This window comes from Nicotiana tabacum, chromosome 4 (assembly GCF_000715075.1).
Source record: "Nicotiana tabacum cultivar K326 chromosome 4, ASM71507v2, whole genome shotgun sequence".
Lineage (NCBI taxonomy): Eukaryota > Viridiplantae > Streptophyta > Magnoliopsida > Solanales > Solanaceae > Nicotiana > Nicotiana tabacum.
In genome coordinates this window covers 18,567,788-18,856,145 of record NC_134083.1, presented here as the reverse complement: position 1 = coordinate 18,856,145, position 288,358 = coordinate 18,567,788, and the positions used below count along the sequence as shown (strand labels likewise).

The 288,358-nt window shown below is 38.3% G+C and overlaps 10 protein-coding genes and 1 long non-coding RNA gene across 17 annotated transcripts; 7 read left to right on the top strand and 4 right to left on the bottom strand.

Annotated features, from left to right (window-relative positions):
• The first annotated feature begins 24,880 nt into the window (after positions 1 to 24,880).
• LOC107819847 (protein FAR1-RELATED SEQUENCE 6-like) lies at positions 24,881 to 28,360 on the top strand. 2 transcript variants are annotated; one of them, XM_016646000.2, is made up of 2 exons: positions 24,881 to 24,941; positions 26,161 to 28,360. In XM_016646000.2, exon 2 carries the CDS (start codon positions 26,161 to 26,163, stop codon positions 28,246 to 28,248), a length of 2,088 nt encoding a protein of 695 aa, XP_016501486.2. In that variant the 5' UTR covers positions 24,881 to 24,941; the 3' UTR covers positions 28,249 to 28,360. The 2 variants fall into 2 exon arrangements, with proteins under 2 accessions (XP_016501486.2, XP_075107577.1); XM_075251476.1 differs by lacking the exon at positions 24,881 to 24,941 and adding an exon at positions 25,021 to 25,981.
• Positions 28,361 to 33,419: 5,059 nt separating this feature from the next.
• LOC107819846 (uncharacterized) lies at positions 33,420 to 35,355 on the top strand. 2 transcript variants are annotated; one of them, XM_016645997.2, is made up of 3 exons: positions 33,421 to 33,559; positions 33,993 to 34,060; positions 34,152 to 35,355. In XM_016645997.2, the coding sequence occupies exon 3, from the start codon at positions 34,194 to 34,196 to the stop codon at positions 35,175 to 35,177; it is 984 nt and encodes a 327-aa protein (XP_016501483.1). In that variant the 5' UTR covers positions 33,421 to 33,559; positions 33,993 to 34,060; positions 34,152 to 34,193; the 3' UTR covers positions 35,178 to 35,355. The 2 variants fall into 2 exon arrangements, with proteins under 2 accessions (XP_016501485.1, XP_016501483.1); XM_016645999.2 differs by lacking the exon at positions 33,993 to 34,060 and having other exon boundaries at positions 33,420 to 33,559.
• A 34,372-nt stretch (positions 35,356 to 69,727) lies between these two features.
• LOC142180261 (ABC transporter C family member 13-like) lies at positions 69,728 to 118,058 on the top strand. 3 transcript variants are annotated; one of them, XM_075251473.1, is made up of 26 exons: positions 69,729 to 70,026; positions 76,713 to 76,868; positions 76,949 to 77,080; positions 77,646 to 77,744; positions 78,451 to 78,483; positions 78,588 to 78,651; positions 78,936 to 79,193; positions 82,454 to 82,523; positions 83,245 to 83,305; positions 84,017 to 84,104; positions 85,565 to 85,683; positions 87,389 to 87,486; positions 88,035 to 88,101; positions 89,286 to 89,403; positions 89,494 to 89,610; positions 89,694 to 89,774; positions 89,853 to 90,101; positions 90,829 to 90,930; positions 91,002 to 91,069; positions 91,298 to 91,429; positions 91,526 to 91,673; positions 110,045 to 110,086; positions 110,171 to 110,257; positions 117,051 to 117,206; positions 117,287 to 117,418; positions 117,984 to 118,058. In XM_075251473.1, exons 6-26 carry the CDS (start codon positions 78,619 to 78,621, stop codon positions 117,996 to 117,998), a joined length of 2,241 nt encoding a protein of 746 aa, XP_075107574.1. In that variant the 5' UTR covers positions 69,729 to 70,026; positions 76,713 to 76,868; positions 76,949 to 77,080; positions 77,646 to 77,744; positions 78,451 to 78,483; positions 78,588 to 78,618; the 3' UTR covers positions 117,999 to 118,058. The 3 variants fall into 3 exon arrangements, with proteins under 3 accessions (XP_075107575.1, XP_075107574.1, XP_075107573.1); XM_075251474.1 differs by lacking the exon at positions 78,451 to 78,483 and having other exon boundaries at positions 69,728 to 70,026; positions 89,340 to 89,403; XM_075251472.1 differs by lacking the exon at positions 78,451 to 78,483 and having other exon boundaries at positions 69,730 to 70,026.
• On the bottom strand, positions 73,347 to 74,099 carry LOC142179814 (uncharacterized). Its single transcript, XM_075250694.1, has one exon. It carries the CDS (start codon positions 74,097 to 74,099, stop codon positions 73,347 to 73,349), a length of 753 nt encoding a protein of 250 aa, XP_075106795.1.
• Positions 113,692 to 114,342, bottom strand: LOC142179813 (uncharacterized). Its single transcript, XM_075250693.1, has one exon. The coding sequence runs from the start codon at positions 114,340 to 114,342 to the stop codon at positions 113,692 to 113,694; it is 651 nt and encodes a 216-aa protein (XP_075106794.1).
• On the top strand, positions 117,985 to 132,215 carry LOC142180262 (ABC transporter C family member 13-like). Its single transcript, XM_075251475.1, has 17 exons — positions 117,985 to 118,082; positions 118,926 to 118,989; positions 119,274 to 119,531; positions 122,792 to 122,861; positions 123,582 to 123,642; positions 124,354 to 124,441; positions 125,902 to 126,020; positions 127,725 to 127,822; positions 128,371 to 128,437; positions 129,622 to 129,739; positions 129,830 to 129,946; positions 130,030 to 130,110; positions 130,189 to 130,437; positions 131,165 to 131,266; positions 131,338 to 131,405; positions 131,634 to 131,765; positions 131,862 to 132,215. The coding sequence occupies exons 2-17, from the start codon at positions 118,957 to 118,959 to the stop codon at positions 132,130 to 132,132; spliced, it is 1,932 nt and encodes a 643-aa protein (XP_075107576.1). The 5' UTR covers positions 117,985 to 118,082; positions 118,926 to 118,956; the 3' UTR covers positions 132,133 to 132,215.
• A 16,960-nt stretch (positions 132,216 to 149,175) lies between these two features.
• Positions 149,176 to 157,455, top strand: LOC142180263 (uncharacterized). The gene is made up of 3 exons (XR_012708555.1): positions 149,176 to 149,624; positions 150,567 to 150,595; positions 157,391 to 157,455. It is a non-coding gene; the product is annotated as an uncharacterized LOC142180263 (long non-coding RNA).
• An 869-nt stretch (positions 157,456 to 158,324) lies between these two features.
• On the top strand, positions 158,325 to 216,972 carry LOC107796656 (ABC transporter C family member 13). Of its 3 annotated transcripts, none has more exons than XM_075251471.1 (52): positions 158,325 to 158,422; positions 159,266 to 159,329; positions 159,614 to 159,871; positions 163,132 to 163,201; positions 163,923 to 163,983; positions 164,695 to 164,782; positions 166,243 to 166,361; positions 168,067 to 168,164; positions 168,713 to 168,779; positions 169,964 to 170,081; positions 170,172 to 170,288; positions 170,372 to 170,452; positions 170,531 to 170,779; positions 171,507 to 171,608; positions 171,680 to 171,747; positions 171,976 to 172,107; positions 172,204 to 172,351; positions 190,365 to 190,406; positions 190,491 to 190,577; positions 191,493 to 191,648; positions 191,729 to 191,860; positions 192,417 to 192,517; positions 193,348 to 193,411; positions 193,696 to 193,953; positions 199,646 to 199,715; positions 200,439 to 200,499; positions 201,212 to 201,299; positions 202,516 to 202,634; positions 204,358 to 204,455; positions 205,004 to 205,070; positions 206,309 to 206,372; positions 206,463 to 206,579; positions 206,663 to 206,743; positions 206,822 to 207,070; positions 207,798 to 207,899; positions 207,971 to 208,038; positions 208,270 to 208,401; positions 208,498 to 208,645; positions 209,694 to 209,974; positions 210,168 to 210,324; positions 210,838 to 211,013; positions 211,089 to 211,200; positions 211,321 to 211,374; positions 212,126 to 212,248; positions 213,025 to 213,123; positions 213,328 to 213,420; positions 213,513 to 213,623; positions 213,698 to 213,859; positions 214,585 to 214,772; positions 214,930 to 215,119; positions 215,198 to 215,365; positions 216,655 to 216,972. In XM_075251471.1, the coding sequence occupies exons 2-52, from the start codon at positions 159,297 to 159,299 to the stop codon at positions 216,733 to 216,735; spliced, it is 6,108 nt and encodes a 2,035-aa protein (XP_075107572.1). In that variant the 5' UTR covers positions 158,325 to 158,422; positions 159,266 to 159,296; the 3' UTR covers positions 216,736 to 216,972. The 3 variants fall into 3 exon arrangements, 2 of the variants coding, with proteins under 2 accessions (XP_075107572.1, XP_075107571.1); XM_075251470.1 differs by having other exon boundaries at positions 206,255 to 206,372; XR_012708554.1 differs by lacking the exons at positions 213,698 to 213,859; positions 214,585 to 214,772; positions 214,930 to 215,119; positions 215,198 to 215,365; positions 216,655 to 216,972 and having other exon boundaries at positions 206,255 to 206,372; positions 212,137 to 212,248; positions 213,328 to 213,406; positions 213,513 to 213,563.
• Positions 216,973 to 249,411: 32,439 nt separating this feature from the next.
• On the top strand, positions 249,412 to 251,930 carry LOC107796660 (putative receptor-like protein kinase At1g80870). Its single transcript, XM_016619451.2, has one exon. The coding sequence runs from the start codon at positions 249,693 to 249,695 to the stop codon at positions 251,820 to 251,822; it is 2,130 nt and encodes a 709-aa protein (XP_016474937.1). The 5' UTR covers positions 249,412 to 249,692; the 3' UTR covers positions 251,823 to 251,930.
• Positions 251,931 to 267,589: 15,659 nt separating this feature from the next.
• Positions 267,590 to 268,477, bottom strand: LOC107796663 (early nodulin-like protein 17). The gene is made up of 2 exons (XM_016619456.2): positions 268,166 to 268,477; positions 267,590 to 268,078 (listed from the first exon to the last, which is right to left on the bottom strand). Exons 1-2 carry the CDS (start codon positions 268,317 to 268,319, stop codon positions 267,738 to 267,740), a joined length of 495 nt encoding a protein of 164 aa, XP_016474942.1. The 5' UTR covers positions 268,320 to 268,477; the 3' UTR covers positions 267,590 to 267,737.
• Positions 268,478 to 268,628: 151 nt separating this feature from the next.
• On the bottom strand, positions 268,629 to 271,878 carry LOC107796662 (uncharacterized). The gene is made up of 2 exons (XM_016619454.2): positions 271,181 to 271,878; positions 268,629 to 270,611 (listed from the first exon to the last, which is right to left on the bottom strand). Exons 1-2 carry the CDS (start codon positions 271,762 to 271,764, stop codon positions 269,567 to 269,569), a joined length of 1,629 nt encoding a protein of 542 aa, XP_016474940.1. The 5' UTR covers positions 271,765 to 271,878; the 3' UTR covers positions 268,629 to 269,566.
• Between the last annotated feature and the right edge of the window lie 16,480 nt (positions 271,879 to 288,358).

The following is a 288,358-nucleotide window of genomic DNA, read 5'->3' as shown; positions in this document are numbered from 1 at the left end:
TAATGAGATGAATAGGTGTAACAACCCGGCATCCGTTTGGAGTGTTTTGGGACACTTAGTCCCTAAATGAAAGTTTAAGCCTTAGGATTTGGACCATAGTCGGAACTGTATGAAGACGACTTCAGAATGGAGTTTTGTCAGTTTCGTTAACTCCGTTAGGTAATTTTGGGCTTAGGGGCGTATCCGGATTGTGTTTTGGAGGTCCGTATCTTATTTAGGCTTGAAATGGCGAAAGTCGAAATTTTTGGAGATTTGGACTGGTAATGGAAATTTTGATATCGGGGTCAGATTCCGATTCTGGGAGTTGGAGTAGGTCCTTAATGTTGAATATGACTTGTGTGCAAAATTTAGGGTCAATCGGGCGTGGTTTGATAGGCTTCGGCATCGATTGTGGAAATTTGAAGTTTCAAGTTCTTTAAGTTTTAATTGGAGGGTGATTCATGATTTTAGTATTGTTTGATATGGTTTGAGGGCTTGACTAAGTTTGTATGGTGTTTTAGGATTGGTTGGTATGTTTGGTTGAGGTCCTGGGGGCCTCGGGTGAGTTTCGGATGCCCAACAGATCGATTTTTGGACTTAGGAGGTTGCTGAAGCTTTCTGGTCTCTGAGTTCTGGTTTCCTTATACGCGATCGCGTGGGGTGATCCGCGATCGCGTAGGCTTAGCTGGGCAGATGATGGAATATTTCTTTGCGTTTGTGGATAGGGTCATGCGAACGTGTAGTGAAGTGAGGTGGTGCTTCGCGAACGCAGAGCCAAGGTCGCGGTCACGTAGTATTAAGTGGACCAAAGCTGGGCCACGCGCCTTGCTCATCGCGAATGCGTTGGGGTGTTCGCGATCACGTAAGTATGAGAGCTAGAGCATCGCGTTCGCGTAGAGTTAATTTTTGGGACAGCAAAGTTGTTCTTCGTGATCGCGAAGCTATTTCCGCGATCGCGATTAAGGAATCACTAGGCAGTATTAAAGTTTCCAAAAAATGGGGGTTTTGCGATTTTATCAAAAACTTGAGTTGGGAGCTCGGATTTGGACATGATTTTGAGGGATTTTCAGAGGCATCGATTGGATAACGATTCTTAACTCCTTTATGGTTATATTCCACTGATCCATCATTAATTTCCTCTTTAATTTCGGATTTTGGGGTTGAAATTGGAAAAAATATTGGAAGAACTTCTTCAACAAAGATTTCGAGTTTTGGAAGGGGATTTGTGGTCGGATTTGAGTAATTTTTATATGGTTAGACTCGTGAGTGAACGGGTGTTCGTATTTTGTGACTTTTACCCGATTATGAGAAGTGGGCTCGGGTCGATTTTTTTAGGACGGATTTCGGAATTTTTATTAAACTTTTGATTTCATTAATTAGATTAGCCTATTATAGTTGTATTTATGATATGTAATTGTTTTGGCTAGATTTGAGCCATTCGGAGTCGGATATTCGTGGAAAAGGCATTCTTACTGATTGATTGATCTTGGTTCGAGGTAAGTGGCTTGCCTAACCTTGTGTGGGGAAACTCCCCGTAGAATTTGTATTGTTTTTGATACATGAGCGTCGTGTACGTGAGGTGACGAGTACGTACACGGGCAAATTGTGTAAAAACCCAATTTTTCTACTAAGTAATAACCTGATTTCCTTCTTATTTAAGTTCCATCAGCATGTTTAGTATCTGGCTAGACTAGAATAGCATGCCTACTTGCCTTAACTGTTTACTTGAACTACGTGCAGCATGTTTAGTGAATTTACCTGTCTTTTCTTGACTGGTACTTAGGTTGAACTGTAGAATTTCGTGTTGTAACTATTGAATTCTATTGTTTGGCTGCATATTTACTTTGGGACTACGGAACGGTATTCCGGGAGATCCCCTTGTACTGCATATTTACTTTGGGACTACGGAACGGTATTCCAGGAGATCCCCCTGTACTGCATATTTACTTTGGGACTACGGAACGGTATTCCGGGAAATCCCCATGTTCTGCATATTTACTTTGGTACTACGGAACGGTATTCCGGGAGATCCCCATGTTCTGCACATTTAGTTTGGGATTACGAGACGGTATGTCGTTAGATCCTCTGTTGTATTTCTGTGTACTGAGCTGTTACCTTCTATGAATTCTTCTTTGTTAAATTTCAGTCTTTATTTTACTGCGATATTTCATTCTTGCCTTGCTTTATTATTATTTATACCAGTAGGTTCCTGACCTGACCTCGTCACTACTCGACCGAGGTTAGGCTTGGTACTTACTGGGTACCGATTGTGGTGTACTCATGCTACTCTTCTGCACATGTTTTCATGTGCAATTCAAGGTGCTCCTTATCAGTTGCACTATCAGTGAGCCGAGACACCTTTGGAGACTTCAAGGTATATCTTCCGCGTCCGCAGACCTCGGAGTCCCCTTCTACTCTTTCCCATGTCCATTATCTTCTGTATTTTTCTTTTATTAGACTCTGATGTATAGAGACACTAGTTTTTCCTTTTAGAGTTTGTGATTCATGATATTTCGGGTTTTGGGATTTTTTGTGTATTTTTGAATAGTTAGTTATTGTACATGCCAAGCGGCAAGATACCCAGTTATGTTGTTATTGATACAGTTAATTGTTAAATTTATGTTTCATTTCATTATTCTGCAAATGTTAGGCTTACCTAGTCGTAGAGGCTAGGTATTATCACGACGTCATATGGAAGGGAAATTGGGTCGTGACAACTTGGTATCAGTGCTCGAGGTTCATAGGTGTCGTGAGTCACAAGCCGGTTTATTAGAGTCTCGCGGATAGGTACGGAGATGTCTGTACTTATCTTAGGAACAATCATACTTCTTCTGATTCCTTGTCGTGCGAGTTATTGGCATCAAATTCTAAACTTTTGTATTCTATTCTCTCACAGATGGTGAGGACACGTAAAGGAGGATCTAATCACCAGGCACCGGTGCCCCCTACTAGAGCTGCGAGAGGCCAGGGTCGGGGTAGAGGTCGAGGACGTCCACGTGGTGCAGCCAGAGCACCCGCTCGAGCAGCTACAGAGGAGCCCCCAGTAGCTCCAGCTAGAGGGCAGACACCTGAGGTACCTATTTCTGCACCAGCCCTCCAGGAGACTCTAGGCCAGTTTCTGAGCATGTTCAGCACCTTAGCTCAGGCTGGACTGATTCCACTTGCTCCTGCCACATCTCAGGCCGAGGGAGGAGCACAGACTCCCGTCGCCGATACTCCAGAGCAGCGGGTCCAGGTAGACCAGGTTCCAGAGATTATACCAATGTAGCCGGTAGCTCCAGCTCAGCCCGAGGTTAAGGCAACAGCTTCTGAGGTGGAGCAGCTTAGACTTGAGAGGTACAAGAAGTACCACCCACCTACCTTCAGCGGATTGGCTACAGATGATGCCCAGGGTTTTCTGGAGGAGTGTCATCGTATTCTCCGTACTATGGGCGTAGAGGAGACGAGCGGGGTTTCTTTTACTACATTCCAGCTTAGAGGAGCAGCCTATCAGTGGTGGCATGCTTATGAGTTGAGTAGTCCGACTGAGGCAGTTTCACTTACATGGACTCAGTTCTCGGACATGTTTTTGAGAGAATATGTCCCTCAGAGTCTCAGGGACTCATGGCGCACAGAGTTTGAGCAGTTGCGCTAGGGATCTATGATTGTGTCAGAGTATGCAGTTCACTTCAGTGATTTGGCCCGACATGCACAGGCCTTAGTTGCCACAGTTCGAGAGAGGGTTCGACGGTTTATTGAGGGACTCCACCCCAGTATCCGGATTAATATGGCCACGGGGTTGGAGATGGATATTTCTTATCAGTAGGTTGTGAGTATTTCCAGGAGATTGGAGGGCATGCTTTCCCGGGATAGAGAGGAGAGAGAGGCCAATAGGTCACGAGAGACTGGTTCTTATTCTGGTGCTCATGCCCCAGCAGCTTGCCATGTTAGGGGTTATGTGAGCCGCCCCGTTCATTCAGCTCTTCCAGCCGCCAGCGGTGTTCCAGCCCCTTCTAGGCCCGAGGAGCCTTATTATGCACCGCCAGTATCTAGTATGCCTCCTGCACGGGGTGTTCCTAGTGGCCAGTCCAGCAAACCTGGCCCGAGCCAGTCACAGCAGCCACGCCCTCCCAGAGCTTGTTTTGAGTGTGGCGACACCCCCCATATGGTGAGGGATTGCCCTGGGTTTAGGAGGGGTGCACCTCCACAGACTTCTAAGCCATAGCGTGCTCCACCGGGTCCTCAGGCTATGATTATAGCACCAGCTGCCACCCCACCTGCTCAGCCAGCCCGGGGTAGAGGTCGGGGAGGTAGAGGTCATCCTAGAGGGGGAGGCCAAGCTAGATATTATGCCCTTCCTGCTCGTACTGAGGCAGTCACTTCTGATTCTGTCATTACAGGTATTGTCCCGGTCTGTCATAGAGATGTGTCGGTATTATTTGACCCAGGCTCTACATATTCTTATGTGTTCTCTTATTTTGCCCCGTATTTGGGCGTATCTCGGGATTCTTTGAGTTCCCCTGTTTATGTGTCTACTCCTGTGGGAGATTCTCTTGTTGTGGACTATGTGTATCGGTCGTGTTTGATTGCTCTTAGTGGTTATGAGACCAGAGCCGATTTATTATTGCTCAGCATGGTGGACTTTGATATTATTTTGGGCATGGACTGGTTGTCACCCCATTATGCTATTATTGATTGTCAAGCTAAGATTGTGACGTTGGCTATGCCAGGTTTACCGCGATTAGAGTGGAGAGGGACTTTAGAGTATACTCCCAGCAGAGTTATTTCATTTCTTAAAGCTCAACGAATGGTTGAGAAGGGGTGTGATGCGTATCTAGCTTATGTGAGAGATGTCAATATTGATACCCCTATAGTTGAGTCAGTTCCAGTAGTAAGGGACTTTCCATATGTGTTCCCAGCTGATCTTCCGGGCATGCCGCCCAACAGAGATATTGATTTCGGCATTGATTTGTTGTCGGGCACTCAGCACATCTCTATTCCTCCATACCGTAAGGCTCCTCCTGAGTTGAAGGAGTTGAAGGAGCAGTTACATCAGTTACTTTATAAGGACTTCATTCGGCCCAGTGTGTCACCTTGGGGTGCTCCTGTGTTATTTGTGAAGAAGAAGGATGGTTCTATGCGGATGTGTATTGATTACCGCCAGTTTAACAAAGTCATAGTGAAGAACATGTATCCATTGCCTCATATTGATGACTTATTTGATTAGTTACAGGGTGCCAGAGTGTTTTCCAAGATTGACTTATGTTGAGGCTATCATCAGTTGAAGAGTTGGGAGCCAGACATCCCGAAGACTGCTTTCAGGACTCGGTATGGTCACTATGAGTTCCTTGTGATGTCTTTTGGGCTGACCAATGTCCCAGCAGATTTTATGCACTTGATGCACAGTGTGTTCTGGTCTTATCTCGATTTATTTGTCATTGTATTTATTGACGACATTCTGGTATACTCCCGGAGTCAGGAGGATCATGAGCAGCATCTGAGGACTGTGCTTCAGACCTTGAGAGAAAAGAAGTTATATGCAAAATTTTCTAAGTGTGAGTTTTGGCTAGACTCAGTGGCATTCTTGGGCCATGTAGTATCGAGTGAGGAGATCAAGGTGGATCCGAAGAAGGTGGAAGCAGTGCAGAGTTGGCCTAGACCGTCATCGTCTATGGAGATCTGTAGTTTTCTTAGTTTGGCGGGGTATTACCATCGCTTTGTAGAGGGATTCTCATCTATTGCAGCACCTATGACTAGGCTGACCCAGAAGGGTGCTCCGTTCAGGTGGACAGAGGAATGTGAGGAGAGCTTTCAGAAGCTCAAGATAGCTTTGACTACAACCCCAGTATTGGTATTGCCTACAAGTTCGGGGTCTTATAATGTATATTGTGATGCATCGTAGATTGGTCTTGGTGCGGTGTTGATGCAGGATGGTAGGGTGATTGCCTATACATCCAGACAGCTGAAGGTGCATGAAAAGAACTATCATGTCCACAACCTTGAGTTAGCAGCTATTGTTCATGCCTTGAAGATTTGGCGGCATTATTTGTACGGTGTTCCTTATGAGATTTACACCGATCACTGGAGTTTGCAGCATCTGTTCAAGCAGAAGGATCTTAATTTGCGTCAGAATAGGTGGTTGGAGCTGCTTAAGGATTATGATATCACCATTTTATACCACCTTGATGCTTTGAGTCGCCGGGCAGAGAGCTTGGGGAGCTTAGCATATCTACCAGTAATAGAGAGGCCCATGGCATTGGATGTTCAGGCCTTAGCCAGCCAGTTTGTGAATTGGATATTTCTGAGCCGAGTCGAGTATTGGCTTGTGTGGTCTTTCGGTATTCTCTTTATGATTGTATCAGGGAGCGTTCATATGATGACCCCCATCTACTTGTCCTTAAGGACATGATCTAGGACGGTGATGCTAAGAATGTCACTATTGGAGATGATGGTGCATTGAGGATGCAGGGGAGGCTATGTGTGCGCAATGTAGATGGTTTGCGTGAGTTGATTCTTCAGGAGGCTCACAGTTCGCGGCACTCTATTCATCCGGGTGTCGCAAAGATGTATCAGGACTTGAGGTAGCATTACTGGTGGAGGAGAATGAAGAAGGACATAGTGGAGTATGTGGCTTGGTGCCTAAATTGTCAGCAAGTGAAGTATGAACATCAGCGACCAGGTGGGTTGCTTCATAAGTTGGAGATTCCAGAATGGAAATGGGAGCGGATCACTATGGATTTCGGTGTTGGATTCCCACAGACTCAGTGGAAGTTTGATACAGTTTGGGTGATTGTGGATAGGCTGACCAAATCGACTCATTTCATTCCTATGATGACTACCTATTCTTCCGAGCAGCTAGCTCGAATCTACATCCGTGAGATCGTCAGGCTTCATGGCATACCGGTATCTATTATCTCTGACCGGGGTACGCAGTTTACATCATGATTCTGGAGAGCTGTACATTATGTGTTGGGTACTCGAGTTGCGTTGAGCATAACATTTCACCCTCAAACAGACGGGCAGTCCGAGCGCATTATTCAGATATTAGAGGATATGCTTCATACGTGTGTGATAGATTTTGGAGGTGATTGGGACCAATTCTTGCCACTTGCCGAGTTTGCTTACAACAATAGTTATTAGTCCAGCATTTAGATGGCACCGTATGAGGCACTATATGGTAGGCGGTATCGGTCTCCAATGGGATGGTTTGAGCCAGGCGAGGCTAGATTATTGGGTACAGATTTGGTTCAGGATGCCTTGGAGAAGGTTAAGGTGATTCAGGATCGACTACGCACAGCCCAGTCCAGACAGAAGAGCTATGCGGACCGGAAGGTTCGCGATGTTGCATTCATGGTTGGAGAGCGGGTCTTGCTCCGGGTTTCGCCCATGAAGAGCGTTATGAGGTTCGGAAAGAAGGGCAAGCTGAGCCCAAGGTTCATTGGCCCTTTTAAGGTGTTACGGCATGTTGGGGAGGTTGTTTATGAGCTTGCCTTACCTCCCAGCCTAGCAGGGGTTCATCCGGTATTTCATGTTTCGATGCTCCGGAAGTATCACCGCGATCTGTCTCATGTGTTGTATTCCACCACAGTCCAATTGGACAGGGATCTATCTTATGTTGAGGAGCCAGCGGCTATTTTAGATAGGCAAGTCAGAAAGCTAAGGTCAAAGAACATTGCTTCTGTGAAGGTTCAGTAGAGGGGACAGCCGGTCGAGGAGGCGACTTGGGAGACCGAGAAAGATATGTGCAGCCGTTATCCTCATCTTTTCACCACTTCAGGTATGTCTCTATACTCGTTCGAGGACGAACGATTATTTTAATAGGGGGAGGATGTAACGACCTGGCTAGTCATTTTGAGAGTAATAGCCCTGATCCCCTATTTACTGCTTCTCCCATATCTATTTCTGCTATTGTGACTTGTCGGGAGGTTTCGTTTTGGTTTTTGGAGTATTTTGGGACACTTAGTCCCTAAATGGAGGTTTAAGTTTTAGGATTTGGACCGTAGTTGGAACTGTATGAAGACGACTCCAGAATGGAGTTTCGTCAGTTTCGTTAGCTTCGTTAGGTGATTTTGGGCTTAGGGCCGTATCCGGATTGTGTTTTGGAGGTCCGTAGCTTATTTAGGCTTGAAATGGCGAAAGTTGAATTTTTTGGAGATTTGGATCGGTATTGGAAATTTTGATATCGGGATCGGATTTTGATTCTGGAAGTTGGAGTAGGTCTGTAATGTTGAATATGACTTGTGTGCAAAATTTGGGGTCAATTGGACGTGTTTTGATAGGTTTCGGTATCGGTTGTGGAAATTTGAAGTTTCAAGTTCTTTAAGTTTGAATTGGAGGGCGATTCGTTATTTTAGCGTTGTTTGATGTGGTTTGAGGGCTCAACTAAGTTCGTAGTTTTAGGATTGGTTGGGCATCCGAAACTCGCCCGAGGCCCCGGTTTGAGCCGAGCGAGGCTAGATTATTGGGTACAAATTTGGTTCAGGATGCCTTGGAGAAGGTTAAGGTGATTCAGGATCGACTACGCACAGCCCAGTCCAGATAGAAGAGCTATGCGGACCGGAAGGTTTGCGATGTTGCATTCATGGTTGGAGAGCGGGTCTTGCTCCGGGTTTCTGCCATGAAGGGTGTTATGAGGTTCGGAAAGAAGGGCAAGCTGAGCCCAAGGTCCATTGGCCCTTTTGAGGTATTGCGGCATGTTGGGGAGGTTGCTTATGAGCTTGCCTTACCTCCCAGCCTAGTAGGAGTTCATCCTGTATGTCATGTTTCGATGCTCCGGAAGTATCACGGCGATCCGTCTCATGTGTTGGATTTCTGCTCAATTCAATTGGATAAGGATCTATCTTATGTTGAGGAGCCAATGGTTATTTTAGACAGGCAGGTCAGAAAGCTAAGGTCAAAGAACATTACTTTCGTGAAGGTTCAGTGGAGGAGACAGCTGGTCGAGGAGGTGACTTGGGAGATCGAGCAGGATATGCGCATCTGTTATCCTCATCTTTTCACCACTTCAGATATGTCTCTATACTCGTTCGAGGACGAACGATTGTTTTAAGAGGGGGAGGATATAACGATCCGGCCGGTTATTTTGAGAGTAATATCCCTGATCCCCTATTTACTGCTTCTCCCATATCTATTTCTGCTATTGTGACTTGCCGGGAGGTTGCGTTTTGGTTTTTTGAGTGTTTTAGGACACTTAGTCCATAAATGGAGGCTTAAGCCTTAGAATTTGGACCGTAGTCAGAACTGTGTGAAGACGACTTCGGAATGTAGTTACGTCGGTTCTGTTAGCTCCGTTAGGTGATTTTGGGCTTATGGGCGTGTCCGGATTTTGTTTTGGAGGTCCGTAGCTTATTTAGGCTTGAAATGGCGAAAATCAAATTTTTTGAAGATTTGGACCGGTAGTGGAAATTTTGATATCGGGGTCGGATTCCGATTCTGGAAGTTGGAGTAGGTCCGTAATGTTGAATATGACTTGTGTGCAAAATTTGGGGTCAATCGTACGTGGTTTGATAGGCTTCAGCATCGGTTGTGGAATTCAAAGTTTCAAGTTCTTTAAGTTTGAATTGGGGGCGATTCGTGATCTTAACGTTGTTTGATGTGGTTTGAGGGCTCGACTCAGTTCGTATGGTGTTTTAGGATTTATTAGTATGTTTGGTTGAGGTCCCGGGGGCCTCGGGTAAGTTTCGGATGCCCAACGGATCAATTTTTGGACTTAGGAGGTTGCTGAAGTTTTTTGGTGTCTGAGTTCTAGTTTCCTTATACGCGATCGCGTGGGGTGATCCGCGATCGCGTAGGCTTAGCTGGGCAGAGGATGGAATTGTTCTTCGCGTTCGCAGACATGGGCATGCGAACGCGTAGTGATGTGAGGTGGTGCTTTGCTAACGCACAGACAAGGTCGCGATCGCATTCGCGTGGTGTTTAACGCGGTCGCGCGCTTTGTTCATCGCGAACACGTTGGGGTGTTCGTGATCGCTTAAGTATGAGAGCCAGAGCATCGCGTTCGCGTGGTATTTTATGCGCTCGCGTAGAGTTAATTTCTAGTGCAGCAAAGTTGTTCTTCGCGATCGCGAGGCTATTTCCGCGATCGCGATTAAGGAATCACTGGGCAGTATTAAAGTTTCCAAAAAAATGGGGGTTTTGCCACTTAATCAAAAACTTGAGTTGGGAGCTCGGATTTGGACGATATTTTGAGAGATTTTCAGAGGTATCGATTGGGTAATGATTCTTAACTCCTTTATGGTTATATTCCACTTATCCATCATTAATTTTCTCTTTAATTTCGGATTTTGGGGTTGAAATTGGAAAAACAAAATTGGAAGAACTTCTTTAACAAAGATTTCAAGTTTTGGAAGGGGATTTGTGGTCGGATTTGAGTAATTTTTATATGGTTAGACTCGTGAGTAAATGGGTGTTCGTATTTTGTGACTTTTATCCGATTCCGAGACGTGGGCCCGGGTCGACTTTTTAGGATGGATTTCGGAATTTTTATTAAAATCTTGATTTCATTAATTAGATTAGCCTATTATAGTTGTATTTATGATATGTAATTATTTTGGCTAGATTTAGGCCATTCGGAGTCAGATATTCATGGAAAGGGCATTCTTACTGATTGATTGAGTTTGGTTCGAGGTAAGTGGCTTGCCTAACCTTGTGTGGGGGAACTCCCCGTAGAATTTGTATTGTTTTTTTATACATGAGTGTTGTGTACGTGAGGTAACGAGTACGTACACGGGCAAATTATGTAAAAATTCAATTTTTCTTATTTGAGTTCCTTCTTAACTGTTTACTTGAACTACACGCAGCATGTTTAGTGAATTTACCTGTCTTTCCTTGACTGGTACTTAGGTTGAACAGTAGAATTCCGTGCCGTAACTATTGAATTCTATTGTTTGGCTGCATATTTACTTTGGGACTATGGAACGGTATTCCGGGAGATCCCCCTGTACAATATATTTACTTTGGGACTACGGAACGGTATTCCAGGAGATCCCCCTGTACTGTATATTTATTTTAGGACTACGGAACGGTATTCCGGGAGATCCCCCTGTTCTGCATATTTAGTTTGGGACTATGAGACGGTATCTCGGGAGATCCCCTGTTGTATTTCTGTGTACTGAGCTGTTACCATTTATGAATTCTTCCTTGTTAAATTTCAGTTTTTATTTTACTGCGATATTTCATTCTTGCCTTACTTTATTATTATTTATACCAGTAGGATCCTGACCTGACCTTGTCACTACTCGGTCGAAGTTAGGTTTGGCACTTACTGGGTACCGATTGTGGTGTACTCATGCTACTCTTCTGCACATGTTTTCGTGTGCAGATCCAGGTGCTCCTTATCAGCCGCACTATCAGTGAGCTGGGACAGCTTTGGAGATTTCAAGGTATATATGTCGCGTCCGTAGACCTCGTAGTCCCCTTATACTCTTTCCCATGTCCATTATCTTTTGTATTTTTCTTTGTTAGACTCTGATGTATAGAGACACTAGTTTTTCCTTCTGGAGTTTATGATTCACAATGTTTCGGATTTTGGGATTTTCTGTGTATTTTAGAATAGTTAGTTATTGTACATGCCAAGTGGCATGGTACCCAGTTATGTTGTTATTACTACAGTTAGTTGTTAAATTTATGTTTTTATTTTATTATTCTACAAATGTTAGGCTTACCTAGTAGTAGATACTAGGTGTCGTCACGACGTCATACGGAGGGGAATTTGGGTCGTGACAATAGGGGGCTAAAAAGAAAAGAAAAATTAATATGGAAGTGTGGCTGAAAAGTATGCTAAAGAAAAAACCTTGAATAAAAAAAAAGAAACGAAAAATAATAAAAAATCTAGAAGCCTAAGAAGAGGTAGAGGTGTGAGCGGCTGGCTTTGGAGGGCACGAGAAGAGGTAGAGGACGGCCTAAGAAGTATTGGGGAGAGGTGATCAGGCAGGACATGGAGAGGCTTAAGATTTTCGAGGACATAGCTCTTGATAGGAAGTTGTGGAGGTCAAGTATTAGGGTTGTAGGTTAGGAGGTAGTTGAGTCTCCCTTACTTTATACCTTTGTGAGGCTACTCTGGTAGGGTTTTTGTCAATGTCAGCTAGTGGCATTATTGTGTCTTACTATTCCTTTGTTTACCATAGTGCCGGGTCTATGTACTTTGTCTATCGTGTTGCTTTGTATCTACTTTCTCATTTCCATGATGTTATTTTTCTTATGGTTTTTTATTGGTGATACTGATATTGTCTCTTTTCGTCTTCTTGAGCCGAGGGTCTTTCGAAAATAGCCTCTCTACTCTCTCGGGGTAGGGGTAAGGTCTGCGTACACACTACCCTCCTCAAACCCCACTAGTAGGATTTCACTGGGTCGTTGTTGTTGTTGTTGTTGTTGTTGTTGTTGTTATTCTGACGTGGAAATGACGTAAAATACTCCACACTATGATATTAGTATTATATTCTCAAGGTAGCATTAGTTCCACTTTAAATTAGAATGGCGGGCGGGGCGGGGTATAAAGAATCACTCAACAACAATAACAATAACCCAGTATAATCTCACAAGTGGGGTCTGGGGAGGGTAGTGTTTACGCAGACCTTACCCATATCCTGGGATAGAGAGGCTGTTTCCGATAGACCCTCGGCTCCCTCCCTCCAAGAACTCCCCACCTTGCTCTTGGAGTGACTTGAACTCATAACCTCTTAGTCAGAATTGAAGGGTGCTCACCGCTAGAGTAACCTACTTTTGTCTAATAAAGAATCACTCATATAGTTAAAATGTGTAATTGAGTTTTCAGGACAAGTTTAGGGTGCAACTTATGCATTTTTCTTAAAATTAATTCAAATATGCCTGGTTTAGCGTCAACTGATGAAGATTGTCTAACTAAATGTATAACATTTCTGAGCATAATTTCAAATAACAATTCGGTAATCTCCCTTTTTTCTCGTCCTCTTATTCCTAAAAAGTAGGATTTCAAATTTTGCTAAATCAAAACTACAAAACTTAATTAAATTTGCTCCAATAACAAACACATGCAAAAAAAAAAAGTGACAATAGTGACAATTGATGTCTAATATCAATGATGATTTAATTTCTCATTTTGCTGAAGTAGTAAATCAATAATCACAATCAAATTATGATCTAATGCTTTTATTTTGGCTAACTGAAAAGAAACAGCTGTGTATATTTTACTTCTCTGACATCATCAGTTGCGTTATTTTAGGGATTAGCAAAGCACTCAAAGTTTGTCATATTTACGAAATTGTACAAACAATTAAAATAAAAAAAGAACTAATCGATGGGCAAAAAGATACTTAAACATAATGTATATTACACAATATTTAGAAGGATCCAGCACATTCTAAGTAAGGGTTTTAGAATAGCGTTATTTTCTTGAACATAAGATGGTAAATGAAGTAATATAAGTATTTACAGAGGGGTAAAATAGACCTTCAGAAATAGTGGCACAAGGGGTAGGGTTAATATTAAATTGAAATAAGTATGATTTTAGCGTTAAGTTACGAAGACTGTCCAACCATTTCAACTTGATAGCTAATTTAATTCAAGATAAAAAGTGCAAGTTAGTAATTAGCTAGCATAAAGTAATAACTAATCTATAAGTGGACAAACTTGGAAATAACTTTTATCTTGTTTGAAATTTTTTTCTATAAATAGAGGTAAAGGTGACAAACGGGTGGGCCGGGCCGGGCCGGGTCAAGAAAAATAGTGACCAACCGGTCATCAATCCGGGCCGGGTTTCGGGTTTTACAAATTGGGTTTAACGGGTCCGGTCCCATCTGGTCAAAAATTGAACCGGAACGGTTCCGGGCCTAAGGGGCCGGGTCGGGCCGGGTTTATATTTTTTTTTTTGTATTTTGTATAACTAAAGTAAAAATATAAAATAAAAAAAAATAATCTTATAAAAAGAGTGTTTGAATAAAGGATGCAAAGATTTTAAAATTCTTATATTTGAATATTTCATTAAGAATTTAAGATAATAGAATACAATGAAGATGGGAAAAAATTGCACTCATAATTTGCAAGTTCAAACTTGCAAATTAAAGTTTACATTTAACAACAACTAAATTAATGAAAAAAGAGTAAATTCAAAGTTTAATTATTAAATATAAATCTAGAACTTCAAAGGTTTTGCATTGCCTTAGTAAGTTATTCATAATCAATATGACATTCTTGGTCATCTTCTGGATAGTTAAATTCAAAGGCTTTCATAGTTTCATTTCAAAGTTTCATTGCATAATAATACTTCAAATTAATCTAACAAACTAAAACATTAAGCATAATACGTCTAATAATTTTAAAATAATACAAATTGCCTCAAATCAACTTAAAATCTTAAATACGAATTTCTGGAGGACGCTCAAGATAACTCTTCATATGCCTCCTTAAATAGCATGTGCCCTCCCACTTTCGATGAAGATTTAAGACTCGACCACAGTTCTTGCACTTGACTTTGTGAACTTCTTCATTTTCTTCTACCACCTCAAAGTGTTCTCAAACATATGAGCGCACTCTAGAATCACGGGGCATGATTTAACTTGAATTGAGAATTTGAGTTTGAGCAATGAGAGATGAGTGATGAAATGAAGAAGAGGGGAGGTGTATTTATAATTTTTTAAAGGGTTAAATTAGTAATTACTATAAGTGTTATTTTTAAAAATAATTGCCCCAAAAAGGGTTATTCTTGCAAAATATCAGTTGGGCAACGGCCAAATTGGAAGCTGACCGTTACCAACGGTCAAATAAATTTTTTTTAAAAATCAGAAAATCACTGTTGAACCGGGCCGGACCGAGCAGGTTAACCGGTTCAACAGTGATTTTTCTTGACCAGTCCGGTTAACCGGTAAAGAAAATGTAAACGTCCCAACCCCCTAACCCCCCAAACCCAGCCGTACCCAGCCCCCTACCACCGCTCCGGGTTAATACCGGTTTGGGCCGGTCCGGAATCGGATCAACCCGGTGTCACGGCCCAAAATTTCCCACCGACGAGACCGTGATGGCGCCTAACATTTCAATTGCTAGGCAAGCCAACGTTAAAGAATCATTAAACCAATTCCTTATTCTCATTCAGTAATTAACAATAATTAACTAAGATAAAATATAATAAGTGCGGAATATCATAAAACTGTATTAATTACTACCACCCGGATCTGGAGTCACAATTCACGAGCATTCTAGAATTTACTACAAGTAATAGTGTGAAAGAAATACAACTGTCTGAATGAAAAAAACAGTAGAACAGAAAAGATAGACGCGGACTTCAAGATCTGTGAACGCCGACAGATCTACCTTGACGGACAGTGGACCAGTAGCAAAATCTCGATCAACTCGAGCCGGTATCAACTTCTGCACAGAAAATGCAGAGTGCAGTATCAGTACAACCGACTCCATGTACTGGTAAGTGTCGAGCCTAACCTCGGCGAAGTAGTGACGAGGCTAGGACAAGACACTCACATATAACATGAACAGTATAATCATGCTAGTGGAAACAACAGTAAATAAAGAAATAACGCAGAAATAATGGGAAGGAGACATCCAGTGGGGAAATACAATATAAAGAGTGAGGATAATGAAAAGACAGAATTAAACCGAAAATCCTTAAACAAATTGAGCAAATAAAAACAGCAAAAAAAAACTGCACGGCATCACCCTTCGTGCTTTTACTCTCAACCTCACCAAATAAATAAATAGAATAGCACGGCATCACCCTTCGGATAATGAAATTCTCAAGAACACTTTAAAATTTCTATTTTCTCAACTGGACGTCTGAATCACGTTAAATCAACTCCGTTTCTCACTAAATTTCACACACAAGTCTTAAATATCATAATGAACCTGTATCGAGATCCAGAATCAAAATGCAAACCCGTCACTAACAATGCCAAACATCAATCAATTCTTAAAAGTAATTAATTTTCAGACTTTTAATTTTCATCAAAAATTCATAACTCAAGCTAGGGACCTCCGAATTTGATTCTGGGCATACGCCCAGGTCCCATAATTCGATACGGGCCCACCGGGACCGTCAAAATATAGATTCAGGCCCGTTTACCAAAAATGTTGACCGAAGTAAACTAAAATCAACTTTTTAAAGCATAAATTCTTATTTTCATCAATTTTTAACATAAAAGCTTTCCGGAAACCTGTCCGGACTGCGCACGCAAATCGAGGAGGGTAAAAATGAGATTTGTAAGACTTAAGAGCGCAGATTCGAGTGCTAAAACATAAGATGACTATTTGGATTATCACATTCTCCACCTCTAAAACAACTGTTCGTCCTCGAACGGACATAGAAAAATACCTGGGCTGGTGAAAAGGTGGGGATATCTACTTTGCATATCGGACTCGGACTCTCAAGTAGCTGCCTCAATAGGCTGACCTCTCCACTGCACTCAAACTGAAAGGTAACTCTTTGATCTCAACTGGCGAACTTGCCAGGCTAAAATAGCCACCGGCACCTCCTCGTAAGTCAAATCCTTGTTCAACTGGACAGAGCTGAAATCTAACACATGGGATGGATCGCCGTGATTCTTTCGAAGCATGGACACATGGAATACCGGATGAACAGCTGCTAAACTAGGTGGCAACGCAAGCCTGTAAGCCACCTCTCCCACTCTCTCTAGAATCTCAAAAGGTCTGATATACCTAGGGCTCAACTTGCCCTTCTTTCCGAACCTCATTACACCCTTCATGGGTGATACTCGAAGTAACACTCTCTCTCCGACCATGAATGAAGCATCACGAACTCTACGGTCGGTATAACTCTTCTTCCTGGACTGAGCTGTGCAAAGTCGATCCTGAATAATCTTGACCTTATCCAAGGCATCCTGTACTACGTTTGTGCCCAACAACCCAACCTCTCCCAGCTCAAACCACCCAACTGGCCACCGGCACCGCCTACCATATAATGTATCATAGGGAGCCATCTGAATGATAGACATGGGCACACCGTGAAGAAGGACGATCTCCCGAATATAAATCTCTGTTAACCGCTCTGATGAATAGGTAACTGTCACAGGAATGAAGTGCGCTGACTTAGTCAGCCTGTCCACAATGACCCAAACTGCATCGAACTTCCTCTAGGTCCATGGGAGTCCAACAACAAAATCCATAGTGATAAGCTCCCACTTCCACTCAGAAATATCTAACCTCTAAAGTAAACCACCAGGTCTCTGATGCTCATACTTTACCTGTTGGCAATTTAGGCACCGATCTACATATGCAACTATGTCTTTCTTCATCCTCCTCCACTAATAATGTTGCCGCAAGTCGTGATACATCTTGGCGGTGCCCGGATGAATAGAATACCGGGAACTGTGGGACTCCTCAAGGATCAACTCACGAAGTCCATCTACATTAGGCACACAAATATGACCCTGCATCCTCAAAACTCCGTCATCTCCAACAGTAACCTGCTTGGCACCACCATGCCGCACTGTGTCTCTAAGGACAAGTAAATGAGGATCGTCATCCTGCCGATCTCTGATGAGCTCAAACAAAGAAGACCGAGCAACTGTACAAGCTAGAACACGGCTGGGCTCAGAAACATCCAATCTTACGAATTGGTTGGCCAAGGCCTGAACATCCAAGGCAAGCGGTCTCTCACCAACTGGAATATATGCAAGGCTACCCATACTGACTGACTTTCTAGTCAAAGCATCGGCCACCACATTGGCCTTCCCGGGATGATACAATATGGTGATATCATAGTCTTTCAATAGCTCCAACCACCTTCTCTACCTCAAATTGAGTTCCTTCTGCTTGAACAAATACTGCAAGCTCCGATGATCGGTGAATACCTCACATGGCACGCCGTAAAGATAGTGCCTCCAAATCTTCAGCGCATGAACAATGGTTGCCAGCTCTAGATCATAAGCAGGGTAATTCTTCTCGTGAACCTTCAGCTGCCGCGAAGCATATGCAATAACCTTGCCACCCTGCATCAATACCGCACCCAGACCAATACGAGATGCGTTACAATATACTGTATAAGATTCTGAACCTGTGGGTAATACAAATACCGGTGTCGTAGTCAAAGTTGTCTTGAGCTTCTGAAAGCTCGCTTCACACTCGTCTCACCACCTGAACGGGACACCCTTCTGGGTCAATCTGGTTAACGGGGCTGCTATGGATGAAAACCCCTCCACAAATCGATGGTAATATCCCGCCAAACCTAGGAAACTACGGATCTCTATAGCTGATGTGGGTCTAGGCCAGTTCTAAACTGCCTCAATCTTCTTAGGATCCACCTGAATACCCTCTGTTGATACAACGTGACCTAAGAAAGCAACTGAACCCAACCAAAACTCGCATTTTGAGAACTTAGCATATAACTGGCTGTCTTTCAGTTATATCAGACGAACAATCCGAAGGTGCTGCTCATGCTCCTCTCGACTGTAGGAGTAGATCAAGATATCATCAATAAACACAACCACAAAAGAATCCAAGTAGGGTTTGAACACCCAGTTCATCAAATCCATGAATGTTGTTGGTGCATTTGTCAGCCCAAATGACATTACTAGATCTCAAATCAATCTTTGAAAACACCTTGGCACCCTGAAGCTGATCAAATAAATCATCAATCCTCGGCAATGGATACTTGTTCTTGATGGTGACTTTCTTCAACTACCGATAATCTATACACATCCTCATCGATCCATCTTTCTTCTTCACAAACAATACAGGTGCACCCCAGGGCAAGACACTAGGTCTAATGAAGCCCTTATCAAGCAAATCTTGCAACTTCTCCTTCAATTCTTTCAACTCTGGTGGGGCCATGCGATATGGCAGAATGGAAATAGACTGAGTGCCAGGAGCCAAATCAATGCAGAAATCAATATCCCTGTCGGGGGGCATCCCCGTCAGGTCTACAGGAAACACCTCTGGAAACTCACGAACAATCGGCACCGAATCCATTGAAGGAACCTCCGCACTAGAATCGCGGACATAAGCCAAATAAGCTAGACACCCCTTCTCGACCATATGCCGAGCCTTCACATAAGAGATAACTCTGCTGGCAGAATGGCCAAGATTCCCTCTTCACTATAATCGAGGCAACCCCTGTAAGGCTAAGGTCACCGTCTTGGAGTGACAATCTAATATAACATGATAAGGTGACAGGCAATCCATACCCAGTATGACATCAAAATCAACCATGTCGAGAAGTAGAAGATTTACACGAGTCTCAAGACTCCCAATGGTGACCACACATGAACGATAAACACGATCTACAACAATAGCATCTCCCACTAGTGTGGACACATACATAAGAGCACTCAAAGAATCACGGGGTACAACCAAATAGGAAGCAAAATAGGATGACACATATGAGTAAGTAGATCCTGAATCAAATAGAACTGAAGCATCTCTACTGCAAACTGAAACAGTACATGTGATAACAGCGTCAGATGACTCAGCCTCAGGCCTGGCTGGGAAAGCATAACACCGGGGCTGGGCCTCACCACCCTGAACTACATCTCTGGGATGGCCTCTAACTGGCTGGTCTCCACCTCTAACGGCATGACCTCCACCTCTAACAGTTTGGCCTCTACCTTTGGCTGCCTGACCCCTGCCTCTGGCTGGCTGAGCAGGTGGTGCAGCAACTAGTGCCGGAACCATGGCACGAGAACTCTAATGTTGTGAGCTGCCCGTTGCCCGAGGACAAAATCTAGCAATGTGCCTCGGATCACCACAAGTATAACATAACCTCGGCTGCTGTGACTGCTGACTCTGAAACTGACTTTGTCGACCTGAATAACCACCCTGATAACTCTGGAGTGGAGGTACACTAATAGGAGATGGTGGTGCACTGTAGGCTAGCTGGTCAAAATTTGAGGGCCACGACCACCTGAGGCACCATGGGATGCCTGGAGCGCTGAATGAAACGGCCTGGGAGGATGGCCTCTACCAAAAGTACTCCTGCCTCTAGATGAGGCACCGCTGAACTCACCAGAATAACGAGGTCTCTTGTCAGACCCCTGACCTCCCTACGTAAGAACCACTTTGACTCGTCTGGCGACATTACCAGCCGCCTGAAAAGAAATCTCACTCCCAGTCTCCTTAGACATCTGCAATCTGATAGGCTGAGCAAGTGCATCAATAAACCTCCTCACCATCTCTCTCTCTCTCTCGGTGGGAAGCAGAAGAATAGCATGACGAGAAAAATCCACAAAATGGGTCTCATACTGAGTAACAGTCATACTGCCTGCTGGAGACGCTCAAACTGACGGCGACGCTCCTCTCGCAATGTGATAGGCAGAAACTTCTCTTTGAAGAGCTGAGAGAACTGGTCCCAAGTAAGAGTAGGCGACCCAGCTGGTCTGGTCAATAAGTAATCTCTCCACCACTTTTTGGCGGAACCAGTCATCTGAAATGCAGCAAAATCGACCCCATTAGTCTCCACTATACCCATGTTTTGTATAACCTCGTGACAGCTGTCAAGATACTCCTGGGGGGTCCTCTGAAGGAGCACCACTGAAGTGAACAAGAAAGAGCTTGGTAAACCTATCCAATCTCCATAAAGCCTCAGAAGACATAGTTGGCTCATCTCCGACCTGTGCCGCAATAACCGGCTGAACTAATCTGATTGGCTGAGCTGCTGGAGCCTGATACTGGGGAGCTATCTGCTCCGGAGCGGGAGTGGTGGGAGTCTGGGCTCCTCCTCCAGTGTGAGAGACTGCTGGTGCCATGGGAAATGCGCCAGTTTGGGCCACACTCTCCATAAGGCCCACCAAATGGACCAAAGCGTCGTGAAGTACTAGGGTAGCAATGAACCCCTCAGGAACCTGAGCTGGTCCGGCAGGAACAGTCTGGGCTGGAACCTCCTCGTCAAGCTCTATCTGAGGCTCCACTGCTGGGGCTGCTGCTCGGGTTTTAGGTTGAGCCCCGCCCCTGCCTCGGCCTCTGGCACGACCTCGGCCTCGACCTCTGCCCCGCGTAGGAGCTGTCACTGGAGGCTCTGGCTGCTGCTCAGCTGAGGAAGCGGTACGTGTTCTCGCCATCTGCTAGAGAATAAGAGTAGAAGAGTTCAATCAGTATTGAGAAAGCAAAATCGCACGACAGAGAAGAATAGAAGTGAAACTTGTTCCTAAACTTCATAGCCTCTGGAAGGTAAGCACAGACGTCTCCATACCGATCCTCCAGACTCTACTAAGCTTGCTCGTAATTCGCGAGACCTAGGCAACCTAGGGCTCTGATACCAACTGTCACAACCCGAAATTTCCCACCGACGGGACCGTGATGGCGCCTAACATTTCACTTGCTAGGCAAGCCAACGTTAGAGAATCATTAAACCAATTCCTTATTCTCATTCAGTAATTAACAATAATTAACTAAGATGAAATATAATAAGTGCAGAATATCATAAAACTATATTAATTACTACCACCCGGATCTGGAGTCATAATTCACAAGCATTATAGAATTTACTACAAGTAATAGTCTAAAAGAAATACAATTGTCTGAATGAAAGAAACAGTATAACAGAAAAGATAGACGGGGACTTCAAGGTCTGTGAACACCGACAGATCTACCTTGAGTCTCCAGACAACGGACCAATAGCAAAATCTCGGTCAACCCGAGCCGGTATCAAAATCTGTACAGAAAGTGCACAGTACAGTATCAGTACAACCGACCCCATGTACTGGTAAGTGCCGAGCCTAACCTCGGCGAAGTAGTTACGAGGCTAGGACAAGACACCCACATATAACCTGAACAGTATAATCATGCTAGTGGAAACAACAGTAAATAAAGAAATAATGCAGAAATAATGGGAAGGGGACATACAGTGAGGGAATACAATATTAAGAGTGAGAATAATGAAAAGATAGAATTAAACCGAAAATCCTTAAACAAATTGAGCAAATAAAAACAGCAAATGAAAACTGCACGGCATCACCCTTCGTGCTTTTACTCTCAACCTCACCAAATAAATAAATAGAACGGCACGGCATCACCCTTCATGCATTAAACCTCTCATAATATACACGGCATCACCCTTCGTGCTTTACACTCTTCCTCACAATATAAATAATGCATGCACCCTTAGTGCTTTACACTCCTCTTCACAAATCACAGAATCAATAACAATGGATAGATAGGAGTATCACAAAGAAACCAGTATTTTACCCATAATCAATAGTACAATGTAACCTCAACCTTGAATCGATATTCGAAAGTTACCAAATCTTAGTGAAACCAGATATAAATCACCCAACATTTCAAATAACCCGCTAAGCATGGATAGTAGAATTTAAGGCTACAAAATAGACAAGAATAGAATTTCACTCGCATGCTATGACTCGACAACGATGCATAGATGCTCGTCACCTCACCTATACATTGTATTTAACAACCAAACGCGTAGCAAATAAACACATAATACTTATTCCCTCAAGCCAAAGTTAGACACGACACTTACCTCGCTCTGAAGGCCACTTAATTCTCAATCACAACTTTTCCTTTGGAATTCACCTCCAAACCACTCGTATCTATTAAAAAATGACTCAATAATATCAAATATTGTTAAAGAAATCAATTATATTGCATAAATTAAATTTTCCAAATTTTACTCCAAAAAGTCAAAAAAATGACCCCGGACCCGCTTGGTCAAAACCCGAGGTTCGGACCAAAATCCATTTACCCATTCACCCCGGGCCCAAATATATAATTGGTTTTGGAATCCGACCTCAAATTGAGGTCTAAATCCCCAAATTTTCGAAATTCCTAGTGTCTACCCTAACCCCTAATTCTACCATGAAAACTCTAGATTTTAGGTTGATAATTCAAGAAATGTAATGGGTAATTGAAAGAAAATAATTTAGAATCACTTACCAACACTTTGGAGAAGAAAATAACTCTTGAAAATCGCCTCTACCCGTTTGGTTCTTGAAAAATGTTGAACAAATGGCTTAAACCCGTGTTTGATTTTGTTTTATGCATTGGGCGACAGTGTGCAACGCATTCGCGAGGCCACTGTCGCATTCGCGAAGGGTACTGGCTACCAAGCCTTCACGTTGACGAGACCCTGCTCGCGTTCACGGTGGTTACTCTCCCCTGGCCTTCGCGTTCGCGAGACATTGCTCGCGTTCGCGATGAAGGAACGACCAACCCTTCCCTAGGTCCCAAAGTGCTCCGCGTTCGCGATGAGCCAGTCACGTTCGCGAAGGGTAAATCCTCCATCACTTCGCGGTCGCGACCAGGCCTTCGCGTTCGCGAAGAAGAAGTCTCAGCCTCACCAGTTTACTCTTCGCGTTCGCGAGAGGACCTTCGCGAACGCGAAGAATGATATGCCAGACACCAGAATCTGCAGAAAACCAGATTTTTTCCAAGTCCAAAACATCCTGTGGCCTATCCAAAACTCACCCGAGTCCTCGGGGCTCCAAACCAAACATGCACACAAGTCTAAAAACATCATACGGACCTGCTCGCGAGATCAAATCGCCAAAATAACACCTAAAACTCCGAATTTAGCACCAAATCCAATGAAATTCTCAAGAACACTTTAAAATTTTTATTTTCTCAACTGGACGTCCGAATCACGTCAAATCAACTTCGTTTCTCACCAAATTTCACAGACAAGTCTTAAATATCATAATGAACCTGTACCGGGCTTTGGAACCAAAATACGAACCCGGCACTAACAATGCCAAACATCAATCAATTCTTAAAAATAATTATTTTTCAGACTTTTAATTTTTATCAAAAATTCATAACTCAAGGTAGGGACCTCCGAATTCGATTCCGGGCATACGCCCAAGTCCCATAATTCGATACGGACCCATCGGGACCGTCAAAATATGGATCTGGGCCCGTTTACCAAAAATATTGACCGAAGTCAACTAAAATTCTTATTTTCATCAATTTTCAACATAAAAGCTTTTCGGAAACCTGTTCGGACTGCGCACGCAAATCGAGAAGAGTAAAAATGATATTTTTAAGTCTTAAGAGCGCATATTCGAGTGCTAAAACATAAGATGACCTTTTAGGTCATCACACCCAACCCGTTAAACACCCATAAATAGAGGCCACTTCCTTCTACTTTTTCCATCAATCTTGTACTATGCCGCAAGAGGTTTGATTTGGGAAATATTAATGCAGTTAAAGAGGGGTTTCAGTTAGTGGGAGAGTGACATGCAAGAAAGCAGATTCAATTGAATTTTCTTTGTCGAAAAATTATATCAGTATAAATAGAATAAAAATAAATTTTTAACACATGTAAAAATTTGAATTTTCTTAACATGAGAGAAATACAAGTTCAAATCTCATACGTGATAGTTCTGGATTTCTTTTTTTAATTCCCTTGTCAATTCTTGAATCCGCCATTATTTTTTATTTTTTTTTTTTTTGTATGGTGAAACATATAAAGGTTGTATAGTTATAGTGTTCTTATATTTAGGTTGATTCCTGTCAAAGTGTTGTATTTATCTCGTAACCTTTTCACTTCTCCGTTTTGGTTTTACAGAGGCAAAAACTTTGTTGCTTCGTGAAAGCCAATAGAATCGCCCTAACTCAGCGTTGCAATTTGGAATTTATTTCACATGTTTATCCATGTTGCTACTACCTCAGTAAATGTTCAAGTCTAAAATTGAACTTAAATATTTGTTTGAAAACGGTTGATTAAATGTATACTGACTTGTCATTAAACTTAATTAAGGGGGAAAAAAAAAGATTAGTGAACTCAGGGAAGACTCCAAACTCCAGACCATATTTTGGCATGTTGAATTCTAAAATTTGTTCAGAATTGTACAAACTTTTGGAACATGCATTTCCGGCGAACATGCATTTCTTTTGTCTAGATTTGCGGATCAAAAACTTTTGGGCCCATACGAACTAGGCTCTTAGAATCAAAATTCTCCTAAATCCAGTCCAAGCCCAAACATAATCTAACGAGCCTAATTCAATCGTTTTTGGCCCGCAAGTGAAATGCTGCCAGAGTCGTTTCATGATCCGACGGTCAGCTGCGAGGCCACTCCTCCCAATCCTTTCCCTCTGTAAGTTCTCTCTCTCTCTCTCTCTCTCTCTCTCTCTCTCTCTCTCTCTCTCTCTATGTTCTTCCACTTGTCCAGTGTGCTACTGCTACTCTGCTTCCACTGGATAGTGAAAGCATCACTTTTGACTTTTTATTATAGTTCTTCGGACATAAAATTAATTATTCTATGTTATAATAAATTTAATTTGTTTACTTTTTCCGATTATCACAGACGCTGGTTTCAACCTCTAAAAAGTTCAAACCCAAGCATTTAAGATAGTTTTGTTTAAAATACCTCGTATATTCAGATTATGAGCCATTTGTGTTTTAGTTATTAAATTGGGAAGCTTGATAATTAATCTCTCTAAAAGCTAATAATTATTGTGCACCAATTATTCTGGAATTTGGATTTTTACCCTATCAATGAGCCCTTTAAGTTAGTAGATTATTAGAAAATTTGATAGTTAATATTTATAACAATATATAATTATAGAGCTCACTGAAGGTTCTTCTTAGTGTTTATACGTCTTTAAAATGTTGAAGATTCTCCATAGGATCTTTGTAGTGTGTGGAAGAGTTGACCAAGAAGCAGTTGTAGGTCCATACATCTTTATAATGTTGAAGATAAACCATAGGTCCTTTGTAGTATGTGGCCCGAAGCAGTTGTTTCATTGGTTTCCACTGCATGAAGGTTCAAGCTAAAAGAACATGATTGTGAGAGGATGTTGACCTACATTTGGTGGATTTGACAAAAGTAGCACAAACTCAGTCTTTGACAGTTGCTAAATTGATTATTTTCAATATTTCGCGGTTGGAAGCACTGCAATCTGCTCGTTGACTGAGAGTTTAGTTGAGATTTCTTTTGCTGTATAATGTTCTCCAGAGGATGGCCAAGTAGTATCATACGGAAGAACTTATTATGCATTGTTTAATGTGGCTTGGCATTCTGCAGTCACTTTGCTCTTTCTATTGGTTCATCCTATGTTAAGTGATAATGGTTTGCTTTTATTATGTGACAACAACTGAGACGACGCCCTTTGCCATCTTAAATTTAAGCCTAAGGTACAAAATCAAGTCCCATGTAGTGTTACTTGACATAAAGGTTGAGATTGCTTGTGATATAACCAAGTTGTTTATTATTACAAGCAGATAATCTGATTGGCCTTTACGTGATTTTGTTCTGATGAATAGAAGTTTAATTTTCTAATATATTTCATCTATTTGATACATCCCAATTTCAGATGGAAGAAGCTTCTCTTGATAGTGAGCTAGATCTTACTGGGCAAGGCAGTGGGAGATTGCAAGAAATAGAGTCAGATGGGTTAGATGACCAGAACAGTGAGCAAATTGAGTCGGATGAATTATTTTCTCAAAATGGTGGGCAAATAGAGTCAGATGGGTTAGATGATCAAAATGGTTTTACTGATGGGCAGAAGCAATTTATTGCCCCAGCGGTAGGAATGGAGTTTGAGTCTTATGATGATGCTTACAACTATTATAATTGTTATGCCAGGGAGGTTGGTTTTCGTGTTAGAGTAAAAAATTCTTGGTTCAAAAGAAATAGCAGGGAGAAGTATGGTGCAGTACTATGCTGCAGTAGCCAGGGCTTTAAGAGAATTAAAGATGTAAACCGGCTGCGCAAGGAAACTAGAACTGGTTGTCCTGCAATGATGAGGATGAGAATGGTGGACTCCAAAAGATGGAGAGTACTTGAAGTTACTCTTGAACACAATCATTTGTTAGGTGCAAAAGCATACAAGTCTATCAAGAAGACGGGTGCTGGAAACAAGAAAAAGTTGGATTCAAGCTGTGATGCTGAAGTCCGAACAATCAAGTTATATCGGGCACTTGTAATTGATGCAGGTGCGAATAGGAATGCCAATTTTAGTGCAAGGAGGTGCAAAACTTCATCTGATTGTCACGATAAGCTGAATTTAAGAAAAGGAGACACGCAAGCCATGTATAATTATTTCTGTCGAATGCAATTGACAAATCCAAACTTCTTTTACTTGATGGATCTGAATGATGAAGGGCAGTTGAGGAATGTGTTCTGGGTTGACGCCAGGTCAAGGGCGGCATATGCTTACTTTATTGATGTGATCTATTTTGATAATTCATATTTGTCCAACAAATATGAGATTCCTCTTGTGGCATTTGTGGGCACAAATCACCATGATCAATCAGTGTTGCTGGGCTGTGGCCTGCTTGCGGGCGAGTCAAAAGCCTCTTATGTTTGGGTGTTCAAAGCTTGGCTCACCTGCTCACTTGGACGTTTCCCTCAAACAATTATTACAGAAAGATGCAAGATTTTGGAGAGTGCAATCAGTGAGGTGTTTCCGAGGTCTTCTCATCGTGTTGCTTTATCACACATCATGAGGAAAGTTCCAGAAAAGTTGGGAGGGTTGCGTAACTATGATGCTATTAGAAAGGCATTAATTAAAACAATATATGAGGCTCTGAAGCCATTTGATTTCGAAGCATCATGGAGATTTATGATCCAAAGATTTGGAGTTGGTGATCATGAGTGGCTTCTTTCACTCTATGATGACCGAACTAAATGGGCTCCAGTTTATTTGAAAGACACTTTTTTTGCTGGAATGGCCACTGCCAGATCTAATGAGACATTGACTGCTTTTTTCGATAAATATCTGCACAAGCAAACTCCTCTAAAAGAGTTTCTTGACAAATACGAATTAGCTTTGCAGAAAAAGTACAAGGAAGAAGCAGTTGCAGATACAGAGTCGAGAAACTCGAACCCTGAACTCAAAACAAGATGTTCCTTTGAGTTGCAGCTTGCAAAAGTTTACACTAGAGAGATCTTCAAAAGATTTCAGTTAGAGGTGGAGGAGATGTATTCTTGTTTCAGCACAACACAGTTACATGTTGACGGGCAGATGGTAATATTTTTGGTGAAGGAGCGTGTTTTGGGAGAGGGAAATAGGAGAGAGATACGGGATTATGAAGTTCTGTACAACAGAGCAGCAGCCGAAGTTCGTTGTATTTGCAGCTGCTTCAACTTCTATGGATATCTGTGCAGGCACGCGTTGTGTGTACTGAACTTCAATGGTGTGGAAGAGATCCCTTCAAAATACATTTTATCACGATGGAAAAAGGATTACAAGCGATTATGTGCATCAGATCTTGAATCCAGTTATACTGAGTCTACTGAACACGTTCAATGGTTTAGCCAATTGTATAGAAGTGCATTACAAGTTGTGGAGGAAGGGGTGATTTCCCCAGATCTTTATAAAGTAGCTCTAAATGCATTTGAAGAGTCTCTGACCAGAGTTCACCACATTGAAGAAAAACTAAATAAAAAATCTTTGTAATTAACATATCTACTTTCTGTCCTTGTAATGATGTAACCGAGGGGTGTCTGAATATCTTGTGTATAATGATTATAGAACTGGGTTGATATTAATACATATAGTTTTTGCTTCATTTACAATCTCGCCCGTTTTTTTTAATTTACTATTAACAGCCCTGCTTTTCTAAGCTTTCCAGGTGAAAAATGAAAATCTGAGTAACAAAATTCACTCTCTTTGGAACTCAGAAATTGAGAGAACTTTATTATTTTTGTAACTTACTTGAGCAAACGTAAAACGGCATTTATAGCATGATATTTGTTCTTCTATAGGCATCAGCTCATGTATTGTATTTTCTTATCCGACCAGTTCTATGTTCTCCCAGAGTTTGAAAAGAAAAGGAAGTCTTTTTTGTGTTTGTTTAGTTTCCTTTTTGCTGTGTTTAGGCTATTGACCACCTATAGGCTATAATGCACTTTGAAAATGAAAAATACTAATAAAAGCTCCTCAACTATTGTATACGGGTATATTACACATTATATTAGTGCCTCTTATATATATCTATCTATCTATACTAATTTAAAAGTGGAAAGCTCTAAACTAGAAAGTTGAAAGACTAAAATACATATAGTTTTGTATTTAATAACATTAATAATTAAATAAAAAACTACCAAATATTAGAAAAGTTGTCATCCATTACTAAGGGATGCATCTTTCATTAAAAGGTGTGATAGTTATTTTATAAATATTAAATTATTATGCAATTTCAAGAAATTTTTAATTTCAATGTCAAAAAGTTTACAACACTTAGAGAAATTTCGGCACTAGAAAATTCCAGCACTTGGAAAATTCCACCAAAATGAACAAGTTTGGAACAATCATATCTGTTCCAACCACTATATGATGAACCCTTGTTAGTTCAAGCATTACAGAAGGGTTTTGTATAGTTTTTACTGGAGATAGACGAATATAGCATTACACGAGGTTGTTATTGATCTTGCTACATGTCACCAACCAAAATCCAACTAGTCGTGATGACACCTAACCTAACCCGCTAGGTAAGCCAATTAACAATTCAATTCCAATAAAATTAATAAGACAATTAAATGAAAGAAAACATCTGAATCTTATATGTTCCCCCAAGGACTGGTAGTACAAATCATGAGCTTCTAAGATTAGAATTTACAAAGTTGGTATGAAATAAATACATCATCTGTTCGAAATGTACATAAACAGATTGTTATGAATCTAAGGCTACCAAGAGGCAGCTACGACCGGAACGCAGGTACATCTTCAAATCCAGCTCTCGTCGATCACAACAACATCAGCAATCAACATCTGCACGCAAGGTGCAGAAGTGTAGATTGTGTAGTATGAATACAACCGACCTCGTGTACTCAATAAGTAACAAACCTAACCTTAGGTTGAAACTAGTGACGAGTTGGAACAAAGGTCGAGTCCAACACCAATAACCAACAACAGTTCACAACAACGTAAAGCAAGTAATAAAAGAAGTAATTCAGAGATAAAATGCTCAGCTTATTCATAGTTTCCCGAAAAATAATTTCACTTTCCAAGTATATCAGTGAAAACCCAAATCCTTTACCGAAATCGTCGAAAATATGAGTAAGTTTGAAAATAGTAATTTTTCCCAAAAAATATCTTTCAACAATAAATAAGATGTCTCATTTTTCTTTTCAGATAGCAAGTGTAAAATACATCACTATGCCCATACGTCAATATGTGTGAGAAGTCATGAATGACGTGATACCGTACAACATGAGAAAAACTGCATCTCTATGTCTGTATGTCATGTGTGCATGTCAATGCAATGCATCTCACAGATGAACTCATGTACTCACACTCTTAGAGTACTCAATCTCTCTGTCTCACACTTTTCACTCATCATGCTCAATCACTAGACATGCTTAGTCACTCAGTATTGTATATGGTCAATTCAACCTAGGGAAGATCCATACCGCATATATACATAGCAACTGTCAGTCAGTCACTCAGTACTGTATAAGGTCAATCCATCCCGGGGAAGATCCATCCCCAAATATAAATACTTTGGACAAGATCCATGTCCAGGGAAGATCCATCCCTCAATATAAATCAACCGCGCTCACTGGGGTGTGTGTAGACTCCGGAGGGGCTTCTTCGGCCCGAGCGCTATATAAAGTCAATCATGGTATAAATCAATGATACTCGTTGCGGCGTGCAACCCGATCCACATATCTACAGCCATAAGGCTCGTTGCGACATGCAATCTGATACACATATGTACAGCCATAAGGCTCGTTGCGGCGTGCAACCCGATCTACATATATACATATATCACTCATAGCTCAGGCCATCGACCTCACTCATTCATCAATCTCTCCAGTCTCTCGGGCTCACAATGCCATGTAACTAGCCCAAAATGATGATATGATGTGTCAATAAATAGTAACAGAGACTGGGATATGATATGAAATGAATGAACATGACTGAGTATGAAATTACAGTTTAAATAAATAATTCAATATTAATATGACCTTGGTGGGTCCCAACAGAATAAGCATGTAGCCTAGACATGGTTTCTAACATGGATCACACCTCAATAGCTCTAGTACCTAGAGATTTCATGATTACAGATAAATATCAGGTAACTACACAGTAACACAGGAATAACAGAGCCACAGTTCACATAGTGCATGCCCACACGCCCGTCACCTGGTATGTGCGTTACCTCAACACCAAACGCATAACACGTAATCCAGGGTTTTATACCCTCAGTACCAAGTTTAGAAGTGTTACTTACCTCGAATGAGCTAATTCCAATACCGAGCAAGCCAAACGATGCTCCAAAAATACCATCATGCGCGTTCCGACCTCCGAACGGCTCGAAATCCAATCCTTGTTGTGAAATTTGCCTCCAAAATCGTTCTATTCCGAAGTCCATACCTCAATATGTGATAAACATGGCCAACCCTCGAACTTAAAGCATTCTGCCTAGCGTTTTCTGCATTTGTGGATAGTAGGTCGCACCTGCGACCTTCGCTTCTGCGGTGAAAAACTTCAACAGCCTTACTCAGCAACCCCTCGCACTTGCGGTATTAAACTTCGCTTTTGCGAAGACCCTCGTACCTGCGCTTCCACTCGACGTACCTGCGCATCCGCACCTGCGCCAAATTCTCTGGTTCTGCGCATCCGCACCTGCGCCAAATTCTCTGCTTCTGTGACTGCATTGTTGCTTTTGCGACCATCGCACCTGCGCAATTTCAACTGCAGGTGCGCAACACCAGTAACAACACCAGCAACCAAATAAGAATGAGAAATGGTCTGAACCTCGTCTGAAACTCACCCGAGCCACTCGAGACCCGTCCAAATATATCGACAAGTCTCATAACATAACACGGACCTACTCGAGGCCGCAAATCATACCTAACAACATCGAAACGATGAATCGCACCTCAATTCGAACCTGAAGAACTTTGAACTTTTGAACTTCCAAAACTCGTATCGAAATATAGCAAATCAATCAGAAATGAACCCAAAATTTGCATAAGAGTCCCAAATGACATAACAAAGTTATTCCAATTCCCGGAACCACAATCCGGACCTGATATCTACAAAGTCAACTCTCGGTCAAACTTATAAACTTTTCAAACCTTCAAATTTCCAATTAGTGTCAATTAGTGCCGAAACTTTCTAGAAACATCCAAATGCAAATTCGGGCATACGCCCGAGTCTAAAATCACCATCCGGACCTAACGGAACTATCAAAACTCCAATCCGAGGTCAAATACTAAAAAGTCAAGCTTAGTCAACTCTTTCAATTTAAAACTTCCTAATTGAGAATCATTCTTCCAAATCAATTCCGATTAACCTAAAAAAAACTAAAACCGACGATTCACACGAGTCATAATACATCATATGGATCTACTCATGCCCCCAAACTACCGAGCGAAGTGCAAATTCTCAAAACGACCGGTCGGGTCGTTACACTATATGCATTTAAGAAGTAAGACCTCAGGAAATATTCATCTCTTAATTACTATCATCTTAAGTGTTTGTCGATGGACTTAGAAAATATGCCCACGCTAAAGCTCGAAAGAAAATATTAACACTAAGTTTGAATCGAAGAGACTTTTATTTTTCAGTCGAAGAGACTCGCACAAAACAAGATATAACTCGAATCGTCATGAGTTTATTTAAGTAGAAGAAATTGCCAATTATTTTATCTTTTCATAAAGATACTATTAATTTATTTTGTAAGGTAACTATTACTTATTCAATGAAACTTTTAACAAGTAACCTATATTATTATATTGGCGTAAAATAGTATGGTTAAAATTTTTAATCTCCCAATACTATTTAAAATAATATAATAACTACATGTCAATTCATGTTTGTTCTTCATAAAATATACTTAAAAAATATGTGGTCTTATCAGTAAATGTGTGATATTTTCCATCCATGAGTGCAAAATATTATTTTCGACTTGATCATAAGATAATTATATATTTTATATCTATTAAAAATAGATATAACTTTTGTTATTGTTGCTATAACCGGTGAAATTTTAGATTTACCATTCCATGTTGTCATAAATGTGATATTCCTCATATATTAAAATTATTGGTCTATCTCTTAGACCTATGAATGCTTGTGACATATAACCTAGCATTTTCAAGTTTACTAAAAAGTAATCCCATATATTGAAGGGGTGAAATACTAATGCAATCACTGTGAATACAAGTCAATACATTGTTCTACTCTTGTGGAGCCGTTTTTCTACAATATTTATGAGTTTGTTCTTCAAGTTAGCTAAATATGATCAATATTTATTATTTTCAATAATATACTATATATTTTTTAATTAATTTTTTTTACTCAAACATATTTTAAATGATTTCGTCTTCTTGAGCCGAGAGTCTATCAAAAACAGCCTCTCTATTCCCTCGAGATAGGGGTAAGGTCTGCGTATACACTACCCTCCCCAAACCCTACTTGTGAGATTTTAGTGGGTTACTGTTATTGTAAATATATTTTAAAAGATATATACATTATATTAATATGGGGTATACTAGTAACGCGGGTACGGAGAAACTAGTTTCAAACAAAAAGTGTCATATAAAAAACAGAATGGTCATCTTTATACTTAAAAATGTTGAAGGGCTAATTTATCATCTAGTCAAAGTTTAAGGGGGATAAGAACACTTTTACCATTTCTCTTCTGAACAGGGAAAATCAGAAACGGGTCCTCATTTCCCCGCTTCATTTCTCCCGCCATATGTGAAAAGGAAAGAGCTATAAACCCTAACTGGCCTAGCAATTCCTCGACGAACTGGTATGTTTCTGCTCTCTCGGAATGAAACCTAATCGTTGATCGATGTTCCGTCATATTTCATCTATTTTAGTTTTCACTTTTGCTGGTATTTGCAATCGATTACTTGCTAATCGACGTTTCCCCGGACTGATACAGTGGTTTCCTATTTATTTACTTTTGAAATCGATAGTTGAATGGTCAATATAGAACATTAGCATGTATATAGAGTCCCGTATATCTATTTACATCCGTATTTTTATCTAGCTTGCATCTCTGAGGTCGTAATTGAATTCTAGGGCTCCTAGATTATTGATTTTCGCATGCACTGTAGCTTGTGCAGTTTGGTCTGTATCTCTAGTTCTTACTACTGGTCTGGAGTATTTTACACTCGCGTTGCTGGTTAATTTATTTTACTGCACGTATACTGAGTGATATTATGACTGTCTGAGTTCAGTAGGCATAAAAGCTCTATTTGCATATCTATGAACTATTCCTCCAAGACTCAAACTCAAGCTAGTCCAGGTCAGCTAAGAACCTCTCTAGTTGCATATGTCGTTTATTCTGAATCCCCTGATATTTTCATAAATACTGAAGAGATCACTTGGTCTTGCAGTAATCTCGGGGGTACACATTTCCTTGTAGAATATTGAACAAAATGAAGTTCCGGGCATTTCTAACAGACAATGGTGTCAACCTCCTGGATAAGAGGTTCCTTCCAGCTCTTGACAAAATGGGAAAGATCTGCTACCTCTACCTTACGAGAGACCATGTATATTTTCTCCATAACCTCCTCAATGGTGATGGCATCCAATCCATTGCTCAATTCCGCATTGAGGCACTGTTTGATGAGTATCGCATCTCTAGCCAAAATGATGATCGGATATCTTTCACTATTGATCTTTCTCTTCTGCACCGTGCCCTTCGTAGTATCATTAGTATTTACACCGAGTTCAGTGCTAGTCACGGTGGAGATCCCGTCGGAGACAGTGCCCCTAACCGCCTCCAGATCAAGCTGGTAAAGAAGCTCCCTCCTCATTCTCAACAACCTATGCCTTTTCTCACTTTAGAGGCAAAAGGTTACAGGTCTGCTGTTATTCAAGATGTGCCCATCTCTAAGCCCTTGTCAAGGTCTGATGTACTTGAATTACAAGCAGCCCTTGATATGGCTCAAGATTTGCCTCAGACACTTATACGAGTCCCAGATATGCACCAGTTACAGAACTTCGTGGATCGAATGAAAAATGTTGGTGATGTGCTTAATGTTTCTATAAGTAAGTATGGTGATCTCCATCTGCAAGTTTCTACTACCCTGACTACACTTGGTGCTGAGTTCCGGAAGCTGTTAGTTATTGGAGAACAAGCAGAGAGCCCAACAGGTGACCAAAATTTGAGTGCTCAGTCAAGAACAAGAATAGCACTTCAGAGAGGAGATGCAATGATGGTTCAAGTGAGTGTAAAGCATTTCTTCAAGAGTCTTCAGTGTCACTTGGCAAAGCCCGATTGTGCTTTCTATGGTATCGCTCAGCAGGGTGCGTGCCTAACAGTCATATTTCAGTTCTTCATTCCAGGGACACATCAAACAGATAAGGCAATTAGTCTACACTGCCGACTACCTGTCCTTGACCCTGGGTCTAGTTGAAATGTCACTGAATTAAGATTTGTACTTCTTTGTCTTAGAAGTTCTTTGGGATGTTAATCATCCTACATTCCATGTTGGTCAAGTGTGAGTTGTCATAGCTGAACGCATCAGTTATCATAACATGGATTATAGTTTCCTGTCTGTTTAATTAAATGAAGCCTTGATTGTGTGGATTCAACTCTTTGTCCTGCACTGGTGCTTCCTCAAGACACTTCAGATTTATACAACTGCCTGGACTTCACCAGGGAAGAATGGTGTCTTCTTTCTCCCTAATCTTTTGCTAGTCTTGGAAGGTGTAATATGTGTTTTCCTGATACTTGTATGGTGTGTTCTAGATTTCTATTTTGCTTTGGTTTTTATTGGTACTCGTTTGGTGTTTTTTAGATTTCTAGTGTGCCATTAGTTTGCATGCCGCAGCTCCGACAATCAGAAGTAGCACTTAAAAGGCTAGGATGACAGATTAGTGTATGGTTAAGGAAACTAAAAGTAAGCCAGAAGATCTGTATCTTTCCTATTTTCTTCGGACTATAAGAATCTCTTGGTGAAGGTTAACAAACAAATATAATGTTAGCTGAATTACGTCTTTACTCTTATGTAGTTTTTTGTGAAGATTTACTGGGAAAATTTGTTCAGGATGCTTTATCATAAGCTTGTTTCTTTAATCGTAAAATGTACTTATAATGATTACTTTGGGTTTCTCAGAAGTTCGTTCCTTAAAGCATGGGATTGTTTCCGATCGAAGAATGCAAGAGTAGATGCATATTGCCACCAAAGTAATTTGTTCTTAATGTGTTATCATTTAACATGCATTCTTTCTTTTTTTTCATTTGTCATTAATTCTTGGTATTTTTCTGGGACTCTTGCTTCTCGATAAGATATTAAGATGATTTGTTTTCTTCAGTGAGGTTGCATATACAGCTATTTCAATTATTTTGTATCCTATCCTTCAGATCGGTGAATTAAAGTAAAAATTAATTCACATTTTCAACGGAAATTTGATTTTTTGAGTCTTCGGATTTTTAAAAGGTTTTTTTTACCTATATGTATTACATTAGAAACTTATTTACCCTCACTGTTTAGATTTTAACTTAATTATAAGTTGATATACAATTTACCAATTATATACAAAATAGTATTAATGAGTATCCTTTTATATTAGGAATTGAATGAGGAATATCAGTTATTCCCTCTTCGCGCTCTCTCTATGTTCGATCTCTCTCTCTCTCTCTCTCTCTCTCTCTCTCTCTCTCTCTCTCTCTCTCTCTCTCTCTCTCTCTCTCTCTCTCTCTGTCATTTTCAAATCCGAAAATACTCTTCTATAACCATTCTCTTCGATTTTCTGCAACGACCCGGCTGGTCGTTTTGAGTATTTTAGCCCCAATTCCCTATTTATTGCCTCCTTTATGTTGTATTATGGTTATGTGACTTGCCGGGGGTGTTTGGTTTTGTTTCGTGTGAGTTTCAGAGTGAAATGAGACACATAATTCCTAAGTTGGAGCTTTAAGTTGATAGAGTTGACCGTAGTTTGACTTTTGTGTAGATGACTCATGAATGGAGTTTTGACGGTTTCAATAGTTTCGTATTGTGATTTTAGATTTAGGAGCGTGTCCGGATGTTGATTTGGAGGTCCGTAGGTCGTTTCAGCTTGAATTGGCAAAAGTTAGAAAGTTGAAGGTTTGGAAGGTTGGAAAGTTTGAACGGGAGTTGACTTTATTGATATCAGGGCCGAATTCCGATTTCGGAAGTTGAAATGGGTCTGTCATGCCGTTTATGATTTGTGTGCAAAATTTGAAGTCAATCGGAGTTGTTTTGGTATAAATCAACATTAGTTTTGGAATTCGAAAGTTCATAAGTTCATTAGGCTTGAATCGATGCATGATTCGTGGTTTTAGTATTGTTTGATATGATTTGACACTTCGAGCTTGTTCGTATGATGTTTTAGGACTTGTTAGTATGTTTGGTTGAGGTCCCTGGGGCCTCAGGTGTAATTCGGATCATGTTCGGCGTACTTTGGAACCTTGAAGAACTGCTGATTTTTTGTTGTTGGTTTCCTTATACGCGATCGCGAGTGGGTTATCGCGATCCGAAGGGCTGTTGGCGAATGGTGGAACATTGTTCTATGCGATCGTGAGAAGGAGTCTGCGATCGCGGAGCTTTGGCATTTAATGAATCGCGAATGCGTATGTTGGGTCGCGTTCGCGAAGAAGAAATGAGGAGACTGGGGGTCCACACGTTTTGTTCTTCGCGATTGCGTAGCTTGTGGAGTCTGTGAGTCACGTTCGCGTGTGGAGTTCCGCGTTTGCAGAGAGATAATTTGGCCGCCTGTGAATTTGTGCTTCGCGATCGCGAAGAAGAACACCTGGGCAGAATTTATGTTTTCAAAAAGAGGGTTTCATATCATTGTTCATAATTTAGACCTAGAGAGCTCGGTGTGTGGTGATTTTTTGAGAGCTTTTAAAGGAAATCATTGGGGTAAGAAATCGTAACTCGATTTTGGTTATATTACACGAATCTATCGTTGTTTTCATCATTTAATTAGTGTTTTGAGTTGGAAATTTGGGAAAAAATTGTGAAAACTTCCTAGACTAAAATTTGAAGTTTTGAAAGGCGATTTGAGGTAGGATTTGAGTAATTTTTGTATGGTTGGACTCATTATCGAATATGTTAGGATTTTGTAAATTTGATCGAGTTCCGAGACGCAAGCCCAGGTTGACTTTTTGAGTTGACTTTTTATTTCTTTGCAAAGATCGTAACTTTATTGTTCGAAATAGTTTCCTAAAGTTTATATTTATGGTATGAAGTTGTTTTGGCTAGATTCGAGCCGTTCGGAGTTCGATAATCGAGGGAAATGCCTACTAGTGGATTGAGTTATGTGTTTTGAGGTAAGTGTCTTGCCTAACTTTGTGTGGGGGAATTACTCCTTAGGATTGGTGTTGTTTTGTGATAATTGTGATGTGTGGAAGCCGTGTACGCAAGATGACGAGTGTGTGCACGGGCTAAATGTAAAAATTTACCGGGTTTAGCTCTGTAGATTCCTTCATGCTCTACTTGTTAATTGCTCTACATGCTTAGTTGAAGTTCTTGTTCCCTTTATTCCATATTCATTATTTAACCGTTGGATTCTTTACTTGAAGTTGTTATTCTTGGAATATCTTGTTGTTAAAATTGGTATTGAGTTATAAAGGTCGTGATTCACATTGAGGCAAAGTGTTAAGTTGTGAAATACTATTCTCGTTGAGTTATTCACTTCCAGTTGTTGTTGTTGAGACTCTTGTGTACATTGTGGTTGAGTCATGAGCTATTTATTGTGAAAACACCGTTATAGTTGATTTCTTTGGCAATTTGTGATATTGGGCACTTGAGGTGCGATTTGTGATGCATTGTGATATTGATACGCATGCGGTGGTATAAGGTTTTGGGGTTGAAACACATGCGGTGAGATAAGGTGGGCTCAAACGCGGGAAGCAATTTCGGGAAAAATAATTTTTCAAAACTAAATACAAGGCTCCCCGGTGATATAAGGAAAGATTGTAAATTATTTGTGATTTGAGACTACGAGGCGGTACCTCGGTAGTGACTCTTGTTGATACTTCTCTATTACTTCACTTGTGTTTGGTTGTTTCGTTTCCGTGGTGCATTATTTGTCTTAGTTCAGTGTAGTTATTCTTGATATATTTTCTTACTTGTTTCATTTCCATTGTTATTATTATTACACTGTTAATTACTCGTTCTCTTTCTTATTTATTCCAGGAGGGCCTTGACTTGACCTCGTCACTATTCTACCGAGGTTAGGCTTGACACTTACTGTGTACCGTTGTGGTGTACTCATGCTATATTTCTGCACATCTTTTTATGCATATCCAGGTACCTCCTACCAGTCCAGGCACCAGTTAGGTGAGCTCAGTTCGGAGACTTCAAGATATATCTGCCGGCGTCCGCAGGCCTCGGAGTCCCCTTTTATCTAGACTATTTTATTTTCTTATCCTTTTATAGACACTGATGTATAGGGATGTTCAATACCATCTTATAGAGCTTGTGACTTGTATTCGCCGGATTTTGGGAAGTTGTATATACTGAGTTACGGAGTTCCTTTATATTAGTTGTTGAGTTATTGAGACTTTAATCATTATTTCAGTTATTTCTGCATGAATGTTAGGCTTATCTAGTCTTAGAGATTAGGTTCTATCATGACATCCCGCGTAGGAAAATTGGGGTCGTGACATTCCTTCTATATGCCACCATTGAGCAATGAATCTCAGCATAAAATAGTGCAACTTTTCGGAGATTAAACTAATATTGGAGTTATTTTCTTATTTGTCCTCTTTGAAATCTCGAGTTTGTATTAAGGAAGCATCCATGTATTTTTTTGGTTTCAAAATAGATGAAGCATTCAGATTGACAGTAAAGTACTAAAAGTAAATTTTACATTGCTAGTCATTGAAAAGTTTCGAAACTTTAAATTTGAATATGAGTTTATAAAAATATTATTTGTTTAGATTGGGTGGTGAACGATTGAAAATATTCTTTGAAGTTTATATCTCAATTTTGAGGGTGTTTGGTGAAGATTAGAGTTGATTTTTGCTGAATTTCAGATTGAAACTCGAAGTCGAAGAAGAAGACATGACATACAATATGCATACAAAATTGTATTAAAATTTTATTAAAGTTGTACTATAATTGTATTTAAGTTGTACTCTGTTGTGATTATATATTTTTTATATTTGAATGTTGTATGAAAGTTGAAAAATAGTTGTATAATGTTTGAATCAAATTAAATTTATATTTAAGTTATAAATATAATCTTTTTACATAAAGTTGATGATATGTATCAAAGTTGAATTTAGAGAGGAAGAAGAACACACCACATACAAAATGTATACAAATCAGATACAAAATACATACAAAAGACATATTGTATAAAATTTGTATGAAAATTATATTTAAGTTATATGATATTGTAGATGTATTTAACTGGATAAAAATAATGTATGAAAGTTGTAAATAAATTATAAATAAGTGTATACTATATAATTAGTTGTATAAAATTTATTTTTAGTTATATATATATATATATATATATATATATATATATATATATATATATATATATATATATATATATATATATATATATATATATATATATATATATATATATATATATATATATATATATATATATATATATATATATATATATATATATATTCGATGATATGGCACCTTCCATTGGCCAGCATTACTATTTATTCTTTTTGTTGTTTTTTTGGCATTTCCCTCAAAAATTTTCATTTTCTAAAATGTTCTACTAAGAAAAACTGAACAGACACTTCTTTTTCGTTAACAAAAAACGATCACCTCTTTAATTGACTTAACTAGCCTCTCACTCTTCCTCTTCTTAATTCTTCCCACCTTCCGTTTTCCATAACCCATTTGCTAGATTTTTTCCCCTTCTTTAAAATTGCCAAGAAATGAGTATGCAAGAAGCAAAGAGCATATTTAGAAAATGTAGAGGAATTGGATAGTGGTCAAGATTCCTGTCACGACTCAAACTCACCTATAGATCGTGATGACGCCCAACATGCCAGCTAGATAAGTCAACTAATGATTTAAATATATATTCATTCCTTTAAAAAAAAAATCGAGTAATCAAACTCTTCGAAATTTTAAAAAAATTAATAAAGATATGAGAAAATAAGATAATTTTAAACCCAATTAAATAATTAAATCCACAAATTTTACTAGTGTGTGCCAAGGCCCGGTATCACAAGTGTATAAGCATCTAGTAGATTATACAAAATTCTAAATACTATCTGAAATAAAATAGACAGAATACAAATACAAGAAAAGGCACTAGTTGCTGCAGAACGGCTCAGAAAAGCAGCTCACCACTAAGCCTCTGGATAACGTGGGTGCGCGCCGATAGGTCCTCCGATAGTGCCTGTCTCAGGTCCTGCACAAAAAGTACAGCAAGCGTAGCATGAGTACGTAAACAACGTGTACCCAGTAAATATCAAGCCTAATCTCGAAGAAGTAGTGACGAGAGGTCAACTTTGACACTCATTACAGGTTAATATTATTACAATAGAATATATTGAATTAAACATGATTTTAGATGAACAACAATAATTTTCTTAACAAGCAGAAATAATTAATTCCTTATATTTCAATAATTTCTAATTTATCAATTAACTTCACAAGCAGCAATTAAAATATCAAGGTATCGTGTAATTATTATTATTAGGCATGATTTCTGCCGAGGTCGTATGACCCGATCCAGAGTGTCGTGTACATTGTCGAGGGACGTGCAGCGCGATCCATGGATGCGTCTATACTGCCGAGGCGTTCGGCCCGCTCCACAAGAAAGGAAGACATTTTCTTATGAACCTCCGGAATGAAAAGTTATTATAATATTAACACGTAGGATGTTCAATCTCTATTAACAATTTAATAATTTACACAAAATTTGAATATATGAAGTTTCAATCGTTTACTATTTCCTCAAACAATTTGCAATATAATTCAAGTAATTTAATTAATTAAAAGGAGCAATTATCACAAGTAATTCATGATTTGAGTCCTAAACTACCCGGACATTAACATAATTAGTAGCTACGTACGGACTCTCATCACCTCGTGCGTACGTAGCCATCCACAATTAGCAGCAATTATTAATATGAATCACCTATGAGGTAAATTTCCTCTTATAAGGTTAGGCAAGAGACTTACCTTGTCTCAAAGCCCACTTTTCGATCATAATGTCGCGTAAAATCTCAATTCGGTGCCGAAAAATCTGAAACTATCCAAAAGTTATAAAAATAATAATTAATACATGCTCAATAATTCAAAATTAGACTATTAAATAAATTACCTTATACAAAAATGGTAAATTCCTAAAATTCACCCCGGCCCCCCGTGCCCAGATTCTGAAAATTTTTGGAGGAAAACGTTACTCATAATCTCAAGAACTCAAATATATAATTTTCATCCAATTCCATAACCATTTTCGTGGTTAAAATCTCATTCTTATACAAATTAAGGTTTTTCCTCTAACCCTTGATTTTCACAAATTTACAGGTTATAATCTACCCATAATCTATGTATTTAACTCAAGATGTGTAGGATTAACTGTCACGACCTAATTCCAATTTAGGCCGTGATGGCGCCCAACACCATTGTCAGGCAAGCCGACACTTAATCAAAATTGTGGTTTCCCGTTTAAATAAATTTACTAAGTGGATACATTTCCTTATTTGTTGAAAAAATTTAGAAATTTGCAAATGGGGCATAATTAAACGGGAATAACAAGTATAAATCAAAATCAAGTAAACAAATCCAAAATCATAAGTCTACTAGAGTATGTGCCAAGACCCGGTGTCACAAGTATGTGGGCAATCTAGTAGAATATATAAAATAGTACTAGCCTAGTGTCTCAAAGGAAATAGACAGAAAAATAGAGCATAAGAGAGACCCCAGCTACTGCAGGACGGCTCGGAAGGCAGCTCACCGTGAAGTCTCGAGATGGGGATCAAAACTGCGCACCAGACTGGTAACCAGATGCACCTGCCCTCAGATCCTGTACAATTAAGTACATAAGTGTAGCGTGAGTACATAAAACAACATGTACCCAGTAAGTATCCCGCCTAACCTCGAAGAAGTAGTGACGAGGGGTCGACTTCGACGCTTACTAGGGTCAATAACATGATAATATGAGATTCTAATTAAGCATGGTATACAACAATAAGACTTAGAACAAGAATTTAACTGGTCAAGAAATCACCATATTTAAGAACTTAATCACTTGCTTCCTTTAAAATATATGATCACACAAACAAGGAATCCATATTAATTATGAAAGAAACTTTCAGTTCTACTGTCATACACCATACCACCGAGGACGTTCGGCCCGATCCAACATAAATATAAATTGTACACTACCGAGGGTCGAACGACACGAACCATAGATGCAACTATTTTTCCGCTTGCGAATCATACATGCGACGCGGTCAAACATAAATTTAAGGAATTTTCCCGCTCACGAATCATACATGCGACGCGGTTACACAAAGATCTCATAAATTATTATAGTACTCTCCCATTCTTTTCAAAATACGACATTCAAATGAAAACTTTTAAGATCCCATTATTTTTTCCCAATTCCAATTCCTTTTGAAACATTTAATAAGCACACTCCATTCCGCCCTTCTCAAGGAAAACAATATACATAAAGCAATAACAATATCAACAAGGCATGGTGTAAGCCTAAGACTACCCGGACATAACAGGAATAGTAGCTACGTATGGACTCTCGTCACTTCGTGCGTACGTGGCCCCCCACAAACAACAACACATATTAATTTAGTTCACCTATGGGGTAATTTCCCTCTTACAAGGTTAGAAAGGAGACTTACCTCGTCTCAAAGCCTACTTTCCAATTCAAGAACACGCTCAAACCTCCAAATTTGACGCCAAACGACTCGAAGCTAGTCAAACATTACATAAACTAATCAATCTATGCTCAAAAGTTCATAATTTCACCATTTAAGTGATTTCCTAACCTAAATTGCAAGATTCCTAAAATTCACCCCCGGGCCCACATGCTCGGATTCCGAATTTTTTTAAAAAAGGTTGTTACCCATGACCCAAGGAACATAAATATATGATTATCACTAAGTTTCATGGTCAACGTCGTGGTAAAAATTTCACTCTTGTCAAATCCTAGGGTTTTCATCTAACCCATAATTTCTACTAATTTTCATGTGGAAATCTACTCAAAATCTATGTATTGAACTCACGATAGGTAGAAATTACTTACCTCCAAAAGTTAGGTGGAAATCCCTCCTAAGAAGTGCCAATAATCGCCCAAAGAGTGAGAGAAAATAAGTGAAAATGGCTTAAGTCCCGTATTAAGTGAACCTCACTGCCCCAACGATTTTTGCACCTGCGGTGCATAGGCCGCACCTGCAGATCCGCTTCTGCGGACCGGGTGTCCGCTTCTGCAGAGTTGGCTGGGCCGGCTGGGGCCGCATCTGTGGACGGGCTCCCGCTTCTGCATAGAAGGAGCCGCATCTGCAGAATTGGCTGGGCCGCATCTGCGGACGCTGGTCTCACACCTGCGAGCTCGCACGTGCGGCTGGCCAACCGCAGGTGCGGTTATGACAGAACTGGGAGCTTGAGCTGTTGCTTCAGCTCCCGAAATGGTCTGAGCTTCGTCCGATCGACACTCAGGGCCCCCCAAGCCCCGCCCGAACATACCAATAAGTTTGGAATCACAAAACAGACTCGCTCGAACTCACGGAACGCCCGAAACAACATTAAAGCTAAGAATCACACCCTAAAACCAATTGAATCAAACTTAAGAACTTCAAGTTCTTCAATTTACTTCCAATGCGCCAAAACGTACTTATACTACTCGGAATGACACCAAATTTTGCGTGCAAGTCTTAAATGACCCTACGGAACTATTACCAGTCTTGAAATTCCGTTTGGACCTCGATATCATCAAAACCAGCTCCAAACCAAATTTTAAAGAACCTCTAAAACCTTCTAGAACCAACTTTCACTATTAGGCGCCAAAACGCTCCCGTGTCATCTAAAACCCAATCCGAACATACGCCCAAGTCCGAAATCATCATACGAACCTATTGGAATCGTCAAATCCCGATTCCGAGGTCGTTTACTCAAAATGTTAACCGAAGTCAAATTTGGCCTTTCAAGCCAACCTTAAGGAACCAAGTGTTCCGATTTCAACCCAAACTCTTCCAAATCCCGAACCAACCATCCCCGCAAGTCATAAATCAGTAAAAGCATGTACATGAAGTTTTATTTAGGGGATCGAGGTTCTATAAAGCAAAATGACTGGTCGGGTCGTTATATTTTCCATCTCTTAAACAAACGTTCGTCCTCGAACGGGTTTAGATTCATACCTGAAGTGCTGAATAAGTGTGGATATCTGCTCCGCATATCCTCCTCGGACTCCCAGGTCACCTCCTCGACTAGTTGGCCCCTCCACTGAACCTTTACCGCTAAAATCCTCTTGGATCTCAACTGGCGATCCTGTCTAGAAACAATGGCAATTTGCTCCTCCTCATAACCCATGCTCTCATCTTGCTGAATAGTGCTGAAGTCTAACACATGTGACATGTCGGCATGATACCTCCGGAGCATAGACACATGAAAAATCGGATGAACCCCTGATAGGCTGGGAGGTAAAGCAAGCTTATAAGCAACCTCCCCAACTCGCCTCAACACCTCAAATGGGCCTATAAAACTTGGGCTCAACTTGCCCTTCTTTCCAAATCTCATAATACCCTTCATCGGCGAGACCTTCAAGAGAACCTTCTCACCGACCATAAATGATACATCGCGCGCCTTTTGATCAGCGTAACTTTTCTGTTTGAACTGTGCTGTGCGAAGTCGCTCCTGAATCAACTTTACCTTTTTCAAGGCATCCTTTACCAAATCATTACCATATAACTTAGCCTCGCCGGACTCAAACCACCCGATGGGAGAATGACATCACCGACCATATAAAGCCTCAAATGGAGCCATCTCGATGCTGGACTGGTAACTGTTGTTGTAAGCAAACTCGGCCAAAGGCAAGAACTGATCACACTGTCCCCCAAAGTCATCACGCATGCTCTTACCATGTCCTCCAATATCTGAACTGTCCGCTCTGACTACCCGTCGGTCTGAGGATGAAACGCAGTGCTAAGCTCTACACGGGTACCCAACTCACTCCGTACGGCTCTCCAGAAATGCGAAGTGAACTGAGGGCCTCTATCTGATATGATGGAAACAGGCACACTGTGTAACCGGACTATCTCCCGAATATAAATCCGGGCCAACCTCTCCGAAGTATAAGTAGTGGCAACTGGAATGAAGTGTGCCGACTTGGTCAACCTGTCCACAATGACCCAAACTGCATCGGACTTCCACAAAGTCTGCGGTAAGCCAACTACGAAGTTCATAGTGACGCGCTCCCACTTTCACTCGGGTATAGTCATCTGCTGGAGTAGGCCTCCTGGCCTCTAATGCTCATACTTAACCTGCTGGCAATTTAGGCATCTAGCTACATACTCAATTATGTCTTTCTTCATTCACCGCCACCAATAGTGTTGTCTCAGGTCACGATACATCTTCGTAGCACCTGGATGAATAGAATACTGAGAGCTGTATGCCTCCCCTAGAATCCTCTCTCTCAAGCCATCGACATTAGGAACACATAGACGACCCTGGAGTCGTAGAACACCATCATCGCCAATAGAAACCTCCTTGGTACTACCCTGTAGTACCGTATCTCTAAGAACTGTCAAATGTGGGTCATCAAACTGCTGAGCCTTGATCTGCCTCAGTAGTGAAGACTGGGCAACAACACATGCAAGAACCCGACTGGGCTCTAAAATATCCAACCTCATAAGTCTATTAGCCAAGTATTGAATGTCCAAAGCTAGTGGCCTCTCCTCCGCTGAAATAAATGCCAAGCTACCCATACTTTCTGCCTTCCTGCTTAAGGTATCCGTGACCATATTTGCCGTGCCCGGATGATAAAGAATGGTGATGACATAATCCTTCAGTAACTCGAGCCATCTACGCTGCCTCAAATTGAGATCCATTTGCTTGAACAAATGTTGTAAGCTGCGATGATCAGTATAAACCTCACATAACACCCCATACAAATAATGCCTCCATATCTTAAGAGCATGAACAATCGTGACTAACTCCAAGTCGTGCACAGAGTAATTCTTCTCATGCATATTCAGCTGACGTGAAGCATATGCAATAACCTGTCCCTCCTGCATCAATACACAAACCAAGACAATGCGTGAATCATCGCAATATACCGTATACATCCCAGAGCCGAAAGGCAACACTAGAACCGGTGCTGTAGTCAAAGCTGTCTTGAGCTTTTGGAAGTTCGCCTCACAATCATCGGACCAACGAAACGGAGTACCCTTTTGGGTCAATCTAGTCAGGGGTGCTGCAATAGATGAGAAATCCTGCACAAACCGGCGATAATAACCTGCCAACCCCAGGAAACTCCTGATCTTAGTCGCCGAAGTGGGACGAGGCCAACTCTGAACTGCATCAATCTTCTTGGGATCCACCTTAATACTCTCTCCTAATACAACATGCCCCAAGAATGCCATAGACTCTAGCCAAAACTCACACTTGGAGAACTTAGCATATATCTCATGTTCCCGCAATGTCTGAAGCACCACTCTCAAATGCTGCTCGTGCTCCTCCAGGCTACGTGAGTAAATCAAGATGTCATCAATGAAGACAATAACGAAGGAATCAATATAAGGCCTAAACACTATGTTCATCAAATCCATGAACACTGCTGGGGCATTAGTCAAGCCGAAGGACATCACTAGAAACTCATAATGACCATATCTGGTACGGAAGGCAGTCTTCGGAACATCTGAGTCCCGAATCTTCAACTGATGGTACCCTGACCTCAAGTCGATTTTAGAAAACATCCTAGCTCCCTGCAACTGGTCAAACAAATCATCGATACGCGACAACGAGTACTTGTTCTTGATGGTAACCTTTTTCAACTGGCGATAATCAATACGCATCCGCATAGTCCCATCTTTCTTCTTCACAAATAACACTAGTGCACCCCAAGGTGATACACTTGGCCTCACAAACCCCTTTGCTAACAACTCCTCAAGCTGCTTCTTCAACTCTTTCGGAGCCATACGGTACGGTGGGATAGATATAGGCTGGGTGCCTGGAGCCAAATCAATACGGAAATCAATATCATGATCTGGCGACATTCCTGGAAGGTTAGAAGTAAACATATCAGCGAACTCCCGGACTACTGGCACTGAATTAATAATCAAAAACTCTACGGTAGTATCCCGAACATAGGCTAAATAAGCCAAACAACCCTTCTCGACCATATGTCGAGCCTTATGGAAAGAGATAACCCGACTAGATGTACAGACAGACGAATCCTTTCACTCCAACTTGGGCAACTCCGGTATCACTAAAGTAACAGTCCTGGCATGGCAATCAAGAATGGCGTGATATGGAGATAACTAGTCCATGCCCAGGATGACCTTAAAGTCGGTCATATCAAGTAACAAAAGGTCCGCTCTAGTCTCGTAACCACAGAATGTGACCACACAGGACCGATAGATCCGATCCACAACCACAGAATCGCCCACATGGGTGGACACATAAACATGAGTCCCCAAGGACTCATGAGGAATATTTCGGAAATGAGAAAACAGCGATGACACATATGAATAGGTAGATCCTAGATCAAATATTACTGAAGCATCTCTACCGCAGACAGAAATAATACTTGTGATCACTGCATCTAAGGCCACTGCTTCTGGTCTGGCCGAAAAATCATAGAATCTAGTTGGGATGCCACCTGACTGGCCCCCACCTGCATGACCTCCACCTCTAGGATGGCCTCTACCCACCTGCCCTCCGCCTCTAGGCGGCCGGACGGCTAGTGCGGCTGTTGGAGCTGAAATCATGGGTTGCTGACCCTGCTATACTACCTTGCCCCGAAACCTGGGGCAATATCTCTTTATGTGACCTGGATCTCCACACTCGTAACAACCTCTCGGTACCATGGACTGCTACCCTAAAGTCTGACTCTGATGGCCTAAATACCCACTAAAAGGACCCTGAATGGCTGGGGGTGGTATGAACTCTCTGGCATGGCGCTGAAATAAGCACTGGAAGAACCCCAATGAACTGGCGGGAGATAAGAACTCTCTGGCATAACACAAAAATAGGGTCGCGCCGGAGCACCCCGAGGAGGTGGTGATGCTGAATATGTGGGCCTACTGGGCTGACCTCTGCCCCTAGCCGGAGCACCTCTAAACTCTCCAGAGAAACGGGCCCTCTTGTCCTGCTGCATCTGCTCTCTACCCCTCTGGCGGTAGCCCTCAATCCTCCGAGCAATCTCCACTACTAGTTGATAGCCAATACCCATCTCAACCTCCCGGGGCATACTAGCCCGAATATTGGGGTGCAATCCCGCAACAAATCTCCGCACTCTCTCTGCGTCAATAGGAAATATCATAAGTGCATGGCGAGATAACTCAGAGAACCTCACCTCATAATCAGTCACTGACATCTGACCCTGCTCGAGCTACTCGAACTGACCTCAAAACTCTTCCCTCTGAGAGGGTGGAATATACCTATCCAAGAAAAGCTATGTAAACTGGTCCCAAGTCATGGGAGGATAACCCGCCGTTCTGCCAAGAAGATGAGACTGCCACCATCTACGAGCCCTGCCCTCCAGCTGGAAAGTAGTAAAATCCACCCCATGGGACTCCAATATCCTCATGTTGTGCAGTTTGTCTCTGCACATGTCAATAAAGTCCTGAGGATCCTCGTGCCGCTCCCCCCCAAATACCGGAGGGTGAAGCCTAGTCCATCTGTCCAAAAGCTTCTGCGGCTCGCCGACCGCAGCTGATCTAAGATCAGCCGTAGCTGCTGCTACTGGCTGGGCTCTGGCCATGGGTAGTGTACCCGGGGTCTGATATACTGCAACTGCGTGCGTCACCTCCTCCTACCTGATATGTGGTTGGGTCCGCTGGAAACAAACCAGCCTGAGTCATAGTGTCCATGAACCGTATCATACGACCAATGACCTCCTGAAAGCCCGGTGCTGTCATGAAATCTACCGTGGCTGGCCCTGCGACAGGCATCTCGCCCTACTCCTCAATAATGGGATCCTCCACTGGATCCGCTGGTGGTGCTACTGGGGCAGCTGTGGGATGCCCTCGTCCCCTACCTCGGGTCGGTGCCCTCCTCCGGCCTCTGCCTCGGCCCCTAGCAACAGGGGGAGCAGCTCCTCCCGGGTCTGGAACGTTCGTCGTACGCATCCTCACCATTTGTGAGAGAATAGAAGGAATAAACTTAGTATACCATCAATTGCACGATAGGAGATGAATAAAGAATAGTTTCCTAACACCCTATAGCCTCTCAAAGATAAGTACGGACGTCTCCGCACCGATCCGCAAGACTCTACTAGGCCTGCCCATAACTTGTGAGACCTACGTGAACCTAGTGCTTTGATACCATGTTGTCACGACCCAATTCCAATTTAGGCCGTGATGGAGCCCAACACCATTGTCAGGCAAGCCGACACTAATCAAACTAGTGGTTTCTCATTTTAATAAATTTATTAAGTGGATACATTTCCTTATTTGTTGAAAAGATTTAGAAATTCGCAATTGGGACATAATTAAACGGGAATAACAAGTACTAATCAAAATCAAGTAAACAAATCCAAAATCATAAGTCTACTAGAGTACGTGCCAAGACCTGGTGTCACAAGTATGTGGGCAATCTAGTAGAATATACAAAAATATCTATCCTACTGCTTGAAAGGAAATAGACAGAAACAAAATAAAAGAGGGACTCCCAGATGTTGTAGGACGGCTCAGAAGGCATCTCATCGTGAAGTCTCGAGATGGGGATCAAAACTGCGCACCAGACTGGTAACCAGATGCACCTGCCTCAGATCCTGTACAATTAAGTACAGAAGTGTAGCGTGAGTACATAAAACAATATGTACCCAGTAAGTATCCCGCCTAACCTCGAAGAAGTAGTGACGAGGGGTCGCCTTCGACACTTACTAGGGTCAATAACATAATAATATGAGATTCTAATTAAGCATGGTATACAATAATAAGACTTAGAACAAGAATTTAACTGGTCAAGAAATCACCATATTTAAGAACTTAATCACTTGCTTCCTTTAAAATATATGATCACACAAACAAGGAATCCATATTAATTATGAAATAAACTTTCATTTCTACTGTCACACACCATACCACCGAGGACGTTCAGGCCGATCCAACATAAATATAAATTGTGCACTGTCGAGGGTCGAACGACGCGAACCATAGATGCATCTATTTCCCCTCTCGTGAATCATACATGCGACGCGGTCAAACATAAATTTAAAGAATTTCTCCGCTCGCGAATGAGTGAAAATGGCCCAAAGAATGAGAGAAAATGGCTTAAGTCTCGTATTAATTGAACCTCACCGCCCCAGCGATTTTAGCACATGCGGTGCATAGGCTGCACCTGTGGATACGCTTCTCCGGACCAGGTGTCCGCTTCTGCGGAGTTGGTCGGGGCCGCATCTGCGAACGGGCTCCTGCTTCTGCGTAGAAGGAGCCACATCTGCGGACGCTGGTCTCGTACTTGCGAGCTCGCACCTGTAGCTGGCCAACCGCAGGTGCGGTTATGATAGAACTGGGGAACTTCAGCTGTTGCTTCAGCTCCCGAAATGATCCGAGCCTCATCCGATCGACACTCGGGGCCCCCCGAGCCCCTCCTGAACATACCAACAAGTTTGGAATCACAGAACAGACTCGGTCAAACTCACAGAATGCCAGAAATAACATTAAAACTAAGAATCACACCCTAAAACCAATTGAATCAAACTTAAGAACTTCAAGTTCTTCAATTTACTTCCAATGCGCCGAAACATACTTATACTACTCGGAATGACACCAAAATTTGCGTGCAAGTCTTAAATGACACTACGAAACTATTCCCGATCTTGGAATTCTATTTGGACCTCGATATCACTAAAACCCGCTCCAAACCAAATTTTAAAGAACCTCTAAAACCTTCCAGAACCAACTTTCTTTATTAGGTGCCAAAACGCTCCCGACTCATCCAAAACTCAATCCGAACATACGCCCAAGTCTGAAATCACCATACGAACCTATTGGAACCGTCAAATCCCGATTCCGAGGTCGTTTACTCAAAATATTGACCGAAGTAAAACTTGGCCTTTCAAGCCAACCTTAAGGAACCAAGTGTTCCGATTTCAACCCAAACCCTTCCAAATCCCGAACCAACCATCCTCACAAGTCATAAATCAGTAAAAGCATGTACGTGAAGTCTTATTTAGGGGAACGGGGTTCTAGAAAGTAAATCGACCGGTCCGGTCATTACATTAACTTACCTTCAAGTTGATAGTTGAAATCCCCTTTCAAAAGCTCCAAAATCGCCCAAAAATGGAGGAAATACGGGCTAAAATGACTGAGCCTCGTCCCCTTTTAAGGTTCTGCTCAGACAGTATTTCCGCATCTGCGGTGCCTGGGCCGCATTTGCGGACCACGGTCCGCTTCTGCGGAAGAACCCAAGGATGGCCAGGCTCGCTTCTGCAGACGAAGACCCGCTTCTGCGGTCCTGCTTCTGCGCCAAGTCTATCGCTCCTGCGGCTCAAGCCGCTTCTGCGACTCATCTCTCGCACCTGCGGCTGGCCAAGCGCAGGTGCGATTCTGACAGAAGCTGGGAGCTTCAGCTTTGGCTCCCAATTTCCAACTTGGTCTGAGCCTCGTCCAATTAACCCCGGTGACCCCGCCCGAACATACCAACAAGTTTAAAATCATAAAACGGACTTGATCGAACCCTCGGAACGTGTAAAACAACATCAAAACTAAGAATCATACCTCAAACCAAATTGATTCAACTTAGAATTTTCAAAATTTTCAAACTTACTAGGAACGCGCCGAAACATACTTAAACTACTCGGAATGACACCAAATTTTGCGTGCAAGTATTAAATTACCATACGGAGCAAGTCTCAGGATCGAAATTCCAAACGGACCTCAATTACTCCAAAACCTACTCCAAACCAAATTTAAAGAACATTTAAACCTTCAAATAGTTGATTTTTCCTATTAAGCGCCGAAACGCTCCCGAGTTGTCCAAAACCCGATTCGAACATACGCCCAAGTCCAAAATTATCATACGAACCTATTGGAACCGTCAAATCCCAATTTCGGGGTCGTTTTCTCAAAATGTTGACCGAAGTCAAACTTAGCATTTTAAGGCCAACTTAAGGAACCAAGTGTTCCGATTTCAACCCGAACACTTCCAAATTTTGAACCAACCGTCCCCGCAAGTCATAAATTAGTAAAAGCACATACATGGAGTTTTATTTAGGGGAACAAGGTTCTAAAAGTCAAAATGACCGATTGGGTCATTTCATTCTCCACCTCTTAAATAAACATTCGTCCTCGAACGAATTTAGAATTTTACCTGGAGTGCTGAATAAGTGTGGATATCTGCTCCGCATGTCCTCCTCGGCCTCCCAAGTCGCTTCCTCAACTGGTTGGCCCCTCCACTGGACTTTTACTGCAGTAATCTTCTTGGACCTTAACTGGCGAACCTATTTATAAACAATGGCAACTGGCTCCTCTTCATAACCCAAACTCTTATCTAGCTAAACCGTGCTAAAGTCTAATACATGGGATAGGTTGGCATGATACTTTCGGAGCATAGAAACATGGAAAACCGGATGAACTCCTAATAGACTAGGAGGCAAGGCAAGCTCATAAGCAACCTCCCCAACTCGCCTCAACACCTCAGATGGTCCTATAAACCTTGGGCTCAACTTGCCCTTCTTCCCAAATCTCATGATTCCCTTCATTGGCAAAACCTTCAAGAGGTTGGCATGATACTTCCGAAGACGCTCCTGAATCAACTTTACCTTTTCCGAGGCATCCTTCACCACATCAGTACCATATAACTTAGCCTCACCGGGCTCAAACCATCCGATGGGCGAACGACATTGCCGACCATATAAAGCCTCAAATGGAGCCATCTCGATGCTGGATTGGTAACTGTTGTTATAAGCAAACTCAGCTAAAGGCAAGATACGATCCCACTGAACTCCAAAGTCGATCATACATGCCCCGAGCATATCCTCCAAAATCTGAATTGTTCGCTCTGACTGTCCGTCGGTCTGCGGATGAAAGGTTGTGCTGAGTTCTACGCGGGTCCCCAATTCACTCTGTACTGATCTCCAAAAATGTGAAGTAAACTGAGGGTCTCTATCTGATATGATGGAAATTGGCACACCGTGCAACCGAACTATCTCCTAAATATAAATCTGGGCCAACCTCTCCGAAGTATACGTAGTAACAACTGGAATAAAGTGTGCCGACTTGGTCAACCTGTCGACAATGACCCAAACTGCATCAAACTTCCGCAAGGTCCGCGGCAACCCAACTACAAAGTCCATAGTAATGCGTTCCCATTTTCACTCCGGTATAGTCATCTGCTGAATTAGGCCACCTGGCCTCTGGTGCTCATATATAACTTGCTGGCAATTTAGACACCTAGCTACACACTCAACTATGTCCTTTTTCATCCTCCACCACCAATAATGCTGCCTCAAGTCACGATACATCTTCATAGCACCTGGATGAATAGAATATCGAGAACGGTGTGCCTCCTCTAGAATCCTTTTCCTCAGTCCATCCACATTAGAAACACATAAACGATCCTGGAGTCGCAGAATACCATTCGCGCCACTAGTAACTTCCTTGGCACTACCCCGTAGTACCGTTTCTCGAAGAACCATTAAGTGTGGATCATCAAACTAGCGAGCCTTGATCTGCTCAAATAGTGAAGGCTGGGCCACAAAACATGCAAGAACTCGGCTGGGCTCCGAAATATCCAGCCTCACAAGTCTGTTAGCCAGGGATTGAATATCCAAAGCTAATGGTCTCTCCTCTCCTGAAATGAAAGCCAGACTACCCATACTCTCCGCCTTTCTACTTGTCACGACCCAAAATCGCACCACAGGCGTCATGATGGCACTTAGTCTCTAAGACTAAGTAAGCCAATTTTCATTACTTTTCGAAATCATTTTTTCTAACATATATAATTTAATAAAAATGTCGAAACTAACAGCGAAAATAATTACAAACAACCTCCCAAGACTAGTAGTACTGAGTCACGGACTCTAACTGAATACATGGAATGATCTCAAGGATCGAATGCTCAATACTGTTTGATTAATAATTAACAGTACAATAAAATAAAAAGACTTCAAGGGACTGCGGTGACCAAGCAGCTCTATCTTGAATCCTTGCAATCACACTTTAACTATGTCAGAGTCCAATAGCTCTAATATCCGGCTCTGTATAAAAATGTGCAGAAGTGTAGTATGAGTACACCACGGTCGGTACCCAGTAAGTATCAAGACTAACCTCAATGGAGTAGAGACAAGGTACAACCAAGACACTAACCAGTCTAATTACCTGTGCAATATAGCATATAAAATATAGAAAACAAACAATAATAAGGGCAATACAATTCATCTAGTGATATGCCCGGCATGGCAACAAGAACACTATTAATATTACTCAACAAATAATAAATATAAGTACACCCAATTAAAATAAGTTCTTAAAATAATTATCTTTCACATATAATTCTTCCAAATAACTCTCTTTTAAAATATAATTCCCTCAAATAAATATCCTTCAAATATAATTCCTTCAATAAATCATTTTCAAATATAATTTCCTCCATAAATATCTTTCACATACAATTCCTTCAAATACTACTTTTTGAATAAAAATCCTTCTAAATAAATATTTTGAATATAATTCTTTCAATTAAAAGTCATCATGTGACACCTCATTTCATAATCATAAAAATACGGGTCTCAGCCCTTTTCATATTTTTCGCTGCACCTCGTGCCCATTTTTCATATCATATATGCACGGACAATTCACGTGCCAATAATAAAACCATCATATTTTCCACGGCACTTTGTGCCCACATTTCATAACTCAACTGCACGGACAATTCACGTGCCAATATCATTATTATTTACTCACGGCACCTCGTGCTCACATTTCTTTTCATAATTCGCCTAGCAATAGACACGGGCTCCCAATTTCAACATAAATCAAATTATTATCAATTTACCAACAACACGATAAATTGCACAAGGTATAAAAATAAATACAAGGAAAGTCACAACATCACATAAAATCACCAATGCAACCACTCCACATCATCACATATCATCCCTGACAATAGCCACCCTTATCTCTCCTATAGCCACCCTTATCACTCTTATAATAGCCTCCATTATCCCTCTGCCCTGACAATATCAATAGCCACCCTTATCGCTCCTATTGCCACCCTTATCTCTCCTATAACCACCCTTATCGTTCCGCTCAGACAATACTCCAACACACATAACAATAGTGAAATGCCACCCTTATGTCCTCAGAATAATAACTCAAATAACATAATAATTTATACGGAATATCATCATGGCAACATACAAAATCAATTCATATCACGATTTGCCCAATGGCCGCAACCAATTTCAAAGATATAACAAAATCAATTAATTTCACAACAATTAGCCCAAGGCTCCACACAAGGTGTATAAAATCTCAAAATCAATCAATATAGATAGAAAATAATCAGCATAGGGCAACGCCTTCATTAATCCAAATTTAGATAATTATATTAACACTTCTTCTTAAGCTTACTTAATTAATTATTTGCAGATGAAAAATCCATAATGAAATTAATTTCCAAGAAATATCAAATCATCAAACACACGGAATTCACATAAAATCCAAGTAACAATAATACCAAATTATTATATAAAATACAAACTTGAGAAATAAGGAATGGGGCGTGATAATTCAAGGATTTACTAATACCAACAATTATCCAATTTAATACATAAAATCCCTAAAACTTTAAACCAATAAAATTTTTACATATAAGTCCGAGTACGTACTCGTCACCTCGCGTACACGGCTTTTCATATTTCACAAATGGCACATAAAACTTGATGCCTAAGGGGTAATTCCTCCACTCGAGTTTAGGCAAGACACTTACCTTTTTGAAGTTATGCTAATTTTCCAAAATAACCTTCTTGCTTGAATTGACCTACGGACAACTCAAATCTATCCAAATTAATTGTACAACTTCATTAAAATTCATCGAAAATAATTCCGGATAATAATACGTCGACTTAAAATTTTATTCCAAAAAAGTCAACTAAAGTCAATGCGGGACTCGCCTCTCGGAACCCAACATAAATTTTATGAAATCTGGACACCCATTCTGATACGAGCTCAACCATACCAATTTTATCAAATTCCAATAACAAATCGACCTCCAAATCTTAAATTGAACCAAGAGGGTTTTCACAATTTTTCCAACTTAATTCACCGATTAGATGTTAAAAACAATCATGGATTCGGGTAATTTAATAAATATTGAGTTAAGAACACTTACCCCATTATTTTCCTTGAAAAACTCCCGAAAATCGTCTCTTCCCGAGCTCCACTTTGGCAAAAATGAAAAATGGGACGAAGTCCCATTTTCAGAACTTAATGTTTCTGCCCAGGCATCAAAGCATCGCGAACGCGGAAGACTGATCGCGTTTGCGAAGAAGAAAACTGAAGGCTGCAATTATAATATCAAGGTATCGTGTAATTATTATTATTAGGCACGATTTCTGCCGAGGTCATACGACCCGATCAAGAATGTCGTGTACACTGCCGAGGGACATGCGGCCGATCCATAGATGCATCTATACTGCCGAGGCGTTCGGCCCACTCCACAAGAAAGGAAGACATTTTCTTATGAATCTTCGGAATGAAAAGTTATTATAATATTAACACGTAGGATGTTCAATCTCTATTAACAATTCAATAATTTACACAAAATTCGAGTATATGAAGTTTCGATCGTTTACTATTTCCTCAAATAATTTGAATATAATTCAAGTAATTTAATTAAATAAAAGGAGCAACTATCACAAGTAAATCATGATTTGAGTCTTAAACTACCCAGACATTAATATAATTAGTAGCTACGCTCGGACTCTCGTCACCTCGTGCGTACGTAGCCCCCCACAATTAGCAGCAATTATTAATATGAATCACCTATGGGGTAAATTCTCTCTTACAAGATTAAGCAACAGACTTACCTTGTCTCAAAGCCCATTTCCCGATCACAATGTCGCGTAAAATCTCAATTCGGTGCCGAAAAATCCAAAACTATACAAAAGTTATAAAAAAATAATTAATACAAGCTCAATAATTCAAAATTAGACTATTAAATAAATTACCCTATCCAAAAATGGTAAATTTTTAAAATTCATCCCGGACCCACATGCCCGAATTCTAAAAAATTTTGGAGGAAAACGTTATCCATAATCTCAAGAACTCAAATATACAATTTTCATCCAATTCCATAACCATTTTCGTGTTTAAAATCTCATTTTTATACAAATCTAGATTTTTCCTCTAACCCTTGATTTTCACAAATTTACAGGTTATAATCTACCCATAATCTATGTATTTAACTCAAGGTGTATAGGATTAACTTACCTTCAAGTTGCTAGTTGTAATCCCCTCCCAAAAGCTCCAAAATCGCCCAAAAATGGAGAAAATACGGGCTAAAAATGACTAAGCCTCGTCCCTTTTTAAGGTTCTGCCCAGACAGTATTTCCGCATCTGCGATGCCTGGGCCGAATTTGCAGCGTCGTTTCTGCGAACCACGGTTCGCTTCTGCGGAAGTGTCACGACCCAAAATCTCATCAGTCATGATGGCGCCTATGTCAATACTAGGCAAGTCCACAATCTTAATAAACTGTCATATCTTTTAAATTTGAAAACAAATTAATTAAATTCAGCGGAAGAATTCTCACAATACAGATAAAAATTACTCCCCAAAATCCGGTGTCACTGAGTACATGAGCATCTAATATGAATACAAAGTCTGACTTATAAAATCATTGTCTGAAAATATAGAACAATACAATAATTAAACAGGAAAGGAATAAATTTTGCGGACGTCAAGCAGCTACCTTGATAGTCCCCAACAGAATTATTTTCGAAATCTAGCTGCCGCCGTATTCAGGAGCACCTAGATCTGCACACGAGCTGCAGAGTGTAGTATGAGTATAACTAACTCAATAAGTAACAAGACTAACCTCTGGGCTGAAAGTAGTGACGAGCTCCGCAGGTACAGTCCAGTATAAATAATGGTACAAAAATGTAGGCATGCTTTTAAGTTTAACAGTTAAACTCAGTACAAGTAAAATAGATCAATACTGCATGATATGAGGAATATGACATCTCAGTAGAAAGACCTCATGAAAATACTGGTCACAAATTATCCGGTCACTCGGTACTGTTTATGGCCAATCTAGCCCAGGGGTGTTCCAACCCGTATATAAATACACATCACTCAGTACCGTATAAGGCCAATCCAGCCCTGGGGTAATTTATCCCCAAATGTAAATGATACGGACAAGATCCATGTCCAGGTAAATTCATTAAAATATAAATAAATAAGGCAAGTCCATGCCCTGGGAAATCCATCCCGAATATATATAATCATCTACGCTCACTGGGGGTGTGTACAGACTCCAGAGGGGCTCCTTCAACCCAAGCGTGATATAAAGCCTTTATGGCCTACTGCAGCCGGCCAGTCCCGATCCGTGTAATAATAAAGCCTATAAGGCCTGCTGCAGGCGGGCAGCCCCGATCCATATAATAATAATAATAATAATAATAATAATAATAATAATAATAATAATAATAATAATAATAATAATAATAATAATAATAATAATAATAATAATAATAATAATAATAATAATAATAATAATAATAATAATAATAATAATAATAATAATAATAATAATAATAATAATAATAATAATAATAATAATAATAATAATAATAATAATAATAATAATAATAATAATAATAATAATAATAATAATAATAATGTATAAAGCCATTATGGCATGCTGCAGGCGGGCAACCCCGATCCATTTAATGATAACATACATAAAGCCAATATGGCCTGCTGCGGCGAGCAATCCCATAAATATCCTCACAATGGACGAATATGACTGAGTGTGAAATGTATATATTTTTTTGAAACAATTGAATCAACAGCAACATGACCCCATGGGTCCCAAAAATATTGGCACGTAGCCTAAACATGATCTTTAATAAAAGCCTCACTCAATTTCTTTAACACGTGGGAAATGTTCAGATAATAACATGATTCTTTAATTTTTACAACTTCACAGGATTTATTAAAGTCACAAGTTCTATGGTGCACGTCCACACGCTCGTCAACTACCGTGTGCGTCACCTCCAAACAGTTTGTATAACACCAATTCGAGGATTCATACCCTCAGAACCAAGTTTAGAAGTGTTACTTACCTCAAACTGTGTAATTTTTCACTCTGATATGCCTTTGCCTCGTGAATTGGTTTCCAAACGCCTAGAATCTAGCCACAATTAATTCGATTCAGTCAATAAAATTTATTGGAATTAATCCCATAAGAAAATACTAATTTTCCAACAAAATTCAAAATTTATCTCAAAAATCGCATGTGGCACCCACGTCTCGGAACCCGACAAAAGTTATAAAATCCGAAAGCCCATTCAACCACAAGTCTAACCATACCAATTTTACCAAAATCCGACCTCCAAACCCTCAAATTTTATTTTCAAATCCCTAGGTTCAAATCCCCGATTTATACCTCAAAAACACGTAATCTAGTCGAATTATTCGATGATAAGTCAATATTATGGAGTAGAAATGAACGCAAGTGACTTACCTCAAGTTTCCCTTGAATTCTCTCTGAAAATCGCCCCAAAATCCGTGCTTGAAGGTCCAAAAAATGGAAAAACTCGGAACCCCTTCGAAATGTATACTGTCCGGGGGTTTCGCACCTGCGACTTACTTAGCCGCTTTTGCTGTCTCGCAAGTGCGAGAATTCAACCGCTTCTGCGATTTCGCCAAGCCTCCACTGGAGTCGCTTTTGCGAGCTAGGAGCCGCTTCTGCAGGCTCGCATTTGTGAGTCTCGCTCCGCTTTTGCGGAAATCTTGCTTCTACAATGGCTGGTGCGCATATGCGGCTCCGCACCTACGATCAAACCTCCGCAGGTGCGAAAATATCTGAAGCAAAAATTCCAGCAGTGGTTTTAAGTCCGAATTTTATCCGTTAACCATCCGAAACTCACCCGAGGCTCCGGAGACCTCAATCAAACATATCAACAAGTCCTAAAACATCATACGAACTTAGTCGAACCCTCAAATAACCTCAAACAATGCTAAAACCACGAATCATACCCCAATTCAAGCCTAATGAACTTAAAAATTTCAAGTTTCCACAAACGACACCGGAACCTATCAAATCAAGTTCGATTAACCTCAAATTTTGCACACAAGTCATAAATGACATAACAAACCTATTAAAGTTTTCAGAATCAAATTTCGACCCCGATATCAAAAAGTCACCCCTGGTCAAACTTCCCAAAAATTTGACTTTTGTCATTTCTAGCCTAATTTCACTACGAACCTCCAAATAATTTTTCCGACACGCTCCTAAGTCCAAAATCACCATAAGGCCTGCTGCAGGTGGGCAGCCCCGATCCATATAATAATAATAATAATAATAATAATAATAATAATGTATAAAGCCATTATGGCGTGCTGCAGGCGGGCAGCCCCGATCCATTTAATGATAACATACATAAAGTCAATATGGCCTGTTGCGGCGAGCAATCCCATAAATATCCTCACAATGGACGAATATGACTGAGTGTGAAATGTATATATTTTTTTGAAACAATTGAATCAACAGCAACATGACCCCATGGGTCCCAAAAATATTGGCACGTAGCCTAAACATGATCTTTAATAAAAGCCTCACTCAATTTCTTTAACACGTGGGAAATGTTCAGATAATAACATGATTCTTTAGTTTTTACAACTTCACAGGATTTATTCAAGTCACAAGTTCTATGGTGCACGTCCACATGCTCGTCAACTATCGTGTGCGTCACCTCCAAACAATTTGTATAACACCAATTCGAGGATGCATACCCTCAGAACCAAGTTTAGAAGTGTTACTTACCTCAAACCATGTAATTTTTCACTCTGATATGCCTTTGCCTCGTGAATTGGTTTCCAAACGCCTAGAATCTAGCCACAATTAATTCGATTCAGTCAATAAAATTTATTGGAATTAATCCCATAAGAAAATACTAATTTTCCAACAAAATCTGAAATTTAGCTCAAATATCGCCCGTGGGGACCACGTCTCGGAACCCGACAAAAGTTACAAAATCCGAAAGCCCATTCAACCACAAGTCTAACCATACCAATTTTACCAAAATTCGACCTCCAAACCCTCAAATCTTATTTTCAAATCCCTAGGTTCAAATCCCCGATTTATACCTCAAAAACACGTAATCTAGTCGGATTATTCGATGATAATTCAATATTATGGAGTAGAAATGATCGCAAGTGACTTACCTCAAGTTTCCCTTGAATTCTCTCTGAAAATCGCCCCAAATTCTGTGCTTGAAGGTCCAAATGGCAAAACTCGGAACCCCTTCAAAATGTATACTGTCCAGGGGTTCCGCACCTGCGACTCACCTAGCCGCTTCTGCGGTCTCGTAGGTGCGAGAATTCAACCGCTTCTGCGGTTTTGCCAAGCCTCCACTGGAGTCGCTTCTGCGGGCTCGCATTTGCAAGCCTCGCTCCGCTTCTGCGGAAAGCTTGCTTCTACAATGACTGGTGTGCACATGCGGCTTCGCACCTATGATCAAACCTCTGCAGGTGCGAAAATACCTAAAACAAAAATTCCAGCAGTGGTTTTAAGTCTGAATTTTATCCGTTAACCATCCGAAATTCACCCGAGGCCCCCGGGACCTCAACCAAACATACTAACAAGTCCTAAAATATAATACGAACTTAGTCGAACCCTCAAATCACCTCAAACAACGTTAAAACCATGAATCATACCCCAATTCAAGCCTAATAAACTTTGAAATTTCAAGTTTCCACAAACGACGCCAGAACCTATCAAATCAAGTCTGATTAACCTCAAATTTTGCACATAAGTCATAAATGACATAACGTACCTCACATTCAGAATTTCTTTTCAAGACCCGAACCTCACATCTACACACTGTATGAGTTTGAACAAGCAGTATCAAGCCATAACCATAAACCCAGATATAGTCACATAACATACTACACAACTCACAAGCTCGCAGCATCATTCCCGATCACAGTAACTGCACCAAACTAACCCAGTACTAGTATTAAACCCCATATCAAGACAAACTTCGTTCAAAAACCTTCGTACACTGTTGATATTTAAAGAAGCATGTGGAATCTCATAACCAATTATTAGATCAGCAAGTCATGGAGCTCTCTCGCCCCAATCCGAACCATAATCACTTTCTAAGTCGACTTTCAATATTATCCTCCCAATATACCGTAATCAAACCTGATAGTACCCATTCTTGGTCGAATGACCTTATAGTATTAAACAAAACTATCACATTGACATGCCACACCAATACAACTCAATCCACAACTGCGCAACCTTGTACCCAAAATGGAAGATGTATCAAAGTAGAGAACCGTATTGTAAGTTCAACAAGTACCACAACAACTATAACGCTATAAGCTCATAATATATAGTAGAACTAAGACACACAAATTTAATAACAGTAACCAGCTCTTCTAGAGCTCACATTAACATCACTCGCACGGACAACTCACGTGTTATAGTATCAATATTTGGACCCGCACGGATAACTCACGTGCCAATAATATAAATATCTGGACCCGCACGGACAACTCACGTGCCAATAATACCAGTATATGGATCCGCACGGACAACTCGCATTCCAATAACTTAATCCGACTGGCATGGTCACAGGCCTTTAATCCTACAGTCTTTAGCTATATGTCCTAATTTTTCACAGTTATAACAAGTACATTCTGTTAGTTTCTTTTTTGGTCTAAATGGTCTTTTAGTCTGGTAATTTTTTACATAATATCTTTTTCTTGGTTTTTTATTTTTATATTTTGATCTATATTTATTATATTTCTTTGTTTTCTATTTTTTATCATATTTATCTGTACATCCAAATACGGACAAGATCCATGTCCAGGTAAATTCATTACAATATAAATAAGTAAGGCAAGTTCATGCCCTAGGAAATCCATCCCGAATATATATAATCATCTACACTCACTGGGGATGTATACAGACTCCAGAGGGGCTCCTTCAGCCTAAGCGTGATATAAAGCCTTTATGGCCTACTGCAGGCGGGCAGTCCCGATCCGTGTAATAATAAAGCCTATAAGGCCTGCTGCAGGCGGGCAACCCCGATCCATAAAATAGTAAAGCCTATAAGGCCTGCTGCAGGCGGGCATCCCCGATCCATATAATAATAATAATAATGTATAAAGCCATTATGGCATGCTGCAGGCGGGCAACCCCGATCCATTTAATGATAACATACATAAAGCCAATATGGCCTGCTACGGCGAGCAATCCCATAAATATCCTCACAATGGACGAATATGACTGAGTGTGAAATGTATATTTTTTTTTGAAACAATTGAATCAACAGCAACACGATCCCATGGGTCCCAAAAATATTGGCACGTAGCCTAAACATGATCTTTAATAAAAGCCTCACTCAATTTCTTTAACACGTGGGAAATGTTCAGATAATAACATGATTCTTTAATTTTTACAACTTCACAGGATTTATTCAAGTTACAAGTTCTATGGTGCACGTCCACACGCTCGTCAATTATCGTGTGCGTCACCTCCAAACAGTTTGTATAACACCAATTCGGGGATTCATACCCTCAGAACCAAGTTTAGAAGTGTTACTTACCTCAAACCATGTAATTCTTTACTTCGCTATGCATTTGCCTCATGAATTGGTCTCCAAACGCCTCGAATCTAGCCATAATTAATTCGATTTAGTCAATAAAATTTATTGAAATTAATCCCATAAGAAAATACTAATTTTCCAACAAAATCCAAAATTTATCTCAAAAATCGCCCGTGGCACCCACGTCTCGGAACCCGACAAAAGTTACAAAATCCGAAAGCCCATTCAACCACGAGTCTAACCATACCAATTTTACCAAAATCCGACCTCCAAACCCTCAAATCTTATTTTCAAATCCCTAGGTTCAAATCCCCGATTTACACCTCAAAAATACGTAATCTAGTCGGATTATTCGATGATAAGTCAATATTATGGAGTAGAAATGATCGCAAGTGACTTACCTCAAGTTTCCCTTGAATTCTCTCTGAAAATCACCCCAAATTCCGTGCTTGAAGGTCCAAAAAATGGCAAAACTCGAAACCCCTTCGAAATGTATACTGTCCGGGGGTTCCGCACTTGCGACTCCCTTAGCCGCTTCTGCGGTCTCGCAAGTGCGAGAATTCAACCGCTTCTGCGGTTTCGCCAAGCCTCCACTGGAGTTGCTTTTGCGAGCTAGGAGCCGCTTCTGCAGGCTCGCATTTGCGAGGCTCGCTCCGATTTTGCGGAAAAGCTTGCTTCTACAATGGCTGGTGCGCATATGCGGCTTCGCACCTATGATCAAACCTCCGCAGGTGCGAAAATACCTGAAGCAAAAATTCCAGCAGTGGTTTTAAGTCCGAATTTTATCCGTTAACCATCCGAAACTCACCCGAGGTCCCCGGGACCTCAATCAAACATACCAACAAGTCCTAAAACATCATACGAACTTAGTCGAACTCTCAAATCACCTCAAACAATGCTAAAACCACGAATCATACCCCAATTCAAGCCTAATGAACTTTGAAATTTTAAGTTTCCACAAACGACACCAGAACCTATCAAATCAAGTTCGATTAACCTCAAATTTTGCACACAAGTCATAAATAACATAACAGACCTATTAAAGTTTTCAGAATCGGATTTCGACCCCGATATCAAAAAGTCACCTCCTGGTCAAACTTCCCAAAAATTCGACTTTTGTCATTTCAAGTCTAATTCCACTATGAACCTCCAAATAATTTTTCGGACACGCTCCTAAGTCCAAAATCACCATACGGAGCTATTGGAATCATCAAAACTCCATTTTGGGTTAGTTTACGCATAAGTCGACATCCGGTCATAATTTTAACTTAAGCTTTAAACCTTGAAACTAAGTGTTTCAATTCATTCCAAAACCTCATCGGACCCGAACCAATTAACTCGGTAAGTCATAAAACAACTGTAAAGCATAAATTGAACAGCAAATGGGGAAACAGGGTTGTAATACTCAAAACGATCGGCCGAGTCGTTACAGGAAAAACCCAAGGCTGACCAGGCTTGCTTCTGCGGACAAAGACCCACTTCTGCACCAAGTCTGTCGCTCATGCGGCTCATCTCTCACACCTGTGGCTGGCCCAACGCAGGTGCGATTCTGACAGCAGTTGGGAGCTTCAGCTTTGGCTCCCAATTTCCAACTTGGTCCGAGCCTCGTCCGATTAACCCCCGAGGCCCCCGGAGCCCCACCCGAACATACCAACAAGTTTGAAATCATAAAACGGACTTGCTCGAGCCCTCGGAACGTGTAAAACAACATCAAAATTAAGAATCATACCTCAAACCAAATTGATTCAACTTAAAATTTTCAAAATTTTCAAACTTACTCCGAACGCGCCGAAACATACTTAAACTACTCGAAATGACACCAAATTTTGCGTGCAAGTATTAAATCACCATATGGAGCTAGTCTCAGGATCGGAATTCCAAACGGACCTCAATTAATCCAAAACTTACTCCAAACCAAATTTAAAGAACATTTAAACCTTCAAATAGTTGATTTTTCCTATTAAGTGCTGAAACGCTCCCAAGTTGTCGAAAACTCGATTCGAACATACGCCCAAGTCCAAAATCATCATACGAACCTATTGGAACCGTCAAATCCCGATTCCGGGGTCATTTTCTCAAAATGTTGACCGAAGTCAAACTTAGCATTTTAAGGCCAACTTAAGGAATCAAGTATTCCGATTTCAACCCGAACACTTTCAAATTCTGAACCAACCGTCCCCGCAAGTCATAAATTAGTAAAAGCACATACATGGAGTTTTATTTAGAGGAACGAGGTTCTAAAAGTCAAAATGACCGGTTGGGTCATTGTATTCTCCACCTCTTAAACAAACATTTGTTCTCGAACGGGTTTAGAATTTTACCTGGAGTGCTGAATAAGTGTGGATATCTGCTCCGCATGTCCTCCAAGGTCTCCCAAGTCGCTTCCTCGACTGGTTGGCCCATCCACTGTACTTTTACTGCAGTAATCTTCTTGGACCTCAACTGGCGAACCTGTTTATCAACAATGGCAACTGGCTCCTCTTCATAACCCAAACTCTTATCTAGCTGAGCCGTGCTGAAGTCTAATACATGAGATAGGACGGCATGATACTTCTGAATAGTATTGTATTTTCTGTTTAAGGAACATCATTGGATATCCTATATAAGTATTAGATATGTTTCATTAAAGTCTTTCTACTTGATTTTACATTGAGTCTAAAACTTCTCATGTTCAAGAAATATATGCTTCACAGAGCTGATCTTTGTTGACATGTCTTTAACCTTTTCACATAAGTTATGGATTAAATGAGAACCATATTTCTTTTGTGGAATTTAAATGAAATTACTTTTTATTTTTTTTTTAATTTCTTCAAAATCTAAAGAACTTGATATTTTTGCGTGGGGAAGCTTTCTATTAATTGATATTTTCCATTTTAGTATATTTGCATGCATGTACATAAATATTTTGTTGATTCCATCTCACCTAAATTTATAACAAGATCACTTTATAAGTTAACTTTTTTATGACAGCTGACGAGTGTCTAGCGTATATAAAATTCTAGCTCGTACTTTATCAAATAATAGTATAGAAAGATGTCGAACCCACAGAGATTGGTTTATCTATTCTACAGGCGTTTCTTGTTTTAATTACTATTTGAGAAAATCATAAAGAGTTTAGTTGTGAATTAACTAACTAAAAATGCACGAATAGAGCAATAGAAAATATTTTATTTTTCACAAATATAATAAAAAGGTGTTGGGATCCTGACTTCACTTAATATTTCTATTATATAGTAGAATTATTATTCTTCTCTATTTCTCAAAAATGTATAAATGCTTCTCACGATTACAAATATATATTATTACTAAAGTTGAATAATTAATTACACTCCTCTCGGTTATACAAATTAATCTTCAAAATAGTAATATCAAAGAACAAGAAATATATGATTGAACTAAAACATGCTCTTGTTAGTAAGTCCCTTTCGGTTACCCTACTTGTTATAACTGATTATTACACTATTCGCCTCTCTCGATTACAAATAAGTATAAAATTAGTTATAACATAAAAGAGATAGATGTTACTGAATAAATATTAACATTTATCAATACTACAATTAACTATATTATTTCTTCCGCCTCTCTCGATTACAGAATTAATAAACAATTAATATATAGTACAAGATAGATAGATGTTAATAAATCAAATAACGTCTAACTGTAAAAGCAGGTAAAAGTTAAATAAATTTTTTTAACTCAAGCATGTGAATTTGAGGAATAATATCTACTATTATATAGACATATTAAGATCTGTCTTTCTCCCAACACAAGAAAAGTTACTCCATACTGGAATTAGTACTAACAATGAAAATATTCTTGTCCACTAAATAAGAAAATAGAAAGAAATATTCAAGAAAAAGAATTCTCCCTATTTAATTAAAAGCAAGAACTAGAGTAATTTCCTACACTGGAATTTAATTAGAAACAACAACTAAACCACTATTATGATTTAAAAGAAAAGATAACTCGATACTAGTGAAAGAAATAAAGCAGAGAAGCTTTAAGAATTTGGATTCAGACTTCTAGCTCTATGCTTTCTCTCCACTCCGATACCCTCTTCTGATCGGGCAACATCTTCTTCTTCTTCTTATATAAGAAAATTTCATGATGACTTCTCGATTTGGTGCTAGATTTTCATGGCAAATCTAGATTTTGCATTTGCAGAGATGAGAATTCGACTTCTCGATTTGGTTCTAGATTTTCATGGCAAATCTAGATTTTGAATTTGCAGAGATGAGAATTATGTCATTCTAAATTTAGATTTCGTCGATTTCATCATGGCAAATCGAGACTTGGTGCATTATCACTGTAATAATGAATCATAGCTCAATCTTACACTTCTTTGTTGTATTTTTCTTGAATATTTATTTTTCTTTTTTCATGCTGCGCACAACAATTCTTCTATAATTATTCCTGCAAAATAAAGTTAAGAATATGAAGGAAACATGATAATGAGAGAAATTATGTAGGTAACATCTAGTAAAATGCACTTATCAATTGCGCGAAGCGCGAGCAAATTAACTAGTTCTTATTTCAAATGAAGCATCACTTAAAGTATCCTCTATGGGTTTTCAAGCAAACATGAAGTGCTTTATATTTCATTAACGTTGTTTTGAACTGATACATGTGAAATACTCATATCTAAGAATATGATCTTAAAAAAAAACAGAATATAGAGGTACAAAAAAGTGTAGAGAGGCGGCAGATTAAGATACGTTCCATATTAAATTAAAAGTCTTAAAAAACACTTTTAATACTTGTATCTAAGAGTAACCCAACTATTTTGGCACTCAATTAAGGGATCAGAGAATAAGGAAAGAGGAGAGTAGAGAAAAGAGGAAAATTGTGTAACTAAAACTTTAGTCATTTCAATTGTAAGAAGCAATAGTCGAGTGGGGAAGATGTGGCTTTTCAGACTTTTTTAGAACTTTTTCCGTTATAGTAGTAATAATAATTAGTAAAGTAAAGTCTATTGGATTTAAAGCCTCTTCAGCTTTAAAGCCCATACCCATAAAGCTTTAAAAAAAAAGCAGCAGCCAGTTAAAAGGAAAATGAGGCGGAAAAAAAGTAGTAAAAGTAGAAAGAGAAGAAAGCACACATGCAGACGCAGGGGCATGTGGAAAGCAACGAGCAAAGTTGCAAATGAATGGGGCAAAATGATCCATAAACCCGACCCGCATAACATAATACCCAGTAAAGTTCGCCAACTCCCTTGTGTATATGTTGCCATCCATGCACTACTCCATTTGCTTTCCAATTCCTCTCCTCAATTTGAAAGCAAAGGTTTCTATATGGAGTTGATGAAGCGCGTCTGCTCTGACTCTCCATATGTATGTTTCCTTTTTTCTTTTTCCTCGTCCATAACACAAGTTTCTTCTGATTTCACTATAATTTACTTTTTTGATCATTTCTCCTTGCCAAGCATCTTTCTTTCTTCTATCTTTTATTTATAGTCCAGTTTATGCATTAGAAAACTGCTCTTTTCTTGAAATTTTATGACAGATTTTGTTTTCAAGAACTCAAGATTCTAAGTAGAGTAGATAGATATTCACCCACTTTGCTTCCAACTCGTGAGATACCTCCTCGATTATTTTGGACTCTGTTTACTATAGCCTTAAAGACAGAGACAGGGGCATGCTTGACTCTATAGGAAGTATAAAACTTTTGAAAGAATGTGGCTTGGCAATTGTAGTTCTCAACAAGTTTCTAATGGAGGAAATCACATAGGATTTTGGCACATAAGAAGGATATATAGAGATGAAAACATGGCTCCGGAAGTGTTCATGTCTTTTATTTTTTTTGATAAGGTAAATTGTATTAATCAAAAGGGAGAAAAAAACTCCCGCATACAAGAAGTATACAAAAAGTAGAGAATTTACATCAGAACATGATTCCCTACAAATGACGCCCAATCTTCTACACAAGTAGGGGCTACATGTGTGCACCAAAAAGCGATCAGAGATAAAAGACTATTCTTAAGATGTGAAAACGAAGACTCAATCCCCTCAAAAACTCTCTTATTTCTCTCTCCCCAGACTAACCACATGAGAGCTAACGGGGCGAACTTCCACGCCTTTTGCTTGCTTCTTCTACGGAAACCGGCCCAGCTATATAGCATTTCCTTTACAGTGTTTGGCATCACCCATTGAACACCAAAGAGATTCAGGATTGCCCTCCATAGACCCCAGGATACAGGGCAATGCAGCATAAGATGATCAACTTCTTCCCCTGAGCTTTTACACATGTAGCACCAACTAACATGTGTAATTCCTCTCTTTCGCAGATTTTCAGATGTCAAGATCACTCCCTTCGCTGCTAGCCACGCGAAGAAACACACTTTCGTGGGCGCCTTAGGAATCCAGATAGATGAGTATGGGAAAGTAGCCTCCTGTCTCACCAACATACTCTGGTAGAAGGACTTTACGGTGAACAAGCCATCATCACGCAACCCCCATCTCCAAGAGTCATAAGATGGATGGGGCATATCTTGCCCGTATAGCAGTGCCAATAAAATTTGGAGCTCCGTAATCTCCCAATCTTGCATGTTCCTTCTAAAAGAGAGGTCCCATACTATCTCCCCTTCATGCTCCTTGCGTATTTGTTGGACCATCAATTCCTTCTCGTTTGAAGCTCTGTAGACGTGTGGGAAAGAGACCCTCAGAGTAGCCTCTCCACACCACTTGTGATTCCAAAAGCTGATTCTCCTTCCATCTCCCACCTTGTAAGTGATGCTGCCATAGAAAGCTTCCCAGTTCTTCATGATGTTCCTCCACATGCCACACCCGAACGGTGTTGTGATTGCCTTGGTCCTCCAACCCCCTCCCGTGGAATTATACTTTTCTGCTATGACCTCCCTCCATAGAGCATGCTCTTCTACCCCGAATCTCCACAGCCACTTCCCCAGCAAAGCTCTGTTGAATACCCTGAGATCTTTTACTCCAAGTCCACCCCACTTCTTTGGGGAAGTGACTATCTGCCAATTCACTAGATGAAACTTTCTAGTTCCATCTGCCGCATACCAGAGAAAATTCCTTTGAAGTCGCTCCAGTTTTTCTGTGATGCTCACAGGTGCTTGCAACAGGGATAAGTAATAGGTAGGGATACTTGACAAAGAGCTTTTAATAAGCACTTCCTTACCGCCTTTTGACAAATACCGTTTCTGCCAGCCTGCTAATCGTTTTTCAACCCTTTCAATGACTGGATTCCAAACAGTAGTATCCTTTTTCAAAGCACCCAACGGTAGACCCAGGTAAGTAGTGGGGAGATAGCCCATCTTGCATCCGAGAACATGCGACAAAGCATCAATGTTAGCAACCTCACCCACCGGGAAAATCTCACACTTGCCGAGGTTGATTTTGAGTCCTGATATTATCTGAAACCACTGCAGTACCTGCTTCAGGCAGGTCAACTGATCCATATCGGCATCACAGAAAACTAGGGTGTCATCCGCAAAAAGCAAATGAGAGACCCTTCGGGCACTGAGCACCCCGATCGGAGCTGAGAAACCTCTCAAGAAGCCTCCACTCGCCGCACGATCCATCATTTTACTCAGAGCATCCATCACTAAAATGAATAGCATGGGGGATAGGGGGTCACCTTGCTTGAGCCCCCTGGAGCTGCCAAAGAAACCACACGGGCTACCATTAACCAGGACAGAGAATCTGACTGTTGAAATGCAAAACTTGATCCATCCCCTCCATCTTTCCCCAAACCCCATCCGTTTCATAATGAAGTCCAGGAACTCCCAATTGACATGATCGAAAGCCTTCTCAAGGTCCAACTTGCACAGTAATCCGGATTCTCTATTTTTCCTTCTGGAGTCTACAAGTTCATTTGCCACAAGAGCAGCATCCAGGATCTGCCTACCTTCCACAAACGCATTCTGGGAGGACGAAACGAACACGTCAAGAACCTTCTTTAGTCTGTTGGAAAGCACTTTAGAAATAATCTTGTAAATGCTCCCCACTAGACTGATAGGCCTATAGTCTCTAATACAAGATGCGCTTTCTTTCTTAGGCACAATGGTAATAAAAGAAGCATTGATGCTTCTCTCGAAAGCACCATTCACGTGGAAGTATTCGATGGTTTCCATCAACTCCCCCTTAACAGTGTCCCAACAGAGCTGGAAGAAAGCCAAGGAGAAACCATCAGGCCCAGGGGCCTTATCACCAGCACAACTCGATACAGCATCGTGCACCTCCTCCTCCTCGAAAGCTCTTTCTAGCCACTCATTGTCTCCCTCCCCTATGTGGTTGAACTCTATTCCCCCCAAAGTAGGCCTCCAGCTAATTTTCTCTTCGTATAAGTTCTCATAAAACCCCACTATCGCCCCTTTTACCTCTTCCTCTCCCTCGATCCTTACCCCATCTACAACTAAGGACTCTATGAAGTTTCTCCTTCGATTTGCAATCGCAACCCTGTGGAAAAATTTAGTATTCGAATCCCCCTCCTTTAACCAGAGCGCCCTTGATTTTTGTCGCCAACTAGTCTCCTGAGCTATTGCTAGCTCGACTATTTCACTTTTAACCTCCCCCAATCTCACTTTCTCAGTTTCATCTAGCTTCCTCGCCCCTTCCCCTCTCTCTAATTCCCCCAATTCATGCATAAGCTCCCTCATTTTGACCTCCACCCTCCCGAAGACCTCCTTGTTCTACCTAATAATATCTCCCTTGAGCAATTTGAGTTTCTTCGACAGACGGAATGAGGGTGACCCTGATACCCCGTAGTTGGTCCACCATTCTTTCACTTTGTCACAAAATCCTGGCACTTTCAACCACATGTTCTCGAACCGGAAGGGAGCACGGACCCCCCTCCCTCTGCATCCATCTAGCAAGATAGGCAAGTGATCCGAAGTCAGCCTAGGTAAAGGGATCTGCAACACATTCGGCACCAGCTCATCCCAAGAGGACGATATCAGAAATCTATCGAGTCTGGACCTTGAGTTTGAATCCTCCGCCCTGGCCCAAGTAAACCTTTCCCCTGACAGAGGAAGATCAATGAGAAAGTGATCATTGATGAAGTCAGAAAACTCCTCCATGGCCCTCGAAATCACATTGCACCCTAATCTCTCCTCCGGGAATCTAATTGTGTTAAAGTCTCCACCTATAACCCATGGAATGTCCCATTCCCCCATAATATTAGCAAGTTCCTCCCAGAAAGACACTTTGGACCCTTCCCCTACCGGCTCATACACTCCCCCAAATCCCCACTCCATTCCACTCACTCTATCTTTGACGAGAGCTGCCAAAGAGAAAGCTCCCTTCCTAATCTCCTTTACCTCCAAAATTCTATCATCCCACATAAGTAGAATACCCCCGGCACTTCCCGCTGCAGGGACCCAGTCATATTTCACCCAACTACCTCCCCAGAGACTTCTCACGATCGCATCCGACAAAACTTCCATTTTGGTCTCCTAAAAACAAACTAGGTTAGCACCCCACTCCCTAACTCCCACTTTGATGATGGCCCTTTTGTTCGGGTCATTCATCCCCCTGACATTCCATGAAAGGATCTTAACTTCCATAAGCAACAATAGCCCCCATTTCCCCACCCCCCTAGACGAGGTCCCTTTCTCCGTGTCACCCACTCGACCCCTTCTCTGATACACCACTACATCACCTGTTTTATTTTGATTAACACATTTACCCAACTCCCTCCTCGCGCCTTTGTAACAGGGTTGTTGCTCAATCTCCCTCAACAGTTCCAGCACCCTATCTTCCTTCCCTTCAAAAGAAACACCTAAGAACTTCCCAAAGTTTAATAGTTTATCCTCCATCCATAAGGACATGTCCACTTCTCCGATCCGTGACGAAAATGTACATGCGTCTTCTGTAATTACCTTTTCCTTACCCCTACCGGAGGAATGCAAGACCATAGCATTGCTAGTAGTAGGAACTCTGGGTGCCGGGTGGATCACGTCGTTTCGTTGAGAGGCACCAACCTCGGGAAATAATGCCTCTCTTGGAGGAGATTGTATTGTAGCCTCAGCACATCTAAGCACAGTGGGAGATGAAGGGGCGATGGAGCTGGGTCCATCACAGGCGGGGGGCCGTGGAATAACACCGCCAGCTTTTGCCGGTGCTGCCCCTGGAACAATGGCTGAAGAGGAGCACAAGCCCCTAGTGTTTGGTACAGCACTGTTTGAGGCATCATTGGCAGAAGGAGGAGGAGTGACTGCTCCCATATGATTAGGAGCCTTATCGGACGCCGCTTGATATAATTTGGGCCTCTTTGGATCGATTCTAATAGAATTGGGAAAGGTTGCTGGGCCCATGTGTAGAGGCCCAGACATATGCTCGCTGAAATCTTGCCCGACCCTATGATAGTTAAAAGAGGACCGACTCATTCTACCTTTCCAGCCCGCATCACTAACCCATTCACGTTTTGTCCTCCTGTTAGGATTTTGTCTTCTTCTCCCAAGTTCAAACCTCCCGTCACTTCTCGATCTACCGTCTGATTCCAGCTTAGTCCACTGGTCCGGTGAGCCCTCCCCTCCTCTCAGAAACTGGTTTCCCCTTCCCTCCCTTCTATTTGACCTTTCCTTTTCTTCCGCCAAAATCGCAGGCATAAAGACAGGGCGAAATTCAGGGCTCAACCAAACCCTGTAGCTCAAGTAGCCATCTTCCACAACAGTGAAGACAGGGATTCGGCCCCCTTTCCTCACCACAATCCTTACTCGCTAGAGATCGTGCAAGCTGCAAGTGACATCAATGAAACCCCCACAGATTTCCCCAACCTTCTTGAATAGGTCAAGACACCAGAGATGCACCGGGAGACCCACCATGTTGACCACCAATGTTTCGGCAGGGAAACGAGGGTCGAGACACCCATCGTGCTCCACCCATCTGTCTAACTTTAAGAAATTCCCATCAAACCACCTGTTTCCTCTTACGAGAATTTCTGAAGCTTGAGACTCGGTGACAAATCGAAAGAGATATTGCGTGTCACCCAGTTTCGATATTTTCAGCCCGTCCTTTACGTTCCATGCCTCTGCTGCCCAGTTCCTAACAGCTTCTGGGGAACCAACCCATTTGGAGAAAGAGCCAATCAAACAAGAGTCCAAGAAACCTTTACGCCTGAAAGTGTGCTCCTCGGACAGCGAGAAGTGTGGCTCCTGCCCTACGTCAAGCTTTCGCTGGCATCTTCCCCCAAGTTCGAGGGCTGGCCAAGATGCAGCTTTGCTAAAAGACATGCTTTCTAATTTTCTAGATTCTAGGGAGAAGTAGGAGCTTCTCTCTGTAGAGTCCGTCATAGCTAAACCAAGAGCCTCGCAAGGTGACTGACTGAAGAAGGGAAAGTGAGAGGGAGTGAAATCTGGCCGGAAAAAGACACCTCTGTCGCCGGAAAATAGCAAAAGTGGTCGGAAGTTGGAGGTTGATGGATGGGTGAGGTCGGAATAGCCTCTCGAAGAGGCTGTCCGAAGGAAAAAAGTTGGGATCTTGCCTGAAAAGGCGTCACGCGCCGGCGCGTGGGCTAGGGGTCGTCGGAGGTCTGCCGCGCGTGACGGCGCGTGGGGTGTCAGATCCCGGCGATTCTTTCTGGGGTAGAGTCGCGGCAGGGTTGGCTCTCGGATGGTGGTGGTGGAATCCTAGGATTCATGGTTCATGGTGGTGGTGAAGGGGTGGGTTAGTATGTCTGTGTGCTACAGTGCTTCCTTTCAGGGGAAAATTTCATATATCTATTAGTATGTTATTTATCTTCTGTGATTTTAAGACTGAGGGTTTCGTGCTACCTTTTTGTTTTAGACAATTGTACTTTGGATGCTCTTTCTTGGTGTTTGTGGAGTTTGATATACTTAAAGAAGACAAAATAGCATGTCCTTATTTATTATGATTACTCTTTTCTGTCGTAGATATGAAATGCCTTGTTTCATGTTTCTCATTCCTCTACCTAACTAACTTCTCTTTCTGACTCGTAATCATGCAAATTATTTCCATGGAGGCTTCACTTACATAGTTGGATTAATGTTTTCCTTCATGAGGTGCTTCATGGACTAATAGTTACAGGAATTAAATAGGTACCCCGACTAGTAAAGGTTTCCTTGCATCTTCTACCTGCATTGGGTGCAAGCATGGGACTCTTTGACATGATTGTGATAATCAAGAAAATGCTTGACAGTTTTCCTGAACCATATCATGAATGGCTCTTCAGATTCTCACAATTCTCAGTTTGGGTGAGCTTTGCACTTCTGTACCAAATTATGTATTTGTTAGCAGCGGCTTCCATTTTTAATCAGGCATTATACCTTTACAGGCCACTATTCTGCTGGTCCTTAAGTGTGGGCACTGCTATGTCATTTGCTGCAACCCTATCATATGCGTTTGGTGGATGTTGAAATTTCTTCTTTTGGTACCCCATTTACAAAGGGATTTTTCTTCACTTCAGGTATGCCTTTTAATTTACTGGAATTTAAGATGGTGAATATGTTGGATCTATGAAATTTACTTTCTCCGAGGAATACTTGTTTCTGTTGTTAAATGCATCTCAATTCATTTTTAAAATTGCTCCTACAAGTAAACAATCTGGATCTTGTTGCACCTCAGAATTAGGTGATATTCTTTTATTCTTGAGGAATGCATTGAGATACTGTTTATTACTATATTTCAGTTCATGTATTTGTTGAGATACTGTTGTTGTTGTTGTATTTGTGGGCATCTGCTCAAAATGTTGACTCTAATGCCAAAGCAGATTATTAGATTCTCTGCAGTAAAGGTGAAACGAAAAGTGGAAAGTGTTAGCTTTTGAAGCTTTTTGGTTTTCATGGATATACACCCTAAGGTCTATGAACCATCATCTTATGTGAGAGAAAGTATCTGTTGAGTAGGCTTTATTGCTCTTGAACAATTGTTCATGATCAACTCTTGATGCTTGTTCCGATGCACACATTTATCACCTAGATTCTGCTGACCACCGAATATTGAAAGAGTCTACTATAATTTTGCCGTTTCAGGTTCTACTGTCTTAAAGAAAGCTGCAGTGCTTTATTAGATGTGATTTTTGCAGTTTTGATTAATATTATCAGAACCACAGCACGGCCTCAGAGTAGAAGGTAACTTCCTCTTTTTGTTTTTGGCATTATGTAATTGTATTGATACAAAGATCCAGCTGTCTTGAGTCCTCCTAGTGCAGTTGAGTTAATCGCATTGAACATCTATAGAAAGATTAGAGGTTACTTGACAGATGAAAAGTCAAACAAAAAAGAATATCATCCCGGTAGGGATAGGGCTGTTTATTTTGGAATGGCTTCCTGTTATTTATAATGCATAATGGAATCATAAAACACAGTATTTATCCTCTATCACCTTGCTTAAGTTCATTTTGTTTGTGTCAAGATTCTGGTTATTCAACCAGCAATTAATATGTTAAACATTAGAATGTTGATAGTCATATAATCACTTGAATGACTGTTGCTTTGGCTCTCTGAACTTTCTAAATTTTAATATATTAAAAGGGCAGCCCGGTGCACTAAGCTCCCGCTATGCGCGGGGTCCAGGGAAGGGCCAGACCACAAGGGTCTATTGTACGCAACCTTACCCTGCAATCCTGCAAGAGGCTGTTTTCACGGCTCGAACCCGTGACCTCCCGGTCCATGAGATCATGGACCAGTTAATATATACACAATAAATATCCTGCAATAACGTTTTTCCTTTCTATTTACCTACGTTGTGTTGGATTTTCCATGCAGATGCATAGAAGTTTTTGCCTTTTTATCTACCAGGATTCATAATTATATCTAGTTATTTTTTATTATATAGGCTCCATGTGACAATATGAGCTGGCAATAATTTGTAAGAGTTTGAAACTTCAATTATGTTGATTGAACACTGATTGCATAACTAAAAGTTCATCTATAATTTATTAATCGCATGATGATTAATTGCAAAATAAACAGTTCCACGGAGGAATTGCTTCTGCCAAGTAAAATGGACACTGGTCAAGGTAGCTCCGGAGGAGTGGTATGTATATCTTCTCCATTCATCATATGAGATATTTCATGTTATTTATTGAATTCCATCATGGGATTGTTGTAACGTGAAAACAACTGAGACCTGTTTCACCACTTTGGTGATGTCAGAAAGCACTAGTTCTTCTTATAACTACAGTACTTTCTTTATGTGCTGAACCTGTCTACTTTTTTACTTTGCATGCAAACTTTGGTTGCCTATAACATTTTTACTTTCTGTTCTTGTTTCCCTTGTTTATCCTAATCTTGGGACAATGGGTTTCATTGGGATATTAGTCGAAGGGAATTATATGCAACTGCTGGGATCTGATAGGATTCAAATCTATCAAACCTGTAATGGAATGCGGAGTCAAAAGGCAGCTTGACTTTGAAGATTTGCTTGAGCTACCCATTGATATGGATCCTTCATCCTGCCACACTTTGCTGTTAAATTGCTGGAAAGCTCAAGAAAGAAATGAATATTCCCGTCCTTCATTAATCAAAGCAATTTGTCATGCATATGGATGGCCATATTTCCGTCTTGGTCTTCTGAAGGTAATATGTTTTGTGACTGCTTTACGTTAGTCTTGGAAAAATAGAGAAGAACCAATGTGTCCATGTCAGCAAGCTGATGCTTCTTTGATAATCACAGTGATGAGAGTTGTGACTATAATATTGGATGCATATACATTGATTTGATGTTGCAATATCTCAACTTAATGCTTCCTGTGTCTGTTTCTGTTCTCTGTTATCAACTTTCTTAGTTTTCTCTTTCTTTTTCCTTTTTAGTTATGACCAGATAAATCCCAAATTATGCATTTATTACACCAGAAACTTGATTTATAGAGAGATATAGTAGAGACTATTATTCTTAATTATGTTTTCTGCAGGGGTAGACGGTAGTGAAAATTTCAGCTATATTACTCTTTGACCACATTTCGTGCTAAGCACGATGGCCAAGAATTTTAAAAGGTGCAATGATTTTGTATAATGCAAGCTGGTAACTGTCGAAAGTTCTGTCTGATTTTAGGTGACTAACTTTTCATATTGCATACTGTGAGAAGGCACGGGAGAAAATATGTTATTGATATTAGATGAACAATACAATCCAAGAGGTCCTTATTTATAGCTATACTATACAAGGACATACTACTCCTCTACCAATGTGGGACAATACTACACTATATACATGTTGTAAACTAACACTCCCCCTCATGCCGGTGCATACAAATCATATGTACCGAGCTTGTTACATATATAACCAATACGATGACCAGTGAGAGACTTGGTGAAAATATCTGCAAGTTGATCATTCGACCTCACAAACTTTGTAGCAATCTCTCCTAAAAGTATCTTTTCTCTGACGAAGTGACAATCAATCTCAATGTGTTTAGTTCTCTCATGGAACACCGGATTTGATGCAATATGAAGGGCAGCTTGATTATCGCACACAAGTTCCATCCGACTGATTTCACCAAATTTCAACTCCTTGAGCAATTGTTTGGTCCAGACTAGCTCACATGTTGCCATAGCCATTGCTCGATATTCTGCTTCTGTACTAGACCGAGCAACTACATTCTGTTTCTTGCTCTTCCAGGACACCAAATTTCCTCCTACTAAAACACAATATCCAGACGTAGAACGTCTATCAGAAGGTGATCCTGCCCAATCAGCATCTGAGTATCCAATGATCTGCTCATGACCTCGATCCTCAAAGAGTAACCCTTTGCCTGGAGCCGATTTTATATATCGAATAATGCGGACAACTGCATCCCAATGAATGTCACAGGGAGAATTCATAAACTGACTTACAACACTCACAGGATAAGAATTGTCGGGTCTAGTCACTGTGAGATAATTTAATTTTCCAACTAGCCGCCTATAGCTTGCAGGATCGCTAAGCGACTCCCCCTGTCCTGGTATAAGTTTAGAATTCGGATCCATCGGAGTGTCAACAGGTCGCAACAGGTCTGCAACCTATCATCCCCGTCTCCTCAAGAATGTCTAAAGCATATTTTCTTTGAGAAATAACAATACCTGAGCTAGACTGGGCAACCTCAATACCTAGAAAGTACTTTAATCTGCCTAGATCCTTAGTTTGGAAGTGCTAGAAGAGATGCTGCTTTAGATTGGTAATACCATCCTGATCATTGCCAGTAATAACAATATCAACATAGACTACCAGATAAATACAGAGACTTGAAGTAGAGTGCCGATAAAACACAGTGATCAGCTTCACTACGAGTCATGCCAAACTCCTGGATAACCGTGCTGAACTTACCAAACTAGGCTCGAGGAGACTGCTTTAGACCATAAAGTGACCGACGCAAGCGACATACAAGGCCACGAGACTCCCCCTGAGCAACAAAACCAGGTGGTTGCTCCATATAAACCTCATCCTCAAGATCACCGTGAAGAAAGGCATTTTTAATGTCCAGCTGATAGAGTGGCCAATGACGAACCGCAACCATGGATAGAAAAAGGCGGACTGAAGCCACTTTAGTCACGGGAGAGAAGGTATCACTGTAATCGAGCCCAAATATCTGAGTATATAATTTGGCAACAAGACGGGCCTTAAGTTGATCAATTTGTCCATCGGGACCAACTTTGACTGCATAAACCCAACGACAACCAACAGTAGATTTACCTGAGGGAAGAGGAACAAACTCCCAAGTACCACTTGTATGTAAAGCAGACATCTCGTTACTCATAGCCTGTCGCCATCCTAGATGAGACAACGCTTCACCTGTAGACTTAGGGATGGAAACCGAGGACAAAGAAGATATAAAAGCATAATGGGGAGATGACAGACGATGATAGCTCAAACCGACATAATGAGGATTAGGGTTAAGTGTGGTCCGTATACCTTTCCGAAGTGCAATCGGTGTACTAGGAGCAGGGTCCGCAGCAGGAGCAGGGTCAGGTGCAGGACGAGGACCAGTTGGGCCTGATGGAGGACGCAAACGACGATGATAAGTCAAGAGTGGTGTTCCTGTGGCTGGGGAACTAGAGGGAACAACACTAAACTCCTCAACGGTTGGTATGGATGAAACCTCTATGGTCGAAGGTGGAGGAGGAGCTATAGTAAACTCCTCAAAGGTCGGTATAGGTAAGACCTCAGGTATATCATGGTGGTCAGCAGAAGTAAAGAAAGGTTTAGACTCAAAAAATGTGACGTCAGCTGACATAAGGTACCTACGAAGATCTGGAGAATAACAACGATATCCCTTCTGAACACGAGAATAACCAAGGAAGACACACTTGAGAGCACGAGGAGCTAACTTATCTTTCCCAAGGGCTAAGTTATGAACAAAACACGTGCTCCCAAAAACACGAGGTGGAAGAGAGTATAAGGGTGACTGGGGAAACAATACTGAATGCGGAATCTGATTTCTCTTTCCCGGAATCGCTGGAATTTATGCACAGCGATAAGTCTCTCACAATTGCTCTGATACCATGTGAGAAGACACGGGAGAAAATATGTTATTGATATTAGATGAACAATACAATCCAAGAGGTCCTTATTTATAGCTATACTATACAAGGACATACTACTCCTCTACCAATGTGGGACAATACTACACTATATACATGCTGTAAACTAACACATACCACAACTTTTTGGTGTTTTCTTTACGTGGCATTATATAGAAATTTTCTTTAAAATATAGGGACTACTTAGATCTCAAGACCAACATATGAATTTGATGACGCATTCTTTATTGATAAATAAAGTGCTGAATTTGTTTATACCTATCTTGTTAAATATTACTAATAGATTCAAAAGTTGTTAGTAACATTTCTCCATTTTGTAGGTGCTTAATGACTGTCTCGGTTTTGCGGGTCCATTGCTACTCAATAAGTTGATTCGCTTTCTTCAGCAAGGTTTGCACATACAATTCTTTCATTTTTCCAGTATCCATTCTGAATCGAATGAATTTAATTCATACTTTCTCTGGAAAACTGATATTTCTATCTTGTTTTTGGAGCCTTTGATATTTGCAAGACAGTTGTTTTTCTTTGCTTTTCAGCTGGCATAAAAATTAATGCTCTCCTAGAGTTAATTATAACCTTCGTTTTAGACGTGCACTCGGAAGCTTTCTGAATGATTCTCTTGTCAATCAACATTGTGCCTCCATAAAATTAATTCTAACCTGATATTAGTACGTGTGGTGGTAAAATTTTCAGAATCATCACTCTTGTTCACATTCAGTTGCTGCGTGTACGCTTTTGGATTTTCATTGTGGATGTTTTCTCTCCATCAATCATTAGAGTGTAGATTTTTAGTTGAAGATATTTTCTTTCTTTTCCTTTACAAGGAGTGTAGTATCTTCAATGTAAAGTGGTCTCATTGTCATCATTTATTATGGTCTACATTCCATGAATACGCAGATAAATGCTCTTTCCAGTTTAACGGTGTTATCGGCAATGTTTAGCTTTAATGTTGTATATCATCAAACTCATTTTAGGGTAGATCAATTAACTACTTATTTGACAAGTGTGCCAGATGTCTTCATGACTGTTAATTGGATCTTTTATAACATTCTTATGGTTGAATAACCCTTTGTGACTGGTGTTCGTACTCTTTTGTACTCTTTATCAACAGGTTCAAGAGACTATGATGGCTATATTCTTGCACTATCCTTGGGCCTTTCTTCTGTCTTGAAGTAACTATTACTTTCCGTTCCTGGAATTCATTAATTTTAAGTTATGACGTGTTTCAGCTTCTTTCAAGTTCTTGTCAAACTACATGGTGTTATTGGTGAACTTTGTATGTTACTGATTGAACACTCAATGTTGTCTTGCACATACACACAAAAAAGAAGAGAAAATTGTGTGAATTCTAGGTTCTCGTTTATCAGCATATGGGATTTCAAGTTAGATCATGTTATTAAGTTGTTATAATCTACATATATAACCTCTCAATTTTTAGTGTGTCTTAGAGATGACTTCCATGGTTTGGCCAAACTTGAGTCTTGGATAGATACTAGACTTTTACTTAAAAATTTGCTCTTATCAACATTTTCTGAGAGTAGGACATTTACTCACCATCTCTGTATCTCCAACCTCATTAGAATTTCTTTGTATTTTTACTTTTTAAACTTGAGTTTTGCAATAATTCTGTATTGTAAAGTGGGAAGTGGATTGGAGTTCTGCCCGTCTCACGTTTTCTCTCTTGGGAATGTATTCTCATTGTGGTAAGCTTACAACCTGGGTTATCTATATTTGGGATACTTCTCATTCTAGCTGTCATACTAGATGTCTTTCTCGCATTTGTCTGACCTTTTTAGTTGTATAACTTAAGCTGTAAGTTATTATTGGGCTCTGATTTATGACATATTGTCTAAGTCTTAGAAGTTCTCTCTGCATTGCTGCAGATCGTTCCTTGATACACAATATACTTTTCATCTTTCAAAGCTCAAGCTCAAGCTAAGATCCAGTATCATGAGTCTTATTTACCAAAAGGTGAATCTTTATTAACAATGTTCCATTATAAGGTCCTTTATTACCCTGAACAATCTGTTCTATAGCCACATTACAACTGTGTCATACTGGATTCATGTTGCATCTTTATTTTATACTATTTATCTTCTTATCTGAATATGTTCATTTTGTAATTTGTATCATCAATAATTCTAACTAGACCATGTAGATGTTAAAGTGGCATTTAACTAGTCTCTTTGAATTTGGGGAAATGCCAGGCCATTTAGATGGTAAAGTGGCATTTAACTAGCCTCTTTAAGTTTGGGGCAATGCCAGGTGCTTCTTTCTTGTCACATGAGGAGGGTGTTTATTGTCATTACTTTCTAATGAAACGAGCATAAATCTTGTTCTTTCAGGACTAGGTCTTAGCTCTTTTAAGTTTGAAGAAGTTGTAGAAATGCCTCTTCTAACTGATAAACGTTACAGTATTATTTTCCTATGTTCTCAACTGAATAATAGGTAGGGGTAAGGTCTGCGTACGCACTAAACTCCCCAGACCCCACTTGTGGGATTCCACTGGGTTGTTGTTCTCAACTGAATGATTTTTGTCTTTTAAAAGCCTAAAATTGGAAGTTTTTGATTTGTTTATTCCAAGGTGTGAAGTGTTTCCATTTATTTTCTAATTCAATTTTTAATGTTATTGTTAACGTTTTCTCCCTGCATATCGTTGTTTTTATTCAGATTACCTCCATCTGGGTATTATCAAACTTGAAACGTTCTTCCTAAAATGAGAACATTGACACCCATCGTTTGTCTGGTTAAAGAGCAAGTACATTAGGAGTTTTGAGCTCTTTGGTTTTAGATAGTAGAGTATGATTCGCAATGAATTGAGTTTTATTTCTATACTAATGGTTGTTGTCTATAGTGACTACTAAGAGAAAAAAATAATAAATTGGTTATTTTTGTTCCATGTAAAGGTTGTCTACCAGTTTTCTAAGCCTAAAGCTAGGAGGGCCTAGTACCATTTTGCAAAACCTAGGAAATCCAGGTGGAGAGTACCTTGTTTTTTATGATTTTGCACCGGGTGTCCGAGTCTCTTTGAGCCCCGACTAATCCCGGGGGTGCACAGGCCCTCGGCAAGGAGTTTCCCGCAAGTGCACCACGGTTAATTCAGGTTTTACCCAGTCCGATGGCCCTCAGAAATTGTTTGCACCCAGTGAGTTTCGAACTTGAGACCTTGAAAGGGAGCAAACCCCAAGGCTCAAGTCAATTGTCACCAGGCCAACCCCTGAGGGTTGAGTACCTTGTTATTTATCTTTTTCATTTATCATGTATAATGGTCATAGGGAAAAGTGATATATCAATCTTGTAAAGTCGTGTCCATGTGTCTACCACTTTTTAAAGCCTAAAGGGGCGTGCTAAGTTTTCAAACTTCAACTCTAAGTGAAAGTTTTACATACTACTTGATATTAGTGACTAACATTGCCATTTTTCTTTTCAAGTGTCTTTCTGTTAGTTTGGCCGAGAGATCAAAATTTTCTGAAGGAGAAATTCAGACATTTATGTCCGTGGATGCTGATCGAGTTGCGAACCTGTGTAATAGTTTTCATGATATATGGAGGTCAGTATTTTCTGTCTCGAGAGGATAATGTAATTGGTTGGCCCATGTCTCAACCCTCCCCCCCCCCCCAAAAAAAAAATAGGATATCCAAAATGAAGACGAAGAATATACCTTCCTTTTGCTTAATAATCTTCTTGTGATCAGTGTTTGAGAGATCTGAATTAAGATTTCATTCATGCAGTAGTGGCTGCTTCTAAATGAATTATATTTTTAAGATTTCATTCATGCAGTAGTGGCTGCTTCTAAATGAATTATATTTTTAAGATTCAATTCATGCAGTAGTGGCTGCTTCTAAATGAATTATATTTTCCCCAATTTAACATCATTAGGTAGATGGAAATTAGCATCATCCTTATTGTGAAGGCAGCATACTTTGTGACATGCACCAAAATTTCCATTTTTATGAGAAATTTCCAACATATGTTTGACTTTGACACTTAATTCTGCTCAGCTCGACATGGCAATGCGAATTATGTTTCTTTGAATTAATGTTATGGTTTCCTTTGAATAATTTTCTAATTGTAATCTTTTATATGACCTACCATTTGTGTGTGTCTCTTTTTGATATTTGGTTAACAGTCACCATCCTTGGGGATTCTAGAAACTACAAGGATAAAAGGCCCTAACTTAAGAAACAGTCACTGGCAAGACAGAAATAAACATCTAGGGTCTAGGTTGTCATGTTTCCAAAAATGTCTTTCTTTCCTTAAAGTTTCAAGAAACTATTAGCAACTCTCTGATGCCTAATTCTTCTCAGTGCATATTGAGACCTACTTGTGCCTCCTAAATCTATGCCGAAACATTCTTGATGAAGTTTTTTAATAGCAAGTTGTCATTTTCACTTATGACCGGAAAGAAGAAAAACATCGTAGGAAGTTGGAACCACTTAAAAATGGTCTCCATAGTTCAGTGAATCATAAAGATTCACCGACTGCCTTTCAGTAGGAAACTTGAAATCCATGATATATGAAAACTCAACGTAAAGTTAGCATCTAGCTAAATTTGAGTTGAATGTAATGTATCTGTGCTGTCTGTAAAAAAAGATTTTCTTATTAGTATCTAGCTGTACACAACGATGTCGTCTAAATTTTGGATGTTGTGATATATATCCAGTATGCTTTTTACTTCTGTCAATTAAAATTTGGTATGATAATTTCATATTTGTGTTGATGTATCTTTAACTTTCAGACTCTGTTACCATTCCTTCTTACTCTACTTGCACATTCGTGACTGTAAATTCATGTATTTTCATTGATGATGCCACTATTAAATGCACATTTCTGATCCTAGTTTTAGTTTTCTTTTTGGGATAAATAATGATAAATTGTTGCTAAAAGAGAATGGTCCTGCTCCGCAAAATGTTCAACAAACTATAATGTGTTTTATCAGGGTCAACATGTTCGTTTGTATTTCTTTTTTCCTTTTTTCTTCTTGTTTTCTCTTTTGTTGTTAAGTGCATCTATTCAAGAAAAATAGAGGACCTTTTCAAAATCTACGATACAACTCACTGCACCTTCTTGTGAGGCAGTGCCTATTTGAAATGTGATGACGTATTTAAAGTCTTTCATTCAAGATAATATCTAGCATGTTGCTTCGTTGAATTGATTAGACCTCTTATAAAAAGAAGAATGAAGTTCGCCAGCTTGGATGTTGTCCTTTTCCCTTTTCCTTGGTTACCAGATCTATTAATCATGAAATGCATCAGTTTGCCATTGCAGATTGGAATTGCTCTTTATCTACTGTATAAACAAGTCAAGTTTGCATTTCTGTCTGGAATAGCTATAACAATTCTGCTAATACCAGGTATTAGATGACTCAGATCTTGAACATGTGCAAAATTTATTAACAATTGAAAGCTACTGTGTCTGCACTAAATATTAAGTGTTCATACGACAGAGACAACTATATGTTTTAAGTTGGTCTGATGGAAATAGGGTGTCACCGTGATACTAAGTTGATTGATAACTTGCTTATTGTTGGGGAAGTGATAAGTGATAAATACAGACTAGTTGCCACTAGAAAATCTCGTGGATGTGATTGTGCCACTACTGTCAATATTGTTCATATCCACGGTCGTCTGCATATGAGGTTTTCCTTGAGAGGTTGATGTAGGTTTAGGGCTTAGTTTAAGGAGCAATCTATATTTTTCAACTTAGATAACAAATCACCATCAGGAATAAAATCAATAGTCACTATAGTCTTAGACCTTGTCCTGCAACATATCTTCAACCTTCAAGGAAGATGATACATTTTTATTTTCAAAGGGCTTTGGTAAGTGGTTCTTGATATGTCAAGGCCTTTATACATTTAGTCAATTCTAGAGAAGGCTTGATAAGTGTTATTCTGTGCAGTTAATAAGTGGATTGCAAATGTGATTGCAAATGCTACAAAGAGCATGATGGAGCAAAAGGATGAAAGGTATGTGGCAGCAACTCTTTATAACCTTGCCGGAATTCATTTTGGTATATCACCTCATATGGGGCTATTCCTGAAATGTATGTTCATTCATCTTCTTTACCTGGTCAGTGCTATTGGAAAGATTAAGTGTATTGGTGCCAATGTTGAATAATCACAAATTTCTTTTCTAAACTTGGCAGAGAGTCTACCTGAATGTGATCAATCTCTTAACATTCTTTTGCAGTTTTTCTAGTGATCCTTGGTTGCTATAGGTTTTTTCCTGAAATTAAGTAGAGTCAATCAGTGTTGTCATTTTGCTGAAACTAAGCAACAGTTCTTCTTATCAGTTATTTTATTTTACTTGTTGTGAACTTTTTATGTTGCCTTTTCTTTCTGGAGTGTCAAGTGTTCTGTTAGCTTACAGAAATCAAAATTAATGTGTGTAGTAAGGAGAGACATATAGATACGAGCAGATAGGTTAAATATGCAACCAGACATTTAAGGCTTTTTCTTTGTTCAGATGTTAGATCATATAGCAACTAATGATACCAGATAGTTGCTGGTAGGGAAGTATTGAAACACATACATGATCAATTTTTCTCTTTACAAGGCGAGATGTCTTGGATTGTGGTGTTATCACATTATTCATATGGCTGGCATAGGAAGAATTGAACTAGAGCCCAAGGATAATTTGAAGATTGAATGTTACATGTTCCACCGGCTTAAATTCATGCTGAAGTTATAATCCAACCTGAATGCCGCATCAGTTAAAAGAACGTATTTACACATTTCATCAGCAAAAGTTTCTGGAAGTAGTGTCTTGTATGCAAGAATTAGCTTATTTCAAAATCAGATAATTTAAGAGAAGCTTTCCTTTAAGCTGATGACTTTCTATCCTTAGTTCGATGCTGTCCTCATGTTATTAGGGATGTTTATACATTATCGATCTTGTTTCTTCACAAATAAGAAACTGCTGGTTGGATTCTTTTTAGAATTAAGCTGATGCTTCTATTTGTTGAAGAAAATATTTAGAAGACGGTTTTTTTGTGTATAGTGCTTAGGGTGGGAAGGGAGAAATGTCTTGGATGAAAATCATGTCCAGATTTTTTCAATGAAGTACAAAGAAGTAATGAGTTATGTCTTTTGAGTTTTGTAATTAGCATTCCTTATATTTGTTACGATCCATTGTCCATGCCTCTTTGCAGGGTTAGAATGACAGCGGAGATTTTAACACATATACGTACTTTTAAAATGTATAGTTGGGAGCTACTTTTTGCAAGTTGGCTGATGAAGACGAGATCGGAAGAAGTGAAATACCTATCAGTGAGACAATATTCGTCATCTTTCTAGTACTTTACGCTTGATAATATGAGCCATATGACTTAAATCTTAAACTTAGAATTTTCCTGTCAGACTAGGAAATACTTGGATTCATGGTGCGTTTTCTTCTGGGCAACAACACCAACACTTTTCTCGTTGTTCACATTTGGACTCTATACTTTGATGGGCCATCAACTTGATGCAGCAACGGTACAATCAGAGAATCTAAAGTAACTTGCTTGCGCAATTTTTTAACAATCGTATGTTGCCTAATTGTTTGGTTAAAATTGCAGGTTTTCACTTGTGTCGCACTGTTTAATAACTTGATTTCTCCATTAAATTCATTCCCTTGGGTCATCAATGGGTTAATTGATGTGAGTTGTGAAAATTCTTTTGTTTGAGAAATTATCCTCCTTTATTTTATAATAATTGTTCAATCTTTTGTTTTGCAGGCTGTAATATCTTCCAGGAGGTTATGCAAGTATCTATCCTGTTTTGAGCGGGAGACAAACATGGAACAACCAAGCAATTGTTCGGTTTTCTCTTCCTCTGATAAGCAGACCGAATTGCAAGATGTGGCTGTTGTCATCCGTGATGCATCTTGCACATGGTCGTGCCGTGACCAGAAGGAAATAGATTTGGTTTTGGATCCTGTTAATCTTCTAATTCCGAAAGGTTTACTGGTTGCAGTAGTTGGAGAGGTAAAACTCTATTGCTGTTATAAATAATTTATTTTAGAGCTCTGAGCTTATCAATGTGAGAAAATTTTGACCAGCCTCATCTGACATGAAATTGGGAGTATCTTAAAGCTTTGTCCTTTTGACCGTTTACAAGCTTATGGGTTATGGGATGACATTTCATATGTTGTTGTAGAAAACACAGACTTGACTATTTAACATTTTGGATCAAGAGATATTTGATATATGTATACTTTGTCTTAGAAATGGATATATGTTTAGAATTGTTATTGCAAAGCCTCTGCTTCTTAATGGTGCAAAAGTTTGTGAAACCTGAGCTACTGAGGATACTGTATATGTATGACTCGTGCTATTTGGGTTTTTCCTTTTCACCATATCCTGTTAGATGGAGTTGGAGATATGATTATAATCTCAGAAAAGAAAATTTGAATCAATATCTCTATGATCTTTTTATACTCTTACTACCTACAGTCTACCATTGGCACCTTCTTTAGTTTAATTCACCTTAGTAACCACTTTGGTGGTTCTAACTCTACGGAAAGAAACTACGATGGTGCAATGCTGTAGTATAATAAGAAGTTATACCTCCCTTTTCCACCATAGTAATGGGTGTAGCAGAAGTGATACACTGATTTTCTTGGACGCGTAGCTTTATGTAATGATTATACTGTGCATGGTTCCTTTCCAGCAAAACTATTATTTCTCTTATAACAGATCTTTTTGCCTGCAGGTTGGGTCTGGTAAATCATCCTTGTTGAATTTGATTTTGGGGGAGACGGGGTTAATTAACGGATCTGTGTACCGGACTGGTTCAATTGCATATGTACCGCAGGTGAACAAACAGCTGGTAGTATTGATGTGTTATGTAGCACTCCTGATCTCATATTTTGCCTATCTTTTCAGGTTGCTTGGATTCTCTCAGGAACCATACGTGATAACATTTTGTTTGGGAGAGACTATGACCCAAGGAGGTCTATTTCATTTACCTTTTGACAAGGCAATAAGAATTTGTTTGGATAGTTTCATTGCATCAACTTTCAGTTCTCAGTTTTGCCTTTCCAAAGTCCCAATTCTGCTATTAACCTCATTGTCCATTGAGATGATGTTTTGTATGCCTTGGACCCTTGAAAATTCACTGTCTGAAGGTTTATTGAGGAATCACTATCTAACAGAAGCTTATTGGATTTTGATGAGAGCAGATACTCGGAAGTATTACAAGCTTGTTCCTTGGACTTCGATATTTCCAGAATGATGGGAGGTGATATGGCCTCTGTTGGAGAAAAAGGATTTAACTTATCTGGTGGACAGAGAGCTCGTCTTGCACTTGCCAGGTGATGTGATTCTCTGTCTTCAAATTGCAAGGTATTTGTCTAGTGACTGAGTAAGTGAATTGTCTCATCTTCTGACAACTTTTCTGTATCTGACAGAGCCATCTATCATGACGCGGAAATTTACCTACTTGATGATATCCTCAGTGCAGTTGATGCACATGTTGGTTTTTCAATTTTACATAATGCAATTCTCGGCCCTCTGATGAGTCAGCATACGCGCATCCTTTGCACACATAACTTTCAGGTTTTCCATTCACAACTTCCTTTTAGTGCTGGATATAATAGAATTTTTTTCAGGTTTCTGTTGAAATTGTCAAAAGTCCCACATCGGTGGATGACAATTTTGAATGGGAATTTCACCCTATAAAAGGAGGCCTAATGTTTAGGATTTAAGTACACCTCTCATTTGCCTTTTTTATCTTCTTTAGGCATTTGTATCTTCTCTCTTTAGTATTATTTCACTTGTAATTTTGGAGTGGAATAAAATATTGATTGTGTCCGAGGAAGTAGGCAAAATTGGCCGAACCTCGTAAATTCTAGTGTTCTTTTATTGTTGTCTTATTGTCTTGTTTATTATTTAGTGGTTGTCATAATTTTTGGTATAGTAGTTGTGACTCATTCACACTATATACATTTGGCTTCCGCAACAATTGGTATCAGAGCCAAGGTACTGTCTAAGTATGCTCTGTGGTTGCAGCATAGTCTAATCTTCCACATCAGAAAGGATCTATCTTGGTAATTGAGTCAAGGTTCTGTCTGAGTATGCTCTATGGTTGCAGCTTAGTCTGATCTTCCACACCAGAAAGGAAATAATCTTGATTTGTGTCGCCAGCTACTAAATAATATTTGTGTCTTTTATGGAAGACAATAAACAAGAAGAATCTACATCAAGTGTCAATAATACGTCATCGTTGGCATCTTCGCTTATGACAAGAATTGTGTCAAATGCGAAATTTGCGGTAGAAATTTTTGACGGGTCAGGACATTTTGGGATGTGGCAAGGCGAGGTTCTAGATGTTCTTTTTCAACAAGGGCTGGATCTTGCCATTGAAGAAAAGAAGCCAGATGTTATTGGAGAAGAAGATTGGAAAATTATCAATCGTGTTGCTTGCGGTACCATTCGATCCTACCTTACTAGAGAGCAGAAATATCCATACACAAAGGAAACTTCTGCAAGTAAGTTATGGAAAGCACTGGAGGATAAATTTTTGAAGAAAAACAGTCAAAATAAATTGTACATGAAGAAGAGACTGTTTCGCTTCACCTATGTTCCTGGTACCACAATGAATGAACATATCACCAGTTTCAATAAGTTGGTCACAGATTTGCAAAATATGGATGCAACTTTTGATGATGGTGACTTGGCCTTGATGTTGTTGGGGTCACTTCCTAATGAGTACGAGCACCTTGAAACTACTCTACTCCATGGAAATGACGAAATTTCTCTTAGAGAAGTTTGTTCGGCTCTGTACAGCTATGAACAAAGAAAGGGAGAAAAACAGAAGGGCGGTGAAGGAGAAGCACTAATTGTGAGGGGTCGTCCTCAAAATCAAATGAGGACTAAGAAGGGAAGATCCAAGTCGAGATCTAGACCCAGCAAAGATGAATGTGCCTTTTGTCGAGAAAAGGGGCACTGGAAGAAAGACTGTCCGAAGTTGAAGAATAAGGCCAGAAATAACAATGGAAAGGCCATTATGGATTCAAATGTAGCTGATTGTGATGATTCAGACTTCTCATTAGTTACAACAGAGTTATCAACATCATCAGACATATGGTTGATGGACTCGGCTTGTAGCTATCATATGTGTCCCAACAAGGACTGGTTCGTGAATTTTCAAGAAGGAGAATATGGAGTCATCCACACAGCGGATAATAGCCCTCTTACCTCATATGGCATTGGTTCAATAAGATTAAGGAGCCATGATGGAATGATCAGAACATTAACAGATGTTCGATATGTACCGGGTTTGAAGAAGAATCTCATCTCTGTGGGAGCCCTAGAATCAAAAGGGTTCAAAATCATTGCAGAAAATGGAGTGATGAGAATATGCTCCGGTGCACTAGTGGTAATGAAGTCCAATCGGAAGAACAATAACATGTACCGCTATCGTGGTAGTACAGTTATTGGGACAGCAACAGTGACATCCAGTGATGATAAAGAGGCAGAAGCAACCAGGCTATGGCACATGCGCTTGGGACATGCTGGAGGGAAATCCTTGAAAGCTCTATCTAATCAAGGATTGTTAAAAGGCGTAAAGACTTGCAACTTGGAGTTTTGCAAGCATTGTGTCAAAGGGAAACAGACAAGGGTTAAATTTGATACAGCGATCCATAATACTAAAGGCATTTTGGATTATGTACACTCTAATGTTTGGGGTCCTTCCAAAACACCTTCATTGGGTGGGAAGCACTATTTTGTAACCTTTGTTGATGATTTTTCCCGAAGAGTGTGGGTGTATACAATGAAGAGGAAAGATGAAGTGTTGGGAATTTTTCTCAAATGGAAAACGATGGTGGAGAATCAAACAGGCAGGAGGATCAAGTGTATTCGCACAGACAATGGAGGTGAATACAAAAATGATCATTTCAATAAGGTCTGTGAAAATGATGGCATCGTCCGACACTTCACTGTCAGACATACACCACAACAGAATGGAGTGGCAGAACGTATGAACCGGACTTTACTGGAGAAGGTACGGTGTATGTTGTCCAATGCTGGCTTGGGCAAAGAATTTTGGGCTGAGGCAATTACATATGCATGCCACCTCATTAATCGTCTACCATATGCTGCTATTGATGGCAAGACACCATTTGAAAAATGGTATGGAAAACCTGTTGTAGATTATGACTCTTTGCACGTGTTTGGCTCAATTGCATACTATCATGTGAAAGAGTCAAAATTGGATCCGAGAGCAAAGAAGGCTATATTTATGGGGATTACTTCTGGAGTCAAAGGATACCGCTTATGGTGTCCAGAGACAAGGAATATTATATTCAGCAGAGATGTTACCTTTGATGAATCTGCCATAACAGATAAGGTGACAGTTGAAGATGTCAAACAAACTGGTGGTGCATCAAAGCAGGTGTAGTTTGAGGGAAAATTTATTTTTCCTACACAAGAAGCAGAGGAGGAAACTCATGAAGATTACCCTCTGGAAGAAGAGCCAGTAGAGAGGGAGATTCCAACTCAGGAACCTCGACAACAACTTGAATCAATAGCAACCAGCAGGCCAAAAAGGACAATAACGAAACCTGTTCGTCTCATAGAGACGGTTGCTTGTGCAACCTCAATTGTAGCTGATGGTGTTCCTACCACTTATAAAGACGCAATCCAAAGTTCAGAAGAAGATAAGTGGAGGATTGCCATGAATGAAGAAATGCAGTCCCTTCATCAGAATCATACATGGAAATTGGCCAATCTCCCGAAGGGAAAGAAAACAATTGGGTGCAAATGGGTATTTGCAAAGAAAGAAGGATTTCCTAACCAAGAAGATGTTCGCTACAAAGCAAAATTGGATATGCTCAGAAGGAGGGAATTGATTACAATGAAGTATTTTCTCCAGTTGTAAAACATTCCTCCATTAGAATTATGTTGGCTTTGGTAGCACAGTTGGATTTGGAACTAGTTCAGATGGATGTAAAAACTGCGTTTTTACATGGAAACTTGGAGGAGGAAATCTACATGAATCAGCCAGAAGGATTCAAAGTTGCTGGAAAAGAAAATATGGTATGCAAACTTGAAAAATCGTTGTACGGATTGAAACAATCTTCTAGACAATGGTACAAGCGATTTGACAAGTTTATGTTGCGGCAAGGGTACAAGAGAAGCAAATACGATCATTGTGTGTATTTGCGCAAACTTAATGATGGTTCATTTGTATATCTTCTCCTATATGTTGATGATATGTTGATAACTTCCAAGAATTCAGAAGAAATTGATAAGTTGAAGATTCAACTGAAGGAGGAGTTCGAGATGAAGGATCTGGGTGAGGCAAAGAAAATTCTTGGCATGGAGATAATAAGAGATAGACGTTCAAAGAAACTCTGTTTATCTCAGAAAGAATATTTGAAGAGAGTACTACAGCGTTTTGGCATAGATAAGAAGACTAAGCCAATTAGTACGCCACTTGCTCCCCATTTTAAGCTAAGTACTACTATGTCGCCAAAGGATGAAACTGAACAGGAGTATATGTCAAGGGTACCATACGCAAATGTTGTCGGTAGCTTGATGTATGCAATGGTTTGTACAAGACCTGACATTTCACAAGCCGATGGAGTTATTAGCAGATATATGCATAATCCAGGAAAGGAGCATTGGCAAGCTGTGAAATGGATTCTATGGTATATTCATAGTACTGTAGATGTTGGGTTAGTTTTTGAGCAGGAAGGCAATCGGTCTGTAGTTGGATATTGTGACTCAGATTTTGCGGGTGATCTGGACAAACGAAGGTCAACTACTGGTTATGTGTTTACTTTTGCAGAGGCACCAGTTAGTTGGAAGTCTACTTTGCAGTCAACAGTTGCTTTGTCTACAACAGAGGCAGAGTACATGGCTATTACAGAGGCTGTGAAGGAGGCAATTTGGCTTCAGGGGTTGCTAAAGGAGCTTGGTATTGAACAAAAAATATTACGATTTTTTGTGATAGTCAAAGTGCTATTCAATTAGCGAAGAACCAAGTTTATCATGCAAGGACGAAGCACATTGATGTTCGGTATCATTTCGTACGAGAAATCATAGAAGAAGGTGGAGTCACGGTGAAGAAAATTCATACTAAGGAGAACCTTGCTGATATGCTGACAAAAGTGGTGACTGCGGTCAAGTTTCAACATTGTTTGGATTTGATCAATATTGTTGAACACTAAAGATTGAAGATGAAGACACAACCAAAATTTATTATTGAGAGAAAATTGAAGAAATAGATTTTTGCCAAGGTGGAGATTTGTTGAAATTGTCAAAAGTCCCACATCGGTGGATGACAATTTTGAATGGGAATTTCACCCTATAAAAGGAGGCCTAATGTTTAGGATTTGAACCATATATAGTTTACAACAGATTTATAGTAAGAACAGATAATACCCAAGTAAAATGGTGGATAACCAGAAAAGTACAAGATTCAGTTACAACAAAAGAAATACGCAGACTGGTATTAAATATATTAAACTTTACATTTACAATTGAAATAATCACTACTAACAATAATGTTGTTGCAGATTACTTGTCAAGACAAAGCTACCCAAACTGACCCAGATATTACAATGGAAAATCTACTCTTAGCCATGACTACACTTTGTAAGAAAGTGGAAAGTATGGATGAAGAGATACGGATAATAAAAACAGCTAGTAGTCAGCAGCATGACTCAAAAAATACGGAGATAAGACGATCGGAAGTCTCTAAAAATCCAGAGCTAGAAGGTGACGTTGAGAAACACCTAAAAACTCATAACAGTTTGTTAAATGCAGTTGCAGGAAGCAGCACAACTAGCAGTTCATCTGCAAAGAAGAAATTAAACCTAGATACACAAATATAAATATGAACAATTTATTTTCAAAACCATTCGTACAGAAAAATATCCAAAATACCCAGAACGAAATATTCCTACCACCACAGACAAATACCTACAAAGAAAGTCTGAACCAAGCCAAAAAGACATACAACCATATAACCCGTACATATATAGAGAACATACATAAAATACAAAACTTTTTAAACAAAAACCCAAGATCCCAAACTATCCAAAATCCAAATGAAGATTATATTACCCATTATCTAACAGGATATAATAAGTTAATAGCACTACCAAATACAAATGCAAAACTAGTAGCCACTTGCTACAATTATGGATTATTAGATACTGTATATACACAAACAGGACAGGAGATAGCTACCATACCGGAGTTACACAGAGCATTTATGCAATACAGAAGAATAACTAAAGGAACGTTATTCTATATACGATTTTATTCAGCTACAACAGAGATATTATATGAAGAGATAAAGCCTATCATACAAGTTATCAAGATCGGACTTACAAGAGAAATGCTGATACCAGAAAGAATAGAAGAACAAGAAGAAATAGAAAAAATAAATATTCCAGACTTATATGCAAATAAAAGGATTATTGGAATATCTACTATTCAGAATGCGATTTGGAGCTATTATTCAAGAGAACAAACAATGATATATTCAAATTGCAGAGAGATACGAGAAGCAGATATGGAAGAATTAAGGCAATGGGTCTTAAGCCTTTTAAAACCAGAACAACCTACAATCACAAGAGCTATAAGGACGAATTTCATCTCTCCAGAGCTGTTAACAAGATATTGCAAGCTAATCAGTCACAAATACCCAGACCACATATGCTCAAAATGCAAAGGAGAAGATAACATTGTTCCGGACGTACAACTGGAATAATCGAGAAGAAGAAGACAAACTAAACGACAAAAAACTATGGCAGACAAGATAAAGTAAAAGATATATTAGATTCTTTTCTTTAAATAGATCCGAAATTTGTATAATATATCTTTTACTTTATCTTGTCTGCCATAGTTTTCTGTCGTTTAGTTTGTCGTCTTCTTCTCGATTATTCCAGTTGTGCGTCCGAAATAATGTTATCTTCTCCATTGCATTTTGAGCATATATGGTCTGGGTATTTGTGACTGATTAGCTTGCAATATCTTGTTAACAGCTCTGGAGAGATGAAATTCGTCCTTATAGCTCTTGTGATTGTAGGTTGTTCTGGTTTTAAAAGGCTTAAGACCCATTGCCTTAATTCTTCCATATCTGCTTCTCGTATCTCTCTGCAATTTGAATATATCATTGTTTGTTCTCTTGAATAATAGCTCCAAATCGCATTCTGAATAGTAGATATTCCAATAATCCTTTTATTTGCATATAAGTCTGGAATATTTATTTTTTCTATTTCTTCTTGTTCTTCTATTCTTTCTGGTATCAGCATTTCTCTTGTAAGTCCGATCTTGATAACTTGTATGATAGGCTTTATCTCTTCATATAATATCTCTGTTGTAGCTGAATAAAATCGTATATAGAATAACGTTCCTTTAGTTATTCTTCTGTATTGCATAAATGCTCTGTGTAACTCCGGTATGGTAGCTATCTCCTGTCCTGTTTGTGTATATACAGTATCTAATAATCCATAATTGTAGCAAGTGGCTACTAGTTTTGCATTTGTATTTGGTAGTGCTATTAACTTATTGTATCCTGTTAGATAATGGGTAATATAATCTTCATTTGGATTTTGGGTAGTTTGGGATCTTGGGTTTTTGTTTAAAAAGTTTTGTATTTTGTGTATGTTCTCTATATATGTACGGGTTATATGGTTGTATGTCTTTTTGGCTTGGTTCAGACTTTCTTTGTAGGTATTTGTCTGTGGTGGTAGGAATATTTCGTTCTGGGTATTTTGGATATTTTTCTGTACGAATGGTTTTGAAAATAAATTGTTCATATTTATATTTGTGTATCTAGGTTTAATTTCTTCTTTCTTCTTTGCAGATGAACTGCTAGTTGTGCTGCTTCCTGCAACTGCATTTAACAAACTGTTATGAGTTTTTAGGTGTTTCTCAACGTCACCTTCTAGCTCTGGATTTTTAGAGACTTCCGATCGTCTTATCTCCGCATTTTTTGAGTCATGCTGCTGACTACTAGCTGTTTTTATTATCCGTATCTCTTCATCTATACTTTCCACTTTCTTACAAAGTGTAGTCATGGCTAAGAGTAGATTTTCCATTGTAATATCTGGGTCAGTTTGGGTAGCTTTGTCTTGACAAGTAATCTGCAACAACATTCTTGTTAGTAGTGATTATTTTAATTGTAAATATAAAGTTTAATATATTTAATACCAGTCTGCGTATTTCTTTTGTTGTAACTGAATCTTGTGCTTTTCTGGTTATCCACCATTTTACTTGGGTATTATCTGTTCTTACTATAAATCTGTTGTAAACTATATATGGTTCAAATGCTAATAAACATTTATATAATGCAAATAATTCTTTTCTATTTTTGTTTCTTCTTTGTATTTTTCACATAATTGTGCAAACCATTGTTGTAGAAATTTTATCCTAGCTCCTAAAGTATCTGTTAATCCTGCTTCATTCCAATCTTTTATTATTTTAGAATTAAAAGGTTCTGGTAATTTTGTGAAATATAATTTCCTTATTTCTTTTCTTCTGTATTATATGTTCCTTTATAATAATATTCTCTAAATGCACAAGTATATTCTTCTATATAGCACATATTACATATTGCTAATTTTGTTATTAGATTTCTATTTGTTTGTTTTTCCTTATTTTGTTCTTCAATTTCTGTTGTCATACTACTAAATTCGTTTCTTATGGCTATTTCATATTTGTATAATATTTCTATATTTGTTGTTGCTATTTCACCATTAAATTTTTTATTACTTCTTAAGGTATCTATACTTTCCTTTGTTAAATTGTGTAACCATAATTTTACTGTTCCTATGAGTGTTCTTTCTATATATCCTGGTGTTTCTGCCATTCCTATTTTATTGTCTACCAATTGTTTAGATACATATCCTATCCATAGTTGGATTGTTTTATTTATATCTGCTACGCAATCTAAATCTAAAAAATTATATTGTTCTGATATTGGTTTTGGTGTTCATTTTCTATTTAGTCTACTATCCCATAGTGTATTATTTCTATCATATTGTTCATAGTTAGCTGTATAATAATTTGGGTATAATCCTTTTGGATTTTTTACACCTGATGTACTAGGTTTTTCTTCCATATTTACATCTCCTGTATTTACTTCTATATTTTTTGTTTTTTCTATATTTTTTAAAAGTTCTGTATATGTTTCACTTATTTCACTTGATTCTGACTTTTGGTCATCTATATTGTTATCTATTTCATCAATTCTGGGAATTTCTTCTGGTTGTAATATTTGTTTAAATTTATTTATCTCATCTGTTAATTCTATTTCTTTATTTTTCTCTTTTTGTTTGTTTTCATATAGTGCTTTTAACATGTTTAATTCTTTTTCTAATGCTATAATTTTTGTGTTTTTTATTTCTTCTAATTGTTGTATTTCCTTATTTGCTTGATTTTTAATAATTTCAATTTCTTTTTTCTTATCGATTTCTTCATTTTCTTTACTTATTCTCGTCATAGCTGTCAAGCTATCTTCTAATCTTGCTGTTTCTTTTTCTATCATTAGATATAATTGGTCTCCTATTTTTTTATATCTTCTGCCTAGATTTGAAAATATTATTTTTATTTTCAATCCATCTTGGTTTTCATATGTCTTTTCGTCTACAGCAAATTCTTCTTTATTCATTTTTAATCTATATTCTTATCGTTTATTGCTATTGAATAATTGGCACTTATTATGAATTTAAATTTTTGATATATGAGATTTCCTTTTATTGCACTTATTATGCTTTTTTCTATAGGTTGTATTATTCTATCATCTGCTAAATATATTTCTATAGGGGTATCTATTCCTTCCCTAAAACATGCTTTTATTAGTATTTCAGTTACTCCTAGGTGTACATATTTAATTGGGTTTTTTGCTTTTATATCTTGTATATACTTGTTATCTAATAATTCTTTTATATGCATTTTAAACTCTGTTAAGTCATCAAAGTTATATTTTTGGGGTTTTTGTGTTATTATACTATTTTCTTCTATTAATTCTATTTTTATTTTTGTCTTATGTTTATCCCATCCTTTTAGAGGGTTATCGTCATATAATTTTTCTAATTTATCCTGGATTATTTTTGCTTTATCTATTGCAAATATAATAATTTCTAATTGAGTAGTTGTATTTTTACTTATATTTTCTAATTTTTGTGTGATTCTTTCACTTCCTCGTATCAATTCTGTAGTTTTTCGTTGTTTATTATTTACTCTTTTTGCTCCTACTTTATTTTTACATGGTGTGGTAAACCACCAGTGTGTTTTTGTTATTATATGTGGGTATAGATTCTCTAGAAATGGCATTCCTAGTAGCACATCTTTCGTAGTGAATTCAAAGTTATATATTTCTTCTATAGTTAATATTTTATCCCATATTTGTATTTTTACATTCTTGGCTTTGTAGTTAATCATACTACCTTCATTATTAAATCCTGTTACTACCATAGGTGTTTTTAATTTTTCCCATTTATCCGTTGGTAAACAATTATATTTACATATATTAGCTTCTGCCCCTGTATCTATCATTGGTGTATAGTATCTATTATAATATCCTTCTACTATGATTTTTGCGAGTATATATATTTTCATTCTTCTGTTCTTTTTATTATTATTTTCTTATCTTTGTATGTTATGGTTAATTGTTTATCTCCTAGACTGTATGGTTTTACTTTTTCTAACCATTTTATTCCTAGTGTAATATTTTCGTTTTCATTTTCTTGACATATTTTAAATTGTATTATTAAAGGTATTCCTCCAATAATTATTTCTTTTTCTGTTATTTCTTCATTTATTATTAATTCTTTAGGTAATTCAGGGCATAATTGTTCAGTAGTTATTATTTCAGTTTCTGTTACTAGTTCTCTTGTAATATAGTTTTCTTCTTGTCCTGTGTTTATTAATATTTGGTATTTTCTTTGTTCCATGATTCCAGTTATATAGTAGTGATATGTTTTTATTTTTTCTTTTGTGTTTATATATTCTCTTCTTGATGTACTTATTCTTGATGATGTTGGTGTTTCATAAGTTAATTGGTTTGGTATACTTGATGTACTTAATCTTTCTTTTACTATTTGTAAATCTTCTTCTATGTCAATTTCTTTATAGCTATATTCATTATTGTCAATAACTGTAACTATTCTTTCAAACGGGTTTTCTATTTTGATTTTATTAATTTTATTTTTTGCTCCTATTTTATGTTTTGTTGTTAGGACGTATAAGTTTTTACATCTAGCTGTAAATATTTTACTTCCAGGTGCTAATTCTATCCCTGACATTTTCCAGTATAGTACTAATGATTTATCTATATTCTTCATGCGTTATCACTTCTATTTCTTTTTCAGTCATTGGACTTCATTATCTTGGTTATCTATTTCATTATCTATTTCATTTTCTGTATCCGATATTTCATATATACTATCTTCACTATCTGGTTCATAATCTATATATTCTATCTGCATATATTCTTCATCATCAATTATGATTTCTGTTATTTGCTTTTTCTTTAGGTTTCTAGGTGCTTTACAGTCTTTAGCTATATGTCCTAATTTTCCACAGTTATAACAAGTACATTCTGTTAGTTTCTTTTTTGGTCTAAATGGTCTTTTAGTCTGGTAATTTTTTACATAATATCTTTTTCTTGGTTTTTTATTTTTATATTTTGATCTATATTTATTATATTTCTTTGTTTTCCATTTTTTATCATATTTATCTGTACATCCAAATACGGACAAGATCCATGTCCAGGTAAATTCATTACAATATAAATAAGTAAGGCAAGTTCATGCCCTAGGAAATTCCATCCCGAATATATATAATCATCTACGCTCACTGGGGATGTATACAGACTCCAGAGGGGCTCCTTCAGCCTAAGCGTGATATAAAGCCTTTATGGCCTACTGCAGGCGGGCAGTCCCGATCCGTGTAATAATAAATCCTATAAGGCCTGCTGCAGGCGGGCAACCCCGATCCATAAAATAGTAAAGCCTATAAGGCCTGCTGCAGGCGGGCATCCCCGATCCATATAATAATAATAATAATGTATAAAGCCATTATGGCATGCTGCAGGCGGGCAACCCCGATCCATTTAATGATAACATACATAAAGCCAATATGGCCTGCTGCGGCGAGCAATCCCATAAATATCCTCACAATGGACGAATATGACTGAGTGTGAAATGTATATATTTTTTTTGAAACAATTGAATCAACAGCAACACGATCCCATGGGTCCCAAAAATATTGGCACGTAGCCTAAACATGATCTTTAATAAAAGCCTCACTCAATTTCTTTAACACGTGGGAAATGTTCAGATAATAACATGATTCTTTAATTTTTACAACTTCACAGGATTTATTCAAGTTACAAGTTCTATGGTGCACGTCCACACGCTCGTCAACTATCGTGTGCGTCACCTCCAAACAGTTTGTATAACACCAATTCGGGGATTCATACCCTCAGAACCAAGTTTAGAAGTGTTACTTACCTCAAACCATGTAATTCTTTACTTCGCTATGCATTTGCCTCATGAATTGGTCTCCAAACGCCTCGAATCTAGCCATAATTAATTCGATTTAGTCAATAAAATTTATTGAAATTAATCCCATAAGAAAATACTAATTTTCCAACAAAATCCAAAATTTATCTCAAAAATCGCCCGTGGCACCCACGTCTCGGAACCCGACAAAAGTTACAAAATCCGAAAGCCCATTCAACCACGAGTCTAACCATACCAATTTTACCAAAATCCGACCTCCAAACCCTCAAATCTTATTTTCAAATCCCTAGGTTCAAATCCCCGATTTACACCTCAAAAATACGTAATCTAGTCGGATTATTCGATGATAAGTCAATATTATGGAGTAGAAATGATCGCAAGTGACTTACCTCAAGTTTCCCTTGAATTCTCTCTGAAAATCACCCCAAATTCCGTGCTTGAAGGTCCAAAAAATGGCAAAACTCGAAACCCCTTCGAAATGTATACTGTCCGGGGGTTCCGCACTTGCGACTCACTTAGCCGCTTCTGCGGTCTCGCAAGTGCGAGAATTCAACCGCTTCTGCGGTTTCGCCAAGCCTCCACTGGAGTCGCTTTTGCGAGCTAGGAGCCGCTTCTGCAGGCTCGCATTTGCGAGGCTCGCTCCGATTTTGCGGAAAAGCTTGCTTCTACAATGGCTGGTGCGCATATGCGGCTTCGCACCTATGATCAAACCTCCGCAGGTGCGAAAATACCTGAAGCAAAAATTCCAGCAGTGGTTTTAAGTCCGAATTTTATCCGTTAACCATCCGAAACTCACCCGAGGTCCCCGGGACCTCAATCAAACATACCAACAAGTCCTAAAACATCATACGAACTTAGTCGAACTCTCAAATCACCTCAAACAATGCTAAAACCACGAATCATACCCCAATTCAAGCCTAATGAACTTTGAAATTTCAAGTTTTCACAAACGACACCAGAACCTATCAAATCAAGTTCGATTAACCTCAAATTTTGCACACAAGTCATAAATGACATAACAGACCTATTAAAGTTTTCAGAATCGGATTTCGACCCCGATATCAAAAAGTCACCTCCTGGTCAAACTTCCCAAAAATTCGACTTTTGTCATTTCAAGTCTAATTCCACTATGAACCTCCAAATAATTTTTCGGACACGCTCCTAAGTCCAAAATCACCATACGGAGCTATTGGAATCATCAAAACTCCATTTTGGGTTAGTTTACGCATAAGTCGACATCCGGTCACAATTTTAACTTAAGCTTTAAACCTTGAAACTAAGTGTTTCAATTCATTCCAAAACCTCATCGGACCCGAACCAATTAACTCGGTAAGTCATAAAACAACTGTAAAGCATAAATTGAACAGCAAATGGGGAAACAGGGTTGTAATACTCAAAACGATCGGCCGAGTCGTTACAGGAAAAACCCAAGGCTGACCAGGCTTGCTTCTGCGGACAAAGACCCACTTCTGCACCAAGTCTGTCGCTCCTGCGGCTCATCTCTCACACCTGTGGCTGGCCCAACGCAGGTGCGATTCTGACAGCAGTTGGGAGCTTCAGCTTTGGCTCCCAATTTCCAACTTGGTCCGAGCCTCGTCCGATTAACCCCCGAGGCCCCCGGAGCCCCACCCGAACATACCAACAAGTTTGAAATCATAAAACGGACTTGCTCGAGCCCTCGGAACGTGTAAAACAACATCAAAATTAAGAATCATACCTCAAACCAAATTGATTCAACTTAAAATTTTCAAAATTTTCAAACTTACTCCGAACGCGCCGAAACATACTTAAACTACTCGGAATGACACCAAATTTTGCGTGCAAGTATTAAATCACCATATGGAGCTAGTCTCAGGATCGAAATTCCAAACGGACCTCAATTAATCCAAAACCTACTCCAAACCAAATTTAAAGAACATTTAAACCTTCAAATAGTTGATTTTTCCTATTAAGTGCTGAAACGCTCCCAAGTTGTCGAAAACTCGATTCGAACATACGCCCAAGTCCAAAATCATCATACGAACCTATTGGAACCGTCAAATCCCGATTCCGGGGTCATTTTCTCAAAATGTTGACCGAAGTCAAACTTAGCATTTTAAGGCCAACTTAAGGAACCAAGTATTCCGATTTCAACCCGAACACTTTCAAATTCTGAACCAACCGTCCCCGCAAGTCATAAATTAGTAAAAGCACATACATGGAGTTTTATTTAGAGGAACGAGGTTCTAAAAGTCAAAATGACCGGTTGGGTCATTGTATTCTCCACCTCTTAAACAAACATTTGTTCTCGAACGGGTTTAGAATTTTACCTGGAGTGCTGAATAAGTGTGGATATCTGCTCCGCATGTCCTCCAAGGCCTCCCAAGTCGCTTCCTCGACTGGTTGGCCCATCCACTGTACTTTTACTGCAGTAATCTTCTTGGACCTCAACTGGCGAACCTGTTTATCAACAATGGCAACTGGCTCCTCTTCATAACCCAAACTCTTATCTAGCTGAGCCGTGCTGAAGTCTAATACATGAGATAGGTCGGCATGATACTTCTGAATAGTATTGTATTTTCTGTTTAAGGAACATCATTGGATATCCTATATAAGTATTAGATATGTTTCATTAAAGTCTTTCTACTTGATTTTACATTGAGTCTAAAACTTCTCATGTTCAAGAAATATATGCTTCACAGAGCCGATCTTTGTTGACATGTCTTTAACCTTTTCACATAAGTTATGGATTAAATGAGAACCATATTTCTTTTGTGGAATTTAAATGAAATTACTTTTTATTTTTTTTAATTTCTTCAAAATCTAAAGAACTTGATATTTTTGCGTGGGGAAGCTTTCTATTAATTGATATTTTCCATTTTAGTATATTTGCATACATGTACATAAATATTTTGTTGATTCCATCTCACCTAAATTTATAACAAGATCACTTTATAAGTTAACTTTTTTATGACAGCTGACGAGTGTCTAGCGTATATAAAATTCTAACTCGTACTTTATCAAATAATAGTATAGAAAGATGTCGAACCCACAGAGATTGGTTTATCTATTCTACAGGCGTTTCTTGTTTTAATTACTATTTGAGAAAATCATAAAGAGTTTAGTTGTGAATTAACTAACTAAAAATGCACGAATAGAGCAATAGAAAATATTTTATTTTTCACAAATATAATAAAAAGGTGTTGGGATCCTGACTTCACTTAATATTTCTATTATATAGTAGAATTATTATTCTTCTCTATTTCTCAAAAATGTATAAATGCTTCTCACGATTACAAATATATATTATTACTAAAGTTGAATAATTAATTACACTCCTCTCGGTTATACAAATTAATCTTCAAAATAGTAATATCAAAGAACAAGAAATATATGATTGAACTAAAACATGCTCTTGTTAGTAAGTCCCTTTCGGTTACCCTACTTGTTATAACTGATTATTACACTATTCGCCTCTCTCGATTACAAATAAGTGTAAAATTAGTTATAACATAAAAGAGATAGATGTTACTGAATAAATATTAACATTTATCAATACTACAATTAACTATATTATTTCTTCCGCCTCTCTCGATTACAGAATTAATAAACAATTAATATATAGTACAAGATAGATAGATGTTAATAAATCAAATAACGTCTAACTGTAAAAGCAGGTAAAAGTTAAATAAATTTTTTTAACTCAAGCATGTGAATTTGAGGAATAATATCTACTATTATATAGACATATTAAGATCTGCCTTTCTCCCAACACAAGAAAAGTTACTCCATACTGGAATTAGTACTAATAATGAAAATATTCTTGTCCATTAAATAAGAAAATAGAAAGAAATATTCAAGAAAAAGAATTCTCCCTATTTAATTAAAAGCAAGAACTAGAGTAATTTCCTACACTGGAATTTAATTAGAAACAACAACTAAACCACTATTATGATTTAAAAGAAAAGATAACTCGATACTAGTGAAAGAAATAAAGCAGAGAAGCTTTAAGAATTTGGATTCAGACTTCTAGCTCTATGCTTTCTCTCCACTCCGATACCCTCTTCTGATCGGGCAACATCTTCTTCTTCTTCTTATATAAGAAAATTTCATGATGACTTCTCGATTTGGTGCTAGATTTTCATGGCAAATCTAGATTTTGCATTTGCAGAGATGGGAATTCGACTTCTCGATTTGGTTCTAGATTTTCATGGCAAATCTAGATTTTGAATTTGCAGAGATGAGAATTATGTCATTCTAAATTTAGATTTCGTCGATTTCATCATGGCAAATCGAGACTTGGTGCATTATCACTGTAATAATGAATCATAGCTCAATCTTACACTTCTTTGTTGTATTTTTCTTGAATATTTATTTTTCTTTTTTCATGCTGCGCACAACAATTCTTCTATAATTATTCCTGCAAAATAAAGTTAAGAATATGAAGGAAACATGATAATGAGAGAAATTATGTAGGTAACATCTAGTAAAATGCACTTATCAATTGCGCGAAGCGCGAGCAAATTAACTAGTTCTTATTTCAAATGAAGCATCACTTAAAGTATCCTCTATGGGTTTTCAAGCAAACATGAAGTGCTTTATATTTCATTAACGTTGTTTTGAACTGATACATGTGAAATACTCATATCTAAGAATATGATCTTAAAAAAAAACAGAATATAGAGGTACAAAAAAGTGTAGAGAGGCGGCAGATTAAGATACGTTCCATATTAAATTAAAAGTCTTTAAAAACACTTTTAATACTTGTATCTAAGAGTAACCCAACTATTTTGGCACTCAATTAAGGGATCAGAGAATAAGGAAAGAGGAGAGTAGAGAAAAGAGGAAAATTGTGTAACTAAATCTCCTAATTTAAAGTAGTAATAACGGATTGTATATAAATTGTAAGTAAACCTTGTTTATGGCGTATAATATACAAAATTATGATATTTTTGATAAATAAATTTCAAATATTGTATAAAAAAAAAAATCTCGTTTTAAAAGAAAGTAACCTTTTCTTTCTTTGCTTTTTAGGTGACGCAAATGTTAATAATATCTTAAAGTTCATTCTAGCATATGACCAAAAAAAAGTTCATTCTAGCATTATTTTGGACATGGACATTGCCACTTAAGAGTTTTGAGAATCATCAATCTTGTTATGCTTCCTTAGATTTTTAATCCTAACATGTGACGTCCACCAACATGCTATTAAGTATTTCTTTTTATAAAACTTTCAGTCATTTCAATTGTAAGAAGCAATAGTCGAGTGGGGAAGATGTGGCTTTTCAGACTTTTTTAGAACTTTTTCCGTTATAGTAGTAATAATAATTAGTAAAGTAAAGTCTATTGGATTTAAAGCCTCTTCAGCTTTAAAGCCCATACCCATAAAGCTTTAAAAAAAAAGCAGCAGCCAGTTAAAAGGAAAATGAGGCGGAAAAAAAGTAGTAAAAGTAGAAAGAGAAGAAAGCACACATGCAGACGCAGGGGCATGTGGAAAGCAACGAGCAAAGTTGCAAATGAATGGGGCAAAATGATCCATAAACCCGACCCGCATAACATAATACCCAGTAAAGTTCGCCAACTCCCTTGTGTATATGTTGCCATCCATGCACTACTCCATTTGCTTTCCAATTCCTCTCCTCAATTTGAAAGCAAAGGTTTCTATATGGAGTTGATGAAGCGCGTCTGCTCTGACTCTCCATATGTATGTTTCCTTTTTTCTTTTTCCTCGTCCATAACACAAGTTTCTTCTGATTTCACTATAATTTACTTTTTTGATCATTTCTCCTTGCCAAGCATCTTTCTTTCTTCTATCTTTTATTTATAGTCCAGTTTATGCATTAGAAAACTGCTCTTTTCTTGAAATTTTATGACAGATTTTGTTTTCAAGATTCTAAGTCGAGTAGATAGATATTCACCCACTTTGCTTCCAACTCGTGAGATACCTCCTCAATTATTTTGGACTCTGATTACTATAGCCTTAAAGACAGAGACAGGGGCATGCTTGACTCTTTAGGAAGTATAAATTTTTTGAAAGAATGAAGTGCGGGTACAATAGTAAACGTGAGGAATGAAGAAATCATTGATATTCCAATTTAGATTGCTTGATTGTTAGCTGCTCATCCTTAGAGTTTAGATTTCATTTTTCCATTCTTAGAGTTCAGTACTTTTGGTAAAACTTGACTGCATTATCAAAATTCCCTTAGGAATCTGATCATCCATTCAGCTGTGAAACCCCTTCCCCCACTCATGTTTTTCTTTATCACTTTCTTGTTTTTTCCCCTCTTTTTTTTATTAAGTTTGTCCTTTTGTGTTTGATGAGTGCGAAAAATCGTAGTATGGAGCTTTCTTGATTGATGATGGGGTACACCATGCTTTATATCTTGCTACCATTAAACCTTATGTTTTTGTTGTTGTTGTGATTCTAATGGACAAACTCTGTTTTTATTTCTGGGTGGTCAGGTATGGGATAGCAACGGAGTTTCACAGTGTTTCACCAACTTATATCCTTAAATTTATTTTTGTTCTTTTATGCTAAGAAAGTTATACAAATTGCAATTATTGTTTATTACCTTAACCATATTCACAGTTTTAGGTTTTGGAGCTAATATCGTGACTATTGTCCTTGTTGTTGCTATTGGAGCAGGTAAAAGGAGTGTCAAAGATGGAAAAAGGGTATGTTGCGTCTTCATTGCAAGGAGTTGTTTCCTTTTACCAATCTGCTTAAATTGTCTATTAAATTTTTACTACACATTTCCTTTTTTTCCAAAAAGAAGAAAGGCATTGCCTCTGTATAGTTTCTGATTTAGAATTTAAACCATGTATTAATGCTTAAAAGTGAGGAATGGATTATCCTTTTGTGTAAAAGTAAGACTCCTACCATTGATTATATAATAAGTGCAACCATTCCATTTAGGAAAGTAGATTTCATTTGGCATGATCTGCATTTTGGGAAGCATGCACTTAATTTAAAATGCATCTTATCAACCATACGTAGTTGCTTTTATCTATTAGATAATGATCATTGTTGCTTCCCCTGATGATAATTAACAGGAAATAATGAATTTATCAGGCATTGGTGCGTTGTGCAAGAAAAAGTTTAACAATGTTTTTTGTCCAATCATTGTTGTCATGTGGCTTGGCAATTGTAGTTCTCAACAAGTTTCTAATGGGGGAAATCACATAGGATTTTGGCACATAAGAAGGATATATAGAGATGAAAACATGGCTCCGGAAGTGTTCATGTCTTTTATTTTTTTTGATAAGGTAAATTGTATTAATCAAAAGGGAGAAAAAAACTCCCGCATACAAGAAGTATACAAAAAGTAGAGAATTTACATCAGAACATGATTCCCTACAAATGACGCCCAATCTTCTACACAAGTAGGGGCTACATGTGTGCACCAAAAAGCGATCAGAGATAAAAGACTATTCTTAAGATGTGAAAACGAAGACTCAATCCCCTCAAAAACTCTCTTATTTCTCTCTTCCCAGACTAACCACATGAGAGCTAACGGGGCGAACTTCCACGCCTTTTGCTTGCTTCTTCTACGGAAACCGGCCCAGCTATATAGCATTTCCTTTATAGTGTTTGGCATCACCCATTGAACACCAAAGAGATTCAGGATTGCCCTCCATAGACCCCAGGATACAGGGCAATACAGCATAAGATGATCAACTTCTTCCCCTGAGCTTTTACACATGTAGCACCAACTAACATGTGTAATTCCTCTCTTTTGCAGATTTTCAGATGTCAAGATCACTCCCCTCGCTGCTAGCCACGCGAAGAAACACACTTTCGTGGGCGCCTTAGGAATCCAGATCGATGAGTATGGGAAAGTAGCCTCCTGTCTCACCAACATACTCTGGTAGAAGGACTTTACGGTGAACAAGCCATCATCACGCAACCCCCATCTCCAAGAGTCATAAGATGGATGGGGCATATCTTGCCCGTATAGCAGTGCCAATAAAATTTGGAGCTCCGTAATCTCCCAATCTTGGATGTTCCTTCTAAAAGAGAGGTCCCATACTATCTCCCCTTCATGCTCCTTGCGTATTTGTTGGACCATCAATTCCTTCTCGTTTGAAGCTCTGTAGACGTGTGGGAAAGAGACCCTCAGAGTAGCCTCTCCACACCACTTGTGATTCCAAAAGCTGATTCTCCTTCCATCTCCCACCTAGTAAGTGATGCTGCCATAGAAAGCTTCCCAGTTCTTCATGATGTTCCTCCACATGCCACACCCGAACGGTGTTGTGATTGCCTTGGTCCTCCAACCCCCTCCCGTGGAATCATACTTTTCTGCTATGACCTCCCTCCATAGAGCATGCTCTTCTACCCCGAATCTCCACAGCCACTTCCCCAGCAAAGCTCTGTTGAATACCCTGAGATCTTTTACTCCAAGTCCACCCCACTTCTTTGGGGAAGTGACTATCTGCCAATTCACTAGATGAAACTTTCTAGTTCCATCTGCCGCATACCAGAGAAAATTCCTTTGAAGTCGCTCCAGTTTTTCTGTGATGCTCACAGGTGCTTGCAACAGGGATAAGTAATAGGTAGGGATACTTGACAAAGAGCTTTTAATAAGCACTTCCTTACCGCCTTTTGACAAATACCGTTTCTGCCAGCCTGCTAATCGTTTTTCAACCCTTTCAATGACTGGATTCCAAACAATAGTATCCTTTTTCAAAGCACCCAACGGTAGACCCAGGTAAGTAGTGGGGAGATAGCCCATCTTGCATCCGAGAACATGCGACAAAGCATCAATGTTAGCAACCTCACCCACCGGGAAAATCTCACACTTGCCGAGGTTGATTTTGAGTCCTGATATTATCTGAAACCACTGCAGTACCTGCTTCAGGCAGGTCAACTGATCCATATCGGCATCACAGAAAACTAGGGTGTCATCCGCAAAAAGCAAATGAGAGACCCTTCGGGCACTGAGCACCCCGATCGGAGCTGAGAAACCTCTCAAGAAGCCTCCACTCGCCGCACGATCCATCATTTTACTCAGAGCATCCATCACTAAAATGAATAGCATGGGGGATAGGGGGTCACCTTGCTTGAGCCCCCTGGAGCTGCCAAAGAAACCACACGGGCTACCATTAACCAGGACAGAGAATCTGACTGTTGAAATGCAAAACTTGATCCATCCCCTCCATCTTTCCCCAAACCCCATCCGTTTCATAATGAAGTCCAGGAACTCCCAATTGACATGATCGAAAGCCTTCTCAAGGTCCAACTTGCACAGTAATCCGGATTCTCTATTTTTCCTTCTGGAGTCTACAAGTTCATTTGCCACAAGAGCAGCATCCAGGATCTGCCTACCTTCCACAAACGCATTCTGGGAGGACGAAACGAACACGTCAAGAACCTTCTTTAGTCTGTTGGAAAGCACTTTAGAAATAATCTTGTAAATGCTCCCCACTAGACTGATAGGCCTATAGTCTCTAATACAAGATGCGCCTTCTTTCTTAGGCACAATGGTAATAAAAGAAGCATTGATGCTTCTCTCGAAAGCACCATTCACGTGGAAGTATTCGATGGTTTCCATCAACTCCCCCTTAACAGTGCCCCAACAGAGCTGGAAGAAAGCCAAGGAGAAACCATCAGGCCCAGGGGCCTTATCACCAGCACAACTCGATACAGCATCGTGCACCTCCTCCTCCTCGAAAGCTCTTTCTAGCCACTCATTGTCTCCCTCCCCTATGTGGTTGAACTCTATTCCCCCAAAGTAGGCCTCCAGCTAACTTCCTCTTTGTATAAGTTCTCATAAAACCCCACTATCGCCCCGTTTTACCTCTTCCTCTCCCTCGATCCTTACCCCATCTACAACTAAGGACTCTATGAAGTTTCTCCTTCGATTTGCAATCGCAACCCTGTGGAAAAATTTAGTATTCGAATCCCCCTCCTTTAACCAGAGCGCCCTTGATTTTTGTCGCCAACTAGTCTCCTGAGCTATTGCTAGCTCGACTATTTCACTTTTAACCTCCCCCAATCTCACTTTCTCAGTTTCATCTAGCTTCCTCGCCCCTTCCCCTCTCTCTAATTCCCCCAATTCATGCATAAGCTCCCTCATTTTGACCTCCACCCTCCCGAAGACCTCCTTGTTCTACCTAATAATATCTCCCTTGAGCAATTTGAGTTTCTTCGACAGACGGAATGAGGGTGACCCTGATACCCCGTAGTTGGTCCACCATTCTTTCACTTTGTCACAAAATCCTGGCACTTTCAACCACATGTTCTCGAACCGGAAGGGAGCACGGACCCCCCTCCCTCTGCATCCATCTAGCAAGATAGGCAAGTGATCCGAAGTCAGCCTAGGTAAAGGGATCTGCAACACATTCGGCACCAGCTCATCCCAAGAGGACGATATCAGAAATCTATCGAGTCTGGACCTTGAGTTTGAATCCTCCGCCCTGGCCCAAGTAAACCTTTCCCCTGACAGAGGAAGATCAATGAGAAAGTGATCATTGATGAAGTCAGAAAACTCCTCCATGGCCCTCGAAATCACATTGCACCCTAATCTCTCCTCCGGGAATCTAATTGTGTTAAAGTCTCCACCTATAACCCATGGAATGTCCCATTCCCCCATAATATTAGCAAGTTCCTCCCAGAAAGACACTTTGGACCCTTCCCCTACCGGCTCATACACTCCCCCAAATCCCCACTCCATTCCACTCACTCTATCTTTGACGAGAGCTGCCAAAGAGAAAGCTCCCTTCCTAATCTCCTTTACCTCCAAAATTCTATCATCCCACATAAGTAGAATACCCCCGGCACTTCCCGCTGCAGGGACTCAGTCATATTTCACCCAACTACCTCCCCAGAGACTTCTCACGATCGCATCCGACAAAACTTCCATTTTGGTCTCCTGAAAACAAACTAGGTTGGCACCCCACTCCCTAACTCCCACTTTGATGATGGCCCTTTTGTTCGGGTCATTCATCCCCCTGACATTCCATGAAAGGATCTTAACTTCCATAAGCAACAATAGCCCCCATTTCCCCACCCCCTAGACGAGGTCCCTTTCTCCGTGTCACCCACTCGACCCCTTCTCTGATACACCACTACATCACCTGTTTTATTTTGATTAACACATTTACCCAACTCCCTCCTCGCGCCTTTGTAACAGGGTTGTTGCTCAATCTCCCTCAACAGTTCCAGCACCCTATCTTCCTTCCCTTCAAAAGAAACACCTAAGAGCTTCCCAAAGTTTAATAGTTTATCCTCCATCCATAAGGACATGTCCACTTCTCCGATCCGTGACGAAAATGTACATGCGTCTTCTGTAATTACCTTTTCCTTGCCCCTACCGGAGGAATGCAAGACCATAACATTGCTAGTAGTAGGAACTCTGGGTGCCGGGTGGATCACGTCGTTTCGTTGAGAGGCACCAACCTCGGGAAATAATGCCTCTCTTGGAGGAGATTGTATTGTAGCCTCAGCACATCTAAGCACAGTGGGAGATGAAGGGGCGATGGAGCTGGGTCCATCACAGGCGGGGGGCCGTGGAATAACACCGCCAGCTTTTGCCGGTGCTGCCCCTGGAACAATGGCTGAAGAGGAGCACAAGCCCCTAGTGTTTGGTACAGCACTGTTTGAGGCATCATTGGCAGAAGGAGGAGGAGTGACTGCTCCCATATGATTAGGAGCCTTATCGGACGCCGCTTGATATAATTTGGGCCTCTTTGGATCGATTCTAATAGAATTGGGAAAGGTTGCTGGGCCCATGTGTAGAGGCCCAGACATATGCTCGCTGAAATCTTGCCCGACCCTATGATAGTTAAAAGAGGACCGACTCATTCTACCTTTCCAGCCCGCATCACTAACCCATTCACGTTTTGTCCTCCTGTTAGGATTTTGTCTTCTTCTCCCAAGTTCAAATCTCCCGTCACTTCTCGATCTACCGTCTGATTCCAGCTTAGTCCACTGGTCCGGTGAGCCCTCCCCTCCTCTCAGAAACTGGTTTCCCCTTCCCTCCCTTCTATTTGACCTTTCCTTTTCTTCCGCCAAAATCGCAGGCATAAAGACAGGGCGAAATTCAGGGCTCAACCAAACCCTGTAGCTCAAGTAGCCATCTTCCACAACAGTGGAGACAGGGATTCGGCCCCCTTTCCTCACCACAATTTTTACTCGCGAGAGATCGTGCAAGCTGCAAGTGACATCAATGAAACCCCCACAGATTTCCCCAACCTTCTTGAATAGGTCAAGACACCAGAGATGCACCGGGAGACCCACCATGTTGACCACCAATGTTTCGGCAGGGAAACGAGGGTCGAGACACCCATCGTGCTCCACCCATCTGTCTAACTTTAAGAAATTCCCATCAAACCACCTGTTTCCTCTTACGAGAATTTCTGAAGCTTGAGACTCGGTGACAAATCGAAAGAGATATTGCGTGTCACCCAGTTTCGATATTTTCAGCCCGTCCTTTACGTTCCATGCCTCTGCTGCCCAGTTCCTAACAGCTTCTGGGGAACCAACCCATTTGGAGAAAGAGCCAATCAAACAAGAGTCCAAGAAACCTTTACGCCTGAAAGTGTGCTCCTCGGACAGCGAGAAGTGTGGCTCCTGCCCTACGTCAAGCTTTCGCTGGCATCTTCCCCCAAGTTCGAGGGCTGGCCAAGATGTAGCTTTGCTAAAAGACATGCTTTCTAATTTTCTAGATTCTAGGGAGAAGTAGGAGCTTCTCTCTGTATAGTCTGTCATAGCTAAACCAAGAGCCTCGCAAGGTGACTGACTGAAGAAGGGAAAGTGAGAGGGAGTGAAATCTGGCCGGAAAAAGACACCTCTGTCGCCGGAAAATAGCAAAAGTGGTCGGAAGTTGGAGGTTGATGGATGGGTGAGGTCGGAATAGCCAGAGGCTGTCCGAAGGAAAAAAGTTGGGATCTTGCCTGAAAAGGCGTCACGCGCCGGCGCGTGGGCTAGGGGTCGTTGGAGGTCTGCCGCGCGTGACGGCGCGTGGGGTGTCAGATCCCGGCGATTCTTTCTGGGGTAGAGTCGCGGCAGGGTTGGCTCTCGGATGGTGGTGGTGGAATCCTAGGATTCATGGTTCATGGTGGTGGTGAAGGGGTGGGTTAGTATGTCTGTGTGCTACAGTGCTTCCTTTCAGGGGAAAATTTCATATATCTATTAGTATGTTATTTATCTTCTGTGATTTTAAGACTGAGGGTTTCGTGCTACCTTTTTGTTTTAGACAATTGTACTTTGGATGCTCTTTCTTGGTGTTTGTGGAGTTTGATATACTTAAAGAAGACAAAATAGCATGTCCTTATTTATTATGATTACTCTTTTCTGTCATAGATATGAAATGCCTTGTTTCATGTTTCTCATTCCTCTACCTAACTAACTTCTCTTTCTGACTCGTAATCATGCAAATTATTTCCATGGAGGCTTCACTTACATAGTTGGATTAATGTTTTCCTTCATGAGGTGCTTCATGGACTAATAGTTACAGGAATTAAATAGGTACCCCGACTAGTAAAGGTTTCCTTGCATCTTCTACCTGCATTGGGTGCAAGCATGGGACTCTTTGACATGATTGTGATAATCAAGAAAATGCTTGACAGTTTTCCTGAACCATATCATGAATGGCTCTTCAGATTCTCACAATTCTCAGTTTGGGTGAGCTTTGCACTTCTGTACCAAATTATGTATTTGTTAGCAGCGGCTTCCATTTTTAATCAGGCATTATACCTTTACAGGCCACTATTCTGCTGGTCCTTAAGTGTGGGCACTGCTATGTCATTTGCTGCAACCCTATCATATGCGTTTGGTGGATGTTGAAATTTCTTCTTTTGGTACCCCATTTACAAAGGGATTTTTCTTCACTTCTGGTATGCCTTTTAATTTACTGGAATTTAAGATGGTGAATATGTTGGATCTATGAAATTTACTTTCTCCGAGGAATACTTGTTTCTGTTGTTAAATGCATCTCAATTCATTTTTAAAATTGCTCCTACAAGTAAACAATCTGGATCTTGTTGCACCTCAGAATTAGGTGATATTCTTTTATTCTTGAGGAATGCATTGAGATACTGTTTATTACTATATTTCAGTTCATGTATTTGTTGAGATACTGTTGTTGTTGTTGTATTTGTGGGCATCTGCTCAAAATGTTGACTCTAATGCCAAAGCAGATTATTAGATTCTCTGCAGTAAAGGTGAAACGAAAAGTGGAAAGTGTTAGCTTTTGAAGCTTTTTGGTTTTCATGGATATACACCCTAAGGTCTATGAACCATCATCTTATGTGAGAGAAAGTATCTGTTGAGTAGGCTTTATTGCTCTTGAACAATTGTTCATGATCAACTCTTGATGCTTGTTCCGATGCACACATTTATCACCTAGATTCTGCTGACCACCGAATATTGAAAGAGTCTACTATAATTTTGCCGTTTCAGGTTCTACTGTCTTAAAGAAAGCTGCAGTGCTTTATTAGATGTGATTTTTGCAGTTTTGATTAATATTATCAGAACCACAGCACGGCCTCAGAGTAGAAGGTAACTTCCTCTTTTTGTTTTTGGCATTATGTAATTGTATTGATACAAAGATCCAGCTGTCTTGAGTCCTCCTAGTGCAGTTGAGTTAATCGCATTGAACATCTATAGAAAGATTAGAGGTTACTTGACAGATGAAAAGTCAAACAAAAAAGAATATCATCCCGGTAGGGATAGGGCTGTTTATTTTGGAATGGCTTCCTGTTATTTATAATGCATAATGGAATCATAAAACACAGTATTTATCCTCTATCACCTTGCTTAAGTTCATTTTGTTTGTGTCAAGATTCTGGTTATTCAACCAGCAATTAATATGTTAAACATTAGAATGTTGATAGTCATATAATCACTTGAATGACTGTTGCTTTGGCTCTCTGAACTTTCTAAATTTTAATATATTAAAAGGGCAGCCCGGTGCACTAAGCTCCCGCTATGCGCGGGGTCCAGGGAAGGGCCAGACCACAAGGGTCTATTGTACGCAACCTTACCCTGCAATCCTGCAAGAGGCTGTTTCCACGGCTCGAACCCGTGACCTCCCGGTCCATGAGATCATGGGCCAGTTAATATATACACAATAAATATCCTGCAATAACGTTTTTCCTTTCTATTTACCTACGTTGTGTTGGATTTTCCATGCAGATGCATAGAAGTTTTTGCCTTTTTATCTACCAGGATTCATAATTATATCTAGTTATTTTTTATTATATAGGCTCCATGTGACAATATGAGCTGGCAATAATTTGTAAGAGTTTGAAACTTCAATTATGTTGATTGAACACTGATTGCATAACTAAAAGTTCATCTATAATTTATTAATCGCATGATGATTAATTGCAAAATAAACAGTTCCACGGAGGAATTGCTTCTGCCAAGTAAAATGGACACTGGTCAAGGTAGCTCCGGAGGAGTGGTATGTATATCTTCTCCATTCATCATATGAGATATTTCATGTTATTTATTGAATTCCATCATGGGATTGTTGTAACGTGAAAACAACTGAGACCTGTTTCACCACTTTGGTGATGTCAGAAAGCACTAGTTCTTCTTATAACTACAGTACTTTCTTTATGTGCTGAACCTGTCTACTTTTTTACTTTGCATGCAAACTTTGGTTGCCTATAACATTTTTACTTTCTGTTCTTGTTTCCCTTGTTTATCCTAATCTTGGGACAATGGGTTTCATTGGGATATTAGTCGAAGGGAATTATATGCAACTGCTGGGATCTGATAGGATTCAAATCTATCAAACCTGTAATGGAATGCGGAGTCAAAAGGCAGCTTGACTTTGAAGATTTGCTTGAGCTACCCATTGATATGGATCCTTCATCCTGCCACACTTTGCTGTTAAATTGCTGGAAAGCTCAAGAAAGAAATGAATATTCCCGTCCTTCATTAATCAAAGCAATTTGTCATGCATATGGATGGCCATATTTCCGTCTTGGTCTTCTGAAGGTAATATGTTTTGTGACTGCTTTACGTTAGTCTTGGAAAAATAGAGAAGAACCAATGTGTCCATGTCAGCAAGCTGATGCTTCTTTGATAATCACAGTGATGAGAGTTGTGACTATAATATTGGATGCATATACATTGATTTGATGTTGCAATATCTCAACTTAATGCTTCCTGTGTCTGTTTCTGTTCTCTGTTATCAACTTTCTTAGTTTTCTCTTTCTTTTTCCTTTTTAGTTATGACCAGATAAATCCCAAATTATGCATTTATTACACCAGAAACTTGATTTATAGAGAGATATAGTAGAGACTATTATTCTTAATTATGTTTTCTGCAGGGGTAGACGGTAGTGAAAATTTCAGCTATATTACTCTTTGACCACATTTCGTGCTAAGCACGATGGCCAAGAATTTTAAAAGGTGCAATGATTTTGTATAATGCAAGCTGGTAACTGTCGAAAGTTCTGTCTGATTTTAGGTGACTAACTTTTCATATTGCATACTGTGAGAAGGCACGGGAGAAAATATGTTATTGATATTAGATGAACAATACAATCCAAGAGGTCCTTATTTATAGCTATACTATACAAGGACATACTACTCCTCTACCAATGTGGGACAATACTACACTATATACATGTTGTAAACTAACACTCCCCCTCATGCCGGTGCATACAAATCATATGTACCGAGCTTGTTACATATATAACCAATACGATGACCAGTGAGAGACTTGGTGAAAATATCTGCAAGTTGATCATTCGACCTCACAAACTTTGTAGCAATCTCTCCTAAAAGTATCTTTTCTCTGACGAAGTGACAATCAATCTCAATGTGTTTAGTTCTCTCATGGAACACCGGATTTGATGCAATATGAAGGGCAGCTTGATTATCGCACACAAGTTCCATCCGACTGATTTCACCAAATTTCAACTCCTTGAGCAATTGTTTGGTCCAGACTAGCTCACATGTTGCCATAGCCATTGCTCGATATTCTGCTTCTGTACTAGACCGAGCAACTACATTCTGTTTCTTGCTCTTCCAGGACACCAAATTTCCTCCTACTAAAACACAATATCCAGACGTAGAACGTCTATCAGAAGGTGATCCTGCCCAATCAGCATCTGAGTATCCAATGATCTGCTCATGACCTCGATCCTCAAAGAGTAACCCTTTGCCTGGAGCCGATTTTATATATCGAATAATGCGGACAACTGCATCCCAATGAATGTCACAGGGAGAATTCATAAACTGACTTACAACACTCACAGGATAAGAATTGTCGGGTCTAGTCACTGTGAGATAATTTAATTTTCCAACTAGCCGCCTATAGCTTGCAGGATCGCTAAGCGACTCCCCCTGTCCTGGTATAAGTTTAGAATTCGGATCCATCGGAGTGTCAACAGGTCGCAACAGGTCTGCAACCTATCATCCCCGTCTCCTCAAGAATGTCTAAAGCATATTTTCTTTGAGAAATAACAATACCTGAGCTAGACTGGGCAACCTCAATACCTAGAAAGTACTTTAATCTGCCTAGATCCTTAGTTTGGAAGTGCTAGAAGAGATGCTGCTTTAGATTGGTAATACCATCCTGATCATTGCCAGTAATAACAATATCAACATAGACTACCAGATAAATACAGAGACTTGAAGTAGAGTGCCGATAAAACACAGTGATCAGCTTCACTACGAGTCATGCCAAACTCCTGGATAACCGTGCTGAACTTACCAAACTAGGCTCGAGGAGACTGCTTTAGACCATAAAGTGACCGACGCAAGCGACATACAAGGCCACGAGACTCCCCCTGAGCAACAAAACCAGGTGGTTGCTCCATATAAACCTCATCCTCAAGATCACCGTGAAGAAAGGCATTTTTAATGTCCAGCTGATAGAGTGGCCAATGACGAACCGCAACCATGGATAGAAAAAGGCGGACTGAAGCCACTTTAGTCACGGGAGAGAAGGTATCACTGTAATCGAGCCCAAATATCTGAGTATATAATTTGACAACAAGACGGGCCTTAAGTTGATCAATTTGTCCATCGGGACCAACTTTGACTGCATAAACCCAACGACAACCAACGGTAGATTTACCTGAGGGAAGAGGAACAAACTCCCAAGTACCACTTGTATGTAAAGCAGACATCTCGTTACTCATAGCCTGTCGCCATCCTAGATGAGACAACGCTTCACCTGTAGACTTAGGGATGGAAACCGAGGACAAAGAAGATATAAAAGCATAATGGGGAGATGACAGACGATGATAGCTCAAACCGACATAATGAGGATTAGAGTTAAGTGTGGTCCGTATACCTTTCCGAAGTGCAATCGGTGTACTAGGAGCAGGGTCCGCAGCAAGAGCAGGGTCAGGTGCAGGACGAGGACCAGTTGGGCCTGATGGAGGACGCAAACGACGATGATAAGTCAAGAGTGGTGTTCCTGTGGCTGGGGAACTAGAGGGAACAACACTAAACTCCTCAACGGTTGGTATGGATGAAACCTCTATGGTCGAAGGTGGAGGAGGAGCTATAGTAAACTCCTCAAAGGTCGGTATAGGTAAGACCTCAGGTATATCATGGTGGTCAGCAGAAGTAAAGAAAGGTTTAGACTCAAAAAATGTGACGTCAGCTGACATAAGGTACCTACGAAGATCTGGAGAATAACAACGATATCCCTTCTGAACACGAGAATAACCAAGGAAGACACACTTGAGAGCACGAGGAGCTAACTTATCTTTCCCAAGGGCTAAGTTATGAACAAAACACGTGCTCCCAAAAACACGAGGTGGAAGAGAGTATAAGGGTGACTGGGGAAACAATACTGAATGCGGAATCTGATTTCTCTTTCCCGGAATCGCTGGAATTTATGCACAGCGATAAGTCTCTCACAATTGCTCTGATACCATGTGAGAAGACACGGGAGAAAATATGTTATTGATATTAGATGAACAATACAATCCAAGAGGTCCTTATTTATAGCTATACTATACAAGGACATACTACTCCTCTACCAATGTGGGACAATACTACACTATATACATGCTGTAAACTAACACATACCACAACTTTTTGGTGTTTTCTTTACGTGGCATTATATAGAAATTTTCTTTAAAATATAGGGACTACTTAGATCTCAAGACCAACATATGAATTTGATGACGCATTCTTTATTGATAAATAAAGTGCTGAATTTGTTTATACCTATCTTGTTAAATATTACTAATAGATTCAAAAGTTGTTAGTAACATTTCTCCATTTTGTAGGTGCTTAATGACTGTCTCGGTTTTGCGGGTCCATTGCTACTCAATAAGTTGATTCGCTTTCTTCAGCAAGGTTTGCACATACAATTCTTTCATTTTCCAGTATCCATTCTGAATCGAATGAATTTAATTCATACTTTCTCTGGAAAACTGATATTTCTATCTTGTTTTTGGAGCCTTTGATATTTGCAAGACAGTTGTTTTTCTTTGCTTTTCAGCTGGCATAAAAATTAATGCTCTCCTAGAGTTAATTATAACCTTCGTTTTAGACGTGCACTCGGAAGCTTTCTGAATGATTCTCTTGTCAATCAACATTGTGCCTCCATAAAATTAATTCTAACCTGATATTAGTACGTGTGGTGGTAAAATTTTCAGAATCATCACTCTTGTTCACATTCAGTTGCTGCGTGTACGCTTTTGGATTTTCATTGTGGATGTTTTCTCTCCATCAATCATTAGAGTGTAGATTTTTAGTTGAAGATATTTTCTTTCTTTTCCTTTACAAGGAGTGTAGTATCTTCAATGTAAAGTGGTCTCATTGTCATCATTTATTATGGTCTACATTCCATGAATACGCAGATAAATGCTCTTTCCAGTTTAACGGTGTTATCGGCAATGTTTAGCTTTAATGTTGTATATCATCAAACTCATTTTAGGGTAGATCAATTAACTACTTATTTGACAAGTGTGCCAGATGTCTTCATGACTGTTAATTGGATCTTTTATAACATTCTTATGGTTGAATAACCCTTTGTGACTGGTGTTCGTACTCTTTTGTACTCTTTATCAACAGGTTCAAGAGACTATGATGGCTATATTCTTGCACTATCCTTGGGCCTTTCTTCTGTCTTGAAGTAACTATTACTTTCCGTTCCTGGAATTCATTAATTTTAAGTTATGACGTGTTTCAGCTTCTTTCAAGTTCTTGTCAAACAACATGGTGTTATTGGTGAACTTTGTATGTTACTGTTTGAACACTCAATGTTGTCTTGCACATACACACAAAAAAGAAGAGAAAATTGTGTGAATTCTAGGTTCTCGTTTATCAGCATATGGGATTTCAAGTTAGATCATGTTATTAAGTTGTTATAATCTACATATATAACCTCTCAATTTTTAGTGTGTCTTAGAGATGACTTCCATGGTTTGGCCAAACTTGAGTCTTGGATAGATACTAGACTTTTACTTAAAAATTTGCTCTTATCAACATTTTCTGAGAGTAGGACATTTACTCACCATCTCTGTATCTCCAACCTCATTAGAATTTCTTTGTATTTTTACTTTTTAAACTTGAGTTTTGCAATAATTCTGTATTGTAAAGTGGGAAGTGGATTGGAGTTCTGCCCGTCTCACGTTTTCTCTCTTGGGAATGTATTCTCATTGTGGTAAGCTTACAACCTGGGTTATCTATATTTGGGATACTTCTCATTCTAGCTGTCATACTAGATGTCTTTCTCGCATTTGTCTGACCTTTTTAGTTGTATAACTTAAGCTGTAAGTTATTATTGGGCTCTGATTTATGACATATTGTCTAAGTCTTAGAAGTTCTCTCTGCATTGCTGCAGATCGTTCCTTGATACACAATATACTTTTCATCTTTCAAAGCTCAAGCTCAAGCTAAGATCCAGTATCATGAGTCTTATTTACCAAAAGGTGAATCTTTATTAACAATGTTCCATTATAAGGTCCTTTATTACCCTGAACAATCTGTTCTATAGCCACATTACAACTGTGTCATACTGGATTCATGTTGCATCTTTATTTTATACTATTTATCTTCTTATCTGAATATGTTCATTTTGTAATTTGTATCATCAATAATTCTAACTAGACCATGTAGATGTTAAAGTGGCATTTAACTAGTCTCTTTGAATTTGGGGAAATGCCAGGCCATTTAGATGGTAAAGTGGCATTTAACTAGCCTCTTTAAGTTTGGGGCAATGCCAGGTGCTTCTTTCTTGTCACATGAGGAGGGTGTTTATTGTCATTACTTTCTAATGAAACGAGCATAAATCTTGTTCTTTCAGGACTAGGTCTTAGCTCTTTTAAGTTTGAAGAAGTTGTAGAAATGCCTCTTCTAACTGATAAACGTTACAGTATTATTTTCCTATGTTCTCAACTGAATAATAGGTAGGGGTAAGGTCTGCGTACGCACTAAACTCCCCAGACCCCACTTGTGGGATTCCACTGGGTTGTTGTTCTCAACTGAATGATTTTTGTCTTTTAAAAGCCTAAAATTGGAAGTTTTTGATTTGTTTATTCCAAGGTGTGAAGTGTTTCCATTTATTTTCTAATTCAATTTTTAATGTTATTGTTAACGTTTTCTCCCTGCATATCGTTGTTTTTATTCAGATTACCTCCATCTGGGTATTATCAAACTTGAAACGTTCTTCCTAAAATGAGAACATTGACACCCATCGTTTGTCTGGTTAAAGAGCAAGTACATTAGGAGTTTTGAGCTCTTTGGTTTTAGATAGTAGAGTATGATTCGCAATGAATTGAGTTTTATTTCTATACTAATGGTTGTTGTCTATAGTGACTACTAAGAGAAAAAAATAATAAATTGGTTATTTTTGTTCCATGTAAAGGTTGTCTACCAGTTTTCTAAGCCTAAAGCTAGGAGGGCCTAGTACCATTTTGCAAAACCTAGGAAATCCAGGTGGAGAGTACCTTGTTTTTTATGATTTTGCACCGGGTGTCCGAGTCTCTTTGAGCCCCGACTAATCCCGGGGGTGCACAGGCCCTCGGCAAGGAGTTTCCCGCAAGTGCACCACGGTTAATTCAGGTTTTACCCAGTCCGATGGCCCTCAGAAATTGTTTGCACCCAGTGAGTTTCGAACTTGAGACCTTGAAAGGGAGCAAACCCCAAGGCTCAAGTCAATTGTCACCAGGCCAACCCCTGAGGGTTGAGTACCTTGTTATTTATCTTTTTCATTTATCATGTATAATGGTCATAGGGAAAAGTGATATATCAATCTTGTAAAGTCGTGTCCATGTGTCTACCACTTTTTAAAGCCTAAAGGGGCGTGCTAAGTTTTCAAACTTCAACTCTAAGTGAAAGTTTTACATACTACTTGATATTAGTGACTAACATTGCCATTTTTCTTTTCAAGTGTCTTTCTGTTAGTTTGGCCGAGAGATCAAAATTTTCTGAAGGAGAAATTCAGACATTTATGTCCGTGGATGCTGATCGAGTTGCGAACCTGTGTAATAGTTTTCATGATATATGGAGGTCAGTATTTTCTGTCTCGAGAGGATAATGTAATTGGTTGGCCCATGTCTCAACCCTCCCCCCCCCCCCAAAAAAAAATAGGATATCCAAAATGAAGACGAAGAATATACCTTCCTTTTGCTTAATAATCTTCTTGTGATCAGTGTTTGAGAGATCTGAATTAAGATTTCATTCATGCAGTAGTGGCTGCTTCTAAATGAATTATATTTTTAAGATTTCATTCATGCAGTAGTGGCTGCTTCTAAATGAATTATATTTTTAAGATTCAATTCATGCAGTAGTGGCTGCTTCTAAATGAATTATATTTTCCCCAATTTAACATCATTAGGTAGATGGAAATTAGCATCATCCTTATTGTGAAGGCAGCATACTTTGTGACATGCACCAAAATTTCCATTTTTATGAGAAATTTCCAACATATGTTTGACTTTGACACTTAATTCTGCTCAGCTCGACATGGCAATGCGAATTATGTTTCTTTGAATTAATGTTATGGTTTCCTTTGAATAATTTTCTAATTGTAATCTTTTATATGACCTACCATTTGTGTGTGTCTCTTTTTGATATTTGGTTAACAGTCACCATCCTTGGGGATTCTAGAAACTACAAGGATAAAAGGCCCTAACTTAAGAAACAGTCACTGGCAAGACAGAAATAAACATCTAGGGTCTAGGTTGTCATGTTTCCAAAAATGTCTTTCTTTCCTTAAAGTTTCAAGAAACTATTAGCAACTCTCTGATGCCTAATTCTTCTCAGTGCATATTGAGACCTACTTGTGCCTCCTAAATCTATGCCGAAACATTCTTGATGAAGTTTTTTAATAGCAAGTTGTCATTTTCACTTATGACCGGAAAGAAGAAAAACATCGTAGGAAGTTGGAACCACTTAAAAATGGTCTCCATAGTTCAGTGAATCATAAAGATTCACCGACTGCCTTTCAGTAGGAAACTTGAAATCCATGATATATGAAAACTCAACGTAAAGTTAGCATCTAGCTAAATTTGAGTTGAATGTAATGTATCTGTGCTGTCTGTAAAAAAAGATTTTCTTATTAGTATCTAGCTGTACACAACGATGTCGTCTAAATTTTGGATGTTGTGATATATATCCAGTATGCTTTTTACTTCTGTCAATTAAAATTTGGTATGATAATTTCATATTTGTGTTGATGTATCTTTAACTTTCAGACTCTGTTACCATTCCTTCTTACTCTACTTGCACATTCGTGACTGTAAATTCATGTATTTTCATTGATGATGCCACTATTAAATGCACATTTCTGATCCTAGTTTTAGTTTTCTTTTTGGGATAAATAATGATAAATTGTTGCTAAAAGAGAATGGTCCTGCTCCGCAAAATGTTCAACAAACTATAATGTGTTTTATCAGGGTCAACATGTTCGTTTGTATTTCTTTTTTCCTTTTTTCTTCTTGTTTTCTCTTTTGTTGTTAAGTGCATCTATTCAAGAAAAATAGAGGACCTTTTCAAAATCTACGATACAACTCACTGCACCTTCTTGTGAGGCAGTGCCTATTTGAAATGTGATGACGTATTTAAAGTCTTTCATTCAAGATAATATCTAGCATGTTGCTTCGTTGAATTGATTAGACCTCTTATAAAAAGAAGAATGAAGTTCGCCAGCTTGGATGTTGTCCTTTTCCCTTTTCCTTGGTTACCAGATCTATTAATCATGAAATGCATCAGTTTGCCATTGCAGATTGGAATTGCTCTTTATCTACTGTATAAACAAGTCAAGTTTGCATTTCTGTCTGGAATAGCTATAACAATTCTGCTAATACCAGGTATTAGATGACTCAGATCTTGAACATGTGCAAAATTTATTAACAATTGAAAGCTACTGTGTCTGCACTAAATATTAAGTGTTCATACGACAGAGACAACTATATGTTTTAAGTTGGTCTGATGGAAATAGGGTGTCACCGTGATACTAAGTTGATTGATAACTTGCTTATTGTTGGGGAAGTGATAAGTGATAAATACAGACTAGTTGCCACTAGAAAATCTCGTGGATGTGATTGTGCCACTACTGTCAATATTGTTCATATCCACGGTCGTCTGCATATGAGGTTTTCCTTGAGAGGTTGATGTAGGTTTAGGGCTTAGTTTAAGGAGCAATCTATATTTTTCAACTTAGATAACAAATCACCATCAGGAATAAAATCAATAGTCACTATAGTCTTAGACCTTGTCCTGCAACATATCTTCAACCTTCAAGGAAGATGATACATTTTTATTTTCAAAGGGCTTTGGTAAGTGGTTCTTGATATGTCAAGGCCTTTATACATTTAGTCAATTCTAGAGAAGGCTTGATAAGTGTTATTCTGTGCAGTTAATAAGTGGATTGCAAATGTGATTGCAAATGCTACAAAGAGCATGATGGAGCAAAAGGATGAAAGGTATGTGGCAGCAACTCTTTATAACCTTGCCGGAATTCATTTTGGTATATCACCTCATATGGGGCTATTCCTGAAATGTATGTTCATTCATCTTCTTTACCTGGTCAGTGCTATTGGAAAGATTAAGTGTATTGGTGCCAATGTTGAATAATCACAAATTTCTTTTCTAAACTTGGCAGAGAGTCTACCTGAATGTGATCAATCTCTTAACATTCTTTTGCAGTTTTTCTAGTGATCCTTGGTTGCTATAGGTTTTTTCCTGAAATTAAGTAGAGTCAATCAGTGTTGTCATTTTGCTGAAACTAAGCAACAGTTCTTCTTATCAGTTATTTTATTTTACTTGTTGTGAACTTTTTATGTTGCCTTTTCTTTCTGGAGTGTCAAGTGTTCTGTTAGCTTACAGAAATCAAAATTAATGTGTGTAGTAAGGAGAGACATATAGATACGAGCAGATAGGTTAAATATGCAACCAGACATTTAAGGCTTTTTCTTTGTTCAGATGTTAGATCATATAGCAACTAATGATACCAGATAGTTGCTGGTAGGGAAGTATTGAAACACATACATGATCAATTTTTCTCTTTACAAGGCGAGATGTCTTGGATTGTGGTGTTATCACATTATTCATATGGCTGGCATAGGAAGAATTGAACTAGAGCCCAAGGATAATTTGAAGATTGAATGTTACATGTTCCACCGGCTTAAATTCATGCTGAAGTTATAATCCAACCTGAATGCCGCATCAGTTAAAAGAACGTATTTACACATTTCATCAGCAAAAGTTTCTGGAAGTAGTGTCTTGTATGCAAGAATTAGCTTATTTCAAAATCAGATAATTTAAGAGAAGCTTTCCTTTAAGCTGATGACTTTCTATCCTTAGTTCGATGCTGTCCTCATGTTATTAGGGATGTTTATACATTATCGATCTTGTTTCTTCACAAATAAGAAACTGCTGGTTGGATTCTTTTTAGAATTAAGCTGATGCTTCTATTTGTTGAAGAAAATATTTAGAAGACGGTTTTTTTGTGTATAGTGCTTAGGGTGGGAAGGGAGAAATGTCTTGGATGAAAATCATGTCCAGATTTTTTCAATGAAGTACAAAGAAGTAATGAGTTATGTCTTTTGAGTTTTGTAATTAGCATTCCTTATATTTGTTACGATCCATTGTCCATGCCTCTTTGCAGGGTTAGAATGACAGCGGAGATTTTAACACATATACGTACTTTTAAAATGTATAGTTGGGAGCTACTTTTTGCAAGTTGGCTGATGAAGACGAGATCGGAAGAAGTGAAATACCTATCAGTGAGACAATATTCGTCATCTTTCTAGTACTTTACGCTTGATAATATGAGCCATATGACTTAAATCTTAAACTTAGAATTTTCCTGTCAGACTAGGAAATACTTGGATTCATGGTGCGTTTTCTTCTGGGCAACAACACCAACACTTTTCTCGTTGTTCACATTTGGACTCTATACTTTGATGGGCCATCAACTTGATGCAGCAACGGTACAATCAGAGAATCTAAAGTAACTTGCTTGCGCAATTTTTTAACAATCGTATGTTGCCTAATTGTTTGGTTAAAATTGCAGGTTTTCACTTGTGTCGCACTGTTTAATAACTTGATTTCTCCATTAAATTCATTCCCTTGGGTCATCAATGGGTTAATTGATGTGAGTTGTGAAAATTCTTTTGTTTGAGAAATTATCCTCCTTTATTTTATAATAATTGTTCAATCTTTTGTTTTGCAGGCTGTAATATCTTCCAGGAGGTTATGCAAGTATCTATCCTGTTTTGAGCGGGAGACAAACATGGAACAACCAAGCAATTGTTCGGTTTTCTCTTCCTCTGATAAGCAGACCGAATTGCAAGATGTGGCTGTTGTCATCCGTGATGCATCTTGCACATGGTCGTGCCGTGACCAGAAGGAAATAGATTTGGTTTTGGATCCTGTTAATCTTCTAATTCCGAAAGGTTTACTGGTTGCAGTAGTTGGAGAGGTAAAACTCTATTGCTGTTATAAATAATTTATTTTAGAGCTCTGAGCTTATCAATGTGAGAAAATTTTGACCAGCCTCATCTGACATGAAATTGGGAGTATCTTAAAGCTTTGTCCTTTTGACCGTTTACAAGCTTATGGGTTATGGGATGACATTTCATATGTTGTTGTAGAAAACACAGACTTGACTATTTAACATTTTGGATCAAGAGATATTTGATATATGTATACTTTGTCTTAGAAATGGATATATGTTTAGAATTGTTATTGCAAAGCCTCTGCTTCTTAATGGTGCAAAAGTTTGTGAAACCTGAGCTACTGAGGATACTGTATATGTATGACTCGTGCTATTTGGGTTTTTCCTTTTCACCATATCCTGTTAGATGGAGTTGGAGATATGATTATAATCTCAGAAAAGAAAATTTGAATCAATATCTCTATGATCTTTTTATACTCTTACTACCTACAGTCTACCATTGGCACCTTCTTTAGTTTAATTCACCTTAGTAACCACTTTGGTGGTTCTAACTCTACGGAAAGAAACTACGATGGTGCAATGCTGTAGTATAATAAGAAGTTATACCTCCCTTTTCCACCATAGTAATGGGTGTAGCAGAAGTGATACACTGATTTTCTTGGACGCGTAGCTTTATGTAATGATTATACTGTGCATGGTTCCTTTCCAGCAAAACTATTATTTCTCTTATAACAGATCTTTTTGCCTGCAGGTTGGGTCTGGTAAATCATCCTTGTTGAATTTGATTTTGGGGGAGACGGGGTTAATTAACGGATCTGTGTACCGGACTGGTTCAATTGCATATGTACCGCAGGTGAACAAACAGCTGGTAGTATTGATGTGTTATGTAGCACTCCTGATCTCATATTTTGCCTATCTTTTCAGGTTGCTTGGATTCTCTCAGGAACCATACGTGATAACATTTTGTTTGGGAGAGACTATGACCCAAGGAGGTCTATTTCATTTACCTTTTGACAAGGCAATAAGAATTTGTTTGGATAGTTTCATTGCATCAACTTTCAGTTCTCAGTTTTGCCTTTCCAAAGTCCCAATTCTGCTATTAACCTCATTGTCCATTGAGATGATGTTTTGTATGCCTTGGACCCTTGAAAATTCACTGTCTGAAGGTTTATTGAGGAATCACTATCTAACAGAAGCTTATTGGATTTTGATGAGAGCAGATACTCGGAAGTATTACAAGCTTGTTCCTTGGACTTCGATATTTCCAGAATGATGGGAGGTGATATGGCCTCTGTTGGAGAAAAAGGATTTAACTTATCTGGTGGACAGAGAGCTCGTCTTGCACTTGCCAGGTGATGTGATTCTCTGTCTTCAAATTGCAAGGTATTTGTCTAGTGACTGAGTAAGTGAATTGTCTCATCTTCTGACAACTTTTCTGTATCTGACAGAGCCATCTATCATGACGCGGAAATTTACCTACTTGATGATATCCTCAGTGCAGTTGATGCACATGTTGGTTTTTCAATTTTACATAATGCAATTCTCGGCCCTCTGATGAGTCAGCATACGCGCATCCTTTGCACACATAACTTTCAGGTTTTCCATTCACAACTTCCTTTTAGTGCTGGATATAATAGAATTTTTTTCAGGTTTCTGTTGAAATTGTCAAAAGTCCCACATCGGTGGATGACAATTTTGAATGGGAATTTCACCCTATAAAAGGAGGCCTAATGTTTAGGATTTAAGTACACCTCTCATTTGCCTTTTTTATCTTCTTTAGGCATTTGTATCTTCTCTCTTTAGTATTATTTCACTTGTAATTTTGGAGTGGAATAAAATATTGATTGTGTCCGAGGAAGTAGGCAAAATTGGCCGAACCTCGTAAATTCTAGTGTTCTTTTATTGTTGTCTTATTGTCTTGTTTATTATTTAGTGGTTGTCATAATTTTTGGTATAGTAGTTGTGACTCATTCACACTATATACATTTGGCTTCCGCAACAATTGGTATCAGAGCCAAGGTACTGTCTAAGTATGCTCTGTGGTTGCAGCATAGTCTAATCTTCCACATCAGAAAGGATCTATCTTGGTAATTGAGTCAAGGTTCTGTCTGAGTATGCTCTATGGTTGCAGCTTAGTCTGATCTTCCACACCAGAAAGGAAATAATCTTGATTTGTGTCGCCAGCTACTAAATAATATTTGTGTCTTTTATGGAAGACAATAAACAAGAAGAATCTACATCAAGTGTCAATAATACGTCATCGTTGGCATCTTCGCTTATGACAAGAATTGTGTCAAATGCGAAATTTGCGGTAGAAATTTTTGACGGGTCAGGACATTTTGGGATGTGGCAAGGCGAGGTTCTAGATGTTCTTTTTCAACAAGGGCTGGATCTTGCCATTGAAGAAAAGAAGCCAGATGTTATTGGAGAAGAAGATTGGAAAATTATCAATCGTGTTGCTTGCGGTACCATTCGATCCTACCTTACTAGAGAGCAGAAATATCCATACACAAAGGAAACTTCTGCAAGTAAGTTATGGAAAGCACTGGAGGATAAATTTTTGAAGAAAAACAGTCAAAATAAATTGTACATGAAGAAGAGACTGTTTCGCTTCACCTATGTTCCTGGTACCACAATGAATGAACATATCACCAGTTTCAATAAGTTGGTCACAGATTTGCAAAATATGGATGCAACTTTTGATGATGGTGACTTGGCCTTGATGTTGTTGGGGTCACTTCCTAATGAGTACGAGCACCTTGAAACTACTCTACTCCATGGAAATGACGAAATTTCTCTTAGAGAAGTTTGTTCGGCTCTGTACAGCTATGAACAAAGAAAGGGAGAAAAACAGAAGGGCGGTGAAGGAGAAGCACTAATTGTGAGGGGTCGTCCTCAAAATCAAATGAGGACTAAGAAGGGAAGATCCAAGTCGAGATCTAGACCCAGCAAAGATGAATGTGCCTTTTGTCGAGAAAAGGGGCACTGGAAGAAAGACTGTCCGAAGTTGAAGAATAAGGCCAGAAATAACAATGGAAAGGCCATTATGGATTCAAATGTAGCTGATTGTGATGATTCAGACTTCTCATTAGTTACAACAGAGTTATCAACATCATCAGACATATGGTTGATGGACTCGGCTTGTAGCTATCATATGTGTCCCAACAAGGACTGGTTCGTGAATTTTCAAGAAGGAGAATATGGAGTCATCCACACAGCGGATAATAGCCCTCTTACCTCATATGGCATTGGTTCAATAAGATTAAGGAGCCATGATGGAATGATCAGAACATTAACAGATGTTCGATATGTACCGGGTTTGAAGAAGAATCTCATCTCTGTGGGAGCCCTAGAATCAAAAGGGTTCAAAATCATTGCAGAAAATGGAGTGATGAGAATATGCTCCGGTGCACTAGTGGTAATGAAGTCCAATCGGAAGAACAATAACATGTACCGCTATCGTGGTAGTACAGTTATTGGGACAGCAACAGTGACATCCAGTGATGATAAAGAGGCAGAAGCAACCAGGCTATGGCACATGCGCTTGGGACATGCTGGAGGGAAATCCTTGAAAGCTCTATCTAATCAAGGATTGTTAAAAGGCGTAAAGACTTGCAACTTGGAGTTTTGCAAGCATTGTGTCAAAGGGAAACAGACAAGGGTTAAATTTGATACAGCGATCCATAATACTAAAGGCATTTTGGATTATGTACACTCTAATGTTTGGGGTCCTTCCAAAACACCTTCATTGGGTGGGAAGCACTATTTTGTAACCTTTGTTGATGATTTTTCCCGAAGAGTGTGGGTGTATACAATGAAGAGGAAAGATGAAGTGTTGGGAATTTTTCTCAAATGGAAAACGATGGTGGAGAATCAAACAGGCAGGAGGATCAAGTGTATTCGCACAGACAATGGAGGTGAATACAAAAATGATCATTTCAATAAGGTCTGTGAAAATGATGGCATCGTCCGACACTTCACTGTCAGACATACACCACAACAGAATGGAGTGGCAGAACGTATGAACCGGACTTTACTGGAGAAGGTACGGTGTATGTTGTCCAATGCTGGCTTGGGCAAAGAATTTTGGGCTGAGGCAATTACATATGCATGCCACCTCATTAATCGTCTACCATATGCTGCTATTGATGGCAAGACACCATTTGAAAAATGGTATGGAAAACCTGTTGTAGATTATGACTCTTTGCACGTGTTTGGCTCAATTGCATACTATCATGTGAAAGAGTCAAAATTGGATCCGAGAGCAAAGAAGGCTATATTTATGGGGATTACTTCTGGAGTCAAAGGATACCGCTTATGGTGTCCAGAGACAAGGAATATTATATTCAGCAGAGATGTTACCTTTGATGAATCTGCCATAACAGATAAGGTGACAGTTGAAGATGTCAAACAAACTGGTGGTGCATCAAAGCAGGTGTAGTTTGAGGGAAAATTTATTTTTCCTACACAAGAAGCAGAGGAGGAAACTCATGAAGATTACCCTCTGGAAGAAGAGCCAGTAGAGAGGGAGATTCCAACTCAGGAACCTCGACAACAACTTGAATCAATAGCAACCAGCAGGCCAAAAAGGACAATAACGAAACCTGTTCGTCTCATAGAGACGGTTGCTTGTGCAACCTCAATTGTAGCTGATGGTGTTCCTACCACTTATAAAGATGAAATCCAAAGTTCAGAAGAAGATAAGTGGAGGATTGCCATGAATGAAGAAATGCAGTCCCTTCATCAGAATCATACATGGAAATTGGCCAATCTCCCGAAGGGAAAGAAAACAATTGGGTGCAAATGGGTATTTGCAAAGAAAGAAGGATTTCCTAACCAAGAAGATGTTCGCTACAAAGCAAAATTGGATATGCTCAGAAGGAGGGAATTGATTACAATGAAGTATTTTCTCCAGTTGTAAAACATTCCTCCATTAGAATTATGTTGGCTTTGGTAGCACAGTTGGATTTGGAACTAGTTCAGATGGATGTAAAAACTGCGTTTTTACATGGAAACTTGGAGGAGGAAATCTACATGAATCAGCCAGAAGGATTCAAAGTTGCTGGAAAAGAAAATATGGTATGCAAACTTGAAAAATCGTTGTACGGATTGAAACAATCTTCTAGACAATGGTACAAGCGATTTGACAAGTTTATGTTGCGGCAAGGGTACAAGAGAAGCAAATACGATCATTGTGTGTATTTGCGCAAACTTAATGATGGTTCATTTGTATATCTTCTCCTATATGTTGATGATATGTTGATAACTTCCAAGAATTCAGAAGAAATTGATAAGTTGAAGATTCAACTGAAGGAGGAGTTCGAGATGAAGGATCTGGGTGAGGCAAAGAAAATTCTTGGCATGGAGATAATAAGAGATAGACGTTCAAAGAAACTCTGTTTATCTCAGAAAGAATATTTGAAGAGAGTACTACAGCGTTTTGGCATAGATAAGAAGACTAAGCCAATTAGTACGCCACTTGCTCCCCATTTTAAGCTAAGTACTACTATGTCGCCAAAGGATGAAACTGAACAGGAGTATATGTCAAGGGTACCATACGCAAATGTTGTCGGTAGCTTGATGTATGCAATAGTTTGTACAAGACCTGACATTTCACAAGCCGATGGAGTTATTAGCAGATATATGCATAATCCAGGAAAGGAGCATTGGCAAGCTGTGAAATGGATTCTATGGTATATTCATAGTACTGTAGATGTTGGGTTAGTTTTTGAGCAGGAAGGCAATCGGTCTGTAGTTGGATATTGTGACTCAGATTTTACGGGTGATCTGGACAAACGAAGGTCAACTACTGGTTATGTGTTTACTTTTGCAAAGGCACCAGTTAGTTGGAAGTCTACTTTGCAGTCAACAGTTGCTTTGTCTACAACAGAGGCAGAGTACATGGCTATTACAGAGGCTGTGAAGGAGGCAATTTGGCTTCAGGGGTTGCTAAAGGAGCTTGGTATTGAACAAAAAAATATTACGATTTTTTGTGATAGTCAAAGTGCTATTCAATTAGCGAAGAACCAAGTTTATCATGCAAGGACGAAGCACATTGATGTTCGGTATCATTTCGTACGAGAAATCATAGAAGAAGGTGGAGTCACGGTGAAGAAAATTCATACTAAGGAGAACCTTGCTGATATGCTGACAAAAGTGGTGACTGCGGTCAAGTTTCAACATTGTTTGGATTTGATCAATATTGTTGAACACTAAAGATTGAAGATGAAGACACAACCAAAATTTATTATTGAGAGAAAATTGAAGAAATAGATTTTTGCCAAGGTGGAGATTTGTTGAAATTGTCAAAAGTCCCACATCGGTGGATGACAATTTTGAATGGGAATTTCACCCTATAAAAGGAGGCCTAATGTTTAGGATTTGAACCATATATAGTTTACAACAGATTTATAGTAAGAACAGATAATACCCAAGTAAAATGGTGGATAACCAGAAAAGTACAAGATTCAGTTACAACAAAAGAAATACGCAGACTGGTATTAAATATATTAAACTTTACATTTACAATTGAAATAATCACTACTAACAATAATGTTGTTGCAGATTACTTGTCAAGACAAAGCTACCCAAACTGACCCAGATATTACAATGGAAAATCTACTCTTAGCCATGACTACACTTTGTAAGAAAGTGGAAAGTATGGATGAAGAGATACGGATAATAAAAACAGCTAGTAGTCAGCAGCATGACTCAAAAAATACGGAGATAAGACGATCGGAAGTCTCTAAAAATCCAGAGCTAGAAGGTGACGTTGAGAAACACCTAAAAACTCATAACAGTTTGTTAAATGCAGTTGCAGGAAGCAGCACAACTAGCAGTTCATCTGCAAAGAAGAAATTAAACCTAGATACACAAATATAAATATGAACAATTTATTTTCAAAACCATTCGTACAGAAAAATATCCAAAATACCCAGAACGAAATATTCCTACCACCACAGACAAATACCTACAAAGAAAGTCTGAACCAAGCCAAAAAGACATACAACCATATAACCCGTACATATATAGAGAACATACACAAAATACAAAACTTTTTAAACAAAAACCCAAGATCCCAAACTACCCAAAATCCAAATGAAGATTATATTACCCATTATCTAACAGGATACAATAAGTTAATAGCACTACCAAATACAAATGCAAAACTAGTAGCCACTTGCTACAATTATGGATTATTAGATACTGTATATACACAAACAGGACAGGAGATAGCTACCATACCGGAGTTACACAGAGCATTTATGCAATACAGAAGAATAACTAAAGGAACGTTATTCTATATACGATTTTATTCAGCTACAACAGAGATATTATATGAAGAGATAAAGCCTATCATACAAGTTATCAAGATCGGACTTACAAGAGAAATGCTGATACCAGAAAGAATAGAAGAACAAGAAGAAATAGAAAAAATAAATATTCCAGACTTATATGCAAATAAAAGGATTATTGGAATATCTACTATTCAGAATGCGATTTGGAGCTATTATTCAAGAGAACAAACAATGATATATTCAAATTGCAGAGAGATACGAGAAGCAGATATGGAAGAATTAAGGCAATGGGTCTTAAGCCTTTTAAAACCAGAACAACCTACAATCACAAGAGCTATAAGGACGAATTTCATCTCTCCAGAGCTGTTAACAAGATATTGCAAGCTAATCAGTCACAAATACCCAGACCACATATGCTCAAAATGCAAAGGAGAAGATAACATTGTTCCGGACGTACAACTGGAATAATCGAGAAGAAGAAGACAAACTAAACGACAAAAAACTATGGCAGACAAGATAAAGTAAAAGATATATTAGATTCTTTTCTTTAAATAGATCCGAAATTTGTATAATATATCTTTTACTTTATCTTGTCTGCCATAGTTTTCTGTCGTTTAGTTTGTCGTCTTCTTCTCGATTATTCCAGTTGTGCGTCCGAAATAATGTTATCTTCTCCATTGCATTTTGAGCATATATGGTCTGGGTATTTGTGACTGATTAGCTTGCAATATCTTGTTAACAGCTCTGGAGAGATGAAATTCGTCCTTATAGCTCTTGTGATTGTAGGTTGTTCTGGTTTTAAAAGGCTTAAGACCCATTGCCTTAATTCTTCCATATCTGCTTCTCGTATCTCTCTGCAATTTGAATATATCATTGTTTGTTCTCTTGAATAATAGCTCCAAATCGCATTCTGAATAGTAGATATTCCAATAATCCTTTTATTTGCATATAAGTCTGGAATATTTATTTTTTCTATTTCTTCTTGTTCTTCTATTCTTTCTGGTATCAGCATTTCTCTTGTAAGTCCGATCTTGATAACTTGTATGATAGGCTTTATCTCTTCATATAATATCTCTGTTGTAGCTGAATAAAATCGTATATAGAATAACGTTCCTTTAGTTATTCTTCTGTATTGCATAAATGCTCTGTGTAACTCCGGTATGGTAGCTATCTCCTGTCCTGTTTGTGTATATACAGTATCTAATAATCCATAATTGTAGCAAGTGGCTACTAGTTTTGCATTTGTATTTGGTAGTGCTATTAACTTATTGTATCCTGTTAGATAATGGGTAATATAATCTTCATTTGGATTTTGGGTAGTTTGGGATCTTGGGTTTTTGTTTAAAAAGTTTTGTATTTTGTGTATGTTCTCTATATATGTACGGGTTATATGGTTGTATGTCTTTTTGGCTTGGTTCAGACTTTCTTTGTAGGTATTTGTCTGTGGTGGTAGGAATATTTCGTTCTGGGTATTTTGGATATTTTTCTGTACGAATGGTTTTGAAAATAAATTGTTCATATTTATATTTGTGTATCTAGGTTTAATTTCTTCTTTCTTCTTTGCAGATGAACTGCTAGTTGTGCTGCTTCCTGCAACTGCATTTAACAAACTGTTATGAGTTTTTAGGTGTTTCTCAACGTCACCTTCTAGCTCTGGATTTTTAGAGACTTCCGATCGTCTTATCTCCGCATTTTTTGAGTCATGCTGCTGACTACTAGCTGTTTTTATTATCCGTATCTCTTCATCTATACTTTCCACTTTCTTACAAAGTGTAGTCATGGCTAAGAGTAGATTTTCCATTGTAATATCTGGGTCAGTTTGTGTAGCTTTGTCTTGACAAGTAATCTGCAACAACATTCTTGTTAGTAGTGATTATTTCAATTGTAAATGTAAAGTTTAATATATTTAATACCAGTCTGCGTATTTCTTTTGTTGTAACTGAATCTTGTGCTTTTCTGGTTATCCGCCATTTTACTTGGGTATTATCTGTTCTTACTATAAATCTGTTGTAAACTATATATGGTTCAAATGATAATAAACATTTATATAATGCAAATAATTCTTTTCTATTTTTGTTTCTTCTTTGTATTTTTTACATAATTGTGCAAACCATTGTTGTAGAAATTTTATCCTAGCTCCTAAAGTATCTGTTAATCCTGCTTCATTCCAATCTTTTATTATTTTAGAATTAAAAGGTTCTGGTAATTTTGTGAAATATAATTTCCTTATTTCTTTTCTTCTGTATTATATGTTCCTTTATAATAATATTCTCTAAATGCACAAGTATATTCTTCTATATAGCACATATTACATATTGCTAATTTTGTTATTAGATTTCTATTTGTTTGTTTTTCCTTATTTTGTTCTTCAATTTCTGTTGTCATACTACTAAATTCGTTTCTTATGGCTATTTCATATTTGTATAATATTTCTATATTTGTTGTTGCTATTTCACCATTAAATTTTTTATTACTTCTTAAGGTATCTATACTTTCCTTTGTTAAATTGTGTAACCATAATTTTACTGTTCCTATGAGTGTTCTTTCTATATATCCTGGTGTTTCTGCCATTCCTATTTTATTGTCTACCAATTGTTTAGATACATATCCTATCCATAGTTGGATTGTTTAATTTATATCTGCTACGCAATCTAAATCTAAAAAATTATATTGTTCTGATATTGGTTTTGGTGTTCATTTTCTATTTAGTCTACTATCCCATAGTGTATTATTTCTATCATATTGTTCATAGTTAGCTGTATAATAATTTGGGTATAATCCTTTTGGATTTTTTACACCTGATGTACTAGGTTTTTCTTCCATATTTACATCTCCTGTATTTACTTCTATATTTTTTGTTTTTTCTATATTTTTTAAAAGTTCTGTATATGTTTCACTTATTTCACTTGATTCTGACTTTTGGTCATCTATATTGTTATCTATTTCATCAATTCTGGGAATTTCTTCTGGTTGTAATATTTGTTTAAATTTATTTATCTCATCTGTTAATTCTATTTCTTTATTTTTCTCTTTTTGTTTGTTTTCATATAGTGCTTTTAACATGTTTAATTCTTTTTCTAATGCTATAATTTTTGTGTTTTTTATTTCTTCTAATTGTTGTATTTCCTTATTTGCTTGATTTTTAATAATTTCAATTTCTTTTTTCTTATCGATTTCTTCATTTTCTTTACTTATTCTCGTCATAGCTGTCAAGCTATCTTCTAATCTTGCTGTTTCTTTTTCTATCATTAGATATAATTGGTCTCCTATTTTTTTATATCTTCTGCCTAGATTTGAAAATATTATTTTTATTTTCAATCCATCTTGGTTTTCATATGTCTTTTCGTCTACAGCAAATTCTTCTTTATTCATTTTTAATCTATATTCTTATCGTTTATTGCTATTGAATAATTGGCACTTATTATGAATTTAAATTTTTGATATATGAGATTTCCTTTTATTGCACTTATTATGCTTTTTTCTATAGGTTGTATTATTCAATCATCTGCTAAATATATTTCTATAGGGGTATCTATTCCTTCCCTAAAACATGCTTTTATTAGTATTTCAGTTACTCCTAGGTGTACATATTTAATTGGGTTTTTTGCTTTTATATCTTGTATATACTTGTTATCTAATAATTCTTTTATATGCATTTTAAACTCTGTTAAGTCATCAAAGTTATATTTTTGGGGTTTTTGTGTTATTATACTATTTTCTTCTATTAATTCTATTTTTATTTTTGTCTTATGTTTATCCCATCCTTTTAGAGGGTTATCGTCATATAATTTTTCTAATTTATCCTGGATTATTTTTGCTTTATCTATTGCAAATATAATAATTTCTAATTGAGTAGTTGTATTTTTACTTATATTTTCTAATTTTTGTGTGATTCTTTCACTTCCTCGTATCAATTCTGTAGTTTTTCGTTGTTTATTATTTACTCTTTTTGCTCCTACTTTATTTTTACATGGTGTGGTAAACCACCAGTGTGTTTTTGTTATTATATGTGGGTATAGATTCTCTAGAAATGGCATTCCTAGTAGCACATCTTTCGTAGTGAATTCAAAGTTATATATTTCTTCTATAGTTAATATTTTATCCCATATTTGTATTTTTACATTCTTGGCTTTGTAGTTAATCATACTACCTTCATTATTAAATCCTGTTACTACCATAGGTGCTTTTAATTTTTCCCATTTTTTCGCTAGTAAACAATTATATTTACATATATTAGCTTCTGCCCCTGTATCTATCATTGGTGTATAGTATCTATTATAATATCCTTCTACTATGATTTTTGCGAGTATATATATTTTCATTCTTCTGTTCTTTTTATTATTATTTTCTTATCTTTGTATGTTATGGTTAATTGTTTATCTCCTAGACTGTATGGTTTTACTTTTTCTAACCATTTTATTCCTAGTGTAATATTTTCGTTTTCATTTTCTTGACATATTTTAAATTGTATTATTAAAGGTATTCCTCCAATAATTATTTCTTTTTCTGTTATTTCTTCATTTATTATTAATTCTTTAGGTAATTCAGGGCATAATTGTTCAGTAGTTATTATTTCAGTTTCTGTTACTAGTTCTCTTGTAATATAGTTTTCTTCTTGTCCTGTGTTTATTAATATTTGGTATTTTCTTTGTTCCATGATTCCAGTTATATAGTAGTGATATGTTTTTATTTTTTCTTTTGTGTTTATATATTCTCTTCTTGATGTACTTATTCTTGATGATGTTGGTGTTTCATAAGTTAATTGGTTTGGTATACTTTGATGTACTTAATCTTTCTTTTACTATTTGTAAATCTTCTTCTATGTCAATTTCTTTATAGCTATATTCATTATTGTCAATAACTGTAACTATTCTTTCAAACGGGTTTTCTATTTTGATTTTATTAATTTTATTTTTTGCTCCTATTTTATGTTTTGTTGTTAGGACGTATAAGTTTTTACATCTAGCTGTAAATATTTTACTTCCAGGTGCTAATTCTATCCCTGACATTTTCCAGTATAGTACTAATGATTTATCTATATTCTTCATGCGTTATCACTTCTATTTCTTTTTCAGTCATTGGACTTCATTATCTTGGTTATCTATTTCATTATCTATTTCATTTTCTGTATCCGATATTTCATATATACTATCTTCACTATCTGGTTCATAATCTATATATTCTATCTGCATATATTCTTCATCATCAATTATGATTTCTGTTATTTGCTTTTTCTTTAGGTTTCTAGGTGCTTTACAATCTTTAGCTATATGTCCTAATTTTTCACAGTTATAACAAGTACATTCTGTTAGTTTCTTTTTTGGTCTAAATGGTCTTTTAGTCTGGTAATTTTTTACATAATATCTTTTTCTTGGTTTTTTATTTTTATATTTTGATCTATATTTATTATATTTCTTTGTTTTTCATTTTTTTATCATATTTATCTGTACATCCAAATACGGACAAGATCCATGTCCAGGTAAATTCATTACAATATAAATAAGTAAGGCAAGTTCATGCCCTAGGAAATCCATCCCGAATATATATAATCATCTACGCTCACTGGGGATGTATACAGACTCCAGAGGGGCTCCTTCAGCCTAAGCGTGATATAAAGCCTTTATGGCCTACTGCAGGCGGGCAGTCCCGATCCGTGTAATAATAAATCCTATAAGGCCTGCTGCAGGCGGGCAACCCCGATCCATAAAATAGTAAAGCCTATAAGGCCTGCTGCAGGCGGGCATCCCCGATCCATATAATAATAATAATAATGTATAAAGCCATTATGGCATGCTGCAGGCGGGCAACCCCGATCCATTTAATGATAACATACATAAAGCCAATATGGCCTGCTGCGGCGAGCAATCCCATAAATATCCTCACAATGGACGAATATGACTGAGTGTGAAATGTATATATTTTTTTTGAAACAATTGAATCAACAGCAACACGATCCCATGGGTCCCAAAAATATTGGCACGTAGCCTAAACATGATCTTTAATAAAAGCCTCACTCAATTTCTTTAACACGTGGGAAATGTTCAGATAATAACATGATTCTTTAATTTTTACAACTTCACAGGATTTATTCAAGTTACAAGTTCTATGGTGCACGTCCACACGCTCGTCAACTATCGTGTGCGTCACCTCCAAACAGTTTGTATAACACCAATTCGGGGATTCATACCCTCAGAACCAAGTTTAGAAGTGTTACTTACCTCAAACCATGTAATTCTTTACTTCGCTATGCATTTGCCTCATGAATTGGTCTCCAAACGCCTCGAATCTAGCCATAATTAATTCGATTTAGTCAATAAAATTTATTGAAATTAATCCCATAAGAAAATACTAATTTTCCAACAAAATCCAAAATTTATCTCAAAAATCGCCCGTGGCACCCACGTCTCGGAACCCGACAAAAGTTACAAAATCCGAAAGCCCATTCAACCACGAGTCTAACCATACCAATTTTACCAAAATCCGACCTCCAAACCCTCAAATCTTATTTTCAAATCCCTAGGTTCAAATCCCCGATTTACACCTCAAAAATACGTAATCTAGTCGGATTATTCGATGATAAGTCAATATTATGGAGTAGAAATGATCGCAAGTGACTTACCTCAAGTTTCCCTTGAATTCTCTCTGAAAATCACCCCAAATTCCGTGCTTGAAGGTCCAAAAAATGGCAAAACTCGAAACCCCTTCGAAATGTATACTGTCCGGGGGTTCCGCACTTGCGACTCACTTAGCCGCTTCTGCGGTCTCGCAAGTGCGAGAATTCAACCGCTTCTGCGGTTTCGCCAAGCCTCCACTGGAGTCGCTTTTGCGAGCTAGGAGCCGCTTCTGCAGGCTCGCATTTGCGAGGCTCGCTCCGATTTTGCGGAAAAGCTTGCTTCTACAATGGCTGGTGCGCATATGCGGCTTCGCACCTATGATCAAACCTCCGCAGGTGCGAAAATACCTGAAGCAAAAATTCCAGCAGTGGTTTTAAGTCCGAATTTTATCCGTTAACCATCCGAAACTCACCCGAGGTCCCCGGGACCTCAATCAAACATACCAACAAGTCCTAAAACATCATACGAACTTAGTCGAACTCTCAAATCACCTCAAACAATGCTAAAACCACGAATCATACCCCAATTCAAGCCTAATGAACTTTGAAATTTCAAGTTTTCACAAACGACACCAGAACCTATCAAATCAAGTTCGATTAACCTCAAATTTTGCACACAAGTCATAAATGACATAACAGACCTATTAAAGTTTTCAGAATCGGATTTCGACCCCGATATCAAAAAGTCACCTCCTGGTCAAACTTCCCAAAAATTCGATTTTTGTCATTTCAAGTCTAATTCTACTATGAACCTCCAAATAATTTTTCGGACACGCTCCTAAGTCCAAAATCACCATACGGAGCTATTGAAATCATCAAAACTCCATTTTGGGTTAGTTTACGCATAAGTCGACATCCGGTCACAATTTTAACTTAAGCTTTAAACCTTGAAACTAAGTGTTTCAATTCATTCCAAAACCTCATCGGACCCGAACCAATTAACTCGGTAAGTCATAAAACAACTGTAAAGCATAAATTGAACAGCAAATGGGGAAACAGGGTTGTAATACTCAAAACGATCGGCCGAGTCGTTACAGGAAAAACCCAAGGCTGACCAGGCTTGCTTCTGCGGACAAAGACCCACTTCTGCACCAAGTCTGTCGCTCCTGCGGCTCATCTCTCACACCTGTGGCTGGCCCAACGCAGGTGCGATTCTGACAGCAGTTGGGAGCTTCAGCTTTGGCTCCCAATTTCCAACTTGGTCCGAGCCTCGTCCGATTAACCCCCGAGGCCCCCGGAGCACCACCCGAACATACCAACAAGTTTGAAATCATAAAACGGACTTGCTCGAGCCCTCGGAACGTGTAAAACAACATCAAAATTAAGAATCATACCTCAAACCAAATTGATTCAACTTAAAATTTTCAAAATTTTCAAACTTACTCCGAACGCGCCGAAACATACTTAAACTACTCGGAATGACACCAAATTTTGCGTGCAAGTATTAAATCACCATATGGAGCTAGTCTCAGGATCGAAATTCCAAACGGACCTCAATTAATCCAAAACCTACTCCAAACCAAATTTAAAGAACATTTAAACCTTCAAATAGTTGATTTTTCCTATTAAGTGCTGAAACGCTCCCAAGTTGTCGAAAACTCGATTCGAACATACGCCCAAGTCCAAAATCATCATACGAACCTATTGGAACCGTCAAATCCCGATTCCGGGGTCATTTTCTCAAAATGTTGACCGAAGTCAAACTTAGCATTTTAAGGCCAACTTAAGGAACCAAGTATTCCGATTTCAACCCGAACACTTTCAAATTCTGAACCAACCGTCCCCGCAAGTCATAAATTAGTAAAAGCACATACATGGAGTTTTATTTAGAGGAACGAGGTTCTAAAAGTCAAAATGACCGGTTGGGTCATTGTATTCTCCACCTCTTAAACAAACATTTGTTCTCGAACGGGTTTAGAATTTTACCTGGAGTGCTGAATAAGTGTGGATATCTGCTCCGCATGTCCTCCAAGGCCTCCCAAGTCGCTTCCTCGACTGGTTGGCCCATCCACTGTACTTTTACTGCAGTAATCTTCTTGGACCTCAACTGGCGAACCTGTTTATCAACAATGGCAACTGGCTCCTCTTCATAACCCAAACTCTTATCTAGCTGAGCCGTGCTGAAGTCTAATACATGAGATAGGTCGGCATGATACTTCTGAATAGTATTGTATTTTCTGTTTAAGGAACATCATTGGATATCCTATATAAGTATTAGATATGTTTCATTAAAGTCTTTCTACTTGATTTTACATTGAGTCTAAAACTTCTCATGTTCAAGAAATATATGCTTCACAGAGCCGATCTTTGTTGACATGTCTTTAACCTTTTCACATAAGTTATGGATTAAATGAGAACCATATTTCTTTTGTGGAATTTAAATGAAATTACTTTTTATTTTTTTTAATTTCTTCAAAATCTAAAGAACTTGATATTTTTGCGTGGGGAAGCTTTCTATTAATTGATATTTTCCATTTTAGTATATTTGCATACATGTACATAAATATTTTGTTGATTCCATCTCACCTAAATTTATAACAAGATCACTTTATAAGTGAACTTTTTTATGACAGCTGACGAGTGCCTAGCGTATATAAAATTCTAACTCGTACTTTATCAAATAATAGTATAGAAAGATGTCGAACCCACAGAGATTGGTTTATCTATTCTACAGGCGTTTCTTGTTTTAATTACTATTTGAGAAAATCATAAAGAGTTTAGTTGTGAATTAACTAACTAAAAATGCACGAATAGAGCAATAGAAAATATTTTATTTTTCACAAATATAATAAAAAGGTGTTGGGATCCTGACTTCACTTAATATTTCTATTATATAGTAGAATTATTATTCTTCTCTATTTCTCAAAAATGTATAAATGCTTCTCACGATTACAAATATATATTATTACTAAAGTTGAATAATTAATTACACTCCTCTCGGTTATACAAATTAATCTTCAAAATAGTAATATCAAAGAACAAGAAATATCTGATTGAACTAAAACATGCTCTTGTTAGTAAGTCCCTTTCGGTTACCCTACTTGTTATAACTGATTATTACACTATTCGCCTCTCTCGATTACAAATAAGTGTAAAATTAGTTATAACATAAAAAAGATAGATGTTACTGAATAAATATTAACATTTATCAATACTACAATTAACTATATTATTTCTTCCGCCTCTCTCGATTACAGAATTAATAAACAATTAATATATAGTACAAGATAGATAGATGTTAATAAATCAAATAACGTCTAACTGTAAAAGCAAGTAAAAGTTAAATAAATTTTTTTAACTCAAGCATGTGAATTTGAGGAATAATATCTACTATTATATAGACATATTAAGATCTGCCTTTCTCCCAACACAAGAAAAGTTACTCCATACTGGAATTAGTACTAACAATGAAAATATTCTTGTCCATTAAATAAGAAAATAGAAAGAAATATTCAAGAAAAAGAATTCTCCCTATTTAATTAAAAGCAAGAACTAGAGTAATTTCCTACACTGGAATTTAATTAGAAACAACAATTAAACCACTATTATGATTTAAAAGAAAAGATAACTCGATACTAGTGAAAGAAATAAAGCAGAGAAGCTTTAAGAATTTGGATTCAGACTTCTAGCTCTATGCTTTCTCTCCACTCCGATACCCTCTTCTGATCGGGCAACATCTTCTTCTTCTTCTTATATAAGAAAATTTCATGATGACTTCTCGATTTGGTGCTAGATTTTCATGGCAAATCTAGATTTTGCATTTGCAGAGATGGGAATTCGACTTCTCAATTTGGTTCTAGATTTTCATGGCAAATCTAGATTTTGAATTTGCAGAGATGAGAATTATGTCATTCTAAATTTAGATTTCGTCGATTTCATCATGGCAAATCGAGACTTGGTGCATTATCAATGTAATAATGAATCATAGCTCAATCTTACACTTCTTTGTTGTATTTTTCTTGAATATTTACTTTTCTTTTTTCATGCTGCGCACAACAATTCTTCTATAATTATTCCTGCAAAATAAAGTTAAGAATATGAAGGAAACATGATAATGAGAGAAATTATGTAGGTAACATCTAGTAAAATGCACTTATCAATTGCGCGAAGCGCGAGCAAATTAACTAGTTCTTATTTCAAATGAAGCATCACTTAAAGTATCCTCTATGGGTTTTCAAGCAAACATGAAGTGCTTTATATTTCATTAACGTTGTTTTGAACTGATACATGTGAAATACTCATATCTAAGAATATGATCTTAAAAAAAAACAGAATATAGAGGTACAAAAAAGTGTAGAGAGGCGGCAGATTAAGATACGTTCCATATTAAATTAAAAGTCTTTAAAAACACTTTTAATACTTGTATCTAAGAGTAACCCAACTATTTTGGCACTCAATTAAGGGATCAGAGAATAAGGAAAGAGGAGAGTAGAGAAAAGAGGAAAATTGTGTAACTAAATCTCCTAATTTAAAGTAGTAATAACGGATTGTATATAAATTGTAAGTAAACCTTGTTTATGGCGTATAATATACAAAATTATGATATTTTTGATAAATAAATTTCAAATATTGTATAAAAAAAAAAATCTCGTTTTAAAAGAAAGTAACCTTTTCTTTCTTTGCTTTTTAGGTGACGCAAATGTTAATAATATCTTAAAGTTCATTCTAGCATATGACCAAAAAAAAGTTCATTCTAGCATTATTTTGGACATGGACATTGCCACTTAAGAGTTTTGAGAATCATCAATCTTGTTATGCTTCCTTAGATTTTTAATCCTAACATGTGACGTCCACCAACATGCTATTAAGTATTTCTTTTTATAAAACTTTCAGTCATTTCAATTGTAAGAAGCAATAGTCGAGTGGGGAAGATGTGGCTTTTCAGACTTTTTTAGAACTTTTTCCGTTATAGTAGTAATAATAATTAGTAAAGTAAAGTCTATTGGATTTAAAGCCTCTTCAGCTTTAAAGCCCATACCCATAAAGCTTTAAAAAAAAAGCAGCAGCCAGTTAAAAGGAAAATGAGGCGGAAAAAAAGTAGTAAAAGTAGAAAGAGAAGAAAGCACACATGCAGACGCAGGGGCATGTGGAAAGCAACGAGCAAAGTTGCAAATGAATGGGGCAAAATGATCCATAAACCCGACCCGCATAACATAATACCCAGTAAAGTTCGCCAACTCCCTTGTGTATATGTTGCCATCCATGCACTACTCCATTTGCTTTCCAATTCCTCTCCTCAATTTGAAAGCAAAGGTTTCTATATGGAGTTGATGAAGCGCGTCTGCTCTGACTCTCCATATGTATGTTTCCTTTTTTCTTTTTCCTCGTCCATAACACAAGTTTCTTCTGATTTCACTATAATTTACTTTTTTGATCATTTCTCCTTGCCAAGCATCTTTCTTTCTTCTATCTTTTATTTATAGTCCAGTTTATGCATTAGAAAACTGCTCTTTTCTTGAAATTTTATGACAGATTTTGTTTTCAAGATTCTAAGTCGAGTAGATAGATATTCACCCACTTTGCTTCCAACTCGTGAGATACCTCCTCAATTATTTTGGACTCTGATTACTATAGCCTTAAAGACAGAGACAGGGGCATGCTTGACTCTTTAGGAAGTATAAATTTTTTGAAAGAATGAAGTGCGGGTACAATAGTAAACGTGAGGAATGAAGAAATCATTGATATTCCAATTTAGATTGCTTGATTGTTAGCTGCTCATCCTTAGAGTTTAGATTTCATTTTTCCATTCTTAGAGTTCAGTACTTTTGGTAAAACTTGACTGCATTATCAAAATTCCCTTAGGAATCTGATCATCCATTCAGCTGTGAAACCCCTTCCCCCACTCATGTTTTTCTTTATCACTTTCTTGTTTTTTCCCCTCTTTTTTTTATTAAGTTTGTCCTTTTGTGTTTGATGAGTGCGAAAAATCGTAGTATGGAGCTTTCTTGATTGATGATGGGGTACACCATGCTTTATATCTTGCTACCATTAAACCTTATGTTTTTGTTGTTGTTGTGATTCTAATGGACAAACTCTGTTTTTATTTCTGGGTGGTCAGGTATGGGATAGCAACGGAGTTTCACAGTGTTTCACCAACTTATATCCTTAAATTTATTTTTGTTCTTTTATGCTAAGAAAGTTATACAAATTGCAATTATTGTTTATTACCTTAACCATATTCACAGTTTTAGGTTTTGGAGCTAATATCGTGACTATTGTCCTTGTTGTTGCTATTGGAGCAGGTAAAAGGAGTGTCAAAGATGGAAAAAGGGTATGTTGCGTCTTCATTGCAAGGAGTTGTTTCCTTTTACCAATCTGCTTAAATTGTCTATTAAATTTTTACTACACATTTCCTTTTTTTCCAAAAAGAAGAAAGGCATTGCCTCTGTATAGTTTCTGATTTAGAATTTAAACCATGTATTAATGCTTAAAAGTGAGGAATGGATTATTCTTTTGTGTAAAAGTAAGACTCCTACCATTGATTATATAATAAGTGCAACCATTCCATTTAGGAAAGTAGATTTCATTTGGCATGATCTGCATTTTGGGAAGCATGCACTTAATTTAAAATGCATCTTATCAACCATACGTAGTTGCTTTTATCTATTAGATAATGATCATTGTTGCTTCCCCTGATGATAATTAACAGGAAATAATGAATTTATCAGGCATTGGTGCGTTGTGCAAGAAAAAGTTTAACAATGTTTTTTGTCCAATCATTGTTGTCATGTGGCTTGGCAATTGTAGTTCTCAACAAGTTTCTAATGGGGGAAATCACATAGGATTTTGGCACATAAGAAGGATATATAGAGATGAAAACATGGCTCCGGAAGTGTTCATGTCTTTTATTTTTTTTGATAAGGTAAATTGTATTAATCAAAAGGGAGAAAAAAACTCCCGCATACAAGAAGTATACAAAAAGTAGAGAATTTACATCAGAACATGATTCCCTACAAATGACGCCCAATCTTCTACACAAGTAGGGGCTACATGTGTGCACCAAAAAGCGATCAGAGATAAAAGACTATTCTTAAGATGTGAAAACGAAGACTCAATCCCCTCAAAAACTCTCTTATTTCTCTCTTCCCAGACTAACCACATGAGAGCTAACGGGGCGAACTTCCACGCCTTTTGCTTGCTTCTTCTACGGAAACCGGCCCAGCTATATAGCATTTCCTTTACAGTGTTTGGCATCACCCATTGAACACCAAAGAGATTCAGGATTGCCCTCCATAGACCCCAGGATACAGGGCAATGCAGCATAAGATGATCAACTTCTTCCCCTGAGCTTTTACACATGTAGCACCAACTAACATGTGTAATTCCTCTCTTTCGCAGATTTTCAGATGTCAAGATCACTCCCTTCGCTGCTAGCCACGCGAAGAAACACACTTTCGTGGGCGCCTTAGGAATCCAGATAGATGAGTATGGGAAAGTAGCCTCCTGTCTCACCAACATACTCTGGTAGAAGGACTTTACGGTGAACAAGCCATCATCACGCAACCCCCATCTCCAAGAGTCATAAGATGGATGGGGCATATCTTGCCCGTATAGCAGTGCCAATAAAATTTGGAGCTCCGTAATCTCCCAATCTTGCATGTTCCTTCTAAAAGAGAGGTCCCATACTATCTCCCCTTCATGCTCCTTGCGTATTTGTTGGACCATCAATTCCTTCTGGTTTGAAGCTCTGTAGACGTGTGGGAAAGAGACCCTCAGAGTAGCCTCTCCACACCACTTGTGATTCCAAAAGCTGATTCTCCTTCCATCTCCCACCTTGTAAGTGATGCTGCCATAGAAAGCTTCCCAGTTCTTCATGATGTTCCTCCACATGCCACACCCGAACGGTGTTGTGATTGCCTTGGTCCTCCAACCCCCTCCCGTGGAATCATACTTTTCTGCTATGACCTCCCTCCATAGAGCATGCTCTTCTACCCCGAATCTCCACAGCCACTTCCCCAGCAAAGCTCTGTTGAATACCCTGAGATCTTTTACTCCAAGTCCACCCCACTTCTTTGGGGAAGTGACTATCTGCCAATTCACTAGATGAAACTTTCTAGTTCCATCTGCCGCATACCAGAGAAAATTCCTTTGAAGTCGCTCCAGTTTTTCTGTGATGCTCACAGGTGCTTGCAACAGGGATAAGTAATAGGTAGGGATACTTGACAAAGAGCTTTTAATAAGCACTTCCTTACCGCCTTTTGACAAATACCGTTTCTGCCAGCCTGCTAATCGTTTTTCAACCCTTTCAATGACTGGATTCCAAACAATAGTATCCTTTTTCAAAGCACCCAACGGTAGACCCAGGTAAGTAGTGGGGAGATAGCCCATCTTGCATCCGAGAACATGCGACAAAGCATCAATGTTAGCAACCTCACCCACCGGGAAAATCTCACACTTGCCGAGGTTGATTTTGAGTCCTGATATTATCTGAAACCACTGCAGTACCTGCTTCAGGCAGGTCAACTGATCCATATCGGCATCACAGAAAACTAGGGTGTCATCCGCAAAAAGCAAATGAGAGACCCTTCGGGCACTGAGCACCCCGATCGGAGCTGAGAAACCTCTCAAGAAGCCTCCACTCGCCGCACGATCCATCATTTTACTCAGAGCATCCATCACTAAAATGAATAGCATGGGGGATAGGGGGTCACCTTGCCTGAGCCCCCTGGAGCTGCCAAAGAAACCACACGGGCTACCATTAACCAGGACAGAGAATCTGACTGTTGAAATGCAAAACTTGATCCATCCCCTCCATCTTTCCCCAAACCCCATCCGTTTCATAATGAAGTCCAGGAACTCCCAATTGACATGATCGAAAGCCTTCTCAAGGTCCAACTTGCACAGTAATCCGGATTCTCTATTTTTCCTTCTGGAGTCTACAAGTTCATTTGCCACAAGAGCAGCATCCAGGATCTGCCTACCTTCCACAAACGCATTCTGGGAGGACGAAACGAACACGTCAAGAACCTTCTTTAGTCTGTTGGAAAGCACTTTAGAAATAATCTTGTAAATGCTCCCCACTAGACTGATAGGCCTATAGTCTCTAATACAAGATGCGCCTTCTTTCTTAGGCACAATGGTAATAAAAGAAGCATTGATGCTTCTCTCGAAAGCACCATTCACGTGGAAGTATTCGATGGTTTCCATCAACTCCCCCTTAACAGTGTCCCAACAGAGCTGGAAGAAAGCCAAGGAGAAACCATCAGGCCCAGGGGCCTTATCACTAGCACAACTCGATACAGCATCGTGCACCTCCTCCTCCTCGAAAGCTCTTTCTAGCCACTCATTGTCTCCCTCCCCTATGTGGTTGAACTCTATTCCCCCCAAAGTAGGCCTCCAGCTAATTTCCTCTTTGTATAAGTTCTCATAAAACCCCACTATCGCCTCTTTTACCTCTTCCTCTCCCTCGATCCTTACCCCATCTACAACTAAGGACTCTATGAAGTTTCTCCTTCGATTTGCAATCGCAACCCTGTGGAAAAATTTAGTATTCGAATCCCCCTCCTTTAACCAGAGCGCCCTTGATTTTTGTCGCCAACTAGTCTCCTGAGCTATTGCTAGCTCGACTATTTCACTTTTAACCTCCTCCAATCTCACTTTCTCAGTTTCATCTAGCTTCCTCGCCCATTCCCCTCTCTCTAATTCCCCCAATTCATGCATAAGCTCCCTCATTTTGACCTCCACCCTCCCGAAGACCTCCTTGTTCTACCTAATAATATCTCCCTTGAGCAATTTGAGTTTCTTCGACAGACGGAATGAGGGTGACCCTGATACCCCGTAGTTGGTCCACCATTCTTTCACTTTGTCACAAAATCCTGGCACTTTCAACCACATGTTCTCGAACCGGAAGGGAGCACGGACCCCCCTCCCTCTGCATCCATCTAGCAAGATAGGCAAGTGATCCGAAGTCAGCCTAGGTAAAGGGATCTGCAACACATTCGGCACCAGCTCATCCCAAGAGGACGATATCAGAAATCTATCGAGTCTGGACCTTGAGTTTGAATCCTCCGCCCTGGCCCAAGTAAACCTTTCCCCTGACAGAGGAAGATCAATGAGAAAGTGATCATTGATGAAGTCAGAAAACTCCTCCATGGCCCTCGAAATCACATTGCACCCTAATCTCTCCTCCGGGAATCTAATTGTGTTAAAGTCTCCACCTATAACCCATGGAATGTCCCATTCCCCCATAATATTAGCAAGTTCCTCCCAGAAAGACACTTTGGACTCTTCCCCTACCGGCTCATACACTCCCCCAAATCCCCACTCCATTCCACTCACTCTATCTTTGACGAGAGCTGCCAAAGAGAAAGCTCCCTTCCTAATCTCCTTTACCTCCAAAATTCTATCATCCCACATAAGTAGAATACCCCCGGCACTTCCCGCTGCAGGGACCCAGTCATATTTCACCCAACTACCTCCCCAGAGACTTCTCACGATCGCATCCGACAAAACTTCCATTTTGGTCTCCTGAAAACAAACTAGGTTGGCACCCCACTCCCTAACTCCCACTTTGATGATGGCCCTTTTGTTCGGGTCATTCATCCCCCTGACATTCCATGAAAGGATCTTAACTTCCATAAGCAACAATAGCCCCCATTTCCCCACCCCCCCTAGACGAGGTCCCTTTCTCCGTGTCACCCACTCGACCCCTTCTCTGATACACCACTACATCACCTGTTTTATTTTGATTAACACATTTACCCAACTCCCTCCCCGCGCCTTTGTAACAGGGTTGTTGCTCAATCTCCCTCAACAGTTCCAGCACCCTATCTTCCTTCCCTTCAAAAGAAACACCTAAGAACTTCCCAAAGTTTAATAGTTTATTCTCCATCCATAAGGACATGTCCACTTCTCCGATCCGTGACGAAAATGTACATGCGTCTTCTGTAATTACCTTTTCCTTGCCCCTACCGGAGGAATGCAAGACCATAGCATTGCTAGTAGTAGGAACTCTGGGTGCCGGGTGGACCACGTCGTTTCGTTGAGAGGCACCAACCTCGGGAAATAATGCCTCTCTTGGAGGAGATTGTATTGTAGCCTCAGCACATCTAAGCACAGTGGGAGATGAAGGGGCGGTGGAGCTGGGTCCATCACAGGCGGGGGGCCGTGGAATAACACCGCCAGCTTTTGCCGGTGCTGCCCCTGGAACAATGGCTGAAGAGGAGCACAAGCCCCTAGTGTTTGGTACAGCACTGTTTGAGGCATCATTGGCAGAAGGAGGAGGAGTGACTGCTCCCATATGATTAGGAGCCTTATCGGACGCCGCTTGATATAATTTGGGCCTCTTTGGATCGATTCTAATAGAATTGGGAAAGGTTGCTGGGCCCATGTGTAGAGGCCCAGACATATGCTCGCTGAAATCTTGCCCGACCCTATGATAGTTAAAAGAGGACCGACTCATTCTACCTTTCCAGCCCGCATCACTAACCCATTCACGTTTTGTCCTCCTGTTAGGATTTTGTCTTCTTCTCCCAAGTTCAAACCTCCCGTCACTTCTCGATCTACCGTCTGATTCCAGCTTAGTCCACTGGTCCGGTGAGCCCTCCCCTCCTCTCAGAAACTGGTTTTCCCTTCCCTCCCTTCTATTTGACCTTTCCTTTTCTTCCGCCAAAATCGCAGGCATAAAGACAGGGCGAAATTCAGGGCTCAACCAAACCCTGTAGCTCAAGTAGCCATCTTCCACAACAGTGGAGACAGGGATTCGGCCCGCTTTCCTCACCACAATCCTTACTCGCGAGAGATCGTGCAAGCTGCAAGTGACATCAATGAAACCCCCACAGATTTCCCCAACCTTCTTGAATAGGTCAAGACACCAGAGATGCACCGGGAGACCCACCATGTTGACCACCAATGTTTCGGCAGGGAAACGAGGGTCGAGACACCCATCGTGCTCCACCCATCTGTCTAACTTTAAGAAATTCCCATCAAACCACCTGTTTCCTCTTACGAGAATTTCTGAAGCTTGAGACTCGGTGACAAATCGAAAGAGATATTGCGTGTCACCCAGTTTCGATATTTTCAGCCCGTCCTTTACGTTCCATGCCTCTGTTGCCCAGTTCCTAACAGCTTCTGGGAAACCAACCCATTTGGAGAAAGAGCCAATCAAACAAGAGTCCAAGAAACCTTTACGCCTGAAAGTGTGCTCCTCGGACAGCGAGAAGTGTGGCTCCTGCCCTACGTCAAGCTTTCGCTGGCATCTTCCCCCAAGTTCGAGGGCTGGCCAAGATGCAGCTTTGCTAAAAGACATGCTTTCTAATTTTCTAGATTCTAGGGAGAAGTAGGAGCTTCTCTCTGTAGAGTCCGTCATAGCTAAACCAAGAGCCTCGCAAGGTGACTGACTGAAGAAGGGAAAGTGAGAGGGAGTGAAATCTGGCCGGAAAAAGACACCTCTGTCGCCGGAAAATAGCAAAAGTGGTCGGAATTTGGAGGTTGATGGATGGGTGAGGTCGGAATAGCCAGAGGCTGTCCGAAGGAAAAAAGTTGGGATCTTGCCTGAAAAGGCGTCACGCGCCGGCGCGTGGGCTAGGGGTCGTCGGAGGTCTGCCGCGCGTGACGGCGCGTGGGGTGTCAGATCCCGGCGATTCTTTCTGGGGTAGAGTCGCGGCAGGGTTGGCTCTCGGATGGTGGTGGTGGAATCCTAGGATTCATGGTTCATGGTGGTGGTGAAGGGGTGGGTTAGTATGTCTGTGTGCTACAGTGCTTCCTTTCAGGGGAAAATTTCATATATCTATTAGTATGTTATTTATCTTCTGTGATTTTAAGACTGAGGGTTTCGTGCTACCTTTTTGTTTTAGACAATTGTACTTTGGATGCTCTTTCTTGGTGTTTGTGGAGTTTGATATACTTAAAGAAGACAAAATAGCATGTCCTTATTTATTATGATTACTCTTTTCTGTCGTAGATATGAAATGCCTTGTTTCATGTTTCTCATTCCTCTACCTAACTAACTTCTCTTTCTGACTCGTAATCATGCAAATTATTTCCATGGAGGCTTCACTTACATAGTTGGATTAATGTTTTCCTTCATGAGGTGCTTCATGGACTAATAGTTACAGGAATTAAATAGGTACCCCGACTAGTAAAGGTTTCCTTGCATCTTCTACCTGCATTGGGTGCAAGCATGGGACTCTTTGACATGATTGTGATAATCAAGAAAATGCTTGACAGTTTTCCTGAACCATATCATGAATGGCTCTTCAGATTCTCACAATTCTCAGTTTGGGTGAGCTTTGCACTTCTGTACCAAATTATGTATTTGTTAGCAGCGGCTTCCATTTTTAATCAGGCATTATACCTTTACAGGCCACTATTCTGCTGGTCCTTAAGTGTGGGCACTGCTATGTCATTTGCTGCAACCCTATCATATGCGTTTGGTGGATGTTGAAATTTCTTCTTTTGGTACCCCATTTACAAAGGGATTTTTCTTCACTTCAGGTATGCCTTTTAATTTACTGGAATTTAAGATGGTGAATATGTTGGATCTATGAAATTTACTTTCTCCGAGGAATACTTGTTTCTGTTGTTAAATGCATCTCAATTCATTTTTAAAATTGCTCCTACAAGTAAACAATCTGGATCTTGTTGCACCTCAGAATTAGGTGATATTCTTTTATTCTTGAGGAATGCATTGAGATACTGTTTATTACTATATTTCAGTTCATGTATTTGTTGAGATACTGTTGTTGTTGTTGTATTTGTGGGCATCTGCTCAAAATGTTGACTCTAATGCCAAAGCAGATTATTAGATTCTCTGCAGTAAAGGTGAAACGAAAAGTGGAAAGTGTTAGCTTTTGAAGCTTTTTGGTTTTCATGGATATACACCCTAAGGTCTATGAACCATCATCTTATGTGAGAGAAAGTATCTGTTGAGTAGGCTTTATTGCTCTTGAACAATTGTTCATGATCAACTCTTGATGCTTGTTCCGATGCACACATTTATCACCTAGATTCTGCTGACCACCGAATATTGAAAGAGTCTACTATAATTTTGCCGTTTCAGGTTCTACTGTCTTAAAGAAAGCTGCAGTGCTTTATTAGATGTGATTTTTGCAGTTTTGATTAATATTATCAGAACCACAGCACGGCCTCAGAGTAGAAGGTAACTTCCTCTTTTTGTTTTTGGCATTATGTAATTGTATTGATACAAAGATCCAGCTGTCTTGAGTCCTCCTAGTGCAGTTGAGTTAATCGCATTGAACATCTATAGAAAGATTAGAGGTTACTTGACAGATGAAAAGTCAAACAAAAAAGAATATCATCCCGGTAGGGATAGGGCTGTTTATTTTGGAATGGCTTCCTGTTATTTATAATGCATAATGGAATCATAAAACACAGTATTTATCCTCTATCACCTTGCTTAAGTTCATTTTGTTTGTGTCAAGATTCTGGTTATTCAACCAGCAATTAATATGTTAAACATTAGAATGTTGATAGTCATATAATCACTTGAATGACTGTTGCTTTGGCTCTCTGAACTTTCTAAATTTTAATATATTAAAAGGGCAGCCCGGTGCACTAAGCTCCCGCTATGCGCGGGGTCCAGGGAAGGGCCAGACCACAAGGGTCTATTGTACGCAACCTTACCCTGCAATCCTGCAAGAGGCTGTTTTCACGGCTCGAACCCGTGACCTCCCGGTCCATGAGATCATGGACCAGTTAATATATACACAATAAATATCCTGCAATAACGTTTTTCCTTTCTATTTACCTACGTTGTGTTGGATTTTCCATGCAGATGCATAGAAGTTTTTGCCTTTTTATCTACCAGGATTCATAATTATATCTAGTTATTTTTTATTATATAGGCTCCATGTGACAATATGAGCTGGCAATAATTTGTAAGAGTTTGAAACTTCAATTATGTTGATTGAACACTGATTGCATAACTAAAAGTTCATCTATAATTTATTAATCGCATGATGATTAATTGCAAAATAAACAGTTCCACGGAGGAATTGCTTCTGCCAAGTAAAATGGACACTGGTCAAGGTAGCTCCGGAGGAGTGGTATGTATATCTTCTCCATTCATCATATGAGATATTTCATGTTATTTATTGAATTCCATCATGGGATTGTTGTAACGTGAAAACAACTGAGACCTGTTTCACCACTTTGGTGATGTCAGAAAGCACTAGTTCTTCTTATAACTACAGTACTTTCTTTATGTGCTGAACCTGTCTACTTTTTTACTTTGCATGCAAACTTTGGTTGCCTATAACATTTTTACTTTCTGTTCTTGTTTCCCTTGTTTATCCTAATCTTGGGACAATGGGTTTCATTGGGATATTAGTCGAAGGGAATTATATGCAACTGCTGGGATCTGATAGGATTCAAATCTATCAAACCTGTAATGGAATGCGGAGTCAAAAGGCAGCTTGACTTTGAAGATTTGCTTGAGCTACCCATTGATATGGATCCTTCATCCTGCCACACTTTGCTGTTAAATTGCTGGAAAGCTCAAGAAAGAAATGAATATTCCCGTCCTTCATTAATCAAAGCAATTTGTCATGCATATGGATGGCCATATTTCCGTCTTGGTCTTCTGAAGGTAATATGTTTTGTGACTGCTTTACGTTAGTCTTGGAAAAATAGAGAAGAACCAATGTGTCCATGTCAGCAAGCTGATGCTTCTTTGATAATCACAGTGATGAGAGTTGTGACTATAATATTGGATGCATATACATTGATTTGATGTTGCAATATCTCAACTTAATGCTTCCTGTGTCTGTTTCTGTTCTCTGTTATCAACTTTCTTAGTTTTCTCTTTCTTTTTCCTTTTTAGTTATGACCAGATAAATCCCAAATTATGCATTTATTACACCAGAAACTTGATTTATAGAGAGATATAGTAGAGACTATTATTCTTAATTATGTTTTCTGCAGGGGTAGACGGTAGTGAAAATTTCAGCTATATTACTCTTTGACCACATTTCGTGCTAAGCACGATGGCCAAGAATTTTAAAAGGTGCAATGATTTTGTATAATGCAAGCTGGTAACTGTCGAAAGTTCTGTCTGATTTTAGGTGACTAACTTTTCATATTGCATACTGTGAGAAGGCACGGGAGAAAATATGTTATTGATATTAGATGAACAATACAATCCAAGAGGTCCTTATTTATAGCTATACTATACAAGGACATACTACTCCTCTACCAATGTGGGACAATACTACACTATATACATGTTGTAAACTAACACTCCCCCTCATGCCGGTGCATACAAATCATATGTACCGAGCTTGTTACATATATAACCAATACGATGACCAGTGAGAGACTTGGTGAAAATATCTGCAAGTTGATCATTCGACCTCACAAACTTTGTAGCAATCTCTCCTAAAAGTATCTTTTCTCTGACGAAGTGACAATCAATCTCAATGTGTTTAGTTCTCTCATGGAACACCGGATTTGATGCAATATGAAGGGCAGCTTGATTATCGCACACAAGTTCCATCCGACTGATTTCACCAAATTTCAACTCCTTGAGCAATTGTTTGGTCCAGACTAGCTCACATGTTGCCATAGCCATTGCTCGATATTCTGCTTCTGTACTAGACCGAGCAACTACATTCTGTTTCTTGCTCTTCCAGGACACCAAATTTCCTCCTACTAAAACACAATATCCAGACGTAGAACGTCTATCAGAAGGTGATCCTGCCCAATCAGCATCTGAGTATCCAATGATCTGCTCATGACCTCGATCCTCAAAGAGTAACCCTTTGCCTGGAGCCGATTTTATATATCGAATAATGCGGACAACTGCATCCCAATGAATGTCACAGGGAGAATTCATAAACTGACTTACAACACTCACAGGATAAGAATTGTCGGGTCTAGTCACTGTGAGATAATTTAATTTTCCAACTAGCCGCCTATAGCTTGCAGGATCGCTAAGCGACTCCCCCTGTCCTGGTATAAGTTTAGAATTCGGATCCATCGGAGTGTCAACAGGTCGCAACAGGTCTGCAACCTATCATCCCCGTCTCCTCAAGAATGTCTAAAGCATATTTTCTTTGAGAAATAACAATACCTGAGCTAGACTGGGCAACCTCAATACCTAGAAAGTACTTTAATCTGCCTAGATCCTTAGTTTGGAAGTGCTAGAAGAGATGCTGCTTTAGATTGGTAATACCATCCTGATCATTGCCAGTAATAACAATATCAACATAGACTACCAGATAAATACAGAGACTTGAAGTAGAGTGCCGATAAAACACAGTGATCAGCTTCACTACGAGTCATGCCAAACTCCTGGATAACCGTGCTGAACTTACCAAACTAGGCTCGAGGAGACTGCTTTAGACCATAAAGTGACCGACGCAAGCGACATACAAGGCCACGAGACTCCCCCTGAGCAACAAAACCAGGTGGTTGCTCCATATAAACCTCATCCTCAAGATCACCGTGAAGAAAGGCATTTTTAATGTCCAGCTGATAGAGTGGCCAATGACGAACCGCAACCATGGATAGAAAAAGGCGGACTGAAGCCACTTTAGTCACGGGAGAGAAGGTATCACTGTAATCGAGCCCAAATATCTGAGTATATAATTTGGCAACAAGACGGGCCTTAAGTTGATCAATTTGTCCATCGGGACCAACTTTGACTGCATAAACCCAACGACAACCAACAGTAGATTTACCTGAGGGAAGAGGAACAAACTCCCAAGTACCACTTGTATGTAAAGCAGACATCTCGTTACTCATAGCCTGTCGCCATCCTAGATGAGACAACGCTTCACCTGTAGACTTAGGGATGGAAACCGAGGACAAAGAAGATATAAAAGCATAATGGGGAGATGACAGACGATGATAGCTCAAACCGACATAATGAGGATTAGGGTTAAGTGTGGTCCGTATACCTTTCCGAAGTGCAATCGGTGTACTAGGAGCAGGGTCCGCAGCAGGAGCAGGGTCAGGTGCAGGACGAGGACCAGTTGGGCCTGATGGAGGACGCAAACGACGATGATAAGTCAAGAGTGGTGTTCCTGTGGCTGGGGAACTAGAGGGAACAACACTAAACTCCTCAACGGTTGGTATGGATGAAACCTCTATGGTCGAAGGTGGAGGAGGAGCTATAGTAAACTCCTCAAAGGTCGGTATAGGTAAGACCTCAGGTATATCATGGTGGTCAGCAGAAGTAAAGAAAGGTTTAGACTCAAAAAATGTGACGTCAGCTGACATAAGGTACCTACGAAGATCTGGAGAATAACAACGATATCCCTTCTGAACACGAGAATAACCAAGGAAGACACACTTGAGAGCACGAGGAGCTAACTTATCTTTCCCAAGGGCTAAGTTATGAACAAAACACGTGCTCCCAAAAACACGAGGTGGAAGAGAGTATAAGGGTGACTGGGGAAACAATACTGAATGCGGAATCTGATTTCTCTTTCCCGGAATCGCTGGAATTTATGCACAGCGATAAGTCTCTCACAATTGCTCTGATACCATGTGAGAAGACACGGGAGAAAATATGTTATTGATATTAGATGAACAATACAATCCAAGAGGTCCTTATTTATAGCTATACTATACAAGGACATACTACTCCTCTACCAATGTGGGACAATACTACACTATATACATGCTGTAAACTAACACATACCACAACTTTTTGGTGTTTTCTTTACGTGGCATTATATAGAAATTTTCTTTAAAATATAGGGACTACTTAGATCTCAAGACCAACATATGAATTTGATGACGCATTCTTTATTGATAAATAAAGTGCTGAATTTGTTTATACCTATCTTGTTAAATATTACTAATAGATTCAAAAGTTGTTAGTAACATTTCTCCATTTTGTAGGTGCTTAATGACTGTCTCGGTTTTGCGGGTCCATTGCTACTCAATAAGTTGATTCGCTTTCTTCAGCAAGGTTTGCACATACAATTCTTTCATTTTTCCAGTATCCATTCTGAATCGAATGAATTTAATTCATACTTTCTCTGGAAAACTGATATTTCTATCTTGTTTTTGGAGCCTTTGATATTTGCAAGACAGTTGTTTTTCTTTGCTTTTCAGCTGGCATAAAAATTAATGCTCTCCTAGAGTTAATTATAACCTTCGTTTTAGACGTGCACTCGGAAGCTTTCTGAATGATTCTCTTGTCAATCAACATTGTGCCTCCATAAAATTAATTCTAACCTGATATTAGTACGTGTGGTGGTAAAATTTTCAGAATCATCACTCTTGTTCACATTCAGTTGCTGCGTGTACGCTTTTGGATTTTCATTGTGGATGTTTTCTCTCCATCAATCATTAGAGTGTAGATTTTTAGTTGAAGATATTTTCTTTCTTTTCCTTTACAAGGAGTGTAGTATCTTCAATGTAAAGTGGTCTCATTGTCATCATTTATTATGGTCTACATTCCATGAATACGCAGATAAATGCTCTTTCCAGTTTAACGGTGTTATCGGCAATGTTTAGCTTTAATGTTGTATATCATCAAACTCATTTTAGGGTAGATCAATTAACTACTTATTTGACAAGTGTGCCAGATGTCTTCATGACTGTTAATTGGATCTTTTATAACATTCTTATGGTTGAATAACCCTTTGTGACTGGTGTTCGTACTCTTTTGTACTCTTTATCAACAGGTTCAAGAGACTATGATGGCTATATTCTTGCACTATCCTTGGGCCTTTCTTCTGTCTTGAAGTAACTATTACTTTCCGTTCCTGGAATTCATTAATTTTAAGTTATGACGTGTTTCAGCTTCTTTCAAGTTCTTGTCAAACTACATGGTGTTATTGGTGAACTTTGTATGTTACTGATTGAACACTCAATGTTGTCTTGCACATACACACAAAAAAGAAGAGAAAATTGTGTGAATTCTAGGTTCTCGTTTATCAGCATATGGGATTTCAAGTTAGATCATGTTATTAAGTTGTTATAATCTACATATATAACCTCTCAATTTTTAGTGTGTCTTAGAGATGACTTCCATGGTTTGGCCAAACTTGAGTCTTGGATAGATACTAGACTTTTACTTAAAAATTTGCTCTTATCAACATTTTCTGAGAGTAGGACATTTACTCACCATCTCTGTATCTCCAACCTCATTAGAATTTCTTTGTATTTTTACTTTTTAAACTTGAGTTTTGCAATAATTCTGTATTGTAAAGTGGGAAGTGGATTGGAGTTCTGCCCGTCTCACGTTTTCTCTCTTGGGAATGTATTCTCATTGTGGTAAGCTTACAACCTGGGTTATCTATATTTGGGATACTTCTCATTCTAGCTGTCATACTAGATGTCTTTCTCGCATTTGTCTGACCTTTTTAGTTGTATAACTTAAGCTGTAAGTTATTATTGGGCTCTGATTTATGACATATTGTCTAAGTCTTAGAAGTTCTCTCTGCATTGCTGCAGATCGTTCCTTGATACACAATATACTTTTCATCTTTCAAAGCTCAAGCTCAAGCTAAGATCCAGTATCATGAGTCTTATTTACCAAAAGGTGAATCTTTATTAACAATGTTCCATTATAAGGTCCTTTATTACCCTGAACAATCTGTTCTATAGCCACATTACAACTGTGTCATACTGGATTCATGTTGCATCTTTATTTTATACTATTTATCTTCTTATCTGAATATGTTCATTTTGTAATTTGTATCATCAATAATTCTAACTAGACCATGTAGATGTTAAAGTGGCATTTAACTAGTCTCTTTGAATTTGGGGAAATGCCAGGCCATTTAGATGGTAAAGTGGCATTTAACTAGCCTCTTTAAGTTTGGGGCAATGCCAGGTGCTTCTTTCTTGTCACATGAGGAGGGTGTTTATTGTCATTACTTTCTAATGAAACGAGCATAAATCTTGTTCTTTCAGGACTAGGTCTTAGCTCTTTTAAGTTTGAAGAAGTTGTAGAAATGCCTCTTCTAACTGATAAACGTTACAGTATTATTTTCCTATGTTCTCAACTGAATAATAGGTAGGGGTAAGGTCTGCGTACGCACTAAACTCCCCAGACCCCACTTGTGGGATTCCACTGGGTTGTTGTTCTCAACTGAATGATTTTTGTCTTTTAAAAGCCTAAAATTGGAAGTTTTTGATTTGTTTATTCCAAGGTGTGAAGTGTTTCCATTTATTTTCTAATTCAATTTTTAATGTTATTGTTAACGTTTTCTCCCTGCATATCGTTGTTTTTATTCAGATTACCTCCATCTGGGTATTATCAAACTTGAAACGTTCTTCCTAAAATGAGAACATTGACACCCATCGTTTGTCTGGTTAAAGAGCAAGTACATTAGGAGTTTTGAGCTCTTTGGTTTTAGATAGTAGAGTATGATTCGCAATGAATTGAGTTTTATTTCTATACTAATGGTTGTTGTCTATAGTGACTACTAAGAGAAAAAAATAATAAATTGGTTATTTTTGTTCCATGTAAAGGTTGTCTACCAGTTTTCTAAGCCTAAAGCTAGGAGGGCCTAGTACCATTTTGCAAAACCTAGGAAATCCAGGTGGAGAGTACCTTGTTTTTTTTGATTTTGTACCGGGTGTCCGAGTCTCTTTGAGCCCCGACTAATCCCGGGGGTGCACAGGCCCTCGGCAAGGAGTTTTCCGCAAGTGCACCACGGTTAATTCAGGTTTTACCCAGTCCGATGGCCCTCAGAAATTGTTTGCACCCAGTGAGTTTCGAACTTGAGACCTTGAAAGGGAGCAAACCCCAAGGCTCAAGTCAATTGTCACCAGGCCAACCCCTGAGGGTTGAGTACCTTGTTATTTATCTTTTTCATTTATCATGTATAATGGTCATAGGGAAAAGTGATATATCAATCTTGTAAAGTCGTGTCCATGTGTCTACCACTTTTTAAAGCCTAAAGGGGCGTGCTAAGTTTTCAAACTTCAACTCTAAGTGAAAGTTTTACATACTACTTGATATTAGTGACTAACATTGCCATTTTTCTTTTCAAGTGTCTTTCTGTTAGTTTGGCCGAGAGATCAAAATTTTCTGAAGGAGAAATTCAGACATTTATGTCCGTGGATGCTGATCGAGTTGCGAACCTGTGTAATAGTTTTCATGATATATGGAGGTCAGTATTTTCTGTCTCGAGAGGATAATGTAATTGGTTGGCCCATGTCTCAACCCTCCCCCCCCCCCCAAAAAAAAAATAGGATATCCAAAATGAAGACGAAGAATATACCTTCCTTTTGCTTAATAATCTTCTTGTGATCAGTGTTTGAGAGATCTGAATTAAGATTTCATTCATGCAGTAGTGGCTGCTTCTAAATGAATTATATTTTTAAGATTTCATTCATGCAGTAGTGGCTGCTTCTAAATGAATTATATTTTTAAGATTCAATTCATGCAGTAGTGGCTGCTTCTAAATGAATTATATTTTCCCCAATTTAACATCATTAGGTAGATGGAAATTAGCATCATCCTTATTGTGAAGGCAGCATACTTTGTGACATGCACCAAAATTTCCATTTTTATGAGAAATTTCCAACATATGTTTGACTTTGACACTTAATTCTGCTCAGCTCGACATGGCAATGCGAATTATGTTTCTTTGAATTAATGTTATGGTTTCCTTTGAATAATTTTCTAATTGTAATCTTTTATATGACCTACCATTTGTGTGTGTCTCTTTTTGATATTTGGTTAACAGTCACCATCCTTGGGGATTCTAGAAACTACAAGGATAAAAGGCCCTAACTTAAGAAACAGTCACTGGCAAGACAGAAATAAACATCTAGGGTCTAGGTTGTCATGTTTCCAAAAATGTCTTTCTTTCCTTAAAGTTTCAAGAAACTATTAGCAACTCTCTGATGCCTAATTCTTCTCAGTGCATATTGAGACCTACTTGTGCCTCCTAAATCTATGCCGAAACATTCTTGATGAAGTTTTTTAATAGCAAGTTGTCATTTTCACTTATGACCGGAAAGAAGAAAAACATCGTAGGAAGTTGGAACCACTTAAAAATGGTCTCCATAGTTCAGTGAATCATAAAGATTCACCGACTGCCTTTCAGTAGGAAACTTGAAATCCATGATATATGAAAACTCAACGTAAAGTTAGCATCTAGCTAAATTTGAGTTGAATGTAATGTATCTGTGCTGTCTGTAAAAAAAGATTTTCTTATTAGTATCTAGCTGTACACAACGATGTCGTCTAAATTTTGGATGTTGTGATATATATCCAGTATGCTTTTTACTTCTGTCAATTAAAATTTGGTATGATAATTTCATATTTGTGTTGATGTATCTTTAACTTTCAGACTCTGTTACCATTCCTTCTTACTCTACTTGCACATTCGTGACTGTAAATTCATGTATTTTCATTGATGATGCCACTATTAAATGCACATTTCTGATCCTAGTTTTAGTTTTCTTTTTGGGATAAATAATGATAAATTGTTGCTAAAAGAGAATGGTCCTGCTCCGCAAAATGTTCAACAAACTATAATGTGTTTTATCAGGGTCAACATGTTCGTTTGTATTTCTTTTTTCCTTTTTTCTTCTTGTTTTCTCTTTTGTTGTTAAGTGCATCTATTCAAGAAAAATAGAGGACCTTTTCAAAATCTACGATACAACTCACTGCACCTTCTTGTGAGGCAGTGCCTATTTGAAATGTGATGACGTATTTAAAGTCTTTCATTCAAGATAATATCTAGCATGTTGCTTCGTTGAATTGATTAGACCTCTTATAAAAAGAAGAATGAAGTTCGCCAGCTTGGATGTTGTCCTTTTCCCTTTTCCTTGGTTACCAGATCTATTAATCATGAAATGCATCAGTTTGCCATTGCAGATTGGAATTGCTCTTTATCTACTGTATAAACAAGTCAAGTTTGCATTTCTGTCTGGAATAGCTATAACAATTCTGCTAATACCAGGTATTAGATGACTCAGATCTTGAACATGTGCAAAATTTATTAACAATTGAAAGCTACTGTGTCTGCACTAAATATTAAGTGTTCATACGACAGAGACAACTATATGTTTTAAGTTGGTCTGATGGAAATAGGGTGTCACCGTGATACTAAGTTGATTGATAACTTGCTTATTGTTGGGGAAGTGATAAGTGATAAATACAGACTAGTTGCCACTAGAAAATCTCGTGGATGTGATTGTGCCACTACTGTCAATATTGTTCATATCCACGGTCGTCTGCATATGAGGTTTTCCTTGAGAGGTTGATGTAGGTTTAGGGCTTAGTTTAAGGAGCAATCTATATTTTTCAACTTAGATAACAAATCACCATCAGGAATAAAATCAATAGTCACTATAGTCTTAGACCTTGTCCTGCAACATATCTTCAACCTTCAAGGAAGATGATACATTTTTATTTTCAAAGGGCTTTGGTAAGTGGTTCTTGATATGTCAAGGCCTTTATACATTTAGTCAATTCTAGAGAAGGCTTGATAAGTGTTATTCTGTGCAGTTAATAAGTGGATTGCAAATGTGATTGCAAATGCTACAAAGAGCATGATGGAGCAAAAGGATGAAAGGTATGTGGCAGCAACTCTTTATAACCTTGCCGGAATTCATTTTGGTATATCACCTCATATGGGGCTATTCCTGAAATGTATGTTCATTCATCTTCTTTACCTGGTCAGTGCTATTGGAAAGATTAAGTGTATTGGTGCCAATGTTGAATAATCACAAATTTCTTTTCTAAACTTGGCAGAGAGTCTACCTGAATGTGATCAATCTCTTAACATTCTTTTGCAGTTTTTCTAGTGATCCTTGGTTGCTATAGGTTTTTTCCTGAAATTAAGTAGAGTCAATCAGTGTTGTCATTTTGCTGAAACTAAGCAACAGTTCTTCTTATCAGTTATTTTATTTTACTTGTTGTGAACTTTTTATGTTGCCTTTTCTTTCTGGAGTGTCAAGTGTTCTGTTAGCTTACAGAAATCAAAATTAATGTGTGTAGTAAGGAGAGACATATAGATACGAGCAGATAGGTTAAATATGCAACCAGACATTTAAGGCTTTTTCTTTGTTCAGATGTTAGATCATATAGCAACTAATGATACCAGATAGTTGCTGGTAGGGAAGTATTGAAACACATACATGATCAATTTTTCTCTTTACAAGGCGAGATGTCTTGGATTGTGGTGTTATCACATTATTCATATGGCTGGCATAGGAAGAATTGAACTAGAGCCCAAGGATAATTTGAAGATTGAATGTTACATGTTCCACCGGCTTAAATTCATGCTGAAGTTATAATCCAACCTGAATGCCGCATCAGTTAAAAGAACGTATTTACACATTTCATCAGCAAAAGTTTCTGGAAGTAGTGTCTTGTATGCAAGAATTAGCTTATTTCAAAATCAGATAATTTAAGAGAAGCTTTCCTTTAAGCTGATGACTTTCTATCCTTAGTTCGATGCTGTCCTCATGTTATTAGGGATGTTTATACATTATCGATCTTGTTTCTTCACAAATAAGAAACTGCTGGTTGGATTCTTTTTAGAATTAAGCTGATGCTTCTATTTGTTGAAGAAAATATTTAGAAGACGGTTTTTTTGTGTATAGTGCTTAGGGTGGGAAGGGAGAAATGTCTTGGATGAAAATCATGTCCAGATTTTTTCAATGAAGTACAAAGAAGTAATGAGTTATGTCTTTTGAGTTTTGTAATTAGCATTCCTTATATTTGTTACGATCCATTGTCCATGCCTCTTTGCAGGGTTAGAATGACAGCGGAGATTTTAACACATATACGTACTTTTAAAATGTATAGTTGGGAGCTACTTTTTGCAAGTTGGCTGATGAAGACGAGATCGGAAGAAGTGAAATACCTATCAGTGAGACAATATTCGTCATCTTTCTAGTACTTTACGCTTGATAATATGAGCCATATGACTTAAATCTTAAACTTAGAATTTTCCTGTCAGACTAGGAAATACTTGGATTCATGGTGCGTTTTCTTCTGGGCAACAACACCAACACTTTTCTCGTTGTTCACATTTGGACTCTATACTTTGATGGGCCATCAACTTGATGCAGCAACGGTACAATCAGAGAATCTAAAGTAACTTGCTTGCGCAATTTTTTAACAATCGTATGTTGCCTAATTGTTTGGTTAAAATTGCAGGTTTTCACTTGTGTCGCACTGTTTAATAACTTGATTTCTCCATTAAATTCATTCCCTTGGGTCATCAATGGGTTAATTGATGTGAGTTGTGAAAATTCTTTTGTTTGAGAAATTATCCTCCTTTATTTTATAATAATTGTTCAATCTTTTGTTTTGCAGGCTGTAATATCTTCCAGGAGGTTATGCAAGTATCTATCCTGTTTTGAGCGGGAGACAAACATGGAACAACCAAGCAATTGTTCGGTTTTCTCTTCCTCTGATAAGCAGACCGAATTGCAAGATGTGGCTGTTGTCATCCGTGATGCATCTTGCACATGGTCGTGCCGTGACCAGAAGGAAATAGATTTGGTTTTGGATCCTGTTAATCTTCTAATTCCGAAAGGTTTACTGGTTGCAGTAGTTGGAGAGGTAAAACTCTATTGCTGTTATAAATAATTTATTTTAGAGCTCTGAGCTTATCAATGTGAGAAAATTTTGACCAGCCTCATCTGACATGAAATTGGGAGTATCTTAAAGCTTTGTCCTTTTGACCGTTTACAAGCTTATGGGTTATGGGATGACATTTCATATGTTGTTGTAGAAAACACAGACTTGACTATTTAACATTTTGGATCAAGAGATATTTGATATATGTATACTTTGTCTTAGAAATGGATATATGTTTAGAATTGTTATTGCAAAGCCTCTGCTTCTTAATGGTGCAAAAGTTTGTGAAACCTGAGCTACTGAGGATACTGTATATGTATGACTCGTGCTATTTGGGTTTTTCCTTTTCACCATATCCTGTTAGATGGAGTTGGAGATATGATTATAATCTCAGAAAAGAAAATTTGAATCAATATCTCTATGATCTTTTTATACTCTTACTACCTACAGTCTACCATTGGCACCTTCTTTAGTTTAATTCACCTTAGTAACCACTTTGGTGGTTCTAACTCTACGGAAAGAAACTACGATGGTGCAATGCTGTAGTATAATAAGAAGTTATACCTCCCTTTTCCACCATAGTAATGGGTGTAGCAGAAGTGATACACTGATTTTCTTGGACGCGTAGCTTTATGTAATGATTATACTGTGCATGGTTCCTTTCCAGCAAAACTATTATTTCTCTTATAACAGATCTTTTTGCCTGCAGGTTGGGTCTGGTAAATCATCCTTGTTGAATTTGATTTTGGGGGAGACGGGGTTAATTAACGGATCTGTGTACCGGACTGGTTCAATTGCATATGTACCGAAGGTGAACAAACAGCTGGTAGTATTGATGTGTTATGTAGCACTCCTGATCTCATATTTTGCCTATCTTTTCAGGTTGCTTGGATTCTCTCAGGAACCATACGTGATAACATTTTGTTTGGGAGAGACTATGACCCAAGGAGGTCTATTTCATTTACCTTTTGACAAGGCAATAAGAATTTGTTTGGATAGTTTCATTGCATCAACTTTCAGTTCTCAGTTTTGCCTTTCCAAAGTCCCAATTCTGCTATTAACCTCATTGTCCATTGAGATGATGTTTTGTATGCCTTGGACCCTTGAAAATTCACTGTCTGAAGGTTTATTGAGGAATCACTATCTAACAGAAGCTTATTGGATTTTGATGAGAGCAGATACTCGGAAGTATTACAAGCTTGTTCCTTGGACTTCGATATTTCCAGAATGATGGGAGGTGATATGGCCTCTGTTGGAGAAAAAGGATTTAACTTATCTGGTGGACTGAGAGCTTGTCTTGCACTTGCCAGGTGATGTGATTCTCTGTCTTCAAATTGCAAGGTATTTGTCTAGTGACTGAGTAAGTGAATTGTCTCATCTTCTGACAACTTTTCTGTATCTGACAGAGCCATCTATCATGACGCGGAAATTTACCTACTTGATGATATCCTCAGTGCAGTTGATGCACATGTTGGTTTTTCAATTTTACATAATGCAATTCTCGGCCCTCTGATGAGTCAGCATACGCGCATCCTTTGCACACATAACTTTCAGGTTTTCCATTCACAACTTCCTTTTAGTGCTGGATATAATAGAATTTTTTTCAGGTTTCTGTTGAAATTGTCAAAAGTCCCACATCGGTGGATGACAATTTTGAATGGGAATTTCACCCTATAAAAGGAGGCCTAATGTTTAGGATTTAAGTACACCTCTCATTTGCCTTTTTTATCTTCTTTAGGCATTTGTATCTTCTCTCTTTAGTATTATTTCACTTGTAATTTTGGAGTGGAATAAAATATTGATTGTGTCCGAGGAAGTAGGCAAAATTGGCCGAACCTCGTAAATTCTAGTGTTCTTTTATTGTTGTCTTATTGTCTTGTTTATTATTTAGTGGTTGTCATAATTTTTGGTATAGTAGTTGTGACTCATTCACACTATATACATTTGGCTTCCGCAACAATTGGTATCAGAGCCAAGGTACTGTCTAAGTATGCTCTGTGGTTGCAGCATAGTCTGATCTTCCACATCAGAAAAGATCTATCTTGGTAATTGAGTCAAGGTTCTGTCTGAGTATGCTCTATGGTTGCAGCTTAGTCTGATCTTCCACACCAGAAAGGAAATAATCTTGATTTGTGTCGCCAGCTACTAAATAATATTTGTGTCTTTTATGGAAGACAATAAACAAGAAGAATCTACATCAAGTGTCAATAATACGTCATCGTTGGCATCTTCGCTTATGACAAGAATTGTGTCAAATGCGAAATTTGCGGTAGAAATTTTTGACGGGTCAGGACATTTTGGGATGTGGCAAGGCGAGGTTCTAGATGTTCTTTTTCAACAAGGGCTGGATCTTGCCATTGAAGAAAAGAAGCCAGATGTTATTGGAGAAGAAGATTGGAAAATTATCAATCGTGTTGCTTGCGGTACCATTCGATCCTACCTTACTAGAGAGCAGAAATATCCATACACAAAGGAAACTTCTGCAAGTAAGTTATGGAAAGCACTGGAGGATAAATTTTTGAAGAAAAACAGTCAAAATAAATTGTACATGAAGAAGAGACTGTTTCGCTTCACCTATGTTCCTGGTACCACAATGAATGAACATATCACCAGTTTCAATAAGTTGGTCACAGATTTGCAAAATATGGATGCAACTTTTGATGATGGTGACTTGGCCTTGATGTTGTTGGGGTCACTTCCTAATGAGTACGAGCACCTTGAAACTACTCTACTCCATGGAAATGACGAAATTTCTCTTAGAGAAGTTTGTTCGGCTCTGTACAGCTATGAACAAAGAAAGGGAGAAAAACAGAAGGGCGGTGAAGGAGAAGCACTAATTGTGAGGGGTCGTCCTCAAAATCAAATGAGGACTAAGAAGGGAAGATCCAAGTCGAGATCTAGACCCAGCAAAGATGAATGTGCCTTTTGTCGAGAAAAGGGGCACTGGAAGAAAGACTGTCCGAAGTTGAAGAATAAGGCCAGAAATAACAATGGAAAGGCCATTATGGATTCAAATGTAGCTGATTGTGATGATTCAGACTTCTCATTAGTTACAACAGAGTTATCAACATCATCAGACATATGGTTGATGGACTCGGCTTGTAGCTATCATATGTGTCCCAACAAGGACTGGTTCGTGAATTTTCAAGAAGGAGAATATGGAGTCATCCACACAGCGGATAATAGCCCTCTTACCTCATATGGCATTGGTTCAATAAGATTAAGGAGCCATGATGGAATGATCAGAACATTAACAGATGTTCGATATGTACCGGGTTTGAAGAAGAATCTCATCTCTGTGGGAGCCCTAGAATCAAAAGGGTTCAAAATCATTGCAGAAAATGGAGTGATGAGAATATGCTCCGGTGCACTAGTGGTAATGAAGTCCAATCGGAAGAACAATAACATGTACCGCTATCGTGGTAGTACAGTTATTGGGACAGCAACAGTGACATCCAGTGATGATAAAGAGGCAGAAGCAACCAGGCTATGGCACATGCGCTTGGGACATGCTGGAGGGAAATCCTTGAAAGCTCTATCTAATCAAGGATTGTTAAAAGGCGTAAAGACTTGCAACTTGGAGTTTTGCAAGCATTGTGTCAAAGGGAAACAGACAAGGGTTAAATTTGATACAGCGATCCATAATACTAAAGGCATTTTGGATTATGTACACTCTAATGTTTGGGGTCCTTCCAAAACACCTTCATTGGGTGGGAAGCACTATTTTGTAACCTTTGTTGATGATTTTTCCCGAAGAGTGTGGGTGTATACAATGAAGAGGAAAGATGAAGTGTTGGGAATTTTTCTCAAATGGAAAACGATGGTGGAGAATCAAACAGGCAGGAGGATCAAGTGTATTCGCACAGACAATGGAGGTGAATACAAAAATGATCATTTCAATAAGGTCTGTGAAAATGATGGCATCGTCCGACACTTCACTGTCAGACATACACCACAACAGAATGGAGTGGCAGAACGTATGAACCGGACTTTACTGGAGAAGGTACGGTGTATGTTGTCCAATGCTGGCTTGGGCAAAGAATTTTGGGCTGAGGCAATTACATATGCATGCCACCTCATTAATCGTCTACCATATGCTGCTATTGATGGCAAGACACCATTTGAAAAATGGTATGGAAAACCTGTTGTAGATTATGACTCTTTGCACGTGTTTGGCTCAATTGCATACTATCATGTGAAAGAGTCAAAATTGGATCCGAGAGCAAAGAAGGCTATATTTATGGGGATTACTTCTGGAGTCAAAGGATACCGCTTATGGTGTCCAGAGACAAGGAATATTATATTCAGCAGAGATGTTACCTTTGATGAATCTGCCATAACAGATAAGGTGACAGTTGAAGATGTCAAACAAACTGGTGGTGCATCAAAGCAGGTGTAGTTTGAGGGAAAATTTATTTTTCCTACACAAGAAGCAGAGGAGGAAACTCATGAAGATTACCCTCTGGAAGAAGAGCCAGTAGAGAGGGAGATTCCAACTCAGGAACCTCGACAACAACTTGAATCAATAGCAACCAGCAGGCCAAAAAGGACAATAACGAAACCTGTTCGTCTCATAGAGACGGTTGCTTGTGCAACCTCAATTGTAGCTGATGGTGTTCCTACCACTTATAAAGACGAAATCCAAAGTTCAGAAGAAGATAAATGGAGGATTGCCATGAATGAAGAAATGCAGTCCCTTCATCAGAATCATACATGAAAATTGGCCAATCTCCCGAAGGGAAAGAAAACAATTGGGTGCAAATGGGTATTTGCAAAGAAAGAAGGATTTCCTAACCAAGAAGATGTTCGCTACAAAGCAAAATTGGATATGCTCAGAAGGAGGGAATTGATTACAATGAAGTATTTTCTCCAGTTGTAAAACATTCCTCCATTAGAATTATGTTGGCTTTGGTAGCACAGTTGGATTTGGAACTAGTTCAGATGGATGTAAAAACTGCGTTTTTACATGGAAACTTGGAGGAGGAAATCTACATGAATCAGCCAGAAGGATTCAAAGTTGCTGGAAAAGAAAATATGGTATGCAAACTTGAAAAATCGTTGTACGGATTGAAACAATCTTCTAGACAATGGTACAAGCGATTTGACAAGTTTATGTTGCGGCAAGGGTACAAGAGAAGCAAATACGATCATTGTGTGTATTTGCGCAAACTTAATGATGGTTCCTTTGTATATCTTCTCCTATATGTTGATGATATGTTGATAACTTCCAAGAATTCAGAAGAAATTGATAAGTTGAAGATTCAACTGAAGGAGGAGTTCGAGATGAAGGATCTGGGTGAGGCAAAGAAAATTCTTGGCATGGAGATAATAAGAGATAGACGTTCAAAGAAACTCTGTTTATCTCAGAAAGAATATTTGAAGAGAGTACTACAGCGTTTTGGCATAGATAAGAAGACTAAGCCAATTAGTACGCCACTTGCTCCCCATTTTAAGCTAAGTACTACTATGTCGCCAAAGGATGAAACTGAACAGGAGTATATGTCAAGGGTACCATACGCAAATGTTGTCGGTAGCTTGATGTATGCAATGGTTTGTACAAGACCTGACATTTCACAAGCCGATGGAGTTATTAGCAGATATATGCATAATCCAGGAAAGGAGCATTGGCAAGCTGTGAAATGGATTCTATGGTATATTCATAGTACTGTAGATGTTGGGTTAGTTTTTGAGCAGGAAGGCAATCGGTCTGTAGTTGGATATTGTGACTCAGATTTTGCGGGTGATCTGGACAAACGAAGGTCAACTACTGGTTATGTGTTTACTTTTGCAAAGGCACCAGTTAGTTGGAAGTCTACTTTGCAGTCAACAGTTGCTTTGTCTACAACAGAGGCAGAGTACATGGCTATTACAGAGGCTGTGAAGGAGGCAATTTGGCTTCAGGGGTTGCTAAAGGAGCTTGGTATTGAACAAAAAAATATAACGATTTTTTGTGATAGTCAAAGTGCTATTCAATTAGCGAAGAACCAAGTTTATCATGCAAGGACGAAGCACATTGATGTTCGGTATCATTTCGTACGAGAAATCATAGAAGAAGGTGGAGTCACGGTGAAGAAAATTCATACTAAGGAGAACCTTGCTGATATGCTGACAAAAGTGGTGACTGCGGTCAAGTTTCAACATTGTTTGGATTTGATCAACATTGTTGAACACTAAAGATTGAAGATGAAGACACAACCAAAATTTATTATTGAGAGAAAATTGAAGAAATAGATTTTTGCCAAGGTGGAGATTTGTTGAAATTGTCAAAAGTCCCACATCGGTGGATGACAATTTTGAATGGGAATTTCACCCTATAAAAGGAGGCCTAATGTTTAGGATTTGAACCATATATAGTTTACAACAGATTTATAGTAAGAACAGATAATACCCAAGTAAAATGGTGGATAACCAGAAAAGTACAAGATTCAGTTACAACAAAAGAAATACGCAGACTGGTATTAAATATATTAAACTTTACATTTACAATTGAAATAATCACTACTAACAATAATGTTGTTGCAGATTACTTGTCAAGACAAAGCTACCCAAACTGACCCAGATATTACAATGGAAAATCTACTCTTAGCCATGACTACACTTTGTAAGAAAGTGGAAAGTATGGATGAAGAGATACGGATAATAAAAACAGCTAGTAGTCAGCAGCATGACTCAAAAAATGCGGAGATAAGACGATCGGAAGTCTCTAAAAATCCAGAGCTAGAAGGTGACGTTGAGAAACACCTAAAAACTCATAACAGTTTGTTAAATGCAGTTGCAGGAAGCAGCACAACTAGCAGTTCATCTGCAAAGAAGAAATTAAACCTAGATACACAAATATAAATATGAACAATTTATTTTCAAAACCATTCGTACAGAAAAATATCCAAAATACCCAGAACGAAATATTCCTACCACCACAGACAAATACCTACAAAGAAAGTCTGAACCAAGCCAAAAAGACATACAACCATATAACCCGTACATATATAGAGAACATACATAAAATACAAAACTTTTTAAACAAAAACCCAAGATCCCAAACTACCCAAAATCCAAATGAAGATTATATTACCCATTATCTAACAGGATACAATAAGTTAATAGCACTACCAAATACAAATGCAAAACTAGTAGCCACTTGCTACAATTATGGATTATTAGATACTGTATATACATAAACAGGACATGAGATAGCTACCATACCGGAGTTACACAGAGCATTTATGCAATACAGAAGAATAACTAAAGGAACGTTATTCTATATACGATTTTATTCAGCTACAACAGAGATATTATATGAAGAGATAAAGCCTATCATACAAGTTATCAAGATCGGACTTACAAGAGAAATGCTGATACCAGAAAGAATAGAAGAACAAGAAGAAATAGAAAAAATAAATATTCCAGACTTATATGCAAATAAAAGGATTATTGGAATATCTACTATTCAGAATGCAATTTGGAGCTATTATTCAAGAGAACAAACAATGATATATTCAAATTGCAGAGAGATACGAGAAGCAGATATGGAAGAATTAAGGCAATGGGTCTTAAGCCTTTTAAAACCAGAACAACCTACAATCACAAGAGCTATAAGGACGAATTTCATCTCTCCAGAGCTGTTAACAAGATATTGCAAGCTAATCAGTCACAAATACCCAGACCACATATGCTCAAAATGCAAAGGAGAAGATAACATTGTTCCGGACGTACAACTGGAATAATCGAGAAGAAGAAGACAAACTAAACGACAAAAAACTATGGCAGACAAGATAAAGTAAAAGATATATTAGATTCTTTTCTTTAAATAGATCCGAAATTTGTATAATATATCTTTTACTTTATCTTGTCTGCCATAGTTTTTTGTCGTTTAGTTTGTCGTCTTCTTCTCGATTATTCCAGTTGTACGTCCGAAACAATGTTATCTTCTCCTTTACATTTTGAGCATATGTGGTCTGGGTATTTGTGACTGATTAGCTTGCAATATCTTGTTAACAGCTCTGGAGAGATGAAATTCGTCCTTATAGCTCTTGTGATTGTAGGTTGTTCTGGTTTTAAAAGGTTTAAGACCCATTGCCTTAATTCTTCCATATCTGCTTCTCGTATCTCTCTGCAATTTGAATATATCATTGTTTGTTCTCTTGAATAATAGCTCCAAATCGCATTCTGAATAGTAGATATTCCAATAATCCTTTTATTTGCATATAAGTCTGGAATATTTATTTTTTCTATTTCTTCTTGTTCTTCTATTCTTTCTGGTATCAGCATTTCTTTTGTAAGTCCGATCTTGATAACTTGTATGATAGGCTTTATCTCTTCATATAATATCTCTGTTGTAGCTGAATAAAATCGTATATAGAATAACGTTCCTTTAGTTATTCTTCTGTATTGCATAAATACTCTGTGTAACTCCGGTATGGTAGCTATCTCCTGTCCTGTTTGTGTATATACAGTATCTAATAATCCATAATTGTAGCAAATGGCTACTAGTTTTGCATTTGTATTTGGTAGTGCTATTAACTTATTGTATCCTGTTAGATAATGGGTAATATAATCTTCATTTGGATTTTGGGTAGTTTGGGATCTTGGGTTTTTGTTTAAAAAGTTTTGTATTTTATGTATGTTCTCTATATATGTACGGGTTATATGGTTGTATGTCTTTTTGGCTTGGTTCAGACTTTCTTTGTAGGTATTTGTCTGTGGTGGTAGGAATATTTCGTTCTGGGTATTTTGGATATTTTTCTGTACGAATGGTTTTGAAAATAAATTGTTCATATTTATATTTGTGTATCTAGGTTTAATTTCTTCTTTCTTCTTTGCAGATGAACTGCTAGTTGTGCTACTTTCTGCAACTGCATTTAACAAACTGTTATGAGTTTTTAGGTGTTTCTCAACGTCACCTTCTAGCTCTGGATTTTTAGAGACTTCCGATCGTCTTATCTCAGCATTTTTTGAGTCATGCTGCTGACTACTAGCTGTTTTTATTATCCGTATCTCTTCATCTATACTTTCCACTTTCTTACAAAGTGTAGTCATGGCTAAGAGTAGATTTTCCATTGTAATATCTGGGTCAGTTTGGGTAGTTTTGTCTTGACAAGTAATCTGCAACAACCTTCTTGTTAGTAGTGATTATTTCAATTGTAAATGTAAAGTTTAATATATTTAATACCAGTCTGCGTATTTCTTTTGTTGTAACTGAATCTTGTGCTTTTCTGGTTATCCACCATTTTACTTGGGTATTATCTGTTCTTACTATAAATCTGTTGTAAACTATATATGGTTCAAATGCTAATAAACATTTATATAATGCAAATAATTCTTTTCTATTTTTGTTTCTTCTTTGTATTTTTCACATAATTGTGCAAACCATTATTGTAGAAATTTTATCCTAGCTCCTAAAGTATCTGTTAATCCTGCTTCATTCCAATCTTTTATTATTTTAGAATTAAAAGGTTCTGGTAATTTTGTGAAATATAATTTCCTTATTTCTTTTCTTCTGTATTATATGTTCCTTTATAATAATATTCTCTAAATGCACAAGTATATTCTTCTATATAGCACATATTACATATTGCTAATTTTGTTATTAGATTTCTATTTGTTTGTTTTTCCTTATTTTGTTCTTCAATTTCTGTTGTCATACTACTAAATTCGTTTCTTATGGCTATTTCATATTTGTATAATATTTCTATATTTGTTGTTGCTATTTCATCATTAAACTTTTTATTACTTCTTAAGGTATCTATACTTTCCTTTGTTAAATTGTGTAACCATAATTTTACTGTTCCTATGAGTGTTCTTTCTATATATCCTGGTGTTTCTGCCATTCCTATTTTATTGTCTACCAATTGTTTAGATACATATCCTATCCATAGTTGGATTGTTTTATTTATATCTGCTACGCAATCTAAATCTAAAAAATTATATTGTTCTGATATTGGTTTTGGTGTCCATTTTCTATTTAGTCTACTATCCCATAGTATATTATTTCTATCATATTGTTCATAGTTAACTGTATAATAATTTGGGTATAATCCTTTTGGATTTTTTACACCTGATGTACTAGGTTTTTCTTCCATATTTACATCTCCTGTATTTACTTCTATATTTTTTGTTTTTTCTATATTTTTTAAAAGTTCTGTATATGTTTCACTTATTTCACTTGATTCTGACTTTTGGTCATCTATATTGTTATCTATTTCATCAATTCTGGGAATTTCTTCTGGTTGTAATATTTGTTTAAATTTATTTATCTCATCTGTTAATTCTATTTCTTTATTTTTCTCTCTTTGTTTGTTTTCATATCGTGCTTTTAACATGTTTAATTCTTTTTCTAATGCTATAATTTTTGTGTTTTTTATTTCTTCTAATTGTTGTATTTCCTTATTTGCTTGATTTTTAATAATTTTAATTTCTTTTTTCTTATCGATTTCTTCATTTTCTTTACTTATTCTCGTCATAGCTGTCAAGCTATCTTCTAATCTTGCTGTTTCTTTTTCTATCATTAGATATAATTGGTCTCCTATTTTTTTATATCTTCTGCCTAGATTTGAAAATATTATTTTTATTTTCAATCCATCTTGGTTTTCATATGTCTTTTCGTCTACAGCAAATTCTTCTTTATTCATTTTTAATCTATATTCTTATCGTTTATTGCTATTGAATAATTGGCACTTATTATGAATTTAAATTTTTGATATATGAGATTTCCTTTTATTGCACTTATTATGCTTTTTTCTATAGGTTGTATTATTCTATCATCTGCTAAATATATTTCTATAGGGGTATCTATTCCTTCCCTAAAATATGCTTTTATTAGTATTTCAGTTACTCCTAGGTGTACATATTTAATTGGGTTTTTTGCTTTTATATCTTGTATATACTTGTTATCTAATAATTCTTTATATGCATTTTAAACTCTGTTAAGTCATCAAAGTTATATTTTTGGGGTTTTTGTGTTATTATACTATTTTCTTCTATTAATTCTATTTTTATTTTTGTCTTATGTTTATCCCATCCTTTTAGAGGGTTATCGTCATATAATTTTTCTAATTTATCCTGGATTATTTTTGCTTTATCTATTACAAATATAATAATTTCTAATTGAGTAGTTGTATTTTTACTTATATTTTCTAATTTTTGTGTGATTCTTTCACTTCCTCGTATCAATTCTGTAGTTTTTCGTTGTTTATTATTTACTCTTTTTGCTCCTACTTTATTTTTACATGGTGTGGTAAACCACCAGTGTGTTTTTGTTATTATATGTGGGTATAGATTCTCTAGAAATGGCATTCCTAGTAGCACATCTTTCGTAGTGAATTCAAAGTTATATATTTCTTCTATAGTTAATATTTTATCCCATATTTGTATTTTTACATTCTTGGCTTTGTAGTTAATCATACTACCTTCATTATTAAATCCTGTTACTACCATAGGTGTTTTTAATTTTTTCCATTTTTCCGTTGGTAAACAATTATATTTACATATATTAGCTTCTGCCCCTGTATCTATCATTGGTGTATAGTATCTATTATAATATCCTTCTACTATGATTTTTGCGAGTATATATATTTTCATTCTTCTGTTCTTTTTATTATTATTTTCTTATCTTTGTATGTTATGGTTAATTGTTTATCTCCTAGACTGTATGGTTTTACTTTTTCTAACCATTTTATTCCTAGTGTAATATTTTCGTTTTCATTTTCTTGACATATTTTAAATTGTATTATTAAAGGTATTCCTCCAATAATTATTTCTTTTTCTGTTATTTCTTCATTTATTATTAATTCTTTAGGTAATTCAGGGCATAATTGTTCAGTAGTTATTATTTCAGTTTCTGTTACTAGTTCTCTTGTAATATAGTTTTCTTCTTGTCCTGTGTTTATTAATATTTGGTATTTTCTTTGTTCCATGATTCCAGTTATATAGTAGTGATATGTTTTTATTTTTTCTTTTGTGTTTATATATTCTCTTCTTGATGTACTTATTCTTGATGATGTTGGTGTTTCATAAGTTAATTGGTTTGGTATACTTGATGTGCTTAATCTTTCTTTTACTATTTGTAAATCTTCTTCTATGTCAATTTCTTTATAGCTATATTCATTATTGTCAATAACTGTAACTATTCTTTCAAACGGGTTTTCTATTTTGATTTTATTAATTTTATTTTTTGCTCCTATTTTATGTTTTGTTGTTAGGACGTATAAGTTTTTACATCTAGCTGTAAATATTTTACTTCCAGGTGCTAATTCTATCCCTGACATTTTTCAGTATAGTACTAATGATTTATCTATATTCTTCATGCGTTATCACTTCTATTTCTTTTTCAGTCATTGGACTTCATTATCCTGGTTATCTATTTCATTATCTATTTCATTTTCTGTATCCGATATTTCATATATACTATCTTCACTATCTGGTTCATAATCTATATATTCTATCTGCATATATTCTTCATCATCAATTATGATTTCTGTTATTTGCTTTTTCTTTAGGTTTCTAGGTGCTTTACAGTCTTTAGCTATATGTCCTAATTTTCCACAGTTATAACAAGTACATTCTGTTAGTTTCTTTTTTGGTCTAAATGGTCTTTTAGTCTGGTAATTTTTTACATAATATCTTTTTCTTGGTTTTTTATTTTTATATTTTGATCTATATTTATTATATTTCTTTGTTTTCCATTTTTTATCATATTTATCTGTACATCCAAATACGGACAAGATCCATGTCCAGGTAAATTCATTACAATATAAATAAGTAAGGCAAGTTCATGCCCTAGGAAATTCATCCCGAATATATATAATCATCTACGCTCACTGGGGATGTATACAGACTCCAGAGGGGCTCCTTCAGCCTAAGCGTGATATAAAGCCTTTATGGCCTACTGCAGGCGGGCAGTCCCGATCCGTGTAATAATAAAGCCTATAAGGCCTGCTGCAGGCGGGCAACCCCGATCCATAAAATAGTAAAGCCTATAAGGCCTGCTGCAGGCGGGCATCCCCGATCCATATAATAATAATAATAATGTATAAAGCCATTATGGCATGCTGCAGGCGGGCAACCCCGATCCATTTAATGATAACATACATAAAGCCAATATGGCCTGCTGCGGCGAGCAATCCCATAAATATCCTCACAATGGACGAATATGACTGAGTGTGAAATGTATATATTTTTTTTGAAACAATTGAATCAACAGCAACACGATCCCATGGGTCCCAAAAATATTGGCACGTAGCCTAAACATGATCTTTAATAAAAGCCTCACTCAATTTCTTTAACACGTGGGAAATGTTCAGATAATAACATGATTCTTTAATTTTTACAACTTCACAGGATTTATTCAAGTTACAAGTTCTATGGTGCACGTCCACACGCTCGTCAACTATCGTGTGCGTCACCTCCAAACAGTTTGTATAACACCAATTCGGGGATTCATACCCTCAGAACCAAGTTTAGAAGTGTTACTTACCTCAAACCATGTAATTCTTTACTTCGCTATGCATTTGCCTCATGAATTGGTCTCCAAACGCCTCGAATCTAGCCATAATTAATTCGATTTAGTCAATAAAATTTATTGAAATTAATCCCATAAGAAAATACTAATTTTCCAACAAAATTCAAAATTTATCTCAAAAATCGCCCGTGGCACCCACGTCTCGGAACCCGACAAAAGTTACAAAATCCGAAAGCCCATTCAACCACGAGTCTAACCATACCAATTTTACCAAAATCCGACCTCCAAACCCTCAAATCTTATTTTCAAATCCCTAGGTTCAAATCCCCGATTTACACCTCAAAAATACGTAATCTAGTCGGATTATTCGATGATAAGTCAATATTATGGAGTAGAAATGATCGCAAGTGACTTACCTCAAGTTTCCCTTGAATTCTCTCTGAAAATCACCCCAAATTCCGTGCTTGAAGGTCCAAAAAATGGCAAAACTCGAAACCCCTTCGAAATGTATACTGTCCGGGGGTTCCGCACTTGCGACTCACTTAGCCGCTTCTGCGGTCTCGCAAGTGCGAGAATTCAACCGCTTCTGCGGTTTCGCCAAGCCTCCACTGGAGTCGCTTTTGCGAGCTAGGAGCCGCTTCTGCAGGCTCGCATTTGCGAGGCTCGCTCCGATTTTGCGGAAAAGCTTGCTTCTACAATGGCTGGTGCGCATATGCGGCTTCGCACCTATGATCAAACCTCCGCAGGTGCGAAAATACCTGAAGCAAAAATTCCAGCAGTGGTTTTAAGTCCGAATTTTATCCGTTAACCATCCGAAACTCACCCGAGGTCCCCGGGACCTCAATCAAACATACCAACAAGTCCTAAAACATCATACGAACTTAGTCGAACTCTCAAATCACCTCAAACAATGCTAAAACCACGAATCATACCCCAATTCAAGCCTAATGAACTTTGAAATTTCAAGTTTTCACAAACGACACCAGAACCTATCAAATCAAGTTCGATTAACCTCAAATTTTGCACACAAGTCATAAATGACATAACAGACCTATTAAAGTTTTCAGAATCGGATTTCGACCCCGATATCAAAAAGTCACCTCCTGGTCAAACTTCCCAAAAATTCGACTTTTGTCATTTCAAGTCTAATTCCACTATGAACCTCCAAATAATTTTTCGGACACGCTCCTAAGTCCAAAATCACCATACGGAGCTATTGGAATCATCAAAACTCCATTTTGGGTTAGTTTACGCATAAGTCGACATCCGGTCACAATTTTAACTTAAGCTTTAAACCTTGAAACTAAGTGTTTCAATTCATTCCAAAACCTCATCGGACCCGAACCAATTAACTCGGTAAGTCATAAAATAACTGTAAAGCATAAATTGAACAGCAAATGGGGAAACAGGGTTGTAATACTCAAAACGATCGGCCGAGTCGTTACAGGAAAAACCCAAGGCTGACCAGGCTTGCTTCTGCGGACAAAGACCCACTTCTGCACCAAGTCTGTCGCTCCTGCGGCTCATCTCTCACACCTGTGGCTGGCCCAACGCAGGTGCGATTCTGACAGCAGTTGGGAGCTTCAGCTTTGGCTCCCAATTTCCAACTTGGTCCGAGCCTCGTCCGATTAACCCCCGAGGCCCCCGGAGCCCCACCCGAACATACCAACAAGTTTGAAATCATAAAACGGACTTGCTCGAGCCCTCGGAACGTGTAAAACAACATCAAAATTAAGAATCATATCTCAAACCAAATTGATTCAACTTAAAATTTTCAAAATTTTCAAACTTACTCCGAACGCGCCGAAACATACTTAAACTACTCGGAATGACACCAAATTTTGCGTGCAAGTATTAAATCACCATATGGAGCTAGTCTCAGGATCGGAATTCCAAACGGACCTCAATTAATCCAAAACCTACTCCAAACCAAATTTAAAGAACATTTAAACCTTCAAATAGTTGATTTTTCCTATTAAGTGCTGAAACGCTCCCAAGTTGTCGAAAACTCGATTCGAACATACGCCCAAGTCCAAAATCATCATACGAACCTATTGGAACCGTCAAATCCCGATTCCGGGGTCATTTTCTCAAAATGTTGACCGAAGTCAAACTTAGCATTTTAAGGCCAACTTAAGGAACCAAGTATTCCGATTTCAACCCGAACACTTTCAAATTCTGAACCAACCGTCCCCGCAAGTCATAAATTAGTAAAAGCACATACATGGAGTTTTATTTAGAGGAACGAGGTTCTAAAAGTCAAAATAACCGGTTGGGTCATTGTATTCTCCACCTCTTAAACAAACATTCGTTCTCGAACGGGTTTAGAATTTTACCTGGAGTGCTGAATAAGTGTGGATATCTGCTCCGCATGTCCTCCAAGGCCTCCCAAGTCGCTTCCTCGACTGGTTGGCCCATCCACTGTACTTTTACTGCAGTAATCTTCTTGGACCTCAACTGGCGAACCTGTTTATCAACAATGGCAACTGGCTTCTCTTCATAACCCAAACTCTTATCTAGCTGAGCCGTGCTGAAGTCTAATACATGAGATAGGTCGGCATGATACTTCTGAATAGTATTGTATTTTCTGTTTAAGGAACATCATTGGATATCCTATATAAGTATTAGATATGTTTCATTAAAGTCTTTCTACTTGATTTTACATTGAGTCTAAAACTTCTCATGTTCAAGAAATATATGCTTCACAGAGCCGATCTTTGTTGACATGTCTTTAACCTTTTCACATAAGTTATGGATTAAATGAGAACCATATTTCTTTTGTGGAATTTAAATGAAATTACTTTTTATTTTTTTTAATTTCTTCAAAATCTAAAGAACTTGATATTTTTGCGTGGGGAAGCTTTCTATTAATTGATATTTTCCATTTTAGTATATTTGCATACATGTACATAAATATTTTGTTGATTCCATCTCACCTAAATTTATAACAAGATCACTTTATAAGTTAACTTTTTTATGACAGCTGACGAGTGTCTAGCGTATATAAAATTCTAACTCGTACTTTATCAAATAATAGTATAGAAAGATGTCGAACCCACAGAGATTGGTTTATCTATTCTACAGGCGTTTCTTGTTTTAATTACTATTTGAGAAAATCATAAAGAGTTTAGTTGTGAATTAACTAACTAAAAATGCACGAATAGAGCAATAGAAAATATTTTATTTTTCACAAATATAATAAAAAGGTGTTGGGATCCTGACTTCACTTAATATTTCTATTATATAGTAGAATTATTATTCTTCTCTATTTCTCAAAAATGTATAAATGCTTCTCACGATTACAAATATATATTATTACTAAAGTTGAATAATTAATTACACTCCTCTCGGTTATACAAATTAATCTTCAAAATAGTAATATCAAAGAACAAGAAATATCTGATTGAACTAAAACATGCTCTTGTTAGTAAGTCCCTTTCGGTTACCCTACTTGTTATAACTGATTATTACACTATTCGCCTCTCTCGATTACAAATAAGTGTAAAATTAGTTATAACATAAAAGAGATAGATGTTACTGAATAAATATTAACATTTATCAATACTACAATTAACTATATTATTTCTTCCGCCTCTCTCGATTACAGAATTAATAAACAATTAATATATAGTACAAGATAGATAGATGTTAATAAATCAAATAACGTCTAACTGTAAAAGCAGGTAAAAGTTAAATAAATTTTTTTAACTCAAGCATGTGAATTTGAGGAATAATATCTACTATTATATAGACATATTAAGATCTGCCTTTCTCCCAACACAAGAAAAGTTACTCCATACTGGAATTAGTACTAATAATGAAAATATTCTTGTCCATTAAATAAGAAAATAGAAAGAAATATTCAAGAAAAAGAATTCTCCCTATTTAATTAAAAGCAAGAACTAGAGTAATTTCCTACACTGGAATTTAATTAGAAACAACAATTAAACCACTATTATAATTTAAAAGAAAAGATAACTCGATACTAGTGAAAGAAATAAAGCAGAGAAGCTTTAAGAATTTGGATTCAGACTTCTAGCTCTATGCTTTCTCTCCACTCCGATACCCTCTTCTGATCGGGCAACATCTTCTTCTTCTTCTTATATAAGAAAATTTCATGATGACTTCTCGATTTGGTGCTAGATTTTCATGGCAAATCTAGATTTTGCATTTGCAGAGATGGGAATTCGACTTCTCGATTTGGTTCTAGATTTTCATGGCAAATCTAGATTTTGAATTTGCAGAGATGAGAATTATGTCATTCTAAATTTAGATTTCGTCGATTTCATCATGGCAAATTGAGACTTGGTGCATTATCACTGTAATAATGAATCATAGCTCAATCTTACACTTCTTTGTTGTATTTTTCTTGAATATTTATTTTTCTTTTTTCATGCTGCGCACAACAATTCTTCTATAATTATTCCTGCAAAATAAAGTTAAGAATATGAAGGAAACATGATAATGAGAGAAATTATGTAGGTAACATCTAGTAAAATGCACTTATCAATTGCGCGAAGCGCGAGCAAATTAACTAGTTCTTATTTCAAATGAAGCATCACTTAAAGTATCCTCTATGGGTTTTCAAGCAAACATGAAGTGCTTTATATTTCATTAACGTTGTTTTGAACTGATACATGTGAAATACTCATATCTAAGAATATGATCTTAAAAAAAAACAGAATATAGAGGTACAAAAAAGTGTAAAGAGGCGGCAGATTAAGATACGTTCCATATTAAATTAAAAGTCTTAAAAAACACTTTTAATACTTGTATCTAAGAGTTACCCAACTATTTTGGCGCTCAATTAAGGGATCAGAGAATAAGGAAAGAGGAGAGTAGAGAAAAGAGGAAAATTGTGTAACTAAAACTTTCAGTCATTTCAATTGTAAGAAGCAATAGTCGAGTGGGGAAGATGTGGCTTTTCAGACTTTTTTAGAACTTTTTCCGTTATAGTAGTAATAATAATTAGTAAAGTAAAGTCTATTGGATTTAAAGCCTCTTCAGCTTTAAAGCCCATACCCATAAAGCTTTAAAAAAAAAGCAGCAGCCAGTTAAAAGGAAAATGAGGCGGAAAAAAAGTAGTAAAAGTAGAAAGAGAAGAAAGCACACATGCAGACGCAGGGGCATGTGGAAAGCAACGAGCAAAGTTGCAAATGAATGGGGCAAAATGATCCATAAACCCGACCCGCATAACATAATACCCAGTAAAGTTCGCCAACTCCCTTGTGTATATGTTGCCATCCATGCACTACTCCATTTGCTTTCCAATTCCTCTCCTCAATTTGAAAGCAAAGGTTTCTATATGGAGTTGATGAAGCGCGTCTGCTCTGACTCTCCATATGTATGTTTCCTTTTTTCTTTTTCCTCGTCCATAACACAAGTTTCTTCTGATTTCACTATAATTTACTTTTTTGATCATTTCTCCTTGCCAAGCATCTTTCTTTCTTCTATCTTTTATTTATAGTCCAGTTTATGCATTAGAAAACTGCTCTTTTCTTGAAATTTTATGACAGATTTTGTTTTCAAGAACTCAAGATTCTAAGTAGAGTAGATAGATATTCACCCACTTTGCTTCCAACTCGTGATATACCTCCTCGATTATTTTGGACTCTGATTACTATAGCCTTAAAGACAGAGACAGGGGCATGCTTGACTCTTTAGGAAGTATAAAATTTTTTGAAAGAATGAAGTGCGGGTACAATAGTAAACGTGAGGAATGAAGAAATCATTGATATTCCAATTTAGATTGCTTGATTGTTAGCTGCTCATCCTTAGAGTTTAGATTTCATTTTTCCATTCTTAGAGTTCAGTACTTTTGGTAAAACTTGACTGCATTATCAAAATTCCCTTAGGAATCTGATCATCCGTTCAGCTGTGAAACCCCTTCCCCTACTCATGTTTTTCTTTATCACTTTCTTGTTTTTTCCCCTCTTTTTTTTATTAAGTTTGTCCTTTTGTGTTTGATGAGTGCGAAAAATCGTAGTATGGAGCTTTCTTGATTGATGATGGGGTACACCATGCTTTATATCTTGCTACCATTAAACCTTATGTTTTTGTTGTTGTTGTGATTCTAATGGACAAACTCTGTTTTTATTTCTGGGTGGTCAGGTATGGGATAGCAACGGAGTTTCACAGTGTTTCAGCAACTTATATCCTTAAATTTATTTTTGTTCTTTTATGCTAAGAAAGTTATACAAATTGCAATTATTGTTTATTACCTTAACCATATTCACAGTTTTAGGTTTTGGAGCTAATATCGTGACTATTGTCCTTGTTGTTGCTATTAGAGCAGGTAAAAGGAGTGTCAAAGATGGAAAAAGGGTATGTTGCGTCTTCATTGCAAGGAGTTGTTTCCTTTTACCAATCTGCTTAAATTGGTTATTAAATTTTTACTACACATTTCCTTTTTTTTCAAAAAGAAGAAAGGCATTGCCTCTGTATAGTTTCTGATTTGGAATTTAAACCATGTATTAATGCTTAAAAGTGAGGAATGGATTATCCTTTTGTGTAAAAGTAAGACTCCTACCATTGATTATATAATAAGTGCAACCATTCCATTTAGGAAAGTAGATTTCATTTGGCATGATCTGCATTTTGGGAAGCATGCACTTAATTTAAAATGCATCTTATCAACCATACGTAGTTGCTTTTACCTATTAGATAATGTTCATTGTTGCTTCCCCTGATGATAATTAACAGGAAATAATGAATTTATCAGGCATTGGTGCGTTGTGCAAGAAAAAGTTTAACAATGTTTTTTGCCCAATCATTGTTGTCATGTGGCTTGGTAATTGTAGTTCTCAACAAGTTTCTAATGGGGGAAATCACATAGGATTTTGGCACATAAGAAGGATATATAGAGATGAAAACATGGCTCCGGAAGTGTTCATGTCTTTTATCTCTTCATGTTATTTATCTTCTGTGATTTTAAGACTGAGGGTTTCGTGCTACCTTTTTGTTTTAGACAATTGTACTTTGGATGCTCTTTCTTGGTGTTTGTGGAGTTTGATATACTTAAAGAAGACAAAATAGCATGTCCTTATTTATTATGATTACTCTTTTCTGTCGTAGATATGAAATGCCTTGTTTCATGTTTCTCATTCCTCTACCTAACTAACTTCTCTTTCTAACTCGTAATCATGCAAATTATTTCCATGGAGGCTTCACTTACATAGTTGGATTAATGTTTTCCTTCATGAGGTGCTTCATGGACTAATAGTTACAGGAATTAAATAGGTACCCCGACTAGTAAAGGTTTCCTTGCATCTTCTACCTGCATTGGGTGCAAGCATGGGACTCTTTGACATGATTGTGATAATCAAGAAAATGCTTGACAGTTTTCCTGAACCATATCATGAATGGCTCTTCAGATTCTCACAATTCTCAGTATGGGTGAGCTTTGCACTTTTGTACCAAATTATGTATTTGTTAGCAGCGGCTTCCATTTTTAATCAGGCATTATACCTTTACAGGCCACTATTCTGCTGGTCCTTAAGTGTGGGCACTGCTATGTCATTTGCTGCAACCCTATCATATGCGTTTGGTGGATGTTGAAATTTCTTCTTTTGGTACCCCATTTACAAAGGGATTTTTCTTCACTTCAGGTATGCCTTTTAATTTACTGGAATTTAAGATGGTGAATATGTTGGATCTATGAAATTTACTTTCTCCGAGGAATACTTGTTTCTGTTGTTAAATGCATCTCAATTCATTTTTAAAATTGCTCCTACAAGTAAACAATCTGGATCTTGTTGCACCTCAGAATTAGGTGATATTCTTTTATTCTTGAGGAATGCATTGAGATACTGTTTATTACTTTATTTCAGTTCATGTATTTGTTGAGATACTGTTGTTGTTGTGGGCATCTGCTCAAAATGTTGACTCTAATGCCAAAGCAGATTATTAGATTCTCTGCAGTAAAGGTGAAACGAAAAGCGGAAAGTGTTAGCTTTTGAAGCTTTTTGGTTTTCATGGATATACACCCTAAGGTCTATGAACCATCATCTTATGTGAGAGAAAGTATCTGTTGAGTAGGCTTTATTGCTCTTGAACAATTGTTCATGATCAACTCTTGATGCTTGTTCCGATGCACACATTTATCACCTAGATTCTGCTGACCACCGAATATTGAAAGAGTCTACTATAATTTTGCCGTTTCAGGTTCTACTATGTCTTAAAGAAAGCTGCAGTGCTTTATTAGATGTGATTTTTGCAGTTTTGATTAATATTATCAGAACTACAGCACGGCCTCAGAGTAGAAGGTAACTTCCTCTTTTTGTTTTTGGCATTATGTAATTGTATTGATACAAAGATCCAGCTGTCTTGAGTCTTCCTAGTGCAGTTGAGTTAATCGCATTGAACATCTATAGAAAGATTAGAGGTTACTTGACAGATGAAAAGTCAAACAAAAAAGAATATCATCCCGGTAGGGATAGGGCTGTTTATTTTGGAATGGCTTCCTGTTATTTATAATGCATAATGGAATCATAAAACACAGTATTTATCCTCTATCACCTTGCTTAAGTTCATTTTGTTTGTGTCAAGATTCTGGTTATTCAACCAGCAATTAATATGTTAAACATTAGAATGTTGATAGTCATATAATCACTTGAATGACTGTTGCTTTGGCTCTCTGAACTTTCTAAATTTTAATATATTAAAAGGGCAGCCCGGTGCACTAAGCTCCCGCTATGCGCGGGGTCCAGGGAAGGGCCAGACCACAAGGGTCTATTGTACGCAACCTTACCCTGCATTTCTGCAAGAGGCTGTTTCCACGGCTCGAACCCGTGACCTCCCGGTCCATGAGATCATGGACCAGTTAATATATACACAATAAATATCCTGCAATAACGTTTTTCCTTTCTATTTACCTACATTGTGTTGGATTTTCCATGCAGATGCATAGAAGTTTTTGCCTATTTATCTACCAGGATTTATAATTATATCTAGTTATTTTTTATTATATAGGCTCCATGTGAAAATATGAGCTGGCAATAATTTGTAAGAGTTTGAAACTTCAATTATGTTGATTGAACACTGATTGCATAACTAAAAGTTCATCTATAATTCATTAATCGCATGAAATAAACAGTTCCACGGAGGAATTGCTTCTGCCAAGTAAAATGGACACTGGTCAAGGTAGCTCCGGAGGAGTGGTATGTATATCTTCTCCATTCATCATATGAGATATCTCATGTTATTTATTGAATTCCATCATGGGATTGTTGTAACGTGAAAACAACTGAGACCTGTTTCACCACTTTGGTGATGTCAGAAAGCACTAGTTCTTCTTATAACTACAGTACTTTCTTTATGTGCTGAACCTGTCTACTTTTTTACTTTGCATGCAAACTTTGGTTGCCTATAACATTTTTACTTTCTGTTCTTGTTTCCACTGTTTATCCTAATCTTGAGACAATGGGTTTCATTGGGATATTAGTCAAAGGGAATTATATGCAACTGCTGGGATCTGATAGGATTCAAATCTATCAAACCTGTAATGGAATGCGGAGTCAAAAGGCAGCTTGACTTTGAAGATTTGCTTGAGCTACCCATTGATATGGATCCTTCATCCTGCCACACTTTGCTGTTAAATTGCTGGAAAGCTCAAGAAAGAAATGAATATTCCCGTCCTTCATTAATCAAAGCAATTTGTCATGCATATGGATGGCCATATTTCCGTCTTGGTCTTCTGAAGGTAATATGTTTTGTGACTGCTTTACGTTAGTCTTGGAAAAATAGAGAAGAACCAATGTGTCCATGTCAGCAAGCTGATGCTTCTTTGATAATCACAGTGATGAGAGTTGTGACTATAATATTGGATTCATATACATTGATTTGATGTTGCAATATCTCAACTTAATGCTTCCCCGTGTCTGTTTCTGTTCTCTGTTATCAACTTTCTTAGTTTTCTCTTTCTTTTTCCTTTTTAGTTATGACCAGATAAATCCCAAATTATGCATTTATTACACCAGAAACTTGATTTATAGAGAGATATAGTAGAGACTATTATTCTTAATTATGTTTTCTGCAGGGGTAGACGGTAGTGAAAATTTCAGCTATATTACTCTTTGACCACATTTCGTGCTAAGCACGATGGCCAAGAATTTTAAAAGGTGCAATGATTTTGTATAATGCAAGCTGGTAACTGTCGAAAGTTCTGTCTGATTTTAGGTGACTAACTTTTCATATTGCATACCGTGGGAAGGCACGGGAGAAAATATGTTATTGATATTAGATGAACAATACAATCCAAGAGGTCCTTATTTATAGCTATACTATACAAGGACATACTACTCCTCTACCAATGTGGGACAATACTATACTATATACATGCTGTAAACTAACACTCCCCCTCAAGCCGGTGCATACAAATCATATGTACCGAGCTTGTTACATATATAACCAATACGAGGACCAGTGAGAGACTTGATGAAAATATCTGCAAGTTGATCATTCGACCTCACAAACTTTGTAGCAATCTCTCCTGAAAGTATCTTTTCTCTGACGAAGTGACAATCAATCTCAATGTGTTTAGTTCTCTCATGGAACACCGGATTTGATGCAATATGAAGGGCAGCTTGATTATCGCACACAAGTTCCATCCGACTGATTTCACCAAATTTCAACTCCTTGAGCAATTGTTTGGTCCAGACTAGCTCACATGTTGCCATAGCCATTGCTCGATATTCTGCTTCTGTACTAGACCGAGCAACTACATTATGTTTCTTGCTCTTCCAGGACACCAAATTTCCTCCTACTAAAACACAATATCCAGACGTAGAACGTCTATCAGAAGGTGATCCTGCCCAATCAACATCTGAGTATCCAATGATCTGCTCATGGCCTCGATCCTCAAAGAGTAACCCTTTGCCTGGAGCCGATTTTATATATCGAATAATGCGGACAACTGCATCCCAATGAATGTCACTGGGAGAATTCATAAACTGACTTACAACACTCACAGGATAAGAAATGTCGGGTCTAGTCACTGTGAGATAATTTAATTTTCCAACCAACCGCCTATAGCTTGCAGGATCGCTAAGCGGTTCCCCCTGTCCTGGCATAAGTTTAGAATTCGGATCCATCGGAGTGTCAATAGGTCTGCAACCTATCATCCCCGTTTCCTCAAGAATGTCTAAAGCATATTTTCTTTGAGAAATAACAATACCTGAGCTAGATTGAGCAACTTCAATACCTAGAAAGTACTTCAATCTGCCTAGATCCGTAGTTTGGAAGTGCTGGAAGAGATGCTGCTTCAGATTGGTAATACCATCCTGATCATTGCCAGTAATAACAATATCATCAACATAGACTACCAGATAAATATAGAGACTTGAAGTAGAGTGCCGATAAAACACAGAGTGATCAGCTTCACTACGAGTCATGCCAAACTCCTGGATAACCGTGCTGAACTTACCAAACCAGGCTCGATGAGACTGCTTTAGACCATAAAGTGACCGACGCAAGCGACATACAAGGCCACGAGACTCCCCCTGAGCAACAAAACCAGGTGGTTGCTCCATATAAACCTCATCCTCAAGATCACCATGAAGAAAGACATTTTTAATGTCCAGCTGATAGAGAGGCCAATGACGAACCGCAACCATGGATAGAAAAAGGCGGACTGAAGCCACTTTAGCCACGTGAGAGAAGGTATTACTGTAATCGAGCCCAAATATCTGAGTATATTATTTGGCAACAAGATAGGCCTTAAGTCGATCAATCTGTCCATCGGGACCAACTTTGACTGCATAAACCCAACGACAACCAACAATAGATTTATCTGAGGGAAGAGGAACAAGCTCCCAAGTACCACTTGTATGTAAAGCAGATATCTCGTCACTCATAGCCTGTCGCCATCCTGGATGAGACAACGCTTCACCTGTAGACTTAGGGATGGAAACCGAGGACAAAGAAGATATAAAAGTATAATGGGGAGATGACAGACGATGATAGCTCAAACCGACATAATGAGGATTAGGGTTAAGTGTGGTCCGTATACCTTTCTGAAGTGCAATCGGTCTACTAGGAGCAGGGTTCGCAGCAGGAGCAGGGTCAGGTGCAGGACGAGGACCAGTTGGGCCTGATAGAGGACGCAAACGACGATGATAAGTCAAGAGCGGTGTTCCTGTGGCTGGGGAACTAGGGGGAACAACACTAAACTCCTCAACGGTTGGTATGGATGAAACCTCTGTGGTCGAAGGTGGAGGAGTAGCTATAGTAAACTCCTCAAAGGTCGGTATAGGTAAGACCTCAGATATATCATGGTGGTCAGCAGAAGTAAAGAAAGGTTTAGACCCAAAAAATGTGACGTCAGCTGACATAAGGTACCTACGAAGATCTGGAGAATAACAACGATATCCCTTCTGAACACGAGAATAACCAAGGAAGACACACTTGAGAGCACGAGGAGCTAACTTATCTTCCCAGGGGCTAAGTTATGAACAAAACACGTGCTCCCAAAAACACGAGGTGGAAGAGAGTATAAGGGTGACTGGGGAAACAATATTGAATGCGGAATCTGATTCTTGATGGGAGATGAAGGCATCCGATTAATCAAATAACAAGCTGTGAGAACTGCATTGCCCCAAAAACGCAACGGAACACGAGATTCAATTAGAAGTGTGCGAGCAGTCTCAATAAGGTGCCTATTCTTTCTCTCAGCAACCCCGTTTTGTTGAGGGGTATAAGGACAAGATGTCTGATGAATAATTCCTTGAGAAGTCATAAACTGCTGAAATTGAGAAGATAAATATTCTAAGGCATTATCACTGCGAAAAATGCGAATAGAAACACCAAATTGGTATTTGATTTCAGCACAGAAACTCTGGAATATAGAAAATAACTCAGAACAATCTTTCATTAAGAAAAGCCAAGTACATCTTGAATAATCATCAATGAAACTAACAAAATAACGAAATCCCAAGGATGAACTGACTCTACTAGGACCCCATATATCAGAATGAAGTAAGGAGAAGACAGACTCTGCATGACTCTCAACACTACGCGAAAAGGAGGCTCGGGTATGTTTCCCAAGTTGACACGACTCACAATCTAATGTAGACAAACTAGATAAACTAGGCACCATCTTCTGAAGTTTGAATAAACTCGGATGTCCTAAACGTCTGTGGATTAGATCTGGAGGATCTGTAACTAGACATGTTGTGGAAGGACTGAGTGAGTTAAGGTAGTAAAGGCCTTTTGATTCACGTCCTGTACCAATTGTCTGTCCCGTACTGCGGTCCTGCATAATAAAAGAATCGTCAATAAAATATATAACACAATGGAGGGCACGAGTCAAACGACTAATAGATGCAAGACTAAAAGGACAGCCAGAGACATAAAGAATGGAATCTAGGGTGATAGAAGACAAGAGATTAGCTTGTCCAACTCCTTTTGCCTTTGTTTGACATCCATTGGCTAAAGTAACAGTGGGAAGAGACTGTGAATATACAATATTTGACAAAAGTGATATATTACCAGAGATGTGATCAGAAGCGCCTGAGTCCATAACCCATGGGCCAAGAGTGCTAGACTGGGAAACACAAACAAAAGAATTACCAGTGACAGAAGTATCAGTCTGAGCAACTGAGGCTACTTGTGGAGATGTCTGCTTACTTGCTCGATACTGAATGAGCTCATTATATTCTTCTTTAGATAAAGAAAATCTCTGGTTACCCGGAGTCTCGGTCTGAGCAATGTAAGCATTTTTGGGTGGACGACCATGTAAGGAATAGCACATTTCACGAGTGTGTCCAAGTTTGTGACAATAAGAACACTTGGGTCTAGATCTTCCAAAACGACCTCCTCCTCATCTATGCTCCATAGTTTGAGATGCCCGAACATCCATTGTCTGGGATGCAAGAACAGAGGAATCAAGTATCTGTGATGAGATCACTGGTGGACTTGGTGCTGCAGCATGGCGGAGTAATCGAGAGAATAATTCATCAACTGTCGGGACAGTCGGACTAGCCAAAATCTGGTCGCGTACTAAATCAAGATCATTAGGAAGTCCAGCGAGGGTAAGAACGAGAAACATCTTCTGTCGTTACTCTTGTTGTTTTTCCACACTAGCAGAAACTGGCATTAACTTCTCAAATTCCTCCATGACTGCTTGTACTTGACCCAAGTAAGTAGACATATCCAATTCCTGCTTCTTTAAGTTTGTCATCCGCGATATCACATCATAGAAGCGAGATATGTCATTAGTGTATAAGGTGCGTGCCTTTGCCCAACCCAAATAACATGTCTGGAATGGACGAAACAAGGGCATCAACTTGGAATCAATAGATCGCCACAAGATGCTACATAACTGAGCATCGATTTTTGCCCAAAGTGCTATTGCCTTTTCATCTCCATCACTAGACTGTTTGATTTGATGATCTTGAACATCTTGATCTCTACACCACAACTCGACAGATGAAGCCCAAGCTAAGTAGTTTGAACCTCCCATTAAAGGTTCTGAAGTAATAATAGCACTAGAGCTTCCAGAACTCATGTTTCTAGACCCAAAAGCATCAAATCCCAAAGACATTGTTGCAAATTATTACCAAATAAGAGAAAGAATCAACTGTAATCCGTTGAAATAGAGTACGGAAACACAGAAACAGAATACTGAAATACTGTAGCTGCCGGAATCTACTGTAGCTGTGGGAATAGTACTGTAGCTGCCGGAAAAAACTCAAAGTTGTCGGAATGAAATGAAAACAGTAGGGGTAGGATCGTAATTACCAGGCGACCCAACTGTTCTGTAGGAAGATTTTCAAAAAATGGCCGGAAGTGGTCGTACGCGCCGGCGAGTGAGCTCACGCGCGTGAGCTTCTGGTGGCGCGTGAGGAGGCTGCTACCGGAGCTTTTTACTGGGGTTTGGTCGCCGGACAGTGACGACTCTTGTGTTAGTGTTGGATTTTGCACAACACTGACAAAAATGAAGCAGATAGAAAACAACTTTAAAAAAGTACTGTTCTCTTTCCCAGAATCGCTGGAATTTATGCACAGCGATAAGTCTCTTACAATTGCTCTGATACCATGTGAGAAGGCACTGGAGAAAATATGTTATTGATATTAGATGAACAATACAATCCAAGAGGTCCTTATTTATAGCTATACTATACAAGGACATACTACTCCTCTACCAATGTGGGACAATACTACACTATATACATGCTGTAAACTAACACATACCACAACTTTTTGGTGTTTTCTTTACGTGGCATTATATAGAAATTTTCTTTAAAATATAGGGACTACTTAGATCTCAAGACCAACATATGAATTTGATGACGCATTCTTTATTGATAAATAAAGTGCTGAATTTGTTTATACCTATCTTGTTAAATATTACTAATAGATTCAAAAGTTGTAAGTAACATTTCTCCATTTTGTAGGTGCTTAATGACTGTCTCGGTTTTGCGGGTCCATTGCTACTCAATAAGTTGATCCGCTTTCTTCAGCAAGGTTTTCACATACAATTATTTCATTTTTCCAGTATCCATTCTGAATCGAATGAATTTAATTCATACTTTCTCTGGAAAACTGATATTTCTATCTTGTTTTTGGAGCCTTTGATATTTGCAAGACAGTTGTTTTTCTTTGCTTTTCAGCTGGCATAAAAATTAATGCTCTCCTAGAGTTAATTATAACCTTCGTTTTAGACGTGTGCACTCGGAAGCTTTCTGAATGATTCTCTTGTCAATCAACATTGTGCCTCCATAAAATTAATTCTAACCTGATATTAGTACGTGTGGTGGTAAAATTTTCAGAATCATCACTCTTGTTCACATTCAGTTGCTGCGTGTACGCTTTTGGATTTTCATTGTGGATGTTTTCTCTCCATCAATCATTAGAGTGTAGATTTTTAGTTGAAGATATTTTCTTTCTTTTCCTTTACAAGGAGTGTAGTATCTTCAATGTAAAGTGGTCTCATTGTCATCATTTATTATGGTCTACATTCCATGAATATGCAGATAAATGCTCTTTCCAGTTTAACGGTGTTATCGGCAATGTTTAGCTTTAATGTTGTATATCATCAAACTCATTTTAGGGTAGATCAATTAACTACTTATTTGACAAGTGTGCCAGATGTCTTCATGACTGTTAATTGGATCTTTTATAACATTCTTATGGTTGAATAACCCTTTGTGACTGGTGTTCGTACTCTTTTGTACTCTTTATCAACAGGTTCAAGAGACTATGATGGCTATATTCTTGCACTATCCTTGGGCCTTTCTTCTGTCTTGAAGTAACTATTACTTTCCGTTCCTGGAATTCTTTAATTTTAAGTTATGACGTGTTTCAGCTTCTTTCAAGTTCTTGTCAAACTATATGGTGTTATTGGTGAACTTTGTATGTTACTGATAGAACACTCAATGTTGTCTTGCACATACACACAAAAAAGAAGAGAAAATTGTGTGAATTCTAGGTTCTCGTTTATCCGCATATGGGATTTCAAGTTAGATCATGTTATTAAGTTGTTATAATCTACATATATAACCTCTCAATTTTTAGTGCGTCTTAGAGATGACTTCCATGGTTTGGCCAAACTTGAGTCTTGGATAGATACTAGACTTTTACTTAAAAATTTGCTCTTATCAACATTTTCTGAGAATAGGACATTTACTCACCATCTCTGTATCTCCAACCCTCATTAGAATTTCTTTGTATTTTTACTTTTTAAACTTGAGTTTTGCAATAATTCTGTATTGGAAAGTGGGAAGTGGATTGGAGTTCTGCCCGTCTCACGTTTTCTCTCTTGGGAATGTTTTCTCATTGTGGTAAGCTTACAACCTGGGTTATCCATATTTGGGATAGTTCTCATGCTAGCTGGCATACTAGATGTCTTTCTCGCATTTGTCTGACCTTTTTAGTTGTATAACTTAAGCTGTAAGTTATTATTGGTCTCTGATTTATGACATATTGTCTAAGTCTTAGAAGTTTTCTCTGCAATGCTGCAGATCGTTCCTTGATACACAATATACTTTTCATCTTTCAAAGCTCAAGCTCAAGCTAAGATCCAGTATCATGAGTCTTATTTACCAAAAGGTGAATCTTTATTAACAATGTTCCATTATAAGGTCCTTTATTACCCTGAACAATCTGTTCTATAGCCACATTACAACTGCGTCATACTGGATTCATGTTGCAGCTTTATTTCATACTATTTATCTTCTTATCTGAATATATTCATTTTGTAATTTGTATCATCAATAATTCTAACTAGACCATGTAGATGTTAAAGTGGCATTTAACTAGTCTCTTTGAATTTGGGGAAATGCCAGGCCATTTAGATGGTAAAGTGGCATTTAACTAGCCTCTTTAAGTTTGGGGCAATGCCAGGTGCTTCTTTCTTGTCACATGAGGAGGGTGTTTATTGTCATTACTTTCTAATGAAACGAGCATAAATCTTGTTCTTTCAGGACTAGGTCTTAGCTCTTTTAAGTTTGAAGAAGTTGTAGAAATGCCTCTTCTAACTGATAAACGTTACAGTATTATTTTCCTATGTTCTCAACTGAATAATAGGTAGGGTTAAGGTCTGCGTACACACTACACTCCCCAGACCCCACTTGTGGGATTTCACTGGGTTGTTGTTCTCAACTGAATGATTTTTGTCTTTTAAAAGCCTAAAATTGGAAGTCTTTGATTTGTTTATTCCAAGGTGTGAAGTGTTTCCATTTATTTTCTAATTCAATTTTTAATGTTATTGTTAACGTTTTCTCCCTGCATATCGTTGTTTTTATTCAGATTACCTCCATCTGGGTATTATCAAACTTGAAACGTTCTTCCTAAAATGAGAACATTGACACCCATCTTTTGTTTGGTTAAAGAGCAAGTACATTAGGAGTTTTGAGCTCTTTGGTTTTAGATAGTAGAGTATGATTCGCAATGAATTGAGTGTTATTTCTATACTAATGGTTGTTGTCTATAGTGACTACTAAGAGAAAAAAATAATAAATTGGTTATTTTTGTTCCATGTAAAGGTTGTCTACCAGTTTTCAAAGCCTAAAGCTAGGAGGGCCTAGTACCATTTTGTCACCAGGCCAACCCCTGAGGGTTGAGTACCTTGTTATTTATCTTTTTCATTTATCATGTATAATGGTCATAGGGAAAAGTGATATATCAATCTTGTAAAGTCGTGTCCATGTGTCTACCACTTTTTAAAGCCTAAAGGGGCGTGCTAAGTTTTCAAACTTCAACTCTAAGTGAAAGTTTTACATACTACTTGATATTAGTGACTAACATTGCCATTTTTCTTTTCAAGTGTCTTTCTGTTAGTTTGGCCGAGAGATCAAAATTTTCTGAAGGAGAAATTCAGACATTTATGTCCGTGGATGCTGATCGAGTTGCGAACCTGTGTAATAGTTTTCATGATATATGGAGGTCAGTATTTTCTGTCTCGAGAGGATTAGTAATAATGTAATTGGTTGGCCCATGTCTCAACCCTCCCCCCCCCCCCCAAAAAAAAAAAATAAATAAATAGGATATCCAAAATGAAGACGAAGAATATACCTTCCTTTTACTTAATAATCTTTTTGTGATCGGTGTTTGAGAGATCTGAATTAAGATTTCATTCATGCAGTAGTGGCTGCTTCTAAATGAATTATATTTTTAAGATTTCATTCATGCAGTAGTGGCTGCTTCTAAATGAATTATATTTTTAAGATTTCATTCATGCAGTAGTGGCTGCTTCTAAATGAATTATATTTTTCCCAATTTAACATCATTAGGTAGATGGAAATTAGCATCATCCTTATTGTGAAGGCAGCATACTTTGTGACATGCACCAAAATTTCCATTTTTATGAGAAATTTCCAACATATGTTTGACTTTGACACTTAATTCTGCTCAGCTCGACATGGCAATGCGAATTATGTTTCTTTGAATTAATGTTATGGTTTCCTTTGAATAATTTTCTAATTGTAATCTTTTATATGACCTACCATTTGTGTGTGTCTCTTTTTGATATTTGGTTAACAGTCACCATCCTTGGGGATTCTAGAAACTACAAGGATAAAAGGCCCTAACTTAAGAAACAGTCACTGGCAAGACAGAAATAAACATCTAGGGTCTAGGTTGTCATGTTTCCAAAAATGTCGTTCTTTCCTTAAAGTTTCAAGAAACTATTAGCAACTCTCTGATGCCTAATTCTTCTCAGTGCATATTGAGACCTACTTGTGCCTCCTAAATCTATGCCGAAACATTCTTGATGAAGTTTTTTAATAGCAAGTTGTCATTTTCACTTATGACCGGAAAGAAGAAAAACATCTCAGGAAGTTGGAACCACTTAAAAATGGTCTCCATAGTTCAGTGAATCATAAAGATTCACTGACTGCCTTTCAGTAGGAAACTTGAAATCCATGATATATGAAAACTCAACGTAAAGTTAGCATCTAGCTAAATTTGAGTTGAATGTAATGTATCTGTGCTGTCTGTAAAAAAAGATTTTCTTATTAGTATCTAGCTGTACACAACGATGTCGTCTAAATTTTGGATGTTGTGATATTTATCCAGTATGCTTTTTACTTCTGTCAATTAAAATTTGGTATGATAATTTCATATTTGTGTTGATGTATCTTTAACTTTCAGACTCTGTTACCATTCCTTCTTACTCTACTTGCACATTCGTGACTGTAAATTCATGTATTTTCATTGATGATGCCACTATTAAATGCACATTTCTGATCCTAGTTTTAGTTTTCTTTTTGGGATAAATAATGATAAATTGTTGCTAAAAGAGAATGGTCCTGCTCCGCAAAATGTTCAACAAACTATAATGTGTTTTATCAGGGTCAACATGTTCGTTTGTATTTCTTTTTTTCTTTTTTCTTCTTGTTTTCTCTTTTGTTGTTAAGTGCATCTATTCAAGAAAAATAGAGGACCTTTTCAAAATCTACGATACAACTCACTGCACCTTCTTGTGAGGCAGTGCCTATTTGAAATGTGATGACGTATTTAAAGTCTTTCATTCAAGATAATATCTAGCATGTTGCTTCGTTGAATTGATTAGACCTCTTATAAAAAGAAGAATGAAGTTCGCCAGCTTGGATGTTGTCCTTTTCCCTTTTCCTTGGTTACCAGATCTATTAATCATGAAATGCATCAGTTTGCCATTGCAGATTGGAATTGCTCTTTATCTACTGTATAAACAAGTCAAGTTTGCATTTCTGTCTGGAATAGCTATAACAATTCTGCTAATACCAGGTATTAGATGACTCAGATCTTGAACATGTGCAAAATTTATTAACAATTGAAAGCTACTGTGTCTGCACTAAATATTAAGTGTTCATACGACAGAGACAACTATATGTTTTAAGTTGGTCTGATGGAAATAGGGTGTCACAGTGATACTAAGTTGATTGATAACTTGCTTATTGTTGGGGAAGTGATAAGTGATAAATACAGACTAGTTGCCACTAGAAAATCTCGTGGATGTGATTGTGCCACTACTGTCAATATTGTTCATATCCACGGTCGTCTGCATATGAGGTTTTCCTTGAGAGGTTGATGTAGGTTTAGGGCTTAGTTTAAGGAGCAATCTATATTTTTCAACTTAGATAACAAATCACCATCAGGAATAAAATCAATAGTCACTATAGTCTTAGACCTTGTCCTGCAACATATCTTCAACCTTCAAGGAAGATGATACATTTTTATTTTCAAAGGGCTTTGGTAAGTGGTTCTTGATATGTCAAGGCCTTTATACATTTAGTCAATTCTAGAGAAGGCTTGATAAGTGCTATTCTGTGCAGTTAATAAGTGGATTGCAAATGTGATTGCAAATGCTACAAAGAGCATGATGGAGCAAAAGGATGAAAGGTATGTGGCAGCGACTCTTTATAACCTTGCCGGAATTCATTTTGGTATATCACCTCATATGGGGCTATTCCTGAAATGTATGTTCATTCATCTTCTTTACCTGGTCAGTGCTATTGGAAAGATTAAGTGTATTGGTGCCCATGTTGAATAATCACAAATTTCTTTTCTAAACTTGGCAGAGAGTCTACCTGAATGTGATCAATCTCTTAACATTCTTTTGCAGTTTTTCTAGTGATCCTTGGTTGCTATAGGTTTTTTCCTGAAATTAAGTAGAGTCAATCAGTGTTGTCATTTTGCTGAAACTAAGCAACAGTTCTTCTTATCAGTTATTTTATTTTACTTGTTGTGAACTTTTTATGTTGCCTTTTCTTTCTGGAGTGTCAAGTGTTCTGTTAGCTTACAGAAATCAAAATTAATGTGTGTAGTAAGGAGAGACATATAGATACGAGCAGATAGGTTAAATATGCAACCAGACATTTAAGGCTTTTTCTTTGTTCAGATGTTAGATCATATAGCAACTAATGATACCAGATAGTTGCTGGTAGGGAAGTATTGAAACACATACATGATCAATTTTTCTCTTTACAAGGCGAGATGTCTTGGATTGTGGTGTTATCACATTATTCATATGGCTGGCATAGGAAGAATTGAACTAGAGCCCAAGGATAATTTGAAGATTGAATGTTACATGTTCCACCGGCTTAAATTCATGCTGAAGTTATAATCCAACCTGAATGCCGCATCAGTTAAAAGAACGTATTTACACATTTCATCAGCAAAAGTTTCTGGAAGTAGTGTCTTGTATGCAAGAATTAGCTTATTTCAAAATCAGATAATTTAAGAGAAGCTTTCCTTTAAGCTGATGACTTTCTATCCTTAGTTCGATGCTGTCCTCATGTTATTAGGGATGTTTATACATTATCGATCTTGTTTCTTCACAAATAAGAAACTGCTGGTTGGATTCTTTTTAGAATTAAGCTGATGCTTCTATTTGTTGAAGAAAATATTTAGAAGACGGTTTTTTTGTGTATAGTGCTTAGGGTGGGAAGGGAGAAATGTCTTGGATGAAAATCATGTCCAGATTTTTTCAATGAAGTACAAAGAAGTAATGAGTTATGTCTTTTGAGTTTTGTAATTAGCATTCCTTATATTTGTTACGATCCATTGTCCATGCCTCTTTGCAGGGTTAGAATGACAGCGGAGATTTTAACACATATACGTACTTTTAAAATGTATAGTTGGGAGCTACTTTTTGCAAGTTGGCTGATGAAGACGAGATCGGAAGAAGTGAAATACCTATCAGTGAGACAATATTCGTCATCTTTCTAGTACTTTACGCTTGATAATATGAGCCATATGACTTAAAACTTAAACTTAGAATTTTCCTGTCAGACTAGGAAATACTTGGATTCATGGTGCGTTTTCTTCTGGGCAACAACACCAACACTTTTCTCGTTGTTCACATTTGGACTCTATACTTTGATGGGCCATCAACTTGATGCAGCAACGGTACAATCAGAGAATCTAAAGTAACTTGCTTGCGCAATTTTTTAACAATCGTATGTTGCCTAATTGTTTGGTTAAAATTGCAGGTTTTCACTTGTGTCGCACTGTTTAATAACTTGATTTCTCCATTAAATTCATTCCCTTGGGTCATTAATGGGTTAATTGATGTGAGTTGTGAAAATTCTTTAGTTTGAGAAATTATCCTCCTTTATTTTATAATAATTGTTCAATCTTTTGTTTTGCAGGCTGTAATATCTTCCAGGAGGTTATGCAAGTATCTATCCTGTTTTGAGCGGGAGACAAACATGGAACAACCAAGCAATTGTTCGGTTTTCTCTTCCTCTGATAAGCAGACCGAATTGCAAGATGTGGCTGTTGTCATCCGTGATGCATCTTGCACATGGTCGTGCCGTGACCAGAAGGAAATAGATTTGGTTTTGGATCCTGTTAATCTTCTTATTCCGAAAGGTTTACTGGTTGCAGTAGTTGGAGAGGTAAAACTCTATTGCTGTTATAACTAATTTATTTTAGAGCTCTGAGCTTATCAATGTGAGAAAATTTTGACCAGCCTCATCTGACATGAAATTGGGAGTATCTTAAAGCTTTGTCCTTTTGACCGTTTACAAGCTTATGGGTTATGGGATGACATTTCATATGTTGTTGTAGAAAACACAGACTTGACTATTTAACATTTTGGATCAAGAGATATTTGATATATGTATACTTTGTCTTAGAAATGGATATATGTTTAGAATTGTTATTGCAAAGCCTCTGCTTCTTAATGGTGCAAAAGTTTGTGAAACCTGAGCTACTGAGGATACTGTATATGTATGACTCGTGCTATTTGGGTTTTTCCTTTTCACCATATCCTGTTAGATGGAGTTGGAGATATGATTATAATCTCAGAAAAGAAAATTTGAATCAATATCTCTATGATCTTTTTATACTCTTACTACCTACAGTCTACCATTGGCACCTTCTTTAGTTTAATTCACCTTAGTAACCACTTTGGTGGTTCTAACTCTACGGAAAGAAACTACGATGGTGCAATGCTGTAGTATAATAAGAAGTTATACCTCCCTTTTCCACCATAGTAATGGGTGTAGCAGAAGTGATACACTGATTTTCTTGGACGTGTAGCTTTATGTAATGATTATACTGTGCAAGGTTCCTTTCCAGCAAAACTATTATTTCTCTTATAACAGATCTTTTTGCCTGCAGGTTGGGTCTGGTAAATCATCCTTGTTGAATTTGATTTTGGGGGAGACGGGGTTAATTAACGGATCTGTGTACCGGACTGGTTCAATTGCATATGTACCGCAGGTGAACAAACAGCTGGTAGTATTGATGTGTTATGTAGCACTCCTGATCTCATATTTTGCCTATCTTTTCAGGTTGCTTGGATTCTCTCAGGAACCATACGTGATAACATTTTGTTTGGGAGAGACTATGACCCAAGGAGGTCTATTTCATTTACCTTTTGACAAGGCAATAAGAATTTGTTTGGATAGTTTCATTACATCAACTTTCAGTTCTCAGTTTTGCCTTTCCAAAGTCCCAATTCTGCTATTAACCTCATTATCCATTGAGATGATATTTTTTTGTATGCCTTGGACCCTTGAAAATTCACTGTATGAAGGTTTATTGAGGAATCACTATCTAACAGAAGCTTATTGGATTTTGATGAGAGCAGATACTCGGAAGTATTACAAGCTTGTTCCTTGGACTTCGATATTTCCAGAATGATGGGAGGTGATATGGCCTCTGTTGGAGAAAAAGGATTTAACTTATCTGGTGGACAGAGAGCTCGTCTTGCACTTGCCAGGTGATGCGATTCTCTGTCTTCAAATTGCAAGGTATTTGTCTAGTGACTGAGTAAGTGAATTGTCTCATCTTCTGACAACTTTTCTGTATCTGACAGAGCCATCTATCATGACGCGGAAATTTACCTACTTGATGATATCCTCAGTGCAGTTGATGCACATGTTGGTTTTTCAATTTTACATAATGCAATTCTCGGCCCTCTGATGAGTCAGCATACACGCATCCTTTGCACACATAACTTTCAGGTTTTCCATTCACAACTTCCTTTTAGTGCTGGATATAATAGATTTTTTTTCAGGTTTCTATACCTTTATTTTAAACTCAATTCATAGTTGTTTATTCTCATACAAGACATGTAGAAATTTTAGTTTCGGTCAAAGATTATAAGGAAGAAAAAGGAGATATTTGAAAATATTGATAGAAACTTCTATTAAATAATGAGTAAGGGCAATTTTGATATAATCATTATGGAGATAATGTGATGCTATATTTTGTATATGGATATACAAGCCATTGATTTTTCGCAGCTCATTGTATTTGCAAGTGGGAGCCACCTTGCTTTCAGAAAAGACTAGTAGACATTGCTAATTGAGCTAAATGATACACGAAAATTTCCTTTCATCATGCAATGGGTTTTGTGTAGTTTTATCTTCACTTTAATAGTTTTTTTTCCTTCTATATTCAATTGAAACTGATCGAATTTATAGAACAATTGTTTCTTAATTCCAGTTTCTTAATAGAACAATTGTTTCTTAATTCCAGTTGTAGTAACAGTAATTGTTAGTTGCTGGGGTTAATTGAACTTGGCTCATTTAACAAGGATCTGTAGATTAAATGTAATATATAGTTAAATTTTACTCTAATTGTTCCCAGTGCATTTCTGGAAAATCTACACATGCAACATTATTTATCTTTTCTTTCTAATGACATGAAGTTCCACTATCCGTATGTGTGTCACAAGGTTAGTGATGTTGATTCATGCACCAAATTATGTTGTGAAGCAATTTACTACTGTATATTGGCCATTTTATCAGAAGACTAGGCAAAAGAAAATGGAAAGGCATAAAAAATTAGCAAAAGGTGTATTTCTGTTTTGTAATCTCTTGTTCAAGAAAGAACTAGAAATGCATTTATAATCAGAAAAGATGCATTAATCTCAGGTTAGAAACAAATCGAGCACATCTAACATCTTTGTTAATAAGTTAAGTCGTTGGCAACCCAGAGGACCATTCATTTACGGTATCTAAAGTAGTGCCTGTCTTCCATATAATAATCTATTCTTTTACTTTACAGGCAATATCTGCCGCAGACTTGGTAATTGTGATGGATAAAGGACGTGTGCAGTGGGTGGGGAATCCAACTGAGTTTTCTTGTTCTTCTGATGTAGTATTCTCAACAATCGATGAACTTAGCACTTGTTCTGAAGTTCAACGGCAGGATAAAAAATCAAATATTTCTAGTGAGATCCAGCAGAAAGTTTCAGAGGGTGATTTTATATGTACTCCTGGTGGAAATCAAGTGACTGATGAATCAGAGGCTCGGAAAGAAGGAAAAGTCGAACTCACTGTATACAAGTGAGTTGTTATTTTATTTTAGCATGAAAATAATTTTACAACAAAGATATCAACATTACACCTCAATCCCAAGCTAATTGTAGTTGACATAAAGATCTTCACTATCCATGTAGCTCCATTCGACTGTTTAAGGAAAGATCCTGCCTGTGATAAATTTTTCAGTTTGATGATTTCATCATTATATGACTCGCAGGAGCTATGCTGCTTTTGCTGGTTGGTTCATCACAGTTTTAACATGTCTCTCTGCGGTTTTGATGCAAGCTTCTCGTAATGGAAATGACATGTGGCTCTCGTATTGGGTTGATGCAAGTGGAAGAAACCAGAAAGCATATTCAACAAACTTTTACCTGGTAACTAACCAACTACTTAAATTGTGTAGATTCTCTCACCAAGTTATTTTCTTTCCCCAGCTTTATTATGCTTTATTTTGAGGAATGAAATAAATCATAATAAGGCTTTATTATGCTTTTTTTGAAATTAAAAGTGTCGTTGTAAGACTCTCCTAAAATGGAAGAATATTGAAGAGCTCTGTTGTTGCTCAATATATTGTTTTCTCCTACTCTTCTCCTATTATCAAGAGAAGATCTGGTTTCGAGGCGTGAGGCTTTCTTAGAACATTCCGTTGGTCCCAATCTCAAAAGTAGTAACTCGGTTTGTGAAGAAAGAATGTATTCTTTTTAGTATAATTTTCATCACCAAAGTTGGCACTAACCATATCTAGTCCCCCCCTCATTCGTTCATTCTCTCAAATGTAAAGGTGGAGTTGGAGAAGTCACCATGCCTTTCTTGGTGATATACAGCTCATGTTTACTAATATGATTGACTAATTATCAGTATGCTTGACTGTTTTATTGATGTTGCAGGCCACACTTTCTCTTTTCTGTCTGGCAAATTCCTTGCTAACTTTAGTGAGGGCATTTTCATTTGCATTTGGTGGGCTACGTGCCGCTGTTAAGGTGCATGATCGATTATTAGAGAAGCTTATAAGTGCACCTATTAGCTTCTTTGATCTGAACCCAACTGGGAGAATTATAAACAGGTATATCAGATTCACTAAGAAATTAAATGTTCTTTCTTTTGACATTATATAATATGTACTGACTGGACTATACAGATTGTCTTCAGATCTCTACACAATTGACGATTCTCTTCCCTTTATTCTCAATATTCTGCTAGCTAATTTTGTTGGCCTTTTGGGGATTGCTGTAGTTCTTTCATACGTGCAGGTATGGCTAGTTCCTTGTTTCAGAACTTTTCACGGTTTCTTTTTTGCAATTTTTTAAGTACTGCAGTCCATGTTTTGCTTGTTAGAACTTCTGATTCTAATAGGTTCTGCTTATATGCAGGTCATGTTTTTGTTTCTGTTAATGCCTTTCTGGTACATCTACAGAAAATTACAGGTATGTTCCAAAATTTCTATATATCTCACTGATTGGTAAAGTGAAGTGGTGTTTTGATCAAAGCAAAGTAATATCAGGATGATAGCAAACAATGAATGTAGATCTTTTTGTTCCTTTCGTGGTCATCTTTTCGTGCTCATTCTATGTTTTAGCATTATTGTATTCTCTTTCGGACGTGTTACTTCCATTTCTATCTCATCAACGCTTTTATGTTTTCATCATTTAGATAAGAGAAAGGATAGTAGTCACATCTCCTATCTGAACAACTTATGTTTTACGTGATATTTGATTATCATTTATTGGAATAGACACATCACTATGTAGGCTATTTATTCGTTGTAGCTTAGTGAAATTTGGTGTATCATTTCCGAAGAAACTAGATTTTTCCTTTTGTTAGATATAATGCTTGCCAAGTATGGGTATTCATAGAAAGAAATTTTACAGTATAATGCATTTATTGATCTATTTGTGCTGCTTCAAATATGAACAAATAAAAAAAATCAAAGTTTCTCTTTGAATCTCTTTTTATTTCTCTTTGGATCTTAAGCACAATCTGCGAAATCATGCTAGTGATCCACAATTGCTAGAATGTTAATAAAGGTTATTAAAATAACCTTTTTCTCAAAGTCCCAATATGAAATATTTAGATGCGGAATAATATGGAGCCCTTAGCCACTGGAATAGGTAGTTTCACTTCCATAATATGATTTATTAGAGGCTAAGACAGAATAACTGATGATAAGATCTTCAGCTGTACTACAGGTCAACATCACGTGAGTTGCGTAGACTTGACAGTGTATCTCGGTCACCTATATATGCATCTTTTACGGAGACTCTGGATGGATCATCAACAATAAGAGGCTTTAAATGCGAGGTAATTATATCCTTTTTTCAATTAAATGAGATCACTCTCGTAGGAGCATCTTTGTCTTTTCTTTCAAGAGGATATAAATTTTCATTCCTGCTAATCAGAGTTTGTGCTTTTCCATTTGTGCCCTCTTGAAAGAACTTTTGACTGCTTTACCTGGTGGGGTCAATCACATGTTTGATCGCAGGGAAGGAGTTACTTAAAGAAGTTCCTGTTGTCTAAAATTTTCCTACTAAATTCTAGTCCAGTTGCTATGCTTTTCTTCTCTTACCTTGGATTTCTGACAGTTTTAGCATGATACTACAATATACATTTAGATAAAATCTAATTCTGATAGGAGAGTGAAACATTGTGTTATCTTTCTTTTGAAAAAATGCATCTGTTTGACAGAACATGATCACAAGTAATTATTCTTCCTCATGTGAGTTTTTTCTTTTATCCTGTTCTTCCCTAGTTTCAGCATATACCTATATATATAATAGGTATCTAACACCCCTATTACATAGAGGAACAGTATGATTGCAGTGAATGTCAGAAGGCAGTACCTTAGTAATTTCCCTTGTACATCACACAATTAAGGAACATAGTTTATCCCACGCTTTATAAACCGCATCACTAAGTGCACCTTTTAGCCTCCTCTTGTTGCCAAACAGAAAGACCCATTGCTACCTTTGTGTAGTGGAAATTATCATTTTGAATGCTGTGTATTCCCGCATTTTTAAGAAGAACTCATTGTCCAACATTGGTGTTTTTCCATTCAAACAAACTATATTTTTTGGCAGGTTTTTTTTCTGCTCAAATTTAATCAGCATCTGATGACATATCAGAGGACTTCGTATTCAGAAGTAACAGCGAGTTTGTGGCTCTCCCTGCGCCTTCAGGTATGTCTTGCGCTGTCAGTACCACTTTAGTGGAACTACTTCTGATTTTTGTGTCACCATGTTCTTAAGTTTGACAATGTGAATTGTGAACTTTGGCGTGCACACATTTTCTCATTTTTGTAAGTCATATCATAATACTCAAAATTTGATATTGTCATGATTACTAGATGCTATAATTGCTACTGAAAGATTTAAATTTTCCAGTTGCTCGCAGCTTTTATCGTGTCATTCATTGCAGTGATGGCAGTTATTGGTTCTCATGGATACCTCCCCTTCAGTTTAGGTACGCCAGGGTTGGTAAGTTTTAAGTGGTTCTTATGCTCTTGACACTTTTCTGCAAAGCAATCATAATCTTCCTTGAATTTGATGTACTGATTCTATATGAACAGATTGGCTTGGCTCTCTCATATGCGGCTCCAATTGTATCTTTACTTGGAAGCTTCTTAACAAGTTTCACGGAAACAGAGAAAGAGATGGTTTCTATTGAGAGGATCTTACAGGTAACTAAATTAAAATACAATTCATAAAAAGTTTATCGCACAAGTTGAGAACTCCTTTTTACTCCCCATTCTAGTATATGGATGTTCCTCAAGAAGAAGATGTTGGAGGTCATCCGTTACATCCACAATGGCCCCATCAAGGAGAGATCAATTTTGTCAATGTGACTCTTAAGTACAAGCCACAACTGCCTCCTGCTTTGTGTGGTGTTTCTTTTGACATTGCTGGGGCAACACAGGTCTGTTTGTCTACTTTGAATATCTACCATGTCCTTTAGTTGCAAATCTGACACTTGCAAAATCACATGGCCTAAATCTATATAAGAAAGAGATGATGGTTGAAAATTAAGTTATTGTAATTTTCTTATTTTAAATAAAGACCTTTGCTTCAGGATATCTGTTGTTTGTTTACTTCTTATATCAACTCATCAGGCCAATTGTATAATTCCTTGTTTTCATTGCAATTAAAGTGAAAGTGTTTCACTGGAACTTTAGACAATCATAGTTAATCGGAACCTTGTGTGAAGATAAAGCTAATTCACTAACACTATTTGGTGCTTCCACTATCCAGATTTTCCAGTCATCAAGGGTTAGTGATGCTAATGATAGCTTTAGGAGACGTAATAGTTAACTGCGATGATGATCTAATTTGCACCATTTGCCTAGTTCATCATCCAGATTCTCCTATCCTTAAGATATCTTTAAAAAATTTAACTTTGCTATTGGAAAGTTTATTATACTTTTGTTGGCGTTTTTTGGAGAGCTCTCTAGCACTAGAACAATGTCCTGAGTCTTTTCCTTGAAGAATATCAAAATGATCAAAGGTGTCAAAGGCAAATTGTCAAGGCACAACCAGGAGGGATGGGATTCAAGTGATGTGATATTTTGTGTTTCTTTGCTTTAAGGTAGAACTCCTCCAGACTCCAGTGATATTGAAGTTTAAGTTTGTCCTAGTATCTATCAGGTTGGTATAATTGGAAGAACAGGTGCAGGAAAATCAAGTATTTTGAACGCCATATTTCGGCTCTACCCAACATGTGGAGGATCTATCATGGTTGATGGCATAAACGTTGCTGGTGTTTCTGTCAGATATCTTCGCTCAAGATTCGCTGTTGTACCCCAGGCTTCTTTCTTGTTTGAAGGATCGATAAGGTAATTAATATAGACATGACATTACTTGCTACTTCTCTTGTGTCATATTGTCTTAGAACATTCCCTTCCTTTTTTCCTTACAGCATATGTGTATATTAATGATGATTGGTTGGCAATATGGCTTCCTTTACATGTCTGTGTAATATAAACATCTCAGGAAAAATCTAGATCCATTGCAAGAGAACATGGATTTTGAGATCTGGAATGCCCTAGAAAAATGCAACATCAAGGAGGAGGTAGAAGCAGTAGGTGGACTGGATGTTCAACTGAAAGGGTTTGGAACAGCATTCTCTGTTGGTCAAAAGCAGCTAATCTGCCTTGCACGTGCTCTCCTCAAGTCTTGTAAGGTAATATTGTAAATGGAGTTAGTGCGGAGGTGTGTACAAGAAATGGGAGAGTGCCAACAGTTTACATTTTTTCTGCAGGTACTTTGCTTGGATGAATGTACGGCAAATGTGGATACTGAAACAACTTCAAAACTACAGAAAACTCTAGCCACTGAATGCCAGGGAACAACGGTTATCACAATTGCCCATCGCATTTCCACAGTTTTGAACATGGACAATATCCTGATTTTGGATAGAGGGTTTCTGGTAAACTTACTGTCTTGACAAGCTTACCTTCTTTAACTCTGTCTAGACATCGATGAATTATAAGAACATAACACAACTAGCGGACTAGTAGTTTTTTTTTTTTTTTTTTTTGAAAAGGTAAAATTTTATTAATCTGCAGTATCAAGAGAATACTGCAGCAGAAAAAAAACAAACACTAGACTTGGTACATCAGATCTCTATAAAATCTAACAAGTCTAGCACGTCCTGAAAATTAAAAACACAGCTTTTGAATGCATCTAAATTTCAGGACTTGAAGTTGCTCCTTTTTGCCATCAAATCATCTCCTATTTCTCTCCATCCAAATTGTCCATGCAATGCATAATGGGATGACAATCCAGGCCTCTTTCTTACACTTCCCAGCATAGATTGATTTCCAGCATCCTAACATCCTAACAAATCTCTGAACTTCTCAGGCAGGGGCGGCGGATTTAGGGGGAGCGGCCTTCGCCGGAAAATTACACTGTACATATATAAAGCAAAATCTGTTGTGTACCTCTATTTATTATATTTTGAATCCCCTTACACAGCCCAAAAACATAGCTCAGTGGTCAAGGGGGTTCAAAACCTTTGTAAGGTCACTGGTTCAATTCACACTGGCCATAATCTCTTTTAATTTTTAAATTTTTTCTCTTTTGCACCCTCTTAGCGGAAATCCTGCCTCCGCATCTCGGGCATCACACCTTGAACTCCAAAAATAGCCATAAACATGGTCCAAATCTGCCAGGTTTAATGACAATGCAGAAAAAGATGATCAACTGATTCACATGAGCTCTCAGATAGATAGCATCTGCTACAAATAATAAATCCTCTCCTTCTCAAATTGTCTTGATTCAAGCATGCTTCGTGAGCCACCATCATAGTTTATGATTCTTTGTACTAAGATTTCACGGCGAACACTCCATTCTTAATAACATTCCAACATATTGCATCTTCCTTCCCCTGACATATTTAAGTCTCCTCAGGTTAATTATTTTGTCTTATACTTATCTGGAAAGTAGGGCGACACAACGGTCACAGATATTATTCTTAATGACTTAATTCTGCCTCATCATTTTGTTATGGTTTTGTTGTCATTTATTTATTATGTTTTCCTTGCATTACCTACATCTTTAAGGCTGCTGATATGAACAACCAAATAAGTGTTGAACATTCTTCAATTGTTAAATTGCTTTCATGGTGTTAGGCTACATTAAAGATGGAAATGTTTGCAGAATGTCATCCAAATTGAGATTGATCCAGATTCTCATCTTTCCTTTTTTGGTTTCCAGGTTGAACAGGGTAACCCGCGGATTCTTCTAGAAGATCAGTCATCCATATTTTTCAGCTTCGCCAAAGCTTCAAAAATGTGATGCATCTCCGATGATGACTTAGGTTTTAGAAAACTAGTTCGGCGACTGGAAGATGTTGCATAGTAGAGCAACTATCCACCTTCAAACTTACTCTTGTTTTAATTCTAATGGTTGCTAATGTATTAATGTAGGCTGAACCAAATCTTCAAACGTGAAGTTGTTGTACAATAAAACCATTATATTAGCTCAAAATGCTGCTGGAAAAAAAACATGGTAGATGCGCAAGGTTATAACTTATATGGACTTGTGGGAATATTTATGCATGATAAGTGCCATTAAGATGTTATTGTTCACATTTTGGTAAAACTACCTCGAGTAAAAATGAAATGATACCAAACACCAAACTTAAAGATCGTCGAATAAGCATATGCTTTGCACAATTCTCATACAAACCTTCAGAGTAATTGGAAGGAATTATGCTGCTACAGTTGTGGTTGAGCAATATATAATGCACAGGCCAAACCAAAGAATATGAATATCCTAATCTTTTAATTACCATAAATGATAAAGGTTGCCAACTAAAACAACATGGAATGGTATAGCATATAGTCTCTATTAAAATTTTCCTTTTGAAGGAAAAAAGATACTATATGTTTTTTTTCCCTACATGCTTTTTGTTAGTGACTGACCAACAAATAGATACAAAGTTGGACTAATCTCCAATCTTAGTCATGACCATCCTCATCTTATAGTGGACTTCCACCCGTCAGTCATAAGTTAAATAGAAAAGAAAGTCCAAAGTTCGAGTTTTTTTTATGTGCCTGGAGCTGAGGGAAATAGAAATTCAAGATTAGCCTGCCTTAGCTATTCTTAGTGGCAGAAGAATAGTAACGAAAATTTGTAATTTATAGTACGCTTATATAGTTTGTTAACATGTAAATTTTATTTTTAAAGTTATGAAAGTTTGGTTCCCGAATTGATACTAAATACTTTTTACACTCTCACTTCAAATGTAGATGGAGGAAAATTATTCAACTATTCAGTTGTTCTTCCATCATTAGAAGCCTTTGTTGTCACTGTTCCCTAAAGGGTAAAGCATAAAGCTAAAGGCAAATGCTTGCTCGTGCATTTTTCGGTGAATACGACTAGACAATGATTTTACACCGGCTCAAAAGTTAGTTAACATTAAACGAAAAAGAGAATTTTGAAGACAAAAATGAAAGCATTGCTATGAATAGTAGCTAGCAAGAAAATAAAGCAGTATTCTCTTTGCTCTTTACTCTTTACTCTTTACCTTATTGTTGTTGAAAATGGTCCCATCAATCCTCTACCAGCAACAGGCATGCCATGTTCTTTTGCTTGCTCCCTGATATAAGTGCTAAGCACAATAAAACAATAGTGAGTTTACAACCATTATTACAGTGGCGTATGCGAGATTTTGTGCGAGCGATATAATCTATTGTTACAATTCGTCTTTTAAATGGTTTGCATATAGGGCATATATGATGTTTTAAGGTTACTGGAGGTTGCAAAATAATACTTGCTTTGTATTAAAACGTGCCGACTTTATGTGTAATTATACTTTTTTTAAAAATTAAAAAAAAAACGTATATACTTAGCTATACATATGTGTTTACCCTAAAAACGGATAACAATTGAATTCATATGTGGTTTTAAGGACATGTAATTTTACTTGACACAAGCTAAGAAAATATGCAAATTGATATTGAAATTGACTGTAAAGAAAAATAAAAGCAAATCAAATGAGATGTGCAGCTTTGGCCCTCGAACCAAATGAAATAGCAAATGAAATATGAGCAGAGTAACAGAGTATTGAGAACCTAAAGAAAAGAGTAGTATATTGCTTTTTACTGCCTTAGTCTCCCTTTACAAATGATCAGACCCCCTTTATATAGTAGGAGAGTCATACTCTTGATACAATTCTAAATACAGTAAGGACTCTCATGATAGGCTAATTAATCGGCCTCTTCTTGATACGTGTCGTGATTTCCACCGAGATTCTCCCCCTAATTGTGGCTATAACACATTTTTTGTTTCTTGGCTCGATCTTGATCCTGGCCGATCTCGATCTTGGTCGTTCTCGATCTTGATCGGTCTCTGGGTCTTTGAGCTCGATCTTGGCCGACCTCGATCTTGATCCCGGCCGATCTCGATCTTGATCGGTCTCTGGGTCTCGAGCTCGACAACATATACTTCACACCATGGATCGATATTACAGTAATGAACCTTGGACCATCATGTTCCAATCTCGATTAATAATACGAAGGGCAAAACTCGGTTTTGACCGTATACAGATAGTCCCCTCGTTTCTCGGAAAGAAGATGATGAGAAATGATATGAATTTTCGGACTCCGACTTGGTGGATGATGATGTCAGTGACGAGCCCGATTATGACGTATGTAACAAACGTCCCGTCGGTCCAGTTACCAAAGCATTAAATGCTTGTCAGTCATTGGTCGGCCACTACCGGTTCTGAACCGTCATCACCAGGTTATAAATATTCACACTTTCATCCTCATCCAAACTTTTCACTCAAAAGCTTTTTATCTACTCTTGCATCTTCTTCAAAAAATCCCTTTGCTTCATACATTTTACATCGCATACAACCCTAATTCTCATTCCCTTTATTCATCAATGGCGAAAACCTCCAAAGCAGTGCCGCAAAAAGAGGTCACTTCTTCATCACGACCCGCCGACGGAGAGGATGCGGCGGAGCCTCGCCCTGAGGAATTCGTTCTGGTAGGGTGCTCAACTGTCATCAATTTTAAGGTTGAAAAACCTTCTTCGGTACCGGACCGATATGAGCCGATCTCGAGGTACCATTGTTCAATCACCGAAAAAATTCTCGATAAAGTAAAACAGGAATGCAACTGGGGTGACAAGCACGTGGTAGTCCCATCGCCTGAAGAATCAATTACTACCCATGTGGAAGGGTTCTTAAGTTTTTTTACTTATTCTTTCACGTTGGGTTCATTAGACCATGTCATCGTCGCCTTTTGCAAGAGATACGACGTGACCCTTGGCCAAATCCACCCTTCTTTTTGGAGAATAGTGATTCTTCTTCGATTTTTCTCAAGAAAAATTGAGGGGTGTCTTTTCACCCTCGATCACCTTATGCGCCTTTATAGCCCCGACTCTATCGAGGAGGGTTAATCAAGCTTGCTTGCCGAGCCACCAAAGCATTGTTCTCGAGTATAGATGAGACTCGTGATCGAGGTTGGATGGGCCGATTTGTTCGAGTCAGAACCTCGGACCTGATCCCTGCCGATGACATGCCATTTCCCTTCGAGCGCTTTAATTTGTGACTGCCTTTCATTTTCTTGATCCACTTTTTCTTTCTTATTACAGCTGTGGCTCGGATGCCGAAACCGATTCCGGGTCTTAAACAATGGGTTGAAGGTTTGGTGTTGCAGAGACCGTACTCCGAGCGTGCTTGGGTGGAACTATCAAAGGGTCGATGGGAGGTTCGCAGTCATAGTAACTCTTTCTTAGTTTGTTTGTCATTTGTTCTTCTTCACTCGCTTACCCCAATTTTTCCCTTTGTAGGACTTGGGAAGGATGTTGCCATGAGGCCCACATCTGGTGATGAAGAGGTCCCTGTCCCAAAGCAGGTTAAAGAGAAGAAGATAAAAGATGCACCGAGTTCCCCGATCTCGGAAAAGAAAAAACCGGCGAAGAAATCTCGCAAGCCCAAGGGGGGCTCCGGTATCATGCCTCCGAACTCGATCCGCCGATTAAGGGATGAGCCCGAAGAAGGAGAAGAGGAATTGGCCTGTGTACGAGCTAATGTTGTGATACAACAATCCTCCGAATCGGCGGAGGTAGATAAGGGAACCCTAGCCATAATTCCTGAACAAGGAAAAACTGAGATTATCTCGTCTCGAGCTGAGATGGTTGAAGGGGAGACTGAGGGCAAGACTTCTCGGGCAGCAAAAGATATCTTGAGGGACGAGCTCGAGGTAATGTACATTAGCGGATCCCCTCAGATTTCGGATGCTATAATTCGTGAGGCCAACATGTTTGAAGGTCGATCTTACGAGGGTATTCGAGAGTCGAATGACATCCACGACTTTCTGGATGGGCTCGAGTCAGCTGCCTCGGAGGAGATTATCCGGTTCGGTGGATTACCGGTACTGAAGAAAGCATCATGGTCGGGCTCTACCGGGTCTTCATCGGTTCCAAAACTGGTGGACCGATTCCCGGCCCCGAGTGTTAATCCCGATCGTAAGCGGAAGATAGTGCTCTCTGTCCCGGAGGATGCCCGAATTTTCTCTCCCCTTGTGGGGATTGCTAGTTACCTTCGATCCTTGGTGACCGAAGAGGATCAAACCGTGATGAATGCGGTAGGACTCGCTTGCCTTTTCAACGAGGCTCAACATACTCTGAATCGGGTAATTTCGATGGTATCTCTGTCGTTTCTTTTACACTTAGAGTTGTAGATAATTCTAACATCTTTTTCCATGTCTGTAGGCTTCGGTATTGCATCACGAGGCTTTCTTCCGAATCCGAGAGGAGCATGGGGCCGAAGGTCGGAACCTCACTGAGAAGAGTGACTCCTACAAACTTCTTAGTGAGAAGCTTCGGGTAGATTTGGTAACGGATCGAGATGAGCACGAGGAAATGGATGAGCAGGTATTCCGAATTCTTCACGACAATGAAGATGAATTGGAGATAACCACTAACGATCCAATTCTGCAGGTTCGGCATAGGCTCGAACAGATTGGACGGCTAAATTCGCAAGTAGATGAGCTACTGGCCTAGGCGGAAAAATTCAAAGAGAATATGAACGTCCTTGCCTCAAAAAAAGAGGTCGTCCAAGCGCAATTGGAGTTGGCTGAGACCCAGATTCGGGCTGCAGAAGAAAATTAAGGAGCTTCAGCATCGATTGGATTTGGCCATTTCTGATAAGGCAGGCTTGGCTGATGAACTCGAAGTGGCCAGATCCGAGGTGGCCGAGGCCATTAAAAGAGTTGATGATAAAGTGGCCCAGTTCAGGATCGATGTTGAGGTCAACGAGGTCAAGGCCAAGAGCATGGTCGAACATGCTAAATGGCAGGCTCGGAGGAAAGCTCTCGAGGAGTTCAGTGCTCAGGGCTTCGATGTTGCAGCCGAAATTGAAAATGCCAAGGCGAAGGAAACCAGAGCCCGAATGCTGGCCTTCCCTGAGGAAGATTCCGAGAGCTCGAGCGAATCTGAGGACGGAGAAAATCCAGAGGACGCAGCCTCCGATGAAGACCAAGCCACTTAGGATATTAGGTTTCTTGTTTTTCTTTTGTATCTTTTCTGGGGCCGATTCGGCCTTTTGTAAAAAACTTTTCGACCTTTTATAAAAATCTTTTGAATATATATATATAAGGCTTTTCTTGCTTTTTTGATTCTTGTGTTTTTCCTTTGCTTTTCTGTATTTTACGAAGATCGAAAATTCCTTAGCATAAAATTATGTCCGGGGTTTAGACAATTTGATTGGAACCAAACTAGATAGCCCTTAGGTTTTTCGATCGAGTGAGTGCTTGCTCGAACTCGAAGTAATCTAGCCCTTAGGCTTTTGTAAGAAAGGCTGTTTATGGCTTTCTCCCCTTTTCGGCTTGAAAATATTTTTTATCATTTGTATTTGCAAAAAACTCGTAATGCCTTGGCTCGAAATAAGGAATCGTTCAAGAGTTCAAACAATTTTGTACTCATTAGAGTTTTCGAGGCTTGACATTATCGAAACCTTTTATGATTTTTTCAGGGTAGACTTTTTTTAACCGATTTATGAAAGAATTCGAAGGCCTGTTTTGTTACGGAATTCGGACATCTCTGATCCGTGTTAATTCGGTCGTAGCCTCTTTAGTTCGGGAGTTGCCCCTTGGGCTTATTTTTCCGTTTTACTTCGAGCTTGCCCGAAGAGTCAGTCCCCGAGTGGATTGGCCGTGGCCTATAAAAATCGAGGGTTATCTAAAAGGTCTTATGATCTCGGAGTTTTAATAATTCGATCTCGTTTATTTTTCGGATGGCAGTCACCGAGAGTGGGGGTAATTATCCGAACTCTGGTTATAGTCGGCCCTTAAGCATGTTTACATAATAGGTCGAGAGTAAGGAATTGTAAAGAAAAATACTTCTCTTTATAAATGATTATACATACGTCCATGTTATGTGCCAGGGCTCGAGCAAACTACGCGGGCATGGTTCATTTGACCGTTTGGCCCTTACAAATATTTCCTATCGAGACCCTGCTGCCATGAAGTAACTTCCTCGCATCAAAGTTGATATTCGAGGGCAATTCCCCACAGTGTTCGAGGTTGATTATAAAGAAACCTCCGATACTATTGAATTGTTCTAAGTTAGCACGATTAATGGTTGCCTCACTAAAAACCTAGCCAGAAAACCCTTTTGGGACAAAATCGGTCTAAGGAAAAAAGAGTGCAACGCGTGCTTTCAGACCTACAGGCTTCGTGTCGAAGAATCCTTCGTTGTTTCTGGTCAAACACCTGCAAGGGTTAGTTTAAAATATAAATGAAAACAGAAAGGGTCGCACCTTACTAATGAGAACGGTGTTGCTCCGGTACTGGATTTTGATGTTTTGCGGTATGCTCATAGAACCTTGGGTAGTATTTCTCTCCATTTTCCTTTGGCTTCGGTTAATCTCTTCTTAAGATTTTGGATGATGGTTTTGTTGGTCGATTCGGCTTGTCCTTTCCCGCTGGGATGATAAGGTGTTGATAAGATCCTTGTGATCTTGTGATCCTCGAGAAATTTAGTTACTTTGCTGCATATGAATTATTTTCCATTATCACATACAATCTCGGAGGGCATCCCGAATCGACATATGATGTGGTCCCAAATGAAGTCTATGACTTCTTTTTCTATGACTTTCTCAAAAGCTTGTGCTTCAACCCATTTAGAGAAATAATCAGTCATAAACAAAATAAACTGAACTTTACCTGAGGCCGACGGGAGAGGGCCAACGATGTCCATTCCCCATTTCATGAAGGGCCATGGGGAGAAGACCGAGTGGAGTAGTTCCCCGGGTTGATGAATCATGGGCGCATGCCTTTGGCATTTGTCACATTTTCGAACGATCTCCCTTGCATCCTTCCCCATATCGGTCCAATAGTACCATGCTCCTGCTCTGATTACTTTGTGGACCAGCGATTCGGCACCAGAATGATTTTCACAAGTGTCCTTGTGAACTTCTCGTAGAATGTAGTCGGTATCTCCCGGTCCCAAACATATTGCCAATGGTCTATCGAACGTCCTTCTAAACAGTGTTCCGTCTTCGGGCAAAGTGAATTGTGCTGCCTTTGTGCGCAGAGTTCTTGACTCTTTTGGATCCGATGGAAGCTTTTCGTTCTTTAAGTTCTTTATGTACTTGTTTCTACAATCCCAGTTTAAACTTGTGGAGTTTATCTCGGCGTGACCTTCTTCGATTACCGATCTCATGAGTTGTACAACAGTCTCCAAGTTGAGTTCGTCGTCCTCGACCGACGAACCTAAGTTTGCAAGAGCGTCGGCCTCGCTGTTCTGTTCTCGAGGTACATGTTGCAAGGTCCATTCCTTAAATCGATGTAGAGTCACCTGTAGTTTATCCAAGTACCTCTGCATTTGATCTTCTCGGACTTCAAAAGTCCCGTTAACTTAGTTTACCACGAGGAGGGAATCACACTTAGCCTCTATGATCTCCGCTCCCAAGCTTTTAGCTAGTTCGAGACCTGCAATCATGGCCTCATACTCGACCTCATTGTTAGTCAATTTTGTAGTTCTGATAAACTGTCTTACTACATTACATGTGGGTGATTTTAGTACGATGCCTAGTCCGGACCCCTTCGCGTTCGATCTTGATCCTGGCCGATCTCAATCTTGGCCGATCTCGATCTTGATCGGTCTCTGGGTCTTCGATGATCTTGGTCGACCTCGATCTTGATCCCGGCCGATCTCGATCTTGGCCGATCTCGATCTTGATCGGTCCATGGGTCTCGAGCTCAACAACATATACTTCGCACCATGGTCTCGATATTATAATGATGAACCTTGGACCATCATGTTCCAATCTCGATTAATCATACGAAGGGCAAAACTCGATTTTGACCGTATACAACATGAAATGAAGCTTTCGCAAAACAGTATAGAATTACGCCTCAAAGAGTGTCTCTACCGTGGTTTATGATTAGTTATAAATACTCGATGCGAGTAAGTATTTATCGATCTTTATCATTTGTCTCTCCGCCGCTGATATGTTAGATTTTGCCATTGTGCCTACTCCTACATGTGCGTCTTCACTAGAAAGGAATACAGCCAAAGCTTCTGTGGGCAAAGTTGGACCAATTCTAGATAATACAACCTAATTTTTTAGTTTCCACAAAATACACATTCTTTCTTTCTTGATGATAATATAATGGATTTACCAAGTATATAATACATACTGATAATGTGACTAATCAAGTCAAATCGGTATAATAATAATAGTTACGTAGTAAAGTTGCTTTGCTTGAAAAGCAAATTAAAGAAAGTAGAAGTGGGATAGAGACGTGGGCATAGACAAATTAGACAATAAGATAAGGAGACAAAGCATCTCCATCCATTCGGTTGCCATATGCCTTATTCCTTTGAATTGTGACATTTGGGACATCATTTGTTTCTCTTTTTAGGATATCCTATTATAGTCATCTCTTTCTTTTGTTTCTTTTCCCTCCCAAAAGCCATTAGTTTTGTTTCTTTTACTTTTACTACTCCCTGTTACTTTCTTCCTTGCTTTCCTTTTTCTTTTACAGTTTTCCCATTCTTTAATTATATCACTACAACTTTCATGGATCCAATGCTCATTTTAGGGTAATGCTGACATTTTTATACCCACATCTCAAATAGCTACTATCTCCATATAATTGCCATTAGTTTTGTATCGGTGGAAAAAGACATGACACGTGGACTATCAATAAGTTGACGGGGCATGGTATGTAGAACATCGATGTAACGACAAGTGACATTCTTAATTAGACAAGTTAAAAAATGCGGAAAGGGAACGAGAGAAACATCCACGGGGTTACACTGAGGAAAAACAGGACCTGACAACTATAAAAGGAGAAACGAGAATGAAATGAATAAAGGCTATGAAGAAAGGAAGATATATAAATCTATCATAAATAAGGAATGGAAATCGGTGCAGTTACAAGGAATCTTTAATCATAAATGTTTCCGTTACGATTATACATAGTAACGGACAATCAAGGCAATTAATATTATTAGTGAGCCCAAATTAAGTAAGGGAACTGTTATAATTGTATTCTCCTATATAAGGACTGGAATCTCATTTGTAATGGCAAGAAACAATTATTATTGAAATTTATACAGTTATTCTTTGCTTTACTCTCAAAGTTCTAAGCCGTAATTTTGGGAGTGATTATCAATTCATTTCATATTTTCTTTGTCAATTATTTTCATTCCTTGATCTATTCTTTCAAATTATTGAGAAAGTGAAGTAAATCTTGGTTATCAGTAGCCCGATTTCTTTTAAATATTGACTTTGATCGAGAAATCTATTTTTGGTTAAACAAATTAGTTCTGTTGCCGGGAATCTGATAATCTGTTCATTTTCCAATCTTTAACAACCAAATATGTCAACCGTTAACGACAACAACCAACTGAACTAACAAGGTGCAACTCCACCACACCACACACCTACGAGATCTCCTCAACAGTCCCGTGGAAGTTCGCCTGAAAGATTCACTTCACGTACTGATGATCAACAGGGAAACGACCAAACCGTGGAGCAAGACGCTCTAAAGCAATTGATTGCAGAACACGTGAACAGTGCACTACAAGCTTTTGTTAGAGGATTACCCAATGCGGCGCAAACTCCTCCACCAGTTAATACAACGACTTTGGAGAACCCGAGTTCAGGGCTTGATAATTCTAGAAGTGAAAAAAATCCTAATGAATCTCATAATGGAGGGTCAGGTACTCCAAATAATTCTAGTTTATAAAGTTTAGTGCTAACTTTGCAGAAACAGTTGAAGGAACAAAACGATCGTATAAAGCAGATACCAGGTGTACCACCCGTAATCAAAGGGGTGGATATTGATAAGTATTCACAACAATCCTGGAAGACAAGTGCGACACATTTATCAATTTCCAAAAAAATTAAAATGCCTGATATTACCAAATATAATGGAACAACTCACCCTCGAGATCACGTAACTGCGTTCACTACTGGCGTGAAAGGCAATGACTTAACCAAATAGGAAATCAAATCGATTTTGGTTAAAAAGTTTGGTGAAACACTCACAAAGGGAGGGTTAACGTGGTATTCTATTTTACCCAAAAATTCTATTGATTATTTTGCTGAGCTTGCAGATTCATTTATAAAAGCACATTCGGGGGCTCAAAAAGTGGAAAAAATCATGGAAGACATCTTTAAGATTAAACAAGGGAGTACAGAATTGCTCAGGGAATTCATAGATAGATTCCAACGGGAGAGGATGATGTTACCTCGAGTACCTGATAACTGGGAGACTATGGCATTCGCGAGCAACTTGAACGAGAAAAGATCAGAAGCCACTGGGAGGCTGAAAGAAAATTTGCGAGAATTTCCAGCAACAACTTGGAATGATGTGTACAACATGTACAATATGAAGTTGTGAATGGAAAAAGATACGGTCGCACAGCCAAGGGCCGATGAGAGGCCAGGATCGAGACGTTCAGAATAAGAAAGAAGGTCCGATAAAAATAGGTACGAGCCGTATATGGGACCTGCAGAGCGAGACTCTCGATCTAAACAGGAGAGTGCACGATTAGATTTAAGACCAAGGCAAAAAAACACAAGTTCTTCATCTAGGTTAAAAAAATAACGAGATACCCGAAGAAATGATTCTAATACGCAAGCAAGAATAGGATATTACAGCTTTAACATCAGTACCTACGAGTTAGTGGCTGTTTTAAGAGGTATGAGGGATAAAGTGCTATGTCCTAAAGAAATTAGATCAAATCCAAGAAAAAGAAATCCAGATTTCTGGTGCGAATTTCACAATGATCATGGCCATAGTACAACAGATTGTAGGCTTCTGTAATGAGAGGTCGAGCATTTGTTGAAGCAGGGTTATCTTACAGATCTGTTCAGTGATAAAGAAAGACAATCATACATGAAGAACAGACAATAGCGCCCAAAACCTCCATCACCAAAAAGAACAGTCAACGTAATAACTAGGGGAGATGAGGTCAATGGAGTAACATATACAGCCACAAAAAAGACATCAAAAATCACGATCACTTACGGAAAGCGAGTTCGCCAGGTCTTGGATAGCGACAGTATAACATTCGATGATGAGGATGCGAATGGCTTGATGATTCCTCACAACGATGCACTAGTAATATCTTTACTTGTACATGATACTAACGTAAAACGAGCTTTGATTAATCCAGGTAGCTCATTGAACATCATTTTACTGAGGGTGGTGAATTAAATGCAAGCTAATGATAAAGTCATACCAAAAGTGCGGTCCTTGTCCGTGTTTGATAATTCAAGTGTTATTACAAAAGGGGAAGTTGTACTAACCACATTTGCAGAATGGGTCATCAAGAATACAAAGTTCCAGGTGATAGATGCGTACATGGCCTATAATATAATTCTGGGAAGACCGTGGATTCATGATATGGATGTCGTCCCTTCCACATTGCATCAAGTTATCAAATTTCCTTCACCGTGGGGAATCTGTCAAATCTGTGGAGATCAACAAGCTTCAAGAAGTATCAACTCAGTGGTGATCACAAGTACGGTAGCCAATGATACAGACGTGAAATAGCAATTACAGAATTCGGTTGAGGACACTATTGCAAAAACCTCAACTGAAGACATGCAAGGACAGACTAATGTTGATTCGAGACCCGATGTTATTCAAGAGCCAGAAGAAAATAAAAATATTAAAACAAATACCAAGTAGCTCGAAGCTATAATATTATTTGTCCACTGGCCAGACAGAAAAGTTTACATCGGAGCAAATTTAAGCCCAGAAATAAAAGGTAAGTTAATTGAATTTTTATGAGCTAACGCAGATTGCTTTGCTTGGTCGCACTCAGATATGATAGGTATACCACCGGAGTTGGTGACTCATAAGCTGAATGAGGATCCTTCACGCCCACCTGTTAAGTAGAAGAAAAGGAAGCAGGGGTCCTTCAAAAATCAAGTGATCCATGATGAGGTACAAAAGCTTGTAAAAATTGGTTCAATACGAGAGGTAAAGTACCCTGACTGGTTAGCCATTACTGTTGTGGTTCCAAAAAAGAATGAAAAATAGCGAGTTTGCGTAAACTATACTAATTTAAATAAGGCTTGTCCTAATGATTCATTCCCTTTACCACATATAGATCAATTAATTGATTCTACTACAGATCATGAATTTTTAAGTTTTTAGACACATATTCAGGTTATAACCAAATAAAATTGGACCCTATAGATGAAGAAAAAACTTTGTTTATCACAGACATGGGGACTTATTGTTACAAAGTCATGCCATTTGGCTTGAAAAATGCTGGAGTTACATATCAAAGATTGGTGACTAAAATATTCCAAGAATATCTAGGAAAAACTATGAAAGTCTGCATAGACGATATGTTGGTCAAATCGACACAAGCAGGGGATCATTTTCAACACTTGTCAGACACCTTTGAGATTCTCTGCAAGTACAACATAAAGTTAAACCCGAAAAAATATACTTTTGGCATTGCGTCAGGTAAGTTTTTGGGTTTTCTTGTTTCTAACAGAGGTATTGAAATGAATCCCGCAAAGATCAAAGTTATTGAGGAGATATCAGATATACTCACGAGCAAGAAAGAAGTGTAGAGATTAACAAGCAGGATAGCGGATCTGGGGAGGTTTATATCAAAATCATCAGAAAAAAGTTTAAAATTCTTTTCAGTGTTGAAGAAGCAAAATCAGTTTGAATGAACTGACGAGTGCCAGCAAGCTCTCAAGGACCTAAAGTTGTATCTATCAAACTCGCCTCTATTGGCCAAACCAAAAGACGGTGAAAGATAGCCCATTTACCTTGTTGTGTCAGAAGTAGCGGTAAGTGCGGTGTTGGTGCGAGAAGATAAAGGTAAACAATCCCTAATTTATTATGTTAGTAAATCTTTACTAGATGCTAAGACACAGTATCCACACCTAGAAAAGCTCGTGTTAGCGTTAATTATGGTATCTAGGAAGTTACGACCTTACTTTTAATGTCATCCTATTTCTGTTATAACAGATTTTCCCTTAAGAAACATACTGCATAAACATAAATTATCAGGTAGACTAGCTAAATAGGCAATAGAACTCAGTGAGTATGATATCATATATCAGCCGAGAACTGCAATAAAATCGCAGGTGTTAGCAGATTTTGTAGCGGATTTAGTTCCTAAGGCAGAGAAAGAACTACAGGTATTTATCGGAGCTAATCCGGGGACTTAGACTCTGTTTACTGACGGTTCCTCAAATGTTAAAGGCTCGGGTTTAGGAATTGTTCTAATTCCACCCCCAGGTGAAGTTATAAGACAAACAATAAAATGTTATCCAATCACTAACAATGAGGCAGAGTATGAAGCTGTGATTGCAGGCTTGGAATTGGCACGAGAACATGGTATCAAACAAATTATAATCAAAAGTGACTTGCAGCTGGTGGCTAATTAAATGAAGGGGACTTACATGGAAAGAGAAACGGGAATGCAGCAATACCTGGAAAAGGTACGAGAATTGCTTAGACAATTTCAGACATGGAAAGCCGTGCAAATACCCAGGGAGGAAAATGCAGAAGCATACGCAGACGCAGTGGCAAATCTCGCGTCAATCGCGGATGTAACAAATGTAGAAAATGCCATTGTGATACATTTGTTTCATTCGGCACTCGATCAAACCAAGAGTGAGGTAAATTTTAATAATTTAACTTAGGATTGGAGAAACGAATTTGTGAACTTTTTGCAATATGGTATCTTGCCTGAAGATAAGAAGAAGTCACAATTGCTATGACAGAAAGCTGTTTGGCACTGGTTAATTCGTGGAAATTTATATCGTATAATGTTTGGTGGACCTTTAGCTTCGTGCCTCGGTCCATCATAAATGGAGTATGTAATGAGAGAAGTACATGAGAGTCATTGCGGTAATCATGTCGGGGGAAGATCGTTGGTGAAAATATTAATAAGAGCGGGATAGCATTGGCCAAAAATGGAAGAAGAAGCAGAAAACTTTGTAGCTAGGTGCGATAAATGTCAACGATATGCCAATAACATGCACCGACCGACGGAGCTGTTGCATTCAGTTATTTCACCATGGCCCTTCATGAAATGAGGCATGAACATCGTAGGGTTGTTGCCTCAAGCTAAAGGAAAGGTACAGTTTCTGTTAGTTTTAATAGATTATTTCTCAAAATGGGTAGAAGCATATGCTTTCAAACACGTGCGGGAAAAAGAAGTCAGGGATTTCATTTGGTGAAATATTATATGTCGATTTGGAGTTCCAAAGAAAATTGTATGTGATAATGGCCCACAGTTCATAGGCGCGAAAATCACAGAATTCTTCTAAAGTTGGCAAATCAAACGAATTACATCCGCACCTTACCACCCTGCGGCTAACAGACAAGCTGAATCAACAAATAAAGTTATTATTAATAACTTAAAGAAGAGATTGGAAGAATCAAAGGCAAATGGCCAGAAGTATTAGCATGGGTGTTATGGGCTTACCGAACAACCGCAAAAACTAGTACGAGAGAGACTCCGTTTTCACTTGTATACGGTGCAGAAACTGTGATTCCGGTGGAGATAGATGAACCAAGTATGAGGTACACGCATGCCACTGAATAGGCAAATAAGGAAGAGTTGCGGATAAATTTGGATTTATTAGAAGAAAAGAGAGAAGCAACATTAATTTGAATGACGTCTCAAAAATAGATGATTGAACGATATTATAACAGGGAAGATAATTTGAGGTACTTCAAGATTGGGGACTTCATCCTCAAAAAGGTGTTCTGGTCAACAAAAGCAGCGAATCCAGGAAAATTGAGCCCAAATTGGGAAGGCCCATATAGGGTTCGAGGCATCACTGGGAAAAGAGCATACAAGTTGGAAACCATGGATGGCAAGGTATTACCGCCGAACTAGAATGCAGTCCATTTGAAGAAGTATTACTTCTAAAATGAAGATAAGACCCACGGTCAGGTATCGCTCAAGTTCGATTTTATTTTGTTCTTTTGAATTTCACTAACCATTTTAGATGATAGGCAAAAAGTTGGCCCGTACCAAATAATGATATTAAACTTGAAAGACATGTGGAATACTAAATTATTCTCGGTCTAGATTATAACTTTTCTGATGGAGAAAAGGGTTATGCAGTCATCATCTAAGATATTACCTCTGAGTCTCATTTGTATTTTATTTTTAAGGGAAAGGACCAAAAGAAAGGAGTGATCCAGTGTTCGAGATTTTATAGTTTAAATCTCTAACACTGGGGGACTATGCATATAGAAGGAAGGAAAAGGAACCACAGGCATAGTTCAGCCTAAATCAAAACCTTGAAGAAACTTTTGAAAACTTTTCAAAGGAGTTCGAACTTGCAAAAAGGATGCAAGATATTTCCACGAGTTTCTAGGTTAAGGCCATAAATTTAGTAAATGGAGAATAGACCCGAATTTGTAAACCTGCTACAATGAAAGCCATTATGAATGTGTTGTATGAACAATTGCGAAAAGGATGTACGGAATCTATTTATTTGAAAGTTTAAAACATAAAACTTCCTCAAATTATTTCTCTTTTCATGTCTACTTCATGTTTCATATATTTGCACTAATATGAAGATGAGACGTCATCTTCATCACTGTCAATAATATAAAAGGGCCATTTTTATAAAAAAATAAACCGTGTATATCAAAGTCACGGTCTATTAAAGTATTTTAAGTGCAAGAGAAACTTAAAAACTAAAAGGGCAAAAAGCATAATATGTGGCAAAAGCTATAAAGATATTTATATCATAAGTCCAAAAAGACAAGGGTAGCAAAAACAAACCTTCCAAACAAAAAGTTGTCCAAAACAATACATAAGGGAGTTCCAAGCTGTTACACCCTGTACGTTCCAAGGTGACGTATAATGAATACGAGACTTGTTAATCATGATTTAAATAAGTTTAAAGTCATAATATTACTATATATGATGTTTGGATAAAACACATAAAGTTTGAAAAAAATCGGATTAAAGTTACGGAAAACCTGACTAAAAATTTTCCCTATAACAGAGCTTTTTGAGAAATAAATTTTGTATGATATATGAGGTCTTTCTCGGACATATTATACACCAAATTTAAGGTCTTGGAATATAGTTTCCAACTCTCTTAACCGTTCGTTCATACGACATCCGGATAAAAAGATATAAGCGTCGGAAGATGGGCGAATGAGAGAGTGCCAAGCTAGCACCTTTTGACTTTTCAAAAGTTTGATAAATATGTTTTAACTCGTCTCTATATCTCTTCATTTTACTTAGAATCTGATCAGAGGCGCCATAAAAGAACGGTCCTTGAGCTCTCTAATAACTTCAAATAATACTAACATCCCGGGTACAAAATCGAGAAGCGATAACATCAGAACGATCCCTACGACGTAAGTATCACTATATCGCCTCTCTTTTTCTTTGTAGTTTGAATTTTAGAATGTATTTAATAGTTAATAAAATTCCTAATTTCTGTATTTAAACTATAAAATGTCAAGAAAAGTTGATAAATTTATTTCCTAATAGTTAGACCTCACGGGACGGTGATCGGAAGTCGTGAGTTCGAGTTATTTGACTTGTAGTGGACTATTTTGTGGGCTGTTTTGTGTTGCTTTTGGACTGTCTATTGTGCTGCTGATTTATGGAGTTTGGAAGGATAAAAATAGCGTGGAGAAATGCCACATGTGGTAGGGTAGTAGGTTGATCGCTCGTCGTTATAGTTGCAGGCTAATTGATAATTTGTTGATTGGGTGTATTATGGTATATTTGGAGGTTTTGTTGTATTGAAGGTCCCGGATTGTAATTAGGTTTGTTTTGAGTTGCTGATTGTATTATGTTTGTATATCGCCTATAGTAGGCTTGAGGGAGCAGTAAAATCAGGCGAAATGCTGCCCGTTTTATTTTAGAATCGAGTTATCGTTTGAGATATGTAATATACTACCGCCATCTAAATTGTACACGTATTTCATTGCTATAGGGTTGGTGCGCTAGTTGTCATAAGCTTGTTGTTGAGTTGCATTGACGACTTGAGGTATGTTAAGGCTATCCCTTCTTTCTTTTTGGCATGATCCAAATGATACAAGCGAAATGATCAAAATACGCAACTTTCATAAATGACTTTATTCATAGAAATACAGGGGGTTTCTATATTCTTGATTTTTCATGTGAATTATTATTATATCCTTTGTTCATGGGTCTCAAAAATATACATATTTGATAAAGTTTGTCCGAAAGGCATATTGATTTTATGATATTCGAAAAATCTTATTAACGTATTTCTTATGCATTTCATGCATTTATACATGTACATTGACCCATGACCAGAAGGCGTTATATACGCATATATTATATGTATATGGGATATGGGAAAAGGTTAAGGCATTATATACGCACCACCACCTGATCAGCTGGTATATGTTGATGATTTACCCACAGTAGCCGAGATGATATGATGGGATACTCTCAGAGTCTTGATGATGTTATGTACACCTATACCTATGCATGATACGACATTTACACGCACGTGCATGATATTATAAATATTTCAGGATTCACAAAGTTATTTAGACTCACAGGTGGAATTCTTTACCCCATGTTTCATCTATGTCTTTTATGTACTGATTTTCATGCTTTACATACTCAGTACATTATTCGTACTGACGTCCCTTTTTGCCTGGGGACGCTGCGTTTCATGCCCGCAGGTGCAGGTAGACAGGCTGACGGTCCCCCTTCTTAGGATCCTTGATCAGCGAGAGTTGGTGAGCTCCATTTGATCCGGAGCTGCTTTGAGTTTTGGTACGACGTGTTTACATATATATATGGGTACGACGGGGCCGAGTGCTTCTGGATTCTTTTTCCTCTTAGTGTATTGCCCCGTAAGAGTTTCATCTTCTTAATCTTAAAACAAGTGGTAATGCTCACAGTTTCCTCTTTTTTGTCCTCTTCTTTTGGTTCTTTGCTGTTGTATTCTCTTTGTTTTAGTTGAGACGATACTCAATCTACGCACTCTCTCCATTATGTATTGAGTGGGCTTGCTGGTAGAAACACTAATGTACTACTAAGAAACCAAATTAGATTGTGTTCAATGTTACCTTTCTTTTCCTCAGCTGATGCTACTAGGTTGTTCGTGGTCTTCAACTAGTGCTACCGTATATATATATATATATATATATATATATATATATATATATATATATATATATATATATATATATATATATATGTATGTATGTATGTATGTACATATGTCTTTTGGGCATGTTTTCTCACGTAGGTTATTCATATAAATTAGTAGTTTATTTCCAGACTTTATGCATGACCTACACTTATTTCATGTTTATATCTTAGACGAATGCATAGGGGTGTTCGATAGGTAGAACTCGGGCACTCGTCACGGCCCATCGGTTTGGATCGTGACAAAAGTGGTATCAAAGCAGTTCTGTCCTAGGGTTGTCTACAGACCGTGTCTAGTAGAGTCTTGTTTATGGGTGTGTTGTGCACCACACTTATAGACAAGAGGCTACAAGATATTTAGGATGGTTACTTTTCTTTCTTATATTAGATCGTGCGATATAAGAATTCATTTTCCTAACAACATGTTATGTTTTCAGCGATGCCCAAGAAGGCTACAGCCGCCCAGAAGGGCAAGTCCGTGGATGATGAGACTACACGTAGAGCGCCACGAGTTACCAGGTCTCGGGGAGAGTCGCATAGTGAGACTCCATCTCAGACTTCACATACCCTGCCCTCTCTAGAGGAGATCCGAGGGGCACCAGCTCCAGCACCCGCTCTAGTACCCCCAGCTCCTCATCCAGATGTACCGGGTCAGGAGATGAGAGATGTTATTTAGTTATTGACTCGATTAGTGGCCGCACAAGCTCGACGTCAGGAGGTTGGTATTGGTCATGCAGATAGGGCCATTAGTGTGAGGGTTCGTGATTTCATTAATTTGGACCCTCCGATATTCACTGGAGCAGATCCAAATGAGGACCCTCAGGTATTTATCGATAGGATGCAGAGGACATTGAGGGTAATGAAGGCCACTGCGACTGAGTCAGTTGAGCTAGCTTCCTATAGACTTTGGGATATTGCAATTAATTGGTACGAGTCTTGGGAGTTGTCTAGAGGTGAGGATGCCCTTCGAGCAGTATGGAAGGATTTTACAGAGGCTTTTCTTCGTCATTATTTGCCACCAGAGCTTAGACGGGCCAGAGTTGATAGGTTCTTGACCCTTCGACAGGGTAATATGAGTGTTCGGGAGTACAGCCTTCCGTTTGATTCTTTGGCTAGGTATGTTCCCACTATTGTAGCTAAGATGGAGGATCGGGTTCACCGGTTCATGATGGGGTTGGAGCCGCACCTGCTCAATGATTGTATGTTGTAGGGGTGGGCATAAAATCCGAAAAATCAAATTCCGAACCGGACCGAATTAATTCGGTATTTCGGTATCGGTTTATTCGGTATTTTGGTCCTATTTCAGTATAAGATTTTTAATTTTTCGGTATTTCGGTACGGTCCTCGGTATTGAGATTTGGATATTTCGGTATACCGAAATACCGAATTATTTAAGTATAATTTCCTTCACTGCCAGCCCAAGTTATCAATTTTTAGCCCAACATTTCTAACTTGTTAGTTATTACCCTTAGCCAATAACCCACTGAGACTAAGCCCAACTCCCCAGCCTAACATTAGAAATTATTAGAAAAGTAAAGGAACTTCTCACATCTGTTGCTGTTATGCTCATTTATCACTTTATTAAAAAAAATTAATGATGTGATTTCTAGTATAAATTATTAGAAGTAAAGAAATTAAGAAAGTACTCACATTCTACTGTTATGCTCATGTAGTGATTTTTATTAGAAATTCTTAGAAGAAGTGAAGGTACTGCTCACATTTTGTTGTTGTTATACTCATTATCAAGTAATTAGGAATTTTTAATGAATTAGCTTAGCAGGCATTGTTTAGTTAACAAAGATATGGTACGATACCGAACCGTACCGAAACCGTACAGAACCAAACAAGAAGATACCGAACCGTACCGAACTATTTTGGTACGATATTTGGTATTCACAATTGATATACCGAATACCGAAATACCAAACCGAAATTTTCAAATACCGTACCGAAATACCGAACACCCACCCCTAGTATGTCGGTCTCATTTCATCCAAGCATTGATATTTCTCGTATTCAGGCATACGCTCAGGGTGTAGAGGAGCGTAAGCAGAGGGCCGATCGTGAGCATGATATGGGCCAGAGTAAGAGAGCGAGATCTTCAGGTCCTTCTGGTGAGTTTCGAGATGGTCAGAGACAGCAGTACCCGAGGTATCCAGCTCAGCCATCAGCCAGTGCACCCCCTCAGGTTTCCGGTAGGAGATTTGATCGTTCAACATATTCAGGGCCCAGTCAGAGTTCCAGGGCCTCTCGTTCTCAGTATAAGTGTGAGTCAAGTCAGATGAAGCCACCCTTGCCACGATGTGCTTAGTGTGGTAAGCATCATGTCGGGCATTGCCTCGTGGGGTTGGATATTTGTTATACTTGTGGTTATCCAGGCCACGTTATGAGAGATTGTCCGACGAGAGGTGGTGCATGTATAGTTCAGCTAGCGAGATCTATAGCTGGTTCATCATCATCAGTACGCCCCTCTGGGCAAGGATCACAGGCACCAGCCGGTCATGGTAGAGGCAGAAGTGGAGCATCTAGCTCGAGCGGTCCTCAGAATCGCATTTATGCATTAGCGGGTCGACAGGATTAGGAGTCGTCACCTGATGTTGTTACAGGTATATTATCAGTCTCTCCATATGATGTATATGCATTGATTGATCCAGGTTCTACCTTATCGTATATCACTTCGTTGGTTGCTAGCAAGTTTGGGATAGAACCTGAGTTGATTAAACCTTTTGAGGTGTCTACACCTGTTGGGGATCCAATGATAGCTAGACGGGTATATAGAGATTGTATAGTAGGAGTTCTTAGTCGTTCTATAGTAACGGGCCTGATTGAGCTAGATATGGTAGAATTTGATGTTATAATGGGTATGAATTAGTTGGCTTCTTGTTATGCTAACGTTTATTGTAGATCAAAGATGGTTCGGTTCCAGTTTCCAGGGGAGCCAGTTCTAGAGTGGAAAGGTAATACTGCATCGCCGAGAGGTAGGTTTATTTCCTATCTCAAGGCAAGGAAGATGATCAGAAAGGGCTATATTTATCACTTTTTTCGGGTACAGGATGTGAAAGTAGAGTCACCGACCCTTCAATCTATCACGGTGGTTAATGAGTTTCCCGATGAGCTTCCAGGCCTTTCGCCAGAGAGGGAGATTGAGTTTGCTATTGACACATTACTAGATACTCAGCCGATATCTATTTCTCCTTATAGAATGGCACCTGTAGAGCTGAGAGAGTTGAAAGAACAACTGAGGGATTTTCTTGAAAAAGGCTTTATCAGACCCAGTACATCATCGTGGGGAGCACCTGTGTTATTTGTGAGAAAGAAAGATGGTTCCTTGCGAATGTGTATTGATTAAAGACAGTTGAATAAGGCGACGATCAAGAATAAGTACCCACTCCCGAGGATTGATGATTTATTTGATCAGTTGCAGGGTGCCAGGTGTTTCTCAAAGATAGACTTGAGGTCGGGGTACCATTAGGTAAGGGTTAGAGAACAAGATATTTCGAAGACAGCATTCAGGACTAGATACGGGCACTTTGAGTTTCGTGTTATGTCATTCGGTTTGACTAATGCCCCAGCGGTATTCATGGACTTGATGAACCGTGTGTTCAGACCCTTTCTAGATCTGTTCGTGATTGTATTTATAGATGATATTTTGGTTTATTCTCTTTCAGAGGTCGAGCATGCAGATCATTTGCGTACTGTGCTCAGAGATCTACAAGAAAGGAAGTTGTATGCAAAATTCTCTAAATGTGAATTTTGGTTGAATTCTGTAGCCTTCCTTGGTCATATTATTTTGGGTAAGGGTATCCGGGTCGATACACAGAAGATTGAGGCAGTGAAGACTTGGCCTAGACCCAAAACACCGACAGAGGTTCGTAGCTTCCTAGGTTTGGCAGGTTATTACAGGAGATTTGTAGAGGGGTTTTCTTCCCTTTAAGCACCATTGACAAAGTTGACTCAGAAGGCAACCAAGTTTCAGTGGACTAATGCTTGTGAGCGGAGTTTCCAGGCATTGAAGGACAGATTGACTTCAGCACAAGTTCTGACACTTCCAGAAGGGACCGATGGTTATGCTATCTATTGAGACGCTTCGGGTGTTGTATTGGGTTGTGTATTGATGCAGCATGGTAAGGTTATCACTATGCTTCTAGACAACTAAGAAACCACGAGAAGAATTACCCCACCCATGATTTAGAGTTAGCCGCGGTGATTCATGCACTAAAGATGTGGAGGCACTATTTGTATGGCACTCATGTTGATATCTATACGGACCATAAGAGCCTTCAGTATATATTCAAGCAAAAGGAATTGAATTTACGCCAGAGGCGATGGTTGGAGCTACTAAAAGACTATGATGTTGATATTTTATACCATCCAGGAAAGGCGAATGTAGTAGCCGACGCCCTCAGTCGTAGATCTATGGTTAGCTTATCATATTTATAGCCAGAGAAGAGTGAGATAACTTGTGAGATTCATCAGCTAGCTAATCTTGGAGTTCGATTATTAGATTCAGGTGGTACCGGAGTTACTATTCAGGACACGGCAACATCCTCTCTAGTAACTGAAGTGAAGGAATGCCAATATGAAGATCCTGTGCTAGCTCACTACAGAGATACAACCCCTCAAAAGGAGAAGACACCATTGGAGATTACAGGAGATGGAGTCCTCAGATATTGAGGTCGATTATGTATTCCTAATGTAGCAGGGTTGCGCCAGCAGGTTATGGGAGAAGCTCACCATTCTTGTTATTCCATTCATCCAGGAGCGACGAAGATGTATCATGATATCAAGGGAATATAATGGTGGGACGGAATGAAGAAGGATATAGCAGAGTTTGTTGCTTAGTGCCCAAATTGTCAGCAGGTTAAGATTGAGCATCAGAAACCCGGTGGATTATTGCAGGCTATAGAGATTCCGACTTGGAAATGGGAAGTGATTAACATGGATTTCATCATAGGCTTACCTCATACCCAGCGTAAGTTCGATTCTATATGGGTTATTATTGATAGACTTACAAAATCAGCCCATTTTCTGCCTGTCGGAACTACGTATTCAGCAGAGGATTATGCAAGGATTTACATTAAGGAGATAGTACGACTTCATGGTGTCCCTATATCTGTTATCTCAGATAGAGGTGCTCAATTTACAGCTAATTTCTGGAGGTCCTTCCAAAAAGGATTGGGGACTCAAATAAGTCTTAGTACAACATTTCATCCCCAAACAGACGGTCAGGCTGAGCGTACTATTCAGACACTAGAGGATATGCTACGGTCTTGTGTGATGGACTTCAAGGATAACTGGGATGATCATCTTCCACTTATTGAGTTCGTATATAATAATAGTTATCATTCCAGCATTCAGATGGCTCCATACGAAGCTCTTTACAAACGAAAGTGTAGGTCACCTATCGGATGGTTCGAGGTTGGGGAAACTAAGTTAGTAGGACCAGAGTTGGTACAACAGGCAGTTGAGAAGATTAAGCTTATACGGGAAAGTCTATTAGCAGCTCAGAGTCGTCAGAAGTCATATGCAGATAATCGACGACGAGGCTTGGAGTTTCAGGTAGATGACTGGGTATTCCTAAAAGCATCACCGATGAAAGGCGTTATGAGATCGGTAAGAAAGGAAAGCTTAGCCCTCGGTACATGGGACCTTATAAGATCATACGCAGAGTAGGCCAGGTAGCATATGAGTTATACTTGCCTTCCAACTTGGAGTCAGTACATCCAGTTTTCCCCGTGTCTATGCTCCGTAAGTGTATTGGAGATATTTCTAGAGTCGTTCCAGTTGACGATATTCAGGTCACAGAGCATATATCATATGAGGAAGCTCTCATTGCTATACTAGATAGACAAGTTCGGAGATTGAGAACTAAAGACGTATCTTCGGTTAAAGTACTTTGGAGGAACAATAATGTGGAGGAGATGACTTAGGAAGCTGAAGAAGACATGAAGTCTAGGTATCCTCCCTTGTTTCCGCTTCCGGAGGAGGATCGGACTGATACATCACAGCCTTAGGTACGTATATGGTACTTGATTCTTATGTTAGTTATTGTTATTGATCGTGTAAGACCATTGGTGTTATTGATGATTGTGGAACTGTGTGGCTTTGTATTGTTGGGTTTTCTATCTAACAGGTTGGTAGTGGTACCATTACAGAGGAGACTCTGCCAAAATTTCTATAAATCTCTAGGAGTTTAACATTCGAGGACGAATGTTTCTAAGGGGGGAAGATTGTTACACCCTGTACGCCCCAAGGTGATGTTTAATGAATATGAGACTTGTTAATCATGATTTAAATGAGTTTAAAGTCATAATAAGACTATATATGATGTTTGGATAAAACACATAAAGTTTGGGGAAAATCGGATTAAAGTTGCGGAAAACCCGACTAAGAAATTGCCCTATAATAGAGATTTTTGAGAAATAAATTTCATATGCTATATGAGGTCTTTCTCAAACATATTATATACCAAATTAAATGTCTTGGAATGTAGTTTCCAACGCTCTTAACCGTTCATTCATACGACATCCGGATAAAAAGATATAAGCATCGGAAGATGGGCGAATGAGAGGGTGCCAAGCTAGCACCTTTTGACTTTTCAAAGGTTTGATAAATATGTTTTAACTCGTCTCTCTCTCTTAATTTTACTTAGAATCTGACCAGAGGCACCATAAAAGAATGGTCCTTGAGCTCTCTAATAGCTTCAAACAATACTAACATCCCGGGTACGAAATCGAGAAGCGATAACATCAGAACGATCCCTACAACGTAAGTATCACTATATCGCCTCTCTTTTTCTTTGTAGTTTGAGTTTTGGAATGTATTTAATAGTTAATAAAATTCTTAATTTCCGTATTTAAGCTTTAAAATATCAAGAAAAGTTGATAAATTCATTTCCTAATAGTTAGACCTCACGGGACGGTGATCGGAAGCCGTGAGTTCGAGTTATTTGACTTGTAGTGGACTGTTTGGTGTTGCTTTTGGGCTGTCTATTGTGCTGCTGATTTATGGAATTTGTAAGGATAAAAATGGCATGGAGAAACATCACATGTGGTAGGGTAGTAGGTTGGTCGCTCATCATTGTAGTTGCAGGCTAATTGATAATTTGTTGATTGGGTGTATTATGGTATATTTAGGGGTTTTGTTGTATTGAAGGTCCTGGATTGTAATTAGGTTTGCTTTGAGTTGCTGATTGTATTATGTTTGTATCTCGCCTATAGTAGGCTTGAGGGAGCAGTAAAATCAGGGGAAATGCTGCCCGCTTTATTTTAGAATCGAGTTATCGTTTGAGATACGTAATATACTACCGCCATCTAAATTGTACACGTATTTCTTTGCTATAGGGTTGGCGCGCTAGTTGTCATAAGCTTGTTGTTGAGTTTCATTGACGACTTGAGATATGTTAAGACTATCCCTTCTTTCTTTTTGGCATGATCCAAATGATACAAGCGAAACGAACAAAATACGCAACTTTCATAAATGACTCTATTCATAGAAATACTAGGGGTGCCTATATTCTTGATTTTCCATGTGAATTATTATTATATCCTTTGTTCTTGGGTCTCAGAAAAATACGTATTTGATAAAGCTTGTCCGAAAGGCATATTGATTTTATGATATTCGAGAAATCTTATTAACATATTTCTTATGCATTTCATGCATTTATACATGTACATTGACCCATGACCAGAAAGCGTTATATACGCATATATTATATGTATATGGAATATGGGAAAAGGTTAAGGCATTATATACCTACCACCACCTGATCAGCTGGTACACGTTGATGATTTGCCCATAGTGGCCGAGATGATATGATGGGATGCCCTCAGAGGCTTGATAATGTTATGTACACCTATACCTATGCATGATACGATATTTACACGCATGTGCAAGATATTATAAATGTTTCAGGATTCAAAAAGTATTTAGACTCACAGGTGAAATTCTTTACCCCCATGTTTCATCTATGTCTTTTATGTACTGATTTTCATGCTTTACATACTCAGTACATTATTCGTACTGACGTCCCTTTTTGCTTGGGGACGCTGCATTTCATGCCCGTAGGTGCAGGTAGACAGGCTGACAGTTCCCCTTCTTAGGATCCTTGATCAGCGAGAGTTGGTGTGCTCCATTTGATCCGGTGTTGCTTTGAGTTTTGGTACGATGTGTTTACATATATATATATAGGTACGACGGGGCCCAGTCCCATCCTTTATATATTTGCACACTCTAATAGAGGTCTGTAGATAGTCATGTATAGTTAGATAGTATGTGGCCTTGTCGGCTAGCCCTACCGTATTCCATATATATATATATATATATATATATATATATATATATATATATATATATATATATATATATATATATATATATGTCTTTTGGGCATGTTTTCTCATGTAGGTTGTTCATATGAATTAGTAGTTTATTTCCAGACTTTATGCATGACCTACACTTATTTCATGTTTATATCTTAGATGAATGCTTAGGGGTGTTCGATAGGTAGAACTTGGGCACTCGTCACGGCCCATCAGTTTGGGTCGTGACACAAGCAAAAACCAACAAACAAGAAAAGGGTTGAACATCAGCTTCACCAGGAACGAGTCCATCTCCATTACCCTTAGAACCTTCATCTTCAGGTGTGAAAAAGCTTTAACGTTTATGAATTTGTTCAATTGCTTCTCTGGCCTTAGCAATCTCAGCGTTAATGTCAGAACCTTCCTGGCTGGCTTCAGTTAAAGTCTCGAGGCGAGTGTTCAAAAGATCTAAGCTAACATCCAGTGATGACTTATCCTCGAGGGCTTCATAGTCCTTCTCCCACTGATCAATTTCAGCTCTCAACTCTTCTTTTTCTGCTTCCGAGGCTTCATAAGTTGTCTTCAAAGGAGCAAGAGAACTTTCCAAGAACTGAATTTTATCTGTAGAGGTGTGGAGATCTTCCTGAGCTTGGGTAAGCGTTTGAACCAATTCACCCGCGTAAACCTCTTTTTGATTGAGGAGCTCTTTCAAACCCCTTATCTCTTCGGCAGCCTTGGAAAGTTGTTCAGCAAAAAAGGATTCTAGTCTATCCTTATCCTTCTCAACTTGACCAGAAGAAGCTTTTAGAACCGCTAACTCAGCGGATACCATTCTCATTTGTTGTTCCAAAGCTTATTTCTCTTCTGCAAGAACGTCCTTTTCCAACTGAAGACCTTCAAATTGTTCTCTCAAGTTATCAACCTCAGTACGCAATTCAATTAGTTGCTGATCAGTCCAAGAGACCCTTTTCATAAGCTTCGTGCCTATCAAATCAATCTACAAAAAAGAGGGAGAGTTACGAATGAGGTAAAGGAAGGAAGGGAATGTAAGTAAATTTATACTTTAAGAGAAGAGTGAACAATGTCATTCATTAAGGTCAAGAAATTGTGACCCTCTAACTTCTTCTTCTCCACGGGTCCTAATAATGGCTTCAACCACACGTTAGCTTGTCTAGACTTCCTCAATAAATTTCCACCATCGAGGACTTCAATCACAACCTTTTTCATTTCCCTCATACTACTAGAAGGCTCATCTTCTATATGAGAAGCAACAACGGGAGCAACCACTGGAGTAACACCGGAAAAAGACACAGGGGGTTAACGGTAGATAAAACTGTAAGGGAAGCAAGTGGAAATTCTTCAGAAACAGGCCCGAGGCCTTCTTCACCCCCAAAGCCATGGGCGAATAACCTTTCAACAGGACGTGATGGGGGATTAGCTGTGTTATCAACGTCTTCATCGAAAATTTCTAAAGGGGCATTCTCTGGCTCATCAATGAGTCTGAAAGGAATTGAACTTGATGGGGAATCATAAGAGACAGGGGTTTCATCATCAGAAACCACGCGTCTCCTCACACGTGGTGTTCTCACCAAAGAACCTTCTTCTACATACTCTTCATCATCAGACCCACGGGCTTTGACAGTTATCCTATTGGAGGAAGAAGCACTCAAAATCCGCTCTTGAGCAAAACTTACAGAAAGCCTGATTGATGGAACAGATGCGGGGTTAATGCCACAAATAGCAAAACCTAATAAAAAAGAGGGGAATGACGAAAAATTTATGTATAAACATGTAAAGGAGGAGAGAGATTGCAAAGATAAAGAGTACTCGGAGTCTTCACTTTTCAACCAAATTTCTGTGAAAGAAATTTCCAAGATCTTTTGTCCATAGGAGTAGTAGTCAACATTTTTTCTACCCAAGCACGGAAGTCAGAAATTTCTTCAAAGACTTCCATGGTTGCTGAAAAAATGAATATGTGGTTACATGAAGGAATTCAAGGCAACAAAAAAAACTTACGTGCAAAGTTCTATTTTTCTGGAAAAGGCATATTTTCTTCATCCACTAACGCACTACTGGGGGCAACAATAAAGCGGGCGTACCAGCCACGGTCACGGTCATCCTCGGGGCTAACTAAAACCCTTTTACTTCTAGCCACGAGGGAAAAGACCCTTTCACGAAAAAACTTAGGAGAGTAAATATGAAGTAACTGACAGAAGGTAAAAGGAACGGAAACTAAATCCGACAAATAGCGAAGGCATGCCACAACCCTCCACACGATGGGACCAATTTGTCCAAGGCAAACATTAAAATAGCGACAAAACTCGACAATCACTGGATCAATGGGAGGCTAGAACCCTAAAGTGAAAGGGTAGGTATAAACGAAAGAAAAGCCAGTATGGTAAGAGGTGATTCTTTGATTGGCACCAGGAATTAAAACTGAAAAATCCGGTTTCCAACTACATTCTCGTCAAACTAAATAATGCTATAGAAGAAACTTGATTCTTCATGGTCTCACGATCTGACACAAAAGAAAACTCTTTAAGGAACAATCTCAGAAACCGTAGACTCACGCATAGGTTCATTCAGGTCCCTATTTTTAGAAGAAGATCTAAGGGTCAAAGGAGCTCTAGGTCTAGAAGAAGATGGCCCGGCGAAACTACTTTGAGAAGTAGAACCACGAGTAGATAACAAACCAAGATTGCGGAGTCTACCACCTCTCCTACTCCTAGTAGAGGCAGTAGAAGGAGCAAGCTCGTCGAAGATCACAACTTTGCGAGGGCCTAGTGTTGAAGAAGACATGTTTAACAAAGAAAATACAGAGAAAAAATACAAAAATACGAAGAAGGGTTAAGATGGTGGATATAGAGAAGAATGAAGAAGATTTTAAGAAATAAAAAAAGGATAAAGTATTTATAATGAGATACAACTGTCGTTAAAATTGGTCATTATGAAGTGTCATAATGGAACTGTCACTTCGTGACTGACACAGCCGCAGAAAAAACCCTAAAAAAGTGCTGAGAAACTGCAGAACTAATCATAAGAAGCCATGTGGCATGGGTATTAAATAAATGTGACATACATCGCATCGATTCTAAAGGAAGCATAATGATACTCGAGAAACTACGACAACGAATTCCCGCCATAAGAACTTACCACTTCCCGAATATTCAGTTGAGAATATTCAGAAAGTTGAGGGACTATCTATATTGGTGGAAAAGGCATGACACATGGACTATCAATAAGCTGGCGGGGCATGGTTGTGGAACATCGATGTAACGACAAGTGGCGTTCTTAATTAGACGAGTTAAAGAATGCGAAAAGGGAACGAGAGAAACACCCAAGGGGTTACATTGAGGAAAAAATCAGACCTGACCGCTGTGAAAGGAAAAACAGGAACGAAATGAATAAAGATTGTGAAGAAGGGAAGATACATAAACCTGTCATAAATAAGGAAGGGAAATCGGTACAGTTACAAGGAATCTTTAATCATAAATATTTTCATTATGATCGTACATGGTAACGGACAATCAAGGTAATTAATATCATTAGTGATCCCAAATTAAGTAAGGGAACCGTTATAATTGTATGCTCCTATATAAGGACTGAAATCTCATTTGTAATGGCAAGAAACAATTATTATTGAAATTTATACAGTTATTCTTTGCTTTACTCTCAAAGTTCTAAATCGTAATTTTGGGAGTGATTATCAGTTCATTTCGTATTTTCTTTGTCAATTATTTCCATTCCTTGATCTGTTCTTTCAAATTGTTGGGAAAGTGAAGTAAATCTTGGTTATCAGTAGCCCGATTTCTTCTAGATATTTTCTTTGACCGAGAAATCTATTTTTGGTTAAACAAGTTTAGCAATGGAAGAAACAAAATAGTTGCAAGAGATACAGAGCAAACTTTGACAAATTAACAAAATTTTAAGTTAAAATACAAAATTTGTTACTTGAAAGACTACTATGATACAGTTAGAAATAACAATAAGGGTCGTTTGCTTCATGGCATAAGGTTGATATCCTGGTATAGAAATTAGGACTAAATTTATTTCATGTTTTGTTATAGGAATTAACTAATCGTGGGATAAATTTTATATTAAAATGTTAGAATTAGTTAATCCATATAGAAGGTGGGAGAGTTATTAGCTAATCTTATGGGATATCCCAGCCTATGAAATATCTGGGATATTCCACTATTGTACCAAACGGCCCCTTAATGGTTATTACGAGTTATGAAATACTTTCATCTTTGTGGAAATAACACCATGTAGTCACTTTTAAGCATGCTATTTAAAATATATTCACAGTTTACAATATATTTAAAGATTAATCAATTTCGCTCAAACATCAGGACACGTCGTCCTAAAGTTTAAATCTCAAAGTTCAAACTTCTAGACATCGTGTCCTAAAATTCAAAAATTGTGTCCAGAAGTTCGAATCTTATATCCTGAATTTTAAATTAGTAGCTCAGAAATTCAGGACACTTATTCCTGAATTTCAAATTAACAGCTCAAAAATTCAGGACACTAAGTCTTGAATTTCCAAATTCAGGATACTTAGTCCTAAAGTTTGGATGAATTGACTAATCTTTAAATACATTATAAATTGTGAATATATTTTAAATAGCGAACTTAAAAGTGGCTATTGGTGTAATTCGTCCTTTCATCACTCACTTCAGTATTTATATCCTATGTGGTTGTGCAACTATGACTAACTAATGAGAATAAATGAAAACACTCATATAGAACTAGTTCCTCTGCACATTTGGAATTTCAAACTTGATAGTGTGGGTGCCATAGCTACTGTACAACACCAAGGACAAAGTCATCAAACTAATTTCAGAAAGATCTGCAAAGAAAATTTTATGTTTAAAAGGTAATAGTATATACAAGAAAGAACCTTTTACATCATGTGTAGATATTTATTTATTAAATCCGTCTCCAAAGGAAATGAAAGTTGAAATAATATCACTTTGTATGCTTGTAAATCTTGAAAAGGTGCTTTGCTACATTATAATTCTTGTCTCAATCTGATTAAGTCGTATTTTGCTTTCTTAAGAGGGAAAGCAACTTGTAGTGACTAGATCTTAAACAATAAACAAGAGAAGAGCTTCTATCTTTTTCAAAAGTTAGATTTAAAGGTTACTTCAAAAGGCTCTACCTTTAAAGCCTCAACTTTTGTCATTACGATTCTTTTACAAATATTTGAAACTAATACTATCGAGTATTCACATTTGGTGTGATTTTTAGAGTAAGGATTCGCAACTAGAATATAGTATGGTTAATGGACCATAATTCCCCTGAAAGGGGATTACTCAATGCCATTGGAATTTTGAGATAGATTTATCCTTCATCTTTCGAGTTTACTAGCTCTTATATTAACTACGGAATCACGATGAGCTCGACCGAAAAAGTATGCAGGGATTTTGAACGTGCAGTGTCTCATATGTAGGATCTCCTGGTCATCCTTACATGTTATAACACTTATCTTACTAATCTCTATTTCTAGAAGTACTTCTTTTTCTCTTTAATAACAAGGTAAGTTCAAAAACGGGCAAAATTATCCTATCCTTGCAAATCACACATAATATATAAACCGTATTAAACAAGTCCGATACGATAAATTTTCACTAAGAATATTGTTGGTAGAAAAAAACGATCCCAAGACTCACGTGAGAAATCACTCATTTAACCGACCCTTAAGAGTGATATAATAATTTCATTTTCTACTTACTAAATAGCCCCTATGGAGGAATCATTTTATAACTCTCCCTAGAATCAAGATGGTAGGCAGGCCATATTTCCCTGCAAACAAAATTAAACAAATCACAAAAGTCCAAAACCCTCGGCACTGTACTCCAACACCACGTTCACTTTTCCCTCAGATACTGCAAATTCTTCTTCCTTAGTCAAAAGCATTTCTGGCCTTTTGGGTCCCCCAACTCCCCACTATCTCAGTATTCCTCTAATTCCCCCTATGTTTTTTTAATCATTATCATCTCTCCAACTTCAACTCAAATCTACATCATTAAAATAGTACTACTACTTACAGAACTATACAACAAAAATTCAAGACTCTTTATTATTCTACTAGCAGTAAGTACTATTCCATTAGATCCATTAAAAACATTGTACTAATCCTCAAATGATTATCCAACTGTAAAGCAAGATCCACCACTCCCCCTTAAAAAAAAAAGAGTAAATACAAAATCATAGGGAACTTAACAAAAACCAGTTGAACCTAGCAAAGTCCTCAACTTTCTCCTTCATTTTCCTGAAACTTCTCTGCCCCAAGTGAGTTAGAACCTTACACTAGAGAATACAATGACTTCAAGACAGCCACTTCCTTCAAATCCAAGACATATGACAAGTACAATTTTCCTCGTTATTACAACCTTAGCTTCACTTATAATCCTCTTTGCTATTCTTTATTTTCTTTACTATCTTTGGTATTCTTTAGTACACCGTTCTCGTACTAATCCCTTTGATTCAAATACACCTCTTGTTAAGCTCCACAGGTTCAGTTACAAAGAGCTAAAATCAGCTACTGAAGGTTTTAGTGATTCTACTTCAATTGGAAAAGGTGGATCCGGAACTGTATTCAGAGGAATTCTTGAAGATGGGAAATTGGTAGCAGTTAAGTTACTGGATTCTGCTTCATTCCAAAGTGAAAGGGAGTTCCAAAATGAGCTTCAAATTCTTGGTGGGATAAAATCTCCTCTTATAGTTTCCCTTCTTGGTTATTGTGTAGAGAAAAGTAAAAGACTTGTTGTATATGAGTATATGCCTAATAGAAGTTTACAAGAATCCCTTTTTTCTGAGTCAAATTTGTGCATGAATTGGAGTAGAAGATTTGATGTCATTCTTGATGTTGCTAAAGCATTGGCATTTTTACATATTGATTGTGACCCACCAGTGATTCATGGGGATGTGAAGCCTAGCAATGTGCTGCTTGATTCAGAGTATAGAGCTAAGCTTTCTGATTTTGGGTTGTCAAGATTGAAACTTGAGGAAGAATTTGGTGTTGATTTGTTCAGTCAAGAATTGGGCAAGAGTCAAGAGCTGTGGAAAAGTCAAGATCTTTCTGGGAATTTAGGGGCATTAACTACAGGAACTGAGACTCCAACACCTATTGGGACACCTATGGAAAGTCAAGATGAGGTAGATTTTGCTATGGCTTTACAAGCTTCTTCTTCTTCTAAAGGTAGTAAAAGTTTCCAAAATATTAGAGCTTTTGGCTTGAATTCTGTGACCCATAATTTAAGTTTCTTTAATGAAAATGATGCCACATCTAGGAATGTTAAAGGAAAGGAAGTTTCAATTATTGAAAATGGTGTAGCTAGTTATGAAGAGGAGCTTAGCAGTTTTAACCATAGTAAAAAGTTGGACTTGTGTACTGCTTTAAGTGGAGATGATAAAGCAAGAAATGTCAAACAATGGGGTAAAGATTGGTGGTGGAGACAAGATGGTAGTGGTGAATTATGTAGCAAAGATTATGTAATGGAATGGATTGGAAGCCAAATTTGCCCATCAACTAATCCTGAATGGGACTTAGAAAAAAAGTGCTCTCCTCATAAAACCAGTTTGGATATTTCAGCACCTATGAGTAAATTTGAGGAAGTCCAAGAAACCACATTACATGAACAAGAGTTAGAGATTCCCAAGAAAGAGTCCGAGAAGGAGATAAAGGGGAAAGCGCATAACAAGAAGCCGAGGAAGATGAAAGAGTGGTGGAAAGAAGAGCACCTTGATGAACTAAGCAAGAAGAGTAAGAAGGCCAAGAGGTTAGAACATTACTGCAAAAAGCGGTTCAAGATTCCACATTTTGATATTGGTAAACGCTTTCGATTCAAGAGAAAGAGAAATTTCAGAATGCAGGACCAGAATGCAGATGATCCGGATGCAGAATTCAGTTTTAGGAAAGGTTGGAGGAGAAAGAATTCGCGCTCAGTTGGTAGTGATATGTGGAGTGGTGATCTATTCAGTCGAGAGTTGAGCAGCACGACGAGCATGAGAGGTACATTATGCTATGTTGCACCAGAATATGGAGGGTGTGGTTACTTAATGGAAAAAGCTGATATATACAGCTTTGGAGTTCTTATCCTTGTAATAGTCTCAGGTCGGAGGCCTTTACATGTTCTTAATTCACCAATGAAACTTGAGAAAGCAAATTTGTTAAGCTGGTGTAAGCAGTTAGCTAATGCTGGAAATGTGTTAGAACTTGTTGATGAGAGACTAAGAGATGACTACAACAAAGAGCAAGCAAGTCTTTGCATTAACTTAGCACTTGCTTGCTTACAGAAAATGCCCGAATTGCGGCCTGACATTAGTGACATTGTTAGGATTTTGAAAGGTGAGACGGAGTTACCATCTCTCCCTTTCGAATTCTCTCCCTCCCCGCCTTCGAGAAATTTCAGTAGATCAAGGAGACGACAGAAGAGTTGTGCAGAATAGGTTTCCTTTTTGAAAATTACTTGTTCATGTTGAGAAAAGTTCTCAAGTGTGTATGTTTAGAATCTGAATCAGTTGTTTTTTTATGTAAATAAGGTGATTTTTTTTAACTGACTTACTGTTGATTAATAACTGCATACTGCCAATACTAACAATGGCATATTTTTAGTCCTTCAAAAGAAATCCCCTATTTGTCCTTAGCAACATAATGGTAACATATAGACCGTCCTAACTTTTTTATCTATAGATGGTTTTCCTGATATTTCGTACTATCACACCCCTTAGGTTGCGACCCTTCCTCGGACCTTGCGTGAATGCGGGATGCTTTGTGCACTGGACCGCCTTTTTTCCAGCTGCGTTTTGATACTTGTAACATTTTAAAATTTCAATTTTCTCTAGAGAAAAACAAGACTCCTCATTATGTTCTATTTCTAAAGAAGAAAAGGAAAAGGTCTTTCAGTGGAGGAGAGGGAGTTGTATATGGAGGGAAAACAGGAGATATTGATAGTTTCTACTTTGACTTGGTTTAAAAACCAAAATGCTTCTCCCTTTATTATGAAGTTATAGTTTGGTCCACTTCATAAAAATCTGACCAATATAGGCAGTTTTTCACTTCATAAGAACTTCAAGTTGTATATGGAGGGAAAACAGAAAGGTAGAAGACATTATTAGCTTCTATTTTGACTTAATTTAAATATTTTCTCCCTTCTTCATAATGATAGTTTGGTCCACTTCATAAAAACCTCAGCTGTTTGGTAAACTATAATTCAGTTTTGCTTGGACCAGACAGGACCACTATTTTTTTTCCTATTCAGTGGGTGTTATCCGCTTTGGAGCTCAAACATATTTGCATTTCAAAAAGGCAATTTAATTTTCAAAATTCAAATATAAGACTTATGGTTAAGAATGAAGATACACTTACCACCCACCGTAGAAAAGGATGTCGCCTAAAGTTTATGAGTTCATCTAAACTCATAACTTTAATGAGTATAGATATATATGTATAAAAAATTATTAAAATTCTACCAAATATCATATTTGGACTCATAGTTTTAATAGTATAATGAGTTTGGTACAAGTTTGAACTTTGAACCTATTCAATTTAAATCCTGGATCCGTCTGTCTCACCACACCCTTAGTTAGTGATCAGACGGTCCACAATTCAAGTATTTCTCTCGGGCTACTGCGCAATAACTTCTAAAAGAATTCGATTACCTAACTTCTTAGAACTAAAAAATATATACAATAATTTTTCCTTTAAAAATTATTAGCAAGGAGTGTGAACTGGGGAAAGACTCAATTCGTAAAATGGTTAAACATAATCGCAATCCTTAGCGCATTATTAATTGCAAAAAATATTGTTGATTACTTAAATATTTTAGACCATCCGTAGGGCGATTACGCCTTACCAGAGCAATATTCGCTAGATAGTATATTTTTATTGTTGATAGTGAAATTTCAATGTTAGACTTTACGTGTGTTATCTTTTCATCTTCCAGAAGAGAATGTCAATGGCATTTAAATATATTGTGCACTGGCTTTAAATAAACAATTGTTAGATATTTTCAAACAAAAATCTGATTAATTAGTTAGTTAAAATCTTTTCAGCAGATTTGTTTTTGCGATATTGCTACGCACATTGGAGTTCCCTTGTATAATCCAAACTATGGAATTAGCAAAAAGTTGGTAGATTGTCTTTTCAAATATGGTAAAAGGATTCCTCGAGATTCTGTGATCCTTAGCAGGACTTTTGCGATTTACTAAATAATATATACTTTTTAAATTCCTTTCATCTCCAACATGTTTTGATAATTTGCCTAATTATAATACATTATCCTTTCCTGATATATTGTTTTCCTCTAATCTCATAATATAGGAGATTAGAGCAATGTTAGGCACCCAACAATTAAGTTATTCATGAGCTGGGACCCGCTTAACTTAGTTGGGTTAGAGAGAGTGTGGTAATCCCTCCGTTAATTTGCCACACAAATACTAAGATACGTGCAAGACCACAAATTTAAAAAAATAAAAAGTTTAAACTTAATTGTTTAAATATATTAATGTATTAGTGTTTGGGCACGCGCATTGCGTATTTATCCATATCAATGAATATAATTTTTTTAAAATATTATATCAATATTATCAAAAAGTAATTTTTGAGTGACAAAAAAATAAAGAAAAGTTCTTGATGACTTATGATATCCGGATATGTATTAGCTTGTTTCAAAAAGTCAAAACACCTTCAAGGTGGCAAGAAGGCTATAAAAAATATTTGCATGAACATAAAAAATAAAAAAAATAAAAAAAGTGTTTAGCCATGTAGGCTCTCTGATCTTTATAGCAGACGTCATTAAACTCACATTGCCACAAGCGCCTCCTCTAACTTGTTGCAATACCACTGAGTATCCAAAGTCATCACCATATCGAACTTATTAGATATGTCATCCATATTGGCAAATGATTTGTTAGGATCATAACGTGACCCAAGATTGCAAAGTTATCTTGCTATATTACCACTGACGAAAAGCTAGCCAATAAATTAGTACTACTATATTTTAGCATGCTTATAGAACAATATGTCTATCAAATATTATTAATAGTATTTTTATCTGGAATATAGTATGATTATTCTTTTTAATATAGTATGATTATTCTTTTTGGAACAAAATTATAGAAATAGAGTCGTATAAACCGGAATGGAGGGAATAATAGATTGGATTCGTAGGTAGGCTTAGTTTGTAATAGACTAGAGACGGACTAAACTTTGCACTGTAATTTAATTTTGATTTAGCACCCAAAATCGTAAACTATCTAATAGAAAAAATGGACCATTAAATCCTAACTAGAAACTAAGATATCCCCTTTGAATAGAATATTATACCTCTTTTCTTTTCCAATGGTTTTAATTAGGGGTGGGCGTAAAATCCGGAGAATCGAATTTCGAACCGAACCGAATTAATTTAGTATTTCGGTATCGATTTTTTCGATATTTCGGTATACTTCGGTACATATTGCGGTATTTCAGTATTTCAGTACGGTATTCGGTATTGAGTTTTTAATATTTTGGTATACCGAAATTTTTGAGTCCAAGTCCCCACCTCTATCTCTATTTCTATTTTTCAGCCCAATAAACCTAAGCCCAACACCCCAAGCCCCCTAATTCCCTAATCCCTTAACGCCTAGCGGCCTCTCTTAAGCTCAAAGACTTACGACAACAGGCATTTTCGGTTTTTTTCCCCTTTTGTATATCTTTTTCTAAGTTTGCCTTTGAGTCAAAGCAGCTCTTGATGAAATCAAAGCATAAGAGAAAATACATTTATGTGCACAAAGAGGTTGAATTCTTAGCAGGAGAGACGTTAGGCATAATCTTGGGAGATTTGAAAGACTTTGGTATGATACTGAAATCGTACCGAACCAAATAAGAAAATATTGAACTGTACCAAACTATGCACAATTGATATACCGAATACCGAAGTACCGAACGCCCACCCCTAGTTTTAACTGCTTCCCAAGTCATAACTAACTAATAGATTATATGTATCCCTGTTATGTTTTGATGATCTAACAAACTTAATGATAAGAACCTAATAAGGAACCTGTTACACATTCTCAAGTACTTAAAGAACAGCAAGTCTCAAGTCGGGGACGTAGTTCAACTCTTCAGAGTCAAAGGAACAACAGAGGAAACAAATGGCCATCAGTTCCCTTGGTGACAGTACAAGTCAACTCCTCACAGTTGTAAAGTTGTTTCCTGCACACGCAACAGTGCAAAAACAGTGCAGTAATCAACTTTATGGGGAATTCTCTTTACCTAACTTGCTTGCATCATTTAAGTGATGTCACAAATGAATTATTAACATCAAGCAAAGGCAAAACAAAACACTTGCACATTCAGAATCGATCAAGCATTCTCTCAAGTCTGTGTCAATCTTGCAAGTGATTCTCAGGGGCATCAAGAACAAACAACAACATAACGAAGGGCCGGTTTCCTGTATTGAGTCATTACATGTCCTTAGCTGTGTTGCACCTTTGTTAAAGTACTTTACTTGTAATTCTTACTTAGCTTAGTTAGAAGTATTGTATAGGAAAGTTTTGTAAAATTATAAGTCTTGTGTTTGTGTCTTGGCTAGAGTTAGTCGAGTTGTAAGTCTTTGTAATAGAGTTATTACAAAGTGGCTTGTAATAGAGTTGTTACAAGTTAGTGAGGGATTAAGAGGTTAATTCCTAGGTTACAATAGGTTGTAATCTAAAGTTTGCTCAGTAGTGAAGTTGAAATCCTACAAGGGTAGGTCGTGGTTTTTAATCCCGTGAGGTGGGAGTTTTTCACATAAAATTTCTTTGTGTTATTTACTTACTACCGATTTGCATGCGTTCTGTGGGAACTTATAGAAAATCTGGTTCTCTACATAGTTTGGAGGACCCTTAGTTTCTATCAATTGGTATCAGATCAGGTTCTTTCTAAAAGGTTAACACCTAGAAAGGATCTTCATCATAGATACTCCACCAAACTTCGATGAAGGACAATCAACGTACACACCACCTAGATTCAATGGCCAATACTATGGTTGGTGAAAAACAAGAATGCATGATTTCATCATGGCTGAGGACTCAGAGTTGTGGAATGTAATTTGTGATGGGCCTTTTGTTCCCATGAAAATTGTTGATGAGGGAACAGCTACAGTCCCAAAAATGAGAAAACAGTACAATGATGCTAACAGAAAGGCTATTGAGAAGCATTTCAGGGCAAAAAAGATTCTTGTTTGTGGCATCGGACCACATGAATAAAATCGCATCTCAGCTTGTCAAAGTGCTAAGGAGATCTGGGAAGCTCTTCAAATAGCACACGAAGAGACAACTCAAGTCAAGCAGTCGAAGATCGACATGTTGACAACTGCGTATGAGCTCTTCAGAATGAAGGACGACGAGTCCATTCAGGACATGCACACTTGCTTCACCTCTATCATCAATGAGCTTCACTCACTGGGAGAAATTATTCCCAGGAATAAACTTGTCAGGAAAATACTTAGTATATTACCTGGTTCCTAGGAAAGCAAGGTAAACGCCATCACAGAGGCAAAGGATTTGCAGAAGCTGACCATTGATGAACTCATTGGTAATCTAAAAACATATGAAATGAAGAAGAAAAAGGACAATGAGAGAAGAGAGCCCCAAATAGGGAAGAACCTGGTCCTCAAGAAAGAAAAAAATGACTCAAGTGGTGAGAATGCCGACATGGCTTACCTAACAAAGAGATTTCAGAAAATGGTTCGCAGAAATAGAGGTATTCCAAAAAGGGATAGCTCTAGCAAGCCAGGAGGCTATGACCTATGTCATAAGTGTGGGAAATCAGGACATTTCATCAAGGATTGCCCCCTCCTTAAGCAAAATCAGTACAAACACAACACAGACAAAGCAGTCAAGAGGAACCAGGTTCCTAACAAAAAGTTCAAGAGAAAGGATGTCGCTGACAATATTGTGAAACAAGCTCTTGCTGCATAGGGAGACTCCTCCGGCGAATCTGGAGATGATGATGATCAAGGTGACAACTCCATGATGGCAGTAGAAAGTGAAGCAGCTGAATATGATTCCATATTTGCTCTAATGGCTAAATTAAATGAGGATGAAGATGAGGTAAACTTTCTGGATGTTCAAAGAAATCTGAAATCCTATTCTCAAAAGAAGCTTATAACTTTGGCTAATGTTTTAATTGAAACTTATCACAGTATCATTAATGATAAAAATACGCTAACCACGGAACTAGGAGAAATAGAACACGAGAGAGATGATCTAGTGGTGGTTGCAGTTAATCTAAGAGATACCATTGAGAGTTTAAAAAGGGGAAAGGATATTTTGACTAAGAGAATTGTAAATATACAGCATGAGAGAGATGACCTATTGGTAGTAGTTGTAGACCTAAAGGAAACAATTGAGAAACTAAGAAGGGAAAGTAGGCCTATGAACACTCAAAGGGAAAGGAAGTTGAAAGTGAGGCACACCTTAGCCTTGAAAATGAGCTAAAATCAGTGAAATCTAGTCTGTGTGTTGAGCTTGAGAAAAACAAACAACTTCAGGAAGATCTAGGTAGAGTGAAGAGTGAACAGGCAGGGAATCGGGTTCCAAAAAAGAAAAAACCCCTTACAAACCACACAACAAGTATGTTACTATTGCTGATAACTGGCTCTGCACTCACTGTGGTAATACTGGATATTTCAAGAAAACATATGAAGTCGGATTCCAGTCCCAGCAGAAAAATAAAGTTTTTGCTGAAAAAGTAACTATTGCAAAAAAAACTGCTTCCTCATATGACAAACACATATTGCCTGCTTGGAAAAAAAGAACTTTGATTCACCTATTTCCTCATTACAAGGGACCCAAACTTGTTTGGGTTCCTAAGTCTAATCATTGATTCTCTTGTGCAGGGAGCAGTGAAAGGAAGCATCCAAAGATGGTACATGGATAATGGCTGCTCGAAGTATATGACTGGAAGCACTAATGATTTCCTTTCACTCAAAGCCCTACAAAGAGGGAGTGTATCCTTTGGAAATGGCAAAAAAGGATACAATCTTGGAGTAGGAAGAATTGGAAAGTCTCTCACTCACTCAATCGAAAAGGTGTATTACGTGAATGGCCTGAAGTATAGTTTGCTGAGTGTCTCTCAGATCTGCGACAAAGGCAACAAGGTGGAATTTGTGTCAAAAATCTGCACAGTCACAAATTTTGTGACTGGTGATGTGATCCTGATGGCAAAAAGATACAAGAACATCTATGTCGTTGATTTTGAGTCACTACATAATGGGGATCTCACGTGTCTGAGTGTTGTGGATGATGATGCTGAACTATGGCACAGAAGGTTAGGCCATGCAAGTTTTACATATCTGAACAAGTTGGTCAGGAAGGACCTAGTTAGTGGATTGCCTAAGTCAAGCTTCAAAGATCACAAGGTGTGTGATGCATGTGCAAAAAGAAAGTAGATCAAGTCCTCCTTCAAATCCAAAAAGGAAGTAAGCACCTCAAGGCCAATTGATCTCCTCCATATGGATCTATGTGGACCTATGAGAGTGCCAAGTAGAGGAGGAAAAAAGTACATTTTCGTCATTGTGGATGACTACTCCAGGTTCATATGGACCTTGTTCCTCAGAACCAAAGATGAGACATTTTCAGTATTTGTTGCCTTTGTCAAAAAGATTCGAGTAAAGATGAGTCATAATGTTGTGAGTATAAGATCTGATTATGGTACAAAATTCGACAATGCAAAGTTCGACGAGTTCTGTGCTAAAAATAGTATAAATCATAATTTTTCAGCTCAAAGAACACCTCAACAAAATGGTGTCGTGGAGAGAAAAAATAGAACTCTTGAAGACATGGGTAGGACAATGTTGATTGATAGTGGTGTTGCAAAAGGTTTCTAGGCAGAGACAGTCAACACTGCATGCTACTTAGTGAACAAGGGCATGATCAGGTCCCTCCTGAACAAAACCCCGTATGAACTGCTGAATGGGAGAAAACCTAAGCTAACACACTTGAGGACATTTGATTGCAAATGCTTTATCCTCAACAATGGTAAGGAAGCTCTGGGAAAGTTTGATGCCAAGAGTGATGAAGGAATATATTTTGGATATGCATCACATAGCAAAGCCTACAAGGTATACATCAAAAGAACTCAATGTGTTGAGGAAAGCATACATGTGATCTTTGATGAAGCACAACACCCTCTTGGAAAAGATGCACATGATAAGGCTGATCAAGATTGAGAGTTATCAAATGTCCCTGGTGAAGTTATTGACATGGAAAATGGAAAGGCCGATATGATGAGTCAGGTCAAGGAATCAAATGACAATGGCACAGCTGAATCTCCAGCTAACATAGAGGAACTTGGTCCCTCAATCACAATAACTGAAGCATAAAACAGAGTTGTGGATGATGTACATGGAACTCCAGCTGTTGAGGTGAGGAACATGACACATGGATCATATAAAGAAGAATCTGGAACCTCTCATAATGAGACTCAGGTGTCCAACTGGAAGCACAAAAGCTCACACCCTCTTCTAAATATGGTCACCCCTATTGACTCAGGAATTCAAACTATATCAAAGTCTAGAAACTCACTTGCCTTCTCTGCATTTCTCTCTCAAATTGAGCCCAAAAATATCAAAGAAGCATTGAAAGATGTTGACTGGATTACGGCTATGCAAGATGAGCTTCATCAATTTGAGAGGAACAGTGTATGGCACCTGGTTCCTCGACTTGCTAACAGAACTGTCATAGGAACAAGGTGGGTATTTAGAAACAAACTTGATGAGTTTGGAAACACCACAAGAAATAAGGCAAGGTTAGTAGCTCAAGGGTACAATCAAGAAGAAGGAATTGACTATGATGAAACTTATACTCCAGTTGCTCGAATGGAGGCCATCAGAATCCTTATTTCCTTTGCATATCATATGGAATTCAAATTATTTCAAATGGATGTCAAAAGTTCATTTCTGAATGGCTTTCTGAAAGAAGAACTTTTCGTCAAGCAACCGCCTGGTTTTGAGTGCCATGAGCATCCTGAGCACGTGTTTAAACTTGACAAGGCATTATATGGACTGAAGCAGGCTCCTCGTGCATGGTATGAAAGGTTGTCCAAGTTTCTTCTAGACAAGAGGGAAAATTGACAACACCTTATTTCTGAAGAAGCGGGAGAGGAACTTGCTCATAGTGCAAGTCTATGTTGATGACATTATCTTCGGAGCAACAAATGACTCTTTGTGTGAGAAATTTGCAAGACTCATGGGAAGTGAGTTTGAAATGAGCATGATGGGGGAATTGAATTTCTTCTTGGGTCTACAAGTCAAGCAAACTCCTAGGAGCACAATGATAAGTCAGCAAAAGTACATCAAAGAGCTTCTGAAGAGATTTGAGATGGAGAGTTCAAAGATCATTGATACACCTATTTCCATTGCCACTCGCCTGGATATAGATGAACCTGGTTCTCTTGTAAATGAGACTATGTATAGAGGCATTATTGGCTCACTTCTGTATCTCACAGCAAGTAAACCAGACATTTTTTTCAGTGTAAGACTATGTGCTATGTTTTAATCCAATCAAAAGGAGTCTCATATGAAGGATGCAAAGAGAATTCTGAGGTATCTCAAAGGAACGCAGGACCTGGTTCTCTACTATCCCTCAGGAGATAACTTTGACTTAATAGGGTATGCTGATGTTGACTATGCTGGTTATCTAGTGGATAGGAAAAACACTTCTAGTATGGCACATTTTTTGGGTTCGTGTCTAATCTCATGGGGTACAAGAAAACAAAACTCAGTGGCCCTTTCAACTGCTGAAGTTGAGTATGTAGCAGCTGCCTCTTGCTGTGCTCAACTTTTGTGGATCAAGCAGCAACTAGAAGATTTCGGTGTGTTTTTTGATTGTGTGCCCTTACTATGTGACAACACTAGTGCTCTCAACATGGCAAAAAATCCAGTTCAACATAAGAGAACAAAGCATATTGATGTGCGACATCACTTCCTCAGAGACAATGTTGAGAAAGGTCTCAACTGCATGAAGTTTTACAGCACAGAAGATCAAATTACAGATATCTTCACCAAAGCACTGAGCAGAGAGCACTTTGAAAAGAATCGTTTGGCACTAGGATTGATCAAATCTAGCTAGGGACCTGGTCCCTTGGTGATTGGCTATGAAAGAAATTTACATGTAAAATAGCTAAAAAGTGTTTTCTGGCAAAGTCTAACTCATCTTTATACCATTGTATGTAGACACGCATAACGATTACAGAGCAAGCAAGTAGCCAATAATATTGCATTTCAGTCAAAAGGATGAAGTTCATATTTAAAAAATCTATCATGGAACCTGGTTCCTTTGATACAGGTTAGTAGTTTCTATGTACTCTCATCCACATTTTTTTAATGGCTGAAATTGTGCCACGTCATTAAAATTTCAATCCTTTCTTTCTCTCTCTTTTTGGAACTCAAGGGTCTTACCCGTTATGAAATGACTCGTCTACCCAACTTGATACCCATTCCTAACCGGGTCCCTCACCCCTCTTAAATAACCTGTCTCATGGTCACTGTCATAACTGTTCACATCAAAGCCAAAAATTCCCTTTTTTTATCAAACCAAACACTCTCTTCTTCCATCAAACTCTCACTATCCTCCACCGTGTCTGAAAATATGGAGACTCAGACTGTTCCAAGCATCGTCCCCACTGTGTCATCACCCATTGAAACCCCAGTGCTAGAACCTACAATCCCTACACCATCTAGTCCAAAACCTAAGCTAGAGTCACAACCACCTACTGGTTCCTCTCCAACTCAGTCGAGCACTGGCTCTCATAGGAGTCGCAAAACCTCGACTCCCAAGAAATTTGTGGCAGCAACCTCTCCTTCTATCTCGGCAAAAAAAATGATAGAAACAGATACAGTGGCGAAAAAAGACAATCAGGAAATTTCTAGTCGACCAGTGGAAGAATGTTCTGAGATGCAAGGAGTGGGTTGTAATAGTGATGAATCGGCAAAGACTACCCCAGGTCTTGATTTGAATGTCGACGAGTCTACAGGTAATGCTCTTCTTATGTCTTCTGAGTTTTTTTTGGGTTCGCAAGAACAAGAGGCCATAGAGAATATATTGTCAATCGTTGCTGAGGGCTATGTAGTTGGTGAGTATGAAGGCGTGTCTGAAACAAATGGGTCTAAGGGGGGAGGTGATAGTCTACTGGTGGAGGGAAGGGAACTGGTGCCTGTCAAAAATCTGGCACTAGACAGTACTACTGGGGAACTTCCTGAGGGACCTGATCCCTCCACACAAGACGAGCACTATGATCCTACTTGGGATAAAAATCCATGTTCTTCTAAATAACCCCATGTCAGTATGGATCCCGCTCCCTCTCCTCATTTCTATGCTGAGCTATTAGCCATTGTTCCTCCCAAGATGAGATCTCTGTCTGAAAAGGAAAGCGAAGGGAGTGAAAATGACTATGACAATGTGGCTCTTGCGAGTTTCATCAAGGCTAGAAGTAGTCAGGCAACTCCCCAAGATTCAACTTCTAAGAGACCTATCACTAGGTTGCATAAGAAGGAAGAACTTGAGTCAGTTTTAAGGAAAAGCAAAAGGTAAAAGAAGAAGAGGAGATTGGTGAAATATGGAAAGGTTGTAAATGAGAAGGTAGTGCCTCCTACACTAGTTGTTGATGTTAATGATGAGGTAGAAGAGGAACCTGGTTCCTTGGTTCGTAAGTCCTCAAAGAAACTAACTGTTCCAAAGTCCAAAAATAAGTCATCTGTGAGTGAAATGGACTTGAGCAAGGTTGAGGGTGAAAAGTCTTGTGAAAAAGTAGCTGAGAAATCTGGTGAGAGAGTGGTTGAGGAGTCTGGGAAGAAAGTGACTGAAGAGTTGGTTGAACAAGTATCTGAGAAAATGGTGTTTGAGAAATTTGCTGAGAAAATAAAAAGTGCAAGACAATTAGTGAAAAGGAAGGTTGGTGCCAGTGAAGAACCTGGTTCCTCCAAGAAGGCCAAGGTTGGTGCAACCCAGGATGCTGAAAGGGAAAAACTGAGAATCCAAAAAGTACTGTGGGGCCGTACATTTGCCCCTGATATTCTGGATATGTCAGGAATGCGTGATCTCGCCCAAGTCACACCTCAAATTGGGGATATGAAGCGGTCGATTGCAATAATAATACCCAACTAGGAGTCGGGATCGAATCCACAGGGAGCGTAGATGGGATTAGTGGTATGTATTTGGTCTAAGCACGTGAATTGTCTAAGTTGCACTTCCACAAACTTTGTTTTTATTTTACTTCTAAAATTATACTAAGGATTGCAATTGAAAAATATGAAACTAAAGAAGAATGTTTTTGTTGTTGTTTTGCAAATATGTAAAAGGTCTAGGGCTTTGACTTCTACCTAGGTGTTTGCCTAACGGGTTGTGGGCTTTAGAGCGAGTTTCGTTGGTCGGGGTGTAATATATCAATCAACACTCAAATACCCACTCAATACCTCTCGGTAGGAGAGTGGTTTTGCCCAATTTGGCTTTCGGCTTTCTCAAGTCCAAATGGGTATTGAACTAAACAGTTGACAAATTGCTCAAGTCGGATTTTACTATCTCTAGGTTCAACCCTTTAATTGGGACTATCAATCTCTTGATTTCATCCCAAACTCTTGTTAGCCAAGTTTTCCTAGACTAAGTCTCTCTTTCTCAAGTAGAGATCAAGTCAAATAGGCTTGAACTAATGTTTGCAACCATTAATTCTACAATTATAGCAAGAACTAAGCTAAATAATATACACCCAACCATAAACAAGCCCTAAATTAAACACCCATTAGGTTCCCACACTAGGGTTGGGTCACAACCCTAGCTAGAAATTTAGCTGCTCAGAATGGGTATAGAGGAAAATAGAGAAAAAAAGATGATAAAACTCATATTGCAATATTAAAATATAAAAATCCAATGTTAAATCACTAAAGCTAAAGTTGTAAAAAGGGGTAAAGACAAATGGCTACAAAATTTTTAATATTCAAAAACTTAACCTAATTTCGTGAAAGTAGTCTATTTATACAAAGCTGGAATTTTTGGACAAAATTGCTCTTTCGGAGGTTCTGCGGCCGCATAATTCTGTGTGCGGTCCGCACTTTGCTTCAGCTCTTGACAGGAGTTGGATCTGCAGCTGCACAATTCTGCACCGCGGCCGTGTCTCTTGAGTTCTGCGGACCGCACAATTCTGGGTGCGGCAGCACATTTGATTTATACGGCCGCACAATTATAGTGCGGTCCGCAGTTCTTGTTGGGCTTGGAGTTGGAACTCTCTGAACCTTGACTTTTGCAGCCGCACAATTATTGTGCGGTCCGCACCTTACATTGTAACTCTGTTAATTCTTCTTCATGTTCTTCAACTCGACACAGAATTCTGCGGTCCGCACTTTAGCTTTTTGTGCTTGATTTTTGTCCTTGTTCAAAAGCACTCCTCTTGAGTTTGATTTCATCGTAATGGCTCATTTTCCAATACTCCTGCAAGTAAGCATACTTCATCAGTTTTCGGAAATTCCTTTAAATATTTTTGAACTAAAACAAAAGTCAAAAGGCGCAAATAAGTAGTCAAAATCCCCACTTATCAATGCACCAATTGGTGGAGATCTGTGAATTCCAATAGTGGACACATATGTTCACAACTGACAATCCCAAGGTATATGAGGAAGAAGTGCGTAGTTTCTATGCTGACTTCTTCACAGTAGAGGATGATAACATTTGTCTGAAAATGAACGGTGTTGATTTTGTGATAGACACTACTGTACTGGGAGCCATTTTAGGTGTGCCCATTTATGGGATGTCCTCCATTGAAGGGGTATGCTCTAAATATTTCACAAACGCCATTGTGAAGGATAAGGCAGTGCAGCAAGGGGAACGAGTACACAAGAAGGCTCTCCTTCCAGTGTACCAACTGCTATTCGAAATGGTGAACAAAGTTCTGCTCCCACGTGCTGAAAGACGCTCCATTACATAATGAGCAGACTTAGTTCTCATGGAAGCATTGGATGGCTACACCACTATAAACCTGCATGGTCTTATGATAGAGCACATGAAGAAAGTAGCAGAGTTCAAGGAAGATAATCATGGGTTGTCTTACGGGTTTCTCCTTACTAAAGTGTTTGAATTCTTCAAGGTTCGTTTGGGACATGCTAAAGTAGGAATTCGCAATCAATCTTTCTCCAAAATCACCCTTGAAGAGTGTGAGTGCATTAATAGGAGTGGAGGGGTTGGCAGCAATTCGACCATTTCTCAGCTGATCAACGCTCAAAATAGTGCCACTGAAGAAATAAGGAAGCTGAAGGCTCGGAATGCCATTCTCGAAGGTCAACTCAGTCAAACCCAGGAGGTAGTTGGTTCCAGTAGTGCCCAAAACATAGAGGTTGCCTGCCTGATAAAGGAAAATACTGCTCTCAGAAAACAGGTTGAGGACTTGAAGGAAAGTTTGCTAACCGAGCAAGGGTCTGCAAATGCTCGTATGGACATCCTTCTTAGAACCCTTGCCTCTTCCTCTACCTCCAGTGCTCCCCCTTCCAGTGCTCCTTAATAGCCGTCTTGTTCCCAGTGTCAAGTCCCTAGTGTCCGTCCTCTGTTTTTTGTCTTAATGATGTTTATGACTGGTACCTTTTGTTGTTTTTATTTTGTGGATGGTTTGGTAACAATGGAACTGCTCCCTGCTTAATTTTCAAAAATTAATGGACGTTTCATCCTTTTTGTCGTGTATGTCTTGCTCTTTTGCTCTATTTTTAGTCATGATTGTGCACACACATGTGGCATGAGTTAACCAAGCTAGACTTCTTTTTGCTTATTACTTGCTACTGATCTTTTTATGATGCCAAAAGGGGAAAATAATTGAGGGGGAACAAGCTGGGGGAACAGATTCAGGGGGAATACAGGAAACTGATCTACCATTCTGGTTCTTAGGGGAACTTCAATTATAAGTTTTTCATCATCAAAAAGGGGAAAATTGATAGGTTATATGTATCCATGTTATGTTTTGATGATCTAACAAACTTAATGATAAGAACTAGATAAGGAACATGTTACACATCCTCAAGCACTAAAGAACAACAAGTCTCAAGTCGGGGACATAGTTCAACTCTTCAGAGTCAAAAGAATAACAGAGGGAACAGATGGTCATTAGTTCCCTTGGTGACGGTACAAGTCAACTCCTCACGGCTGTAAAGTTGCTGCCTCCACACGCAACAGTGCAAAAACAGTGCATCAATCAACTTTATAGGGAATGCCCTTTACCTAACTTGCTTGCATCATTCAAGTGATGTCACAAATGAATTATTAACATCAAGCAAAGGCAAAACAAAACACTTGCACATTCAGAATCAATCAAGCATTCTCTAAGTCTGTGTCAATCTTGCAAGTGATTCTCAAGGGTATCAAGAACAAAGAACAACATAACGAAGGACCAGTTTCTTGTATTTAGTCATTACATGTCCTTAGCTGTATTGCACGTTTGTTAAGATACTTTACTTGTAATTCCTACTAAGCTTAGTTAGAAGTATTGTATAGGAAAATTTTGTAAAATCATAAGCCTTGTGTTTGTGTCTTGGACTCTTGGCTAGAGTTAGTCGAGTTATAAGTCTTTGTAATAGAGTTATTACAAAGTGGCTTGTAATAGAATTGTTACAAGTTAGTGAGAGATTAAGAGGTTAATTCCTAGGTTACAATAGGTTGTAATCTAAAGTTTGCTCAGTAGTGAAGTTGAAATCCTACAAGGGTAGGTCGTGGTTTTTAATCCCGTGAGTTGAGAGTTTTTCACGTAAAATTCCATTATATCATTTACTTACGTGCGTTTTATGGGAACTTATAGAAAATTTGGTTCTCTATATAGTTTGATTGACCCTTAGTTTCTATCACTAACAATCCAGTGCCTTTCCCATTTCCCTTCTCTGATCTCTCTGCCTCCACAACTTGCAAACTGAATACACATGGCATGAAGTAGTGGGCTGTGTTCGGTGCTATAGGTATCTAGGCCCATATGAATGACTGAATGGGCCTTGCCTAGAGTCCAACCCAGGTATACCAGAACCCTTTGTTTTGCCGGTACTATTTTGTTTTGAAATTTTAAATTAAAAATTTTAACGAAAAATGTCCGAAAAATTTATCTGGTGTCATTTCTATTTTATTTTTATTTTATTTTAATTCTTATTCTTATAGTAGAGAAATATAAACGGCAGTAAAAATGGAGTTCAAAGAAACAATAGCAGATTATAAGAAAAATCTGATACTAATTGAAATTAAAGAACAATAATGAATTGAAGAATGACATAATCAAAAATTCAAAATAACAAATACACACTTGACACTTGTGGTTGTGGCAGTTTCAGAATTTAATGGAGCTAAGATAGCACAACAATCTCAAAAAAGAAAGACCAAAACTTGCTAGATCCAAACGGAAAATGTCAATCCAAAAAAGGCGAAGCTGATGGCTAATAGTGACCCAAAACCGCACGCCGCCACCGGAGCAGTAGATTTTTTGGAGGAATGCTCAGCAGAAATGGCTGACTTCGGAGGAGATGGAAGAGGATGAACAACCACCGAAACCTTCATTCCGTTAAAGCAACCGCCAGTGCCACAAATGAAGTAATACCTCTGGGTCTTGTTCAGCATAATAAAGTCTTTTCCGCCGGTCCAATTCCCAAAAGCACCTTCTATTGTGCAGTTATCATATCCAGTCTTGTTCACTAAAAACACATTGTACTGTGACTTCTGATACCTAAACGCTGTAATAAAAAAGAGAGATGGACAGAGAAGTTAGAAAAGTAGTAACAAAGACGCAAAATATGTACTGCAAAGTGTATAATACGTACAGATATAGTCACCAACGTAGAAGGTTTGGTTGTTCGCCCAAAGGGTGTAATTGATGCCAGGGTTCCAGCCTTTGTTAGCTCCGACGATGTGGTCGGTGGCGTTGACGGTGGCAGCGGCGGCGAGGAGTAGGAAGAAGAGAACAGAGAGAGCCATGTTGATAAACCTAAGTGACAGAAGCTCTGAGCTGGACGTGACTGGTTAATGGTTGGTTGAGGAAATAGCCAGCTGAGCTAGTCCTACTTTATGGCTGTACTTGGCCCAGCCACCATTATATACACATCCAAAGCAAATTAGATGACCGTTATCCATTTGTTATTTTTATGGGAATAAATAATATAGTTTCTATAAATTATGATGTATATTTATTTGATTTTCTTTCCAAAAGTAGTGTTTGTTTTTACTCTTTTTAGACTCTGGAGACCACCAAAACATTTGGAATCATGCGTAAAATGTAAATGCCAATTGAATAATGCAAGCGGGAGGGATAAAATCACATTCAATGAGTATGTTAGTACACCCAGTGTGGAGAGAGCCACGCTTCAATCACGTTGCAAGTTGCAGCGATGATTATTACTTAACTCACCTTTGCAACTTTCTTGATGGGAATAAAGTAATACTACTATGCTATATTAGGCCAATTCCACCACAGGGCACTTCATCTTTCTCGATTCCCCTAATACCGCAATCTGCGGTATGTGTTCGCAAAAAGCAATGAGAAGTCTGTCCCCGTATCTCGATGTGCACTCTTTCTAATCAACTCCATACCCAAGAATTGAGTAGGATAACTTAGATTTATATACCTATATCCAATTTAGCAACCTAGCAATCTAAACTATTCAACTGCATGGTATATTATAGTTCAGTAAGGATTCACCGGATGCCTTTATCTACAACAATCTGAACTTCATTCTTGGATTATATGAAGACCGCAGACCCGAAGACATGGCCCAGTGCTGGCATCAGTTACTGAAGCAAAATCATACAGAAAATGAACACCAAATGTCACTTATATGAGGCATGGCTTGTCATATCGGACGTTGATGAACCAATATGAAAGGCAACGCAATGACCGAGATTTTGTCAAGGTTGACAACGTAACAGATTTGGCAATGCTGAAATGTTCTTGGAAAAACGTTCTTATGGCAAACCATATATAGCATGAAATTAGTTATCCATGTCCTCCCAAGCACATCCCTACTAGGCCACTCGGGCAGCCATATCAACGATCTAGAGAATACTCTGGCAAATTCGGCCAATTATCTTTAGAAGCAACCAAGCCAATGCTAACCCGGTCCCAGCATAACAAATCTACATAAACTTGCACGGTCAAAGATTTATGGGTAGCTTCTAAAGGCATCCATCAGGCTCGGATGAGCTACAATATTTCAACCATCATTTAATTACCTTCTACCTTTTTCACTTCTGATCACCCTGTGCGTCGGATGCTTTGTCAGTCTCCCCTTTTTAGTATGTTTAGGATCTCTCACATCTCGTTGCCCTCTTGGACCAGTTGGTATCTGTAAGAACTTCAGGAGACCTGGGTCATCAAGAATTCCACCGGATTTCATCTCTGAATATAACTCTCTTGCCTGGGAGAATAACCTGCACTCCACAAGTCCTCCCACCAAAAGAGAATAATGTGCAGACTGGGGCACTACCTCATACTGCTTCATCTCTGCCCATATCTCCAATGCATTTTCAGGCTGCTTCAACTTCAAAAAACTATCAAGAATTAAGAGAAAGGTGTCCCTGTTTGGACCAACTTCAGCTCGTTTCATAGAGTTAAGAACTTCAATAGTTCCTTCTAGACTTGCACCTGCAAGAAATGCATGGTATGTTTCAATAGTTGGACTGATATTGTCTTCCTCCATCAGAGCTAATATACTTCTCGCCTCACCCAACTTAGATGATTCACATAGAGGACGTATCATCAAGTTGTATGTACTAGAATTGGGACGTAAACCCATATGTTTAACTTTATCAAGAATTTTAAGAGCTTCCTTCACACAATTCTCACAAGTCAGTACATATATCAAAGCGTTATACACCTCCAGGCCTGGAACCCAGCCCCGTTTCTGCATTTCATCATAAAGTCTAAGTGAATCGAACAAATTTCTAACCTTGGAGAAGCAGGAAATCATGTGAGTATAAGAAGTACCATTTGGTTCAATACAACACTTGGACATTTCTCGCCATATCCTTTTGGCTTCAAATACATCAACCATAATATTGCACCATCCATTAAGGATAATATTAAAACCATCAATTTCCAAGGGGAATAGCTTTTTATTAATAAACATGAATTGTTCAGCTTCTTCAATAAAGCCATGCTTACAGAGAGTACTCAAGAATGTCAGCAATATTCTCTGATCAGGAGACATACTGAACTTCTCCATTATCTGGAATGTCTGTATAGCTTTACCGGCATTATTTGCAGCGGCATATCTGTTGGAATATCATGAATGACAATGTTAAACATCTTCTTAAGCAATTAATCATCTTACTCAAACTATTGCATAGCATTTTTCTCAGTAGTTTATCGGGAATATCATGGGGACGGATGCACAATTTATGGTACGGGTTCAGCAGAACCCAGAAGCTTTAGCCTAGACCCCATATATGTGTTGAGAAATCCACTAAATATGCACATACAAAAAACTGCGAATCCAGTAAGATAAATGAATTGTGGGTTCGGTGGTACCTTAATTCTGAAAAAAACATGAATGACTAGGCCTACAAAAACTATGAAACAACTTTTCTAGCTAGATAGAGCTATCAAAGGGTAACATTTTTTTGTGAGACTACTGATATCTACCAATTAATGCTTGAATTCAACGACCTAGTTAACAGTGGCTTCTCAGCAATTATGTAGATGAACTCACAAAAATTACAGAAATCATATTACAAAGGTTACTCTGCATGAAAATGAATGACTTCACATTTCACTCAATGGTATGCGTCAAAAACATGGGAAAAGGAAATCAAAAAATAAAATAAAAAAGATAAGTTTTTACCTATCAATCATGACGAGGACCGCCTCTTGAATATCTATTGACATCTGAAGAAGATCTCGAATCAAAGACCAGGCAGTACTGAACTTACCATGGTTGCCCAGAATCCATATCATCAAACACCACGTGTTTTCCTCCAGGCATTTGCATTTCTCACCCCATTTGAATAGCAAATAAGCCAACTTCCACAGGTTTCTCAACTCCCAAATCACCAAAAAGACCACGTCATTGTTTGGTTTAGCACAGCATTCATCAAGAAACAACATGGCTTCATCACCAGAACCAAAATCATTGGCCTTCTGTATAATCCCAACAAATTGGCTAACATCAAGTTGAGATTTTTCGCGCAATGTGTCCACATACTTATCGAAATTGATGATTTCGTAGCAAGTTGAATTGCCGGAGCTGAAGAAAGGGGGCTTGGCTGGTGTAGTATGACAGGTTCTGACAAATGGTTGACGAAATGCCCCAAAGAAAGGTTGTGAAGCAAACAAGGAAGGATACTGAGGAGCTATAGAGCCGATTATATGCTTAAAAGCGAGAGGGCGAGTTTTGTAGATCCTTAGTGCAAGACAGAGCAACCGCATTATTTCTCAGTTAAACCCGAGAAATCTCCATCGTTCCTTCTGCTGTTTTTTGTGGAAGTAGTGGCGCAAACAAACCTCAGTTAGCTCAAGTCTACAGAAGCCATTGGATTTTACAATTGGACACCATTATTCTAAGCCCAAAACCAATTTGATCAGGCCCAGGGATTACTGTTTGACTTTTCGAGTGTAATTGACACTAGGTAGCTACTTTTAAGCATGTTGTTTAAAATGTATTCATATTTTATAATTTTATAATTATTTAAATATTAGTCAATTTCGCTCAAATTTCAGAACACGACATCGTAGAGTTTAAATCTCAAAATTTAAACTTCAGTTCAAAAATTGTATTCTGAAGTTCGTATCTTATGTCCTGAATTTTAAATTAGTAGTTCAGAAATTCAGGACACTTAGTCCTGAATTTCAAATTAGCAGCTCAAAAATTCAGTTAGAATCCTGAATTTTCAAATTCAGGATACTTAGTCCTGAAGTTTGGGTGAATTGACTAATCTTTAAATACATTGTAAATTATAGATATATTTTAAATAAAAAACTTAAAAGTGACTATTGCTGCACTTCGCCCCCTTTTTGGTTTTTACTATGGGAAAAAGGGAAGAGAAGTTGTGAAAAAGATAGAAGGAAAAAAGATGTAAATCAGGCCTTTAAATGCTTAAAAGGTGAAAATGTTAGGTTCCACCTTAATTCGATTAGTATTTGCTTTCTTATTTTCACGTGAGATCAATTCTAAACAAAGTATACTTCTATTTTTCGCTCTAATTCATCTTATTTTGATGGGACATAAAATTTTAAAAAATAAAAATTTAAATCTTATAGTTCTAAATTAAAGGTCAATAGTATTATTAAAAGTACGGAAAGGGGCAAAATTGTCCCTAAAGTATTGGAAATAGAGCAATTATGCCCTCCATTTGTTATTGGGCACAAAAATACCCTTACCGTTGGTCAAGTGGAGCATATATACCCCTCTCCACTAATAGACTCTATATCAACTATAAATTCACTTTAAAAAAATATGTTTTGCTGAGTTGGAGTTCCACATCAGATTTGGCTGGGGGGTTTTCATCAAAGAAAATTAATGAAATCTAAATTACCCATATTTTTCCCATTTTCAACAATTAACGGATAAAAATGCCTTAATCAGCAAATCCTATCAAATAATCAATTATTCTCCTCATTGTTCTCATATTTGTTTATTCATCATTAACCCATCAAACTTTCATAAACACTGTCGAAATAGCCATTCGAGAATTCAACTTCATCGTATTACAACATGTACCACCTGGAGAGATTAACAAAGAAAAAGAGAGATTTATTGGTGTTAGAGACATAATTCGATTCTTTTTTTATATTTATTTTTTTTAATCCTTCTGCAATTTTCTCCATTTTTTAATTTTCAAGCCTCTATATCATCTCTCTTCCCGTTTTGAAGCCGTTTGCAGGGGATCCGATCTGGACTTGGATTTTTCTATACAAGTTTTTTTGGGTTTTTCTATACATATTTTTGAAAGAAAAAAACACATACAAGGAAAAAGTGGACTACTGGAGGAGTTTCTGTTGAAGTCCGATGGGGCTCGCTGGTTGAATTTTTCGGGATAAAAGTCTCTACATAAGATAAGGGTGTGGTGATTGACGAAGAAGTGAGAAACGTGGCGAGGGAGGTGTTGGACAGATGTTCTTGATATTGGAGAATTAAGAAATTATATGGAGGGTATTGTTTTCCAAGCGGAAGCTCCAAATCAGCAAAGAAAATACTTTTGAAAGTGAATCTATAGCTAATGTGGAGTTTGTTAGTGGAGAGGGGTATATGTGCTCCACTTGACTAACGGTGAAGGTATTTTTGTGCCCCATAGCAAACGGATGACATAATTGCTCTATTTCCAATAGTTTAGGGCAATTTTGACCCTTCTCCCTTAAAAGTATCCTTTGAATCTTGTAATGTTAAATATGTTATATTATTTTTATTAGGAAAATATTCTTTTTGAATCAGAATAAAAATAAAATTAAAACATATAAATTGAATTGATAGTTGTAAATGATATGTTGCTATTTTTTTATATTAGCACTTACTATTGCAGATAATTACTTGTAAGTATATTGGATAATTAAAGAGAAAAAAATAGGGAATTTTACCTTCCTATACACTATTTGAAACCTTATTACCCTCCCTACTCAAGTTTTAATTTAATTACACGGTCATATACAATTTACCAATTATATACAAATACGTTTTAAATGAGTATCACTTTATATTAGGAATTGAATAAGGAATGTCAGTTATTATAATTGTCCACTCTCTTTCTCCGTCTCTCTCTCTCTCTCTTCATCTCTCTCTCTCTGTCTCTATTTCTCTCTCTTGTAAAGCCTCAAGATTCACTTTGTTTTAGTTGGTCATCTCTCTCTCTCTCTCTCTCTCTCTCTCTCTCTCTCTCTCTCTCTCTCTCTCTCTCTCTCTCTCTCTCTTGCAAAGCCTGAAGACTCATAAGGATTTGATTATATCAGTTTATATCGCTTTAGTTGGTTATATCAGTTTATGATTTGAAAAGACGAATGCTCGAGGAAGTTAAAATTGCAAAGCCTGAAGATTCACTTCACTTTAGTTGGGCTATAACATATGCGGAGACTTTAATCTCTCCTAATTCTCTGTAGGATTATAAATTTTGAAAGTGTTTGACTCTCCACCATTGACAGCCATTAAAAAGCTTTGAAACTCTGAAATCGAATTTGATTTTTCAAAAACCATTATTTGTTTGGATTGTGTGTTGTTGCAAATAATTGAAAATATTGTTTGGAGTTTATATCTTAATTTTGAGGATGTTTTGGTGAAGATTAGACTTGATTTTGGTTGAATTTCAGATTGAAACATGAAGAAGAACACATGACATACAATATACTTACAAAATTGTAGTAAAGTTGTAGTATAATTGTATGTAAATTATATTTTGTTGTAGTTATACATATTTTTATTTGAATGTTGTATGAAAGTTGAACAATAGTATATGTATATATGTATGTATATATTTTATTTGAATGTTGTATGAAAGTTGAAAAATAGTTGTATAATGTATGAATCGTTGTATAAAATTTGTATTTAAGTTATCAATAATATCTTTTTACATAAAGTTATTGATATATATCAAAATTATATTAAGAGAGTAAGTTTTAATTGGAATTTTAGAGAGGAAGATGCACACACCACATACAAAATATATAAAAATCAGATACAAAATATATACAAAAGACATATTATATAAAATTTGTATAAAAATTGTAGTTAAGTTGTATGATATTGTAGTTGTATTTAACTGGGTAGAAATAATGTATGAAAGTTATAGATAAGTTATAAATAAGTTGTATAATATATAATTAGTTGTATGAAATTTGTTTTTACTATGTATGTTGTTGTAGATATTCAAATTTGCATTAAAATTTGTACGAAATTTATTTTTAATTTGTATGTTGATGTACCATACATTGTTCTTTTTCTCAATTGATTTATTAAGGAAAGAAAAGTAGAGAATGAATTCCAAATCGACTCATGTGCATTGATTCATATTTGTTTGAACGGAAAAACTTGAATATTGATGGGAACTGAATGATTTGGGTTGAGAAATTTCGAGTTTCATATTAAAAGCGCCCCAGCTAAATTGAAATATTGCCATAAGTTTGCAAAGGAAGGAAAAAAAAGGCCTCCACCAACTAGTCTACCAAGTATGTGTACCCTCCAATAAAATCCTCTAGTTATTTACAAAACACGAAAGCTAATACTCTAAAATTATGATGACCCGAAAGGTCATATTTAAATTTAATATTCATTTCTGTATTCTGAGACCTCAAATAGCACCATTCAGATTTCCTCTACTTGCGTGTGCAGTCCGTATAATTTTTCGAGAAGTTTTTATGTGAAAAATTGATAAAAATATGAATTTGTACTTTGAAACTCACTTAAGTTGACTTCGGTTAATATTTTGAGAAAAGGACCTGGATCAGTATTTTGACGGTCCCGGTGGGTTCGTATGGTGATTTTGGACTTAGGAGCGTATCCGAAAAATTATTTGGAGGCCCGTAATTAAATTAGGCTTGAAATGACTAAAATAGAAATTTAAGCTTAGAAGTATGACCGGGGAGTTAAATTTTTTATATCGGGGTCAGAATCCGATTCTAAAAATTTGAATAGGTCTGTTATGTCATTTATGACTTGTGTGCAAAATTTGAGGTCAATCGGACTTGATTTGATAGGTTTCGACATCGAATGTAGAAATTAAAAATTCTTTAGTTTTATTAAGCTTGAATTGGGGTATGATTCATGGTTTTAACTTTGTTTTATGTGATTTGAGGTTTCGACGAAGTTCGTATGATATTTTAGGACTTGTTGGTGTATTTGGTTGAGGTCCCGGGGGCCTCAAGTGAGTTTCGGATGGTTAACGGATCAATTTTTGGACTTGGAAGATGGCTGAAGCAGTAGATTTCTGGTGTCTGGTTTTCTTCTCCGCGTTCGCGATGGGAGTCACGCGTTCGCAAAGGGAAATTGAGAGCGGGCGGAGATTTGTTCTTCTTGTTCACGAAGGTTGAAGGCCAATGTGCATCGCGAACGCGAGAAAACAGACGCGTTCATGAAGAAGAGTGAGGGCTGGGGTGCACTTCACGTGTTGGCCTACATGTTCGCGAGTGAGGAGTCGCGTTCGCGAAGGCCTGGGATCCCTGGTCATCGCGTTCGCGAGAGGACCCTCGCATTCGCGAAGAAGAAAAGCCTGGGCAGTGAGTTTAAATTCTGACCATTTTTCATTTTTACCGATTTGGAGCTCGGGGAGAGGTGATTTTTGAGAGATTTTCAAGGAAAACAACGGGGTAAGTGTTCTTAATTCTATTTTGGTCAAATTACTTGAATCCATGATTATTTTTAACATTTAATTGGTGATTTAAGTTGAAAAATTGTGAAAATCCTCTTGGTTTAATTTGAAGATTTGAGGGTCGAATTGATGTCGGAATTTGGTAAAATTTGTATGGTTAGACTCGTGGTTGAATGGACTTTCGGCTTTTGTAACTTTTGTTGGGTTCCGAGACATGGACTCCACATGCAATTTTGGAGTGCAAATTTTGGATTTTGTTGGAAAATTAATACTTTCATATGGAATTAATTCCTATAATTTATATTGACTGAATCGAATTAATTGTGACTAGATTCGAGGCGTTCAGACACTAATTCGCAAGGCAAAGGTGTATTGGAGTCTTGAGTTGATTACAAATTGAGGTAAGTGTCGTGGTTAACCTTGACTTGAGGGAGTAAGACTTGTTTGTCTATTTGCTACTTGATTTAATGTGCGGGTATAATGTATATGTGAGGTGACGTGTACTTATCCGTTGTGGTTGAGTCAAAGAACGCTGGAGGAATTTGTTCATTTTGAATAATTGCCTATTTAATTAAGATATTCATGCTTAAGTTTATTATTGATTATTTGATCATTATTCATGAATGTATTATTGATTTAATTATTGTTGAATATTGTGGAAGAGTGTAAAAGCACGAAGGGTAATGCCGTGCAATTTATATTATTTATATTATCCTTATCATGGTGAGAAAGAGTGTAAAAGCACGAAGGGTGATGCCGTGCCATTTTTCAAAGAGTGTAAAAGCACGAAGGGTGATACCGTGCCAGAAGAGAGCCAAAGCACGAAGGGTGATGCCGTGCCAATCTTATTTTTTATTTATCAATTCATGGCAAGAAAGAGAGTTAAAGCACGAAGGGTGATGTCGTGCCAATCTTATTATCTATTTATAAATTTATGGGAAGAATGAGAGTAAAAGCACGAAGGGTGGTGCCGTGCCATTTTCATATTATCAGCTGCTCATTTTATTATTGATGAATTAATTGACTGCTACGTAACACTTCTCGTGCTGAAATTTCTTATAACATTCTCCTTCTCATTCCCTCCCAAATTTATAAATTGTTAATTATTGTGTTATTGTTGCTTCGTTTTGGTATATGCTTGTACATGTTGTTTACGTATGTGTCTTGTCATAGCCTCGTCACTACTTCGTCGAGGTTAGGCTCGACACTTACGGAGTACATGGGGTCAGTTGTACTCATACTACACTCTGCACTTCTTGTGCAGATTTTAGAGTTGGTCCCAGCGGCGTACCATAGACTTGCTCGGATTCAGCTACCTAGAGGAGACTTGAGGTATAACTGCACAGAGTCCGCAATTCTGAAGTCCCTTTCTATCTTATCTTAGCTGTGTATTATCTTTCAAACAGCTTGGATTTTATTCAGACCTTTATTTGTATTATTGTAGAACCTCGTGCACTAGTGACACTAGATTCAGGGATGTATTTGGATGATTTCGTTGTTATAGTATTCCATACTTTATTTCAGTAATTGACTTCCGTTTAATTTAATTTGTTTAAAAATAGTTAAGATTATTTTAACGATGGCTTGCCTATCAAGTGAAATGTTAGGCGTCATCACGGTCCTGAAGGTGAAAATTTTGGGTCGTGACAAAAATCTATACTATTACTACTACTAATGTAGCATGCTAACACTATTATCCCAAAATATTTTATACAAGTGTGGAACATTAAGGTACTAAAATCTACCATACTACAATTATATGCATAAAACCAACTTACCTATCGTCACGACCCCAAATTGCCTCCGTAGGTAAGCCTATCATTGCGGAATATCATTGCCTCCATAGGAAAACACCAAATATAACCAAAAACAATGCAGCCATAAAGAAATATCAACAAGGGCACTCCTGAGATACCCCCTCGTAGTCCCAAATCATAAATAAATTCATAATATCTCATTTCCTTATATCACCGCGGGAGCTTTCACATTAAATTTTAAAGAAAATATTTTTCTCGAAATAGCATCCCGTGTTTTAGCCACCCTTATCTCACCAAATGCGTTTCAACACCCATACCTTATACCACCGCATGCATATCAATATCACAATATATCACAATTTATACCTCAAGTGCCCAAATATTTCAACTTACCAAAATAAATCAACAACAATATTTTTTCACAATAAAGAGCTCACGGCTCATGCCAAAATAAATCCACAACAATAATATTTTTCCATAATAAAGAGCTCACGGCTCAATCACAATGAGTACAAAAATCTCACAAAATATTCAACAAAAATAATATTTCACAAATTTAACACCTTGTCTAAATATCAAAATTTTAAATGTAAAATAGTTTATTTTTAATAATATTTAAATTTAAGAAATTTATCCTTCAAATAATGCACAGAACAAAAGAAACAGAGTTTCAACTAAACACGTAACACGCTTAGCAGGAACAGGTCAGGCAAATTTAAGATACGAAAATATATTAAGGATGATGAATATAATAGAATAAAATAATTTAATTAATATGCAACAATGCTCTACACAATTTAAAAATATAATCTTTCACATTTAGCCCATGTACACACTCGTCACCTTGTGCACACGACTTTCAACACATCAACATTTTCATATCAATACCAATACTAAGGAAAATTTCCCCCCGCAAGGTTAGACAATTGACTTACCTCAAACCACGCTCAATCAGTCAAGTAGTATGCCTTTTCCTCGATTTTCTGACTCTGATAGGCTCGAATCTAATCATAATTAATTCGATTCAATCAATACAAATTATAGGAATAAATTCCACAAGAAAATATAATTTTTCTAACAAAAATTCAAAATTTAACCCAAAAATCGCATGTGGGTCCCATGTCTCGAAATCCGATGAAACTTATAAAATCCGACAACCAATTCAATTATGAGTCCAACCATACTAGTTTTACTCAAATCCGACTTCGAATCGACATCGAAATTTCAAAAATTCATTTTATGAGATTTCTATAATTTTCTCCAAATTTCCATCTCAAAACACTAATTAAATGATGAAAACAATGATATATTCGTGTATATTGACCAAATCCGAGTTAGAATCACAAACCCTAATATTTTTTCTTGAAAATCTCTCAAAAATTGCCTCTCCCCAAACTCCAAATTGTCAATAATAGAAAATGGGACGAAGCCCCCGTTTTATAACTCCAGAGACTGCCCTCGATTTCTTGACCTCGATTTTGACCTCGATTTTTTACCTCGATTTTGACCTCAATTTTTTACCTCGATTTTTGACAGATGAAGGAAACTAGATCAGCCAAAAACCAGCAAACTGAATTTCAGCAGTCTCCCTACTTCAATTCTTGATCCGTTAATCATCCGAAACTCACCCGAGGCCCTCGGGACCTCAACCAAATACACCAAACAAGTCCTAAAACATCATACGAACTTAGTTAAAACCTCAAATCACATAAAACAATGCTAAAATCACGAATCATACCCCAATTCAAGCTTAAGGAACTTAAGAATTTCCAACTCTACATTCGATGCTGAAACCTATCAAATCAAGTCCGATTGACCTCAAATTTTGCACACAAGTCATAAATGACATAACAGATCTATAAAAATTTTCAGAACTGGATTCCGACCCCGATATCAAAAAGTCAACTCCCAGTCAAACTTTCCAAAAATTCAACTTTCGCTATTTCAATCCAAATTTCACTACGGACATCAAACAAAAAAAATCGGACACGCTCCTAAACCCGAAATCACCAAACGGAGTTATTGAAATCATCAAAACTCTATTTCGGGGTCGTTTACATATAAGTCGACATTCGGTCACTATTTGAACTTAAGCTTTAAACCTTGGAACTAAGTGTTCCAATTCATTCCAAAACCTCACAGGACCCGAACCAATTACTCCGAAAAGTCACACAACAACTGTAAAGCATAAATTGAGCAGTAAATAGGGGAACGGGGTTGTAATACTCAAAACGACCGGATAGGTCGTTATATTCTCCCCCTCTTAAAGAAACGTTCGTCCTCGAACGAGTTTAGAATTATACCTGGAGTCTCAAATAAGTGTGAATATTTGCTCTGCATATCCCGCTCAGTCTCCCAAGTAGCTTCTCTGTATGACTGGCCTCTCCACTGCACTTTCACTGAAGCTATGTTCTTTGACCTTAGCTTTCTAACATATCTGTCCAAAATGGCCACTGCTCTTCAATAAAAGATAGATCCTTATCCAACCGGACTGAGCTGAAGTTTAACACATGAGATGGATCGCCGCGATACTTTCGGAGCATGGAAAAATGGAACACTTGATGAACTGCAGAGAGATTAGGTGGTAGTGCAAGTCTATAAGCCACATCTCCTTTTCTTTCATGAATCTCAAAATGCCCAATATACCTAGGGCTCAACTTGCCCTTCTTCCCAAATCTCATAACACCCTTCATGGGCGAAACCCGGAGCAAGACCCGCTCACCAACCATGAATGCAACGTCACGAACCTTCCAAACCGCATAACTCTTTTGTCTATATTGGGTTGTACAAAGCCAATCCTGAAATAATTTAACCTTTTCCAAAGCATCTTGAACCAAGTCCGTACCCAATAGTCTAGCTTCGCCTGGCTCGAACCAACCCACTGGAGAATGGCATTGCCTACCATACAAGGCCTCATATGGAGCCATCTGAATGCTCGACTGGTAGCTGTTGTTATAAGCAAACTCCGCAAGTGGTAAGAACTGATCCCAAGAACTCCCAAAATCTATCACACAAGCACGAAACATATCCTCCAGTATCTGAATAGTGCGCTTGGACTGCCCGTCCGTCTGAGGGTGAAATGTTGTACTCAACTCTAGCCGAGTACCCAACTCTCGTTGTACGGTTCTCCATAACTGTGATGTAAACTGTGTACCCCCGGTCAGAGATGATAGATACCGGTACGCCATGAAGCCTAACAATCTCGCGAATGTAAACCTGAGCTAGCTACTCCGAAGAGTAAGTAGTAACCACATGAATGAAATGAGCTAACTTGGTCAATCTATCCACAATCACCCAAACTACATCGAACTTCCTCTGAGTCCGTGGGAGCCCAACAACAAAATCTATAGTGATCCGCTCCCATTTTCACTCTGGAATCTCTAACTTCTGAAGCAATCCACCCGGCTGATGATGCTCATATTTCACCTCCTGACAATTTAGGCGCTGAGCTACATATTCCACTATGTTTTTCTTAATCCGCCTCCACCAATAGTGTTGTCTCAAGTCGTGATACATCTTCGCGGCACCTGGATGAATGGAATACCGCGAACAATGAGCCTCCTGGAGAATCAACTCACGCAAACCATCTACATTAGGCATACATAGCCTGCCCTACATCTGTAATACACCATCATCTCCAATAGTGACTTCCTTGGCGTCCCCGTGCTGAACTGTGTCCTTAAGGACAAACATATGGGGGTTATCATACTGACGCTCCTTGATACGATCATACACAGAAGACTGAGAAATCACATACGCCAAAAGTCGGCTCGGCTAGGCTCGACTCGGAAACATCCAATCTAACAAACTGGTTGGCCAAGGCCTGAACATCCAAGGCTAAAGGCCTCTCTGCTACCGGTAGATATGCTAAGTTGTCCAAACTCTCCGCCTTACGACTCAAGGCATCAACCACTACATTGGCCTTTCTGGAATGATAGAGAATGGTGATATCATAATCCTTAAGCAACTCCAACCACCTCCGCTGCCGCAAATTAAGATCCCTTTGTTTAAACAGATGTTGTAGACTCCGGTGATCGGCATAAACCTCATAATGGACTCCCTACAAATAATGCCGCCAAATCTTCAAGGCATGAACAATAGCTGCTAACTCAAGGTTGTGGACCTGATAATTCTTTTCATGTACCTTTAACTGTCTGGACGAATAGGCAATCACCCTACCGTCTTGCATCAATACTGCGCCGAGACCAATACGCGATGCATCACAATATACAGTATAGGACCCTAAACCTGTTGGCAATACCAATATTGGGGTTGTAGTCAAAGTTGTCTTGAGCTTTTGAAATCTCTTTTCACATTCCTCGGTCCACCTGAACGGAGCACCCTTATGGGTTAATTTGGTCATAGGTGCAACAATAGAAGAGAAACCCTCTACAAATCGGCGATAATACCCCGCCAAACCAAGAAAACTCCGAATCTCAGTAACTGATGATGGTCTGGGCCAACTCTGCACTGCTTTAATTTTCTTCGGATCTACCTTAATCCCTTCGCACAAAATTATATGACCCAAGAAACCCACCGAATCAAGCCAGAATTCACACTTTGAAAATTTTGCATATAACTTCTTTTCTCTCAAAGCCTGAAGCACAATCCTCATGTGTTGTTCATGATCCTCCTGACTCCGGGAGTACACCAGAATGTCATCAATAAACACAATGATGAATGAGTCAATATAAGGCTGAAATACACTGTTCATGAAATGCATAAATGCTGCTGGGGTGTTGGTCAGCCCAAATGACTTTACAAGGAACTCGTAATGACCATACCGAGTTCTGTAGGCAGTCTTTGGAATATCTGGTTCTCGAATCTTCAATTGATGATATCCTGACCGCAAATCAATTTTCGATAACACTCCAGCACCCTGAAGCTGATCAAATAGGTCATCAATACGTGACAATGGATACTTGTTCTTCACTGTAACCTTGTTCAATTGGCGGTAATCAATACACATTCGCATAGAACCATCCTTATTCTTCACAAATAAGATAGGAGCAACCCAAGGTGATACACTAGGCCGAATGAAGCCCTTATCAAGTAACTCTTGTAACAACTCTTTTAATTCTTCTCCCTCCGCTGGTGCCATATGATATGGTGGAATAGAAATAGACTGAGTGCCCGGTAACAGATCAATGCCAAAGTCAATATCCCTGCCGGGTGGCATACCCGGAAGATCTGCTGGAAATACATGAGGAAACTTTCTTTCTACTAGAACTGACTCCATGGTAGGAGTATCAACACTAACATCTCTCACATAGGCCAGATACGCATCGCACCCCTTCTCAACCATTCATTAAGCCTTAACAAATGAAACAACCCTGCTAGGAACATGATCCAAGGTACCTCTCCACTCTAGCCGTGGTAGACCTAGCATAGCCAACGTCACCGTCTTAGCGTAACAATAAAGGATAGCATGATAGGGTGACAACCAGTCCATGCCCAAAATAATATCGAAATCCACCTTACTAAGCAATAATAAATCATCTCTGGTCTCAAAACCACTTATAACAATTAAACACGACCGATACACGCAGTCCACAATAATAGATTCACCCACGGGTGTAGTACATAAATAGAAGAACTCAAATAATCACGGAATACGCCCAAATACGGGGCAAAATAAGATGGCACATAAGAATAAGTGCAGCTTGGATCAAATAAGACTCATGCATCTCTATGACAGACCGGAATAATACATGTGATAACAGAATCAGATGCAACAACCTCTGTCCTAGAAGGAAGGGCATACTATATGGCATGTCCTCCCCCTCTAGGGCGACCTCTACCTGTCCGACCTCCACCTCTAGCTGGTTGTGCAAGTGGGGTGGCAACTAGTGCAGTAATCATGACCTGAGAAGCTCGAGGGCCCTTTGGAATAAGTGGGGCATGAGAAATCTGTCGAGGTGCACCCCTCCTAAGTCTGGGGAAATCCCTCATGATATGACGAGTGTCACCATACTCAAAACAAGCCCTCGGAGGACGTGGCTGCTGAGACTGGCTCGGGCCTGATCGACTGGATTGCCCGCTGAAAGCACCCCATATAGGAGGTACAATATACATTGGCGATGCATAATATGGAACATGGGGTCTAGGAGTAGCCGGAATACCGCTGGAAGCTGGAAGTGCTGAATAAATAGGATGACTCACAAAGCCTCTGCCATAATGGGGTGCAGTTGGGGCACGAGAACTGTTATATGTACCAGAATCCTGAGGTCTCTTAGCTTCCCTCTCCTCTCTCTCCCGAGTTTGCATACCCTCCAATCTCCTAGAAATTGACACCACATGTTGGTATGTGATGTCCATCTCTAGTTCTTGGGCCATACTGAATCTGATACGAGGGTGGAGCCCCTCAATAAATTAGCGAACCCGTTCTTAAATAGTAACAGCTAAGGCTCGTGCATGCCTAGCCAAATCACCGAATCGAACTGCATATTCTGACATGATCATAGAACCCTGGCGTAGCAGCTCAAACTGTGCGCGACATGCATCTCTAAGACTCTGAGGAACATACTCACTAAAGAACATTTCTGAAAATTGAGTCCAAGTGAGTGAAGCTGCCTCAGCCACACTATCCAACTCGTATGCCCGCCATCACTAGTAAGCCGCTCCTCTAAGCTGGAATGCCGTAAAATAAACCCCAATGGAATCCACAATACATATAGTACAGAGGATACAATGACATTCTTCAAGAAAACCCTGGGCATCCTCTGAAGCTAAATCGCTAAATGTGGGAGGGTGGTACTTATTGTACCTCTCGAGCCTGAGCTGCTCCCCCTCTAAAACTGCTACCCTAACCTCGGCTGAACTGGGACAACTACTGCACTGGTATAACCTCTAAGGCATGGTAAACTTGGGACCGTGGCTCTGGGGTACGGGCGACGGGAGTATGTGCTCCTCCCCCGGCGTGAGTGTGGCAGGAGCAAGTGAAATTAACCCTCCCTGAGCTAGAGTACCAAATATGCTCAAAAACTAGGCAAGAGTCTCCTGAAGTGCAGGGGTAGTAACAGGCGTCTCAGGTGCCTGCTCTCTAACTGGAGCTACTGGTGGCTCCTCTGCAGCAGCTCGTGTAGGTGCTCTGGCTACACCACGTGGTCTTCCTCGGCCTCTGGCTCGACCTCTACCCCGACCCCAACCTCTTGCGGCTCCAACATGGGGCGCGAGTGTTTGATCATCAGATCCATTTGTGAGTTTCCTCACCATCTATGAAAGAATAAGAAGATAATGGTTTAGAACTTTGAAGTCAACAATGCGCACGATAAGGAATCAAAGAAGTGAATATTTTCCTAACAGTTCCATAGCCTCCCGAAGATAAGTACAGACATCTCCGTATCGATCCGCGAGACTCTACTAAACTTGCTTGTGACTCATAACACCTATGAACTTAGAGCTCTAATACCAACTTGTCATGACCCCAAATTCCTTCTGTAGGATATCGTGATGGCACCTAATTTCTAAAATTAGGTAAGTCTATCATAGCGGAATAACAATAGAAATCTAAAATAAATGAAACTGCAATTCAAATAATTACAACTCCCAAAACCCAGTAGAGATAAGTCACAAGCTTCTAAGGATTTATCCTCAATATCTCTATATATCAGAGTCTAAAGAAAATAAGGAAGCAACATAATAAGGATAGAAGGGGACTCCGGAGTCTGCAGACGCTGGCAGATATACCTCGAAGTCTCCTCGTACGGCTAATTCACTGATGCCTGGTCTGATAAGATGTACCTGGATCTGCACAAAAAGATGTACAGAAACGTAGTATGAGTACACCACAGTGGTACTCAGTAAGTGCCAAGCCTAACCTCGGTAGAGTAGTGACGAGGTCAGGTCAGGCCCTACTGGAAATAATAAAATACAGGGAGAAAAGTTTAATAATATAATAACAATAATGACAATAGGGATAAATCAAGTAAGTAGTTTGTCACAATTTGACTACACAGAATAAGGGCAATTAACACCTCGCGGAAGGAAAACAGAAATTTACAACTTTAAGAAAAACATCAAAAATAACCAAAGGCAATGCAGCCATAAAGACATATCAACAAGGGCACTCCCGAGGTACCGCTTCGTAGTCCCAAATCATAAATAAATTCATAATATCTCATTTTCTTATATCACCACGGGAGCCTTCACATTAAATTTTAAAGAAAATATTTTTTCTTAAATACCATCCCGCGTTTTAGCCACCTTATCACACCGCATGACTTCTAGTAGTTCCCCTACTAGTCACGCGTATCAAGCCACCCTTATCTCACCGCATGCGTTTCAACACCCGGACCTTATACCACCGCATGCGTATTAATATCACAATATATCACAATTTGCACCTCAAGTGTCCAAATATTTCAACTTACCAAAATAAATCAACAACATTTTTCCACAATAAAGAGCTCACGGCTCATGCCAAAATAAATCAACAACAATAATATTTTTTCACAATAAAGAGCTCAAGGCTCATGCCAAAATAAATCAATAACAACAATATTTTTTCACAATAAAGAGCTCACGGCTCAATCACAATGAGTACAAAAATCTCACAAAATATTCAGCAAAAATAATATTTCACAAATTTAACACCTTGTCTAAATATCAAAATTTTAAATGTAAAATACTTCATTTTTAATAATATTTAAATTTAAGAAATTTATCCTTCAAATAATGCACAGAACAAAAGATACAGAGTGCCAACTAAATAGGTAACACACTTAGTAGGAATAGGTCAGGCAAATTTAAGATAGGAAAATATATTAAGGATGATGAATATAACAGAATAAAATAATTTAATTAATATGCAACAACGCTTTACACAATTTAAAGACATAATCTTCCACATTTAGCCCGTGTATACACTTGTCACCTCATGTGCACGACTTTCAACACATAAATATTTTTATATCAATAATCCTAAGGGAAATTTTCCCCCACACAAGGTTAGACAAGTCACTTATATCAAACCACGCTCAATCACTCAAGTAGTATGCCTTTTCCTCGATTTTCCAACTCTAATCGGCTTGAATCTAATCATAATTAATTCGATTCAATCAATACAAATTATAGCAATAAATTCCATAAGGAAATATAATTTTTCTAACAAAAATCTGAAATTTAATCCAAAAATTGCCCGTGGGGCCCATGTCTCGAAATCCGACGAAACTCACAAAATTCGATAACCCATTCAATTATGAGTCTAACCATATTACTTTCTCTCAAATCCGACTCCGAATCGACATCGAAATCTGAAAAATTCATTTTATGAGATTTCTACAATTTTCTCCAAATTTCCATATCAAAACACTAATTAAATGATGAAAATAATGATATATTCGTGTATATTGAGCAAATCCGAGTTAGAATCACTTACCCCAATATTTTTCCTTAAAAATCTCTCAAAAATCGCCTCTTCCCAAGCTCCAAATTGTCAAAAATAGAAAATGGGACGAAAACCCCGTTTTATAACTTAAAGTCTCTGTCGAGGGGCTGCCCTCGATTTCCTGGTCTCGATTTCTTGACCTCGATTTTTTACCTCAATTTTTTTTACCTCGATTTTGACCTCAATTTTGACCTCGATTTTTGACAGATGAAGGAAACCAGATCAGCCAAAAACCAGCAAACTGAATTTCAGCAGTCTCCCAACTTCAATTCTTGATCCGTTAATCATTCGAAACTCACCCGAGGCCCTCGGGACCTCAACCAAATATACCAAACAAGTCCTAAAATATCATACGAACTTAGTTGAAACCTCAAATCACATAAAACAACGCTAAAACCACGAATCATACCCCAATTCAAATTTAAGGAACTTAAGAATTTTCAACTTCTACATTCGATGCCGAAACCTATCAAATCAAGTCCGATTGACCTCAAATTTTGCACACAAGTCATAAATGACATAACGGATCTATAAAAAATTTTATAACTGGATTTCGACCCCGATATCAAAAAGTCAACTCCCCGGTC

Bases quoted from the DNA above. Each gene is read 5' to 3' on its own strand.
- LOC107819846 (XM_016645999.2), top strand. From the start codon at position 34,194: ATGAAGTTCCGGGCATTTCTAACAGACAATGGTGTCAACCTCCTGGAT.
- LOC107796662 (XM_016619454.2), bottom strand. From the start codon at position 271,764: ATGCGGTTGCTCTGTCTTGCACTAAGGATCTACAAAACTCGCCCTCTC. The intron at 270,612-271,180 runs GTAAAAACTTAT...ATATTCCAACAG, and splicing joins GTCCTCGTCATGATTGATAG to ATATGCCGCTGCAAATAATG.
- LOC142179814 (XM_075250694.1), bottom strand. From the start codon at position 74,099: ATGGAAGTTTTGTCGGATGCGATCGTGAGAAGTCTCTGGGGAGGTAGT.
- LOC107796660 (XM_016619451.2), top strand. From the start codon at position 249,693: ATGACTTCAAGACAGCCACTTCCTTCAAATCCAAGACATATGACAAGT.
- LOC107796656 (XM_075251470.1), top strand. From the start codon at position 159,297: ATGGACACTGGTCAAGGTAGCTCCGGAGGAGTG. The intron at 159,872-163,131 runs GTAATATGTTTT...TCCATTTTGTAG, and splicing joins TCCGTCTTGGTCTTCTGAAG to GTGCTTAATGACTGTCTCGG. The intron at 170,780-171,506 runs GTAAAACTCTAT...TTTTGCCTGCAG, and splicing joins TGGTTGCAGTAGTTGGAGAG to GTTGGGTCTGGTAAATCATC.
- LOC107819847 (XM_016646000.2), top strand. From the start codon at position 26,161: ATGGAAGAAGCTTCTCTTGATAGTGAGCTAGATCTTACTGGGCAAGGC.
- LOC142179813 (XM_075250693.1), bottom strand. From the start codon at position 114,342: ATGTGGGATGATAGAATTTTGGAGGTAAAGGAGATTAGGAAGGGAGCT.
- LOC142180262 (XM_075251475.1), top strand. From the start codon at position 118,957: ATGGACACTGGTCAAGGTAGCTCCGGAGGAGTG. The intron at 119,532-122,791 runs GTAATATGTTTT...TCCATTTTGTAG, and splicing joins TCCGTCTTGGTCTTCTGAAG to GTGCTTAATGACTGTCTCGG. The intron at 129,740-129,829 runs GTGAGACAATAT...TTTTCCTGTCAG, and splicing joins AAGAAGTGAAATACCTATCA to ACTAGGAAATACTTGGATTC.
- LOC107796663 (XM_016619456.2), bottom strand. From the start codon at position 268,319: ATGGCTCTCTCTGTTCTCTTCTTCCTACTCCTCGCCGCCGCTGCCACC. The intron at 268,079-268,165 runs GTACGTATTATA...TTTTTATTACAG, and splicing joins CTACGTTGGTGACTATATCT to CGTTTAGGTATCAGAAGTCA.
- LOC142180261 (XM_075251473.1), top strand. From the start codon at position 78,619: ATGGACACTGGTCAAGGTAGCTCCGGAGGAGTG. The intron at 85,684-87,388 runs GTCAGTATTTTC...GAAATGCATCAG, and splicing joins AGTTTTCATGATATATGGAG to TTTGCCATTGCAGATTGGAA. The intron at 87,487-88,034 runs GTATTAGATGAC...TATTCTGTGCAG, and splicing joins AACAATTCTGCTAATACCAG to TTAATAAGTGGATTGCAAAT.